The 241908-nt window shown below is 53.2% G+C and overlaps 10 protein-coding genes and 2 long non-coding RNA genes across 46 annotated transcripts; 6 read left to right on the top strand and 6 right to left on the bottom strand.

The window, feature by feature from the left end:
• Positions 1-2615: 2615 nt before the first annotated feature.
• Positions 2616-13691, bottom strand: NQO2 (N-ribosyldihydronicotinamide:quinone dehydrogenase 2). Of its 8 annotated transcripts, none has more exons than XM_060403545.1 (9): positions 13533-13691; positions 12836-12885; positions 12699-12737; positions 12277-12407; positions 10173-10337; positions 5746-5876; positions 5024-5137; positions 4129-4230; positions 2616-2898 (listed from the first exon to the last, which is right to left on the bottom strand). In XM_060403545.1, exons 4-9 carry the CDS (start codon positions 12281-12283, stop codon positions 2722-2724), a joined length of 696 nt encoding a protein of 231 aa, XP_060259528.1. In that variant the 5' UTR covers positions 12284-12407; positions 12699-12737; positions 12836-12885; positions 13533-13691; the 3' UTR covers positions 2616-2721. The 8 variants fall into 8 exon arrangements, with proteins under 8 accessions (XP_060259528.1, XP_060259530.1, XP_060259531.1 ...); XM_060403547.1 differs by having other exon boundaries at positions 12699-12755; XM_060403548.1 differs by lacking the exons at positions 12699-12737; positions 12836-12885 and adding exons at positions 11982-12059; positions 12953-12999.
• Positions 13692-29492: 15801 nt separating this feature from the next.
• On the bottom strand, positions 29493-43972 carry LOC101109343 (serpin B6-like). Of its 2 annotated transcripts, none has more exons than XM_004022985.6 (7): positions 43849-43972; positions 37254-37428; positions 36939-37088; positions 32821-32938; positions 31721-31863; positions 30189-30344; positions 29493-30006 (listed from the first exon to the last, which is right to left on the bottom strand). In XM_004022985.6, the coding sequence occupies exons 2-7, from the start codon at positions 37416-37418 to the stop codon at positions 29602-29604; spliced, it is 1137 nt and encodes a 378-aa protein (XP_004023034.2). In that variant the 5' UTR covers positions 37419-37428; positions 43849-43972; the 3' UTR covers positions 29493-29601. The 2 variants fall into 2 exon arrangements, with proteins under 2 accessions (XP_004023034.2, XP_042092943.1); XM_042237009.2 differs by lacking the exon at positions 43849-43972 and adding an exon at positions 41518-41663.
• Positions 43973-53113: 9141 nt separating this feature from the next.
• On the bottom strand, positions 53114-80836 carry LOC101110458 (serpin B6). 4 transcript variants are annotated; one of them, XM_060403815.1, is made up of 11 exons: positions 74034-80836; positions 73290-73398; positions 73110-73200; positions 69329-72564; positions 64617-69246; positions 59568-59742; positions 59256-59405; positions 56437-56551; positions 55340-55482; positions 53812-53967; positions 53114-53637 (listed from the first exon to the last, which is right to left on the bottom strand). In XM_060403815.1, the coding sequence occupies exons 6-11, from the start codon at positions 59730-59732 to the stop codon at positions 53233-53235; spliced, it is 1134 nt and encodes a 377-aa protein (XP_060259798.1). In that variant the 5' UTR covers positions 59733-59742; positions 64617-69246; positions 69329-72564; positions 73110-73200; positions 73290-73398; positions 74034-80836; the 3' UTR covers positions 53114-53232. The 4 variants fall into 4 exon arrangements, with proteins under 4 accessions (XP_060259798.1, XP_060259797.1, XP_042093054.1 ...); XM_060403814.1 differs by having other exon boundaries at positions 73290-80836; XM_042237120.2 differs by having other exon boundaries at positions 64617-66870; positions 68054-72564; positions 73290-80836.
• LOC121817396 (iron-sulfur cluster assembly 1 homolog, mitochondrial-like) lies at positions 67175-80836 on the bottom strand. Its single transcript, XM_060403817.1, has 3 exons — positions 73290-80836; positions 73110-73200; positions 67175-72564 (listed from the first exon to the last, which is right to left on the bottom strand). Exon 1 carries the CDS (start codon positions 80757-80759, stop codon positions 80370-80372), a length of 390 nt encoding a protein of 129 aa, XP_060259800.1. The 5' UTR covers positions 80760-80836; the 3' UTR covers positions 67175-72564; positions 73110-73200; positions 73290-80369.
• On the top strand, positions 67909-97851 carry LOC121815993 (serpin B6-like). Of its 9 annotated transcripts, none has more exons than XM_060403810.1 (10): positions 67909-75268; positions 75402-76308; positions 76633-76721; positions 79588-79748; positions 89491-89665; positions 91407-91556; positions 94402-94519; positions 95474-95616; positions 96993-97148; positions 97333-97851. In XM_060403810.1, the coding sequence occupies exons 5-10, from the start codon at positions 89501-89503 to the stop codon at positions 97735-97737; spliced, it is 1137 nt and encodes a 378-aa protein (XP_060259793.1). In that variant the 5' UTR covers positions 67909-75268; positions 75402-76308; positions 76633-76721; positions 79588-79748; positions 89491-89500; the 3' UTR covers positions 97738-97851. The 9 variants fall into 9 exon arrangements, with proteins under 9 accessions (XP_060259793.1, XP_060259795.1, XP_042093046.1 ...); XM_060403812.1 differs by having other exon boundaries at positions 76174-76308; XM_042237112.2 differs by having other exon boundaries at positions 67909-74682.
• On the top strand, positions 85162-125471 carry LOC101116548 (serpin B6). Of its 10 annotated transcripts, XM_060403804.1 has the most exons (8): positions 115051-115161; positions 118112-118246; positions 118740-118914; positions 120662-120811; positions 122023-122140; positions 123092-123234; positions 124628-124783; positions 124951-125471. In XM_060403804.1, the coding sequence occupies exons 3-8, from the start codon at positions 118750-118752 to the stop codon at positions 125353-125355; spliced, it is 1137 nt and encodes a 378-aa protein (XP_060259787.1). In that variant the 5' UTR covers positions 115051-115161; positions 118112-118246; positions 118740-118749; the 3' UTR covers positions 125356-125471. The 10 variants fall into 10 exon arrangements, with proteins under 10 accessions (XP_060259786.1, XP_027814514.2, XP_060259792.1 ...); XM_060403803.1 differs by lacking the exons at positions 115051-115161; positions 118112-118246 and adding an exon at positions 85162-85267; XM_027958713.3 differs by lacking the exons at positions 115051-115161; positions 118112-118246 and adding an exon at positions 107679-109454 and having other exon boundaries at positions 118877-118914.
• LOC132658326 (uncharacterized) lies at positions 109500-113979 on the top strand. The gene is made up of 2 exons (XR_009597784.1): positions 109500-110630; positions 113684-113979. It is a non-coding gene; the product is annotated as an uncharacterized LOC132658326 (long non-coding RNA).
• A 7856-nt stretch (positions 125472-133327) lies between the features above and the next one.
• On the top strand, positions 133328-149537 carry LOC114109616 (serpin B6-like). Of its 2 annotated transcripts, none has more exons than XM_060403813.1 (7): positions 133328-133507; positions 141272-141446; positions 143189-143338; positions 145282-145399; positions 146357-146499; positions 147891-148046; positions 148216-149537. In XM_060403813.1, the coding sequence occupies exons 2-7, from the start codon at positions 141282-141284 to the stop codon at positions 148618-148620; spliced, it is 1137 nt and encodes a 378-aa protein (XP_060259796.1). In that variant the 5' UTR covers positions 133328-133507; positions 141272-141281; the 3' UTR covers positions 148621-149537. The 2 variants fall into 2 exon arrangements, with proteins under 2 accessions (XP_060259796.1, XP_027814508.2); XM_027958707.3 differs by lacking the exon at positions 133328-133507 and adding an exon at positions 137058-137179 and having other exon boundaries at positions 148216-149496.
• LOC101123244 (serpin B9) lies at positions 133328-169958 on the top strand. Of its 5 annotated transcripts, none has more exons than XM_060403816.1 (7): positions 133328-133370; positions 160638-160822; positions 161498-161635; positions 161960-162077; positions 163380-163522; positions 165027-165182; positions 165409-169958. In XM_060403816.1, exons 2-7 carry the CDS (start codon positions 160655-160657, stop codon positions 165808-165810), a joined length of 1125 nt encoding a protein of 374 aa, XP_060259799.1. In that variant the 5' UTR covers positions 133328-133370; positions 160638-160654; the 3' UTR covers positions 165811-169958. The 5 variants fall into 5 exon arrangements, with proteins under 5 accessions (XP_060259799.1, XP_027814516.2, XP_027814515.2 ...); XM_027958715.3 differs by lacking the exon at positions 133328-133370 and adding an exon at positions 158995-159213; XM_027958714.3 differs by lacking the exon at positions 133328-133370 and adding an exon at positions 158995-159138.
• On the bottom strand, positions 136057-136869 carry LOC132658325 (uncharacterized). Its single transcript, XR_009597783.1, has 2 exons — positions 136749-136869; positions 136057-136420 (listed from the first exon to the last, which is right to left on the bottom strand). It is a non-coding gene; the product is annotated as an uncharacterized LOC132658325 (long non-coding RNA).
• Positions 169959-189248: 19290 nt separating the features above from the next.
• SERPINB1 (serpin family B member 1) lies at positions 189249-197905 on the top strand. Of its 2 annotated transcripts, XM_015102519.4 has the most exons (7): positions 189249-189274; positions 190253-190427; positions 192782-192916; positions 193437-193554; positions 194842-194984; positions 195068-195235; positions 196634-197905. In XM_015102519.4, exons 2-7 carry the CDS (start codon positions 190260-190262, stop codon positions 197033-197035), a joined length of 1134 nt encoding a protein of 377 aa, XP_014958005.2. In that variant the 5' UTR covers positions 189249-189274; positions 190253-190259; the 3' UTR covers positions 197036-197905.
• Positions 197906-214678: 16773 nt separating this feature from the next.
• On the bottom strand, positions 214679-225570 carry WRNIP1 (WRN helicase interacting protein 1). Its single transcript, XM_027958717.3, has 7 exons — positions 224686-225570; positions 222811-223002; positions 222145-222386; positions 218058-218287; positions 216970-217125; positions 215832-215911; positions 214679-215353 (listed from the first exon to the last, which is right to left on the bottom strand). Exons 1-7 carry the CDS (start codon positions 225424-225426, stop codon positions 215078-215080), a joined length of 1917 nt encoding a protein of 638 aa, XP_027814518.1. The 5' UTR covers positions 225427-225570; the 3' UTR covers positions 214679-215077.
• Between the last annotated feature and the right edge of the window lie 16338 nt (positions 225571-241908).

Below are 241908 nucleotides of genomic sequence, written 5' to 3' on the forward strand. Positions count from 1 at the left end.
CTGGAGAAGGAAATGGCAACACACTCCAGTACTCTTGCCTGGAAAATCCCATGGACAGAGAAGCCTGGTAGACTACAGGCCATGGGATCGCAACGAGTCGGACACGACTGGGAGACTTGTCGCTCACTTTCACTGGTGTTAGAGCGCTGGTGACAGAGTGCTCACAACACAGGGTACTGGCATCAGCATGTGGCCGGGAAGGCCCGCATTTCTGTCCATTCTGCTGCCAGCAGCTCGTTAGGTGTTTGTTGTTATGGGACGAGGCTGCTGTGTGCGTTGGTGGGGGGACACTTGGACATTTCCCCATTTCCCACGATGTGTTTTTAGAAGTGTGTTTCTTGTGACTTAAATAGCCTCTGAGGGCAGTGCCCCAGGAGGCCTTTAGAGAAATCTCATCTGCCATCTGCCAGAAGGAACCGGAAGTCTCAGTAGGGTTTCAGTCTCAGCCAGAAACTCTGCAGAAGCACCCGTGTGACCCACAAACGGGACCCTTGCTGGGCCGAGCACTCGGCTCAGATTCCTCTTTCCCCACGATGACCTCGCTGTGGGGTCTCTGCACGTCATGTCTCAAGAAGCGCCTCTGTTCACTGCTGCCCCGACCTCTGCCAGGTTTCTGAACCTGAGTGGCTGTAAGCCTAGGAGATCCCAGCAGAGAAACCCATCTCCTGGGCAGCAGCCAATGACACCCCCGGAAAGAAGGCTGGTTCCCCGACACTGCTGAAGATGTCAGCTCTGCACATCAGGCTACCTGGCTTCTCCGTGATGGCACGTCGGTCAGGTTCCTCTGCAGACACACGATGGTGCTAGCAAAGCCGAGACACCGCTGCAGAGAAAACCCCAAACCCCCAACCTCAGAAGCAGGGGAGCAGGGGAGAAAGGCCTCGGGCTGATGACTGGCTTGTCCCCAGACATCGCAGCGAAGCCTTCCACACCCTTTCTATCCAATGCAGCACGATCACCAAGGAGATGATCTTAGGAGATGGCGCTGCCATTTTCTGAAGCGGGGATCTGTGGATCATGAGTGAGTATCTCTGCATGGAGAAGAAATCAGAAGCGAGGGCCTGGATACTGAAGGGCAGAACGAGGCTCAGGGGAGGTGCAAGCTCCCCAGGAAGTGGTCTCTTGATAAAAGCTGAAGGACTGTCCCGAGTGAGATGTGACTGAGCTGTGACCGAGCCAGCGTCACCAGAGATGCTTTGTGGTGCAGATTTTGAGGACGGTGCACAGGCGCGAAGGGGCAGAGGAAACCTCCGAGGGGTGTGTCCACACTCTGGGCCAGCTAGGAAGCGCCTCCTCGTGGACAGATGTCCAGACACAACCTGTGTCCCAAGGACACAGAGGAGGCTGGTGGCTAGATTCAAACCCTCCACGGGAAGGACGTTTGGTCATTCTCACACCTCTGTCCCAGGATGGGACCAGGCTGAGGGGACCCCAAGAGAACGAGGGTCACTTCAGTGTCCTGAGGCCACAAGGGCAGTCAGTGTTCAACCCCCATCTTTCGAGCACACCAGGGTGAAGGCTGAAGAAGCCGCAGCAAGCACAGCATTTAAAGAGCTGACACGTGAAAGATACAGAACATAGGAGATGGGGGAGGCTTTGAAGAAGGTGTGTCTGAAAAAGTTGCTCAGGAAGAGGGCCCAAAGAGCGCCTGAAGAAGCCAGTTCCAACGGTCGAAGGAGAGCGATCTCGAGAGAACTGAGGCTCAAAAGGGATGATGAAGAGTCTGGAGGGGACCCTGAGCAGGCACCTGGGGGGACGGCCCCGGAGAGGGTCTGGGACGGTGGCGCTGAAAGAGAACGTGGGGACGCTCTGAAAAAGCCTGAAGAAAATGGTGTCGAGAAAGTCAGAAAGAAATGACCCTGAAAAATCAATCTGATTCGAAGATGGCAGCTCTGAGAGAGGGATGAAGATGCGAGGGAAGCTAAGAACACGGAACGCGATCTGGCGGTGGATCAGGTGAAGAGGAAGATAATGAGGGTGGAGGAGGGTCTGAGGACGCCTGGGGGGCCGGGGGGCGGACAGGGAGGAGGCAGGTGAGGGCGTGTGAACGGAGGCGCAGCTGCGAGCGTGATGGGGGTGGGGGGGCTGCTGAGGAGAAGGGCCCGTCCTGGGCAGTGACGACGACCACGAAGAGGAGGGGCGGGCGGCGGGGAGACTCTCCCGCTACACGTGCCCGCAGCCCGGGGCCACGGCCAGGCCCGCTCCCGAGACTGCACGCTGACGGGACGCCTTCTCACTAAGGCCGGCGCCCTCACCGTGACCGGCCCTCAGGGATTGGAAAGATACGCTGGGTCGTGCTCAGTTAAAACCTAACACTCAAGACAGAAAAAGAAAAAGACACAAGAGGTGTGAACAGAGCACTGCAACACGGGCTGTGAACAGATGACGTTTTCCTCGACTTTCCAGAAAGTCCAGTCGCGCTGCAGAGAAACAAATACCTAGCATCCAGTTTTGTGCCAAAGCTACAACCATGACCCGCGAAGGCTGAATAAAGGGGAATGAAAGGCATGAGAAACGAACGCAGGGCTGGGAGAAGGACCTGCCAGAGACCCGGGGACAGCCAGCGGGGGACGGGAGCCGGCCCGCAGGACCCGGAGACACAGTCACACCCTGGCTGTTGTGACGTCCTTTATTACACGCGCCTGCACAGCATTACACGTCTCACACCTCCCGCATGGCCCCTGCAGTGTGGCGTGGCCCCTGCAGTGTGGCGTGGCCCCGTCACTGCCCGAAGTACCACGGGGGCGAGCACGGGATGGGCTCCTCCTCCCAGATGGTCTTCAGCCTCTGCGCCCAGGAGGCCACCATCCTCTTTCTTTCTTCTTCGGACGCCATTTCAGGACCAAAACTGATCTGAGGGGCAAGGACTTTAAATCCGCAGAAGTGCAGTGTGCCGTGCTACAGTGCAAAGAGGGGAGCGCAGTGAGAAGCCACCCGCTGCTCAGTCACCCGGGGAACGCACGCAGCTGGCCTCCAGGGAGCTCAGAGAACCTCCCACCACCAGCGAGCCGAGAATGCGGGCGCTGCCCTGCAGCCTCAGGACCTGGCCGCTCCTGGGGGGCAGAGCGCGCTGGGAGGCTCCGACACAGCTCTCTAATCTCTGCTGCTGAGTCACACACTAAGTTTTATGGTTTTGATTGCTTCGGTAAATTATGGCAATTCATGAAAGTGAAAGTCGCTCAGTCGTGCCAGACTCTGCGACCCCATGGACTATACAGGCCGGAATACTGGAGTGGGTAGCCTATTCCTTCTCCAGGGGATCTTCCCGACCCAGGAATCAAACTAGGGTCTCCTGCACTGCAGGCGGATTCTTTACCAACTGAGCCACCAGGGAGCCCTGAATGAGTTTATTCCAGCTACGTGTGCCACCATGGAAGGCTGCTCAAGACACGCATTAGGTGTAAACAACAAGGAATGTGAAGCGGGATTTGTGGCGCACTGTTCACGTAAAAAAAGAAATAGATACGGCAAGCTGAGTCATAACATGTGCGTGTGTGAGAACACAGGGCCCTCCCTGGTGCAGCCAGTCCAGTGGCCGGCACTGCGTGCCCCCGTGCAGGGCGCCTGGGTTCGAGCCCTGTGCAGGCACCTTGCAGCTAAGGGTGAGCACGCCACAGCTGAGGAGACTGCATGCTCTGGTGGAGACCTGGCTCAGCCAAATAAATACGTGGATAGTTTTTTAAAAAAGAATATACATGGGCTGTAAGGAAATACATTAAATCATTGAAAGTGATTGTTTTCAAGGGCATTAAGAGAACTGAATTTCTATTTTTCATAGTCTCTGTGTTCCCATATGTACCTTTGCAAACTGAAACAAAGGTGAAGAATTTTTAAAAGCAGGAAGAACTGAAGCTCATGACGCACAGAGCCACCTCAGGGCTCCCGTTTACCCAGAGCGGACATCGGCCAACCGGGCTCGGCTTGGCCTCTGGCCAAGCAGCATCAAAAGTTCTCATAATCACAGCGTTTTCTCCATCAGCCAGCCTCTCCAGGGCTGCCAAGTAAAACATCCAAAAGGCTAAGAGCTTATGATATCCTGTTTCCGGGGGAGTCAGCACGGCCTGGCCTTCAGGCCCCCCTCCCACCTGGGAGGAGCTGGGAGAGCTGTGTGTGTGTTGGGGGGCATACCTGGAGGGGCCACAGGAAGTACCGGAAGTCTCCGTTGACCCCAGTCTTGGAGAACATGCTGGCTGTGCCGCCTGTGGTTAAGGACAGGATGGCCAGCTTACCCTGTGGAGGACAGCACGGGATTGGGCGTGGACCCCAGGGAGGGTCGTCAATAGTGACTAGAGGGAAACCGAGGCCAGCTCCCCTGCCCCTCCCCTAACGGACAGACACACACTCCCATCTCTGTCCGGCCCAGTGGCAGGTGACAGCGACATCCGATGGGGCGGGGGAGGGACAGCCAGAGGGAGTGGGCCGGATGGACAGCACTGAGGGGCCTGATGCTCGGGGAGCGGGCTTCGGAGGCGTGGGTGCAGGGGGTTGGCTGGGAGGGTGCACGACGCCCGCGGCCAGCAGGGCCGGGCTCCCGGGGCTGGTCAGCAAAGGGCGGCGTCTCTTCGCGGCCTGAGACGCCTCTCACGTCTCAGCGCTTTGTTTGTGCACACTTGTTTTCTGAGGCTTTTGGAACTTGACCGTCGTCTGCTCGCACGGGAAACCCACAGCTACGACATGCTGCGCAGCGGCTGGGTCCACCATCCGCTCAGGTTATCCTGCTTTCAAGGTGGGTCCAGGCACTCAGAGGCGAACAGGTGCGCGGCCAGGCACGAGTCCACGCTGTGGAGCAGGCGTCCCCGGACCCCTGGCCGAGCACGCCGCCGGATGTGGACACCCTGCACCCTTTGCTGGAGGAAAGAGCCGTGACCCCAGGAACTATGCTTTCTCACCCGTGTAAGCCTTGCACACGGATGGTGCTCTGTGGGAGTTTGGTTAACAAAGGTAAACCAGAGATGACTTGCTGAGATGCCCCTTCCTTCTCTGGTGGACAAGGGTCCCTCATCCTGGGGGGTGGGGGTTGTACCTTGAGGAAGCCGTCATCGTAGGAGCCAGGGAAGTCGAAGGCAAAGCCCTGGCACAGCACCCTGTCCATCCAGCCCTTCAGCACGGCGGGCACGCTGAACCAGTACAGCGGGAACTGCGGGGGAGCAGGAGGGGGCGCTGGGGTGTCCGTCCACCTGGGGATTCGGGGGTGCTGCCTCCTCCCCGGCCTGGGCAGGCGGGTGCCCCCTGGGGCCGCAGGTGTGGGCAGCTTCTCCCCCTGCTCTGAGGTGTACGGAGTGGCGGTGGCAGTGGGCTGGGCGGGCAGGGCTGACAGCATCCTGGTGGCTGTCGAAGGTGGCTTTGGGTCCCTGTGACGTTGTGACTGTGGGCCCCTGACTGAGCCCGCTCTGGGGCAGCAGAACTGTGACCCCAGCCATGGGGCCAGGGGGAGGGTGCGGGAAGGAGCCTGCCCCTCTCCCTGCCTGGGGTGAGACGCGGCGTCTGGGAGTCGGGCCTGGAGGTTCCGAGGAGCTGAGCCCGACTCCACACAGCAGCAGGGAGGTCTCCCTGGAGCCGCTGTGGCCCCCACAGAGGCCCCAAGACCACGTGCAATGCTAGTGTCAGGGAAAAGGGACGGGCACAGGCAGCGATCCGTCCCCAGAGCGGGAAGGGAGCCCGCGCTGGGGGCCGCACACTGCGGCTAGCAGCGTCTCGGGAGAGGGTCTGCGCACAGCCAGCACCGCAACGAGAGGGAAAACCAACCTGGAATATCACCAGGTCGGCCTCCTGAAGCTTCTTCTGCTCCTCAATGATGTCGCTGCTCAGAGACCGCTTCTCGTAAGCCTTGTGGGTCTCCACGCCGTAGTTGAAGAAGCCAGGGTTGGAGAGGGTGCCTGGGGGAGCAGGACAAAGGCTCTCGCTCAGGGGCACGTCCATGGCTCGCCAGCCCTGCAAGGTCACTGAGACCTGACTGGGGCGCGGGCCCTGGGGTCAGACTGCGGACACAGAGGAACAGCTAGGGTCCTCAGCTTCGAGGAGCCAGAGTCCAGGAGGGACAAATAACCACACGGTTAACATGGAGCATGAGAGGGCAGCGAGCTCAGGGCAGCCCCGTGGCACACAAACCCCACAGCCCCGACGCGGCGGCCTCGCCCACGTGGGCAGCAGGCGAGCAAAGCGCCCCGGGGATTTGACGGCGGAGCAGGAGTCCCACCGGCGGTCTAGAGGACTGGAGGGGAGGGGCTCCAGTGGGTGAGGCAGAGGCACCGCCGCGCTGGCCAGAGGAGGGCCTCGGGGAGCTGCCGAGGGCCAGGGCGGGAGGCCGGGGGCCGCACATGGCCCGGCTGCAGGGCTGCAGCTCGGCCAGGGGGGCTCAGCTCTGCGTGCACATGGGTTGCGGTGGGGGCACATGGTTTATGCAGGAAACAGCCGTTTTCTCAATTTGGCTCTGAAAAGGCTGTGGCCTCAGCGATTATGGAGCAGGCCTGGTTGAGGCGGTGGGTTCAGGCAGCAGCAGGGCTGGGCCCTGAGGCAGGACCCCCGCAGTTAAACGGAAAGACGAGGCCTCGGTGCCCAGTGTTAACAGCGGTCACCAGTGGTTGAGGGTCTCCTTGTACCTCGCTGGGCTCTAACCTCATCATAACAGGCTGTTTCTACCTTTCATAACAACACGAGGGGCCAGGTAATTCCCAAGCGACCAGAGAGGAGTGGGGGGCTCAGGGTGGCCCCCCAGCACACAGACCTGCAGGGTGGCCCGAGTAGAGCCGGCCCCACCCTTGAGCGCCACGGCCGAGAGCATCCCGGGGCCTAGACTCCCCGGGGGCTTGCCTTCACTCAGAAGCTCGGCTGGGACCCTTCTGTGCGCGAGGCTGTGTGCTGAGCAGAGAGCCCGAGGAGGAGAGCCTGTGTCTCAGGCAGGCTGCCGCCCCCAGGTGTGGCGCCCACGGCGGACTCTGCTCCCGAGAGTGGTGAACAGATAGTGTGTGTGTGGGGGGGGCACATGTACTCCAGGTAAAATATAAAAGAACAGAGCAAAGCAAAGGTCTGCAAATATCGGGGAAATGGGAATATTTTTATCTGTGTGGGTGTGGACGCACTTTCTTAGTAAGACAGGAAATCCACAGTCATGCAGACACACCGACTCAGAGACTGAGACAGAAGATGGAGACAGCTGAGTCAACACGGGAACTGGTAAGTTATAACATGCGCCACGACGCAACAGTCGCTAACAAGACTCCTGAAAGCTCCAGAGAACAGAGCGCATCCCCATTCGTCCCTGTATCTACAGGGCTCCCAAGCTCTACAGGAACGCGTGCTTTGTTAACATCTGGAGGAGGACCTACCATGAGCCACACCGAAGAGCTCTGCCTGCTTGACCCTGGGGCCGCAGGCCAAGGAGGGTGTGTGAAGGGGCTCTTAAGAGTTCACCCTCTGCCCACTGTTCACCACACTTGAAATGCTGTTTCCGCAGAGCCCGTGTCTCACCTGATTCCCTGAACGCCAGTGGCCCCATCACACAGTACTCTCTGCCTCCCCAGACCCTGCTCTGTTGCTTTTCAGTGAAAAGAGCTGTTTGGTTTATTAAAAGAGAAAGACAAGGAGAGGCAAGGATACAACCATTACCACCAGTACTAAATGCTAAATCTGGGGTCTTGTTAACACAATTGCAAACAGGAGGGACCTAAAGGTATTTAATTTACTGGGAATTACTGGAAAGGCACAGGTGAAATTATTAGTTGCAGATGGTTTGACTGTGTATCAGGAAAGACCCAGAGAATTGGCTTAAAACTACGAACAGTGAGAAAGCCGTAGTGGCCGCACGCACGCGTGCACACAGACATGCACAGACCAGTCCTCTTCACGCAGAGAACAAAACCCAGTAAGAAAGATTTACGCAAGATCTGCATGAAGGAAACTCGTAAATACACCTGGAGGATCGTAGAAGAACGTGAACACATGAGGAACCACGCCTGTTGCTGGAACAGCAGGGAGTGGCACTGAGAAGTTCCGCTGTAAACAATCCGTTACCTTCAGAATCTTGCCAACTAAAGGCTGGAGCTTGCCATCTGCTCTACAGGGATTAAGTCACAAGCTGCTGTAGCCACTGATCTTCAGCACCCCCGGAAAGGAGTTCAGGGTGGAGATCAGGAATGAGACGCTCTATGCTCCAGGAAAAGGTAGAAAAACATGCCTTCAGATAGGTATTTTCAGAAGATTTTATGAGCCCAATTCTTGCAAGTCCTCATGTCTCTAAAGCACTGAAGTCACTAATGGTGACACCTGCTCCTCACGGCTAGCAGCAGCCTTCCGCCAAAATGTGGGCCTGATGACCACATGCCCCCCTCACCTGAATCCCACCCATCCTGACCTTCCCTCCAGCTCTCTGGAGCAGTTCCAGAGATAGCTGAGAGGCTGTCTCCCAGGCCACAGTCCTCACTTTATCCCGAACAAAACTTAATCACAACTGTCTTTCCTGGTGGTTCAGCCAATAAAGAATCTGCCCACAGTGCGGGAGGCCTGGATTTGATCCTTGGGTTGGGAGCACCCCCTGGAGGAGGGCATGGCAACCCACTCCAGTCTTCTTGCCTGGCGAAGGCCATGGACAGAGGAGCCTGGTGGGCTACAGTCCCTGGGGTCACAGAGAGTTGGACACGACTGAGCGACTCAGCACAGCACAGCTGGCGTGCTGTGCTTTTTATTTTTTCAGTCCACAATCTGGGAAGCTAATTCAAAAAATCTTTATGGGAAAGTCCAAGTAGCTGTAAAAACAATAAGGCAAATGAAGGTGCCCTGACTCTCGGAGATGGTACACGATGCGCCGAAATAGCGAGAGCCATGCGGTCCTGAGTCAGGGCCAGGAAGACAACAGCGGAAGACAAAGTGCAGGAGACTCTGAGACGCGTGGGATTCAGGGCTCGACAAAGGCGGCTTTCTAAGGCAGACAGCTAGATAATGTAATAAGTGGGGATGAGAGCTGAGCGCGCACTTGGGAAAACCTGGATCCACACCTCACATCACACACTGAAATAAACTCTGAGTAGAGAACGTGCTTACTTGTAAAAAGGGGAACCTGCCAAACACTATAGCACCTTCCAAAAATAAGCATAGAGTTTGTGTGGCACAAAACGCAAGGTCTAAATTAGCAACTAAGCAAAAGTAAACAGAAGCCAGCACCGCAAAGCCGAAACTACAAATACACTGGGTAAAAATGCGTTTACAATTCATGCTTCAAACTCTACACCAGAGGCCGTTTCCCACCTGTCAATTGGCAGTTATCAAAAACTCCGTAAAACAAGGAAAGGAGCACTTGCGAACACTGTGGGTTGGAGAGTGAACTGGTACAGCACTCACGGAAAGCAGCTCAATATTGTCGATGAAAATTCAAAACACACGTTCCCTCTGCCCAGCAACTCCATTCTAGATACACTCGCACGCGTGGGAAAGCATGCGGCCGCCACTTTTGCTGCGGTCCTGTTATCACAGCAAAAGTGAGAAGCAGCCGGAACTGCACGAGCGGGCACTACTGAAGCCTCGGTACCTCCAGACAACGGCAGAAAGAGGGAAAGCACCACGCAAGGCGGCATACAGGAGCACGTGCTCCCATTTTTAAAAAGCGGAGAGAAAAGCCGTTATTCTGTTAACTGCTTTAGGTGCCCCCAGAGACGGCACAAACTGGCCCCAGAAAGATGCAGAGGCAGTGGGAGACCCCGGTTCCTGTGGGAGCCGGGAAGCTGGCTGGCTGGGGCTGCGGGAAAAGCCGTGCGCTGCGGACCTTTTCGACATGAGAATTGTACACCACCTCCAATGATGAGTTTTGTTTACAAACTTTTTTTTTAACTAAAAAAAAAAAAAAAATTCCAAGAAGACAAAAAATACTCCTAACAATCTGATTTAAAAATGGGCAGAGGATTTGAACAGGTATCTTTCTGAGGAAAACACAGATGGCCAACAGGCGTGTGAAAAGACGCTCAACAGCACTGATTATCAGGGACACAAAGCAAAATCATGGCGAGACACCACCTCTTGCCGGTCAGAATGGCTGTCAGCAAGACAAGACACCCAGTGCTGCCGAGGACGTGCAGGAAAGCGGACCCTCGTGCGGCCAGTGTACGGTGAAGCCACCGTGCGGAACAGTGTGGAGAGTCCCCAAGAAAGTTTAAAAAAAACAACCCAGAGCATTTATGACTCACCAGTGATATCCTTCCCTGTGGCCCTGGGCTCAAAGTTCATGGCATAGAGGTCAGAAACGGTGACGGTGCAGCCCTGCTGGCTCAGCTCAGCCACCGCCACGTCCTTCAGGGACCCGTTCAAAGACCTGGGCTCTTGGTGTGCGTAGACGATGAGCACTTTCTTACCTAAATCCAGACAAGAAACCATTTCTCTTGAAGAATACTTCCTCTGTCAAAGCTCCACAAGGACCCAGCTGATAGGAGGACACACACAACGGCTGAAGCTAAGTGAGAAAGACCGACGCTTTTTGCGGGAGACGGCGGTAAACCAAGGAGCATTTTCAGAACCTGGCTGTATCAGTTCACCACTGCTCGAGTTTACCAACATAGGAGTCAAGTTACAGTTCCCCAGGAATAACACGACTGCATTCTTTTAAAGCCCAATCTCTTCTGGTTATCCACTACGAGATGTTTCAGCCATGTGGCCTAAGCTCAGAATAAGAAACTACTGTGACTCATCTTTCCTGCTAACCCCTTGTTGGCAGGTCAGTCGCTGACACACAGCTCTGCTTCCTTCCTCTCCACTGAAAACTGACACATAGATATATTAAAAAAAAAAAAAAAAAAAATCAGATCCTGAGTCCCATGGGGAGGCAGGGCCTGCATGAAGCCCGGCTTCGGTGGAAAGCCTAACAACAGAGGCTCCACCCACTGCCTGGCGGTTGTCATTCATACCAACAGTCTCTGAAGCTGCACGGAGAAGGCAATGGCACCCCACTCCAGTACTCTTGCCTGGAAAATCCCATGGACAGAAGAGCATAGGAGGCTGCAGCCCACGGGGTCACAAAGAGTCAGACACGACTGAGCGACTTCCTTTCATGCAGTGGGGAAGGAAATGGCAGCCCACTCCAGTGTTCTTGCCTGGACAATCCCAGGGACGGCGGAGCCTGGGGGCTTCCCGTCTATGGGGTCGCACAGGGTCGGACACGACTGAGGCGACTCAGCAGCAGCAGCAGCTGGAGCCGCACTGTCCTCCTTCAGGACATTCTCCAAGGTCGAGTGCCAGTTCCTTCTAGAAGGCAGCTGTAGGGATGTGTTTAAATTTTCTGTGGGAACCTCTTAAGACTAAAATATTTAAACTCTTGATCCATATTATTCTGTTTAGGCCCTTAAGGAGAAAATATAAATGTTAGTTTGAAGCAAAGAGCTTTGGGGCACTCAGCAGAGTGTAAAGGTTGAAATGCACGAGTGAAATTAATGATTAACAGTTTTAATGTCTCAGACTCATTTGTTATAAAGGAACTTGGGGGTTTAATAGGAAACAGGATACAAATGAAATATCCACAGTGATGGTTCTCAACCAGGGAGTGTTACCTCCCAGGGAGTGTTTCACAACATCTGGAGACATGTCTTGCTTGTGGCATCTGGCGGGAGGCGCTGCTGCGGAACACAGCTCGGGTCAGGACCCCCCGGCAGAGCACTCTCTGGCCCCAGATGTCAGCAGTGCCACAGTTCCCTGGTGGCTCAGATGGTAAAGTGTCTGACTACAATTCAGGAGACCTGGGTTCGATCCCTGGGTCGGGAAGTTCCCTGGAGAAGGAAAAGGCAACCCACTCCAATACTCTTGCCTACAAAATCCCTTGGATGGAGGAGCCTGGTGTCCATGGGATTGCAAAGAGTCGGACATGACTGAACGATTTCACTTTCAACGTACAACATATGTGTAAAATAACGTGAATTTTTATGTTATGAAATGCAAGGGTTTTCATGCTATGGTGCTGAACAAAAAGATGTCACAATGGGATGCATGCGTCATGCGGCATTTCTAACCATGGTCACTCCCGGGGCTCAGTCACTCAATATCTATTGATTGAGCAGCTATTATGTCCCAGGGGGTCATCCCAGAGGCTGGAGGCAAAGCAAAGACAAGATAAGCATTCTATTTTGGTGGGGCTGAAATGAACAATAAAACAAGAAAATACAAAACAAGATAATTCCAGGTAGCAGTCCACATTATAAACAACTTTTACACACGAGTGTTGTCTGGAGTTTTAATAACAAATTATTCAATTTCTAATAAATTTTTCATTTAACAAAGTTTAACTCCCCCATAGCTAACAGTCACCTGCCATGTCCCAGGAAGATGGGTATTCTTCTCTCTGAATCCTGCCGAGAGGAGGGTGTGCTGTTTTGTTAGTCCTGGGTGCAGGGGGCCCTGAGCTCTCAGGCACGGTCACTCTCAGTGATGCCAGTGACCTAGAAGAGGAAACAAATGCTGAGGGAGGTGGAGAGACATGGTGGGCAGCTCGATGTGCAGCCGTGGGCAGGCTGAGGCAGGGGAACAGCAAGCGTGAGGCAGCGTTGGGACTGGCCTGGGGAGCTCAGATAGCCTACACGGGACATGCGGTTACAACAGAGCTGGGTGGTGGGAGATTCCGTCCAAGGGCTGGGCGGGTCAGAAGTGCACGAGTGAAGACTTTATCCTGAGCCTGGCAGAAGCCCCAGGAGCATGTCCGGAGAGTGATGGGCTGCAGACTCAGGGAGCACCTTCTCCTGAGGTCCCCGGGGTCAGGGCCCAAAGACAGTCTAGTTTAGGAAGAAAAGCTTTCATTTCAGTGCTGACAGCAGGGGAGGCATCCCCTTATCTCTCTGCCTGGTCCAGTGTACCTAGTTACATCACCTACCAGGCCGCTGGAGGCCTCGGAGTTCTGACTCCTCGTGGGGTCCAATTCTCCTAGTTGTACAGAATGAGAAACTGAGGCCCAAGAAGCAGGCCACTTGTCCAGCACTTCCCTACTGACCTTGCGCCACAGCAGGGAGAGCCGTCTCCTTCCGTGAAGAGGGCGCCCTTATCAGGCAGACAGGAAAACAGAAGCGTGTCGCTGTTAAACTACATACATCACCCCACACCAAACGGACTCACACCCTTTATGCACTCTATTTCGTTCCAGCCTCCTCGACCGCTCCTCTCCCGGGCTCCCTCCATCCCCCCTGGAACCGTAAAGAGCGGCGCAGGAAGCACACACCACATACATGTCCCACTTCTTGGATTTTCTGGCTGAGATTCTCAGGGAACTAAGGTTGGAGAAGCTGAGTTTCGGGTCCTGGCACCCGGGGCAAAGGCCGAGCCGGAACCCCGAGAGCCCAGGCCAGGCCTCCGAGCCGCCTGCTCGCGGACCCCAGGCGGCCCCTTGCCGTCCGCGCGTGGCGTCAGCGCGGGCCGAGTCCAGGGCCGAGGGCAGCGGCTGGGGGCAGCGACGGGCCTGCGCACACCCGCGCCCCAGGCCTCGCAAGTGCAGGGGGAAGCTCGGGCACGCGGGGGTGGAAGCCCGCGGAGACCCTGGCCCCGGGAAGCGGCCCCCGGAGAGCGCGGACACTCACCTCGGCCAAAACGCCCGAGTACGACCGGCAGGACGAGACTTCCCTCTGGGAGAACGTCCAGCGTCCACGCCACGATCCGGCCGCGCGGACTACGCACTCACAGGCGTCGCGAGCGGACAATGCGGGCGCGCTCCGCAGGCCTGGACGCGGGGCCCTGCCGGCGGGGCCCCGCCCATGCCCCGCCCACGAGCGCCGAGGCCACGCCCCCCGCCTCTGTCCGGAGCGCAGCCCCGCCCCCGACCTGTCCGGACCTCTCCTCGCGCCGCCCCGGCATAAGCCCCGCCCACACGCCCTTCGCCCCGCCCCTACCCTGTCCTCGCCCCTGGGAGCCGGACCCGGCTCCGCTCCGAGGCAGCTGAAGGGATGGCAGTTCTGGGAAGGGGGTGCGCCGTGTCCGCCCCTCCCGCCGCCTCTGCCCCTAGGCCCACTCAGGGTCAGAGCACTCAGCCGTAAAAAGGGTGAACGATCGGGGCCTCAGCAGCCGGGGCAAATTTGCAGAGAAATACGCTGCAGGAAAATCGCCAATCCCTGAGGGTCCCCCCTGAACGATCACGTTTATGTATCATTCTCGAGATGAGATTCTAGAAACGGAGAGCAGGTTGGTGGTTGCCGGGTTTCTGGTGGGCAGGTGTGATTCTAAGGGGCCTTGTGCTGATGGGAATGCGCCGTGTGTGACCGTTCAGGCGGTGGCGCTGTTCTGTGGTCTGGCCTGACGTTCTTATTGGGGAGGCTGGGGGTAAAGGGCGCACAGGCAGGTTCAAGGCCAAGGAGATCCCCGGAAGGCAGAGAGACACCGAACTGGAGCCTGCAGACGTGTGCGGGAGGGCTTCTGGTGGGCACTTTGGGCCAATTGTCTCTTTTCTCTCTCTCTAGCACTTTCTGGCCTGCACCACCTCATTTGTAGACCCCCTGCCATTGGGACTCACTAGAGGACCCTCCCAAACTCTGCCTTGATTTCTGGTGTCCCGGGATGGCCCTTGGGGCTCTCCTGGTGGCTCAGACGGTAAAGAGCCTGCTTGCAATGCAGGAGACCCAGGTCTGATCCCTGCGTCGGGAAGATGCTCTGGAGATGTTCATGGCAACTCACTCCAGTACACTTACCTGGAGAATTCCATGGACAGAGGGTCCATGGGGTTGCAAAGAGTTGGACACCACTGAGTGACTAACTCTTTCACTTTCAGGATGGGCTGAGAGAGCGAAGGCTGGTTCCCCTTCGAGCATAACATTCCTGATGCAAACAGCTGCAGCGTCTGCAGCGTCTGGGCGGTCTGTCCGAGGCTGCCGTCTTTCTTGGGTTCATAGTGAGGACGTGGTCTCTCTATGCGTGACATGCCCTCATGCCAGCAGCAGACAGGCCACCTTATCTTGTGAGCCTGGGAGGTGCTGGGGGCCGTTTTCATTTTAGAATGACCTTTGCCTGAGGGAAAAGCTGTGGAGGCATTTCCAAATGTACCAGAATGTCCTCAAAGACGAGATCTGGCTTAGTTTTCTTCCCTCTTTCTCGTCAGACTGAGATGATGTCCCCAAATCCTCTTTGAGTCACATGAGATGATTGCAACTAAGAAAGGCGGATGCAGGGACTCCGGGGTAACCTTCCAAGGGGGGGGTGACTGACCCTGTTGTCCCTTGGGAGGGGGTTGTTCACATCTTTGGTGTCATGAGGTTGTGGTTGTTTATGCAAAGTCATGTTCAACTCTTGCGACCTCATGGACTGTATAACCTGCCAGCCTTCTCTGGGATTTCCCAGGCAAGAATACTGGATTGGTTTGCCATTTCCTCCTCCAGGGGATCTTCCCAACCCAGAGATGGAACCTGCATCTCCCACTTGACAGGCAGATTCTTTACCACTGAGCCACCAGGGTGCTGTGAGGACCAATAGGGAAAACAGCCGGGCCTCCCGGTGACTGTGGAGCCGCAGGCAACCAGGCTGGGAGCCGTCCAGACCCTGGTGTGGAGTGGAAGTGCTGGGCCGGAAGGGAGATCAAGATGCGACCCCGCCTCTGAAAACTCGCAGGTCGGGGGAGCGTCTGGGTCCAGCCGCGCTTTGATCCTAGTCCGCGAAGAGGCAGCACCATCTGGCGGCCGCGCGCGGGAATCGCAGGTGCGGAGGGGACGTCGCCCTCTGGACAAGGTCAGCTGGCCGGCGCTCCCCTGGGTCTTCAGGATGGTGAAAGCGCCAGCGGTGGATTGGATAGGGGCCCGTCTGGCGAAGAGAAATGTGATTCCCTGCTAATCTGGCGTTTACTGCACACAGGACATTGCTACTGTGAGCCTACGGAGGAGGCGGTGCTATTAAAACGAGATATGCAGATACAGCATCGACAGCAAGCATGACCTCTAAGGGTCGTAAGTGGAGTGTTCACTTCACCCCTTGCAGAGCAGAAAGAGGCTTAGGCTTCCGGCGGGTGTCGGGGGGGAGGGGGGAGGCAGTTAAGCCAGCTGCATACTTCTTTGCCTCAGTTCAGTTCAGTTCAGTTCAGTCCAGTTCAGTTCAGTTCAGTCGCTCAGTCGTGTCCGACTCTTTGCGACCCCATGAATCGCAGCACGCCAGGCCTCCCTGTCCATCACCAACTCCCGGAGTTCACTCAGACTCACGTGCATCGAGTCGGTGATGCCATCCAGCCATCTCATCCTGGGTCGTCCCCTTCTCCTCCTGCCCCCAATCCCTCCCAGCATCAGAGTCTTTTCCAGTGAGTCAACTCTTCTCATGAGGTGGCCAAAGTACTGGAGTTTCAGCTTTAGCATCATTCCTTCCAAAGAAATCCCAGGGTTGATCTCCTTCAAAATGGACTGGTTGGATCTCCTTGCAGTCCAAAGGACTCTCAAGAGTCAGCTGCCCCTTATTTTGTGTTTCAGATGAAAATTAATATTGAGGGTTACCTCAAGACTAATCGAAGTAGCTTGAACGTTTTCCTAGAGAAGTAGTTCCTTTTGGTTTTATTTAACGGCTTTTCTTTCCTCTACGAACATCATCCACCTTCTTTTGGGAAACAAACTTCCTGAGAACTCAGGTTGTGTTTGTAAATATATTTATCCACCTCTCTGCCTGGCCGCACTGGGTCTCGGCTGGGCGTATGGGATCTAATTCTCCCACCAGGGATCAAACCCCGGGCCCCTGCATTGGGAATGTGGAATCCTATCTCCTGATCACCAGGGAAGTCCCTCTAGTTAATCTTTTTTTTTTTTTTTTTTTTTATGGTGGTAAAATCTCTGTAACAAAAGATCTGTCGTTTCAACCATTGTAAGTACACAACGGTATTAATTATATTCAGTGGCATTAATTACATTCAGAATGCCATGCAATGTCACTATTTTTACTTCTGAAAATTTGTCATCATCCCAAACAGAAACTCACTAATCCTTAAGCAGAAACTCCAAACTCCCCACTCCACCCAGGCTCTGTACCGATAATCTTTCTGCTTTCCATGAACTTGCCTGTTCTCGATGTTTCATACAATTGGGATCATGCAACAGGCGGCCTTTTGCTCTGGGTTTCTTCACTGAGCACAATGTTTTCAAGGCTCATCCGTATCATGACATGCATCAGAACTTCACTCCTTTTTGCTGCTGAATAATATTCTACTTCATGCACATACCACAGTTTATCCTTCCATGTGTTGTTTTAACCTTGCATAGGTTGATGGACACTTGGGTCATTTGGCTGTTGTGAATAATGCTGAAATAATTATTGGGGCACAAGTGTCTGAGCCCCTTTTAAAAAAATCTGGGTGTATACCAAGGAGTGAAATCGCAGCATCGTGTAGTAACTGTTTTGCTTTTTAAGGAACTGCCAAACTGGTTTCCACAGTGGCTCCACTGTTTTGGAGTAGGATATGGCAATCCCCTCCAGTTTCTTGCCTGGAGAATTCCATGGGCTGGCTACAGTCCATGAAGTTGCAAAGAGTCAGACACGGCTGAGAGACTAACACGCCACGTCCGCTGCTTTACGTTCCGACTGATTTCTCTACATTTCTCATCATCTGCTATGTTGCTTTTCTTTGTATTATTGTTTTAGCTGCGCTGATGTTTTTCCTAATGTCTCACTGTGGTTTTGTTCAGCATTTCCCTGGTGACTAATGATGTTCAGAATCGTTTCTTGTGCTCACTGGCCATTTGTTTACCTTTGATGAAATAGCTATACAAATCCTTTGTCCATTACGTAATTGGGTTGTTTGTCTATTTGTGGTTGAATAATAGGAGTTCTGTATATACTGTGGATGTTATCAGATTTATAATTTGCAAGCATTTTCTCCCGTTCTGTAGGTTGTCTTTCACTTTTGGGGGGAGGGTCCTATTTCTCTAAAAGCAATTAGCCAGAGTTTCCCTTAGTTCCCTCCCATAGTTACTCCTTGCTTGCTGCTGCGTTCCCGAGGAAGAGTTGGAAGATGGTTTGGAGGCATTGTCTTTGCTCAGGGAACAGGCTGGTTGTCTGAGTCTTTTCAGGTTTCTTTGGACATTTCAGGACGAGCAGATGTCTCATGTTTTCAGGGTGTCCCTTGTCTCCCTTTGAAGATCATCCAACCCCGGAAATCTCAAGAAGCAACACAGCGGCTTTTCTCAAATGTAACTAGAAGAGATCGACCTGGCCAGTTTCGTTAGGAAATTAGCTATTATGATGATTCCCATACAAAACCCCTGGTTTCTGAGAACTTTCACTTCCTGTGGTATTTTGGGAAGACCTGCTGCTTGTCAAGAGTGATTGAGCTAGATTCCTCAAATGCTGTGGCTGGAATTCTAATGGCAACATGTCGTGAACTGGCTATTTCATTAATAAATCGGAAATGGATAATGTGCCCACGAAATGGGAATCTGGAGACCAGATTCAAGTAAAAAACTCCATGACTAAATAGGTTTTCGATGTTAAGTGGCCAGTCAGGCCATGAATAATCGACTCATTAAAAACGAGAATGCAGGCATCTCGTATTTTAACTTATTTTAAATCATCGACTCATTGGACATGAGTTTGAGCAAACTCCAGGGAAGTCTGGCATGCTGCAGTCCATGGGGTCGCAAAGAGTGAGATGTGACTGAGCGACTGAACAACAATTCAGCAGTTAGCTGACAATCCAATACTGGCAAATTCAACATGCTTTCTGAAATTACTTTTGCATGTACTTACTTGGACCCAAGCAAACCTATAACTCCCTGTTTCTACCCCAAACCAATAAGAGTGTTTTGGCAACTGTGGGAATACAGATATTAAGCTCTCACGGCACACAGTGACCTATGGTGGGTGAAAGTTTGATTAAAAATTAGAAGTAAAGGGTACTTTCAAGACTGTACTACTGGAATTGCAAATATATTTTGGCAAAATTCTGTTCTATGACTTATCTTCCTACTTCATGATAAGTGTTGGATGAGAGGATGTGAACTGAGTAAGTCTCGCTGCTATTCAAGGACAAGCTAGAATGGCACTTGCTATTTCTGGGTAATTACCAGAAATAAGAATAGTGTGGGTTTGTGCCGTTAGCACTAACCCAGCGCTTACTGAGTGCCCGCAGTGTGCTATGTTCCTTATGTGGATGAGCTGACTTAGTCCCAACGGCAGCACCGTAATGCAGTTTCTATTGTTATTTCCATTTCACAGATGAGAAAACTGAGGTCCAAAGAGTCTAGTAAAGATGCAAAGCACCCTGGCTCCAGAGCCCACCTTAAACTATGATACTGAATTGAGGATAAGTGTCCCCAGTGATAGGGCTGAAAGGGGGTGCAGGGACGTAGGAGGTTGTTCACTTCTCATAAGGTTAAGAAAAAGAACATAAGCCGAAACCACATTCCCTGCAACAGTAGAGTCTGTTTCTGAAGGAGCTGAGAATCGAAGGTGTGCTGAGACGTGCGGTTCTCTGACTGCTCAGCGCTGCACACAGCAGCGGACAGCAGCGAGAACCCCAGGAAGAAGTCCGCCCCCTCGTAGGGGCGGAAGCAGCCTCTGGCGCACGTGTACGCGGCTCAGAGCGGTGAGTACGCAGAGCGGTGAGTACGCAGAGCGGTGAGTATGCAGCACTCCTGAGCCTGTGTGCATTGTGGGTGGCCCTTAATCCAAGCTTGGTTTCCGGTGTTTCTTTCTTGATAATGTCCTTAGACACATACAGTTTTTCAATTGTGATGAAATCCAATTCATCTATTTTTTTTTGTTTTTATCTTGAACTTTTGGTGTCATATCTAAGAGCCCATTGCCAAGTCCAAAGATCCTGGACATTTACTCCTGTGTTTTCTTCTACCAGTTTTATAGTTTAGTTCTTATATTTAGGTTTTTGATCAATTTTGACTTATTTTTGTAAGGGGAGAACTTCATCCGTGAGTATGGAAATCCAGTTGTCCAGAATCACCTACGGGAGAGAACATCTGTCCCCCGTTGAATGAAATCAGTTGACCATCGATGTTTTAAATGAGGTTTCTTTTATTTGTTTTCACAAAATGATCGTGTGTGGTTTTTTTCCTCTTCCTACTATTCATGTGGTGTGCGACAGGGATAGACTCTCTTATGTTGAGTCACCATTGTATATCCTTGAACTAAGGCCCTCTTGGTCATGATGTGTAATCCTTTTGATATCTTGTTGGATGCAATTTGCCAGTATCTTGCTGAGGCTTTTGCATCAATATTCATACGGAATATTGTTCTATAATTGTATTTTCCCGTGGTGTCTGTGTCTTGCTTTGGTGTTGGCCTATGAGTTCACAAGTCCCCCCCTCCAACTCCCCCCCCCCCCACCACCAGTTTCCTGTAAGAATTTGAGAAGGGTTAGTGTGAGAATTTGCCAGGGGGCTACCTGGTCCTGGAATCTGCTGGGAGGTTTTCCTTTTCCTTTTTAAAAAAACTTAACATTAAAGTGAGATATTTGGTTTGTGGGGAGTCAGTGAGGGAACTTGAGGAGTTAAGAATTATGTATAATTTAATTCAGGCCCATACGACCTCATGACGATGTAACAGTTTCTTAATTCATTTCTTGCAATAGACTTTCCCATATTCTGGTCATTCCAAATATTATGGTAATTATGTTTCCTAAATCATTGCTTTTCCTTGTCACACAATACTCAAAAAGTGCGAATGTCTTCCTGTTGCTTGTAGAATTATTCATAATTTTTAAAAATTCACGAATTTTAAACTGATAATTAAATTAATAATTTTAAAAGTGTAAATAATTGTAGAATTATTAATAATTTCAAAAAATTTTAGCATTCTACTCAATCTTCCTTTTGACTCTTTCTCACCTAAGCTCTAAATCAGCTGCTTCTCCTGCGCTTATGGGAATTGTGTTCCAGGGAGACTGGTTCATTCATTCTCATTTCTATAACTGCTTCTTTCTGGCTAAACCTGAAATAACTGTTTAAGAGCAAAGCCCTACCAATGATAAGCCATGATCTTGAGCAGTCATCCCAAAGATACATATGTGTGCATTTTCAATTCATGTTGGGCTTTTAAATAAAGAGGCTTTAAGTGGAGACTCGAATGCTGATGTGGCACGTTCTGCCTCAGTGCAGATGTACATGGCCCGTGTTTTTCCCAGGCCTTAGGGGCAGAAGCTAATGATCAGGCTCTGTGAACGCCTTTTGTTCCAGGGAGAAGTGAAACAAATTTAGTGTAGTGTCTCCGCCGTTCATCTCTGAAAGTCCCGCTGGAGCCTCCTTCCCCTCCCTCCTTCCAGCAACCCCGGGGCCTGACCAGGTTGCCCTCATCAGCTCTTCCTTCCAGGCCCCAGCCCCAGGCACGGCCCTGCCCACCGCCTGCCGCCTTTCCCCTGGAGCACCGCTGCACGGACACCCCGCGCCAGGGAGCAAACCTCCGCCTCCCACCCCTGCGCTGCTGCAGAGCCATCTTCCCGGTGCACCGCTCTGCTGTGTGACCCCGGCGCTCGGAATCCTCCAGGGACTCCCGCAGCCCGTCAGATAACACCCGCACGTGGAGGCCTGACAGACGAGGCCCTTCGTAGGCGTCCGGCCCGAACGGCCTCGTGTTTGTGGCCCAGCAGCAGTAACTTGTGTGTCTCCCCGGCCATGCCAGGTTTTCGTTTTCCCATCGCTGGTTTGGAAGCCCCTCCTCCCGCGGTCCTCTGGGCTCATCCTCCTCTTCTCATCTCCGCCGAGGGCAGTGGGTTCGGGACCCCCTCTCCGAGTCTCCAGCCAGGCTTCTTGCTGTGTCTACTCACGCTGCCCCTCAAACGCAGCGTCACCACAGCACTGTGGTTTAGTTGCTAAGCCATACCACGTCAAATGCCATTTATTTGCATGTCTGTGCGGGAAGAAACCTCAGTTCTGTCTTTCCCCAAATGGGTAAGAACCCAGTTCCTCCCTCCCGGGGTCTCTCTTCCTTATTCCTCACACAAAGCATTTCCCTGCTGACTCTTCTGGTGGTGAAATGTGTGGGAGGCTTTCCCACACCAGTCAGTTCTCACGACACCAGCTAGGTGTCCTACAGTTTAAGTTGATTCCGACGCTTTGTACCTGGAGACAGGGTCAGATCCCAGAGGCTAAGGGCTCAGCCCCGCAAGGCCGCTCGCTTGTCCCCCAAGTACCAGTCTGTCACAAGTGACCCAGAGCTCCTGTCTGGTATGACGACAAATCGGAGGTTCCCAGGACCCCCTCCTCAGATTTGATTAACTTGCTAGAATGGCTCCTAGAACTCAGTGAAAGGCTTACTCATCTTCACCTATTTACTAAAGGATGTGATAAAGGACACTAATATAAAGAGCCGTGCAGGGCGAGGTCTGGGTGGGTCCCAAGAGTCTCTGTCCCCATGGACTTAGGGTGCGTTCCCTCCCCGGGTGGATGTGTTCATCCACCTGGAAGCTCTCCAGGCCCCACACTATTCGGATTTTATGTACAGAGGCTTGATCAATTATTAACTCCATTTCCAGACCTTCTCCCTTCTCAAGAGAATGCAGGGGTGAGGCTGAAGTTTCCAAGCTTCTCATCATGGTTTGGCCTTTCTGGGGGGGAGCCCTCATGCAGGAGCTCCACCCAGAGTCAGCCCATGCGAACCGAAGACACCCCATTTCCTGTCACCCAGGAAATGACACAGGGTCCAGGAGCTCCGTGTCAGCAGCTGGGGTCAGAGGCCAAATTCTAGAACAAAAGACTCCCAGTGTTCTTATCACTTAGAAGATCAGCAGAGTTTCAGGGACTCTGTGCCAGGGGCTGGTGGCAGATACGAGTCGCATTTTTTTCTACTCTCTCACAATATCTATCTGGTATCCCAAGGCCGGGAAAGGCCGGGACTCTGTCTCCTACCATGACGTCCCCAGACCCCAGTGCAGCTTCTGGCCTACAGCCGGTGCTCAATAGCAGGCTGTGGAATGGGGCCTTCCCTGGGGGTCCAGTGGTGAAGAATCTGCCTTCCAAATGCAGAGAATGCGGGTGCAATCCCCGGTTGGGGACCTAAGATCCCACCCACCCCGGGGCAACCCTGCACACAGCAACTAAGACTCCATGTGGCCGAAGACATAATAAATGAAAAAGAATAAAAGATAAGTTCTGTAAGTTACACATAAAAAAAAAAGTTTCTGGAACGAATGAAATAGTCATCTCACCGGCTGGTGTTGTCACCGTGGGCATTTCATGAATTCTGGGTGTTCAGGTAAAAAGCCATTCAGGGCGATCGCAGTCATCACGTCATCTGAGAATGCTCTGTAGACGAGCCCAGGGCTTGCCCGGCCGCGCGGCCCAGATGGCTCACAGGAGGAGCGGCCCCAGGTCCTTGCGCAGGTCTCCCGTTGCCTTTGGAGTCAGGGGCGCCCCGGAAGGGCGGGCAGTGTGTGCGCTGCTGCGACCTGGCGGGGAGGGCAGGGCGGAACGGAGGCCGAAGGCAGAGCGCTTCCCTCCCCCCGCGTGCGCTCTGCCCCCTCCTGATGAGGGGCTCGGGTGGGCGACCTATGGGCGGATGGACACCTAGAATGTGCTGAAACTGCTTGCTTTCTTTAGAAGAAGGAAAATGTTCTGAGCACGCTCCCCAAGCAGGAACAAGGGAAAATGCATATCTCATGTCCCTTTTGGCTTTCGTCCAGACGCCTGTGGGACATTAATGAATGGAAACCCTGGGTAAACAGACAGGGGACCGGCAGGGGGCGCCCTCGCCCTGCAGCCACAGCGGAGCCCCACGGTGGAAGGGAGAGGCCCCTTCCTGCCCGCCAGGACTCGGCCGTGAGAAGCCCAGGCTCTGTGTACCCAGCCGGCCGGGCCCGTGTCCCCTCTATGAAAGCTGCTCCTTCCCTTGCCGGGTGGGGTCTTGCATGTGGCCGCCACGGCAGAGAGCCTTAACTGCAATTCCCTGCTGATCCCGAATTGAATAAACCCAACTTTGGTGATTGATAGGGAGGCCTGGCGTGCTGCGATTCATGGGGTCGCAAAGAATCGGTTGCAGCTGAGCAACTGAACTGAACTGAACTGAACTGAACTTTGAGGCAGAAACACCTGCAGTCTGTTTGCTTCAGGTCAACAGACGCAAGCTTGCATTTTGGAAGGTAACCTCCTACCCTTCGTGAGAAACCCAGCACGTCGTCAAGGCCATCCGGCTCCCGGAACACTAGGCCTGGCCAAGAAGGCACCCTCCTAAACCTCCAAGGCCATGCCCTACAGAGCAGGTCCTATTTCAGGCCCCGTCCCCCAGGCACCACCTGCCAGGGTGGCAGCATCTGGGCGGTCTTGGCACGACCCGGGCAGGACAGACCAGCGGAAATCGGCCTCGTAACAGCTGAGCCCTGCTTGCCACAGTTTTTGTTTGTTTCGTTTTGGCAGCTTCGTTGCCACAGGGCCCAGTGAGGACTGACTGCTCTGATCAAGCCACTAGGACTCTCTCGGCATTTGAGGAGGCAGTTCTTGGGGCTTCCCACGAAGATTCACCCAGCTCCCTTCCAGGACGCTGCACGGTGGCGGGCCCGGACAACAGGCCCTGGCTCATCTTGCTCTTCACTTCTTGTGACATGAGTCACCCAGATGATTCCAGAGAAAGTGAGTATCTCTAGATGAGAAAAAAGTAAGGCTGGGGGAACTTCTATTCAGTTATTTCACTATTTCTTAAAATTTTATGATCAGCAATGTTAAAAAATCTTGAGTAACGATTCCCTTAATTTAACTCAGATTTTAAGTGAGAGCATAACTGCAAAATAAATAACAACTAACTAACTGGGTCCAGTAAAATGACTGAGACCCATATTCTGAAGACCATCTTCCAGGTTTCAGGTGATTCAAGCTTAGACGGAGCCCCTCCATGCCTCACAGACCTCACCTGTAGGCACCTGTCTTCCAGGTGCTGGGTTGACATGTGCAGCTGGAAAGAACAAATTTCATTGGAGCCACTAGACTAAAGACCTAAAATAATAACAAATACTTACCAAGCTAGAAAAAGCAGTGTTACTTTGCTTCACTCTTGTGAACGTGGAAGTTGCTCAGTCGTGTCTGACTCTTTGTGACCCCATGCATTGTAGCCAGCCAGGCTCCTCTGTTCACGGAAATCTGCAGGCCAGAATACTGGAGTGGGTAGCCATTCCCTTCTCCAGGGGATCTTCCCAGCCCAGGAATCATCAGGGTCTGCTGCATTGCAGACAGATTCTTTACCAGCTAAGCTACCAAGGAGCCCTCGCTCTTGTACTCTTGACAAAATAATCGTTTTCCGGTTTAGATTTTCCTAATATTTTACAGCTGTTTCTGATTGCCACCATTCAGAAGGCATGTGACACGCTCATCTCCATTCTGTCCTTAGAACACAAACTGCCTTCCAGTTCCTGCGGCTCGGGCCAGCACCCCGCCCTCCTCCCTGTCCCTCTGATTCCCTCGACTCAGGCTTGTTAGGGCAGTGTTGATCTGCGGGGAGGAGCAGCTCCTCACCCTCCTAATTCTCCACTTCCTCGTCAATCAAAGCAGACAGTACCGGCCCCTTCTGGACACTCCAGTCGGCTTCCACCTGCCCTTCTCCTCCTCAGTCTTCCTGCCTAGGAGCCCTTTTCATTTTGTTAGTGCTGATTAGCTCAGCTGATAAAGAATCCGCCTGCAGTGAGGAAGACCTGGGTTCAATCCCTGGGTTGGGAAGATCCCCTGTAGAAGGGAAAGGCTACCCACTCCAGCATTCTGGCCTGCAGGATTCTATACATGAACCATACAGTCCTTGGGGTCGCAGAGTCGGACACGACGGAGCGACTTCACTCTCCCTCTGGCGGGGCCTCCGCCTCTGGCCCCAGCTATGACTGACACACAGGCGCAGCTGGGCCGGTGAATCCCGCCTGCGGCTCCTGCGCCTACGTCCCCCATCCTGCTCTGTTCCTACTTGTCTCCTGGGCACCTTCACTTCATGCTCCGCAAGCACCCGAGTCCTCTTCGACAGGAGATGCGGGTTTGATCCCCGGGTCAGCAGTTTCCCCTGGAGCAGGAAATGAACATCCTACGAGTGGATTTCCAGTCCATGGTGGGCGACAGTCTGTGGGGCCTCGAGGAGTCCGGCACGACTGACCAGTAAGCGCGGCAATGCTGCATTAGACCCCTGACCCTCCCCTTCCCCGGCAGGCTCTCTTTCAGCTAATCACATCACAATGAGTACAGTTACCCGAGCTAGACTAGGAAATGGCTCCTGCATCTCCACTCCTTTTCTGGCCCCTTGCCCCCAGTCCGCCTGGTTCTCACATCCTGTGATGCCCGCCCTCATCAGCTCTGGGCAGCATCCCATCACTGCTGCACTGCCCAGGCTCAGGCTGGCCTGGCTGTGCCCTGGTCCCCAGAGCCGAGTCCTAGGGGCCCCTGGGGCCTCTCCCCCTGCACCCAGTCCATCCTAAGGGCCGGTGCTGGAGTCAGAAAGGAAACGGGAGGCAAGGAGGGGAGGAAATGGATGAATGAAGGAATCCTGTTACTCGCCCAGTTTCAGTCTTAGAATGGGTCCCCCGTTCTTGTTCAGTCCCTCAGTGCTGTCTGACTCTTGAGACCCCGTGGACTGCAGCAGGCTAGGCTTCCCTGTCCATCACCATCTCCTGGAGCCTGCTCAAACTCATGTCCATTAAGTCGATGATGAATCCAACCATCTCATCCTCTGTCGTCCCCTTCTCCTCCTGCCTGCAATCTTTCCCAGCATCAGGGTCTTTGCCAATGAGTCAGCTCTTCACATCAGGTGACTAAAGTTTAGAGCTTCAGCTTCAGCATCAGTCCTTCCAATGAATATTCAGGCTTTATTTCCTTTGGGATTGTCTGGTTTGAGTGCCTTGCCGTTCAAGGGCAAGAGTCTTTTCCGACACCACAGCGCCATGACTGACAGATAAAACCCCAATTCCTCAGAGCGGCCTCCAGGTTCTTTCCAGTCCAGCCCTGCCCCATCCTTCCAGCCCTGCCTGCCTCACCTTGGCCGCTTCCCGGCCCACACCCCCTGCCCGGTCCTGAGTGTACCTCCCGGGAGCGGGAGCCCTTTCCCACCAGTGACTCCGCCTGGTTGTTCCTCCTCCAGCCACCCCTGGACCTACCCCTCCGTCGAGCCCGGCTCCGCTGTCACCCCGGGAGCCCTGCCCAAGCCCCACCGCATCACTAGCTCCGACCTTCTGGCCCCATCCGGCCCGTTACGTGCCCATCAGAGCCGCCACCCGCTGCACCCAGACACAGCCTCTTTCCCGTCCCTCTGAACCCACAGAAGAGGAAGAGCGTGTTTGATCCGTTTTATCCCTCGCCTCCTTTGTGACCTTAGAGTCCTCCGTGCAATCAGTTTCCAACCCATAGAGCTTGGGGGTTTCAGCTCTGCTACGAAGTGGGGCTTCGGGGTAGGAAGATGCTGTTGCTCCCTGGGCGGGTCTAACTGTTGCCCCGCCCCCCGGCATGCCCGGTCCGCCCCGCCCCTCCCGCTCTGCCCCGCCCTCCGGTCGTCCCGCCCCGCCCCGCCCCGCCCCTCCAGCCCAGGTATTTGGGCCCCAGCACCGGGGTCCCTGCCCAGCCAGCTCCAAAGGGGGGAGGGGGGCGGCTCCGTACATGTGGGGCTGTGGGGCCGAGGCACCGGCCTGCGAGAGGCGGAAGGCGGGCGGGCCAGGCGGGAACTCGCGCCGGGCTGGGTTTCCTTTCGGACCCGGTGGCAGCGGCGGACGTCACGACGCTGTGAGTGTGGATCCTGGTCCCCCGCGCCCGTTCGGGGTCCTGTGAAATGTGTATGCTTCTTACTGGCATGGGCATTGAATGGAGAAGCGCTGTCCCTTAATGTGAAAGGCCCGCTAGATTGTTGATCGTTTTCTTTGATACCTGCAATGTGTTTATGATAAACTGCTTAAATTTGGTCCCATGTTTTTTTCAAGATTAAGACTTCTTTAATCTTTATGATTGACTGGTAAGGATTTTTATGTTATTACAGAGTGATCATGAAAGTCAGCTTATGATTATGTGACAGGTTATTTTCAAAGTCACGGCTCAGGACAAATAAGGAGGATCTTAGTAAGTGGTACTCAGTGTTTGGACATTTATTTCACAGTTGACGGAGGAACCAGGTAATAAGCGAAGAAGTGGTTTTTAAACATGAACCTATCGTTTTGCTCTGCTCATAACAGTAGTTTGCAGACGTGTGACCGTGTGTTTAGCTTCTGTCTTTCGTGTTGTCCATTCGCTCAGTCGCATCCGACTCTTTGTGACCCCATGGACTGCAGCCCGCCAGGCCTCCCTGTCCTTCACACACTCCCGGAGTTCATCCAGACCCAAGTCCATTGAGTCGGTGATGCCACCCAACCATCTCATCCTCCGTCGTCCCCTTCTTCTCCCGCCTTCAATCTTTCCCAGCATGAGGGTCTTTTCAAATGAGTCAGCTCTTTGCATCAGGTGGCCAAAGTTGGAGCTTCAGCTTCACCATCAGTCCTTCCAACGAATATTCAGGTCTGATCTCCTTTAGAATGAAACCTTAGCCGCCTCTTTTATTCCAGAACCAGCGGCACGATGGAAAGTCACCCGGCGTGCCTCCATGACGTGGTCTGAAATGCCCCCATCTCGTGAACAGGGCCTGTCTGCTCATCTCTGACCCCGGGGGCAACTGAACATGCTCAGGGAGTGTGGATGGTCAAGCACTTGAACAGGCCTCTGACCACAGACCCTCTAATGCAGACACAGTGGCTCGGGGATGGACTTCTCCCGGTCTGGGTCCACGGCCCTCCCTTCTTCTCCTGGTTTCTGGAGGGCTCACGTTCGGGGGTCTCTGAGGCCCGCTCCTCCTCCCCGGGGCTGCTGTAGCCTCTGCTTCACTCTGGTCTCAGGAGCAGGGCCACTGAGCAGAGGAGACAGGGAAGCCCGCTCATCCTTCCAGGCCCGGAGCAGAGCGCGCTCCCCGAGGACCTGGACGGGGCAGGCGGAGGGAGCACCCAGAGAGCAGGAGCCAGTGCTCCCCACCGGCAGGACCACTGAGCGCCTGCCTCCGATGGCAGCTGCAGTTCCGAGAAGGCAGGGGACACGAAAACACACACACACAGACACACACACACACAAACACAGACACACAGAGACACACAGACACACACAGAGACACACAGACACACACAGAGAGACACACAGACAACACAGAGACCCACACACACACAGAGACACACAGACACAGACACACACAGTCCCACACACAGAGACACACACACACACACAGACACACACAGACACACACACACACAGAGACACACAGACACAGACACACACAGACACACACAGAGACACACACAGACATACACACACAGAGACACACACACAGAGACACACAGGCACACAGACACAGACCAAGACACACACACAGACCCACCCGCACACACAGTCCCACACACACACACAGACCCACAGACCCACACACACACAGTCCCACACACAAACAGAGACACACACACACAGACACACACATATACAGACACACACAGCTGCGCGCACACACACACAGACACACATACACACACACACAGACACACACACACAGTCCCACACACAGACACACACACACAATCCCACACACAAACAGAGACACACACACACAGACACACACACAGGTGGTCTCGTTCAGCCCTTTATTTGTGGACCTTCACCAAGGTCACATGGGGTTTCAGCTCTTCGCAGAGATCAGGGAGAGCAGAGAGGAGCACCAGGGGGCCCCCACACCTCGTCATGGCGAGCAGAAGCGGCCGCAGAACAGGATGGCCCCGGTCTTGCCGTGCTGGATGAAGAAGAGGAAGGGGCGGTCGGCACAGAACCGGGGCAGGATCCTCAGGATTCTCGGGGTGATCCTGGCCACTGTGGCAGCCGCAGCCACTGTGCCCTCCTCGGTGACCTCCACGAAGGACTTGTGCACGATCTTGGACAGGTGCAAGTCTTGCTGGCACGACATCCCGCTGAAGTCGGCCTGGGCCGCCTCAAATGCGTCTGTCATGCCCAGGTCTCGGAGGACGCCTTCCATATCGTAACTCTCCTCCAGCGAGAAACGGGGCAGGAACACCTCCACCTCATCCTCGTCCATCGTATCTGGCTTCGTCCAAGTGACGAATTTCTCATAGGTCAGGGCCTTTTCCACCTGGAGGAGAAGGTAGAAGATCTCAGGGTCTGCAGCTGCCCTGGGGACCTTCTGCTGTGACCCACACACTGCGCCCTGTGGGCCAAGGGTGGCCTGCCGACTGCACACGAGTTCCCACAGTCCTGTGCCCAGCAGGGATCCCAACAAGAACCCAGGCCTCGGGGCCACGGCTGCCTGGTTACCGTGTTCAAGTCAGTGCTTTCACTGGGCAGCAGGATGACCATGTTCAGCTCTTTGCCGACATAGGGAAGCACCAGAATCTGGGTGCTTATTTCTTCAATGTAGGTCATTTTAAAGGTGGACTTCTTGAACATCATCTGCACAGTTTTCTCCACATTCTATAAAGGAAATGGATAAACGTTAACTGAAACAAGACCCGTGGACACGCGGGACGAGTCATCAGAGCCGGCCCCCTGCGCCCACACACTGTCTTGTCTCCAGACCCCCCTCAGCTCCACGTCGTCAGCTCGTCTGCGCGGCTCCAGCTCCCACCCCTGGTTCCCAGCGCTCAGGCCTCAGGCTGCTGTTCTCCTGCTGACCCAGGAGGGCTCCACTCGGACGTTCCCGGCAGGACCTCGCCCCCGGCGCCTACCTGCCTGACATCCTCATCTGGACGCAAAGGAGCCTCCAGCTCGGCTCGCACACTGGCGGCTTGTGTCCCTTCCACCTGCTCCGTCTGTACGTTCCCACCTCTGCTCATGGCGACACCACTCATCCCGCCGTCAGACCCTGCCGTGTCCTGGGCGCATGGCCTTCCCGCCCACAGCTGACCATCAACAACCATGTGGGCTCTGGTTTTAAAGACAACAGGTGGCTCAGGAGTAAATAATCTGCCTTCCAATGCAGGAGACACAGGCTCCAGCCCTGGTCTGGGAAGACCCCACAGCCCAGGGGCTTCTAAGCCCACGGGTCACAGCTACTGAGCCTGGGCTGAGAGCCTGGGAGCCGCAGCTCCTACAGTCACGGGCCCGGAGCCTGAGCTCTGCACCAGGAGAAGCACCAGCAGGAGAAGCCCGAGCCCCGAGCCCAGAGGGCCTCCGCCTCGGCAGCGGCAGGAAAGGCTGAGCGGCAAGGAGCCCCGCACAGCCGAGTAAATAGATACAAGGATCAGGAAACCACACGGCAATCTCACTTGTGCTTCCTACCCCTGCCACTCTCAGCCCAGCCACCGTCCTCAGGAAAACTTCCAAGTAACCTCCCGGGTCCTGCACACGGGCCCGAGGGGCTCTGGGGGGTCAGAGCCACTGTGAGAGGCCATGGGCTCTGTGAGAGTCAGAGGAGGGACACGGGAACCAGGAACCCGGGCCGTGGAGACCGCTAGGGAGGCTCCTGGACGCCCTGCAGAGAAAGGCGTCTGTGTAGGTAGCTCCTGACGGGAGGGGTCAGATGGTAGGATCCAGGCCCATGAGTGTCACAGCCACGGTCTGGAGTTTGAACTGGGTCTCGGGGGCTCTAGCAGGCCCAGAGACCTGCGAGCTGCCCCCTGGGATATGCGATACAAGACGGAACACCAGCCGCACGGACCGCCCCTGATGATACCTCAGAGGAGGACAGGGGGAGAGGAAACCAGGGTTTTCCCGGATCCACATCTGGGCCGCCAACGCCACAAGAGGCTCAAGTTCCTTGAGGTCAGCCTCCTCGCCTGTTCTGAAAATGAAGGGGACCCCAGGGACCAATTCTAAGAACCTTCGCTTTATGAAACATTCTTGTTCACCTCGCTGACTTTGAATGGCCTTTCCCTGGTGTTTTCTTTGTTAAACTGTTTTTCCCAGTTTCCTTTGAAGTAGATGGCATTCACGAGGACCAGACGTGTCATGGGATTAACCGAATTTGCAGAGAGCAAGTCTCTAATTTTATCTGCAAAGAAGATTTAAAGGACCAGTTAGCTAACAAGGTTTCCTGGTGGAGGTGCTGGGCACAGTAATTCCTGGCGCATCTCCTGGAGGAGTCAGTGCCCAGACCAGAGGGTTCACTGTCCCCCAGACAACCACGTGCAGAGAGTTGTCTGTTTACTCGATAAGTTGGGTAGCATTCTTTGTGACCCCATGGACTGTAGCCCACCAGGCTCCTGCATCCATGGGATTCCCCAGGCAAGAGTACGGCAGCAGGTTGCCATATCCTCCTCCAGGGCATCTTTCTGACCCAGGGATCCAACCTGCCTATCCTGCTCTGGCAGGTGATTCTTTGCCATCTGAGCCACCAGGGAAACCCATGCAGGGAGCCTGGCCTGAAAGCAAAATCAGGGACAAAAACCTTAAAGTCTCTGCTCAGAAAAATACCATGAGTTGCATAAAACACATAAAATGAACAAATAATAAAGGCAGAATTATTCACAGGGACAGAAAAAGGAATGTTCGGTCTACAGCGTGAGGGGACCCTCCTGAAGGGGAGAGGTCGAAGCCAGTGTGGAGAGCACGGAAACGAAGAAGCGCAGGTGGCCCAGGACCTGACCGCATGTTCTGCAGTGATGCTCAGCGACCCGCAGAGCACACGCTCTGCTGGACAGGCAGGGAGGTGGCGCCGCATCCAGAGTCTTCCTTCCACCCTTTGTGAAAAGGCAGACTATAGGAACATTAACAGCAACAGCCAAAAGTCAGAGTGTGATTGCTCTGGAAGAGGTGCACCGAAGATTGATGAGGAGGGGGAAAGCTAGAGAAATTGATTGCTGATTAAATTTCAGAAGTGGATTTGAAAGTTCCAGGTCTTTAGAGAAAAAAGCCATTTTTGTTTACATTCGATGGTCTTGAGAAGGAACTGATGGAAAATAAGACCAATTCAAATACTGTGCAAACAGAAGTAGTGACACGTCCTCACCTTCTGTCTTTTCAGCTACCCAGGTGTTTATGTGGTTCCTAGACTCCTCTGAAGCGCTGACAAAGTCCAGCTCTTCCATCTCTGCTTGGTAGAACACGCGGCAGGCATCTTTGAAAGACTAGGAGAGACGGAATGACAGAATCACATGGCTAGAGAAACACACAACGCCAACGGCTGACTTCTTCACCACGCATAACCTCGACACTGATCATTCGACGGTTACTTGTATAACGTACAAACGAATGTTCGCAATTAACCTTCAATCCGGATTCTCAGTTTTCAGCTACACTGAATAAATAACTGAGTAAAGCTCAGGCTTCCCAGGTGGCACAGTGGTAAAGAATCCGCCTGCAAATGTTGGAGATGAGGGTTTGATCTCTGCATTGGGAAGATCCCCTGGAGAAGGAAATGGTAACCCACTCCAGTATCCTTGCCTGGACAATCCCATGGACAGAGGAGCCTGGTGGGCTACAGTCCCTGGGATCGCAAAGAGTCAGACACAACTGAGCGACTAGGCAAGAACAACACAGCCATTCAGGGCAACATGGCAACGCTGCCGCCAGCACGCGTTCCGGGCTTCCCTCCTGTGTGACCCTGGAAAGGTCGCTGCGTCTCTCTGGTTCCTTGCCGCCTGGAAGCAAGGACGCAGCAGTAGCTACGTCTCAGAGGTGCTCTGAGGACCAGGAGAATTGGCTCTGTCCGGTGTCACGTGGCTGAGTTCTCCCCACACCGTGGACCCTGCATCTCGTGGTCCTGGTGCCTCATTTCATAGAACCCTCACGTCGTTCAGGCTCTGCCAACCTACTGTTCCACTCTTAATCGGGGCTTTTGAAAAGATGTCAGCGCCTCACTCTAAGAAAATAGTATGGAAGCAAAGTGGTCTCCTCCAAGTCGATACCCCATCATACCCTGGGTGATTTCAACAGCTTTTAAACACATCTGAAAACAACTGCCTGCTTCTTTAATTACTATTTAGTAACTAATGACCAGTCAAAAAAAAACTAAAGGAATATCTAATTATGCATTGCGATTGGTATTGGATCCTTGGAACACTCAATCACTATGAAGTAACTGACAAATATTTCTCATCTTTTGATTTTATATTCCATATCAAAATAACGTTTTAAATATCAATGCTTTTCTTGGGGCTTCCTAAGATGGCAGAGGGATAGGATGGGGAGACCACTTTGTCCCCCACAAATTCATCAGAAGAACAATGAGTGCTCGCTCAGCAGCACAGAGACTACAGTCAGACCCGAACAGAGAGGGTCGCGCGGCCCCTGCGCACGGAGGACGCGCAAACTCGTGAGGCGCTCCGTACTTTACCCAAAGCAATCTACAGATTCAGTGCAGTCCAATCAAGCTACCAACGGTATTTTTCACAAAGCTATGACAAATAATTTCACAATTTCTATGGAAATACAAAACACCTCGCATAGTCAAAGCAATCTTGAGAAAGAAGAATGGGACTGGAGGAATCAACCTGCCTGACTTCAGGCTCTACTACAAAGCCACAGTCATCAAGAAAGTATGGTACTGGCACAAAGACAGAAATATAGATCAATGGAACAAAATAGAAAGCCCAGGGATAAATCCACACACCTACGGACACCTCATAAAGGAGGCAAGAATATATAGTGGAGAAAGGACAATGTCTTTAACAAGTGGTGCTGGGAAAACTGGTCAACCACTTGTAAAAGAATGAAACTAGAACACTTTCTAACACCATACACAAAAATAAACTCAAAATGGATTAAAGGTCTAAACGTAAGACCAGAAACTATAAATCTCCTAGAGGAAAACATAGGCAACACTCTCCGACATAAATCACAGCAGGATCCTCTACGACCCACCTCCCAGAATTTGGAAATAAAAGAAAAAATAAACAAATGGGACCTGATTAGAATGAAAAGCTTCTGCACAATAAAGGACACTCTAAGCGAAGTGAAAAGACAGCCTTCTGAACGGGAGAAAATAACAGCAAATGAAGCAACTGACAAACAACTAACCTCAAAAATATACAAGCAGCTCCTGCAGCTCAATTCCAGAAAAATAAACGACCCGATCAGAACACGGGCCAAAGAACTAAATAGACATTTCTCCAAAGAAGACATACAGATGGCTAACAAACACATGAACAGATGCTCAACATCACTCATTATCAGAGAAATGCAAACCAAAACCACAATGAGGACCATCTCAGGCCAGTCAGAATGGCTGCTACCCAAAAGTCTACAAGCAATAAATGCTGGAGAGGGTGTGGAGAAAAGGGAACCCTCTTATACTGTTGGTGGGAATGCAAACTAGTACAGCCACTATGCAGAACAGCATGGAGATTCCTTAAAAAACTGGAAATAGAACTGCCTTATGACCCAGCAATCCCACTGCTGGGCATACACACCAAGGAAACCAGAATTGAAAGAGACACGTGTTCCCCAGTGTTCATCGCAGCACTGTTTATAATAGCCAGGACATGGAAGCAACCTAGATGTCCATCAGCAGATGAATGGATAAGAAAGCCGTGGTACATATACACAATAGAGTATTACTCAGCCATTAAAAAGAATACATTTGAATCAGTTCTGATGAGGTGGATGAAACTGGAGCCGATTATACAGAGTGAAGTAAGCCAGAAAGAAAAACACCGATACAGTATACTAATGCATATATATGGAATTTAGAAAGATGGTAATGATAACCCTGTATGTGAGACAGCAAAAGAGACATAGATGTACAGAACAGACTTTTTGACTCTGTGGGAGAGGGAGAGGGTGGGATGATTTGGGAGAATGGCCTTGAAACATGGATAATATCATATATGAAATGAATCACCAGTCCAGGTTCAATGCATGACACGGGATGCTCGGGGCTGGGGCACTGGAATGATGAGAGGGATGGTGTGGGGAGGGAGGAGGGAGGGGCTTCAGGATGGGGAACACATGTACACCTGGGGCAGATTCATAGCCATGTATGGCAAAACCAGTACAATATTGTAAGTAATTAGCCTCTAATTAAAATAAATAAATAAATATCAATCCTTGTCTTCAAATTTCCACCAGAAAAGAAAGAAGTTAAGGAAAATTAGCCAATTCATTGTGTTTATTGGAAATTTTGCTTTTCTGTATATCTAAGTCTTATACAAAGAAGACAATAAATTAGCATGTAGCTAAGACTGATCAAAACAAGCAAACCAAGTTGTAAAAAAATTCACACCAAACTGTACAAACCCACAAATATTTGACCTCATGCTGACTACGGTCACTTTACACCACCTGTTTTAAAACAGTTAATTTAGAGGCTGAAACAAGTATGAAAAACAATGAAAAAAGTCATGTAACAGAATAGGATCGCTATCCTAAACATACAAAGAGCTAATTAAAAAAAAAAAAAACAGACATAAAACCTAAAAGTAAAACCACCCAGAGGACACATAAATAGGCAATTTTCAGAAAAGATACAAATGTTTGATCCACATGCAAAGCTGCTCAGTCTCGTGAACAATCAGAATGTTAAAGGCGCAGGCCTGGAGCGCTGAGCAGAGGGTGGACTGCCCACCCGCTACCCTTCCTGAGGACGATGGGAAGGGCTGTAGCCATCGGGGCGGGAATGAGGCAGAATTCACTGAGATCTGAGAGCCTCCCTCTGTCGCTTCCTTCTAAAGTCCATCTGAGTAGGACGCACACGCAGGACAGAACCACACACATGGTCCCTGCCGGCTCGGCCCGGGCTGGGCCCCACCCCACGCCTCCCCAGGGGCCGGCGGCTGCGTCTCACGATACACGGAAGACTTCGACGTGCGAAAAACAACACCAGAAATGTTGGATTCGATCACTCCCCTGTTTGGGCCAGCTCACCTGCAAATGTGGTCTGGTCTGTGTTAGTTCTCTGACAATCAACTCATCGAAGCTTCAGGAACACGTGAACAGGGCTGTTACAGGGCTCCTCTTACAGGCAACGACCGAACGGTTCCAGGAAGCGTGAGGTCGTGACTGGGGTCCCACACCCTGCCCACCGTGTGGGTCTCAGCCCACAAGGCCTCTCTGCACCACAAGGCCTGCCTCCTGTCTCCACACAACCTCGGTCTCTTTCTGCTTCGGGCAATCGAGAGTGTGACTTACCGAGAGGAAATCGTAAGTCTTCTCTCCAAAAAGCCGGTTGGCCGTTCTGAGCAAGTACTGTGTGTCCGTCCTATTAACTTCGCTGAGAAGGTTCTGGAAATCCTGGTGGACATTTTCACCTCCCCCACTGCTCTTATTTAGAGAAAGCGTCTAAAAAAAAGAAACAGATAAAAACCCACAACTGCAGTACACCCTGACTACAGGAGAGCGAGGCCTCTCTGTCAGCACGGCCTGTGGGATTCGAATCACAGACAGCAGCTCACGGGCCAAAGAAAGAGCGTCGGCTGCCACCCAGAACCGGCTTCCCGAACGTACCTGGCACATCTGGGCTGCGGTGTTGCCCCTGGCCCCCATGAGGACCATGGCCAGGGCAGAGGAGAGGCTTAGGGGTGCGATAAACACATTTTTCGAGTTGTCCTCACCCAGCTTTTTCAGAAGGGTCAAGGCAAAGGTGCCATTTGATGCTGACAGCTCATCCATGGTAGCGAGGCTGAAAGGATGGATTTAAAATCAGTGTCACGCAAATTCAGGCCACAGGTCGACCACGTCTCACTCTGCTCTTAACTGTTGTTAGCACTGATGCTCTGCTTTGATGGGCAAACAGGTACACCCACAAAACTCGGTTTCCTCAGGGCCTCAGACCCCGCTGTGGGCTTCTGACATGTGAACATGGCTGAGAGACAGTGCTGATACAGAGAGGGCTCTGGGACACGGCCTGGGAGGGTCGGGAAGGCGCTGTTGGCTTTTGGTCCGATTTCTAGACTGTTTGCTGTGTTTGGGCCTCTAGGTACGATTTTATAACAAGAATCATCAAAATGATCAATCCAAACACACAGTTACACAAGTTGAATATTATGTAAAGAGAGAGAAAGACCCCGCTTAGCATAAGCTGAAGCCTTGAGATAAAAGAGAAGTAAATCCCATACAAAGAAGCATGAAAGCCTCGAAGACAAGCCCCCTGATGCCAAGGTCTCCTCCTCTGGGAGCTCCCTGTGCCAAAGCTCGAATCCAGGGCCTCTTGCTGAGCTCCTGCGGCCCCAGGCCCAGGCCCTGTCACCCTGCTCAGGTCAAGGGCTTGGGACGCGTCCACGTCCACCTCCAGGGCCCGGCCTCGGAGGTGAACAGCCCCGACAAGGGAGGCGTTTGGTCCAGAACAGGACACTGTGGGGACGGGCGGGGGTGCGCAAAGGTTCAGGGCCTCTCTGCCAGGTGAGCAGGGATGACAGCTGAGAGATCCCCAGTTCTTCAACAGAAAGCAGCATCAGTCCTAGATACCGACCTGGGAGAAACAAGCAAGTGAGCCTGAGGACAGGGCCCGAAGCCGCAGGGCGTAGCAGGCTGGCAGCCCCGCTCCGGGCCCTGCGTCAGCTCCCTGATTTCTGCTCCCTGCATGAGGACGGGGACGCACCAGGTAATCTGCGCTCCTGAAGGGTGCAGGGCAGCTCACCCCAGAACACTCCACTGCAGCACACTGACTGCTCTGAAGTAAAGCGACTTGAGAAACAGCTGGTGCAGAAAGCATATGCTGCCCTTCTTCTGTTCCCCCTGGAGCTGAAAATACATCTCCCCGTGGAAATACTCTCCTGTACCAGGAGGCAGAGAGACATCTTAACGGCCTAACAGGGGAACGAAAGGCTGAAAAGGCTGTTCAAGAGACCAGCAAACCCTGTTACTTCACGACCTTGCTGCCCCAGGCAAACCCCTTGTCTCGTCAAATCTTCACACACACAAAGCTGCCTGCCTGGTCACTTCTTTAGCCTTGTATCTTCAAGGTTCGCACAAAATTCAATGGGCTTGGTTTTCTGCTATTGATTTGTCTGAGGTCCATTTAATTCCTAGACCAGCCCGGAAGAACCTAGAGGAGAGGAAACACCCCCCTACCCCCCCCACCCCCCAACAAACACACACACATTGTCTTCCATCTTTAATATCCAGTTTCTTGCTCAGTAGCTGAGTCACGTCTGACTCTTTCGTGACTCCGTGGACTACAGCCTACCTGGCCCCTCTGTCCATGGATTTTCCAGGCAAGAAACTGGAGTGGGTTGCCATTTCCTCCTCCAGGGGATCTTTCCGACCCAGGGATGAACCCGAGGCTCCTGCCTTAGAGAAGCGTCTTTCCACTGAGCCCGCAGGACAGGCCTTAGTATCCAATAGCTTAACACTAATACAGAGGAAAGCAGAAGGTCACTGGTCTTCAAAGGCCACAGCGAGGCTGGTAATAGTTGTTTTTTGCCACTGACAACAGTTGCTGATGGTCATTAAAGGCGAGAGCATACCCACTCCCTGTAAAATCACTAAACTGAAAAGGAAGGAATGAAGCAGTGAGGCCGAGAGGTTTGCTCAGGATACTCTGACCACAGAAAATACATCAATCGTGAGATAAGTGAACAGCCCATGCTGATACAGGGCCCGAAATCAAACAGGAAGCGCCGCTTCGTGCACTGCCTGGGGCACTGACACAGAACACCAGGGGCAGCACCGAGCCCCCCAGGCAGGGACTTGGGAGGGTCCTGGTCCTCAGCGCTGGTGGGAATTGCTCTGATAGTTCAGGCCCTGCGGACTCAACTCAGGAACAAGGCACAGAAAAGCTATCAGAAAGAACACAAAATGAGCATAATTAGCAAACTCTGTGACGGCTGACCTGCAGAGCAGCCAGAATCAAGGAAGTAGTCCAACATGGGAAAGAATGGAGCAAAGGCAGCTCCCGAAAGAGCTGATTTAAAAAGCAGCTTAGTTCTGCTGGGCTCCAAGGAGCAGAGTGAGAGCTGAGCAGCAGGTCATGGATCTGCAGTCCACCCTTCATCACTATGGCAGTGCCCCTTCCCCAAAAACGAGACAGAGAGAGAGGGGGGAGGACAGACAACTAAAACCTCCTTTTTCAAATAGAAACTTGAACAGTTCGAGAACCATTCATTTCCAATAGGGACAAAGTAAGACAGGAATTTCTTCTCACACTGTGCAAATGATGCTACAATGTGGTGCCCCAGTGTTTCCAGTGTAATTAAGAATAGCTGTTGCTGTTTAGTCACTAAGTCATGTCCGACTCTTTGATGACCCCGTGGACTATAGCCCACCAGGCTCCTCTGTCCACGGGATCCTTCAGGCAGGATCCTCTGTCCAGGGGATTCTTCAGGCAGGAATTTTGGACTGGATTGCCATGCCCTCCTCCAGGGGATCTTCTGGACCCAGAGATCAAACCTGAGTTTCCTGTACTGGCAGGTGGATTCTTTCCCACTGAGCCACCTAGGAAGCCTCAAATACATTTCTCAGCGCACAGAACAGGACAATGGCTGTGAAAAGTATTTCTGCAGCTGTACTCAAGTTAAGCACAAAGGTATTTATGAAAGTGAAGGTGAATGCCGCTCAGACTCTTTCGACTCCATGGACCATCAGTTCAGCTCAGTTCAGTTCAGGCTCTCAGTCGTGTCCGACTCTTTGCGACCCCATGAATTGCAGCACGCCAGGCCTCCCTGTCCATCACCAAATCCCGGAGTTCACTCAGACTCACGTCCATCGAGTCAGTGATGCCATCCAGCCATCTCATCCTCTGTCATCCCCTTCTCCTCCTGACCCCAATCCCTCCCAGCATCAGAGTCTTTTCTAATGAGTCAACTCTTCGCATGAGGTGGCCAAAGTACTGGAGTTTCCGCTTCAGCATCATTCCTTCCAAAGAAATCCCAGGGCTGATCTCCTTCAGAATGGACTGGTTGGATCTCCTTGCAGTCCAAGGGACTCTCAAGAGTCTTCTCCAACACCACAGTTCAAAAGCATCAGTTCTTCGGCATTCAGCTTTCTTCACTCTCCCATCCATACATAACCACAGGAAAAACCATAGCCTCGACTAGACAGACCTTTGCTGGCAATACAGTCCATGGAATTCTCCAGGCCAGAATACTGGCGTGGGTAACCTTTCCCTTCTCCAGGGGATTTTCCCAACCGAAGGATCCAACCCAGGTCTCCCACATTGGAGGCGGATTCTTTACCAGCTGAGCCACAAGGAAGCCTGGAGTGGGTAGTCTATCCATTCTCCAAGCTATCTTACCGACCCAGGAATTGAATCAGGGTCTCTTGCATTGCAGGCAGATTCTTTACTAAGCGAGCTGTCAGGAAAGCTCACTATCACCTTTAGGAAAGGTGTAAGAAGATATAACAAAGAGAAGATAGACCTATGGACTTCCCTAGTTGCTCAGTTGGTAGAGAATCTGCCTGCACTGTAGGAGCCCCCGCTTTGATTCCTGGGTTGGAAAGCTGTGCTGGAGAAGGGAGAGGCTGCCCACTCCAGTATTCTTGGGCTTCCCTATGGTTCAGCTGGTGAAGAATCCGCCTGCTTATTACCAGTCTCACGACTTCTTACAAACGAAGTGTTTCAATGAGCTTCGATAGATACTGAAATTGGACTTCCCTGGTGGCTGAGATGGTAAAGAACCCCCCTGCAGTGCAGGAGACCCAGCTTCGAGCCATGGGAGGGGAAGATCCCCATTAAGGGACAGCTCTTCTCCATTCAGTGCCCACGCCAGTAAGAAGCATATACGTTTCACAGGACCCCAAGAGCACGCGGGCCGCCCGGATCCACACTCACAGCGTCGTCATGTCCGCTGCTGCCACCGGGTCAGAAAGGAAACTCAGCTCGGCGCACTAGCTACACGGCCCGCCACTTTCCGCCTCGCGTAGGCCGGTGCCTCGGCCCCACTGCCCAACGCCTACCAAACAAGGTAGGAGCGGACTGGGCAGGGACCACGGTGCTGGAGCCCAAATACCTGGGCTGGAGGGGCGGGGCGGGGCGGGGCGGGACGACCGGAGGGCGGGGCAGAGCGGGGGGGGGGGGGCGGGGCGGACCGGGCATGCCGGGGGGCGGGGCAACAGTTAGACCCGCCCAGGGGGCAACAGCATCTTCCTACCCCGAAGCCCCACTTCGTAGCAGAGCTGAAACCCCCAAGCTCTATGGGTTGGAAACTGATTGCACGGAGGACTCTAAGGTCACAAAGGAGGCGAGGGATAAAACGGATCAAACACGCTCTTCCTCTTCTGTGGGTTCAGAGGGACGGGAAAGAGGCTGTGTCTGGGTGCAGCGGGTGGCGGCTCTGATGGGCACGTAACGGGCCGGATGGGGCCAGAAGGTCGGAGCTAGTGATGCGGTGGGGCTTGGGCAGGGCTCCCGGGGTGACAGCGGAGCCGGGCTCGACGGAGGGGTAGGTCCAGGGGTGGCTGGAGGAGGAACAACCAGGCGGAGTCACTGGTGGGAAAGGGCTCCCGCTCCCGGGAGGTACACTCAGGACCGGGCAGGGGGTGTGGGCCGGGGAGCGGCCAAGGTGAGGCAGGCAGGGCTGGAAGGATGGGGCAGGGCTGGACTGGTAAGAACCTGGAGGCCGCTCTGAGGAATTGGGGTTTTATCTGTCAGTCATGGCGCTGTGGTGTCGGAAAAGACTCTTGCCCTTGAACGGCAAGGCACTCAAACCAGACAATCCCAAAGGAAATAAAGCCTGAATATTCATTGGAAGGACTGATGCTGAAGCTGAAGCTCTAAAGAGCTGACTCATTGGCAAAGACCCTGATGCTGGGAAAGATTGCAGGCAGGAGGAGAAGGGGACGACAGAGGATGAGATGGTTGGATTCATCATTGACTCAACCGACAAGAGTTTGAGCAGGCTCCAGGAGATGGTGATGGACAGGGAAGCCTAGCCTGCTGCAGTCCACGGGGTCTCAAGAGTCAGACAGCACTGAGGGACTGAACAAGAACGGGGGAACCATTCTAAGACTGAAACTGGGCGAGTAACAGGATTCCTTCATTCATCCATTTCCTCCCCTCCTTGCCTCCCGTTTCCTTTCTGACTCCAGCACCGGCCCTTAGGATGGACTGGGTGCAGGGGGAGAGGCCCCAGGGGCCCCTAGGACTCGGCTCTGGGGACCAGGGCACAGCCAAGCCAGCCTGAGCCTGGGCAGTGCAGCAGTGATGGGATGCTGCCCAGAGCTGATGAGGGCGGGCATCACAGGATGTGAGAACCAGGCGGACTGGGGGCAAGGGGCCAGGAAAGGAGTGGAGATGCAGGAGCCATTTCCTAGTCTAGCTCGGGTAACTGTACTCATTGTGATGTGATTAGCTGAAAGAGAGCCTGCCGGGGAAGGGGAGGGTCAGGGGTCTAATGCAGCATTGCTGTGCTTAGTGGTCAGTCGTGCCGGACTCCTCGAGGCCCCACAGACTGTCGCCCACCATGGACTGAATATCCCCCCAGAGGATGTCCATTTCCTGCTCCAGGGGAAACTGCTGACCCGGGGATCAAACCCGCATCTCCTGTCGAAGAGGACTCGGGTGCTTGCGGAGCATGAAGTGAAGGTGCCCAGGAGACAAGTAGGAACAGAGCAGGATGGGGGACGTAGGCGCAGGAGCTGCAGGCGGGATTCACCGGCCCAGCTGCGCCTGTGTGTCAGTCATAGCTGGGGCCAGAGGCTGAGGCCCCCCCAGAGGGAGAGTGAAAGTTGCTCCGTCGTGTCCGACTCTGCGACCCCAAGGACTGTATGGTTCATGTATAGAATCCTGCAGGCCAGAATGCTGGAGTGGGTAGCCTTTCCCTTCTACCGGGGATTTTCCCAACCCAGGGATTGAACCTGGGTATCCGCCATCGCAGTCCAATTCTTTACCATCTGAGCCACCAGAGGAGCCCGAAAGAGATAAATAGGGGACGTGACATCCTTCTAACCGTCAATCAAACTCAAAGGATCTTGACATGTTACCTTTTCCAACTAAATTTTCCACATTGATTACTTTTAAGAAAGTAGCATTTTGTCTGAAAAATATTTCCCTATCTAGTTGAATCTGAAGGAGCCTGCCAAAAACAAAGAAAAAGAAGGCACTGATCTTCCCGACCCAGGAATGCAATGAGTATCACCATAGTGTCCGTGCAATCACGCTTACCTTATGTTTTCTGGAAGCTATTTCACAAGTTTTCCAACACTGTCCAGAAGGAAGGAGGTGTCCATGGTTTTCAAAGTCTTTACTTCCTAATCTGCCTTTCAGCTCTAGAGAAGAAACCGAGTTGGTCCTGACAAGCAAACCCCAACAGGTCTGGGTCACCCGTCAGAGGACCATCTTCCACCACCACTACGTCAGTCCCCCTTGGCCTCCTAACTCTCAGCCCAGGGAGCCCTGTGCAGGTATTGTTAGCAAAAGACCATGCCTGCAGCTCTGCCTGTGGGCACTCAGATGCCATTTCTCAGCAGCCTACAAAGAGCAATGCTGAGCATGGCCCTGTTCTGCAAAGCTTTCCGGAACTTTGAAGGCCTTTCTCCCTCTAAGCTTGTTTCTTCCCTAACTTTGAAAAACCTTTCTTTAAACTTTATTCTTCCTTAGCTTTGAAGACCTTCTCCCTCTAAACTTGTTTCCCCCATGAGTGCTCCATCCTTGCATAATGAAGATTGTCAACTCAAATAGCAGGGACGTCTCAGCCTCTCCCACGAGCGTGGCACTGGGCTGGGCGCTGGGCACCTGGCTGAGAACATGACCTCTGACCTGAGATGCCTCAGAGGTGATGAGAACACCAGAAGTGCTCAGAGGTACTTCCTAGATGTTATAGAAAACATCTAGATGGTGGCAGCCACACACAAATTCCCCAGGAAAGTCCCTGGCAGACATTTAACTCTGGACAGACTTTATGGAGGAGCTTCCGTGTTCCCCACTAGGTGACCGGCCTAAGGACAGCGTCATTCCCCTTGATTTGATTTTGTGTCCATACCATCAACCGCAGTGTCTGGACAGATTTCTAAAGGAATGGTGAGGCTTCCTGGGGGAAGCTATTATGCACAAATGTTAAAGCTCTTCAGCCAGAGGCAGAGGGAAACAGCATTTTAGATCTGGGTCTTCCCGGTGATGTCAGAGAACAGGTTCTCTGAGAATGACCTGGGAGGTCCCTGGAGGTGGCAGTGAGGGGTGTGGCGTGTGTCCCGGATTGGATTGGGGAGAAGACAGGGGCAGTAAAGAGCCTTGAAATCCAAGCCAGATCAGGAAGGGCCTGCACCCAGCACACAGAACCCAGGGAAGGGCGCCTATTGGTTCCGGGTTCCAAACATGAAGTGCTGGGCAGTTGGCTCCCCTGCTCCCTGCAGCCTGGGCCTCAAGTGTTTTAGCTTCTGTAAAGAAACAAGAGGTGCCCGGGAGGAGGGACCCTGAGCCAGGAAGGTGTCCCACTTTTGGCAACACAGAAAGACAGAGCAGGCTGTGGTTAGAAATGAACGTTGATTAACCAGGCGATTCCTGGATCACGAGGCTGACCCAGCACCACCCCCAGTGAGGTCAAGACCCTGAAATGGCACCAGGAGCTGAGATGAGGTTGTGTGAGTCACAGAGGCGCCCTTGGCTCTGCAGCCCAGTCAGAGAGCCGGGACCCCTCCTCCTGCTCACTAATCTCACCCCACCACCACCCTGCGTGTCACATGGCAGAAAAGCCAGACTTCAAGTATGGCTGTCCGGAGGGTTTTTTCCAGACGAAGGAATTTTATGAAACCTACACAGATCTTCAGTTTCACAAAGAGGATTCTCTCTAAAATCCTGGTTCAGTCCTAATGTGGATTTATGACGCAGAGGAGAGGACCATGTTGGACCTAAAGAGACACTCAAGAAGCCAGTCAAATGATAGGGGTAAAATTCCATGAGACTCAGAACTGAAGCAATCGCAGTGTGCCTCAGAAAGGGGTAAGAGGTCCTGGGTGGGGCAGTGAGGGTGGGGATGACCTGCCCAGGAAGGGAGAGCTGGGAAGGGAGGACCCAGGGTGGTCCCCCTACAGGACAGCGGGAACAGGGAGTCAGGGGGACGCACAGGCTGGGGTACAAGGGGTGGGCATATGGGAGTGACGCCAAGGAGGGGGGCCGCAGAAACAAGAAAGGAGGCAGACATAATTCAGAAGCAATATTCAAATTCAAAATCAGAGTTTCAGACGTGTATCTCTCAGCCCGCGTTTAAGACATGTGCCAGCGTTGCTCGTATTTCCTTTCCATGCATGTCTGAACCTGACTTCCGGACAGCAGTTACACCTATTAGCTCCACAGAGTTGGTGGGCAGTTTCCAGAAGACAGTGCGTGTCACGTTTGTTAACTTCAGTGAGAAGTGATGGGAAGCTTGGTACACATCTGTCTCCACCACTGTTGACGGGAAATACCACCACGGACTTTGCACATCACCCACTAGGCCCCCAAAGGGAAACCTCCGGACACATCGCTGTGCTGGAGATGTGGTGGGTTCCGACGTGAAAGGGGCCCGATTTCGTGTCCAGGCAGCTTTGCTCACAGGCAGCACCGCTGACAAGTGGGGTCAGATGACCATTCCTGACGTGGCTCCTGTGCCCCTCCACTAGAGGCCAGCTGTGCCTCCCTCCATTAGGACAACAGAAACACCTCCGGGCGTGCCACCTGTCTTCAAGGGGGACAGTGCCCACCAGCTGATAATGATGTCACAGACTCATTCAGCCCAGGAGGGCACAAACCACGATAACCGGAGGAAGACAGGAAAAGTCTCTTTGGGCTGAATCTAACCTGGCCTGGGGAATACAGGGAAGGGCATATATAGAAACGAAAGTGAAAATGCTTCACCAGCAATTTCACAGAATTTTCCAGACCCAGCGGAGACTTTGTCACGATGAGAGTTTAGGTGATTCCTGTATCCCCCACCACCCCGACCCCCATCCCGGCCAGAGATTACCTGCTCCATGAGCAGAACCAGGACCCTGGGGAAGCCCAGTTGGGATCCCTGGATGCATCTCAGGCGAACGTGCACATACCCTGGCGCTGAGTGCTGTTGTTGATCACATTACATGTGAATTACATACATGATATGGAGCGTATGTTAATGTCCTGCATACGGCGAGGTTCCAGGACACATTCACCCTGAGTTTGTGGTGATCGGTTATCGGAAACCAAGACACCTGGTTACTCACCTGTTGACTCACAAGCAGTCAGTCCTGGCTGCCCGGGCTCATAACCGGTGACTCTGGGCAACAGGCCCTGGTGGGCGAGAGCCCCTTGCCCTCAGCACCCGCCGCCAACACTTCTCTGAGCTGGAACCACGCACACTCAGCTCTCAGAGCCTCAGAGCCGCACGCCAGGGGCAGGGCAGGTGTGACCCAGCTCTAAGCAGGGGAGATGTGGCTGAGGAATTGTGTAGTCTGAGCCGAGAACCACAGAGAGCCCCCGACTGCTGCTGGGTTGCCTTCAGGTTGCTGTCTGCACCACCATCCAAAACAGAGTTCTGCAGAAAAACATGCAATTCTCGACGAAGAAGAGCCACATTTAAGTCCCCATGTCCTGAACTGGTTTGCCAGAAGTTTTACCTTCATTTTCCATTCAAAGGATTCCTTAACAAAAGAAACCCCTTGTTCAGTTCAGCAGGGACCCTCAGTCATGTCCAAGTCTTTGTGACCCCATGGAGTGCAGCACGCCAGGCCTCCCTGTCCATCACCAATTCTCGGAGCCTGGTCAAACTCATCGAGTCGGTGATGCCATGCAACCATCTCATCCTCTGTCACCCCCTTCTCCTCCAGCCCTCAGTCTTTCCCAGCATCAGGGTCTTGTCCAATGAGTCAGGTGTTTGCATCTGGTGGCCAAAATATTGGAGCTTCAGCTTCAACATCAGTCCTTCCAATATTTAGGACTGATTTCCTTTAGGATCGACTGGTTTGATTTCCTCATAGTCATAGGGACTGTCGAGAGTCTCTCCAGCCCCACAGTTCAGAAGCATCAATCCTTTGACGCTCAGTCTTTTTTATGATCCGACCCTCACATCCATACGTGACTACTGGGAAAACCAAAGCTTTCCCTGGATGAACCTTTGTCAGTAAAGAAATGTCTCTGCTTTTTAATATGCTGTCTAGGTTGGTCATAAGTTGTCATCCAAGGGGCAAGCATCTTTAATTTCACAGCTTCAGTCACCATTTGCCGTGATTTTCGAGCCCAAGAAAATGAAGTCTCTCACTGCTTCCACTGTTTTCCCATCTATGTGCCATGAAGTGATGGGACCAGATGCCATGACCTTCCCTTTTTGAATGTTGAGTTTTCAGCCAACTTTCTCCTTCCTCTCTTTCACTTTCATCAAAGGCTGTTTAGTTCCTCCTCGCTTTCTGCCATAAAGGTGGTGTCATCTGCGTATCTGAGGTTATTGGTGTTTCTGCCGGCAGTCCTGATTCCAGCTTGTTACACACAAATATAGAGGTTTCATTGTCGATAGCTCCCTGAACTTAATTTCAGCATGCAGGTCTCAAAAGAAAAGAAATAGAAACAACAGAGAGAAGTAAGAGCACACACATCACCCAGGTGCGTTCCCAGCTGACACCCAGACTTTTCCATCCCTGGGAAATCCCGAAGAGTCAGTCTGGCCCCCAGCTGGGAAAGGATGCCGGGCTGTGCGTCCACCATAAGGGTGCGACGTCCCACTGCGGTCATGGGGGCTGCGGTTAATAACCCCAGACTGCACGCTGACATCAGCATTGGCGCTGTGAACAAACGCAGCTCCGGTTTCTTCCTTCAACTGTTACAATGCTGTTTGTCTCACCATGTGAGTCAGAAGGTTCCTTAGACTGGGGCCTAATATCAGGAGCTAGAAATTCCAAACCCAATGCTTTGGTACCTAAAGTGCCCCTTACTTGTTGGTAACGATTGTCACGCTTGCAGGCAGGTATGAGGTACAGGTAGGGTCCAGGGTCTGAAGTCGGTCAGAGGTATGCTGCCCTTTCTCTGAAGCGTGACCCAGGCTACCTCCACTTTCATTTCCCAAAAGTGTCAAACTCGGGAGATCAAGGAAGACAGGGAGTACAGATTTTGGCAAGAATGTGGGTTGGATCACACAGGATTTGTCGTTTCGTGAGTGGTGTGTTTCACTTGGCGTCCTATCCTCAAGGGTCATCCACGTCAGAGCCTGTGTCCCGCTTACCTTCCTCTTTTAAAGGCTGGATGTGTCTCCGTTGTGTGTAGAGACTACACTTTGTTACCATTTGTCTCCGCACGGACGTGGGAGGCTTGTACTCTCGGTTGTTGTGAATAATCTTGCTAAACACACGGGGCTGTAAGTGTGTGTCTGAGACGCTGCTCTCAGTTCCTCTGGGCCACAGCCAGAAGTGGAGCTGTGCCTCACGCGGGCCTTCTGTGTCGAGGATTTGAGGAATGGCCATTTTGTTTCAGGCCCATTTTCATAAGCAGATGGATCATCATGGGATCGTTCTTCCAGATTGCCAGTGATGGCAAAGAGCTTGGATCTGAGGTCCTGAGACCACGCCAAGAAGCAGGGGAAGGGCTGTCTGTGCCTCTGGGGGCTCCTCGGGACAAAAGCAGGGCTGGGTGGGTAAGGTGGGGGTGGGGTCGTGACCGTGTCCACCAGCAGCTCTGCTGCTCCAGGATTTATTTCACTTGCTTTGCTCAGTCGCTAATTTGTGTCCAACACTGCGGCCCCATGGACTGTAGCCCACCAGGCTCCTCTGTCCACAGGGTTTCCCAGGCAAGAATCCTGGATGGGTAACCATTTCCTCCTCCAGGGGACCTTCCCGACCCAGGGATCACCCTTCATCTGCTGCACTGGCAGGCGGATTCCTCACCCGGGAAGCCCAAGGAGCACTGAGGGTGAGCCAAAGGCCAGAGGGACACTGACCCGAGGACGCTGGCTCGGAAGAGGAGGATAACTATTCCTCCCCAGGAGGGCGGGACATGCCACCTGCACCTGTGACCTCAGATAGGCAAGGAATGTTGCAAGTACAGGCAGAGCGGGCTGCCAGGACCGTCAGGCCCTCCTTCCGGGAGGCTGAGAGTGAGGAGTGGACTACAGGGCTGGGCAGTGCAGGCGCTAAAGCAGACAGCCACCACTTTCCGGCGGTTTCTGAGGTTTGAACACAGAGAGAGAGGAAGGGAGGGGAGCCTGTGCCTGCTGCAGGAGGTGGGGGAAGGGAAGCGCTCTGTGCAGCTGAGTCCACAGGCCTCTGGAGGAAAGCGCCTCCTCCTTAGGAGACCTCAGTCACTGTCAGCTGACTAGACCAGGCCCCCCCACGTGCTGGCGGCCAGTCTGCCTTACTCAGAGTTGACTCATGTAATCCTCATCTCCTGTAAAAACTACCTTCACGGCAACATCTCGATGGGTGTTTGTTAGACCAATTAACTGGTCCTCTGAGCCAGTCAAGGCGACACACAAAATTAACTGTCACACTGGGCTACCTCGTTTTTCCGGTGCTCATGTATGGATGGGAGAGCTGGACATAAAGAAAGCTGAGCACCGAATAGTAATGCTTTTGAACTGTGGTGGTGGAAAAGACTCTTGAGTGTCCCTTCGACTGCAAGGAGATCCAACCAATCCATCCTAAAGTATATCAGTGCTGAATGTTCATTGGAAGGATTGATGCTGAAGCTGAAATGCCAATACTTTGGCCACCTGATGCGAAGATCTGTCTCACTGGAAAAGACCCTGATGCTGGGAAACACTCAAGGGAAGAGGGGAAGGGACGGCAGAGGATGAGATGCTTGGATGGCATCACCGACTCGCTGGACATGAGTTTAAGTAAGCGCTGAGAGTTGGTGATGGACAGGGAGGCCTGGCGTGCTGCAGTCCATGGGCGTGCAAAGAGTCAGACACGACTGAGCAACTGAACTGTGCTATCTGTTTCTCTCATGGAAACACATGGTGTGTGGATTTCAAAAGCCAACTATAGAAATATCCCGACCAAAATGTGTATATATTTTAATGTGAAAAGACTGGATTGAGAAGATCTTCCATTTCTCAGGATTTGCTTTGCACTTACCTGGTACTCAGCATCTGAAAAAAGACTATTTTTCTCCATAAAAAATTCTGTAGTCCACGGCAGGACTGGCTCCGTAATCTGCAGGGCTGGTGCAAAATGAGAATGCAGGACCCTCTGCTCAAAAGCTATAAAGACTCTGAAGACAATGAAAACAGAGCACTGAGCCGGGGGTCCTTCTGGGGGGCCCAGGGAGGCCCACCGGCCACCCCTCCTTGAAGCCAGAGCTGGTCACAGACAAGATCAACCGGGAGGACAGTAAGTGACGGCGAGCATGGCTCGGTCACGTCTGACTCTCTGCAACCCCGAGTTTGTGGGATTCTCCAGGCTGGAATCCTGGAGTGGGGAGCCAGTATCTCCCGGGGACCTTCCCAACCCAGGGATCGAAGCCCGGTCTCCCGCACTGCAGGCGATTCTTCCCGGCCTGAGCCACCAGGGAAGGACTATGACGAGGACAGGAATTCCGAGTTTATTGATGACAAACGCACGGGAGATTGTAAGGCAATTCTATTAAAAATTTTAATAAGATCAAATTGAAAAATCCAGTTTTGAGGAAACTGCCAATGACATGTAACACAGCATATCCAGCTAAGAGAGACGGGCAGAGGCCGAGATGTGTGACAGGTTCTGTAACACCTGGGACCACTCACAGGTCCCTGCTGACCTGTGGCCTGATGGGGACGAAGGACAGATGCCTCGGACCCTGGCTGGACAGACAGCTCATTTCAGGCGAGAGTGGGCACAGGCTGGGGGTAGGCGGGCGCTGAAGCCGCTGGCCCCACTGCCGGCTCCCAAGGGCAGCGTCTCTGCAGCCTGTGTCTCCTCACGGCTCAGGTGCTGACTTGGGCACAGCAGAGACAGCGGACTACAGACAGGCTGGGAATGTGGGCCATACCATCAGGTTAGAGGGAGCCCAGCTCCTGATGATGCCGCAGGGAGGCCAGTGGACCCCGCACCGCTCTCCACCCGAACCTCAGCATCGGCTGGGCGCGGGCCCCACGTCTCAGCAGGGAACACGGGCAGCTGCAGAAAGCTTCGTGCAGTTCAGTCGCTCAGTTGTGTCCGACTGTTTGCGAGCCGGTAGACTGCTGCATTCCAGGCCTCCCTGCGCATCACCAACTCCAGTGTGTTCTCAAACTCATGTCCAGTTGAGTCCGTGATGCCATTCAACCATCTCATCCTCTGTCATCCCTTTCTCCTCCTGCTTTCAATCTTTCCCAGCATCAAGGTTTTTTCATATGAGTCAGCTCTTTGCATCAGAAGGCCAAAGTATTGGAGCTTCAGCTTCAGCATCACTCTTTCCAATGAACCTTCAGGACTGATTTCCTTTAGGATGCACTGGTTGAAACCTTAGCCGCCTCTTTCTCTCCAGTACCCGCGGGAGGATGGAATGTCACCCGGCGTGCCTCCATGACGTGGTCTGAAATGCCCCCATCTCGTGAACAGGGCCTGTCTGCTCATCTCTGACCCTGGGGGCAACTGAACATGCTCAGGGAGTGTGGATGGTCAAGCACTTGAACAGGCCTCTGACCACAGACCCTCTAATGCAGACACAGTGGCTCGGGGATGGACTTCTCCCGGTCTGGGTCCACGGCCCTCCCCTCTTCTCCTGGTTTCTGGAGGGCTCACGTTCGGGGGTCTCTGAGGCCCGCTCCCCCTCCCCGGGGCTGCCATAGCCTCTGCTTCACTCTGGTCTCAGGAGCAGGGCCACCGAGCAGAGGAGACAGGGAAGCCCCGCTCATCCGTCCAGGCCCAGAGCAGAGCGCGCTCCCCGAGGACCTGGACGGGGCAGGCGGAGGGAGCACCCAGAGAGCAGGAGCCAGTGCTCCCCACCAGCAGGACCACCGAGTGCCCATCTCCAATTGCAGCTGCAGCTCCGAGAAGGCACGGGACATGAAAACACACACACACAGACACAGACACACACACAAACACAGACACACAGAGACACACACACACAGAGACACAGACACACAGACACACACACAGACACACACACACAGAGACACACACACACAGACACACACACACAGGTGCACACACACACACATACAAACACAGACACACACACACAAACACACACACACGGAGACACACGGTCCCACACAGAGACACACACACACAGAGACACACACACACACAGGTGCACACACACACATACAAACACAGACACACACACACACACACACGGAGACACACACACACAGACACACACACAGAGACACACACACAGACACACACACAGATATAGACACAGACACAGACACACACACAGACACAGAGATACACAGACACACACACAGACACACAGACACACACACAGACACACAGACACAGACCCACACACACACACAGACCCACACACACACAGACACACAAACAGAGACACACACACACAGACATACACACAGACACACATATACAAGGCGGTCCCAATCAGCCTTTTATTTGTGGACCTTCACCAAGGTCACATGGGGTTTCAGGCTCTTTGCAGAGATTGGGAAGAGCTGTGAGGAGCACCGGGGGCCCCCACACCTCGTCACGGCGAGCAGAAGCGACCGCAGAACAGGATGGCCCCGGTCTTGCCGTGCTGGATGAAGAAGAGGAAGGGGCGGTCGGCACAGAACTTGTACACCTTCCTCAGACTTCTCGTCATGATCGTGGCCCCTGTGGCGGCTGCAGCTTCTGTGCCCTCCTCAGTGACCTCCACGAAGGACTTGTGCACGATCTTGGACAGGTACAGGTCTCGGCTGGACGACATCCTGCTGAAGTTGGCCTGGGCCACGTCAAAGGCGTCGGTCATGCCCAGGTCTCGGAGGACGCCTTCCATATCGTAGCTCTCCTCCAGCGTGAAGCGGGGCAGGAACACCTCCAACTCCTCATTGGACAGCGTGTCCGGCTTCGTCCACGCGACGAGTTTCTCGTAGGTCAGGGCCTTTTCCACCTGGAGGAGAAGGTAGAAGATTCAGGGTCTGCAGCTGCCCTGGGGACCATTTGCTGCGACCCACACACCGCACCCTGCGGGCCTGGGGCGGCCTGCCGGCTGCACAGAAGTTCCCAGTGCCAGGCAGGGATCCGGACGAGACCCCGGGCCACAGGGCCACGGCTGCCTGGTTACCGTGTACACGTCAGTGATTTCACTGGGCAGCAGGATGACCATGTTCAGCTCTTGGCCGACGTAGGGAAGCACCAGAATCTCGGTGCTTATTTCTTCAATGTAGGTTATTTTAAAGGTGGACTTATTGTACATCATCTGCACAGGTTTCTCCACGTTCTGTAAAGGAAATGGATAAACGTTAACTGAAACAAGACCCGTGGACACGCGGGACGAGTCATCAGAGCCGGGCCCCTGCGCCCACACACTCTGTCTGTCTCCAGACCCCCCCCAGCTCCGCCTCGTCAGCTCGTCTGCACGGCTCCAGCTCCCACCCCTGGTTCCCGGCGCTCAGGCCTCAGGATGCTGTTCTCCTGCTGACCCAGGAGGGCTCCACTCGGACGTTCCCGGCAGGACCTCGGCCCTGGCGCCTGCCTGCCTGACATCTCATCTGGACGCAAAGGAGCCTCCAGCTCGGCTCGCACACTGGCGGCTCGTGTCCCCTCTGCGTGCTCCGTCTGTACGTTCCCACCCCTGCTCATGGCGACACCACTCATCCCGCCGTGTCCTGGGCGCCTGGCCTTCCCGCCCACAGCTGACCATCAACAACCATGTGGGCTCTGGTTTTAAGACAACAGGGCCGCCTGGTGGCTCAGGGGCAAATAACCCGCCTTCTAATGCAGGAGACACAGGCTCCAGCCCTGGTCTGGGAAGACCCCACAGCCCAGGGGCTTCTAAGCCCATGGGCCACAGCTACTGAGCCTGGGCTGAGAGCCCGGGAGCCACAGCTCCTGCGGTCACGGGCCTGGAGCCCGAGCTCTGCACCAGGAGAAGCACCAGCAGGAGAATCCTGAGCCCCGAGCCCAGAGGGCCTCCGCCTCGGCAGCGGCAGGAAAGGCTGAGCGGCAAGGGGCCCCGCACAGCCGAGTAAATAGATACAAGGATCAGAAAACCACAAGGCAAGCTCACTTGTGCTTCCTACCCCTGCCACTCTCAGCCCAGCCACCGTCCTCAGGAAAACTTCCAAGTAACCTCCCGGGTCCTGCACACGGGCCGAGGGGCTCTGGGGATCAGGGCCACTGTGAGGGGCCACGGGCTCTGTGAGAGTCAGAGGAGGGACACGGGAACCAGGAACCCGGGCCGTGGAGACCGCTAGGGAGGCTCCTGGACGCCCCGCAGAGAAAGGCGTCTGTGTAGGTAGCGCCTGACGGGAGGGCTCAGCCGGTAGGATCCAGGCCCATGAGCATCACAGCCACAGTCTGGAGTTTAAACTGGGTCTCGGGGGCTCTAGCAGGCCCAGAGACCTGCAAGCTGCCCCATGGATGTGGGATAGAAGATGGAACACCCGCCACACGGACCGCCCCTGATGACACAGCAGAGGAGGAGCAGGGGGAGAGGAAGCCAGGGTTTGCCCGGATCCACATCTGGGCCGCCAACGCCACAAGAGGCTCAAGTTCCTTGAGGTCAGCCTCCTTGCCCACTCCATAAACCAAGGCGACCCCAGGGACCGTTTCCAAGAACCTCCTTTGCTTAATGAAACATTCTTGTTCACCTCGCTGACTCTGAATGGCCTTTCCCTGGTGTTTTCTTTGTTAAACTGTTTTTCCCAGTTTCCTTTGAAGTAGATCGCATTCACGAGAACCAGACGTGTCAAGGCATTAACTGAATTTGCAGAGAGCAAGTCTTTAATTTTACCTGCAAAGAAGAATTAAAGAACCATTTAGCTAACAGGGTTTCCTGGCGAGGTGCTGGGCACAGTAATTACTGGTCTGTCTCCTGGAGGAGTCAGTGCCCAGTCCAGAGGGTTCACTGTCCCCCAGACAACCATGTGCAGCCAGTTGTCCATCTACTCGCTAAGTAGGGTCCCACATTTGTGATCCCATGGACTGTAGCCCATCAGGATACTGCGTCCATGGAGTTCCCCAGGCAAGAATATGGGAGCAGGTTGCCATTTCCTCCTCCAGGGGATCTTTCTGACCCAGGGATCCAACCCGCCTATCCTGCTCTGGCAGGTGATTCTTTGCCATCTGAGCCACCAGGGAAACCCATGCAGGGAGCCTGGCCTGAAAGCAAAATCAGGGACAAAAACCTTCAAGTCTCTGCTCAGAAAGATACCATGAGTTGCATAAAACACATAAATGAACAAATAATAAGGGCAGAATTATTCACAGGGACAGAAAAAGGAATGTTCGGTCTACAGCGTGAGGGGACCCTCCTGAAGGGGAGAGGTCGAAGGCAGTGTGGAGGGCACGGAAACGGATAAGCGCAGGTGGCCCAGGGCCTGACCGCGTGTCCTGCAGTGATGCTCAGCGACCCGCAGAGCACGCGCTCTGCTGGACGGGCAGGGAGGTGGCGCCGCATCCAGAGTCTGCCTTCCGCCCTTTGTGAAAAGGCAGACTATAGGAACATTAACAGCAACAGCCAAAAGTCAGAGTGTGATTGCTCTGGAAGAGGTGCACCGAAGATTGATGAGGAGGGGGAAAGCTGGAGAAATTGGTTGCTGATTAAATTTCAGAAGTGGATTTGAAAGTTTCCAGTTCTTTAGAGAAAAAGCCATTTCTGTTTACAATCGATGGTCTTGAGAAGGAACTGATGGAAAATAAGACCAATTCAAATACTGTGCAAACAGAAGTAGTGACACGTCCTCACCTTCTGTCTGTTCAGCTACCCAGGTGTTTATGCGCTTCCTGGACTCCTCCGAAGCGCTGACAAAGTCCAGCTCTTCCATCCGTCCGTAGTGTGCGCGGCAGGCATCTTTGAAATACTAGGAAGGACGGAATGACAGAGTCACGTGGCTACCGAAACAGACAAGCCAACAGTCTGCTTCTTCACTGCACCAAATCTCAACACTGATCATTTGACAGTTACTTGTATAATGTACAAACGAATGTTAGCAATTAACCTTCAATCCGGATTCTCAGTTTTCAGCTACACTGAATAAATAACTGAGTAAAGCACAGGCTTCCCAGGTGGCACAGTGGTAAAGAATCCGCCTGCAAATGTTGGAGATGAGGGTTTGATCTCTTTGTGGGAAGATCCCTTGGAGAAGGAAATGGTAACCCACTCCAGTATCCTTGCCTGGACAATCCCATGGACAGAGGAGCCTGGTGGGCTACAGTCCCTGGGGTCGCAAAGAGTCAGACACAACTGAGCAACTAGGAAACAACAACACAGCCATTCAGGGCAACGTGGCAACACTGCCGCCAGCACGCGCCCCGGGCTTCCCTCCTGTGTGACCCTGGAAAGGTCGCTGCGTCTCTCTGGTTCCTTGCCGCCTGGAAGCAAGGACGCAGTGGTAGCTACGTCTCAGAGGTGCTCTGAGGACCAGGAAAATTGGCTCTGTCCGATGTCACATGGCTGAGTTCTCCCCACACCGTGGACCCTGCATCTCGTGGTCCGGGAGCCTCATTTCATAGAACCCTCACGTCGTTCAGGCTCTGCCAACCTACTGTTCCACTCTTTATCGGGGCTTTTGAAAACGACGTCAGTGTCTCAGTCTAAGAAAATAGTCTGGAAGCAAAGTGGTCTCCTCCAAGTTGATACCTCATCTTACCCTCGGTGATTTCAACAGCTTTTAAACACATCTGAAAACAAGGGCCTGCTTCTTAAATTACTGTTTAGTAATAATGACCAGTCAAAGAGCAAACTAAAGGAACATCTAATTATACACTGTGATTGGTATTGGATCCTTGGAACACTCGATCACTGTGAAATAACTGACAAATATTTCTCATCGTTTGATTTTATAGTCCATATCAAAATAACGTTTTAAATATTAATGCTGCTCTAAAATATCCACCAGAAAAGAAAGAAATAAAGAAAATTATGTAATTCATTGTTTTTATTGGAAATTTTGCTTTTCTGTATGTCTAAGGCTCCTACAAAGATGGCAATAAACTAGCATGTAGCTGAGATGGATAAAAACAAGTGAATCAGGTTGTGAAAACATTCACACCAAGCCGTACAAACCTACAAAAATATTTGACCTCATGCTGAGCACATTCACTTTACACCACCTGTTTTAAAAGAGTGAATTTAGAGTCTGAAACAAGTGTAAAAAATAATGAAAAAAGTCATATAACAGAATAAGATCGCTATCCTAAATATACAAAGAGCTAATTAAAAAAAAAAACAAAAAACCTAAAGCCCAAAAGTGAAACCACACAAAGGACACATAAATAGGCAATTTTCAGAAAAGATACAAATGTTTGATCCTCATGAAAAGCTGCTCAGTCTCATGAACAATCAGAATGTTAAAGGCTCAGGCCTGTAGCATTGACCAGAGGGTGGTTACCCACCTGCTACTGTTCCTGAGAACGATGGGAAGGGCTGAAGCCAACGGGGCGGGAATGAGGCAGAATTCACTGAGATCTGAGAGTCTCCTCTGTCCCTTCCTTCTAAAGTCCATCTGAGTAGCACACACAGGACAGAACCATACACACACAGTCCCTGCCGGCTCGGCCCGGGCTGGGCCCCACCCCATGCCCACCGGGGGGCTGGCGGCTGCGTCTCAGTACAGCCACCCCTGAGCACGCTGCCCACCACTGTGAAAAATGGTGAGGCGGACACACACTGCTGCTGAGACTGAAGCTCAATCACTGTGGCCACCAGATATGAAGAGCCGACCCATCGGAAAAGACCCTGATCCTGGGAAAGAGCGAAGGCAAAGGAGAAGGGACCGACAGAGGATGAGGGGTTGGATGCATCACCAACTCAATGGACATGACTCTGGGCAAACTCGGGGACATAGAGAGGACAGAGGAGCCTGGCCTGCTGCAGCCCACGGACTCAGAAAGAGTCGGACACGGCTTAGCAACTGAACAGCAGCAGGCACACATGCACTGAGATGCAAAGACTTTCCCTGTGTACAGGGCACAAGCCGTGATACAGGGCGTGGGGGCAGGGCGGGGGCGAGAGTGGGAGGACTCTGGCCTTGTCTGCATTTTATACAATAAGAACATACTCACAGATGACTTGAGGTGCGTATGAAAAAATTTTAAAACCATGAAAGCATTGTAGTTAGATAGAACCAGAGTAAAAAAGACAAAATCTTAAAAAAATATTCTGTATAGGAAAAGAGCATCAAAATATTTACATGTATAAAACAATTGAACAAGTCTCACAATGCACAAAAAACTTCCAACGTGCGAAAAACAACACCAGAAATATTCTATTCGATCACTTCCCTGTTTGGGCCAACTCATCTGCAAGTGTGGTATGGTCTGTGTTAGTTCTCTGACAATCAACTCATCGAAGCTTCAGGAACACGTGAATAGGGCTGTTACAGGGCTCCTCTTACAGGCAATGACCGAACAGTTCCAGGAAGCGTGAGGTCATGACTGGGGTCCAACACCCCGCCCACCATGTGGGTCTCAGCCCACAAGGCCTCTCTGCACCACAAGGTCCGCCTCCCGTCTACACAGGACTTCTGTCTCTATCTGCTTCGGGCAATCGGGAGTATGACTTACCAAGAAGAAATCGGAAGTCTTCTCTCCAAAAAGCCTGTTGGCCGTTCTGAGCAAGTACTGTGTGTCCGTCCTATTAACTTCACTGAGAAGCTTCTGGAAACCTAGGTGGATGTTAAAAGTTCCACAACTGCTGTTGCTTAGAGAAAGGGTCTGAAATCAAAAACATAAAAACCCACAACTGCAGTAAGCTCTGACTACAGGAGAGTGAGGCCTGTCTGTTGTGCAAGGCCTTAAGGATTCGGATCTCAGACAACAGCTCACAGGCCAAAGAACTGGATCCACCGTCACCCAGAACTGGCTTCCCGAACGTACCTGGCACATCTGGGCTGCGGTGTTGCCCTTGGCCCCCATGAGGACCATGGCCAGGGTAGACGAGAGGCTTAGGGGCGCGATAAACACATTTTTCGAGTTGTCCTCACCCAGCTTTTTCAGAAGGGTCAAGGCAAAGGTGCCATTTGATGCTAACAGCGCAAACATGCTGGCGAGGCTGAAAGGATGGATTTAAAATCAGTGTCACGCAAATTCAGGCCACAGGTCGACCGCGTCTCACGCTGCTCTTAACTGTTGTTAGCACTGGCCCTCCGCTTCAATGGGCAAACAGGTACACCCACAAAACTTGGTTTCCTCAGGGCCTCAGACCCCGCTGTGGGCTTCTGACATGTGAACACGGCTGAGAGACAGCGCTGATACAGAGAGGGCGCTGGGACACGGCCTGGGAGGGTCGGGAAGGAGCTACCGGTTTTTGCTCCCATTTCTAGACTGTTCGCTGTGTTTGGGCCTCTAGGTACGATTTTATAACAAGAATCATCAAAATGATCAATCCAAACACACAGTCACACAAGTTGTAAAGAGAGAGAAAGACCCCGCTTAGCATAAGCTGAAGCCTTGAGATAAAAGAGAAGTAAATCCCATACAAAGAAGCATGAAAGCCTCGAAGACAAGCCCCCTGACGCCAAGGTCTCCTCCTCTGAGAACTCCACCTGTGCCAAAGCCCGAATCCAGGGCCTCTTGCTGAGCTCCTGCGGCCCCAGGCCCAGGCCCTGTCACCCTGCTCAGGTCAAGGGCTTGGGACGCGTCCACGTCCACCTCCAGGGCCCGGCCTCGGAGGTGAACAGCCCTGACAAGGGAGGCATTTGGTCCAGAACAGGACACTGTAGGGATGGGTGGGGGTGCGCGAGGGTTCAGGGCCTCTCTGCATACTCTTATTCTGTTCCCCATGAAAGCTGAAAATACATCTCCCCGTGGAAATACCCTCCCTGTACCAGGAGGCAGAGAGACATCTCTACGGCCAAAGAGGGGAACGAAAGGCTGAAAAGGCTGTTCAAGAGACCAGCAAACCCTGTTACTTCACGACCTTGCTGCCCCAGGCAGACCCCTTGTTTCGTCAAATCACACACACAAGGCTGCCTGCCTTGTCACTTCTTGAGCCTTATATATTCGATTTTCGCACAAAATTCAGCAGGGTTGGATTTCTGCTATTGATTTGTATTAGGTCAATTCAATTTCCAGTCCAGCAGGGAAGAACCTAGAGGAGAGGAAACACCCCCCACCACCGCACACACACATTCTCTTCCATCTTTAATACCCAGTTTCTTGCTCAGTAGCTGGGTCACGTCTGACTCTTTTGTGACTCCCTGGACTACAGCCTACCTGGCCCCTCTGTCAATGGATTTTCCAGGCAAGAAACTGGAGTGGGTTGCCATTTCCTCCTCCAGGGGATCTTTCCGACCCAGGGATGAACCCGAGGCTCCTGCCTGGCAAAAGGATTCTTTCCACTGAGCCCGCAGGACAGGCCTTAGTATCCAGTAGCTTAACACTAATACAGAGGAAAGCAGAAGGTCACTGGTCTTCAAAGGCCACAGCGAGGCTGGTAATAGTTCTTTTTCTGCACTGACAACAGTTGCTGATGGTCATTAAAGGCGAGAGCATACCCACTCCCTGTAAAATCGCTAAACTGAAAAGGAAGGAATGAAGAGGTGAGGCCCAGAGGTTTCTTCAGGATACTCTGATGGCAGAAAATGCACGAATCGCGAGATAAGTGAACAGCCCACGCTGATGCAGGCCCCGAAATCAATCAATCAATCAATCAGTGCCCGGGGCACTGACACAGAACACCAGAGGCAGCACCGAGCTCCCCAGGCAGGGACATGGTGTCCGGTTCTTGGAATTCTCCAGGCCAGAATCCTGGAGTGGGGAGCCTTTCCCTTCTCCAGGGGATCTTCCCAACCGAAGGATCCAACCCAGGTCTCCCACATTGGAGGCGGATTCTTTACCAGCTCAGCCACAAGGGAGCCCAAGAATCCTGGAGTGGGTAGTCTATCCATTCTCCAGGCTATCTTACCGACCCAGGAATTGAATCAGGGTCTCTTGCATTGCAGGCAGATTCTTTACTAAGCGAGCTGTCAGGAAAGCTCACTATCACCTTTAGGAAAGGTGTAAGAAGATATAACAAAGAGAAGATAGACCCATGGACTTCCCTAGTTGCTCAGTTGGTAGAGAATCTGCCTGCACTGTAGGAGCCCCCGCTTTGATTCCTGGGTTGGAAAGCTGTGCTGGAGAAGGGAGAGGCTGCCCACTCCAGTATTCTTGGGCTTCCCTATGGTTCAGCTGGTGAAGAATCCGCCTGCTTATTACCAGTCTCACGACTTCTTACAAACGAAGTGTTTCAATGAGCTTCGATAGATACTGAAATTGGACTTCCCTGGTGGCTGAGATGGTAAAGAACCCCCCTGCAGTGCAGGAGACCCAGCTTCGAGCCATGGGAGGGGAAGATCCCCATTAAGGGACAGCTCTTCTCCATTCAGTGCCCACGCCAGTAAGAAGCATATACGTTTCACAGGACCCCAAGAGCGCGCAGGGGGCCGGGACCCACACTCACAGTGTCGTGACGTCCGCCGCTGCCACCTGGTCCGAAAGGAAACCCAGCCCGGTGCTAGCCACCGCCTGGCCCACCCGGCTTCTGCATTGCGTTGGCCGGTGCCTCGGCCCCACTGCCCCACACGTACCAAGCCCGGTAGGAGCGGACTGGGCAGGGACCACGGTGCTGGAGCCCAAATACCTGGGCTGGAGGGGCGGGGCAGGGCGGGGCGGGGCAGGACCACCGGAGGGCGGGGCAGAGCGGGAGGGGCGGGGCGGGACGACTGGAGGGAGGGGCGAAAGCATCTTGCTACCCCTGAAGCCCCACTTCGTAGCAGAGCTGAAACCCCCAAGCTCTATGGGTTGGAAACTGATTGCACGGAGGACTCTAAGGTCACAAAGGAGGCGAGGGATAAAACGGATCAAACACGCTCTTCCTCTTCTGTGGGTTCAGAGGGACGGGAAAGAGGCTGTGTCTGGGTGCAGCGGGTGGCGGCTCTGATGGGCACGTAACGGGCCGGATGGGGCCAGAAGGTCGGAGCTAGTGATGCGGTGGGGCTTGGGCAGGGCTCCCGGGGTGACAGAGGAGCCGGGCTCGACGGAGGGGTGAGGTCCAGGGGCGGCTGGAGGAGGAACAACCAGGCGGAGTCACTGGTGGGAAAGGGCTCCCGCTCCCGGGAGGTACACTCAGGACCGGGCAGGGGGTGTGGGCCGGGGAGCGGCCAAGGTGAGGCAGGCAGGGCTGGAAGGATGGGGCAGGGCTGGACTGGAAAGAACCTGGAGGCCGCTCTGAGGAATTGGGGTTTTATCGGTCAGTCAGAGAAGGCAAAGGCACCCAACTCCAGTACTCTTGCCTGGAAAATCTCAGGGACGGGGGAGCCTGGTGGGCTTCCATCTATGGGGCTGCACAGAGTCGGACACGACTGAAGCAACTTAGCAGCAGCAGTAGCAGCATGGAGCTATGGTGTTGGAAAAGACTCTTGAGAGTCCCTTGAACTGCAAGGCAATCAATCCTAACAGACAATCCTAACAGACAATCCTAAAGGAAATAAATCCTGAATATTCATTGGAAGGACTGATGCTGAAGCTGAAGCTCTAATACTTTACTTACCTGATGTGAAGAGCTAACTCATTGGAAAAGACCCGGATGCTGGGAATGATTGCAGGCAGGAGGAGAAGTGGACCGCAGAGGATGAGATGGTTGGATTCATCATTGACTCAACCGACAAGAGTTTGAGCAGGCTCCAGGAGATGGTGATGGACAGGGAAGCCTAGCCTGCTGCAGTCCACGGGGTCTCAAGAGTCAGACAGGACTGAGGGACTGAACAAGAACGGGGAACCATTCTAAGACTGAAACTGGGCGAGTAACAGGATTCCTTCATTCATCCATTTCCTCCCCTCCTTGCCTCCCGTTTCCTTTCTGACTCCAGCACCGGCCCTTAGGATGGACTGGGTGCAGGGGGAGAGGCCCCAGGGGCCCCTAGGACTCGGCTCTGGGGACCAGGGCACAGCCAGGCCAGCCTGAGCCTGGGCAGTGCAGCAGTGATGGGATGCTGCCCAGAGCTGATGAGGGCGGGCATCACAGGATGTGAGAACCAGGCGGACTGGGGGCAAGGGGCCAGGAAAGGAGTGGAGATGCAGGAGCCATTTCCTAGTCTAGCTCGGGTAACTGTACTCATTGTGATGTGATTAGCTGAAAGAGAGCCTGCCGGGGAAGGGGAGGGTCAGGGGTCTAATGCAGCATTGCTGTGCTTAGTGGTCAGTCGTGCCGGACTCCTCGAGGCCCCACAGACTGTCGCCCGCCATGGACTGGAAATCCACTCGTAGGATGTCCATTTCCTGCTCCAGGGGAAACTGCTGACCCGGGGATCAAACCCGCATCTCCTGTCGAAGAGGACTCGGGTGCTTGCGGAGCATGAAGTGAAGGTGCCCAGGAGACAAGTAGGAACAGAGCAGGATGGGGGACGTAGGCGCAGGAGCCGCAGGCGGGATTCACCGGCCCAGCTGCGCCTGTGTGTCAGTCATAGCTGGGGCCAGAGGCTGAGGCCCCCCCAGAGGGAGAGTGAAAGTTGCTCCGTCGTGTCCGACTCTGCGACCCCAAGGACTGTATGGTTCATGTATAGAATCCTGCAGGCCAGAATGCTGGAGTGGGTAGCCTTTCCCTTCTACAGGGGATCTTCCCAACCCAGGGATTGAACCTGGGTATCCGCCATCGCAGTCCAATTCTTTACCATCTGAGCCACCAGAGGAGCCCGAAAGAGATAAATAGGGGATGTGACATCCTTCTAACTGTCAATCAAACTCAAAGGATCTTGACATGTTACCTTTTCCAACTAAATTTTCCACATTGATTACTTTTAAGAAAGTAGCATTTTGTCTGAAAAATATTTCCCTATCTGGTTGAATCTGAAGGATCCTGCCAAAAACAAAGAAAAAGAAGGCACTGATCTTCCCGAACCAGGAATGCAATGAGTATCACCATAGTGTCCATGCAATCACGCTTACCTTATGTTTTCTGGAAGCTATTTCACAAGTGTTCCAACACTGTCCAGAAGGGAGGAGGTGTCCGTGGTTTTCAAAGTCTTTATTTCCTGATCTGACTTTCAGCTCTAGAGAAGACACCGAGTTGGTCCTGGCAATCGCACCCCAACAGGTCTGGGTCACTCATCAGAGCACCATCTCCCACCACCACCACGTCAGTCCCCCTTGGCCTCCTAACTCTCAGCCCAGGGAGCCCTGTGCAGGTATTGTTAGCAAAAGACCATGCCTGCAGCTCTGCCTGCGGGCACTCAGATGCCATTTCTCAGCAGCCTACAAAGAGCAATGCTGAGCATGGCCCTGTTCTGCAAAGCTTTCCGGAACTTTGAAGGCCTTTCTCCCTCTAAACTTGTTTCTTCCCTAACTTTGAAAAACCTTTCTTTAAACTTTTTTCTTCCTGACCTTTGAGGACCTTCTCCCTCTAAACTTGTTTCCCCCATGAGTGCTCCATCCCTCCATAATGAAGATTGTCAACTCAAATAGCAGGGACATCTCGGCCTCTCCCACGAGTGTGGCACTGGGCTGGGCGCTGGGCACCTGGCTGAGAACATGACCTCTGACCTGAGATGCCTCAGAGGTGATGAGAACACCAGAAGTGCTCAGAGGTACTTCCTAGATGTTATAGAAAACATCTAGATGGTGGCAGCCACACACAAATTCCCCAAGAAAGTCCCCGGCAGACACTTCACTCTGGACAGACTTTATGGAGGAGCTTCCGTGTTCCCCACTAGGTGACCGGCCTTAGGACAGCCTCATTCTCCTTGACTTGATTTTGTGTCCCTACCGTCAACTGCAGTGTCTGGACAGATTTCTAAAGGGACGGTGAGGCTTCCTGGGGGATGCGATTATGTACAAATGTTAAAGCTCTTCAGCCAGATGCAGAGGGAAACAGCATTTTAGATCCAGGTCTGTCTGGTGATGTCAGAGAACAGGTCCTCTGAGAATGGCCTGGGAGGTCCCTGGAGGTGGCCGTGGGGGGAAGGTACATGTGTCCCGGAGGGGATTGAGGAGAAGACAGTGGCAGGAAGGAGCCTTGAAATCCAGGCCAGATCGGGAAGGGCCTGAACCCAGCACACGGAGCCCAGAGAAGGGCGCCCGGTGGGTCTGGGTTCCGCACATGAAGTGCTGGGCAGTCAGCTCCCTTGCTCCCTGCAGCCCGGTCCTCAAGCATTTTAGCTTCTGTAAAGAAACAGGAGGTGGCCAGGAGGAGGAGCCCCAAGTCCCAGTGTTTGGCAACACGGAAAGACAGATCAGGTTGATGGTTAAAAATGAATGTTGATTAACCAGGCCATTCCTGGATCACGAGGCTGACCCAGCACCGCCCCAGTGATGTCAAGCCCCCGAAATGGCACCAGGAGCTGAGATGAAGGACGTGTGAGTCACAGAGGCGCCCTTGGGGTCTGCAGCCCAGTCAGAGAGCCGGGACCCCTCCTCCCGCTCACTAATCTCACCCCACTGCTACCCTGCGTGTCACATGGCAGAAAAGCCGGACTTCAAGTATGGCTGTACAGAGGGTTTTTTCCAGACCAAGGAATTTTATGAAAAGTACAGAGATCGAAAGCTTCAGTTTCACGAAGAAGTTTTTCTCTAAAATCCCTGTTCCGTCCTAATGTGGATTTATGACGCAGAGGAAAGGACCAGGTTAGACCTAAAGAGACACTCAAGAAGCCAGTCAAATGATAGGGGTAAAATTTCCTGAGACTCAGAAATGATGCAATCGCAGTGTGCCTCAGAAAGGGGTAAGAGGTCCTGGGTGGGGCGGTGAGGGTGGCGGTGACCTGCCCAGGAACGGAGAGCTGGGAAGGGAGGACCCAGGGTGGTCCCCCTACAGGACAGCGGGAACAGGGAGTCAGGGGGACGCACAGGCAGGGGTACAAGGGGTGGGCGTATGGGAGTGACGCCAAGGAGGGGGGCCGCAGAAACAAGAAGGGAGGCAGACATAATTCAGAAGCAATATTCAAATTCAAAATCAGAGTTTCAGACGTGTATCTCTCAGCCCGCGTTTAAGACATGTGCCAGTGTTGCTCGTATTTCCTTTCCATGCATGTCTGAACCTGACTTCCTGACAGCAGTTACACCTATTTGCTCCACAGAGTTGGTGGGCAGTTTCCAGAAGACAGTGCGTGTCACGTTTGTTAACCTCAGCGAGAAGTGATGGGAAGTGCCAGGGTCCAGCCTCGGTGGATCCCGGGTAATTCGAAGCAGAGATGGAGTCGGCGTCCTAGGAAAAAGCTATTTAATTAGAAGTATAAAGAGAGATTAGAAAAGAATAGTGTAGTAGGAAAATTAGTGGAGAAAAAGATCCTGAATAACTTTGTTTACGTGGGAGTCCAATAAAACCTCAAGACAAGAGGCTTGCACCACCTACATAGGCCAGCGGCGCCTGCTTGAATAGCGGAGGGTGCCCCGCCTTGGGCCCCCTCTCGCGTGGGCCTTAGAAACCAGGGCAAAATTAGCAGGCTTGGCAAGCACTCACGCTCCAGATGGGAATTCAGCCAGAAAAACGGAGAACAAGAAAGAACGACTTGGGGGAATCAGTCTTTCCAGAGACTGATCCGTTTCCTTTATTTTCAGGTTTGCTTATATACCTTTTGTTACACATAGAGACAAATGGAAATTTTAAAGTCACGCGGGGGTCAGCAGTCCTGACCTCTATCAAAATCAGGTGCTTCACATAAATGTATACAAAAAGGTCGTAGGGGTTTTTACATCATCTTCTGGCCAAGGGGCCTGCTAACATTTTATGATCCTTTCTTTCTGATAACGATCAGTCAACCAGAAAACTTATTTTCCAGGGGTGATTTTTCTTATACCAGGCACCACCCTCTGAAGGTACCAGATAAAATTGCATTCCTATAGGGTGAGGGTGTAGTGGGTTACAGTTAAGAGAAGAATTTACTTACCTTAAGGTTAATATGATTAATCTTAAAGGTTAATATTTATTTCTCCTATATGCTAGTTATATTCATTATAAGGGCAGGGAATATGGAGACTTAGCAGCAAATATTGGCCCAACTAATGAAAACCCTTCACCAGTATAATTTCTAACCAACCCACTATACTAATAATTTCTAACTTCCTAAAAATATCTGCCTTTAGTAAGTTTAAAATATCTCATGCCTCTCACAGTTGGGAGGCTGTAAACAATCACATGTGGCCAGACGAACCTGTTCAGGCAGGCTAGATAATCTTCAGAGGAGTTTGTAAGTTGAAACACTCTTGTCACGCCCAGGAATTTTTATTGACTGGAGCTGCAAGCTAACTCCTTCTCCGAAAGAGGTGCTGGGGGACAGCCCCCCGTAAAGTCAGAAGTGTAGATGAGAGAATGAAACAGTAAAGTAGGCAGATTCTGGTTTTGGGGGTAGATGCTCGGGAACAGGGGGTTTCCAGAGGCTCAATCCCACCTTTGCGTATGCTGAAGCCTCCTTCCTCATGACCTTTGCCACGGACGGAGGTCCTCACACCGGCTCCAGGCAGGGAAGCTTGGTAAATATCTGTCTCCACCTCTGTTGATGCGAAATACTAAAAGGGACTTTGCATGTCACCCACTAGGCCCCCCAAAAGAAACCTCCAGACACATCGCTGTGCTGGAGATGGGGTGGGTTCCGACGTGAAATGGGCCCGATTTCGTGTCCAGGCAGCTTTGCTCACAGGCAGCACCGCTGACAAGTGGGGTCAGATGACCATTCCTGACGTGGCTCCTGTGCCCCTCCACTAGAGGCCAGCTGTGCCTCCCTCCATTAGGACAACAGAAACACCTCCGGGCGTGCCACCTGTCTTCAAGGGGGACAGTGCCCACCAGCTGATAATGATGTCACAGACTCATTCAGCCCAGAAGGGCACAAACCACGATAACCGGAGGAAGACAGGAAAAGTCTCTTTGGGCTGAATCTAACCTGGCCTGGGGAATACAGGGAAGGGCGTATACAGAAACGAACGTGAAAATGCTTCACCAGCAATTTCACAGAATTTTCCAGACCCAGCAGAGACTTTGTCACGATGAGAGTTTATGTGATTCCTGTATCCCCCACCAGCCCGACCCCCACCCCGGCCAGAGATTACCTGCTCCATGAGCAGAACCAGGACCCTGGGGAAGCCCAGTTGGGATCCCTGGATGCATCTCAGGTGAACGTGCACACACCCTGGCGCTAAGTGCTGTTGTTGATCACATTACATGTGAATTACATACATGATATGGAGCGTATGTTAATGTCCTGCGTACGGCGAGGTTCCAGGACACATTCTCCCTGAGTTTGTGGTGATCGGTTATCGGAAAACAAGACACCTGTTTACTCACAAGCAGTCAGTCCTGGGTGCCCGGGCTCATAACTGGTGACTCTGGGCAACAGGCCCCGGTGGCGAGAGCCCTTTTCCCTTGACACCCACCGCCAACACTTCTCTGAGCTGGAACCACGCACACTCAGCTCTCAGAGCCTCAGAGCTGCATGCCAGGGGCAGGGCAGGCGTGACCCAGCTCTAAGCAGGGGGAGACGTGGCTGAGGAATCAGGTGAGTCTGAGACAAGAACCGTGGAAAGCCCCCGACTGCTGCTGGCTCTCCTTCAGGTTGCTGTTTGCACCACCATCCAGAACAGATTTCTGCAGATAAAGAGTGCAGTTCTCAGTGAAGAAAAGCCAATTTAAGTCCCCATGTCCTGAATTGGTTTGCCAGAAGTTTTACCTTCATTTTCTGTTCAAAGGATTCCTTAACAAAAGAAACCTCTTGTTCAGTTCAGCAGGAACCCTCAGTCATGTCCAAGTCTTTGTGACCCCATGGAGTGCAACACGCCAGGCCTCCCTGTCCATCACCGATTCCCAGAGTCTGCTCAAACTCATCGAGTCGGTGATGCCATGCAACCATCTCATCCTCTGTCACCCCCTTCTCCTCCAGCCCTCAGTCTTTCCCAGCATCAAGGTCTTGTCCAATGAGTCAGGTGTTTGCATCTGGTGGCCAAAATATTGGAGCTTCAGCTTCAACATCAGTCCTTCCAATATTCAGGACTGATTTCCTTTAGGATCGACTGGTTTGATTTCCTTGCAGTCAAAGGGACTTTCCAGAACCTTCTCCAACCCCGCAGTTCAGAAGCATCAATCCTCTGACGCTCAGTCTTCATTATGGTCCAACCCTCCTATCCATATATGACTCCTGGGAAACCAGAGCTTAACCTTTGTCAGAGATTACCTGCTCCCTGGATTAACCTTTGTCAGTAAAGAAAACTACCTTCATGGCAACATCTTGTTTGAGGTCAGACCAATTAACTGGTCCTCTGACCCAGTCAAGTTGATGCACAAAATTAACTGTCACACTGGGCTACCTCGTTTTTCTGGTGGTCATGTATGGATGGGAGATCTGGACCATAAAGAAAGCTGAGCACTGACGAATTGGTGCTTTTGACCTGTGCTGTTGGAAAAGACTCTTGAGAGTCCCTTGCACTGCAAGGGGATCCAACCAATCCATCCTAAAGGAAATCAGTGCTGAATATTCACTGGAAGGACTGATGCTGAAGCTGAAACTCTGATAGTTTGGCCACCTGATACAAAGATCTGACTCACTGGAAAAGACCCTGATGCTGTGAGAGATTGAAGGCAGGAGGGGCAGGGACGGCACAGGTGAGATGGATGGATGGCATCACCGACTCGATGGACATGAGGTTGAGTAAGCTCCGGGAGCTAGTGATGGACGGGGAGGCCTGGCGTGCTGCAGTCCATGGGCTTGCAAAGAGTCAGACACGACTGAGCAACTGAACTGGGTTACCTGTTTCTCTCATGGAAACACAGGCTGTGTGGAGTTGAAAAGCCAATTATGGAAATATCCCAACCAAAATGTGTATATATTTTAATGTGAAAAGACTGGATTGAGAAGATCTTCCATTTCTCAGGATTTGCTTTGCGCTTGCCTGGTACTCAGCATCTGAAAAAAGACTATTTTTCTCCATAAAAAATTCTGTAGTCCACGGCAGGACTGGCTCCGTAATCTGCAGCGCTGGTGCAAAATGAGAATGCAGGACCCTCTGCTCAAAAGCTGTAAAGACTCTGAAGACAATGAAAGCAGAGCACTGAGCCGGGGGTCCTTCTCGGGGGCCCAGAAAGGCCCACCGGCCACCCCTCCTTGAAGCCAGAGCTGGTCACAGACAAGATCAACCGGGAGGACGGTAAGTCACGGCGAGGGTGGCTCGGTCACGTCTGACTCTCTGCGACCCCGAGTTTGTGGGATTCTCCAGGCCGGAATCCTGGAGTGGGGAGCCAGTATCTCCCGGGGACCTTCCCAAACCAGGCATCGAAGCCTGGTCTTCTGTGCTGTGCGGCTCCAGCTCCCACCCCTGGTTCCCGGCGCTCAGGCCTCAGGATGCTGTTCTCCTGCTGACCCAGGAGGGCTCCACTCGGTCGTTCCCGGCAGGACCTCGCCCCCGGCTCCTGCCTGCCTGCCTGACATCCTCATCTGGACGCAAAGGAGCCTCCAGCTCGGCTCGCACACTGGCGGCTCGTGTCCCCTCCGCCTGCTCCGTCTGTACGTTCCCACCTCTGCTCATGGCGACACCACTCCTCCCGCCGTCAAACCCTGCCTTGTCCTGGGTGCCTGGCCTTCCCGCCCACAGCTGACCATCAACAACCATGTGGGCTCTGGTTTTAAAGACAACAGGGCCGCCTGGTGGCTCAGGGGCAAATAACCCGCCTTCCAATGCAGGAGACACAGGCTCCAGCCCTGGTCTGGGAAGACCCTACAGCCCAGGGGCTTCTAAGCCCACGGGCCACAGCTACTGAGCCTGGGCTGAGAGCCCGGGAGCCACAGCTCCTACAGTCACGGGCCCGGAGCCCGAGCTCTGCACCAGGAGAAGCACCAGCAGGAGAAGCCCGAGCCCTGAGCCCAGAGGGCCTCCGCCAGGGCAGCAGCAGGAAAGGCTGAGTGGCAAGGAGCCCCGCACAGCCGAGTAAATAGATACAAGGATCAGAAAACCACAAGGCAATCTCACTTGTGCTTCCTATCCCTGCCACTCTCAGCCCAGCCACAGTCCTCAGGAAAACTTCCAAGTAACCTCCCGGGTCCTGCACACGGGCCCGAGGGGCTCTGGGGCATCAGAGCCACTGTGAGAGGCCATGGGCTCTGTGAGAGTCAGAGGAGGGACACGGGAACCAGGAACCCAGGCCGTGGAGACCGCTAGGGAGGCTCCTGGACGCCCTGCAGAGAAAGGCGTCTGTGTAGGTAGCTCCTGACGGGAGGGGTCAGCCGGTAGGATCCAGGCCCATGAGCATCACAGCCACGGTCTGGAGTTTGAACTGGGTCTCGGGAGTTCTATGAGGCCCAGAGACCTACAAGCTGTCCCATAGGATGTGTGATACAAGACGGAAGGAAGACCCTCCACACGGACTGCCCCTGATGATACAGCAGAGGGGAGCATGGGGAGAGGAAGCCAGGGTTTGCCCAGATCCACATCGGCCACCAAGGCCACAAGAGGCTCACGTTCCTTAAGGTCAGCCATACATGACCACTGGAAAAACCACAGCCTTAAGTAGATGGACCTTTGTTGGCAAAGTAATGTCTCTGCTTTTCAATATGCTATCTAGGTTGGTCATAACTTTCCTTCCAAGGAGTAAGCGTCTTTCAATTTCATGGCTGCAATCACCACATGCAGTGATTTTGGAGCCCCCAAAATAAAGTCTGACACCGTTTCCACTGTTTCCCCATCTATTTGCCATGAAGTGATGGGACCAGACGCCATGATCTTCGTTTTCTGAATGTTGAGTTTTAAGCCATCCTTTTCACTCCCCTCTTTCACTTTCATCAAGAGGCTTTTGAGTTCCTCTTCACTTTCTGCCATAGGGTGGTGTCATCTGCATATCTGAGGTTATTGCTATTTCTCCCAGCAATCTTGATTCCAGCTTGTGCTTCTTCCAGCCCAGCATTTCTCATGATGTACTCTGCAAATAAGTTAAATAAGCAGAGTGACAATATACAGCCTTGACACACTCCTTTTCCTATTTGAAACCAGTCTGTAGAAAGGCAATGCCAAAGAATGCTCAACTACCACACAATTGCACTCATCTCACACGCTAGTAAAGTAATGCTCAAAATTCTCCAAGCCAGGCTTCAGCAACACGTAATCGTGAACTTCCAGATGTTCAAGCTGGTTTTAGAAAAGGCAGAGGAACCAGAGATCAAATTGCCAACATCCGCTGGATCATGGAAAAAGCAAGAGTATTCCAGAAAAACATCTATTTCTGTTTTATTGACTATGCCAAAGCCTTTGACTGTGTGGATCACAATAAACTGTGGAAAATTCTGAAAGAGATGGGAATGCCAGAGCACCTGACCTGCCTCTTGAGAAACCTATATGCAGGTCAGGAAGCAAGAGTTAGAACTGGACATGGAACAACAGACTGGTTCCAAATAGGAAAAGGAGACACATAGGGGACATGAAATCCTTCTAAAGTCAATTAAAACTCAAAAGATTTTGAAATGTTACCTTTTCCAACTAGTTTTCCATATTGATTACTTTTAAGAAAGTAGCATTTCATCTGAAAAATATTTCCCTATCTAGTTGAATCTGAAGGATCCTGCCAAAAACAAAGAAAAAGAAGGCAATGATCGTCCCGACCCAGGAATGCAATGAGTATCAGCATAGTGTCAGTGCAATCACGCTTACCTTATAAGAGGTTTTCTGGAAGCTATTTCAGAAGTTTTCCAACACTGTCCAGAAGGGAGGAGGTGTCCATGGTTTTCAAAGTCTTTACTTCCTAATCTGCCTTTCAGCTCTAGAGAAGAAACCGAGTTGGTCCTGGCAAGCAAACCCCAACAGGTCTGGGTCACCCGTCAGAGCACCATCTCCACCACCACCACGTCAGTCCCCCTTGGCCTCCTAACTCTCAGCCCAGGGAGCCCTGTGCGGGTATTGTTAGCAAAAGACCATGCCTGCAGCTCTGCCTGCGGGCACTCAGATGCCATTTCTCAGCAGCCTACAAAGAGCAATGCTGAGCATGGCCCTGTTCTGCAAAGCTTTCTGGAACTTTGAAGGCCTTTCTGCCTCTAAACTTGTTTCCCCCATGAGTGCTCCACCCTTGCATAAGGAAGATTGTCAACTCAAATAGCAGGAATCTCTCGGCCTCTCCCACGAGCGTGGCACTGGGCTGGGTGCTGGGCACCTGGCTGAGGACACGATCTCTGATCTGAGGTGCCTCACAGGTGATGAGAACACCAGAAGTGCTCAGAAGTAATTCCTAGGTGTTATGAGAAAACATCTAGATGGTGGCAGCCACACACAAATTCCCCAAGAAAGTCCCAGGCAGACACTTTACTCCGGACAGACTTTATGTAGGAGCTTCCATGTTCCCCACTAGGTGACCGGCCTTAGGACAACCTCATTCTCGTTGACTTGGTTTTGTGTCCATACCTCAACTGCAGCGTCAGGACAGATTTCCAAAGGGATGGTGAGGCTTCCTGGGGGATGCGATTATGCACAAATGTTAAAGCTCTTCAGCCAGACGCAGAGGGAAACAGCATTTTAGATCCGGGTCTGCCTGGTGATGTCAGAGAACAGGTCCTCTGAGAATGGCCTGGGAGGTCCCGGGAGGTGGCGGTGGGGGGAAGGTATATGTGTCCCGGAGGGGATTGAGGAGAAGACAGTGGCAAGAAGGAGCCTTGAAATCGGAGCCAGGCCAGATCGGAAAAGGCCTGAACCCAGCACACGGAACCCAGAGAAGGGCGCCCGGTGGTTCCGGGTTCCGCACAGGAAGTGCTGGGCAGTCGGCTCCCTGCTCCCTCACCTCCTGAATGTGACTTCAGGTTCCGGATTTGTCCCAGCTCACAACCTCTCACATGTGAGTGGCTTTTCCACCTGGAAAACCGGTCAGATCCTAAATCCAGAAGACCTCGTCTGTCCCGCACACCTGTCTTAGCACCCCTCGCCCCAGCTCTCACCCCAGCTCAGAGCACGTGCGTGGTGGGCTCTGCTTCAAGACGATCCACAGACTGTTTTCTCTGCAGAAACACTGCAGGACCCATCCCAGAGTCTCGGGTGTTCCTGCCCTACGAACACAAGGGTGAGACAGAAACCCCCAGGGCAAGCAGAGATTTTAAAAGAGCGATTTGCCCTAAACTCGTTTAATATGGTTTTTCAAGTATCAGTTCAGTTCAGTCACTCAGTCGTGTCCAACTCTTTGCAACCCCATGAATTGCAGCACGTCAGGCCTCTCTGTCCATCACCAACTCCTGGAGTTCACTCAGACTCACGTCCATCAAGTCGGTGATGCCATCCAGCCATCTCATCCTGGGTCGTCCCCTTCCCCTCCTGCCCCCAATCCCTCCCAGCAACAGAGTCTTTTCCAATGAGTCAACTCTTCCCATGAGGTGGCCAAAGTACTGGAGTTTCAGCTTTAGCATCATTCCTTCCAAAGAACACCCAGGGCTGATCTCCTTCAGAATGGACTGGTTGGATCTCCTTGCAGTCCAAGGGACTCTCAAGAGTCTTCTCCAACACCACAGTTCAAACGCATCGATTCTTTGGCACTCAGCCTTCTTCACAGTCCAACTCTCACAGCCATAAATGACCACTGGAAAAACCATAGCCTCGACTAGATGGACCTTTGTTGGCAAAGTAATGTCTCTGCTTTTCAATATGCTGTCCAGGTTGGTCATAACTTTTCTTCCAAGGAGTAAGCGTCTTTTAATTTCATGGCTGCAGTCACCATCTGCAGTGATTTCAACTGGCTCCTAGCCAGTGGCTGGATTTACTGTGCTTACTTGTTTGTGTCATGCACAGCCCTCCGAGCCAGAAGGTGTTGTGTGAGAGCAGAGCCAGACGTCTCGGCTCAGCACGCTGAAGTGGAAGAGAAGGGTGTCGGGGTCCCCCAGTCCCCTGAATGGGGTGCTTCTTCCCAGAGAGGCTCGCAGCTTTGGGCATCCCTGGGCCCCCGCTCCAGCTGTCCGCCTGCCCAGGAGTTAGCGTCCAGCCATCTGGAGCCAGGCCTTGTTCGATGTGTCCAAAGGAAGGACAGGAGGTGGGGGGCCTCGTCCTGCTGCCGGCCTCTCTTTCCATGGGAGTCCAGGTGAGCCCTGATCCAGGAGCGGCTGCCTGGACGCAGTGCCGGCCCCAGGCTCCTGTGATGTTCGCAGCCATCAGGGCAGACGCCCGGGAACGCCTCTGTCCCCAGGAGGAGAGGCAGGAGGCCCACAGGCCCACCGGGAGGCGTGCTGCCCTCTGCCTGCTCTCAGAGATGCTGCTTCAGGGCCCAGGCGTTGCAGGCCTGGCTGAGGGCGTTTCACTGGGAGCCAGCAGGACGCTCACCCCCACTGTGCACGGAGCCAGGGCCTCTGCCCACTCGTCGTCAGCTCTGGGCCTTCACGCTCCTGACAAGAGGGCTCTCTCCTCTACCGTGGATGCAGGCCGCCCCTGTGTGCCAAGGCCTGAGGGACTTCCCTCTGTCCAGCTTGTATCCCCGTGGTAGGAGATGGCTTTAACCAAGGATGAAAAAACTGAGCTCGAAATGAGAAAAAAGCTTTTCATTTTTTCCTCCCTCTTCTCCCAACAATAGCTACATGGACTTAATCCCACCAGGCTCCTCTGTCCATGGGATTCTCCAGGCAGGAATACTGGAGTGGGTGATTGTTTTCTTCTCCAGGGGATCCTCTCCACCCAGGGATCAAACCGGTGTCTCCTGTACTGGCAGGTGGGTTCTTTACCATCTGAGCCACCAGAGAACTCCCAAAACGATACATAGGGGACATGAAATCTTTTTAAGAATCAATTAAAAATCAAGAGATTTTGAAATGCTATCTTTTCCATCTGAATTTTCCCTATCTGATTACTTTCAAGAAACTAGCATTGTATCTGAAAAATATTTTCCTATCTGGTTGAATCTGAAGGATCCTGCCAAAAAAAAAGAAAAATAAGGGCCCTAGAAGGAAGCATTTTCAGAAGTTTTCCAACACTGTCCAGAAGGGAGGAGGTTTCCATGTTTTTCAAACTCTTTATTTCACGATCTGACTTTCAGCTCTAGAGAAGAAACAGAGTTGGTTCTGGCAAGCACACTCCAGCAGGTCTGGGTCACCCGGCAGAGCACCATCTCCCACCACCACCAAGGTCAGTCCCTCTTGACCTCCTAACTCAGCCCAGTGAGCCCTATGTGGGTATTGTTAGCAAAAGACCGTGCCTGCAGCTCTGCCTGCGGGCACTCAGATGCCATTTCTTAGCAGCCTACAAAGAGCAATGCTGAGCATGGCCCTGTTCTGCAAAGCTTTCCGGAACTTTGAAGGCCTTTCTCCTAAACTTGTTTCTTCCAAAACTTTGAAGACCTCCTAAACTTGTTTCTTCCATAACTTTGAAGGCCTTTCTCCTAAACTTGTTTCTTCCATAACTTTGAAGGCCTCCTTAACTTGTTTCTTCCATAACTTTGAAGGCCTCCTAAACTTGTTTCTTCCATAACTTTGAAGGCCTCCTAAACTTGTTTCTTCCATGACTTTGAAGGCCTTTCTCCTAAACTTGTTTCTTCCATAAGTTTGAAGGCGTTTCTCCTAAACTTGTTTCTTTCATAAGTTTGAAAGCCTCCTAAACTTGTTTCTTCCATAACTTTGAAGGCCTTTCTCCTAAACTTGTTTCTTCCATAACTTTGAAGGCCTCCTAAACTTGTTTCTTCCGTAACTTTGAAGGCCTTTCTCCTAAACTTGTTTCTTCCATAACTTTGAAGGCCTCCTAAACTTGTTTCTTCCGTAACTTTGAAGGCCTTTCTCCTAAACTTGTTTCTTCCGTAACTTTGAAGGCCTTTCTCCTAAACTTGTTTCTTCCGTAACTTTGAAGGCCTTTCTCCTAAACTTGTTTCTTCCATAACTTTGAAGGCCTCCTAAACTTGTTTCTTCCATAACTTTGAAGGCCTTTCTCCTAAACTTGTTTCTTCCATAACTTTGAAGGCCTCCTAAACTTGTTTCTTCCATAACTTTGAAGGCCTTTCCCCTAAACTTGTTTCTTCTGTAACTTTGAAGGCCTTTCCCCTAAACTTGTTTCTTCCATGACTTTGAAGGCCTTTCTCCTAAACTTGTTTCTTCCATAACTTTGAAGGCCTTTCCCCTAAACTTGTTTCTTCCATGACTTTGAAGGCCTCCTAAACTTGTTTCTTCTATAACTTTGAAGGCCTTTCTCCTAAACTTGTTTCTTCCATGACTTTGAAGGCCTCCTAAACTTGTTTCTTCTATAACTTTGAAGGCCTTTCCCCTAAACTTGTTTCTTCCGTAACTTTGAAGGCCTTTCCCCTAAACTTGTTTCTTCCATGACTTTGAAGGCCTTTTCCCTAAACTTGTTTCTTCCATGACTTTGAAGCCCTTTCCCCTAAACTTGTTTCTTCCGTAACTTCGAAGGCCTTCTCCCTCTGAACTTCTCCCCCCATGAGTGCTGCATTCTTCCATAATGAAGATCGTCTACTCAAAATGCAGGACCAGGTTGGACATAAAGAGACACTTAAGAAGCAATTCAAATTATAGGCATAAAGATTTCCTAATTCAGAGTTTAGGCCATCTCAGTGTGACTCAGAAGGGGGTAAGAGATCCTGGGGGCAGGGGGACGGTGGGGGTGATGGTGACCTGCCCAGGAACCGAGGGAAGGGAAGGGAGGACCCAGGGTGGTAGGTTCCAACGTTAAAGGGGGCTGATTACATGTCCAGCCAGCATTTCTCAAAGGCAGCACTGCTGACATTTGGGGTCAAATGACCATTCCTGCTTCTGTTGGGTCCCTACCATCTCTGTCCTTTATTGAGCCCATCTTTGCATGGAATGTTCCCTTGGTATCTCTAATCTTCTTGAAGAGATCTCTAGTTTTTCCAGTTCTATTGTTTTCCTCTATTTCATTGCATTGATCACTGAGGAAGGCTTTCTTATCTCTCTTTGGTATTCTTTGGAACTCTGCATTCAAATGGGTATATCTTTCCTTTTCTCCTTAGCTTTTCACTTCTCTTCTTTTCACAGCTGTTTGTAAGACCTCCTCAGACAATCATTTTTCTTTTTTGCATTTCTTTTCCATGGGGATGTTCTTTTTTTTTTTTTTTACTTCTCTTTTTTTTTTTAATTGGCAATTCAATCTCTACATATATACAGTATTGCATAAATTATAAGTGGGTTGACAATTATAGTAACAATATAAATTCATAAGCATTTACGTAAAGCTGCTGCTCTAGGTTTTGGCGCATTTTGTGCCCGGTACCTTAGTAAACATGACAAACATAAAGGAACTCAGCTTCTCCACTTCATAAGGACAGGCTTTCAAAAGCGGCAAATATGTCATCTCATAGAACACTTAATAAGTCAAATCCAGGAAAATCGATAACGAAAGGACAAAAGGAACACTGTTTAAGAAAGGGTGGTGATAAAAATGTTAGGTTAAAATATTAGGCTTAAATTTTTAGCAACTGGACTTAGGGTCCAGAAAGTGTACACATGCTGGTAATTACAAGAAAAGATCCCCGTGTTCTGCTTCAAAATCACTACCACATTCCAAAAGAACAATTCTGGGTTGCTACGGTGTCCTCTTCCCTGCTAGTGTGAACTACTGTTCCAAGTCCTAGTGAAATAAGATGGTAATTCACACAAATGGGTTTTAAAATAAGACTCTTCTCACCCCAAATAAAATAAAGCTAAATATGCTCTCCAAATTACAAGGAAATCTAATCAAAATGCTGACCAGATAAAGAAGCTGGATCACCCATTTACCTCCACTGACTGCCTCAGAGCACAGAACTGGTGTGGCACCTCCAAGAGAGGAGATGCGGGTGGTCCCCGCTCTGCCCCAGTCCGGCCTGCAGTGTCAGGGGACAAAGCCCATCAGCATCCCTGGGGTTTTATTCCCCAGGTAAAGAATCGAGTGAGTGGGTTAGATGGCTTTTCAGAGAACTTCCTGCTTTTTTTTTTTTTTTTTTTTTTTGGCCTCGCCATGCAGCATTTTGGGATCTTGTTTCCCTGATCAGGGATGGAACCCGTGACCCTTGCAGTGAAGTGGGGAGTCTTAACCCCTGGACCACCAGGGAAGTCCCTTAAAGAGACTTCAAGAGAAAGGACCTGAGTCAGCTTGAGGCCTCACCTCTGGGCAGACACTGAAGAGTGGCAAGAGAAACGGACTTAAAAACAGGTGGGTGAAGTATTTACCTTCTGGTCTCATCACTGGGAACTGTTCAGCACTACAGTTCAAGGAAAGCTTTGTCCAGTATTTTAATCTAATGGCTGGGGATGCTACAGGGCGATAAGCAAAGGAGGCATCTGACACTGAAATTCTGGATAAAAACGTAGGGACACGATACCAAGTCTGGGTAGGAAAACAGTGCCCCATCACAGGGCGCCAGCAGTCTAGACTTCTTGCCTCTGAATTTCCAGTCATCAGTCTTGGTGGTAAGTGAAAGAGCTACCAAAGCACAGCTGTTAAGAATCCGTTTTCTGAAATCCCCCCAGGAAGGCCACCTCCATGGGACCAGTTCTAACAGAAAGGATGCAGGAAGGAGAAATTAACTTTTTCTTTACAGATCAGAAAGATGACCCAAAGAGAGCAATGGATTCTCATTTTCTGTCCCGTATAAAGAACAAAAGTATCGAATCTCCTGGAATCTGACACACTGGCTTCACTTTCAAATGCGTCACTTTATTTTCCTTGGAAGGCAGCCATGCGTCACACACCTTACGCACGGGACAGTCACATGGTTCTTCAATGAGCCCAGCGCCTCCACAGCTCTCCTGGGGCCCGAGCAGCCCTGAGGAGTCACATGTTAAAGCTTTCTCCACAGCCACATGTTCCTTTGATGTTTGGGTTATTGAACACAAACTCACTGGATAATTTGTCTTCAACAAAGTCCATTTCTGTTCCTAACAGTGTTAGCTGTGCTTTCTTCTCGATGAACACTCTGACTCCATCTTGAATAACTTCTTCATCAGAGTCTCCTTCTGTCTCTGTATTTTCTAAAGTGTAGGAAAGTCCATTACAACCCCTGGTTCGGACACCGACTTTCACACCAACATGTTCAGGCTTATCTTTAAGAAGTTGTTTTATCTTGTTTACTGCTGAAGGTGTCAGGGTGAGGGCGGCCCGGGTGGGCTGCAGCTTCCTCTTGCTCACAGCCCGGACAGTGGCCCGGACTAACGAAGCCGACATCCTCGCCGTTCTGCCGCCCCGGTGTTTAGGGCGGGAGGTCGGCCATCTCAACCTCTCTCCATGGACACCGCGGGCCCATGGGGATGTTGTTGATCCCTGTCTCCTGTACAATGTCATGAACCTCCATCCATAGTTTATCAGGCACTCTGTCTATCAGAGCTAGTCCCTTAAATCTATTTCTCACTTCCACTGTATAGTCATAAGGGATTTGATTTAGGTCATACCTGAATGGTCTAGTGGTTTTCCCCACTTTCTTCAACTTAAGTCTGAATTTGGCAATAAGGAGTTCATGATCTGAGCCACAGTCAGCTCCCAGTCTTGTTTTTGTTGACTGTATAGAGCTTCTCCATCTTTGGCTGCAAAGAATATAATCAATCTGATTTCGGTGTTGACCATCTGGTGATGTCCATGTGTGGAGTCTTCTCTTGTGTTGTTGGAAGAGGGTGTTTGCTATGACCAGTGCATTTTATTGGCAAATCCCTATTAGTCTTTGCCCTGCTTCATTCCGTATTCCAAGGTCAAATTTGCCTGTTACTCCAGGTGTTTCTTGGCTTCCTGCTTTTGCATTCCAGTCCCCTATCATGAAAAGGATATCTTTTTCGGGTGTTAGTTCTAGATGGTCTTGTAGGTCTTCATAGACCCATTCAGCTTCAGCTTCTTCAGTGTTACTGGTTGGGGCATAGGCTTGGATTACCATGAGATTGAATGGTTTTCCTTGGAAATGAGCAGAGATCATTCTGTCGTTTTTGAGATTGCATCCAAGTACTGCATCTCAGACTCTTTTGTTGACCATGATGGCTACTCCATTTCTTCTAAGGGATTCCTGCCCGCAGTAGTAGATATAATGGTCATCTGAGTTAAATTCACCCATTCCAGTCCATCTTAGTTCGCTGATTCCTAGAATGTCGATGTTCACTCTTGCCATCTCCTGTTTGACCACTTCCAATTTGCTTTGATTCACGGACCTAACATTCCAGGTTCCTATGCAATACTGCTCTTTACAGCATCAGACCTTGCTTCTATCACCAGCCCCATCCACAACTGGGTGTTGTTTTTGCTTTGGCTCCATCCCTTCATTCTTTCTGGAATTATTTTCCACTGATCTCCAGTAGGATATTGGGCACCTACCTACCTGGGAAGTTCATCTTTCAGTGTCCTATCTTTTTGCCTTTTCATACTGTTCATGCGGTTCTCATGAAATGGTAGGGACCTAACAGAAGCAGAAGATATTAAGAAGAGGTGGCAAGAATACACAGAAGAACTGTACAAAAAGATTTTCACAACCCAGATAATCACGATGGTGTGATCACTCACCTAGAGCCAGACTTCCTGGAATGTGAAGTCAAGTGGACCTTAAGGAAGCATCACTATGAACAAAGCTAGTGGAGGTGATGGCATTCCAGTTGAGCTATTTCAAATCCCAAAAGGTGATGCTGTGAAAGTGCTGCACTCAATATGCCAGCAAATTTGGAAAACTCAGCAGTGGCCACAGGAACGGAAAAGGTCAGCTTTCATTCCAATCCCAAAGAAAGGCAATGCCAAAGAATGCTCAGACTACCACACAATTGCACTCATCTCACACGCTAGCAAAGTAATCATCAAAATTCTTCAAGTCAGGCTTCAATAGCATTGAAGAAGTTGGAGAAGACTCTTGGGAGTCCCTTGGACTCTGCTTAAAACTCCTTGTCACAGTGACTCAATTTTATTTCTCATTTTACAATACGTTGCTTATTTCTGCACCAAGATAAGCTGGAAGGATAGAGCCAAGTGAATAAACCTGGGGTGAAAAGGGCTGGAGAAATTAAGGGTAGAAGTGAGATATTTGAGCCTCCCTCAATGTTTCAGTTCAGTTCAGTTGCTCAGTCGTGTCCGACTCTTTGCGACCCCGTGAATCGCAGCACGCCAGGCCTCCCTGTCCATCACCATCTCCCGGAGTTCACTCAGACTCACGTCCATCGAGTCAGTGATGCCATCCAGCCTTCTCATCCTCTGTTGTCCCCTTCTCCTCCTGCCCACAATCCCTCCCAGCATCAGAGTCTTTTCCAATGAGTCAACTCTTCCCATGAGGTGGCCAAAGTACTAGAGTTTCAGCTTCAGCATCATTCCTTCCAAAGAAATCCCAGGACTGATCTCCTTCAGAATGGACTGGTTGGATCTCCTTGCAGTCCAAGGGACTCTCAAGAATCTTCTCCAACACCACAGTTCAAAAACATCAATTCTTCGGCGCTCAGCTTTCTTCACAGTCCAACTCTCACATCCATACAGGACCACTGGAAAAACCATAGCCTTGACTAGACCGACCTTAGTCGGCAAAGTAATATCTCTGCTTTTGAATATGCTGTCTAGGTTGGTCATAACTTTCCTTCCAAGGAGTAAGCGTCTTTTAATTTCATGGCTGCAGTCATCATCTGCAGTGATTTTGGAGCCCCCCCCCCCCAAATAAAGTCTGACACTGTTTCCACTGTTTCCCCATCTATTTGCCATGAAGTGATGGGACCAGATGCCATGATCTTCATTTTCTGAATGTTGAGCTTTAAGCCCACTTTTTCACTCTCCTCTTTCACTTTCATCAAGAGGCTTTTGAGTTCTTCTTCACTTTCTGCCATAAGGATGGTGTCATCTGCATATCTGAGGTTATTGATATTTCTCCCGGCAATCTTAATTCCAGCTTGTGCTTCTTCCAGCCCAGCGTTTCTCATGATGTACTCTGCATATAAGTTAAATAAGCAGGGTGACAATATACAGCCTTGACGTACTCCTTTTCCTATTTGGAACCCATCTGTTGTTCCATGTCCAGTTCTAACTGCTGCTTCCTGACCTGCATACAGATTTCTCAAGAGGCAGGTTAGGTGGTCTGGTATTCCCATCTCTTTCAGAATTTTCCACAGTTTATTGTGATCCACACAGTCAAAGGCTTTGGCATAGTCAATAAAGCGGAAGTAAGGAGATACCCCTTGTCCAATGTAAGGAGCAGGGGCTGTACTTTCCTGGAACAGCCGTGAATAGATACCCCACGCCCAAGGTAAGAGAAACCCAAGATGGTAGGTGTTGCAAGAGGGCATCATAGGGCAGACACACTGAAACCATACTCACAGAAAACTAGTCAATCTAATCACACTAGGACCACAGCCTTGTCTAACTCAGTGAAACCAAGCCATGCCCGCGGGGCAACCCTCAATGTTTACTACTCCAAAAATAAAACTAAGGCACTCACACCAGGGCTTTGCTGCTGGCATCTAGTGGGTAGAGGGGCAAGGACAGCCCTCCCACAGCAATGGATTATCCGGCCAGAGGTGAGTACAGGGTCACTGCTGACAGCCCCTGGCTTAGGCTTTAGGGCAGAGAAGGCACTAAGCTATCTGAAGGTGAGGGTCGCTCAGTCCTGTCCAACTCTCTGTGACCCCATGGACTGCAGCCCACCAGGCTCCTCTGTCCATGGGATTCTCCAGGCAAGGATACTCCAGTGGGCTGCCTTTTCCTTCTCCAGCAGGTCTTCCCCACCCAGGAATCGAACCTGGGTCTTCTATGCTGCGGGCCGATTCTTTACTCTCTGAGCCACCAGGGACACCCCCAGCTCTCCCAGGTTTCCAAACTGAACCTGTCATGTTTCAGACGAGGTCGCTAATTTCCCCACTGCGGTCACCGGCGCCCTGTCCGCCCTCCAAGGCTGCGCTGGGCGGGCAGGCCAGAGTCCCACCGTGCTTGGTTCACAGGGGCCTCTGTGCACCGGGAGGAGCGCGCCTGGCTTCGCGCAGAGACTCAAGCCCACGTGCCCGGGCGGCGCCTCTCAGGACCAAGTATCAGCCCGTGCGCCCCGCGAAGACCCGGGCTCGCCCGCTGAAGGCCTCCTAGGGCCGGGCCTTCGCTCCTCCTGCGGCCCCGGGTAGCGGTCCCCGCACTGGGGCTGGACCGGACCCGCGGCTCACCTGGCGCCTGGCTCGCCCCTGCTGTTCGGCTCCGCCCCAACCATGCGGCACCGCCCTCCGGTCCGGTTCGGTCCGGTCCGGTCGGGCCCGGCCCTCCCCCTCTGCCCAGCCCCTCCCGCTCGACCCCGGCCCTCCAGCTGGACGCGGGCCGTTTGGTCCGGCCCGGCCCCGCCCTCCGGCCCGGCCGCGCCCCTTCGTTCGTTCCCGCCCTCCGGCCCGAATCGCCCCGCCCCTCCTGTCCGAGCCCCGCTATCCTGTCCTGCCCGCCCCGCCCCTTCCCGTCTGCCCCGCCCCTGCCGCTTGGCCCGCTACCTCCCGCTCGGCCCCACCCCTCCCTTCGGTCCGGCTCTCCGTTCCGGCCCTCCCCGCCCCTCCCCTCGGCCACGCCCCTCCCGCTAGGCCACGCCTCTCCCGCTCCGCCTTGCCCTCCGGCCCGGCCCGCCCCGCCCCTCCCCTCGGCCACGCCCCTCCCGGCTGGTCCCTCTCTCCGGTCCAGCCGGGTGCGGCCCGGCCCGCCCCTCTCGGCGGGGTATTTACGCCCGGCGCCTCCGTCCATGCCCAGCCCGCTCCGGCCGCGCTCAGGTACGTTTCGGGATGCTGGGGCAGCGGAACCGGCCTGAGGGCGAGGCGGGCGGCGGGCGGCTGCGGGGGCGCTTGCCGGGCTGGGTTTTCTTTAGGATCAGGCGGCCGCGGCGGCCGTGGCTACCCGGTGAGTGTGCCCCGGGACCGGAGGACCCGCATGGGGGCGGCGCCCAGCCTTCCCGGGCCCCGCGTGCCCAGGTACCCTCGGCGAGCTCCGGGTTCTGCTGGGACTGGTCAGACTGTATGCTTCCCCGCTGGTGTGCTTTAGGGCCGAGGTGGAGAGGGCGTGTGAAAAGTAACCCTTGGATTGAGGTCCCCATGAACAGGAGGGGCTGTCGTTATAAGTGTTCTGGGGCATGGTGTGTCCAGGATTCCCCTGCACCCTCAGCGTTATACCACCCCAGAGAAAGGCCATGGTTTCAGTCATACTGGCCATGTAAACTAAGTATTTGGAACCACATGAGGCCAGTTCCAGTCCTAAGTGTTGTATTGCAGCGCAGCTTCTGGCCTGATCACTCCAGCCAGTACAGTAGAGAGAAACGAGGGTAAATGGAGCCACTGCTGTTTTCTGCTTGCACTAAGAGCGCGCTAAATACACAAAGGGCTTGCTGTCAGACCCCGGGAAGCCCACACACCTCGCCCACCACGCTTTCTGGACACGAGAAGGAAAAGCGTGTGCAGTTCTATTCACCATTTATTGAACACCGACTGTGGGCCAGGCGTCAGTTGCCGTAACCCCCTCAGTAAACCTATAGAGTAGAAAGAACCGTCCGGATTACACATTAGATAACACACACACACACACACACACACAGAGACCAGGCGGGGACAGCGCAGGAGCCAAGTCTCCAGTAAACCAGACTCTATGGGGATTAAGGCTCCCTCGATCCACCCCGGGGCTTCCCTAGTGGCGTTAGTGGTGAAGAACCCGCCCGCCAGTGCAGGAGACATAAAAGACATGGGTTTGAACCCTGGGCCAGGAAGGACCCCTGGAGGAGGTCGTGGCAACCCACTGCAGTATTCTTTCCTGGAGAGTCCCATGGACAGAGGAGCCTGGCAGGCTGTAGCCCACGGGGTCATGAAAGAATCGGACAGGACTTAGTGGCTAAACAGCAATTCTTAATTACACTGGAAACACTGGGGCACCACTCTGTAGCATCATTTGCACAGTGTGAAAAGAAATGGCGGTCTTACTTTGTCCCTATTGGAAATGAATGGTTCTCGAACAGTTCAAGTTTCTATTTGAAAAAGGAGGTTTTAGTTTGCTGTCCTCCCCTCTCTCTCTCTGTCTCGTATTTGGGGCGGGGGCGCTGCCACAGGGATGAGGGGTGGACTGCAGAGTCATGACCTGCTGCTCAGCCCTCATTCTGCTCCTTGGAGCCCAGCAGAACTAAGCTGCTTTTTAAATCAGCTCTTTCGGGAGCTGCTTTTGCTCCATTCTTTCCCATGTTGGACTACTTCCTTGATTCTGGCTGCTCTGCAGGTCAGCCGTCACAGAGTTTGCTAATTATGCTCATTTTGTGTTGTTTCTGTGCCTTGTTCCTGAGTTGAGTCTGCAGGGCCTGAACTATCAGAGCAATTCCCACCAGCGCTGAGGACCAGGACACTCCCGAGTCCCTGCCCGGGGGGCTCGGTGCCGCCTCTGGTGTTCTGTGTCAGTGCCCTGGGCAGTGCACGAAGCGGCGCTTCCTGTTTGATTTTGGGGCCTACATCAGCGTGGGCTGTTCACCTATCTCACAATTCATGTACTTTCTGCCATCAGAGTATCCTGAACAAACCTCTGGGCCTCACCTCTTCATTCCTTCCTTTTCAGTTTAGCGATTTTACAGGGAGTGGGTATGCTCTCGCCTTTAATGACCATCAGCAACTGTTGTCAGTGCAGAAAAAGAACTATTACCAGCCTCGCTGCGGCCTTTGAAGACCAGTGACCTTCTGCTTTTCTCTGTATTAGTGTTGAGCTATTGGATACTAAGGCCTGTCCTGCGGGCTCAGTGGAAAGAATCCTTCTGCCAGGCAGGAGCCTCGGGTTCATCCCTGGGTCGGAAAGATCCCCTGGAGGAGGAAATGGCAACCCACTCCAGTTTCTTGCCTGGAAAATCCATGGACAGAGGGGCCAGGTAGGCTGTAGTCCACGGAGTCACAAAAGAGTCAGACGTGACTCAGCTACTGAGCAAGAAACTGGATATTAAAGATGGAAGAGAATCTGTAGGGATAGTGTTTCCTCTCCTCTAGGTTCTTCCTGGCTGGTCGAATAATTAAATGGACCTCAGACAAATCAATAGCAGAAAACCAAGCCCACTGAATCTTGTGCAAACCTCGAAGAAACAAGGCTCAGGAAGTGACCAGGCAGGCAGCTTTGTGTGTGTGAAGATTTGACAGACGAGGGGGTTTGCCTGGGGCAGCAAGGTCGTGAAGTAACAGGGTTTGCTGGTCTCTTGAACAGCCTTTTCAGCCTTTCGTTCCCCTCTTTGGCCGTTAAGATGTCTCTCTACCTTCTGGTACAGGGAGGGTATTTCTACATGGAGATTTATTTTCAGCTCCAGGGGAAACAGAAGAAGAGTATGCTTTTTGCACCAGCTGTTTCTCAAGTCTCTTTCGGTTCATGTCAGTCGCTCAGTCGTGTCCGACTCTTTGCGACCCCATGAATCGCAACACGCCAGGCCTCTGTCCATCTCCAGCTCCCGGAGTTCACTCAGACTCACGTCCATCGAGTCAGTGATGCCATCCAGCCATCTCATCCTTGGTCGTCCCCTTCTCCTGCCCACAATCCCTCCCAGCATCAGAGTCTTTTCCAATGAGTCAACTCTTCACATGAGGTGGCCAAAGTACTAGAGTTTCAGCTTTAGCATCATTCCTTCCAAAGAAATCCCAGGGCTGATCTCCTTCAGAATGGACTGGTTGGATCTCCTTGCAGTCCAAGGGACTCTGAAGAGTCTTCTCCAAAACCACAGTTCAAAGCATCAATTCTTCGGCACTCAGCTTTCTTCACAGTCCAACTCTCACATCCATACAGGACCACTGGAAAAACCATAGCCTTGACTAGACGGACCTTAGTTGGCAAAGTAATGTCTCTGCTTTTGAATATGCTGTCTAGGTTGGTCATAACTTTCCTTCCAAGGAGTAAGCGTCTTTTAATTTCATGGCTGCAGTCATCATCTGCAGTGATTTTGGAGCCCCCCCAAATAAAGTCTGACACTGTTTCCATTGTTTCCCCATCTATTTGCCATGAAGTGATGGGACCAGATGCCATGATCTTCGTTTTCTGAATGTTGAGCTTTAAGCCAACTTTTTCGCTCTCCTCTTTACTTTCATCAAGAGGCTTTTGAGTTCCTCTCACTTTCTGCCATAAGGGTGGTGTCGTCTGCATATCTGAGGTTATTGATATTTCTCCCAGCAATCTTGATTCCAGCCTGTGCTTCTTCCAGCCCAGCGTTTCTCACGATGTACTCTGCAAAGAAGTTAAATAAGCAGGGTGACAATATACAGCCTTGACGTACTCCTTTTCCTATTTGGAGCCAGTGTGTTGTTCCATGTCCAGTTCTAATTGTTGCTTCCTGACCTGCATACAGGTTTCTCAAGAGGCAGGTCAGTGATCTGGTATTCCCATCTCTTTCAGATTTTCCCACAGTTTATTGTGATCCACATACTCAAAGGCTTTGGCATAGTCTCTTTACTTCAGAGCAATCAGTGTGCTGCAGTGCAGTCTTTTGCGTGAGCTGCCCTGCACGCCATCAAGAGCAGACATTACCCTGTGCGCCCCCGTCCTCATGCAGGGAGCAGAAATCAGGGAGCTGATGCAGGGCCTGGAGCGGGGTTGCCAGCCTGCAGCCCTGCGGCTTCATGAGCTTTCCTTGGGCTCACCTGCTCTGTCTCTCCCAGGTCGGTGTCAGGCTCAGCTGTCATCCCTTCCCACCATGCACAGAAACCCTGAACCCTCGTGTACTCCAGCCCATTCCCACAGTGTCCTGTTCTAGACCAAACACCCTCCGTGGCAGGGCTGTCGACCTCCGAGGCAGGGCCCTGGAGGTGGACGTGGGCGCGTCCCAAGGCCCTTGTCCGAAGCAGGATCAGCAGGGGAAACCCAGAGGAAACCGCGTTTTGTGCGACTACCTGCTTGCTGTCGAGGTAGAGCGTCAGTGCTAACAACAGTTAAGAGCAGCATGAGACGTGGTCGACCTGTGGCCTGAATTTGCATGACACTGATTTTAAATCCGTCCTTTCAGCCTGGCCACCATGGATGCACTGTCAGAAGGAAACGGCACCTTTGCCTTGACCCTTCTGAAAAAGCTGGGTGCGGACAACTCGAAAAATGTGTTTATCTCGCCCCTAAGCATCTCCTCTGCCCTGGCCATGGTCCTTATGGGGGCAAAGGGCAACACCGCAGCCCAGATGTGCCAGGTACGTTCGGGAAGCTGGTTGTGGGCGGCGGCTGATGCTCTTTCTTTGGTTGGTGAGCCCGGGTCCACGATCCGAATCTTACGGCCTTGCTCGACAGGCCTACTCCCCTGTCTGCCCCGTCCCTGCGCCCTCTCCAGTGTCTGTCTGGCGTGTGGCCTGGGGCTCCTGACAGCGCAGCACCTGATTCCAGCAGGACAGGCTTGAACGAGCAAGCGTTCATCGAGCCTCTGCTCAGACCTGCTGCCCAAGGCCGTGCTGGCCGAGGCCCTTCCTGCCGAGATGCCCAGAGCCAGCCCAGGTGGGCTACACAGGGTGTGGACGTCAGCTCCTGGGCCACAGTGGCGGCAGAGCACTGACCTCTGGCCCCTGGGGGTCACAGCCTTCCCACATGTGGGGTGCCCTTACCCTTCCCAAGGTCCTGGGGTCCAGAGGGCCTCCAGGTGTAACAGAGTCCTGATCCCGCCCTTGAGCCGGGGCCGTGAGTTTGACCTCTGCCCTAAGGCCATCACTTTCAGGGTCCTGTGCCAGCTGGAGAGGCTGGGAGTGAGAAGCACTTGCCCCCTCCACCCAGCAAGTGTCAGGACGCAAATACGTGGGTGCTCCTGCTCAGTCATCTCTGACTGTTTGCTTCCCCGTGGACGGCAGCCCTCCAGGCTCCTCTGTCCATGGGGTTCTCCAGAAAGAACACTGGCGTGGGTTGCCATGTCCTCCTCCAGGGCATCTTCCCGACCCAGGGATGGAACCCACGAGTCTTGTCTCCTGCCCCGGCAGGTGGATCCTTTCCCACTGTGCCACCTGGGAGACACACGTATTCCCTTTAAGTCCTGCTGAAAAGGGAGCAGTCCCCTCTTGAGCTCGGCACTGTCTCCCCTCCCGCTCTCCCAGGCTCTGAAGGGGTCGCCCTCTCTCTGGGCACCTCCTGTGTAGATTCCGATTCCAGGGGGAGGGCCGGCCTTCCCGCCCTGCACAGCCCTCTCTCCAGGGCTCCCGCCCGACTTCCTCTCCTCCAGCAGTAGCGCCCCCGGCCCTCGGCCTCGGCCGGCCGCTGGGTGCAAAGCCCGTGCCCAGGCTTTAGCTATGTGTTACTGTGGATCGGTGCCAGACAGCTGTCTGGACCTTCTCTCTGTGGCTCCTGAACAGACCACCCACGACCGGGAGTGACCGGGACCATGCCTGGGACTCTGCGGCCTGGCCGCACGGTGCCCGCTGGGCTCCTCCTGGTCCAGGAGCGGCCCCGATCCGCTAGGCACTCTCCTCCATGTGTCCGCTCTGCCGCGTTGTCATGAGGCCGCAGCAGGATGGCTGGGCGTTTCTGCACCCTGGCAGCAGGGGGCAAGACTGGGAACGTGGAGGTGCCAGGCCTCTACGAAGGCCTGGGCCCAGAAGAGCCACTTCTCCTGTCTCCCGCTGGTTGGAGCCCATCCCGAGGGCACTCCAGACCCGAAGACGTGGCCTGTTTGTGCAGAGACGGGAGGCCTGTCCGCGGTCCTGTCTGCAGGCAGACTGCTAGCACAGGGCCCTGGACTCGCCCAGGGACATTTCTTCGCCCGCCGTCGCAGCCTGAGCCCGAGCGGGAGGCGGGCTGGGGGGCTTCCCAGAGCCACTGTGTCTTTATTTGCGTGAGTCTTGTTTCAAGCTGCGGTGAGGATCAGTGCGGTGCTTAGGCTGACTTTAGTGTTGTGTCCGTTTCCTGTAGTCAGGGCGTACTGCAGTGGTGGGTTTTATCTGTTTTTGATTTCAGACGCTTTCTCTAAGCAAGTGCAGAGGTGAAGAACATGATGTCCACCAGGCTTTCGAGAGGCTTCTCAGTGAAGTTAATATGACTGGCACACAGTACTTGCTCAGAACCGCCAACAGGCTTTTTGGACAGAAGCCTTGCGATTTCCTCTTGGTAAGTCATACTCCCGATTGCCCGAAGCAGATAGAGACCAAAGTCCTGTGTAGTCGGGAGGCGGACCTTGTGGTGCAGAGAGGCCTTGTGGGCTGAGACCCACACGGTGGGCGGGATGTGGGACCCCAGTCACGACCTCACGCTTCCTGGAACCGTTCGGTCATTGCCTGTAAGAGGAGCCCTGTAACAGCCCTGTTCATGTGTTCCTGAAGCTTCGATGAGTTGATCATCAGAGAACTAACACAGACCATACCACACTTGCAGGTGAGCTGGCCCAAACAGGGGAGTGATCGAATAGAATATTTCTGATGTTGTTTTTCACACGTTGGAAGTTTTGGTGCATTGTGAGACTTGTTCAATTGTTTTATACATGTCAATAGTTTTGTCTTTTTTACTCTGGTTCTATTTAATTAGAGTGCTTCCATGGTTTTCAATTTTTTTCATACCCACCTCAAGTCATCTGTTAGTGTGTTCTTATTATGTAAAAACACAGACAAGGCCAGAGTCCTCCCAATCTCGTCCCCACCCTGCCCCCACACCCCGTATCAGGGCTTGGGCCCTGTACACAGAGAAAGTCTTTGCATCTTACTGCCTTTGTGCCTATTGTGGTTCAGTCGCTGAGTCCTGTCCAACTCTTTCTGAGCCTGTGGGCTGCAGCAGGCCAGGCTCCTCTGTCCTCTCTACATCCCAGAGTTTGCCCAGAGTCATGTCCATTGAGTTGCTGATGCATCCAACCCCTCATCCTCTGTCGGCCCCTTCTCCTTGGCCTTCGATCTTTCCAGCATCAGGGTCTTTTCCAACGTGTTGGCTCTTCCTATCTGGTGGGCACAGGGATGGAGCTTCAGCCTCAGCAGCAGTGTGTGTCCGCCTCACCCTTTCTCAAGGTGGTGGGCAGCGTGCTCAGGAGTGGCTGTACTGAGACGCAGCCACCAGCCCCCGGGTGGGCGTGGGGTGGGGCCCAGCCCGGGCCGAGCCGGCAGGGACCGTGTGTGTGTGGTTCTGTCCTGTGTGTGCGTGCTACTCAGATGGACTTTAGAAGGAAGGGACAGAGGGAGGCTCTCAGATCCCAGTGAATTCTGCCTCATTCCTGCCCCGTTGGCTTCAGCCCTTCCCGTCGTCCTCAGGAAGGGTAGTGGGTGGGCACGTCCACCCTCTGCTCAGCGCTACACATGCTGAGCCTTTAACATTCTGATTGTTCATGAGACTGAGCAGCTTCGCTTATGGATGAAACATTTGGATCTTTTCTGAAAATTGCCTATTTATGTGTCCTTTGTGTAGTTTTACTTTTGGGATTTATGTGTTTTTTTTTTTAACTGAGTTCTTTGTATGTTTAAGATAGCGATCTTATTCTGTTATATAACCTTTTTCATTATTTTTCACATTGTTTCAGACTCTAAATTAACTATTTTAAAACAGGTGGTGTAAAGTGAATGTAGTCAGCATGAGGTCAGATATTTGTACGGTTTGTACGGCTTGGTATGAATTGTTTTTACAACCTGGTTTACTTGTTTTGATCAGTCTTAGCTACATGCTAGTTTAATGTCATCTTTTTTTTTCAGTTCTCCCAGTTTATTGCTACCAACCCATCTCCCTCCACCCTCATGCCTGCGTGCTCAGGCATATAAGCCTGTGGACTGCAGCCTGCCAGGCTCCTCTGCCCATGAACTGTCCCAGGCAAGAACCCTGGAGTGGGCTGCCATTTCCTTCTCCTGGTACTGTCATCTTTGTGTAATCCTTAGATATTCAAAAAAGAAAAATTCCCAATAAACACAAAGAATTGGCTAATTTTCCTTAAGTTCCTTTCTTTTCTAGAGGATATTTGAAGAAAATCATTGATGTTTAAAGTGTTATTTTTATATGGGCTATAAAATAAAACATTCAAAATATTTGTCAGTTATTTCACAGTGATCGAGTGTTCCAAGGATCTAATACCAATCACAGTGTATGATTAGATATTCCTTTAGTTTGCTCTTTGACTGGTCATTATTACTAAACAGTAATTTAAGAAGCAGGCCCTTGTTTTCAGGTGTGTTTAAAAGCTGTTGAAATCACCAGAGTATGAGGAGGTATCGACTTGGAGGAGACCGCTTTGCTTCCAGACTATTTTCTTAGACTGAGACACTGACGTCTTTTTCAAAAGCCCCGATTAAGAATGGAGCAGTAGGTTGGCAGAGCCTGAATGACGTGAGGGTTCTATGAAATGAGGCACCCGGACCACGAGATGCAGGGTCCACGGTGTGGGGAGAACTCAGCCACGTGACATCGGACAGAGCCAATTTTCCTGGTCCTCAGAGCACCTCTGAGACGTAGCTACCACTGCGTCCTTGCTTCCAGGGGGCAAGGAACCAGAGAGACGCAGCGGCCTTTCCAGGGTCACACAGGAGGGAAGCCCGGGGCGCGTGCTGGCGGCAGTGTTGCCACGTTGCCCTGAATGGCTGTGTTGTTCTTGCCTAGTCGCTCAGTTGTGTCTGACCCTTTGCGGCCCCAGGGACTGTAGCCCACCAGGCTCCTCTGTCCATGGGATTGTCCAGGCAAGGATACTGGAGTGGGTTACCATTTCCTTCTCCAGGGGATCTTCCCACAAAGAGATCAAACCCTCATCTCCAACATTTGCAGGCGGATTCTTTCCACTGTGCCACCTGGGAAGCCTGAGCTTTACTCAGTTATTTATTCAGTGTAGCTGAAAACTGAGAAAGTGGATTGAAGGTTAATTGCTAACATTCCTTTGTGCATTACACAAGTAACCGTCGAATGATCAGTGTTGAGGTTATGCGTGGTGAAGAAGTCAGCCGTTGGCGTTGTCTGTTTCTGTAGCCATGTGATTCTGTCATTCCGTCTCTCCTAGTCTTTCAAATATGCCTGCCGCGTGTTCTACCAAGCAGAGGTGGAAGAGCTGGACTTTGTCAGCGCTTCGGAGGAGTCCAGGAAGCACATGAACACCTGGGTAGCTGAAAAGACAGAAGGTGAGGATGTGTCACTACTTCTGTTTGCACAGTATTTGAATCGGTCTTATTTTCCATCAGTTCCTTCTCAAGACCGTCGAATGTAAACAAAAATGGCTTTTTTCTCTAAAGACCTGGAACTTTCAAACCCACTTCTGAAATTTAATCAGCAACCAATTTCTCTAGCTTTCCCCCTCCTCATCAATATTCGGTGCACCTCTTCCAGAGCAATCACACTCTGACTTTTGGCTGTTGCTGTTAATGTTCCTATAGTCTGCCTTTTCACAAAGGGCAGAAGGCAGACTCTGGATGTGGCGCCACCTCCCTGCCCGTCCAGCAGAGCACGTGCTCTGCGGGTCGCTGAGCATCACTGCAGGACACGCGGGCAGGCCCTGGGCCACCTGCGCTTATCCGTTTCCGTGCTCTCCACACTGGCTTCGACCTCTCCCCTTCAGGAGGGTCCCCTCACGCTGTAGACCGAACATTCCTTTTTCTGCAACTGTGAATGATTCTGCCCTTATTATTTGTTCATTTATGTGTTTTATGCAACTCATGGTATCTTTCTGAGCAGAGACTTGAAGGTTTTTGTCCCTGATTTTGCTTTCAGGCCAGGCTCCCTGCATGGGTTTCCCTGGTGGCTCAGATGGCAAAGAATCACCTGCCAGAGCAGGATAGGCGGGTTGGATCCCTGGGTCAGAAAGATGCCCTGGAGGAGGAAATGGCAACCTGCTGCCGTATTCTTGCCTGGGGAACCCCAGGACGCAGGAGCCTGGTGGGCTACAGTCCACGGGGTCGCAAAGAGTGGGACCCAACTTATCGAGTAAACAGACAACTCTCTGCACGTGGTTGTCTGGGGGACAGTGAACCCTCTGGTCTGGGCACTGACTCCTCCAGGGGACGGGCCAGTAACTACCCTGCCCAGCACCTCACCAGGAAACCCTGTTAGCTAACTGGTCCTTTAAATCTTCCGTGCAGGTAAAATTAGAGACTTACTCCCTGAAAATTCACTTAACCCCATGACACGTCTGGTTCTCGTGAATGCCATCTACTTCAAAGGAAACTGGGATGAACAGTTTAACAAAGAGTTCACGCAGGAAAAGCCATTCAGAGTCAGCAAGGTGAACAAGAATGTTTCATAAAGTGAAGGAGGTTTTGGAAACAGTCCCTGGGGTCCCCTTGCTTTATGGATCGTGCCAGAAGGCTGACCTTCAGGAACTTGAGCCTCTTGTGGCCTTGGCGGCCCAGATGTGGATCCGGGCAAACCCTGGCTTCCTCTCCCCATGCTCCTCCTCTGCTGTGTCATCAGGGGTGGTCTGTGCGGAGGGTGTACCGTCTTGTATTACACATCCCACGGGGCAGCTCGCAGGTCTCTGGGCCTGCTAGAGCCCCCGAGACCCAGTTTAAACTCCAGACTGTAGCTGTGACGCTCATGGTCCTGGATCCTACCGTCTGACCCCTCCCGTCAGGCGCTACCTACACAGACGCCTTTCTCTGCGGGGCGTCCAGGAGCCTTCCTAGCGGTCTCCACGGCCCGGGTTCCTGGTTCCCGTGTCCCTCCTCTGACTCTCACAGAGCCCATGGCCTCTCACAGTGGCTCTGACCCCCCAGAGCCCCTTGGGCCCACGTGCAGGACCCGGGAGGTTACTTGGAAGTTTTCCTGAGGACGTGGCTGGGCTGACAGTGGCGGGGGTAGGAAGCACAAGTGAGCTTGCCTTGTGGTTTTCTGATCCTTGTATCTATTTACTCGGCTGTGCGGGGCTCCTTGCCGCTCAGCGTTTCCTGCCGCTGCCGAGGCGGAGGCCCTCTGGGCTCGGGGCTCAGGATTCTCCTGCTGGTGCTTCTCCTGGTGCGGAGCTCGGGCTCCTGGCCCGTGACCGCAGGAGCTGTGGCTCCCGGGCTCTCAGCCCAGGCTCAGTAGCTGTGGCCCGTGGGCTTAGAAGCCCCTGGGCTGTGGGGTCTTCCCAGACCAGGGCTGGAGCCTGTGTCTCCTGCATTGGAAGGCGGGTTATTTGCCCCTGAGCCACCAGGCGGCCCTGTTGTCTTTAAAACCAGAGCCCACATGGTTGTTGATGGTCAGCTGTGGGCGGGAAGGCCAGGCGCCCAGGACACGGCGGGATGAGTGGTGTCGCCATGAGCAGAGGTGGGAACATACAGATGGAGCAGGCGGAGGGGACACGAGCCGCCAGTGTGCGAGCCGAGCTGGAGGCTCCTTTGCGTCCAGATGAGGATGTCAGGCAGGTAGGCGCCGGGGGCGAGGTCCTGCCGGGAACGTCCGAGTGGAGCCCTCCTGGGTCAGCAGGAGAACAGCATCCTGAGGCCTGAGTGCCGGGAACCAGGGGTGGGAGCTGGAGCCGTGCAGACGACCTGACGAGGCGGAGCTGAGGGGCGTCTGGAGACAAGACAGAGTGTGTGGGCGCAGGGGCCCGGCTCTGATGACTCGTCCCGCGTGTCCACAGGTCTTGTTTCAGTTAACGTTTATCCATTTCCTTTATAGAATGTGGAGAAACCTGTGCAAATGATGTTCAAGAAGTCCACCTGTAAAATAACCTACATTAGAGTAATAAGCACCCAGATTCTGGTGCTTCCCTACGTCAGCCAAGAGCTGAACATGGTCATCCTGCTGCCCAGTGAAAGAACTGACTTGAAAAGGGTAACCAGGCAGCCGTGGCCTGGGGCTCGGGTCTCGTCCGCATCCCTGCTGAGCACTGGGCTCCGGGAACTCGTGTGAAGCCGGCAGGCTACCCCTGGGTCGCAGTGCACGTTGTGTGGGTCACAGCGGACTATTCTGGGGCAGGGCTGCTGCAGACCCTGAGATCTTCTACCTTCTCCTCCAGGTGGAAAAAGCCCTGACCTACGAGAAATTCATTGCGTGGACGAAGCCAGCTCTCATGGAAGAGAAGGAGGTGGACGTGTTTCTTCCCCGGTTCACTCTGGAGGAGAGTTACGACATGGAAGAGTTACTCCAAGAACTGGGCATGACCGACGCCTTTGCGGAGGCCCAGGCTGACTTCAGCGGGATGTCGTCCCGGCGAGGCCTGCACCTGTCCAAGGTCGTGCACAAATCCTTCATGGAGGTCACCGAGGAGGGCACGGAGGCCGCGGCTGCCACAGGGGCGGCGGTCATGACGCGCTCCCTCAGCGCTGGGCCCCAGTTCTGTGCTGACCGCCCCTTCCTCTTCTTCATCCAGCACGGCAACACCGGGGCCATCCTGTTCTGCGGCCGCTTCTGCTCGCCGTGACGAGGTGTGGGGGCCCCCGGTGCTCCTCTCTGCTCTCCCTGATCTCTGCGAAGAGCCTGGAACCCAAAGTGACCTTAGCGAAGGTCCACAAATAAAGGGCTGCTTTGGACCGCCTGTGTGTGTGTGTCTGCGTGTGTGTGTGTGTATCTGTGTGTGTGTATCTTTGTGTCTGTGTATGTGTGTGTCTGTGTGTATCTCTGTGTCTGTGTGTGTCTGTATCTTTGTGTGTGTGTGTCTGTGTGTGTGTCTCTGTGTGTCTGTGTGCCTGTGTCTTTGTGTGTCTGTGTGTATCTGTGTGTCTCTGTCTGTGTGTCTCTGTGTGTCTCTGTCTGTGTGCCTGTGTGTGTGTGTCTGTGTCTTTGTGTGTCTGTGTGTATCTGTGTGTCTCTGTGTGTGTGTGTGTCTGTGTGTGTATGTCTGTGTGTGTCTCTGTGTGTCTCTATGTGTCTGTGTCTGTGTGTGTGTGTTTTCATGTCCCGTGCCTTCTCAGAGCTGCAGCTGCAATTGGAGATGGGCACTCGGTGGTCCTGCCGGTGGGGAGCACTGGCTCCTGCTCTCTGGGTCCTCCCTCCACCCGCCCCGTCCAGGTCCTCGAGGAGCGTGCTCTGCTCCAGGCCTGGAAGGATGAGCGGGCTTCCCTGTCTCCTCTGCTCAGTGGCCCTGCTCCTGAGACCAGAGTGAAGCAGAGGCTACGGCAGCCCCGGGGAGGGGGAGCGGGCCTCAGAGACCCCCGAATGTGAGCTCTCCATAAACCAGGAGAAGAGGGGAGGGCCGTGGACCCAGACCGGGAGAAGTCCATCCCCGAGCCACTGTGTCTGCATTGGAGGGTCTGTGGTCAGAGGCCTGTTCAAGTGCTTGACCGTCCACACTCTGAGCATGTTCAGTTGCCCCCGGGGTCAGAGATGAGCAGACAGGCCCTGTTCACGAGATGGGGGCATTTCAGACCACGTCATGGAAGCACGCCGGGTGACTTTCCATCCTGCCGCTGGTTCTGGAGAGAAAGAGGTGGCTACGGTTTCAACCAGTCCATCCTAAAGGAAATCAGTCCTGAAGGTTCATTGGAAAGAGTGATGCTGAAGCTGAAGCTCCAATACTTTGGCCTTCTGATGCAAAGAGCTGACTCATATGAAAAAACCTTGATGCTGGGAAAGATTGAAAGCAGGAGGAGAAAGGGATGACAGAGGATGAGATGGTTGAATGGCATCACGGACTCAATGGACATGAGTTTGAGTAACTCCGGGAGTTGGTGATGGACAGGGAGGCCAGGCGTGCTGCAGTCCATTGGCTCCCAAAGAGTCGGACACGACTGAGCGACTACACTGCACGAAGCTTTCTGCAGCCGCCCGTGTTCCCTGCTGAGACGTGGGGCACACACCCAGCCGATGCTGAGGTTTGGGTGGAGAGCGATGCGGGGTCCACTGGCCTCCCTGTGGCGTCATCAGGAGCTGGGCTCCCTCTAACCTAATGGTGTGACCCACATTCTCAGCCTGTCTCTAGTCCGCTGTCTCTGTGTGCCCAAGTCAGCACCTGAGCCATGGGGAGAGACAGGCTACAGAGACGCTGCCCTTGGGAGTGGGCAGCGGGGCCAGTGGCGTCAGCGCCCGCCTTCCCCCAGCCTGTGCCCACTGTCGCCTGAAGTGAGCTGTCTGTCCAGCCAGGGTCAGAGGCGTCTGTCCTTCGTCCCCATCAGGCCATCAGCAGGGACCTGTGAGGATGGACGCCGTGGTCCCGGGTGTTACAGAGCCTGTCACGCAGCTCGGCCTCTGCCCGTCTCTCTCTTAGCCTGACCTACTGCACTACATGTTGGGCAGTTTCCTCAAACTAGATTTTTCAATATGATCCTATTAAAATTTTCAATAGAATTGCCTTATAATATCCCATGCGTTTGTCATCAATAAACTCGGAATTCCTGTCCTCGTCATAGTCCTTCCCTGGTGGCTCAGGCCGGGAAGAGTCGCCTGCAGTGCGGGAGACCGGGCTTCGGTCCCTGGGTTGGGAAGGTCCCCGGGAGATACTGGCTCCCCACTCCAGGATTCCAGCCTGGAGAATCCCACAAACTCGGGGTCGCAGAGAGTCAGACGTGACCAAGCCACCCTCGCCATCACTTACCGTCCTCCCGGTTGATCTTGTCTGTGACCAGCTCTGGCTTCAAGGAGGGGTGGCCGGTGGGCCTCCCTGGGCCCCCGAGAAGGACCCCTGGCTCCGTGCTCTGCTATCATTGTCTTCAGAGTCTTCACAGCTTTTGAGCAGAGGGTCCTGCATTCTCATTTTGCACCAGCCCTGCAGATTACGGAGCCAGTCCTGCCATGGACTACAGAATTTTTTATGGAGAAAAATAGTCTTTTTTCAGATGCTGAATACCATTAAAGCGCAAAGCAAATCCTGCGAAATGGAAGATCTTCTGAATCCAAACTGTTCACATTAAAATATATAGACATTTTGGTTGGGATATTTCTATAGTTGGCTTTTCAACTCCACACAGCCTGAGTTTCCATGAGAGAAAGAGATAGCACAGTTCAGTCACTCAGTCGTGTCTGACTCTTCGCACGCCCATGGACTGCAGCATGCCAGGCCTCCCTGTCCATCACCAACTCTCGGTACTTACTTAAACTCATGTCCACCGAGTCAGTGATGCCATCCAAGCATCTCATCCTCTGCCGTCCCTTCCCCTCTTCCCTTCAGTCTTTCCCAGCATCAGGGTCTTTTCCAGTGAGTCAGATCTTCGCATTATGTGGCCAAAGTATTAGAGTTTCAGCTTCAGCATCAGTCCTTCCAATGAACATTCATGACTGATTTCCTTTAGGATGGAATGGTTGGATCTCCTTGCAATCCAAGGGACTCTCAAGAGTCTTCTCCAACACCAGCGTTCAAAAGCATCACTATTCGGTGCTCAGCTTTCTTTATGTCCAGCTCTCCCATCCATACATGACCACCAGAAAAACGAGGTAGCCCCGTGTGACAGTCAATTTTGTGTGGCGCCTTGACTGGCTCAGAGGACCAGTTAATTGGTCTAACACCCCTCAAGGTGCTGCCCTGAAGGTAGTTTTTACGGGAAATGAGGAATAAATGAATCGACTCTCTGTAAGGCAGACTGGCCGCCAGCACGTGGGGGGTCCTGGTCTAGTCAGCTGACAGTGACTGAGGTCCCCTAAGGAGGAGGCGCTTTCCTCCAGAGGCCTGTGGACTCAGCGGCACAGAGCGCTTCCCTTCCCCCACCTCCTGCAGCAGGCACAGGCTCCCCTCCCTTCCTTTCTCTCTGTTCAAACCTCAGAAAGCGCCGGAAAGTGGTGGCTGTCTGCTTTAGCGCCTGCACTGCCCAGCCCTGTAGTCCCACTCCTCACTCTCAGCCTCCCGGAAGGAGGGCCTGACGGTCCTGGCAGCCCGCTCTGCCTGTACTTGCAACATTCCTTGCCTATCTGAGGTCACAGGTGCAGGTGGCATGTCCCGCCCTCCTGGGGAGGAATAGTTATCCTCCTCTTCCGAGCCAGCGTCCTCGGGTCAGTGTCCCTCTGGCCTTTGGCTCACCCTCAGTGCTCCTTGGGCTTCCCGGGTGAGGAATCCGCCTGCCAATACAGCAGATGAAGGGTGATCCCTGGGTCGGGAAGGTCCCCTGGAGGAGGAAATGGCCACCCCTCCAGGATTCTTGCTGGGAAACCCCGTGGAGAGAGGAGCCTGGTGGGCTACAGTCCATGGGGCCGCAGTGTTGGACACAAATTAGCGACTGAGCAAAGCAAGTGAAATAAATCCTGGAGCAGCAAAGCTGCTGGTGGACACGGTCACGACCCCACCCCCACCTTACCCACCCAGCCCTGCTTTTGTCCCGAGGAGCCCCCAGAGGCACAGACAGCCCTTCCCCCGCTTCATGGCGTGGTCTCACAACCTAAGATCCAAGCTCTTTGCCATCACTGGCAATCTGGAAGAAAGATCCCATGATGATCCATCTGCTTATGAAAATGGGCCTGAAACAAAATGGCCATTCCTCAAATCCTCGACACAGAAGGCCCGCGTGAGGCACAGCTCCACTTCTGGCTGTGGCCCAGAGGAACTGAGAGCAGCGTCTCAGACACACACTTGCAGCCCCGTGTGTTTAGCAAGATTATTCACAACAACCGAGAGTGCAAGCCTCCCACATGTCCGTGCGGAGACAAATGGTAACAAAGTGTAGTCTCTACACACAATGGAGACACATCCAGCCTTTAAAAGAGGAAGGTAAGCGGGACACAGGCTCTGACGTGGATGACCCTTGAGGATAGGACGCCAAGTGAAACACACCACTCACAAAACGACAAATCCTGTGTGATCCAACCCACATTCTTGCCAAAATCTGTACTCCCTGTCTTCCTTGATCTCCCGAGTTTGACACTTTTGGGAAATGAAAGTGGAGGTAGCCTGGGTCACGCTTCAAAGAAAGGGCAGCATACTTCTGACCGACTTCAGACCCTGGACCCTGCCTGTACCTCATACCTGCCTGCAAGCATGACAATCGTTACCAACAAGTAAGGGGCACTTTAGGTACCAAAGCATTGGGTTTGGAATTTCTAGCTCCTGATATTAGGCCCCAGTCTAAGGAACCTTCTGACTCACATGGTGAGACAAACAGCATTGTAACAGTTGAAGGAAGAAACCGGAGCTGCGTTTGTTCACAGCGACGATGCTGATGTCAGCGTGCAGTCTGGGGTTATTAACCGCAGCCCCCATGACCGCAGTGGGACGTCGCACCCTTGTGGTGGACGCACAGCCCGGCATCCTTTCCCAGCTGGGGGCCAGACTGACTCTTCGGGATTTCCCAGGGATGGAAACGTCTGGGTGTCGGCTGGGAACGCACCTGGGTGATGTGTGTGCTCTTACTTCTCTCTGTTGTTTCTATTTCTTTTCTTTTGAGACCTGCATGCTGAAATTAAGTTCAGGGAGCTATCGACAATGAAACCTCTATATTTGTGTGTAACAAGCTGGAATCAGGACTGCCGGCAGAAACACCAATAACCTCAGATACGCAGATGACACCACCTTTATGGCAGAAAGCGAGGAGGAACTAAACAGCCTTTGATGAAAGTGAAAGAGAGGAAGGAGAAAGTTGGCTGAAAACTCAACATTCAAAAAGGGAAGGTCATGGCATCTGGTCCCATCACTTCATGGCACATAGATGGGAAAACAGTGGAAACAGTGAGAGACTTCATTTTCTTGGGCTCGAAAATCACAGCAAATGGTGACTGAAGCTGTGAAATTAAAAGACGCTTGCCCCTTGGATGACAACTTATGACCAACCTAGACAGCATATTAAAAAGCAGAGACATTTCTTTACTGACAAAGGTTCATCCAGGGAAAGCTTTGGTTTTCCCAGAAGTCACGTATGGATGTGAGGGTCGGATCATAAAAAAGACTGAGCGTCAAAGGATTGATGCTTCTGAACTGTGGGGCTGGAGAGACTCTCGACAGTCCCTATGACTACGAGGAAATCAAACCAGGCGATCCTAAAGGAAATCAGTCCTGAATATCGGAAGGACTGATGTTGAAGCTGAAGCTCCAATATTTTGGCCACTAGATGCAAACACCTGACTCATTGGACAAGACCCTGATGCTGGGAAAGACTGAGGGCTGGAGGAGAAGGGGGTGACAGAGGATGAGATGGTTGCATGGCATCACCGACTCGATGAGTTTGAACAGGCTCCGAGAATTGGTGATGGACAGGGAGACCTGGCGTGCTGCACTCCATGAGGTCTCAAAGACTTGGACATGACTGAGCGGCTGAAATGAACTGAACAAGGGGTTTCTTTTGTTAAGGAATCCTTTGAACGGAAAATGAAGGTAAAACTTCTGGCAAACCAATTCAGGACATGGGGACTTAAATGTGGCTCTTCTTCGTCGAGAATTGCATGTTTTTCTGCGGAACTCTGTTTTGGATGGTGGTGCAGACAGCAACCTGAAGGCAACCCAGCAGCAGTCGGGGGCTCTCTGCGGTTCTCGGCTCAGACTACACAATTCCTCAGCCACATCTCCCCTGCTTAGAGCTGGGTCACACCTGCCCTGCCCCTGGCGTGCGGCTCTGAGGCTCTGAGAGCTGAGTGTGCGTGGTTCCAGCTCAGAGAAGTGTTGGCGGCGGGTGCTGAGGGCAAGGGGCTCTCGCCCACCAGGGCCTGTTGCCCAGAGTCACCGGTTATGAGCCCGGGCAGCCAGGACTGACTGCTTGTGAGTCAACAGGTGAGTAACCAGGTGTCTTGGTTTCCGATAACCGATCACCACAAACTCAGGGTGAATGTGTCCTGGAACCTCGCCGTATGCAGGACATTAACATACGCTCCATATCATGTATGTAATTCACATGTAATGTGATCAACAACAGCACTCAGCGCCAGGGTATGTGCACGTTCGCCTGAGATGTGTCCAGGGATCCCAACTGGGCTTCCCCAGGGTCCTGGTTCTGCTCATGGAGCAGGTAATCTCTGGCCGGGGTGGGGGTCGGGGTGGTGGGGGATACAGGAATCACCTAAACTCTCATCGTGACAAAGTCTCCGCTGGGTCTGGAAAATTCTGTGAAACTGCTGGTGAAGCATTTTCACGTTCGTTTCTGTATATGCCCTTCCCTGTATTCCCCAGGCCAGGTTAGATTCAGCCCAAAGAGACGTTTCCTGTCTTTCTCCGGTTATCGTGGTTTCTGCCTTCCTGAGCTGAATGAGTCTGTGACATCATTATCAGCTGGTGGGCACTGTCCCCCTTGAAGACAGGTAGCACGCCCGGAGGTGTTTCTGTTCCTAATGGAGGGAGGTGCAGCTGGCCTCTAGTGGAGGGGCACAGGAACCACGTCAGGAATGGTCATCTGACCCCACTTGTCAGCGGTGCTGCCTGTGAGCAATGCTGGCTGGACACGTAATTGGGCCCCTTTCACGTCGGAACCCACCACATCTCCAGCACAGCGATGTGTCTGGAGGTTTCCCTTTGGGGGCCTAGTGGGTGACGTGCAAAGTCAGTGGTGGTATTTCCCGTCAACAGTGGTGGAGACAGATGTGTACCAAGCTTCGCATCACTTCTCACTGAAGTTAACAAACGTGACACGCACTGTCTTCTGGAAACTGCCCACCAACTCTGTGGAGCAAATAGGTATAACTGCTGTCAGGAAGTCAGGTTCAGACATGCATGGAAAGGAAATACGAGCAACGCTGGCACATGTCTTAAACGCGGGCTGAGAGATACACCTCTGAAACTCTGATTTTGAATTTGAATATTGCCTCTGAATTATGTCTGCCTCCTTTCTTGTTTCTGTGGCCCCCCTCCTTGGCGTCACTTTCATAAGCCCACTCCTTGTATCTCAGCCTGTGCGTCCCCCTGACTCCCTGTTCCCACTGTCCTGTAGGGGGACCACCTGGGTCCTCCCTTCCCAGCTCTCCGTTCCTGGGCAGGTCATCGCCACCCTCGCCGCCCCACCCAGGACCTCTTACCCCTTTCTGAGGCACACTGCGATTGCTTCAGTTCTGAGTCTCAGGGAATTTTACCCCTATCATTTGACTTCTTCTTGAGTGTCTCTTTAGGTCCAACCTGGTCCTCTCCTCTGCGTCATAAATCCACATTAGGACGGAACAGGGCTTTTAGAGAGAAACCTCTTTGTGAAACTGAAGCTTTCAATCTGTGTAGCTTTCATAAAATTCCTTGGTCTGGAAAAAACCCTCCGTACAGCCAAACTTGAAGTCCCGCTTTCTGCCATGTGACATGCAGGGTGGCGGTGGGGTGAGATTAGTGAGCGGGAGGAGGGGTCCCGGCTCTCTGACTGGGCTGCAGAGCAAGGGCGCCTCTGTGACTCACACATCCTTCATCTCAGCTCCTGGGGCCATTTCGGGGGCTTGACCTCACTGGGGGTGGTGCTGGGTCAGCCTCGTGATCCAGGAATCTCCTGGTTAATCAACTTTCATTTTTAACCATCAGCCTGCTCTGTCTTTCCGTGTTGCCGAACACTGGGACACCTTCCTGGGCTCGGGGCTCCTCCTCCCGGCCACCTCCTGTTTCTTTATAGAAGCTAAAACACTTGAGGCCCGGGCTGCAGGGAGCAGGGGAGCCGACTGCCCAGCACTTCCTGTGCGGAACCCGGAACCACCGGGCGCCCTTCTCTGGGTTCCATGTGCTGGGTGCAGGCCCTTCTGGATCTGGCCTGGATTTCAAGGCCCCTTCCTGCCACTGTCTTCTCCTCAATCCCCTCCGGGACACATCCCCCCGCCTCCCACCACCACCTCCCAGGATCACCCAGGTCATTTTCAGAGGACCTGTTCTCTGACATCACCAGTAAGACCTGGATCTAAAATGCTGTTTCCCTCTGCATCTGTCTGAAGAGCTTTAACATTTGTTACAAAAGAGGCAACAATATACAAAGCAGAAAAGAGAATCTCTTTAACAAGTGGTGCTGGGAAACCGGGCCAACCACTTGTAAAAGAAAGAAACAAGAACACTCTCTATCACCATACACTCAATAAGCTCAAAATGGATTAAAGATCTAAATGTAAGACCAGAAACTGTAAAACTCCTAGAGGAAAACATAGGCAACTCTCTGACATAAATCACGGCAGGATCCTCTATGACCCACCTCCCAGAGTAACGGAAATACAAGCAAAAATAAACAAACGGGACCTAATTAAACTTAAAAGCTTTTGCACAACGAAGGAAACTATAAGCAAGGTGAAAAGACAGAAGGGGAGAAAATAATGGCAAGCGAAGCAACTGACAAAGAATTCATCTCAAAAATATACAAGCAGCTCCTGCAGCTCAATACCAGAAAAATAAACAACCCAATCAAAAAATGGGCCAAAGAACTAAACAGACATTTCTCCAAAGAGGACATACAGATGGCTGCTCGAGCTTCTAGAGAAGATGGGGAAACATGCACGCCAGGCTGCTCCATGTCAGTGCATGGCAAACCACCACAGTATGGTACAGTAATTAGCCTCCAATTTAAATAAATACGTAAATTTAAAAAATATTTGTGCATAATCAACCCCCAGGAAGCCTCACCATCCCATTAGAAATCTGTCCAGACACTGTGGTTGATGGTAGGGACACAAAACTAAGTCAAGGAGAATGAGGCTGTCCTAAGGCCGCTCACCTAGTGGGGAACATGGAAGCTCCTCCATAAAGTCCGTCCAGAGTGAAGTGTCTGCCGGGGACTTTCTTGGAAAATTTGTGTGTGGCTGCCACCATCTAGATGTTTTCTCATAATATCTAGAAAGTACCTCTGAGCACTTCTGGTGTTCTCATCACCTGTGAGGCACCTCAGGTCGGAGGTCATGTCCTCAGCCAGGTGCCCAGCGCCCAGCCCAGTGCCATGCTTGTGGGAGAGGCTGAGACGTCCCTATTTGAGTGGACAATCTTCATTATGGAGGGATGGAGCACTCATGGGGGAAACAAGTTTAGAGGGAGAAGGTCTTCAAAGTTAAGGAAGAAGAAGTTGAGAGGGATAAAGGCCTTCAAAGTTTTGGAAACCTTTGCAGAACAGGGCCATGCTCAGCATTGCTCTTTGTAGGCTGCTGAGAAATGGCATCTGAGTGCCCACAGGCAGAGCTGCAGGCACCGTCTTTTGCTAACAGTACCCAGACAGGGCTCACTGGGCTGAGAGTTAAGAGGCCAAGGGTGGCTGACCGTGATGGTGGTGGGAGATGGTGCTCTGACGGGTGACCCAGACCTGCTGGGGTTTGCTTGCCAGGACCAACTCTGTTTCTTCTCTAGAGCTGAAAGTCAGATCACGAATTAAAGACTTTGAAAAAACCTCCACGTCCCGGAGGTCTGGGTCCGCCCACCCTGACCCCCACTGCCCCCGACCCCCACAATCCCCACCCTGACCGCCACCCCGACCCTCAGCATCCCGGAGGCCTGGGTCTGCCCAGATTCCGAGCTCCAAGGGCAGTGGGCTGAACCTCAAGTTGTGGGCGGGGCGGGGTTGGAGGCGGCCCTGCGGTTCAGGTTCTGTTCGCAGGGCCTCCTGGGCCAGAGGCCACTCCCTGCTGGGAGCTGTCAGCGTCTGGAGCTGAGGAGGCAGGTGAGCCCCTCCCGCGCGAGAGAGAGCTGAAGGGGAGCGCCAGCGGGGGACGGGCTCAGGGCGCCTCTAGAAGGTGGGGACCCAGAACCCACAGCGCTGCCACCTGGAGGCAGAAGGGTGACTGCCTGGTTGAAGGATGGGGAGCTGGGTAAGCGGAGCTTTCAGAGGTCCCAGCGCCTCGGCGGGGCTGAAGGGGCTCTCAGGTCTGGCAGGAGGATGAGCCGTGTCGGCCAGGTGTGTTTGAGCCCCAGGGCTGGGCCAGGCAAGAGCCCGGGAGCAGGGTCAGGACCGCCTCCGCCTGCCGCAGTGGAGGGAGGTGGGGAGTGGGGACACTCTGTTCTCAGGCTCCGAGCGGCAGCAGGGAGAATGCGGGCCAGAACAGACGTGGGGTCAGGGCCAGCCTGGCTGGAGAGCTTTAAGGGGACAGGAGGCAAGGCTTGGTGGTGGCCGTGGGGGGCTGGATTGGGCCGGGAGGACACAGGGTCCCCCAGGGCCTGAGGCCAGCCGTGGTGTGAGTGAGGGTCTCATTACCAAGGAAAGACGGCCACAGGTGGGCTGGGGGCTGATGGCCGTGCCATGTCCGGTTTCAGGAGGGCCAGGGCCACCCCGCCGGCCTGCCTGACCCCCTCTGACCTCCCCTGCCTCTCCCACGGCCTCAGTGCTCGCCCTGGCTGCACCCCGTCACCCTGACGGTCCTCTCCTGAACACCTGTCTTTAGTCCTTTCCTCTCCTGTGTCCCTCGGGACCTGGTTTCCAATGTCAGGCTCGGTGTCCGCTGATGGCTGTTGAGGGAAGGAAGGAGGGAGCCTTCAAATCCTGTTTCTGTTAAAAATTGAACTGAAAAATTTAAAGAAAAGCACAGGGCTTGGGCCCCACATCCCGTGTCCGAGGGTCCCTGGGGGTTGGGGAGCGGAGGGCAGGCGCCCTGAGCTGGGCCGGGGTTCAGGGGCACTTGCTGACCGTCAGGACCCGAGGCCCGGCTGGCATGGAGCAGCCGCTGTAGGTGGAAATTCCTCGCCTCACAGCCCATTTCCTCCCGGATTCCAGCCTGTCTGGCTCCAGTTCAGCTTCTCAAACATTTCTCAGCTATCAGCTGGGGAATGGGGAGACCTGGTCTGCTTCATAACTGAACATCTCCCAGGGGTTCCTCAGGAGTATGTGCAAGGATACACGGGGCTTTGTGGGGAGCCGGCAGAGGGCCGACAAGGCTCTCACGTGGGGTCTCTCCCCTCCTCCCCTCTGGCCCTGTTCTCCCCCTTCTCAGATGGGAAAGGACTGGACTTCACTGCTCCCAGGAGCCCAGCAGTGTGTGTGTGTGTGGGGGGTGGGCGCCCCCGTCAGCCATTGCTGTCCATTCCCCGAGGCTCTCAGCCTCTTGATCTGCTGCCAGTACCGCACGCAGTTAGTGACCTTAACCTTGGACTTTCTATTAGGACGGAAAGCACCCATACATGGATCTTGCTCCGTAGACTATTTTACGCTCCACCCTGAAAGGACAGTGTCCTGCGTCAGGTGGACGGCACTCAGAGTTACTGAGGGCCTCTCTCTCCGCTCTCAGACTCCAGACCTGGCCTCATGGATGCGCTCTGTGAAGCAAATGGCACCTTCGCCCTCTGCCTTTTAAAGGCCCTGTGTGAAGACGGCCCTTCAGGCAACGTGCTTCTCTCTCCCGTGAGCCTCTCCTCGGTCCTGGCCATGGTCCTCCTGGGAGCCAAAGGGTTTCACTGCTGCCCGGGTGGCTGAGGTTAGCCGGGAGAGGGGCTCCTTCCCACGTCCCGCCCTCAGGAAGTGTCTAGAGCAGACAGAGGAACGTGGGCAGGAGTCGCCCAGAAGGCGGGGAGGGCCTGGGTGCACACGGGGCCCCCTCACTGCCGGGCGCCTTTCTGTTTCACTCTGTCTCTCCGTTCCCCTGAGAACCGTGGACGGTAGCAATTACTCCTCGTAATAATTTCCTAGCTCATGTGTGAGTCGGTGAAGGTTGTGGTGTCGAGAGTGGTTCTTTATTCCTAATGAACTTTAGGATGTCTAGGCCGGCCCATGAGCCCTAGAGGAGCTTCGTGGGGGAGCCCCCAGCTTGTCTGGTGTGACGTGGAGTGGGCCTGGCCTTCCTGTGCCGAGGTCACAGGCCCTCAGCGTGGGAACTCCGCCTGGCTGCCTGGCACAGCTCAGGAAGGGCTCCCGGCCTGCGGGCTGTGGGGTAGATTACTACCTCCTGGGAGGAGGGCAGTGCCTGGCTGCTCCTCTCTGTCTTCCCCTTGGAGTCAGGTATCTTAACTGTGACCGTGGAGGCAGTAGATTCACGCTGGAGTTTCCTAGGAATTCTGGCAGGGGCTCCGGAAGGTCAACATCAGGCGGGCACTGAGGACCCTGGGTCACCCCGCTGGCAGGCCGTGGTCGCCATAGGGAAGGAGAGCCGGTGGGGTGAGGAGTCCTGTCTTGCACATGCTCCCTGTGCATCTGGAAGGAGAGCCGGGTGATCCCCCCAGACAAACATGTTCCGGTGTCGGTGCCTGAACCTCTGCTAGCTGGAAAGACGGCAGGATGTTTGCCCAGGTCCCCAAAAGCGCTCAAGGAAGCTGAGGTCTTTGCGGTAAATCTAGGAGCAGGGAGCGTGGTGGGAGAGGGCTGTCCTGCTCGGGTGGAGCTCAGGGTCCTTCGCAAACTGTCCCGAAAGAGAAGACATGGAGGAGCCTGGGGTCTGAATCCATGTGGCGCTTCTGAGCTGTGGTGCTGGAGAAGACTCTTGAGAGTCCCTTGGACTGCAAGGAGAGCCAACCAGTCAATCCTAAAGGAAATCAACCCTGAATATTCATGGGAGGGACTGATGCTGAAGCTGAAGCTTGTCGGGGTCCAGCCCCGGTGGATCCAGGGTGATTCAAAGGTAGGGACGGCTTCGGCGTCCTTGGAAAACTACATATTTAATTACAGATATAGAGAGAGATTAGAAACGGATAGTGTAGTAGGAAATATTAGTGGAGAAAAAGAGGCTGAATAACTTGGTTTATGTGGAATACCAATCACCACCTACGTAGGCCGCAGGCGTCTTTCCATTCTCCCGAAGGAGAGGAGGCACTGAGGCCTCCCCGGTCCGATCCCAGAAGCCCAGGCATAATTAGCAGGCTTGGTGAGTACCCACATTAATTCAGCCAGAAAAACGGAAGCAAGAAAGAATCGCCATTGGGGAATCAGTCTTTCCAGAAACTGATCCGATTTCTTTATTTTTTAGATTTGCTTATATACCTTTTGTTACACATAGGGATGAATACAGAGTCACGCAGGGGTCAGCAGTCCTGACCTTTATCAAAATCAGGTACTTTACATAAAAAAAGGTCTTAGTGGTTTTACATCATCTTCTGGCTATGAGGCCTGCTGACATTTACGACCCATTCTTTCTGATAACCAAAAACTTATTTTTTCCAAGGATGTTTTTTCTTAAACCAGGCACCACCCTCCAAATAAAGTTGCATTCATATAGGGTGAGGGTGTTAGTGAGTTACAATCAAGAAAGGAATTTATTTAACCCAAGGTTAACATGATTAATCTTAAAGGTTAATACTTATTTCTCCTATATGCTAGTTATATTCATTATAAGGGCAGGGAATATGGAGATTTAGCAGCAAAACATCAGCCCAACAAATAAAAACCCTTCACCAATGTTCCCCTTAAGATCTATTTAGTCTTAGGATAGTGATAAAGTCACATTTTTACATAGCAAGGACACAGTGATTTATAACAAAGTACAGTGATCTATAACAAAAGAGAAAATTCATTAACTCAAAAAGTCTAGTATTGCTAACATCAAAAACTACTATATTTCCTTTTCTATATTCCAAAAACATTGATTAATATATTCCCAGGTGCTTAAGGATATGGAGGCCTGGTGGCAATCATTGACTCAACAATGAGAAAAGCCCTATGCTAATTAAGACTCTCAAAATACTCCAAAACTCTCTGTGCTGTTTATGGTTGAGAGGTAGTAAACAATCATGAAACAATCATGGAGTATGGATAATCCTGTCACACAGGCTAGTTTGTCAGCAGAGAGGTTTGACCTGAGACACCCTTGTCACACCCAGGGCAGGGAATTAGCAGTAATTATTGGCACAAATGAAAAACCCTTCACCAATATAATTCCTAACCAACCCACTATACGAATAATTTCTAGGTAGACTCTGGCTTTGGGGGTAGATGCTCGGGAACAGGAGGTTTCCTGAAGCTTGATCACGCCTTTGCGTATGCCAAGCCCCCTTCCTCATGACCTTTGCCACGGGCGGAGTTCCTCACGCTGGCTCCCGGCAGAAGCTCCAATACTTAGGCCACCTGATGCGAAGAGCTGACTCACTGGAAAGACCCTGATGCTGGGAAAGATTGCAGGCGGGAGGAGAAGGGGACGAGGGAGGATGAGGTGGCTGGATGCCATCATTGACTCAATGATTATGAGCTTCAGCAAACTCCAGGAGATGGTGAAGGGCAGGGAAGTCTGGTGTGCTGCAGGCCATGGGGTCGCAGAGTCACATACGACTCAGCAACTGAACAACAAGTGCCCCAAGGAGGGCGCAGTCTCATCAATTCTCTCTCTTTGGGCAGAGTCTGATTTTAACCCGCTTCTTTAATGACCTGTTACTGCCCAGGTGCACACTGGGAAAACACCCACCTGCTCTCTAGGAAAAGCAGGAGATGTGGGTTCGATCCCTGAGTCAGGAAGACCCCCCGAGAAGGAAGTGGCAGCCCACTGCAATATTCTCGCCTGGCAAATCCCACGGGTAGAGGAGCCTGGTGGGCTACAGTGCATGGCCACGGGCTTGCGAATGGTTGGCTATGACTAAGTGAGCACACACACACTGGCAAAAGGCAAGGTTTCAGGCATTCTGTCCATATGAGGGATCCCACTCTGTGTCCACGGCCTCATAGTGTGCTGTCTGCTGCCCACCTGGTCTGTCTTTCAGAAGGACCAGGCCTTGAGCACGTTTCACGCCTGAATCTCTGGGCGGGGCTGCTGCAGTTTCTCTGCAAGCACTGCTGGGCCATCAGATCTGAAAAGCTTGTAAATACTGTGGATTGCTAACCAGATATGCTCTGTGTCATCTGGATTACTTCTGTTGTTTGTGGGAAACATCCCAGGGGTCGCTGTCTCTAAGGAAGCCAGACAGATATAGATAGCAGCCTGGAGCTTATATCCTGGAACTTATTTCATGTTCTCCATTGGAGGCCAGAAGTTCCACCCCTGGACTAGTCTAGAGCTTTGCATTACAGATGTTTAGTAAATATCCACTTAATTAGCGTGAATCAGTAAGCAATTGACCTAATCATCGCTGGTCTCACCCATTAGGGTGTCTTTTTTCATTATGCATCTAAGCCCCCAGGGCACTATTTTCAGACAGCCTTATCAATCTGCTTGCATCTCCACCCAGGGACATCAGGCAGACATTCTCTGGCGTTTCATGAGTCAGTCAGTTCAGGCAATGCTGGAAAATTCACTTAGAAACAATCGTATTAGTGGTGCAAACGTCCCGGTAGAACCTGCGGTGAGGAGGTGAGCACCCTCTCCTTCTGTGTTGGAGCTGAAGCCTCAGCAGGACAGAATGCTGACTGACCCAGGGGGACGTTTAAGTGGCTGCTCTGCGGTCTGGTCTTGGGTGAATTGCTGTGTGTGTCAAAACTGACTTGTGTTAAGTGACCCGGATATGGGTTGCGACGTGCTTTTTAAATGTATCTTCGCCAATGTATTATTTCCAACATTTGAAAGAAAGGTTATTTTCAAAAAGAAAGCACAGCGAATGAAAACACTGACGTGTAACAATCCCCAATTCACAAATGACAAAGCTGTGTTTAGACCCTCGGTCAGCCTCCTTTGTTCTGGCTTCCAGGGCACTGGCTGGAAATTCAGACTGCCTGACGCATGCCTAACAGGCTCTGTTTACTTGTACTTTTCAGGGAGTGCTGAGTCCTTTGAAATGGAAAGAGAAGAAACCAGCCCCCTACCTGGGGACAAGTGGGGAAAGAACATGTCCTTTTCTTTCTGAAGATCAGGGGTTCTGTCAGGGCTCCAACCAGGGACAAATTGGCCGGGGTCACAAAGACAAACTTTGTGGACATCATTTGTACATTTGAAGCGAATTCTCTAAACACGAGACACCGTTTCCCTGCAAGTTTTACTTTCGTTTTAGGTTCAAAGGATTCATTAACAAAAGAAACACTTGTCATACACAATAAACAATTTCAACATTTAATAGAGGGTCATCTGGTTTGATTTCAATGTGCGGTCATCAAAAGAAGAGAAATAGAAACAATAGGGAGAATTAACAGTGTATCCATCACCAAACTGGGCTGACAGCCTACACTCAGACTTGAACAGTCCTGTGTGTGCGTATTACGTCCGAGTCTTTGCAATGGTGCCAGGCTCCTCTGTCCATGGGATTCTCCAGGCAAGGATACTCCAGTGGGTTGCCTTTTCCTTTTCCAGCAGGTCTTCCCCACCCAGGGATCCACCTGGGTCTTCTATGCTGCGGGCCGATTCTTTACTCTCTGAGCCACCAGGGACGCCCCCAGCTCTCCCAGGTTTCCAAACTGAACCTGTCATGTTTCAGACGAGGTCGCTAATTTCCCCACTGCGGTCACCGGCGCCCTGTCCGCCCTCCAAGGCTGCGCTGGGCGGGCAGGCCAGGGTCCCACCGTGCTTGGTTCACAGGGGCCTCTGTGCACCGGGAGGAGCGCGCCTGGCTTCGCGCAGAGACTCAAGCCCACGTGCCCGGGCGGCGCCTCTCAGGACCAAGTATCAGCCCGTGCGCCCCGCGAAGACCCGGGCTCGCCCGCTGAAGGCCTCCTAGGGCCGGGCCTTCGCTCCTCCTGCGGCCCCGGGTAGCGGTCCCCGCACTGGGGCCGGACCGGACCCGCGGCTCACCTGGCGCCTGGCTCGCCCGGCGCCTGGCTCGCCCCTGCTGTTCGGCTCCGCCCCAACCATGCGGCACCGCCCTCCGGTCCAGTTCGGTCCGGTCCCGCCGGGCCCGGCCCTCCCCCTCTGCCCAGCCCCTGCCCTCGACCCCGGCCCTCCAGCTCGAGCCCAGCCCTTCGGTCCTGCCCGCCCCGCCTCCGGCCCGGCCCCGCCCTCCGGCCCGAATCGCCCCGCCCCTGCTGTTCGAGCCCCGCTATCCTGTCCTGCCCGCCCCGCCCTCCGGCCTGGCCCCGCCCTCCGGCCCGAATCGCCCCGCCCCTCCTGCTTCCGTCTGCCCCGCCCCCCCCCCGCTCGGCCCCGCCCCTCCGGCCCGGCCCGCCCCGCCCCTCCCGCTCGGCTCCGTCCCTCCGGGCTGGTCCCTCTCTCCGGTCCAGCCGGGTGCGGCCCGGCCCGCCCCTCTCGGCGGGGTATTTACGCCCGGCGCCTCGGTCCATGCCCAGCCCGCTCCGGCCGCGCTCAGGTACGTTTGGGGATGTTGGGGCCGCGGAACCGGCCTGCGGGCGAGGCGGGCGGCGGGCGGCTGCGGGGGCGCGTGCCGGGCTGGGTGTTCTTTAGGATCAGGCGGCCGCGGCGGCCGTGGCGACCCGGTGAGTGTGCCCCGGGACCGGAGGACCCGCATGGGGGCGGCGCCCAGGTACTCTCGGCGAGCGTCTGGGCGTTGCGGACGCGGGGGACCGAGGTGGAGGCCGGAGGGCGGATAAGAGCCGGCCTGAGTGCCCAGGTGACCCTCGGAGAGCGCCGGGCGTAGGGGACCCGAGGAGCCGGGGGCGGGGGACTCGGAGGGCGGATAGGAGCCGGCCGGAGTGCCCAGGCGGACCCGAGCCCAGCGGTCTCCCGCCCACCGCGCGGCCTGCGCTCAGGGCCCCTCAGGCCTGCGAGGGTAATCCTGAGGACCGTTTCAGAGCTTGTTACGGCTGGTTTTGTTTTCGCTAGACACGCTGCAGGCGCAGTATTCCGAGAGTGGGCATCTTCAGGGCTAAGAGGGCCTGGGAGAAACTTTAGTCGCACCTGGGTGCTCGATAAGCTGGCACCTGAGTTACTTTCTTCCCTTCTCTCCCCCCCTCTCCACCCCCCATAAAGCTCTAGTTTGAGGGAAAAAAAGCATGGGAGATGAACCCTCACATGCTGCCAGGATTACTGAGCTGCTGGGGAGGCCGGGTTCTGCTGGGACTTTGGCTTCCAGCCCAGTGGTTTACCTGGCCCTACTGTGTGCCTCCCCGCTGGTGTGCTTTAAGGCCGAGGCAGAGAGGGCGTGTGATAAGTAACCCTTGGACTGAGGTCCCCATGAACAGGAAGGGCTGTGGTTATCAGTGTTCTGGGGCGTGGCGTGTCCAGGATTCCCCTGCACCCTCAGCGTTATACCACCCCAGAGAAAGGCCATGGTTTCAGTCATACTGGCCATGTAAACTAAGTATTTAGAACCACAAGAGGCCAGTTCCAGTCCTAAGTGTTGTATTGCAGCTCAGCTTCTGGCCTGATCACTCCAGCCAGTAACACTAGAGCGAAACGAGCGTAAATGGAGCCACTGTTCTTTTCTGCTTGCACTAAGAGCGTGCTACACACACAAAGGGCTTGGGCCTCACTGCTTCATTCCCTCCTTTTCAGTTTAGCGATTTTACAGGGAGTGGGTATGCTCTCACCTTTAACGACCATCAGCAACTGTTGCCAGTGGAGAAAAACAACTATTACCAGCCTCGCTGCGGCCTTTGAAGACCAGTGACCTTCTGCTTTCCTCTGTATTAGTGCTGAGCTATTGGATATTAACGCCTGCCCTGATGGCTCAGTGGAAAGACGCTTCTGCAAGGCAGGAGCCTCGGGTTCATCCCTGGGTCGGAAAGATCCCCTGGAGGAGGAAATGGCAACCCACTCCAGTATTCTTGCCTGGAAAATCCATGGACAGAGGGGCCAGGTAGTAGTCCACGGATCACAAAAGAGTTGGACTCGACTTAGATAGAAAGCAACCAGTTGGATATTAAAGCTGGAAGAGAGTGTGTGTAGCGGCAGTGATTCTCCTCCTCTGCGTTCTTCCGGGCTGGTCGAGGAATTAAATGGACCTCAGACAAATCAATAGCAGAAAAGCGACCCCACTGAATTTTGTGCGAACGTCAAAGATACAAGGCTCAAGAAGTGACCAGGCAGGCAGCTTTGTGTGTGTGAAGATTTGACAGACAAGGGCGTTTGCCTGGGGCAGCAAGGTCATGAAGTATCAGGTTTGCTGGTTTCTTGTACAGCCTTTGGACCTTGGGTTCCCCTCTTAGGCCGTTAAGATGTCTCTCTGCCTCCTGGTACAGGGACGGTATTTCCACGTGGAGATTTATTTTCAGCTCCAGGGGGAACAGAAGAAGGAGAGCGTAAGCTTTTTGTACCAGCTGTTTCTCAACACTCTTTCAGTTCAGTTCAGTCACTCAGTTGTGTCCGACTCTTTGCGACCCCATGAATCGCAGCACGCCAGGCCCCGCTGTCCATCACCAACTCCTGGAGTTCACTCAGACTCAGGTCCATCGAGTCTGTGATGCCATCTAGCCATCTCATCCTCTGTCGTCCCCTTCTCCTGCCCCCAATCCCCCCCAGCATCAGAGTCTTTTCCAATGAGTCAACTCTTCGCATGAGGTGGCCAAAGTACTAGAGTTTCAGCTTCAGCATCATTCCCTCCAAAGAAATCCCAGGGCTGATCTCCTTCAGAATGGACTGGTTGGATCTCCTTGCAGTCCAAGGGACTCTCAAGAGTCTTCTCCAACACCACAGTTCAAAAGCATCAATTCTTCGGCACTCAGCTTTCTTCACAGTCCAACTCTCACATCCATACAGGACCACTGGAAAACCATAGCCTTGACTAAACGGACTTTTGTTGGCAAAGTAATGTCTCTGCTTTTGAATATGCTATCTAGGTTGGTCATAACTTTCCTTCCAAGGAGTAAGAGTCTTTTAATTTCATGGCTGCAATCACCATCTGCAGTGATATTGGAGCAAAAGAAAATAAAGTCTGTCACTGTTTCCACTGTTTCCCCATCTATTTGCCATGAAGTGATGGGACCAGATGCCATGATCTTCATTTTCTGAATGTTGAGCTTTAAGCCAACTTTTTCGCTCTCCTCTTTACTTTCATCAAGAGGCTTTTGAGTTCCTCTCACTTTCTGCCATAAGGGTGGTGTCATCTGCATATCTGAGGTTATTGATATTTCTCCCGGCAATCTTGATTCCAGCCTGTGCTTCTTCCAGCCCAGCGTTTCTCATGATGTACTCTGCATAGAAGTTAAATAAGCAGGGTGACAATATACAGCCTTGACGTACTCCTTTTCCTATTTGGAGCCAGTCTGTTGTTCCATGTCCAATTCTAATTGTTGCTTCCTGACCTGCGTACAGGTTTCTCAAGAGGCAGGTCAGTGATCTGGTATTCCCATCTCTCTCAGAATTTCCCACAGTTTATTGTGATCCACACACTCAAAGGCTTTGGCACAGTCTCTTTACTTCAGAGCAGTCAGTGTGCTGCAGTGCAGTCTTTTGCGAGAGCTGCCCTGCACGCCATCAAGAGCAGACATTACCCTGTGCGCCCCCGTCCTCATGCAGGGAGCAGAAATCAGGGAGCTGACGCAGGGCCGGGAGCGGGGTTGCCAGCCTGCAGCCCTGCGGCTTCAGGCGCTTTCCTCGGGCTCACCTGCTCTGTCTCTCCCAGGTCGGTGTCAGGCTCAGCTGTCATCCCTTCCCACCATGCACAGAAACCCTGAACCCTCGTGTACCCCAGCCCATTCCCACAGTGTCCTGTTCTAGACCAAACACCCTCCGTGGCAGGGCTGTCGACCTCCGAGGCAGGGCCCTGGAGGTGGACGTGGGCGCGTCCCAAGGCCCTTGTCCGAAGCAGGATCAGCAGGGCCTGGACCTGGGGCAGCAGGGGAAACCCAGAGGAAACCGCGTTTTGTGCGACTACCTGCTTGCTGTCGAGGTAGAGCGTCAGTGCTAACAACAGTTAAGAGCAGCGTGAGACGCGGTCGACCTGTGGCCTGAATTTGCGTGACACTAATTTTCAATCCGTCCTTTCAGCCTCGCCAGCATGGATGCGCTGTCAGCATCAAACGGCACCTTTGCCTTGACTCTTCTGAAAAAGCTGGGTGCGGACAACTCAAAAAATGTGTTTATCTCGCCCCTAAGCCTCTCCTCTGCCCTGGCCATGGTCCTCATGGGGGCAAAGGGCAACACCGCAGCCCAGATGTGCCAGGTACGTTCGGGAAGCCGGTTGTGGGCGGCGGCTGATGCTCTCTCTTTGGTCGGTGAGCCGGTGTCCGCGATCCGAATCCAAAGGTCTTGCTCCACAGCCTGGCCTACTCCCCTGTGTCCCCCTCCCTGGGCGCCCCCTCCAGTGTCTGTCTGGCGTGTGACCTGGGGCTCCTGACAGCGCAGCACCCGATTCCAGCAGGACAGGCTTGAACGAGCAAGCGTTCATCGAGCCTCTGCTCGGACCCGCTGCTCAAGGCCCTGCTGGCCGAGGCCCGTCCTGCCGAGACGCCCAGAGCCAGCCCCGGGCGGGCTACACAGGGTGTGGACGTCAGCTCCTGGGCCACAGTGGTGGCGTGACGCTGACCTCTGGCCCCTGGGGGTCACAGCCTTCCCGCATGTGGGGTGCCCTTACCCTTCCCAAGGTCCTGGGGTCCAGAGGGCCTCCAGGTGTAACAGAGTCCTGATCCCGCCCTTGAGCCGGGGCCGTGAGTTTGACCTCTGCCCTAAGGCCATCACTTTCAGGGTCCTGTGCCAGCTGGAGAGGCTGGGAGTGAGGAACACTTGCCCCCTCCACCCAGCAAGTGTCAGGACGCAAATACGTGGGTGCTCCTGCTCAGTCATCTCTGACTGTTTGCTTCCCCGTGGACGGCAGCCCTCCAGAATCCTCTGTCCATGGGGTTCTCCAGAAAGAACACTGGAGTGGGTTGCCATGTCCTCCTCCAGGGCATCTTCCCGACCCAGGGATGGAACCCGCAAGTCTTTCTCCTGCCCCGGCAGGTGGATCCTTTCCCAGTGCGCCACCTGGGAGACACACGTATTCCCTTTAAGTCCTGCTGAAAAGGGAGCAGTCCCCTCTTGAGCTCGGCACTGTCTCCCCTCCTGCTCTCCCACGCTCTGAAGGGGTCGCCCTCTCTCTGGGCACCTCCTGTGCAGAATCTGATTCCAGGGGGAGGGCCGGCCTTCCTGCGCTGCACGGGCCTCTCTCCAGGGCTCCCACCCGGCCTCCTCTCCTCCAGCAGTGGTGCCCCTGGCCCTCCAGCCTCAGCCGGCTGCTGGGTACAAAGCCCGTGCCCAGGCTTTAGCTATGTGTTACTTTGGAACTGTGCCGGACAGCTGTCTGGACTTTCTCTCTGTGGCTCCCGAACAAACCGACCACGACCGGGAATGATCAGGACCATGCCTAGGACTCTGCGGCCTGGCCGCACAGTGCCTGCTGGGCTCCTCCTGGTGTAGGAGAGGCCCCAATCCGCTCGGCACTCTCCTCCGTGTGTCCGCTCTGCCGCGTTGTCATGAGGCCGCAGCAGGATGGCTGGGCGTTTCTGCACCCTGGCAGCAGGGGGCAAGACTGGGAACGTGGAGGTGCCAGGCCTCTACGAAGGCCTGGTCCTGGAAGAGCCTATTCTCCTGTCTCCCGCTGGTTGGAGCCCATCCCGAGGGCACTCCAGACCCGAAGACGTGGCCTGTTTGTGCAGAGACGGGCGGCCCCTCCGCAGCCCCGTCTGCAGGCAGACCGCGAGCACAGGGCCCTGGACTTGCCCAGGGGCATTTTTTCGCCCGCTGTCGCTGCCTGAGCCCGAGCAGGAGGCGGGCTGGGGGGCTTCCCAGAGCCACTGTGTCTTTATTTGCGTGAGTCTTGCTTTAAGCTGCCTTGAGGATCAGTGCGGTGCTTAGGCTGACTTCAGTGTTGTGTCCATTTCCTGTAGTCAGGGCGTACTGCAGTGGAGGGTATTATCTGTTTTTGATTTCAGACGCTTTCTCTAAGCAAGAGCAGTGGCGGAGGTGAAGATATCCACCAGGGTTTCCAGAAGCTTCTCAGTGAAGTTAATAGGACCGGCACACAGTACTTGCTCAGAACCGCCAACAGGCTTTTTGGAGAGAAGGCTTACGATTTCCTCTCGGTAAGTCATATTCCCGATTGCCGGAGGCAGATAGAGACCGAGGTCCTGTGCTGACGGGAGGCGGGCCTTGTGGTGCAGAGAGGCCTGTGGGCTGAGACCCACACGATGGGCGGGATGTGGGACCCCAGTCACGACCTCACGCTTCCTGGAACCGCTCCTTAAGTTCCTTTCTTTTCTAGAGGATATTTGAAGACAATCATTGATGTTTAAAATGTTATTTTGATATGGACTATAAAATCAAAACATTCAAAATATTTGTCAGTTATTTCACAGTGATCGAGTGTTCCAAGGATCCAATACCAACCACAGTGTATGATTAGATATTCCTTTAGTGTGCTCTTTGACTGGTCATTATTACTAAACAGTAATTTAAGAAGCAGGCCCTTGTTTTCAGATGTGTTTAAAAGCTGTTGAAATCACCGAGGGTATGAGGAGATATCAACTTGGAGGAGACCACTTTGCTTCCAGACTATTTTCTTAGACTGAGACACTGACGTCTTTTTCAAAAGCCCCGATTAAGAATGGAGCAGTAGGTTGGCAGAGCCTCAATGATGTGAGGGTTCTATGAAATGAGGCACCAGGACCACGAGATGCAGGGTCCACGGTGTGGGGAGAACTCAGCCACGTGACATCGGACAGAGGCAATTCTCCTGGTCCTCAGAGCACCTCTGAGACGTAGCTACCACTGCGTCCTTGCTTCCAGGCGGCAAGGAACCAGAGAGACGCAGCGGCCTTTCCAGGGTCACACAGGAGGGAAGCCCGGGGCGTGTGCTGGCGGCAGCGTTGCCACGTTGCCCTGAATGGCTGTGTTGTTGTTGCCTAGTCGCTCAGTTGTGTCTGACTCTTTGCGGCCCCAGGGACTGTAGCCCACCAGGCTCCTCTGTCCATGGGATTGTCCAGGCAAGGATACTGGAGTGGGTTACCATTTTCTTCTCCACGGGATCTTCCCACAAAGAGATCAAACCTTCATCTCCAACATTTGCAGGCGGATTCTTTCCACTGTGCCACCTGGGAAGCCTGAGCTTTACTCAGTTATTTATTCAGTGTAGCTGAAAACTGAGAAAGTGGATTGAAGGTTAATTGCACACATTCGTTTGTGCATTACACAAGTAACCGTCGAATGATCAGTGTCGAGGTTATGCGTGGTGAAGTCAGCCGTTGGCGTTGTCTGTTTCTGTAGCCATGTGATTCTGTCATTCCGTCTCTCCTAGTCTTTCAAAGATGCCTGCCGCGTGTTCTACCAAGCAGGGATGGAAGAGCTGGACTTTGTCACCGCTACGGAGGAGTCCAGGAAGCACATAAACACCTGGGTAGCTGAAAAGACAGAAGGTGAGGATGTGTCACTACTTCTGTTTGCACAGTATTTGAATTGGTCTTATTTTCCATCAGTTCCTTCTCAAGACCATCGATTGTAAACAGAAATGGCTTTTTCTCTAAAGAAGTGGAACTTTCAAATCCACTTCTGAAATTTAATCGGCAATCAATTTCTCTAGCTTTCCCCCTCCTCATCAATCTTCGGTGCACCTCTTCCAGAGCAATCACACTCTGACTTTTGGCTGTTGCAGTTAATGTTCCTATAGTCTGCCTTTTCACAAAGGGCGGAAGGCAGACTCTGGATGCCGCGCCACCTCCTTGCCTGTCCAGCAGAGCGCGTGCTCTGCGGGTCGCTGAGCATCACTGCAGGACACGCGGGCAGGCCCTGGGCCACCTGCGCTTCTTCATTTCCGTGCTCTCCACACTGGCTTCGACCTCTCCCCTTCAGGAGGGTCCCCTCACGCTGTAGTCCGAACATTCCTTTTTCTGCAACTGTGAATGATTCTGCCCTTATTTGTTCATTTTATGTGTTTTATGCAACTCATGGTATCTTTCTGAGCAGAGACTTGAAGGTTTTTGTCCCTGATTTTGCTTTCAGGCCAGGCTCCCTGCATGGGTTTCCCTGGTGGCTCAGATGACAAAGAATCACCTGCCAGAGCAGGATAGGCGGGTTGGATCCCTGGGTCAGAAAGATCCCCTGGAGGAGGAAATGGCAACCTGCTGCCGTATTCTTGCCTGGGGAACCCCAGGACGCAGGAGCCTGGTGGGCTACAGTCCACGGGGTCACAAAGAGTGGGACCCAACTTATCGAGTAAACAGACAACTCGCTGCACGTGGTTGTCTGGGGGACAGTGAACCCTCTGGTCTGGGCACTGACTGCTCCAGGGGACAGGCCAGTAACTACCCTGCCCAGCACCTCACCAGGAAACCCTGTTAGCTAACTGGTCCTTTAAATCTTCTGTGCAGGTAAAATTAGAGATTTGCTGTCTGCAAATTCAGTTAACCCTGCGACACGTCTAGTTCTCGTGAATGCCATCTACTTCAAAGGAAACTGGGATGAACAGTTTAACAAAGAGCATACTGAGGAAAGGCCATTCAAAGTCAGCAAGGTAAACAAGAATGTTTCATAAAGGGAAGGAGGTTTTGGAAATGGTCCCTGGGGTCCTCTTAGTTTATGGATCGTGCCAGGAGGCTGACCTTCAGGAACGTGAGCCTCTTGTGGCCTTGGCGGCCCAGATGTGGTTCCAGGCAAACCCTGGCTTCCTCTCCCCCTGCTCCTCCTCTGAGGTATCATCAGGGGCGGTCCGTGCGGCGGTGTTCTGTCTCTTATAGCACATCCGACGGGGCAGCTCGCAGGTCTCTGGGCCTGCTAGAGCCCCCGAGACCCAGTTCAAACTCCAGACCGTGGCTGTGATGCTCCATGGTCCTGGATCCTACCGTCTGACCCCTCCCGTCAGGAGCTACCTACACAGACACCTTTCTCTGCAGGGCATGCAGGAGTCTCCCTAGCGGTCTCCACGGCCCGGGTTCCTGGTTCCCGTGTCCCTCCTCTGACTCTCACAGAGCCCGTGGCCCCTCACAGTGGCTCTGATGCCCCAGAGCCCCTTGGGCCCGTGTGCAGGACCCGGGAGGTTACTTGGAAGTTTTCTTGAGGACGGTGGCTGGGCTGACAGTGGCGGGGATAGGAAGCACAAGTGAGCTTGCCTTGTGGTTTTCTGATCCTTGTATCTATTTACTCGGCTGTGCGGGGCTCCTTGCCGCTCAGCCTTTCCTGCCGCTGCCGAGGCGGAGGCCCTCTGGGCTCGGGGCTCGGGCTTCTCCTGCTGGCGCTTCTCCTGGTGCAGAGCTTGGGCCCCAGGCCCGTGACTGTAGGAGCTGTGGCTCCCGGGCTCTCAGCCCAGGCTCAGTAGCTGTGGCCCGTGGGCTTAGAAGCCCCTGGGCTGTGGGGTCTTCCCAGACCAGGGCTGGAGCCTGTGTCTCCTGCATTGGAAGGCGGGTTATTTGCCCCTGAGACACCAGGCAGCGCTGTTGTCTTTAAAACCAGAGCCCACACATGGTTGTTGATGGTCAGCTGTGGGCGGGAAGGCCAGGCGCCCAGGACACGGCAGGGTCTGACGGCGGGATGAGTGGTGTCGCCATGAGCAGAGGTGGGAACGTACAGACGGAGCAGGCGGAGGGGACACGGGCCGCCAGTGTGCGAGCCGAGCGGAGGCTCCTTTGCGTCCAGATGAGATGTCAGGCAGGCAGGCGCCAGGGCCGAGGTCCTGCCGGGAACATCCGAGTGGAGCCCTCCTGGGTCAGCAGGAGAACAGCATCCTGAGGCCTGAGCGCCGGGAACCAGGGGTGGGAGCTGGAGCCGGGTGCAGACAAGCTGACGAGGCGGAGCTGGGGGGGGGTCTGGAGACAAGACAGAGTGTGTGGGCGCAGGGGCCCGGCTCTGATGACTCGTCCCGCGTGTCCACGGGTCTTGTTTCAGTTAACGTTTATCCATTTCCTTTATAGAATGTGGAGAAAACTGTGCAGATGATGTTCAAGAAGTCCACCTGTAAAATAACCTACATTGGAGAAATAAGCACCCAGATTCTGGTGCTTCCCTACGTCGGCCAAGAGCTGAACATGGTCATCCTGCTGCCCAGTGAAAGCACTGACGTGTACACGGTAACCAAGCACCTGTGGCCTGGGGCTCGGCTCTCGTCCTGATCCCTGCTGGGCACTGGGCTCCGGGAACTCATGTGTGGCCCGCAGGGCACGGTGTGTGGGTCGTAGCAGATGGTCCCCGGGGCAACGCTGCTGCAGACCCTGAGATCTTCTACCTTCTCCTTCAGGTGGAGAAGGCCCTGACCTACGAGAAATTTGTCGCGTGGATGAAGCCGGATGCGATGGACGAGGAGGAGGTTGAGGTGTTTCTTCCCCGGTTTACGCTGGAGGAGACTTACGACATGGAGTGTGTCCTCCAAGAACTGGGCATGACCGACGCCTTCGAGGAGGCCCAGGCTGACTTCAGAGGGATGTCGTCCCAGAGATGCCTGTACCTGTCCAAGGTCGTGCACAAGTCCTTCGTGGAGGTCACCGAGGAGGGCACGGAGGCCGCGGCTGCCACAGGGGCGGTGGTCATGATGCGCTCCCTCAGTGTCGTGCCCCGGTTCTGTGCCGACCGCCCCTTCCTTTTCTTCATCCAGCACGGCAAGACCGGGGCCATCCTGTTCTGCGGCCGCTTCTGCTCGCCGTGACGAGGTGGTGGGGGCCCCCCGGTGCTCCTCATGGCTCTCCCCAATCTCTGCAAAGAGCCTGGAACCCCAAGTGACCTTGGCAAAAGTCCACAAATAAAAGGCTGATTGTGACTGCCTATGTGTGTGTGTCTCTGTGTGTGTGTGTGTCTGTGTGTATCTTTGTGTCTGTGTGTATATCAGTGCTGTGTGTGTGTGTCTGTGCTGTGTGTGTCTGTGTGTGTCTCTGTGTGTGTGTGTGTGTCTCTGTGTGTGTCTGTCTCTGTGCGTGTCTGTGTGAGTGTCTGTGTGTATCTTTGTGTCTGTGTGTATGTGTCTGTGTGTCTGTGTGTGTGTCTTTGTGTGTGTACATGTGTCTGTGTGTGTTTCTGTTTGTGTGTGTATGTGCGTGTGTCTTTGTGTATCTTTGTGTCTGTGTGTATCTCTGTGTCTGTGTGTGTGCCTGTGTGTAATTTAAGTGTGTGTGTACCTGTGTGTGTGTCTTTTTGTGTCCCGTGCCTTCTCGGAGGTGAAGCTCCCACCGGAGACGGGCACTCAGTGGTCCTGCCGGTGGGGAGCACTGGCTCCTGCTCTCTGGGTGCTCCCTCCTCCCGCCCCGTCCAGGTCCTTGGGGAGCGCGCTCTGCTCCAGGCCTGGAAGGATGAGCGGGCTTCCCTGTCTCCTCTGCTCGGTGGCCCTGCTCCTGAGACCAGAGTGAAGCAGAGGCTATGGCAGCCCCGGGGAGGGGGAGCGGGCCTCAGAGACCCCCGAACGTGAGCCCTCCAGAAACCAGCAGAACAGGGGAGGGCCGTGGACCCAGACCGGGAGAAGTCCATCCCTGACCACTGTGTCTGCATTGGAGGGTCTGTGGTCAGAGGCCTGTTCAAGTGCTTGACCGTCCACACTCTCTGAGCATGTTCAGTTGTGCCCGGGGTCAGAGATGAGCAGACAGGCCCTGTTCACGAGATGGCGGCGCTTCAGAGTACGTCATAGATGCACGCCTGGTGACATTCCATCCTCCCGCGGGTGTTGGAGAGAAGGAGGCGGCTAAGGTTTCAACCAGTGCATCCTAAAGGAAATCAGTCCTGAATGTTCAGTGGAAGGACTGATGCTAAACGTGAAACTGCAGTACTTTGGCCCCTGATGCGAGGAGCTGACTCACTTGAAAAGATTGAAGGCAGGAGGAGGAGGGGATGACAGAGGATAAGATGGTTGGATGCCATCACCAACTCAATGGACATGAGTTTGAGTAACTCCGGGAGTTGGTGATGGACTGGGAGGCCTGGCGTGCTATAGGCCATGGAATCGCAAAGAGTCGGACACGAATGAGTGACTACACTGCACGAAGCTTTCTGCAGCCGCCCGTGTTCCCTGCTGAGGCGTGGGGCCCGCACCCAGCCGATGCTGAGGTTCAGGTGGAGAGCGGTGCGGGGTCCACTGGCCTCCCTGTGGCGTCATCAGGAGCTGGGCTCCCTCTAACCTGATGGTGTGACCCACATTCTCAGCCTGTCTCTAGTCCACTGTCTGCTGTGCCCAAGTCAGCACTGAGTTGTGAGGAGAGACAGGCTACAGAGACGCTGCCCTTGGCAGTGGGCAGCGGGGCCAGTGGCATCCGCGCCCGCCTCCCCCTAGCCTGTGCCCACTGTCGCCTGAAGTGAGCTGTCTGTCCAGCCAGGGTCAGAGGCGTTTGTCATTTGTCCCCATCAGGCCGTCAGCAGCGACCTGTGAGGATGGACGCCGTTGTCCCGGGTGTTACAGACCCTGTCACACAGCTCGGCCTCTGCCCGTCTCTTTCTTAGCTGGATCTACTGCGTTAAATGTCATTGGCAGTTTCTTCAAAACTGTGTTTTTCAATATGATCCTATTAAAATTTTAGTAGAATTGCCTTATAATATCCCGTGCGTTTGTCATCAATAAACTCGGAATTCCTTTCCTCATCATAGTCCTTCCCTGGTGGCTCAGGCCGGGAAGAGTCGCCTGCAGTGCAGGAGACCGGGCTTCGGTCCCTGGGTTGGGAAGGTCCCTGGAGGATACTGGCTCCCCACTCCAGGTTTCCGGCCTGGAGAATCCCACAAACTCGGGGTCGCAGACAGTCAGACGTGACCAAGCCACCCTCGCCATCACTTACTGTCCTCCCAGTTGATCTTGTGTGTGACCAGCTCTGGCTTCAAGGAGGGGTGGCCGGTGGGCCTCCCTGGGCCCTCAGAAGGACCCCTGGCTCCGTGCTCTGCTATCATTGTCTTCAGAGTCTTTACAGCTTTTGAGCAGAGGGTCCTGCATTCTCATTTTGCACCAGCCCTGCAGATTACGGAGCCAGTCCTGCCGTGGACTACAGAATTTTTTATGGAGAAAAATAGTCTTTTTTCAGATGCTGAGTACCAGGTAAGTGCAAAGCAAATCCTGCGAAATGGAAGATCTTCTGAATCCAATCTTTTCACATTAAAATATATAGACATTTTGGTTGGGATATTTCTATAGTTGGCTTTTCAACTCCACACAGCATGTGTTTCCATGAGAGAAACAGATAGCACAGTTCAGTTGCTCAGTCGTGTCTGACTCTTTGCACGCCCATGGACTGCAGCACGCCAGGCCTCCCTGTCCATCACCAACTCTCAGCGCTTACTTAAACTCATGTCCATCGAGTCGGTGATGCCATCCAAGCATCTCATCCTCTGCCATCCCTTCCCCTCTTCCCTTCAGACTTTCCCAGCATCAGGGTCTTTTCCAGTGAGTCAGATCTTTGCATCAGGTGGCTAGAGTATTGGAGTTTCAGCTTCAGCATCAGTCCTTCCAATGAACATTCAGGACTGATTTCCTTTAGGATGGAATGGTTGGATCTCCTTCATGTCCAAGGGACTCTCAAGAGTCTTTTCCACCACCACAGTTCAAAAGCATCACTATTCGGTGCTCAGCTTTCTTTATGTCCAGCTCTCCCATCCATACATGACCACCGGAAAAACGAGGTAGCCCCGTGTGACAGTCAATTTTGTGTGGCGCCTTGACTGGCTCAGAGGACCAGTTAATTGGTCTAACACCCTTCGAGATGTTGCCGTGAAGGTAGTTTTTACAGGAGATGAGGATTAAATGAGTCGACCCTCCGTAAGGCAGACTGGCCGCCAGCAAGTGGGGGGGCCTGGTCTAGTCAGCTGACAGTGACTGAGGTCCCCTAAGGAGGAGGCGCTTTCCTCCAGAGGCCTGTGGACTCAGCTGCACAGAGCGCTTCCCTTCCCCCACCTCCTGCAGCAGGCACAGGCTCCCCTCCCTTCCTCTCTCTCTGTTCAAACCTCAGAAAGCGCCGGAAAGTGGTGGCTGTCTGCTTTAGCGCCTGCACTGCCCAGCCCTGTAGTCCCACTCCTCACTCTCAGCCTCCCGGAAGGAGGGCCTGACGGTCCTGGCAGCCCGCTCTGCCTGTACTTGCAACATTCCTTGGCTATCTGAGGTCACAGGTGCAGGTGGCATGTCCCGCCCTCCTGGGAAGGAATAGTTATCCTCCTCTTCCGAGCCAGCGACCTCGGGTCAGTGTCCCTCTGGCCTTTGGCTCACCCTCAGTGCTCCTTGGGCTTCCCGGGTGAGGAATCCGCCTGCCAGTGCAGCAGATGAAGGGTGATCCCTGGGTCGGGAAGGTCCCCTGGAGGAGGAAATGGCCACCCCTCCAGGATTCTTGCTGGGAAACCCCGTGGAGAGAGGAGCCTGGTGGGCTACAGTCCCCAGGGCCTCAGAGTTGGACACAAATAAGCGACTGAGCAAAGCAAGTGAAATAAATCCTGGAGCAGCAGAGCTGCTGGTGGACACGGTCACGACCCCATCCTTGTCTTATGCACCCAGCCCTGCTTTTGTCCAGAGGTGCCCTCAGAGGCACAGACAGCCCTTCCATGGCTTGATGGAGCAGTCTCAAAACTGCAGAATCATATATGGATGTGAGAGTTGGATCATAAAAAGGACTGAGTGTCAAAGAATTGATGCTTTTGAACTTGGTGTTGGAGAAGACTCTCGACAGTCCCTTCGACTGCAAAGAGATCAAACCAGTCAACCCTAAAGGACATCAGTCTGAATATTGGAAAGACTGATGTTGAAGCTGAAGCTCCAATATTTTGGCACCAGATGCAAACACCTGACTCATTGGACAAGACGCTGATGCTGGGAAAGACTGAGGGCTGGAGGAGAAGGGGGTGACAGAGGATGAGATGGTTGCATGGCATCACCGACTCGATGAGTTTGACCAGGCTCCGAGAATTGGTGATGGACAGGGAGGCCTGGCGTGCTGCACTCCATGGGGTCACAAAGACTTGGACGTGACTGAGCGGCTGAAATGAACTGAACAAGGGGTTTCTTTTGTTAAGGAATCCTTTGAATGGAAAATGAAGGTAAAACTTCTGGCAAACCAATTCAGGACATGGTGAATTAAATGTGGCTCTTCTTCGCCGAGAACCGCACTGTTTTTCTGCGGAACTCTGTTCTGGATGGTGGTGCAGACAGCAACCTGAAGGCGGGCCAGCAGCAGTCAGGGGCTCTCTGCGGTTCTCGGCTCAGACTCACCTGATTCCTCAGCCGCATCTCCCCTGCTTAGAGCTGGGTCACACCTGCCCTGCCCCCGGCGTGCCGCTCTGGGCTCTGAGAGCTGAGTGTGCGTGGTTCCAGCTCAGAGAAGTGTTGGCGGCGGGTGCTGAGGGAAACGGGCTCGGGCCCCCTGGGGCCTGTTGCCCAGAGTCACCGGTTATGAGCCCGGGCAGCCAGGACTGACTGCTTGTGAGTAACCAGGTGTCTTGGTTTCCGATAACCGATCACCACAAACTCAGGGTGAATGTGTCCTGGAACCTCGCCGTATGCAGGGCATTAACATACGCTCCATATCATGTATGTAATTCACATGTAATGTGATCAACAACAGCACTCAGCGCCAGGGTATGTGCACGTTCGCCTGAGATGCATCCAGGGATCCCAACTGGGCTTCCCCAGGGTCCTGGTTCTGCTCATGGAGCAGGTAATCTCTGGCCGGGGTGGGGGTCGGGGTGGTGGGGGATATAGGAATCACCTAAACTCTCATCGTGACAAAGTCTCCGCTGGGTCTGGAAAATTCTGTGAAATTGCTGGTGAAGCATTTTCACGTTCGTTTCTGTATATGCCCTTCCCTGTATTCCCCAGGCCAGGTTAGATTCAGCCCAAAGAGACTTTTCCTGTCTTCCTCCGGTTATCATGGTTTGTGCCCTCCTGGGCTGAATGAGTCTGTGACATCATTATCAGCTGGTGGGCACTGTGCCCCTTGAAGACAGGTGGCACGCCCGGAGGCATTTCTGTTGTCCTAATGGAGGGAGGCGCAGCTGGCCTCTAGTGGAGGGGCACAGGAGCTACGTCAGGAATGGTCATCTGACCCCACTTGTCAGCGGTGCTGCCTGTGAGCAATGCTGGCTGGACACGTAATCGGGCCCCTTTCACGTCGGAACCCACCCCATCTCCAGCACAGCGATGTGTCTGGAGGTTTCCCTTTGGGGGCCTAGTGGGTGACGTGCAAAGTCCGTGGTGGTATTTCCCGTCAACAGTGGTGGAGACAGATGTGTACCAAGCTTCGCATCACTTCTCACTGAAGTTAACAAATGTGACACGCAGTGTCTTCTGCCCACCAACTCTGTGGAGCTAATAGGTGTAACTGCTGTCAGGAAGTCAGGTTCAGACATGCATGGAAAGGAAATACGAGCAACGCTCGCACATGTCTTAAACGCGGGCTGAGAGATACACGTCTGAAACTCTGATTTTGAATTTGAATATTGCTTCTGAATTATGTCTGCCTCCCTTCTTGTTTCTGCGGCCCCCCTCCTTGGCGTCACTTTCATAAGCCCACTCCTTGTGCCCCAGCCTGTGCGTCCCCCTGACTCCCTGTTCCCGCTGTCCTGTAGGGGGACCACCCTGGGTCCTCCCTTCCCAGCTCTCCGTTCCTGGGCAGGTCACCGCCACCCTCGCCGCCCCACCCAGGACCTCTTACCCCTTTCTGAGGCACACTGCGATTGCTTCAGTTCTGAGTCTCAGGGAATTTTACCCCTATCATTTGACTGGCTTCTTGAGTGTCGCTTTAGGTCCAACCTGGTCCTCTCCTCTGCGTCATAAATCCACATTAGGACGGAACAGGGCTTTTAGAGAGAAACCTCTTTGTGAAACTGAAGCTTTCAATCTGTGTAGCTTTCATAAAATTCCTTGGTCTGGAAAAAACCCTCCGTACAGCCAAACTTGAAGTCCGGCTTTTCTGCCATGTGACATGCAGGGTGGCGGTGGGGTGAGATTAGTGAGCGGGAGGAGGGGTCCCGGCTCTCTGACTGGGCTGCAGACCCCAAGGGTGCCTCTGTGACTCACACATCCTTCATCTCAGCTCCTGGGGCCATTTCAGGGTCTTGACCTCCCTGGGGGTGGTGCTGGGTCAGCCTCATGATCCAGGAATCTCCTGGTTAATCAACATTCATTTTTAACCATCAGCCTGCTCTTTCAGTGTTGCCAAATAGTAGGACACCTTCCTGGCTCAGGGTCCCTCCTCCCGGCCACCTCCTGTTTCTTTACAGAAGCTAAAACACTTGAGGACCGGGCTGTAGGGAGCAGGGGAGCCAACTGCCCAGCACTTGATATCTGGAACCCAGAACCACCGACCGCCCTTCTCTGGGTTCCTTGTGCCCCCCACCCCCAACCACCTCCTAGGACCTCCCAGGTCATTCTCAGAGGACCTGATCTCTGACATCCCCGGGAAGACCTAGATCTAAAATGCTGTTTCCCTCTGGGTCTGGCTGAAGAGCTTTATCATTTGTGCATAATCGCACCCCCCTTGAAGCCTCACCTTCCCTTTAGAAATCTGTCTAGACACTGCGGTTGATGGTATGGACACAAAATCAAGTCAAGGAGAATGAGGCTGTCCTAAGGCCGCTCACCTAGTGGAGAAGGAAATGGCAACCCACTCCAGTAGTCTTACCTCAAGAATCCCAGGGAAAGCGGAGCCTGGTGGGCTGCCGAATATGAGGTCGCAGAGTTGGACATGACTGAAGCGACTTAGCAGCAGCAGCAAGGCCGGTCACCTAGCGGGAACCATACAGAACACGGAAGCTCCTCCATAAAGTCCGTCCAGAGTGAAGTGTCTGCCAGGGACTTTCTTGGGGAATTTGTGTGTGGCTGCCACCATCTAGATGTTTTCTCATAACATCTAGGAGGTACCTCTGAGCACTTCTGGTGTTCTCATCACCTGTGAGGCACCTCAGGTCCCATCTCCCAGCCCAGTGCCACGCTCATGGGAGAGGCTCAGATGTCCCTGCTATTTGAGTTGACAATCTTCATTATGCAAGGACGGAGCACTCATGGGGGAAACAAGTTTACAGGGAGAAAGGCCTTCAAAGTAAAGGAAGAAAATACTTTAAAGAAAGGTTTTTTAAAGTTACAGAAGAAACAAGTTTAGAGGGAGAAAGGCCTTCCAAGGTCAGGGAATCTTTGCAGAACAGGGCCATGCTCAGCACTGCTCTTTGTAGGCTGCTGAGAAATGGCATCTGAGTGCCCGCAGGCAGAGAGGCAGGCATGGTCCTTGGCTAACAGTACCCAGACAGGGCTCACTGGGCTGAGAGTTAGGAGGCCAAGGGGGACTGACCGTGCTGGTGGTGGGAGATGGTGCTCTGACGGGTGACCCAGACCTGCTGCGGTGCGCTTGCCAGGACCAACTCGGTTTCTTCTCTAGAGCTGAAAGTCAGATCACCATATAAAGACTCTGAAAAAACTCTGCTTCCCGGAGGCCTGGGTCGGCCCACACTGACCCCCACTCCCGCCCCTCACTCACCCCGCGACCGATACCAGCCCCCACCCTCACCCTCCACACCCCACCCCCCTGACCCGCACCTCCACCCTCTGCATCCGTGGAGGCCAGAACCAGAACCAGAGCTCCCAGGGCGTGGGCAGAACCTCAAGTTGTGGGCGGGGCAGGGTTGGAGGAGGCCCCGCCCTTCGGGCTCTGTTCGCAGGGCCTCCTGGACCAGAGGCCACTCCTTGCTGGGAGCTGTTAGAGTCTGGAGCTGAGGAGGCAGGTGAGCCCCTCCCGCGAGAGAGAGCTGAAGTGGAGCGGACAGGCTCAGGGCCCCTCTAGAAGGTGGGGACCCAGAACCCGCTGCCCTGCCACCTGGAGGCAGAAGGGTGACTGCCTTGTTGAAGGATGGGGAACTGGGTAAGTGGATCTTTCAGAGGTCCCAGAGCCTCGGAGGGGCTGAAGGGGCTCTCAGGTCTGGCAGGAGGATGAGCCGTGTTGGCCAAGTGTGTTTGAGCCCGGGGCGGGGCCAGGCAAGAGCAGGGCGCCTCCGCCTTCCGCAGTGGAGAGAGGTGGGGAGTGGGGACACTCTGTTCTCAGGCTCCGAGGGGCAGCAGGGAGAATGCGGGCCAGAATAGACGTGGGGTCAGGGCCAGCCTGGCTGGAGAGCTTTAAGGGGACAGGAGGCAAGGCTTGGTGGTGGCTGTGGGGGGCTGGATTGGGCCGGGAGGACACAAGGCCCCCTCAGGGCCTGAGGCCAGCCGTGGTGTGAGTGAGGGTCTCATTACCAAGGAAAGACAGCCAAGGTGGGCTGGGGGCTGATGGCCGTGCCATGTCCGGTCCATGTCCGGTTTCAGGAGGGCCTGGGCCACCCCGCCCGCCTGCCTGACCCCCTCTGACCTCCCCTGCCTCTCCCACGGCCTCAGTGCTCGCCCTGGCTGCACCCCGTCACCCTGACGGTCCTCTCCTGAACACCTGTCTTTAGTCCTTTCCTCTCCTGTGTCCCTCGGGACCTGGTTTCCAATGTCAGGCTCGGTGTCCGCTGATGGCTGTTGAGGGAAGGAAGGAGGGAGCCTTCAAATCCCGTTTCTGTTAAAAATTGAACTGAAAAATTTAAAGAAAAGCACAGGGCTTGGGCCCCACGTCCCGTGTCCGAGGGTCCCTGAGGGCTGGGGAGCGGAGGGCAGGCGCCCTGAGCTGGGCCAGGGTTCAGGGGCACTTGCTGACCATCAGGACCCGAGGCCCGGCTGGCACGGAGCAGCCGCTCTAGGTGGAAATTCCTCGCCTCACAGCCCATTTCCTCCCGGATTCCAGCCTGTCTGGCTCCAGTTCAGCTTCTCAAACATTTCTCAGCTATCAGCTGGGAAATGGGGAGCCCTAGTCTGCTTCATAACTGAACATCTCCCAGGGGTTCCTCAGGAGTATGTGCAAGGATACACGGGGACTTGTGGGGACCCGGCAGAGGGAAGACCCCCTGAGAAGGAAGTGGCAGCCCACTGCAATATTCTCGCCTGGCAAATCCCACGGGTAGAGGAGCCTGGCGGGCTACAGTGCATGGCCACGGGCTTGCAAATGGTTGGCTATGACTAAGTGAGCACACACACACTGGCAAAAGGCAAGGTTTCAGGCATTCTGTCCATATGAGGGATCCCGCTCTGTGTCCACGGCCTCATAGTGTGCTGTCTGCTGCCCACATGTTCTCTCTTTCAGAAGGACCAGGCCTTGAGCACGTTTCACGCCTGAATCTCTGGGCGGGGCTGCTGCAGTTTCTCTGCAAGTACTGCTGGGCCATCAGATCTGAAAAGCTTGTAAATACTGTGGATTGCTAACCAGATATGCTCTGTGTCATCTGGATTACTTCTGTTGTTTGTGGGAAACATCCCAGGGGTCGCTGTCTCTAAGGAAGCCAGACAGATATAGATAGCTGCCTGGAGCTTATATGCTGGAACTTATTTCATGTTCTCCATTGGAGGCCAGAAGTTCCACCCCTGGACTCGTCTAGAGCTTTGCATTACAGATGTTTAGTAAATATCCACTTAATTAGCGTGAATCAGTAAGCAATTGACCTAATCATCGCTGGTCTCACCCATTAGGGTGTCTTTTTTTGTTATACATCTAAGCCCCCAGTGCACTATTTTCAGACAGCGTTACCAATCTGCTTGCATCTCCACCAGGGACTCAGGCAAACATTCTCTGGCATTTCATGAGTCAGGCAATGCTGGAAAATTCACTTAGAAACAATCCTATTAGTGGTGCAAACGTCCCGGTAGAACCTGCGGTGAGGAGGTGAGCACCCTCTCCTTCTGTGTTGGAGCTGAAGCCTCAGCAGGACAGAATGCTGACTGACCCAGGGGGACGTTTAAGTGGCTGCTCTGCGGTCTGGTCTTGGGTGAGTTGCTGTGTGTGTCAAAACTAACTTGTGTTAAGTGACCTGGATATGGGTTGCGACGTGCTTTTTAAATGTATCTTCGCCAATGTATTATTTCCAACATTTGAAAGAAAGGTTATTTTCAAAAAGAAAGCACAGTGAATGAAAACACTGACTTGTAACAATCCCCAATTCACAAATGACAAAGCTGTGTTTAGACCCTCAGTCAGCCTCCTTTGTTCGTGGTTCCAGATCACTGGCTGGAAATTCAGACTGCCTGACGCATGCCTAACAGGCTCTGTTTACTTGTACTTTCCAGGGAGTGCTGAGTCCTTTGAAATGGAAAGAGAAGAAAGCAGCCCCCTACCTGGGGACAAGTGGGGAAAGAACATGTCCTTTTCTTTCTGAGGATCAGGGGTTCTGTCAGGGTTAGCACCAGGGATGAATTGGGCAGGGTCACAAAGACAAACTTTGTGGGCATCATCTGCACATTTGAAGAGAATTCTCTAAACACGAGACACCAACTGTTTGGCTGCAAGTTTTCCTTTCGTTTTAGATTGGAAGGATTCATCAACAAAAGAAACACTTGTCATACACAATACACAATTCCAATATTTAATAGAGGGTCATCTGGTTTGATTTCAATGTGCGGTCATTAAAAGAAGAGACATAGAAACAATAGGGAGAATTAACAGTGTATCCATCACCAAACTGGGCTGACAGCCTACACTCAGACTTGAACAGTCCTGTGTGTGCGTATTAAGTCCGAGTCTTTGCAATGGTGCCAGGCTCCTCTGTCCATGGGATTCTCCAGGCAAGGATACTCCAGTGGGCTGCCTTTTCCTTCTCCAGCAGGTCTTCCCCACCCAGGAATCGAACCTGGGTCTTCTATGCTGCGGGCATAGATTCTTTACTCTCTGAGCCACCAGGGACGCCCCCAGCTCTCCCAGGTTTCCAAACTGAACCTGTCATGTTTCAGACGAGGTCGCTAATTTCCCCACTGCGGTCACCGGCGCCCTGTCCGCCCTCCAAGGCTGCGCTGGGCGGGCAGGCCAGGGTCCCACCGTGCTTGGTTCACAGGGGCCTCTGTGCACCGGGAGGAGTGCGCCTGGCTTCGCGCAGAGACTCAAGCCCACGTGCCCGGGCGGCGCCTCTCAGGACCAAGTATCAGCCCGTGCGCCCCGCGAAGACCCGGGCTCGCCCGCTGAAGGCCTCCTAGGGCCGGGCCTTCGCTCGTCCTGCGGCCCCGGGTAGCGGTCCCCGCACTGGGGCCGGCCCGGACCCGCGGCTCACCTGGCGCCTGGCTCGCCCCTGCTGTTCGGCCCCGCCCAGCCGTGCGGCAGGGCTCTCCGGTCCAGTTTGGTCCCTTCCGGCCAGGCCCGCCCTTCCGGCTCGGCCCGGCGCCTCCCGCTGGATCCGGCCCTCGGGTCCTGACCGCCCCGCCCTCCCTCTCGGCCCCGCCCATTCCACGCGTTCACGCCTTCCTGTCCTGCCCGCCCCGCGCCCCGCTCTGCCCCGCCCCTCCCTCTAGGCCCCGCCCCCGGGCCCGCCCCTCCCTCTAGGCCCCGCCCCTCCTCGCCCCTCCCGCTCGGGTTCGCCCTTGACGCTCGGCCCTCGCCCTCCGGTCCGGCCCGGCCCGGCCCGGCCCTCCCGGCGCGGTGTTTTGGCCCGGCGACTCTGCCGCGCCCCGCCCGCTCCGGCCGCGCTCGAGGACCTGTGGGGAGGTAGGGGCCGCGGAACGGGCCTGCGCGCGAGGCGGGCGGCGGGCGGCGGGCGGCGGCGGGGGTGCGTGCAGGGCTAGGTTTCCTTTCGAGTCCCGCGGCCGCGGCGGACGTGGCGACCCGGTCAGTGTGGCGGCGCCGCCGGCCGGGACCGGGGAGCGGAGGACCCGCAAGGGGCGGCACCCAGCCTTCCCGGGCCCCGCGCGCCCAGGTACCCTGTGCGAGCGCCGGGCGTTGCGGACCCGGGGGACGGGGCGGAGGCCGGAGGGCGGATAGGAGCCGGCCGGAGTGCCCAGGCGGACCCGGGGCCCAGCTGTCTCCTGCCCACCGCGCGGCCTGCGCTCAGGGTCCCTCAGGCCTGCGAGGATGATCGTGAGGACCGTTTCAGAGCTTGTTAGGGCTGATTTTGTTTTCGCTAGACACGCTGCAGGCGCAGTATTCCGATAGTGGGCATCTTCAGGGCCAAGAGGGCCTGGGAGAAACTTTAGTCGCACCTGGGTGCTCTATAAGTTGGCACCTTGTTATGCCCAGTGTCTGAGTCCCCAAAACTGAGAGAATAAGACTTCCACAGCAATGCAAAAGCATAAAGGGGTTTATTGCTAGCTCGAGTTAGGGCCCAAGTCTCATCCAGCACAGTGGAATCTTGACGACGGCCCGAGCTCTAAATCACAGCTGCTTATATGCAGGCGGTCTTTTGTCTCAGCAATAGTGTAGTTGGCGTGTGGTGACTGACTCAACCTTGGGTCATCGTGGTGACTGACTTAACCTTCGCGTCATCGGGGGGGACCTTGGTGTCACTGGGGACCTTGGTGTCACTGGGGACCTTGGTGTCATCGGGGACCTTCGCGTCATCGGGGGCCTTGTGGGGCTTCCCAGAATTGTGACTCATGCTCACAAGAACCTGAAGCTTAGGTCTAGTGTGGCCTGTCGAGCCTGTAATGGCTCAGGTCAGGTCCCAACAACCTGAGTTACTTTCTTCCCTTCTCTCTCCGCCCACCCCCCATAAAGTTCTAGTTTGAGGGGAAAAAAAAGTATGGGAGATGAACGTTCACATGCTGCCAGGAATACTGAGCTGCTGGGGGAGGCTGGGTTCTGCTGGGACTGGCCAGACTGTGTACCTCCCCGCTGGTGTGCTTTAAGGCTGAGACAGAGAGGGCGTGTGAAAAGTATCCCTTGGATTGAGGTCCCCATAAACAGGAAGGGCTGTGGTTATCAGTGTTCTGGGGGTGGCGTGTCCAGGATTCCCCACAATTGGTGACTAACTGCACCCTCAGCGTTATACCACCCCAGAGAAAGGCCATGGTTTCAGTCATACTGGCCATGTAAACTAAGTATTTAGAACCACATGAGGCCAATTCCAGTCCTAAGTGTTGTATTGCAGCGCAGCTTCTGGCCTGATCACTCCAGCCAGTACAGTAGAGAGAAACGAGGGTAAATGGAGCCACTGTTGTTTTCTGCTTGCACTAAGAGCGCGCTAAATACACAAAGGGCTTGCTGTCAGACCCCGGGAAGCCCACACACCTCGCCCACCACGCTTTCTGGACACGAGAAGGAAAAGCGTGTGCAGTTCTATTCACCATTTATTGAACACCGACTGTGGGCCAGGCGTCAGTTGCCGTAACCCCCTCAGTAAACCTATAGAGTAGAAAGAACCGTCCGGATTACACATTAGATAACACACACACACACACACACACAGAGACCAGGCGGGGACAGCGCAGGAGCCAAGTCTCCAGTAAACCAGACTCTATGGGGATTAAGACTCCCTCGATCCACCCCGGGGCTTCCCTAGTGGCGTTAGTGGTGAAGAACCCGCCCGCCAGTGCAGGAGACATAAAAGACATGGGTTTGAACCCTGGGCCAGGAAGGACCCCTGGAGGAGGTCGTGGCAACCCACTGCAGTATTCTTTCCTGGAGAGTCCCATGGACAGAGGAGCCTGGCAGGCTGTAGCCCACGGGGTCATGAAAGAATCGGACAGGACTTAGTGGCTAAACAGCAATTCCTAATTACACTGGAAACACTGGGGCACCACTCTGTAGCATCATTTGCACAGTGTGAAAAGAAATGGCGGTCTTACTTTGTCCCTATTGGAAATGAATGGTTCTCGAACAGTTCAAGTTTCTATTTGAAAAAGGAGGTTTTAGTTTGCTGTCCTCCCCTCTCTCTCTCTGTCTCGTATTTGGGGCGGGGGCGCTGCCACAGGGATGAGGGGTGGACTGCAGAGCCATGACCTGCTGCTCAGCCCTCACTCTGCTCCTTGGAGCCCAGCAGAACTAAGCTGCTTTTTAAATCAGCTCTTTCGGGAGCTGCTTTTGCTCCATTCTTTCCCATGTTGGACTACTTCCTTGATTCTGGCTGCTCTGCAGGTCAGCCGTCACAGAGTTTGCTAATTATGCTCATTTTGTGTTGTTTCTGATAGCCTTGTTCCTGAGTTGAGTCTGCAGGGCCTGAACTATCAGAGCAATTCCGACCAGCACTGAGGACCAAGACTCTCTCGAGTCCCTGCCTGGGGGGCTCGGTGCTGCCTCTGGTGTTCTGTGTCAGTGCCCCGGGCAGTGCACGAAGCGGCGCTTCCTGTTTGATTTTGGGGCCTACATCAGCGTGGGCTGTTCACTTACCTCGCGATTCATGCATTTTCTGCCATCAGAGTATCCTGAACAAACCTCTGGGCCTCACCTCTTCATTCCTTCCTTTTCAGTTTAGCGATTTTACAGGGAGTGGGTATGCTCTCCCCTTTAATGACCATCAGCAACTGTTGTCAGTGCAGAAAAAGAACTATTACCAGCCTCGCTGTGGCCTTTGAAGACCAGTGACCTTCTGCTTTCCTCTGTATTAGTGTTAAGCTATTGGATACTAAGGCCTGTCCTGCGGGCTCAGTGGAAAGAATCCTTCTGCCAGGCAGGAGCCTCGGGTTCATCCCTGGGCCGGAAAGATCCCCTGGAGGAGGAAATGGCAACCCACTCCAGTTTCTTGCCTGGAAAATCCATGGACAGAGGGGCCAGGTAGGCTGTAGTCCACGGAGTCACGAAAGAGTCAGACGTGACTCAGCTACTGAGCAAGAAACTGGATACTAAAGATGGAAGAGAATCTGTAGGGATAGTGTTTCCTCTCCTCTAGGTTCTTCCTGGCTGGTCGAATAATTAAATGGACCTCAGACAAATCGATAGCAGAAAACCAAGCCCACTGAATCTTGTGCAAACCTCGAAGAAACAAGGCTCAGGAAGTGACCAGGCAGGCAGCTTTGTGTGTGTGAAGATTTGACGAGACAAGGGGTTTGCCTGGGGCAGCAAGATCGTGAAGTAACAGGGTTTGCTGGTCTCTTGAACAGCCTTTTCAGCCTTTCGTTCCCCTCTTTGGGCGTAAAGATGTCTCTCTGCCTCCTGGTACAGGAGGGTATTTCCACGGGGAGATGTATTTTCAGCTCCAGGGGGAACAGAAGAAGGGCAGCATATGCTTTCTGCACCAGCTGTTTCTCAAGTCGCTTTACTTCAGAGCAGTCAGTGTGCTGCAGTGGAGTGTTCTGGGGTGAGCTGCCCTGCACCCTTCAGGAGCGCAGATTACCTGGTGCGTCCCCGTCCTCATGCAGGGAGCAGAAATCAGGGAGCTGATGCAGGGCCCGGAGCGGGGCTGCCAGCCCGCACGTCCTGCGGCTTCGGGCCCTGTCCTCGGGCTCACCTGCTTGTTTCTACCAGGTCGGTATCTAGGACTGATGCTGCTTTCTGTTGAAGAACTGGGGATCTCTCAGCTGTCATCCCTTCTCACCTGGCAGAGAGGCCCTGAACCCTCACATACCTCCGCCCAGCCCCACAGTGTCCTGTTCTGCACCAAACACCCTCCGTGTCGGGGCTGCCGACCTCCGAGGCCGGGCCCTGGAGGTGGACGTGGGTGCGTCCCAAGGCCCTTGTCCCCAGTGGAGTCAGCAGGGCCTGGGCCTGGGGCAGCAGGGGAAACCCCGAGGAAACCGAGTTTTGTGCGTGTACCTGTTTTCTCTTCGAAGCAAAGCATCAATGCTAAAAACAGTTAAGAGCAGAGTGAGACACAGTCGACCTGTAGCCTGAATTTGCGTGACACTGATTTTAAATCCGTCCTTTCAGCCTCGCCACCATGGATGCGCTGTCAGAAGCAAACGGCACCTTTGCCTTGACCCTTCTGAAAAAGCTGGGTGAGGACAACTCGAAAAATGTGTTTATCTCGCCCCTAAGCCTCTCCTCTGCCCTGGCCATGGTCCTCATGGGGGCCAGGGGCAACACCGCAGCCCAGATGTGCCAGGTACGTTCGGGAAGCAGGTTGTGGGCGGCGGCTGATGCTCTTTCTTCGGTCGGTGAGCCGGTGTCCGCGATCCGAATCCAAAGGTCTTGCTCCACAGCCTGGCCTACTCCCCTGTGTCCCCCTCCCTGGGCGCACCCTCCAGTGTCTGTCTGGCGTGTGGCCTGGGGCTCCTGACAGCGCAGCACCCGATTCCAGCAGGACAGGCTTGAACGAGCAAGCGTTCATCGAGCCTCTGCTCGGACCCGCTGCTCAAGGCCCTGCTGGCCGAGGCCCGTCCTGCCGAGATGCCCAGAGCCAGCCCTGGGCGGGCTACACAGGGTGTGGACATCAGCTCCTGGGCCACAGTGATGGTGGGGCATTGACCTCTGGCCCCTGGGGGTCACAGCCTTCCCACATGTGGGGTGCCCTTACCCTTCCCAAGGTCCTGGGGTCCAGAGGGCCTCCAGGTGTAACAGAGTCCTGATCCCGCCCTTGAGCCTGGGCTCTGAGTTTGACCTCTGCCCTAAGGCCATCACTTTCAGGGTCCTGTGCCAGCTGGAGAGGCTGGGAGTGAGAAACACTTGCCCCCTCCACCCAGCAAGTGTCAGGACGCAAATACGCGGGTGCTCCTGCTCAGTCATCTCTGACTGTTTGCTTCCCCGTGGACGGCAGCCCTCCAGAATCCTCTGTCCATGGGGTTCTCCAGAAAGAACACTGGCGTGGGTTGCCGTGTCCTCCTCCAGGGCATCTTCCCGACCCAGGGATGGAACCCACGAGTCTTGTCTCCTGCCCCGGCAGGTGGATCCTTTCCCAGTGCGCCACCTGGGAGACGCACGTATTCCCTTTAAGTCCTGCTGAAAAGGGAGCAGTCCCCTCTTGAGCTCGGCACTGTCTCCCCTCCCGCTCTCCCAGGCTCTGAAGGGGCCGCCCTCTCTCTGGGCACCTCCTGTGCAGATTCCGACTCCAGGGGGAGGGCCGGCCTTCCCGCCCTTCACAGGCCTCTCTCCAGGGCTCCCGCCCGACCTCCTCTCCTCCAGCAGTGGTGCCCCCAGCCCTCCAGCCTCAGCCAGCTGCTGGGTACAAAGCCCGTGCCCAGGCTTTAGCTATGTGTTACTGTGGATCGGTGCCAGACAGCTGTCTGGACCTTCTCTCTGTGGCTCCCGAACAGACCACCCACGACCGGGAGTGACCGGGACCATGCCTGGGACTCTGCGGCCTGGGCGCACGGTGCCTGCTGGGCTCCTCCTGGTGTAGGAGCGGCCCCGATCCGCTCGGCACTCTCCTCCATGTGTCCGCTCTGCCGCGTTGTCATGAGGCCGCAGCAGGATGGCTGGGCGTTTCTGCACCCTGGCAACAGGGGCAAGACAGCGAACGTGGAGTTGCCAGGCCTTTACAAAGGCCTCGGCCCAGAAGAGCCACTTCTTGTCCCAGTGGTCAGAGTCTGTTCCAAGGCCAGTCCAGACCCAAAGACGTGGCCTGTTTGTGCAGAGACGGGAGGCCTGTCCGAGTCCTGTCTGCAGGCAGACTGCGAGCACAGGGCCCTGGACTCGCCCAGGGGCATTTCTTCGCCCGCCGTCGCAGCCTGAGCCCGAGCGGGAGGCGGGCTGGGGGGCTTCCCAGAGCCACTGTGCCTTTATTTGCGTGAGTCTTGTTTCAAGCTGCGGTGAGGATCAGTGCGGTGCTTAGGCTGACTTCAGTGTTGTGTCCATTTCCTGTAGTCAGGGCGTACTGCAGTGGTGGGTTTTATCTGTTTTTGATTTCAGACGCTTTCTCTAAGCAAGAGCAGTGGCGGAGGTGAAGATGTCCACCCAGGTTTCCAGAAGCTTCTCAGTGAAGTTAATAGGACCAGCACACAGTACTTGCTCAGAACCGCCAACAGGCTTTTTGGACAGAAGCCTTACGATTTCCTCTTGGTAAGTCATACTCCCGATTGCCTGAAGCAGATAGAGACCGAAGTCCTGTGTAGACGGGAGGCGGGCCTTGTGGTGCAGAGAGGCCTTGTGGGCTGAGACCCACACGGTGGGCGGGATGTGGGACCCCAGTCACGACCTCACGCTTCCTGGAACCGTTCGGTCATTGCCTGTAAGAGGAGCCCTGTAACAGCCCTGTTCACGTGTTCCTGAAGCTTCGATGAGTTGATTGTCAGAGAACTAACACAGACCATACCACACTTGCAGGTGAGCTGGCCCAAACAGGGAAGTGATCGAATAGAATATTTCTGATGTTGTTTTTCACACGTTGGAAGTTTTTGGTGCATTGTGAGACGTTCAATTATTTAATACCTGTAAATATTTTGATTATCTTTTCCTATGCAGAATTTTTTTTTAAGTTTTTGTCTTTTTTTCTCTGGTTTTATTTAATTACAGTGCTTTCATGGTTTTAAAATTTTTTTCATACCCACCTCAAGTCATCTCTGAGTGGGTTCTTATGATATAAAAAGGCAGACAAGGCCAGAGTCCTCCCACTCTCGCCCCCGCCCTGCCCCCACGCCCAGTTTAAGGGCTTGTGCCCTGTACACAGAGAAAGTCTTTGCATCTCAGTACATGTGTGCCCGCTGTTGTTCAGTCACTGAGTCATGTCCGACTCTTTCTGAGCCCGTGGGCTGCAGCAGGCCAGGCTCCTCTGTCCTCTCTACATCCCAGAGTTTGCCCAGAGTCATGTCCATTGAGTTGGTGGTGCATCCGACCCCTCATCCTCTGTTGGCCCCTTCTCCTTGGCCTTCGATCTTTCCAGCATCAGGGTCTTTTCCAACGTGTTGGCTCTTCCTATCTGGTGGGCACAGGGATGGAGCTTCAGCCTCAGCAGCAGTGTGTGTCCGCCTCACCCTTTCTCAAGGTGGTGGGCGGCATGCTCAGGGGTGGCTGTACTGAGACACAGCCGCCAGCCCCTGGGTGGGTGTGGGGTGGGGCCCAGCCCGGGCCGAGTCGGCAGGGACCGTGTCTGTGTAGTTCTGTCCTGTGTGTGCTACTCAGATGGACTTTAGAAGGAAGGGACAGAGGAGGCTCTCAGATATCAGTGAATTCTGCCTCATTCCCACCCTGACGGCTGCAGCCCTTCCTCTCGTCCTCAGGAAGGGTAGTGGGTGGGCACGTCCACCCTCTGCTCAGCGCTACAGGCCTGCGCCTTTAACATTCTGATTGTTCATGAGACTGAGCAGCTTTGCATGTGGATCAAACATTTGTATCTTTTCTGAAAATTGCCTATTTATGTGTCCTTTGTGTAGTTTCAAATATGGGTTTTATGTCTTTTTTTTTTTAACTGAGTTCTTTGTATGTTTAGGATAACGATCTTATTCTGTTATATAACTTTTTTCATTATTTTCACACTTGTTTCATACTCTAAATTAACTGTTTTAAAACAGGTGGTACAAAGTGAATATAGTCAGCATGAGGTCAAATATTTGTAGGTTTGTACGGGCTGGTACGAATTTCTTTTACAACCTGATTTACTTGTTTTTATCCGTCTTAGCTCCATGCTTTATTGCCTACAAGTCTATTCTCACCTTTTTTTTTTTTTAGTTCTACCAGTTTATTGCTAGCAACCCATCTCCCTCCACCTTCATGCATGCATGCTCAGCCTCGAGACCCTATGAACTGCAGCCTTCCAGGCTCCTCCAACATTTGCAGGCTGATTCTTACCACTGTGCCACCTGGGAAACCTGTGATTTTACTGAGTTATTCATTCAGTGTAGCTGAAAACTGAGAATATGGATTGAAGGTTAATTGCACACATTCCTTTGTGCATTACACAAGTAACCGTCGAATGATCAGTGTTGAGGTTATTCGTGGTGAAGCAGTCAGCCGTTGGCGTTGTCTGTTTCTGTAGCCATGTGATTCTGTCATTCCGTCTCTCCTAGTCTTTCAAAGATGCCTGCCGCGTGTTCTACCAAGCAGGGATGGAAGAGCTGGACTTTGTCAGCGCTTCGGAGGAGTCCAGGAAGCACATAAACACCTGGGTAGCTGAAAAGACAGAAGGTGAGGACGTGTCACTACTTCTGTTTGCACAGTATTTGAATCGGTCTTATTTTCCATCAGTTCCTTCTCAAGACCATCGAATGTAAAAAGAAATGGCTTTTTTCTCTAAAGACCTGGAACTTTCAAATCCACTTCTGAAACTTAATCGGCAACCAATTTCTCTAGCTTTCCCCCTCCTCATCAATCTTCGGTGCACCTCTTCCAGAGCAATCACACTTTCACTTTTGGCTGTTGCTGTTAATGTTCCTATAGTCTGCCTTTTCACAAAGGGCAGAAGGCAGACTCTGGATGTGGCGCCACCTCCCTGCCTGTCCAGCAGAGCGCGTGCTCTGCGGGTCGCTGAGCATCACTGCAGGACACGCGGGCAGGCCCTGGGCCACCTGCGCTTCTTCGTTTCCGTGCTCTCCACACTGCCTTTGACCTCTCCCCTTCAGGAGGGTCCCCTCACGCTGTAGACAGAACATTCCTTTTTCTGTCCCTGTGAATAATTCTGCCCTTATTATTTGTTCATTTTATGTGTTTTATGCAACTCATTGTATCTTTCTGAGCAGAGACTTGAAGGTTTTTGTCCCTGATTTTGCTTTCAGGCCAGGCTCCCTGCATGGGTTTCCCTGGTGGCTCAGATGGCAAAGAATCACCTGCCAGAGCAGGATAGGCGGGTTGGATCCCTGGGTCAGAAAGATCCCCTGGAGGAGGAAATGGCAACCTGCTGCCGTACTCTTGCCTGGGGAACCCCAGGACGCAGGAGCCTGGTGGGCTACAGTCCACGGGGTCGCAAAGAGTGGGACCCAACTTATCGAGTAAACAGACAACTCGCTGCACGTGGTTGTCTGGGGGACAGTGAACCCTCTGGTCTGGGCACTGACTCCTCCAGGGGACGGGCCAGTAACTACCCTGCCCAGCACCTCCACCAGGAAACCCAGTTAGCTAACTGGTCCTTTAAAATCTTCCATGCAGGTAAAATTAGAGACTTGCTCCCTGCAAATTCGGTTAACCCCACGACACGTCTGGTTCTCGTGAATGCCATCTACTTCAAAGGAAACTGGGAAAAACAGTTTCCCAAAGAAAACACCAGGGAAAGGCCATTCAGAGTCAGCAAGGTGAGCAAGAATGTTTCATAAAGTGAAGGAGGTTTTGGAAACAGTCCCTGGGGTCCTCTTAGTTTATGGATCGTGCCAGGAGGCTGACCTTCAGGAACTTGAGCCTCTTGTGGCCTTGGCGGCCCAGATGTGGATCCGGGCAAACCCTGGCTTCCTCTCCCCCTGCTCCTCCTCTGAGGTATCATCAGGGGTGGTCCGTGCGGCGGGTGTTCCGTCTTGTATCGCACATCCCAGGGGGCAGCTCGCAGGTCTCTGGGCCTGCTAGATCCCCCAAGATCCAGTTCAAACTCCAGACTGTGGCTGTGACGCTCATGGTCCTGGATCCTACCGGCTGAGCCCTCCCGTCAGGCGCTACCTACACAGACGCCTTTCTCTGCAGGGCGTCCAGGAGCCTCCCTAGCGGTCTCCACGGCCCAGGTTCCTGGTTCCCGTGTCCCTCCTCTGACTCTCACAGAGCCCGTGGCCCCTCACAGTGGCTCTGATCCCCCAGAGCCCCTCGGGCCCGTGTGCAGGACCCGGGAGGTTGCTTGGAAGTTTTCCTGAGGACGGTGGCTGGGCTGAGAGTGGCAGGGGTAGGAAGCACAAGTGAGATTGCCGTGTGGTTTCCTGATCCTTGTATCTATTTACTCGGCTGTGCGGGGCTCCTTGCCACTTAGCCTTTCCTGCAGCTGCCCTGGCAGAGGCCCTCTGGGCTCGGGGCTCGGGCTTCTCCTGCTGGTGCTTCTCCTGGTACGGAGCTTGGGCTCTGTGCCCGTGACTGCAGGAGCTGCGGCTCCCGGGCTCTCAGCCCAGGCTCAGTAGCTGTGGCCCGTGGGCTTAGAAGCCCCTGGGCTGTGGGGTCTTCCCAGACCAGGGCTGGAGCCTGTGTCTCCTGCATTAGAAGGCGGGTTATTTGCCCCTGAGCCCCCAGGGCAGCGCTGTTGTCTTAAAACCAGAGCCCACATGGTTGTTCATGGGTCAGCTGTGGGCAGGAAGGCCAGGCGCCCAGGACACGGCAGGGTCTGACGGCGGGATGAGTGGTGTCACCATGAGCAGAGGTGGGAACGTACAGATGGAGCAGGCGGAGGGGACACGAGCCGCCAGTGTGCGAGCCGAGCTGGAGGCTCCTTTGCGTCCAGATGAGGATGTCAGTACAGCAGGAGCCGGGGGCGAGGTCCTGCCGGGAACGTCCGAGTGGAGCCCTCCTGGGTCAGCAGGAGAACAGCAGCCTGAGGCCTGAGCGCCGGGAACCAGGGGTGGGAGCTGGAGCCGCGCAGACGAGCTGACGACGTGGAGCTGAGGGGGGTCTGGAGACAAGACAGAGTGTGTGGGCGCAGGGGCCCGGCTCTGATGACTCGTCCCGCGTGTCCACGGGTCTTGTTTCAGTTAACGTTTATCCATTTCCTTTATAGAACGTGGAGAAACCTGTGCAGATGATGTTTAAGAAGTCCACCTTTAAAATGACCTACATTGAAGAAATAAGCACCCAGATTCTGGTGCTTCCCTACGTCGGCCAAGAGCTGAACATGGTCATCCTGCTGCCCAGTGAAAGCACTGATGTGTACACGGTAACCAGGCAGCCGTGGCCCCAGAGCCCGAGGTCTCGTCTGGATCCCTGCCGGGCACCTGGCTCCGGAAACTCGTGTGGGGCCCACAGGGCGCGGTGTGTGGGTCACAGCGGAGGGTCCCTGGGGAAGGGCTGCTGCAGACCCTGAGATCTTCTACCTTCTCCTCCAGGTGGAGAAGGCCCTGACCTACGAGAAATTCGTTGCGTGGACAAAGCCCGATGCGATGGACGAGGAGGAGGTGGAGGTGTTTCTTCCCCGGTTCACGCTGGAGGAGAGTTATGACATGGAGTGTGTCCTCCGAGATCTGGGCATGACCGACGCCTTCGAGGAGGCCCGAGCCGACTTCAGTGGGATGTCGTCCCAGCGAGACCTGTACCTGTCCAAGGTCATGCACAAGTCCTTCGTGGAGGTCACCGAGGAGGGCACGGAGGCCGCGGCTGCCACGATGGCCAGCTTCATGCTGAAATGCCTGAGGATCCTGCCCCGGTTCTGTGCCAACCGCCCCTTCCTCTTCTTCATCCAGCACGGCAAGACCGGGGCCATCCTGTTCTGTGGCCGCTTCTGCTCACCGTGACAAGGTGGTGGGGACCCCCAGTGCCCCTCACCGTTCTCCCCGATCTCTGCGAAGAGCTGAAACCCCATGTGACCTTGGTGAAGGGCCACAAGAAAGGGCTGATCGAGACCGCCTGTGAGAGCTGACTCATTGGAAAAGACCCTGATGCTGGGAAAGACTGAAGGCAGGAGGGGGAGCGGACGGCAGAGGATGAGATGGTTGGATGCCATCACCAACTCAATGGACATGAGTTTGAGTAACTCCGGGAGTTGGTGATGGACAGGGAGGCCTGGTGTGCTATAGGCCATGGAATCGCAAAGAGTCGGACACGAATGAGTGACTACACTGCACGAAGCTTTCTGCAGCCGCCCGTGTTCCCTGCTGAGGCGTGGGGCCCGCACCCAGCCGATGCTGAGGTTCAGGTGGAGAGCGGTGCGGGGTCCACTGGCCTCCCTGTGGCGTCATCAGGAGCTGGGCTCCCTCTAACCTGGTGGTGTGACCCACATTCGCAGCCTGTCTCTAGTCCGCTGTCTCTGTGTGCCCAAGTCAGCACCTGAGCCATGAGGAGAGACAGGCTACAGAGACGCTGCCGTTGGGAGCCGGCAGTGGGTCCAGTGGCGTCAGCGCCCGCCTCCCCCCAGCCTGTGCCCACTGTCGCCTGAAGGGAACTGTATGTCCAGCCAGGGTCCGAGGCATCTGTCCTTCGTCCCCATCAGGCCATCAGCAGGAACCTGTGAGGATGGACGCCGTGGTCCCGGGTGTTACAGAGCCTGTCACGCAGCTCGGCCTCTGCCGTCTCTCTCTTAGCCGGACCTACTGCACTACATGTTGGGCAGTTTCCTCAAACTGGATTTTTCAATTTGATCCTATTAAAATTTTAGTAGAATTGCCTTATAATATCCCGTGTGTTTGTCATCAATAAACTCGGAATTCCTGTCCTCGTCACAGTCCTTCCCTGGTGGCTCAGGCCGGGAAGAGTCGCCTGCAGTGCGGGAGACCGGGCTTCGGTCCCTGGGTTGGGAAGGTCCCTGGGAGATACTGGCTCCCCACTCCAGGTTTCCGGCCTGGAGAATCCCACGGACTCGGGGTCTCAGAGACTCAGACGTGACCGAGCCACGCTCGCTGTCACTTACCGTCCTCCCGGTTGATCTTGTCTGTGACCAGCTCTGGCTTCAAGGAGGGGTGGCCGGTGGGCCTCCCTGGGCCCCCGAGAAGGACCCCCGGCTCCGTGCTCTGCTATCATTGTCTTCAGAGTCTTTACAGCTTTTGAGCAGAGGGTCCTGCATTCTCATCTTGCACCAGCCCTGCAGATTACGGAGCCAGTCCTGCCATGGACTACAGAATTTTTTATGGAGAAAAATAGTCTTTTTTCAGATGCTGAGTACCAGGCAAAGCAAATCCTGAGAAATGGAAGATCTTCTCAATCCAGTCTTTTCACATTAAAATATATAGACATTTTGGTTGGGATATTTCTATAGTTGGCTTTTCAACTCCACACAGCATGTGTTTCCATGAGAGAAAGAAGTAGCCCAGTTCAGTTCATTTCAGTCGCTCAGTCGTGTCTGACTCTTTGCAAGGCCATGGACTGCAGCACGCCAGGCCTCCCTGTCCATCACCAACTCCCAGAGCTTACTTAAACTCACGTCCATCGAGTCAGTGATGCCATCTAAGCATCTCATCTTCTTCTGTCCTTTCCCCTCCTGCCTTCAATCTTTCCCAGAATCAGTCTTTTCCAGTGAGTCAGCTCTTTGCATCAGGTGGCCAAAGTATTGGAGTTTCAGCTTCAGCATCAGTCCTTCCAGTGAACATTCAGGACTGATTTCCTTTAGGATGGACTGGTTACATCTCCTTACAGTCCAAGGGACTCTCAAGAGTCTTTTCCACCACCACAGTTCAAAAGCATCACTATTCGGTGCTCAGCTTTCTTTATGTCCAGCTCTCCCATCCATATGTGACCACCGGAAAAACGAGGTAGCCCCGTGTGACAGTCAATTTTGTGTGGCGCCTTGACTGGCTCAGAGGACCAGTCAATTGGTCTAACACCCATCGAGATGTTGCCGTGAAGGTAGTTTTTACAGGAGATGAGGATTAAATGAGTCGACCCTCCGTAAGGCAGACTGGCCGCCAGCACGTGGGGGGGCCTGGTCTAGTCAGCTGACAGTGACTGAGGTCCCCTAAGGAGGAGGCGCTTTCCTCCAGAGGCCTGTGGACTCAGCTGCACAGAGCGCTTCCCTTCCCCTACCTCCTGCAGCAGGCACAGGCTCCCCTCCCTTCCTCTCTCTGTGTTCAAACCTCAGAAACCGCCGGAAAGTGGTGGCTGTCTGCTTTAGGGCCTGCCTGCACTGCCCAGCCCTGTAGTCCCACTCCTCACTCTCAGCCTCCCGGAAGGAGGGCCTGACGGTCCTGGCAGCCCGCTCTGCCTGTACTTGCAACATTCCTTGGCTATCTGAGGTCACAGGTGCAGGTGGCATGTCCCGCCCTCCTGGGAAGGAATAGTTATCCTCCTCTTCCGAGCCAGCGTCCTCGGGTCAGTGTCCCTCTGGCCTTTGGCTCACCCTCAGTGCTCCTTGGGCTTCCCGGGTGAGGAATCTGCCTGCCAATACAGCAGATGAAGGGTGATCCCTGGGTCGGGAAGGTCCCCTGGAGGAGGAAATGGCCACCCCTCCAGGATTCTTGCTGGGAAACCCCGTGGAGAGAGGAGCCTGGTGGGCTACAGTCCCCAGGGCCTCAGAGTTGGACACAAATTAGCGACTGAGCAAAGCAAGTGAAATAAACCCTCGAGCAGCAGAGCTGGTGGTGGACACGGTCACGACCCCATCCTTGTCTTATGCACCGAGCCCTGCTTTTGTCCAGAGGTGTCCCCAGAGGCACAGACGGCCTTTCCCAGCTTGATGGAGCAGTCTCAAAACTGCAGAATCACGTATGGATGTGAGAGTTGGATCATAAAAAAGACAGCGTCAGAGAATTGATGCTTCTGAACTGTGGGGTTGGAGAAGACTCAACAGTCCCTTCGACTGCAAAGAGATCAAACCAGTCAGTCCTAAAGGAAATCAGCCCTGAATATTGGAAGGACTGATGTTGAAGCTGAAGCTCCAATACTTTGGCAACCTGATGCAAAAACCTGACTCATTGGACAAGACGCTGATGCTGGGAAACATTGAGGGTAGGAGGAGAATGGGGTGACAGAGGATGAGATGGTTGCATGGCATCACCGACTCGATGAGTTTGACCAGGCTCCGGGAGTTCATGATGGACAGGGAGGCCTGGCGTGCTGTACTCCATGGGGTCACAAAGACTTGGACGTGACTGAGCGGCTGAACTGAACTGAACTGAACAAGGGATTTCTTTTGTTAAGGAAACCTTCAAACAAAAAATGAAGGTAAAACTTCTGGCAAACCAATTCAGGACATGGGGACTTAAATGTGGCTCTTCTTCGCCGAGAACCACACTGTTTTTCTGCGGAACTGTTTTGGATGGTGGTGCAGACAGCAACCTGAAGGTGGGCCAGCAGCAGTCGGGAGTTCTCGGCTGTTCTCGGCTCAGACTCACCCAATTCCTCAGCCACATCTCCCCTGGCTTAGAGCTGGGTCACGCCTGCCCTGCCCCCGGTGTGCGGCTCTGAGGCTCTGAGAGCTGAGTGTGCGTGGTTCCGGCTCAGAGACGCGTTGGCGGCTGGTGCCCAGGGAACAGGGCTCTCGCCCACCAGGGCCTGTTGCCCAGAGTCACCGGTTATGAGCCCGGGCAGCCAGGACTGGCTGAGTAAACAGGTGAGTAAACAGGTGTCTTGTTTTCCGATAACCAATCACCACAAACTCAGGGTGAATGTGTCCTGGAACCTCGCCATACGCAGGACATTAACATACGCTCTATATCATGTATGTAATTCACATGTAATGTGATCAACAACAGCACTCAGCGCCAGGGTATGTGCACGTTCGCCTGAGATGCATCCAGGGATCCCAACTGGGCTTCCCCGGGGTCCTGGTTCTGCTCATGGAGCAGGTAATCTCTGGCCGGGGTGGGGGTTGGGGTGGTGGGGGATACAGGAATCACCTAAACTCTCATCGTGACAAAGTCTCCGCTGGGTCTGGAAAATTCTGTGAAATTGCTGGTGAAGCATTTTCACGTTCGTTTCTATATATGCCCTTCCCTGTATTCCCCAGGCCAGATTAGATTCAGCCCAAAGAGACTTTTCCTGTCTTCCTCCAGTTATCATGGTTTCTGCCCTCCTGGGCTGAATGAGTCTGTGACATCATTATCAGCTGGTGGGCACTGTCCCCCTTGAAGACAGGTGGCACGCCCGGAGGCATTTCTATTGTCCTAATGGAGGGAGGCGCAGCTGGCCTCTAGTGGAGGGGCACAGGAGCTACGTCAGGAATGGTCATCTGACCCCACTTGTCAGCGGTGCTGCCTGTGAGCAATGCTGGCTGGACACGTAATCGGGCCCATTTCACGTCAGAACCCACCCCATCTCCAGCACAGCAATGTGTCTGGAGGTTTCCCTTTGGGGGCCTAGTGGGTGATGTGCAAAGTCAGTTGTGGTATTTCCCGTCAACAGTGGTGGAGACAGATGTGTACCAAGCTTCCCATCACTTCTCACTGAAGTTAACAAATGTGACACGCAGTGTCTTCTGCCCACCAACTCTGTGGAGCTAATAGGTGTAACTGCTGTCAGGAAGTCAGGTTCAGACATGCATGGAAAGGAAATACGAGCAATGCTCGCACATGTCTTAAACGCGGGCTGAGAGATACACGTCTGAAACTCTGATTTTGAATTTTAATATTGCTTCTGAATTATGTCTGCCTCCCTTCTTGTTTGTGAGGCCCCCCTCCTTTGAGTCACTTCCATACACCCACCCCTTGTACCCCAGCCTGTGCGTTCTGCCGACTCCCTGTTCCCGCTGTCCTGTAGGGGGACCACCCTGGGTCCTCCCTTCCCAGCTCTCCGTTCCTGGGCAGGTCACCGCCATCCTCGCCGCCCCACCCAGGACCTCTTACCCCTTTCTGAGGCACACTGCGATTGCTTCAGTTCTGAGTCTCAGGGAATTTTACCCCTATCATTTGACTTCTTCTTGAGTGTCTCTTTAGGTCCAACCTGGTCCTCCCCTCTGTGTCATAAATCCACATTAGGACGGAACAGGGCTTTTAGAGAGAAACCTCTTTGTGAAACTGAAGCTTTCAATCTGTGTAGTTTTCATAAAATTCCTTCGTCTGGAAAAAACCCTCCGTACAGCCAAACTTGAAGTCCCGCTTTCTGCCATGTGACACGCAGGGTGGCGGTGGGGTGAGATTAGTGAGCGGGAGGAGGGGTCCCGGCTCTCTGACTGGGCTGCAGAGCAAGGGCACCTCTGTGACTCACACATCCTTCATCTCAGCTCCTGGGGCCATTTCGGGGGCTTGACCTCACTGGGGGTGGTGCTGGGTCAGCCTCGTGATCCAGGAATCTCCTGGTTAATCAACGTTCATTTTTAACCATCAGCCTGCTCTGTCTTTCCGTGTTGCCGAACACTGGGACACCTTCCTGGGCTCGGGGCTCCTCCTCCCGGCCACCTCCTGTTTCTTTATAGAAGCTAAAACACTTGAGGCCCGGGCTGCAGGGAGCAGGGGAGCCGACTGCCCAGCACTTCCTGTGCGGAACCCGGAACCACCGGGCGCCCTTCTCTGGGTTCCGTGTGCTGGGTGCAGGCCCTTCCCGATCTGGCCTGGATTTCAAGGCCCCTTCCTGCCACTGTCTTCTCCTCAATCCGCTCCGGGACACATCCCCCCGCCTCCCACCACCACCTCCTGGGATCACCCAGGTCATTTTCAGAGGACCTGTTCTCTGATATCACCAGTAAGACCTGGATCTAAAATGCTGTTTCCCTCTGCGTCTGTCTGAAGAGCTTTAACATTTGTTACAAAGGAGACAACAATATACAAAGCAGAAAAGAGAATCTCTTTAACAAGTTGTGCTGCGAAACCGGGCAAACCACTTGTAAAAGAAAGAAACAAGAACACTCTCTATCACCATACACTCAATAAGCTCAAAATGGATTAAAGATCTAAATGTAAGACCAGAAACTGTAAAACTCCTAGAGGAAAACATAGGCAAACTCTCTGACATAAATCACAGCAGGATCCTCTATGACCCACCTCCCAGAGTAACGGAAATAAAAGCAAAAATAAACAAACGGGACCTAATTAAACTTAAAAGCTTTTGCACAACGAAGGAAACTATAAGCAAGGTGAAAAGACAGAAGGGGAGAAAATAATGGCAAGCGAAGCAACTGACAAAGAATTCATCTCAAAAATATACAAGCAGCTCCTGCAGCTCAATACCAGAAAAATAAACAACCCAATCAAAACATGGGCCAAAGAACTAAACAGACATTTCTCCAAAGAGGACGTACAGATGGCTGCTCGAGCTTCTAGAGAAGATGGGGAAACATGCACGCCAGGCTGCTCCATGTCAGTGCATGGCAAACCCACCACAGTATGGTTCAGTAATTAGCCTCCAATCTAAATAAATACGCAAATTTAAAAAATATTTGTGTGTAATCACATCCCCCAGGAAGCCTCACCATCCCATTAGATATGTGTCCAGACACTACGGTTGATGGTAGAGACACAAAACCAACTCAAGGAGAATGAGGCTGTCCTAAGGCCGCTCACCTAGTGGGGAACATGGAAGCTCCTGCATAAAGTACGTGTGGAGTACAGCGTCTGCCGGGGACTTTCTTGGGGAATTTGTGTGTGGCTGCCACCATCTAGATGTTTTCTCAAAACATCTAGGAAATACCTCTGAGCACTTCTGGTGTTCTCATCACATGTGAAACACATCAGCACATATGTTCTCAGCCAGGTGCCCAGCACCCAGCCCAGTGCCAAGCTCATAGGAGAGGCTGAAACGTCCCTGCTATTTGAGTTGACAATCTTCATTATGGAGGGATGGAGCACTCATGGGGGAAACCAGTTTAGAGGGAGAAAGGCCTTCAAAGTTAAGGAAGAAACAAGTTTAGAGGGAGAAAGGCCTTCAAAGTTCCAGAAACCTTTGCAGAACAGGGCCATGCTCAGCATTGCTCTTTGTAGGCTGCTGAGAAATGGCGTCTGAGTGCCTGCAGGCAGAGCTGCAGGCACGGTCTTTTGCTAACAATACCCGCACAGGGCTCACTGGGCTGAGAGTTAGGAGGCCAAAAGGGACTGACGTGGTGGTGGTGGGAGATGGTGCTCTGCCGGGTGACCCAGACCTGCTGGAGTGCGCTTGCCAGGACCAACTCTTTCTTCTCTAGAGCTGAAAGACAGATCATGAAATAAAGACTTTTAAAAACACAGAAACCTCGTCCCGACTGGACAATGTTGGAACACTTCCGAAAATGCTTCCTTCTAGCGGCCTGGTTTTCCTTTTTTTTGGCAGGATCCTTCAGATTCAACCAGATAGGAAAATATTTTTCAGATACAATGCTACTTTCTTAAAAATAATCACATATGGAAAATTAAGACGGATAAGATAGCTTTTCAAAATCTCTTGATTTTTAAATGACTGTTAAAAGGATTTGACATCCCCTATATATTGTTTTGGGAGTTCTCTGGTAGCTCAGATGGTAAAGAATCTGCCTGTAATGCTGGAGACCCAGTTTCGATCCCTGGGTCGGGAAGATCCCCTGGAGAAGGGAACGATCACCACTCCAGTATTCCTGCCTGGAGGATCCCATGGACAGAGGAGCCTGGTGGGATTAAGTCCATGTAGCTATTGTTGGGAGAAGAGGGAGGAAAAAATGAAAAGCTTTTTTCTCATTTCGAGCTCAGTTTTTTCATCCTTGGTTAAAGCCATCTCCTACCACGGGGATACAAGCCAGACGGAGGGAGGTCCCTCCGTCCCTTGGCACACAGGGGTGGCCCGCGTCCACGGTAGAGGAGAGAGCCCTCTTGTCAGGAGCGTGAAGGCCCAGAGCTGAGGATGAGCGGGCAGAGGCCCTGGCTCCGTGCACAGCGGGGGTGAGTGTCCTGCTGGCTCCCAGTGAAACGCCCTCAGCCAGGCCTGCAACGCCTGGGCCTGAAGCGGCGTCTCTGAGAGCAGGCAGAGGGCAGCACGCCTCCCGGTGGGCCTGTGGGCCTCCTGCCTCTCCTCCTGGGGACAGAGGCGTTCCCGGGCGTCTGCCCTGACGGCTGCGAACATCACAGGAGCCTGGGGCCGGCACTGCGTCCAGGCAGCCGCTCCTGGATCAGGGCTCACCTGGACTCCCCATGGAAAGAGAGGCCAGCAGCAGGACGAGGCCCCCCGCCTCCTGTCCTTCCTTTGGACACATCGAACAAGGCCTGGCTCCAGATGGCTGGACGCTAACTCCTGGGCAGGCGGACAGCTGGAGCTGCGAGCCTCTCTGGGAAGAAGCACCCCATTCAGGGGACTGGGGGACCCCGACACCCTTCTCTTCCACTTCAGCGTGCTGAGCCGAGACGTCTGGCTCTGCTCTCACACAACACCTTCTGGCTCGGAGGGTTGTGTACGACACAAACAAGTAAGCACAGTAAATCCAGCCACTGGCTAGGAGCCAATTGAAATGAAAAACCATATTAAACGAGTTTAGGGCAAATCGCTCTTTTAAAATCTCTGCTTGCCCTGGGGGTTTCTGTCTCACCCTTGTGTTCGTAGGGCAGGAACACCCGAGACTCTGGGATGGGTCCTGCAGTGTTTCTGCAGAGAAAACAGTCTGTGGATCGTCTTGAAGCAGAGCCCACCACGCACGTGCTCTGAGCTGGGGTGAGAGCTGGGGCGAGGGGTGCTAAGACAGGTGTGCGGGACAGACGAGGTCTTCTGGATTTAGGATCTGACCGGTTTTCCAGGTGGAAAAGCCACTCACATGTGAGAGGTTGTGAGCTGGGACAAATCCGGAACCTGAAGTCACGTTCAGGAGGTGAGGGAGCAGGGAGCCGACTGCCCAGCACTTCCTGTGCGGAACCCGGAACCACCGGGCGCCCTTCTCTGGGTTCCGTGTGCTGGGTACAGGCCCTTCCCGATCTGGCCTGGCTCCGATTTCAAGGCTCCTTCCTGCCACTGTCTTCTCCTCAATCCCCTCCAGGACACAGTCCCCGCCCCCCACCGCCACTCCCAGGATTCCCAGGTTATTCTCAGAGGACCTATTCTCTGACATACCCAAGAAGACCGGGATCTAAAATGCTGTTTCCCTCTGCGTCTGGCTGAAGAGCTATAACATTTGTGCATAATCGCATCCCCCATGAAGTCTCACCTTCCCTTTAGAGATCTTTCCAGACACTGTGGTTGATGGTACGGACACAAAATCAAGTCAAGGAGAATGAGGCTGTCCTAAGGCCAGTCACCTAGTGGGGAAGAAAATGGCAACCCACTCCAGTATTCTTGCCTGGAGAATCCCAGGGACAGCGGAGCCTGGTAAGCTGCCGTCTACGAGGTCGCAGAGTCGGACACGACTGAAGCGACTTAGCAGCGGCAGCACGGCTGGTCACCTAGCGGGAACCATACAGAACACAGAAGCTCCTCCATAAAGTCCGTCCAGAGGGAAGTGTCTGCCGGGGACTTTCTTGTGGAATTTGTGCGTGGCTACCACCATCTAGACGTTTTCTCATAACATCTAGGAGGTACCTCTGAGCACTTCTGGTGTTCTCATCACCTGTGAGGCACCTCAGGTCGGAGGTCGTGTCCTCAGCCAGGTGCCCAGCGCCCAGCCCAGTGCCACACTCGTGGGAGAGGCTGAGACGTCCCTGCTATTTGAGTTGACAATCTTCATTATGCAAGGATGGAGCACTCCTGGAGGAAACCAGTTTAGAGGGAGAAGGTCTTCAAAGTTAAGGAAGGAAATAGTTTACAGAAAGGTTTTCCAAAGTTATGGAAGAAACAAGTTTAGAGGGAGAAAGGCCTTCAAAGTTCCGGAAAGCTTTGCAGAACAGGGCCATGCTCAGCATTGCTCTTTGTAGGCTGCTGAGAAATGGCATCTGAGTGCCTGCAGGCAGAGCTGCAGGCACGGTCTTTTGCTAACAATACCCGGACAGGGCTCACTGGGCTGAGAGTTAGGAGGCCAAAAGGGACTAACCTTGGTGGTGGTGGGAGATGGTGCTCTGCCGGGTGACCCAGACCTGCTGGGTGCGCTTGCCAGGACCAACTCGGTTTCTTCTCTAGAGCTGAAAGGCAGATCACAAATTAAAGACTTTGAAAAACCTCCACATCCTGGAGGCCTGGGTCCTCCCACCCTGACCCCCACTTCCCCCCCACCGACCCTTACCCACCCCGCGACCCCCACTCCGACTCCCACACCCCACCCCCCTGACCCCCAACCCCACCCCCACCTTCCGCATCCTGAGGCCAGAATGGAGTTCCCAGGGCGTGGGCGGAACCTCAAGTTGTGGGCGGGGCGGGGTTGGAGGCGGCCCTGCGGTTCAGGTTCTGTTCGCAGGGCCTCCTGGGCCAGAGGCCACTCCCTGCTGGGAGCTGTCAGCATCTGGAGCTGAGGAGGCAGGTGAGCCCCTCCCGCGCGAGAGAGAGCTGAAGGGGAGCGCCAGCGGGGGACGGGCTCAGGGCGCCTCTAGAAGGTGGGGATCCAGAACCCGCTGCGCTGCCACCTGGAGGCAGAAGGGTGACTGCCTGGTTGAAGGATGGGGAGCTGGGTAAGCGGAGCTTTCAGAGGTCCGAGCGCCTCGGAGGGGCTGAAGGGGCTCTCAGGTCTGGCAGGAGGATGAGCCGTGTCGGCCAGGTGCGTTTGAGCCCCAGGGCTGGGCCAGGCAAGAGCCCGGGAGCAGGGTCAGGACCGCCTCCGCCTGCCGCAGTGGAGGGAGGTGGGGAGTGGGGACACTCTGTTCTCAGGCTCCGAGGGGCAGCAGGGAGAATGCGGGCCAGAATAGACGTGGGGTCAGGGCCAGCCTGACTGGAGAGCTTTAAGGGGACAGGAGGCAAGGCTTGGTGGTGGCTGTGGGGGGCTGGATTGGGCCGGGAGGACACAGGGCCCCCTCAGGGCCTGAGGCCAGCCGTGGTGTGAGTGAGGGTCTCATTACCAAGGAAAGACGGCCACAGGTGGGTTGGGGGCTGATGGCCGTGCCATGTCCGGTCCATGTCTGGTTTCAGGAGGGCCGGGGCCACCCCACCGGCCTGTCTGACCCCCTCTGACCTCCCCTGCCTCTCCCACGGCCTCAGTGCTCGCCCTGGCTGCACCCCGTCACCCTGACGGTCCTCTCCTGAACACCTGTCTTTAGTCCTTTCCTCTCCTGTGTCCCTCGGGACCTGGTTTCCAACGTCAGGCTCGGTGTCCGCTGATGGCTGTTGAGGGAAGGAAGGAGGGAGCCTTCAAATCCTGTTTCTGTTAAAAATTGAACTGAAAATTTTAAAGAAAAGCACAGGGCTTGGGCCCCACGTCCCGTGTCCGAGGGTCCCTGAGGGCTGGGGAGCGGAGGGCAGGCGCCCTGAGCTGGGCCGGGGTTCAGGGGCACTTGCTGACCATCAGGACCCGAGGCCCGGCTGGCACGGAGCAGCCGCTCTAGGTGGAAATTCCTCGCCTCACGGCCCATTTCCTCCCGGATTCCAGCCTGTCTGGCTCCAGTTCAGCTTCTCAAACATTTCTCAGCTATCAGCTGGGAAATGGGGAGACCTGGTCTGCTTCATAACTGAACATCTCCCAGGGGTTCCTCAGGAGTATGTGCAAGGATACACGGGGCCTTGTGGGGAGCCGGCAGAGGGCCGACAAGGCTCTCACGTGGGGTCTCTCCCCTCCTCCCCTCTGGCCCTGTCCTCCCCCTTCTCAGATGGGAAAGGACTGGACTTCACCGCTCCCAGGAGCCCAGCAGTGTGTGTGTGTGGGGGGGGGGTAGGCGCCCCCGTCAGCCATTGCTGTCCATTCCCCGAGGCTCTCAGCCTCTTGATCTGCTGCCAGGACCGCACGCAGTTAGTGACCTTAACCTTGGACTTTCTATTAGGACGGAAAGCACCCATACACGGATCTTGCTCCGTAGACTATTTTACGCTCCACCCTGAAAGGACAGTGTCCTGCGTCAGGTGGACGGCACTCAGAGTTACTGAGGGCCTCTCTCTCCGCTCTCAGACTCCAGACCTGGCCTCATGGATGCACTCTGTGAAGCAAATGGCACCTTCGCCCTCCGCCTTTTTAAGGCCCTGTGTGAAGATCACCCTTCAAGAAACGTGATTTTTTCTCCCGTGAGCCTCTCCTCGGTCCTGGCCATGGTCCTCCTGGGAGCCAAAGGGGATACCGCTGCCCAGGTGGCCCAGGTGAGCTGGGAACGCGGACTCTTTCCCGTGTCCTGTCCGCTCGCCCGGCTGCAGACTGCCTTCTCCAGGCCTGCCCGTGGGAGGGTAGAGTGGACGGGAGTGCAGACGCTGCTGCCTCCGGAGGGGCTGGGGATGCCCAGACGCAGAGGACGGAGCTGAGGTCTCCTTCACCAATGTTTTCCTTGGGTAATCCTTCTCCAGTTAATAGCCTGGATGTGACTATCAAAATTTTGTCTTAATACTTCATGATAACGATTGCTTGAGATCTCAGCAGCTGAGCTCTGTCTCAGTTTGAGAGTACTGATTTTGTACTAAAACATACAGCTGTTCATTGGTGAGAAGGGTAGGTTAATAGGTACTTCAAGTCAATGATATACCACCGTGCTTTCCAGCTGAGTCAGGGGATAAGCGGAAATGTGCAAAGAAGGTGCAAAGGCGTGGGCTTTTTACCTGTAGAAATGCTTAGGGGGGAGTTAGCCTAGATGAATAGCTACTCAGGAGCATCCACTCCCCCGCCCCCGTCATCTCGCCTCTCTCTAGTGTGTACTAAGTGCACACGTAAGAGTAGTGTCCTTTTAGGAATATTTTGTGAAGTATTTGAGAAAAAATGTTGGTCACAAAACTTTCAGAAATTGAAGGGCAATATCGATCATTTTAAATTACTTATCTCGATAGGTGCTTTCCTTAAACACAGAGACGGACTTTCACCAGGATTTCCAGCAGCTACTTGCTGAGCTGAACAAGCCTGACACTCAGTACTTGCTCAGGATGGCCAACAGGGTCTTTGGGGAGAAGACGTGTGAATTTCTCTCTGTAAGTTCAATCAACAGAACAGTACAGGTTGTGCTCAAAATGTAGAGTGTGAGAGAGAGACCCCAGAGAACTGATACTTATGAACATGATTTTTAAAACTTGTAATTCTCTAACTGTACTTTGAATTAGTTGAAATTTGACTATTTCTAAATGCATTGATCCATTATGATTATTCATAGCTGAGTTCTTACCTGTTTATAAACGCTGATCTTTTCATATCTAGCAGACTAGGATGATCACCTTTAAGGGATTAATGGTTACTTTAATGTAATATATATACCGTTCAGAATTTTGGAAACTCACTGACCACTCCCCTCTCCAAAGGCCTTTAAGGAGTCGTGTCTCCGCTTCTACTGTGCTGAGCTGGAGCAGCTCTCCTTTGCCGAAGCTGCAGAGCCATCCAGGAAGCAGATCAACGCTTGGATCTCAAAGAAGACTGAAGGTCAGTGCTCCTCGGCGGCGCCCGCGCTTCCACTCCCCCTGCTCCTCCCGTCCCTGGTCTTTCTGATGATCAGCGCTGTGTTGCCTGGGCCCTGTGGACTATCTGAATGTTAGTGGATTTGCAGAGGTTCTGATCAGATGCTGGGGTTTTCAGCAGCAGAGACTTCACTGTGTCCATTCTCCCTGGAGCAGAGTGACCAGCAGGAGCAGACGCTCCCAGGCCGGGTTTGCAGGTTAACACCTCACAGAGAAGCATCGTCTCCCTCGGGCGTGTGTTCGCACGTTGCTGCATGCCCCACCTCTGTGGGAAGGAGCCTGGGGCCGCCTCTGAACAGCCTCTGGGGCCGCCTCTGAACAGCCTCTGGGGCCCTCCATCACACCAGACCGACCCCCTCCTGCTCCTTCCTTGTCTCCTGCCTCCACTCCTGTCCCCAGATGTGATGAACCTAGTCCTGCAACAGGCCTGCTGCAGACCCTGTCTCGGGCTGATGGTCCTGCAGACTGAAGTCACCGCACGGGGGCGGGTTGAGCCTCAGTCGCTTCTGTTGCGCACGCTCTCCTGCTGCGGCCGTGGCCCCGATTGCCACGTGACGTTGGGCCCACGCAGGCCCCTCTGTACCAATTAAAACACGTGGTTCCACTGAGAGCAACGCTGTTCCCGCTGGTATGTGAACCAGCAGAGAGCAGGGGGTTGTCTTTCCTTCAAGACTTAGTCATCCTTGCCCTGTTTCTCCCCTGCCCTCTGGAGGCGTGAATTAGCAGGGGTGCTCTTAGTTCACTGAAAAGGCTTGACTTGATCTCCAGGGGAGAAAGGAGTACCTTTCACGTGCTCCCTGACCTTCTCTGAGAATGTCTGGAGGATCAAATCGTGAAACCTTTGCTAGAGGCTTCCAGAAGTTTGTCCTTGTGCTGATGGTGTGCCCTCTGAGCCATTCATTGTGGCCTCCTGTGACAAGCCTCCGTGCAGTCCTGGAAGGCCGGCTCTGCATGTGGCTTCTCCAGCCATAGCCTCTCCAGCCCACCCCTTGTTTCCTGTCTGTCTCCACCCACCTGGAGCAGGCTTATCCTTGCGTGATGAAGTGGTCCACGCCACCCACTTTGCAGAGGTCCTGAAGCACCGTGATCATAAACACCATCCATGTGAGTGGGTCCCGTGTAGAACACCCAGACTGGGCAAACCTGAAACGAGGACTTTGGTTCTAGACTACTAATCGGGATTCTCCAATGAGCCTCATCAAGTGTTCGGTTTTTGTTTGTTTGTTTGTTTTTTAATCATGCTTTGTATTCTCTACTTCTCCCTAAGGTAAGATTCCAGAGTTGTTGCCTCCGAACTCTATTAATGCAGAGACCAAGCTGGTTCTGGTCAACGCTGTCTACTTCAGAGGGAGGTGGAGTGAGGAATTCGACAAGGCGTACACCAAGGAGATGCCTTTTCGAATAAACCAGGTAGGGGAAGCTTCTGAACATCCTGAGAATTTGGTGAAAAAATTGAAAAATTTAACTTTTTAAGAGCATAAGTCATTGGTTAATAATAAGTTAAACGTCACACATTTCTGAATGAAGTTTTAAACTCGGTGGGGAAGAATTGAAGGGGTGAAAAACACTTGTTGCCTTGAGCCTTTTACTTTTTTCACTGTTCCTAGTGCCGTGACAATCTCTCATTAAGTCGTTGCTGGATGAGTGTGGCCATCCTACATTCAGCCTGAAAGCTTAAGTTTTCCTTTTAAGTCCAAATTACTCAGATAGAAAGCAAAAAATGAAGACGAAATCCAAATTTTAAACCCCCACAGGTGTTAGGAAAGTGTGATCATTACTGTGATGGGGGTGGGGGGTGGTGGGGGGTTCTGCAGAGAGAAAGAATAAGAAAATGTATTTGTTTAATCAATTATTTTAAAAGTGAGAATAAATACAGATTTGATTTGCTATTAATTAATCATCAGAAATTCAGTAATCATAGTTTTCTAAAAATAAAACTTACACAGACCTTAGTCTTGATATTTAGGTATAATTTCAATTGAGACAGGCATGAATATAGTTTGTTAACCACTCCCCCACAGCCAGCTCATAAAAATACCATTTTAATGCAATTCAGAAGTTTATAAGAGTAAAACCCTTTTCTTTGAATACAGTAAATAATCAGCTTTCTAGTTGCAGCGTGGGAGGGGAGCCCAGCTAGCCATCCACAGCTGGCATGGAGTTTAGAAATTTGTTTTAATCTTTTTAATAGATGACCTGTGTCAACTTGTAAAACTGAATTTAGTAAGGGTAGCATTTCAGTCCACTTCTGTGTACATATAGCACTTCTGTATTTTAAAAAGTTATTTCCTCCAATTAAAGTTTCAGAATTGGTACAGTTGGGTTTAAATGCATGAAGACCCATATAGTTCTTTTGTTTTTGTTTTTTTTTTTTTTACCGTGCAGCACAGCATGTGGGATCTTAGCTTCCTGAGCAGGAATTAAACCTGCCACCCCTGCAGTCTAACCTCTGGGCCCCGGAGAACCTCCCTTGCGGCTCCTTGCACTTCTTGTCACGCTGTTTTTCGAGCCTGTCTACCTTTCTGGACTGCACTGCTATGAAACTCTAAGGTTTCATAAAATATTTTTCTAATTTAATAGCAGTGATTTTCATCAGATTCTATTGTTTCGTTAGATATGTTTACCGGGCACCTTTTAGCTCTGGAAATCTGACTTCCTCTCGGAGCGCAGCAGAGCACCATGTTTATTTTGCTGAATGAGCCGTCTTTCCCAGGCCAGCACCGGTGTGCTGACCCAGGTGCCTTGTGACGGGAACAGGGAGAAGCTGCTGGACAGTTTGTAGCACTAACCAGGGCACGGATGCCGTTTCCATCGGGGGTTCTGCACACCCCTCCATCCACCGCCTCTCCCGGAGATGCTGCCGCCTCCTCCGATGATCTGTGTCTGATTCCGGGTCATCCGTTTACTCCCGCAGAAGGAGCAGAGGCCGGTGCCGATGATGTTTCAGGACAGGGAGTTCAGACTCGCCCGCATAAAGGAGGTGCAGGCCCAGGTGCTGGAGCTGCCATACGCGGGCGAGGAGCTGAGCATGCTGGTGCTGCTCCCGGACGACCACGTGCCTCTGAGCTCGGTGAGTGTCCTGCGCGCCCTTCCTGCCGGGCTGGCCCTCGAGCCCCTCCTCCCGCTCTGGGGCGCACTAGCTCGGGTACCAGAGCACGAGATGGCACACTTGTCTGCCAGGTGACTCAGGCGGGAGTGGGGGTGGGCGGGGGCGGCGGTGATGCTGTCCCTCCGGGAAAGGAGGCTCAGGGCTGTCTGATGCTGCTGAGTCCCGAAGTAAAATTCTGGCCTTTCAGGTGGAGAAACATCTCACTTGGGAGAAGTTCCTCGCCTGGACCCAGCCTGACTCCATGAAGAAGACCCAGGTGGCTGTCTTCCTCCCGAAATTTAAGCTGGAGGAGACCTACAACATGCTGTTGGCGCTCCCAGGCCTGGGGGTGGTTGAGGCCTTCCAGCCGGACCGGGCTGACTTCTCAGGCATGTCGCCTGGCAGAGGCCTGTGTCTGTCCGCCTTCGCCCACAAGAGCGTGGTGGAGGTGAACGAGGAGGGCACGGAGGCCGCGGCCGCCTCGGCTGTGATCGAGGTTGACTGCGGCATGGACCAGCCCCGGTTCTGTGCCGACCACCCCTTCCTGTTCTTCATCAGACACAACGGCTCCCGCAGCACGCTCTTCTGCGGCAGGTTCTCCTCCCCATAGGGGTGCGCGCGCCGCGCCTGCCCGCCCTGCCCTCCCTGTGTCCCCAGGGCCTGGGCAGCTCCCAGCCTGCACACCCGTGCTTCTCCCCCAGGCTGACCCCCGAGCAGAGACTGAGGGCCAGGAGACCTCAGGGAGACGCGGCCTGAATCCCGCAGGATGGCAGGCAAAGTGCTCCGCGGGCCGCAGGCTCACGTCCCACTCGCTCCCGCGCGCGTTTCTTTCCGGTTGCACTGTGTTCTCTTCCGGGTCACCTGCTTGCCTGAGGCTGTCTCGGTATCCGTCCAGGCCACTAGCCGTCCCTACCGTTTGATACACTTCTTGGTGCTTGAGCTTTTAGGAATGTTCCATAATGCATATTTATTTTTTTGGCTGTGTAGCACATGGGATGTCAGTTTCCCGACGATGGATGGAGCCCATGGCCCCTGCGGCGGAAGCTTGGCTTCCCTTCCGTTGACCTGCCTGGGAATTCCCTCTTTAATGCACATCTTATCTTTCTTTGACTTTCACTGGTCAGCATGAATATTGCCAACCCTGCATCAGGCCCTGGGGAAGGAAGCCGGGGGTGTGGACCTCTGACTGCGGCCCCAGTGGTAGAGGCAGGCAGCTCTGAGGACCACGAGGCTGGACTGGGTCCTGCCTCTAGGTGACCATGTGGCCACTGGAGGGGTCACACGGTTCCTCGTGTTACTCTGTTTCTCCACTTCCAGCTCTAACGGGGAAAATCACATTCAACCCTTAAAGCTCATTTCCAGTGTCGTCTTCTCTGAGAGTTGTTTCCTTTCCTGCATAACCAGAGGTACGCCTTTGTACCCACTCTGCCCCCCGGGAGGTGGTGCGTCTCTGACAGTAGCTCTTTGTATATTGCCTGTCTGTGTTTTCCGGCCTTAAGGCCCTTGGGGATGGGGCTGTGTCTTACGCATCAGGGTGTCACTTACAGTGCGTGGATAAGCAATTAGATGATGAGCTCTGTGACTTTAGAAAAAAAAAAGATTAGAAACCAGTTTTTCTAATTGATAAATAATAAAAACAATTATTAAAAAAACAATTTATTGAGGTGAAATTTATAAAACCTAAAATTGCCATTTAAAGTGAATGACACACTGGTGTTTAGTCTGTTAACACTGTTGTTCAACCACCACATTGATCTAGCTCCAAATATTTTTCATCACCCTGTATCCACTAAGCAGTTACTACCCATTCCCTGCTTCTCCCAACCAGTGGCAGCCACCAGCCTGCTTTCCATCTCCGTGGACTTTCCTGTGCTGGCAATTCCCAGTAAGCTTAGTCACGCGTGACCTCTTTTGTGTCTGGCCCCTTTCATCCCACATAATGCGTATTGAAAAGCAGGGGCATCACTTTGCCAACAAAGGTCCTTATAGTCAAATCTATGGTTTTTCCGGTAGTCATGGACAGATGTGAGAGTTTGGACCATAAAGACTGGGTGCCAAAGAATTGATGCTTTTGAACTATGATGTTGGAGAAGACTCTTGAGAGTCCCTTGGACTTCAAGGAGATCAAAACAGTCCATCCTAAAGAAAACCAATCCTGAATATTCATTAGAGGGACTGATGTTGAAGCTGAAGCTCTAATACTTTGGCTACCTAATGTAAAGAGCTGACTCATTGGTAAAGACCCTGATGCTGGGTAAGATTGAGGGCAGGAGGAGAAGGGGATGACAGAGGATGAGACGGCTGGATGGCATCACCGACTTGATGGACGTGAGTTTGAGCAAGCTCCAGGAGATGGTGAAGGACAGGGAAGCCCGGCATGCTGCAGTCCATGGGGTCGCAGAGTCAGACATGACTGAGGGATTGAACAACAACACAATGTGTTCAAGATTCATCCATGTTATAGCAGATGTCAGCAGTTCATCCTTTTTTGTGATTGAATAATATTCCGTCGTATGCAAAGAGCACATGTTGTCTGTCCAACCATCCACTGATGGACATTGGGTAAGTTTCCGCTCTTGGCTCACTGTGAGCAATCCTGCTGTGAACATGCATATACATGTATTTATTTGAGTATTTGCCTTTCATCCTTTTGGGTACATTACTAGGAGAAGTTGCTGGATCGAATGGTGATTTCACGTTTAACTCTTTGAGGAGCTACCAGCATGCTTTCCACAGTGGCTGCTCTCCACTCACCTTGCATGAGGGTTCCAGGTTCTTCATAGTCTTACCAATGTCTGTTATTTCCTTTCTTTTAAAAGTATTAAAAGAAAGTAGGTAAGAAGTGATACCTCACTGTAGTTTTCATTTCCATTTCCCTAACATCTAATACGGAGAAGGCTATGGCACCCCACTCCAGTACTCTTGCCTGGAAAATCCCATGGGCTGAGGAGCCTGGTAGGCTGCGGTCCATGGGGTTGCTAAGAGTCGGACACAACTGAGCAACTTCACTTTCACTTTTCACTTTCATGCATTGGAGGAGGAAATGGCAACTCACTCCAGTGTTCTTGCCTGGAGAATCCCAGGGACGGGGGAGCCTGGTGGGCTGCCATCTATGGGATCGCACAGAGTCGGACACGACTGAAGCGACTTGGCAGCAGCAGCAGCAGCAGCAGTAGCAGCGTCTAATAATGTTGCGTGTCTTTTCACGTGCTTACTGGCCATGTGTGTGTGTCTTCTTTGGAGAAAAGTGTGTTCGAGTCCTTTGTTCATTTTTTCATTGGGCTGTTGGTCTTTTTGTTGTCGAGTGGTAAGAGTTCTTTCTGCATTCTGGATGTTAGGCCTTTATCAGCTCTGTGATTTTTCTCTCGCATTCTTTAGGTTATATCTTCCCTTTCTTGATAATGTCCCTCGATCCACAGAAGTTTTAATTCAATGAAGTTGAGTTCGTCTATTTTTTCCCTTTTGTTGCTTATATTTTTGGTGTCACAGCTAAGAATCTATTGCCCTATCCAAAGTCACCAAGATTTACAGCTGTGTTTTTTTCTAAAACTTTTATGGTTTTAAGTTTTTTATTTAGATTGTTAATCTATTTGATACCTGTGATATGAGGTAGGGGCCCAACTTAATATTTTTGCATATTTCTTTGTGGTGTTTTATTGAGGAGTAATATTTTCCCTGTAATAAAATTTAGCCTTTCCCTTAGTGATTTCTACCCTGCTTTCTGCTTTCAGTATTGGAATTACCCTCCCACTGAGAAACCAGCTAGTCACCTATTTTTCTTCTATATTTATACTTTTTAAACCAATTAACTGTTTAATCTGTCACTATTTCTTGTGTTGTTGACATTCAGGAGCAAATATGACTTGGGTTATTTATAAATAGCCAAGTTCTCAACATTATTTGTGAAACAATCTGCTTTCCCCCAGCCATCTATTGTTTTCATCTTTATGCTTCCGTGTTGTTGCCTGAAAAAACAGCAACCTAAAAAACTGAGCTATGTTTTATCTGGTGGAAATTCTTAGGACTTGGGCCCCTGAGGCAGCACCTCGAGTGACCCTGAGGAGGCGGAGGTCAGAGCCAGGCTGTATAGAAGCTTTGCAACAAAGGGCCGGCAGTCTTCAATGTCAAAAGTTTTCTTGTAAATTAAAGGAAACCAGATAATCCAGGTTAAGGGATTTCAACTTAGTGCTTTTCCATGTATAGAAAGATGCAAGAGCCTGGCTCGCTGACACCGCTCCTGCGCCGCGTGCCTCAGCTCTCTGGGACCAGGATCCTGTGTTTCCACATCCTGAGTCGTTCAGGGCTCACCGTGGGGAGTGGCTGCGGTCTGCTGGCTGCTAATGGCAGGTATTCTTTCCTTCCTGAGCTCCCGTGGGGCTCACCAGGTGACGCTGGAGGCCCGCAGTCACTGATGACAGGCATCCTTGTTTACTGACGCGGCAGCAAACATTTTGTTTCTTGGTTGAAACACCAACATAACAGTCACTGAAGACTCAAATCATATAAATATTCACCTATATTTTTCTTTAGCATTTTTGTCATTTTATTCTTTGTTATTAATTCGCTTTGGAATTTATTTCAAAGTAACGTGAGAAACCGATTTGTAAAAAACTTTATTCTTGATTGAAGGATAATTGCTTTACAAAATTGTTTATGAAGAAACCAAATTTTTAAGGTAATAAATTTTTTGTGTTTATTAAAAACAGTGAGGATATTAGTTAATTCAGTTTTCTCGAATAAAGACATGATAAAGTGAAAGTGAAAGTCGTTCAGTTGTGTCCGACTCTTTGCGACCCCATGGACTGTCCAATCCATGGGATTCTCCAGGCCAGAAGACTGGAGTGGGTGGCCTTTCCCTTCTCCAGGGGATCTTCCCAACCCGGGGATGGAACCCAGGTCTCCTGAATTGCAGGCGGATTCTTTACCAGCTGAGCCACCAGGGGAGGCCAGGATGTGATGGGATTTCCCCCAAAGGCCCTGCGTGACCAGCAGGGAGCCCAGGAGGCGCTTGAATTGTCCTTTTACTAATTCACCCTGACAGCTCACACAGGCATGTGGCCACAATGCTTTCCTGACGGCTTGTCCTCACGGCACTCCTGCGGGCTCGCGGTCAGGAGTTGCTGATGAGGAATAAAGGTGTTAGGTTCTTGTCAAAACCAGTCGTAGGCTGTTGTCGGTAACGCAGCAATTCAGTCTGGCAGATCGGTGGCCCTGCGGCCTTCCTTCTGACGTGTAACTACGAGGGGAAGGGGCTGCTGCAAGCGCAAGCAAAGGATCAGTTCAGTTCCGCCCCTCAGTCGTGTCCGACTCTTCGTGCCCCCATGGACCGCAGCACACCAGGCCTCCCTGTCCATCACCAACTCCCGGAGTCCACCCAAACCCATGTCCATTGAGTCAGTGATGCCATCCAGCCATCTCATCCTCTGTCGTCCCCTTCTCCTCCTGCACTCAATCTTTCCCAGCATCAGGGTCTTTTCCAATGAGTCAGCTCTTTGCATGAGGTGGCCAAAGTATTGGAGTTTCAGCTTCAACATCTGTCCTTCCAAAGAACACCCAGGACTGATCTTTAGGATGGACTGGTTGGATCTCCTTGCAGTCCAAGGGACTCTCAAGAGTCTTCTCCAACACCACAGTTCAAAAGCATCAATTCTTCCACGCTCAGCTTTCTTTATAGTCCACCTCTCACATCCATACGCGACCACCGGGAAAAGTAAAGGCTAATAGGTGCTGAATGCAGCTGTTGCAGGGGCGGGGGTGTGCAGAGAAGCAAACTTAGTTAAGACTCGCAGTTAGGAGCAGATAAAGCAAAAAAAAACCCCACAAAACCTAGGAATGTTCAGGCCTGCTCCTTCTTCTCTTCATCTTTCCTGTTCTTCCTTTTCTCTGAGACAGTAGGTAGGTGTACAGACACTTGAGAGATTCTTTCTCATACCAACCAGTCACCAGCGGGGTGTCCAGAATTCCGTTCAACATGTACTCACTGCTCCCAGTTAGTGCTTCCTTACAAGTGAAGGGCTCAGGAGGGGCCTCCAGTGCCAGCCGGGAGGCCAGGGCACTGCATTCTTACCAGCTTACTGCAGCTTCAGCCTTCCCACAGCCCACCCCTTCCTGCTTTGATAAGTGGCAAGGATGACTCAGGAAGGCACTTTCCATACCAGCATGGTTGCCCTGAGGAACAGAGCTGCCGAGGCCGGTGTGGGGCGGGCCGCCCGGTTTCCAGGCCGTCCCTCGGCACCACCCTCCGTGCGTTCACCCACCTGGGAGTTCCCCCGGCCCCTCATTTAGGGGGTTCCTGTGAGCCTGACGGCGTCATCATCAGCCACGTGTTTGGCTCAGGCTCCAGCCCCTCTCCCTTCCAAGAAGGTCGGGGGTGGAGCTGAAGATTCCAACTCTCGGATCACCTGGGTTTAGGAGCTCCGTGCCAGGAACTGGGGACAAGGACCAAGTGTGCGCTTTATTATATCCCAACCTCAGTGAAAACCACCTCTTCAGGAGCCTGGAAAAGGACGGGGTGACTAGTGACGGGTCAGGTGCCAATCGAGCACCATGCAGGATGTCCCACTGTGAAGGACCGTGAGCCCCGCCTCCCAGCAGAAGGGGCCAAAGGGCCCCAGCGGCGCCCCAGTACCAGGCACAGGGCGGCCTCCACCCTCTTCACAGCGTGGTCCTGCCTGGACCACAATCTGCTGAGAGGCTGACTGGCTCGTCAGCGTGACTTTTAGGTTATTCACATCTCAGAAAAAGTTGTCGACTCTCTAGGGACTGAAAGTGAAAGTGGCTCAGTCCTGTCCAACTCCTTTGAATTCTCCAGGCCAGAATACTGGAGTGGATAGACCTTCCCTTCTCCACAGGATCTTCCCAACCCCGGGAAGAACCAGGTCTCTTGCATTGCAGGCAGATTCTTTACCAGCTGAGCTATCAGGGAGGCCCATCCTCTAGGGATTAGAAAGTGAAAGTGAAGTTGCTCAGTTGCGTCCGACTCTTTGTGACCCGGTGGACTGTAGCCTACCAGGCTCCTCCGTCCATGAGATTCTCCAGGCAAGAATACTGGAGTGGGTTGCCATTTCCTTCTCCAGGGGATCTTCCCCACCCAGGGATCAAACCCAGGTCTCCCGCATTGCAGGCAGACACTTTAACTTCTCAGCCACCAGGGAAGCCCAAGGGATTAGAAGGATTGTTTTAATACTGTTCTTTCCCTTAGGCCTTTAGAGTCTTGCCTTTAGCTGTTTTATCAGAAACAGAGGCATCCAAGCAACACATACATGCCTGGGAGGCAGAAAGGGCTAAGCGGAGAGATTTAATTTTTCTGTTGTTATTAGGCGTTCCATGAATATTTCTGCCACACATAAAGCGGTGAGATTACTACCTAAGGGAAAGTGTTCTATTTTTAATTATTCCGGAAGACATAAATAGGAGTTTTACAGCAATAACTCAGCAAATGAGTTTCCGTTCAGTAATGAGCAAAGCAGCGACATGCCTCATTGTTCAGTGATGTGCTCACAAGTCCCAAAATCTGCCCAGTAGTTGAAGTATTTCCTCCTTTTTTTAATTGGAGTGTTGATTCCCAATACTGTGTTAGTTGCTTGTGTATAGCAAAGCGATTCAGTTACACACATATATACTCTTTTTCATCACAGGTTATTACAAGACGTTGAATATGGTTCCTTGTGCTACACAGTAGCACACTGTTATTTATCTAGTTGATAGATAGTGGTGTATATATATATATGTAGTGTGTTTATTAAGACATCCCTGGTGGCTCAGGCGGTAAACATCTGCCTACAATGCAGTTCAATCCCTGGGTCGGGAAGATCTCCTGGAGAAGGAAATGGAAACCCACTCCAGTATTCTTGCCTGGGAAATTCCAAGGACAGAGGAGCCTGGTGGGCTACAGTCCGTGGGGTCACAGAGTCGGACACGACTGAGCGACTTCACTCAGTGTATTTGTTATCCCTTTTTTTTTAAGCTTAGTTTAACAAATACACTGAATGTTGACTTCTGACCCAGATGCTGAGATATAAAAATGAGAAGAAAAAAAAGAGAGAGAGTATGATCGTTGACTCCTGCAGTGCAGGAGACTCAGGAGTCACTGGTTTGACCCTTGGGTCAGGAAGATCCGCTGGAAAAGGAAATGGTGACCCACGCCATTACTCTTACCTGGAAAATGCCCATGGACAGAGGAGCCTGGTGGGTGGTCCGTGGGGTTGCAAAGAGTCAGGCATGACTGAGGCAGCTGAGCACGAACACGTGTGCACACCCACACACGACTGTTGGCGGATGTCACGGGCGGGAGGGACTCCTGCGTCCACACTGGAGCCCGCCTTCCACTGGGAGCTGCCTCCTCACCGGGCATCCTCGGGGTCCAGTGGGACCCTCCTCCCAGGGGTCGGGCGGGGAGGACTGACTACTCCAGTGTCTCCCCAGCCCTGGGGGCGGTGCCTGGGACACGGCAGCTCCTGGGGAGTCACGGGTCCAAGCACAGACACCCGCCTTCTGTGGGATCCTCGCCGACACTCCCATACCTTGCGGCACCTTCTCCCCCGACATGATCCCGCCACCCCTGGGGAGGCAGGGTTCTTTCATCCTGCTGGCCCCTCGGCCCCCAAAAGCTCTGCCCATGAAGCCAGAGACAGCTACAGCCTCGCCACTCCCTGAACTACTTAATACTGCTTCTACTCATTCCCGACTTCTTTTGGAAAAGATTGCAGTTTGCATTCTTGCAGAGACAACAGCTGGAACTCTCCAAACTCCTACTCGTTAATACTTCCAAACACTGTGAAAACGCAGGGATCACTTGCCGGAGTCCAGCTCCAGCAGCCAGGGATTCAACCTGAAGAGACGGACGGGCACTGATGACGTAGCCTCTGACTCAGTACAGAGCTACCTGTTTATTTCAAGCTTCAGGTTCTCTTTTATACTTTGACAAAAGCATTAGGTCAGAGGTTTGACGTTTTTAGTTTCCCCCACCCAGATTTACTGCACTTGATTTGTGATTACATTGTAACTCATGCTACATTCCTCAGTTTATTTCTTATCTTTCTAAATCCTGTTTGCCCCTAGCATCTTAAGATCATTATCTCCTAAAAAGGCTTCTAGCTATTCCTAATTAATCCTAAACCCTAAACTCAGCAAACTTCTTTTGCCATAAACATTCCCCTCACAAACAGGTCTCAGATAATAATCCTCCCCGTGGCCTCAAGCTGCGGCCTAGGTGCTCATCCTGGGACATTCTTTGTAAAGATCCTTGAACAAATGTCAATGGTTATTTTATAGATTATTTTCTGGGCACATCTGTAGAGGGCTTTGTGCTTTCTCATGCTTCTCTCAAGCACCTTAACATTCTTTGCAGCCAACTCAACCCAAGAAAGGAAAGAACGAGTAAGAATCACAAGGACTAACTGCTTCATCCCCGGGCCGTGCCTGCGAGATGAGGAGAGGGGCTTGGGGCCGTGCCTCCATTTTGTCAGTAACGCCTAATGCGGCTCCTGACAATCACGGTTTGATGGCAACAGCAAATATATGTGAACTTGGCTTCTAGGCATGAGGACCGCAGGAGTTTAAGGAGGTGGCGCGTTCTGTGTGTGCTATCCCGTGTCTGTGGTTTAATATTACTGAGACCCATTCCCTTTCTTTCCTTGTTCTTTTCTTTTTAAAGACAAAACTGTAGAGGTATTACCTCTCAATTCAGTTGATTTATTGACAAAACTGGTCCTCCTTAATGCTATATACTCCAAAGGAAGCCGTCCAAAGAGTTTGATAAATAAAAAGCATAATGGAGAAAAGCTTTGTCAATTAGCAAGACAAGGCTGAGTCAGCTTGTGCAGAAATTGCCTAGAAACACTGGGGTCCTGTTACGGGCCAAACTGTGTCCCCCCCAACCCCCAGGACCTCAGAACGTGAGAGTGGAGTTTGGAGATGCCTTTAAAGAAGTAGTTAGGTAGAATGAGGTCACATGGCTGGGCCCTGAGCTGCTATGACTGCTGTCCTTTTAAGAAGAGGAAACAGCACAGATGCCTAGAGGGAAGATGACGAAGGTGCCCTCACGAGCCGAGGAGAACAGCAGGCAGAAGGGTCCAGACTTCCTGGCGCCTGGCTCTTGGATGCCCAGCCTCATATTAGTGTTCCCGGTCAAGTTTATATTTTTAAGATTTTTTTTTTCCTCTTTCAATCAGCTGGTGGCAATCACCTGGCTTCAGTTTTGCCTGCTCTCTTTAGAATGTGAACACAGGCAGATGTGCCGCGCCCTGGGCAGGGGAGATGCAGGCGGGAGTCCCAGGGGCACCCCCTGGGGTTGAGGAGCTGAGTGAGGTCATTCCTCACTTGACGACCATGTGGACCCAGACGTCTGAGTCATCCCTCGGTGGTGTGTTCTGTACACCCACACCTAAAATACACCCTCTGAGCACCGGGTCTTGGGCTTAGAGATGGCTGAAAATTAAATGCAACTTCAGCTGTGACAGAGAAAGGCCAATCCATTTTCTGAGGCGCTGGGATCCCGTCCCGGGGGGAGGATGGGCGGCGTCCAGCTCTGGGGGTGCCAGTCACACTGAGCTGAATGCATGCGATCTCCTGGATCTGGGAACTGCAGCCTTCACATCCGGCTCAGACCTGACACCTGAGTTGTGAGAGCCTCAGTCTCGTTCTTCAAGGCGCTCGCAACTTACAAAAGGGAAACAAACCCACCTTTAACATGAGAGAGAATCTGGTGAGAAAACGTACTTGTGGAGCACTTTGCAACTTAGGAAGCACTGTTAATCAACATTTATTAAGTATTTATATTTACATTTGATTTTCATAATAACTCCTGGACACAGGTGAAGTAGGAACCCTTATCTTCACTGTACAAAGATGGAATTGAGGACAAAGAGCTTAGTAACTTGTCTAAGATGGCACAGGTAGTTAAGTGGCAAAAATGGGACACAAACAGAGGTGTTCAATTACAGAGAGAGAAGACAGGAGGGCGGAGGTCAAAGAGAAACGTGAAAAAGCAGGCTGATGGGCTGAGCCTCGGGTGGCAGAGGCAGGGCGGGGGACAAGCCAGACAGGGGTCTGGGAAGAGAGAAGGACAGAAAGGGGGCTGGACAGACGGAGGAGCTGGGAGGCTGGAGCTGCATTCCTACGTCCCCGATTCCAGGTCTTCATCATTCATGCTTAGTGGCATAAGGTGGCCGCCAAGGCTAGAACACTGTTACAATCATCTTCCCAGAACCTGACCTGATTCCTGGCACTTTGATAAAAATGTGCTGCTAAGGATGTTGTAAACACAGCTGACCCCGTGGCTGGAGGGTGGCTGGGCATGGGGAGGGGGCAGGAAGGGCCTGAGTCAGAGGTATGGGGGGACAGGGCGAGTCCCGTCTCCCCTGGAGGGAACTTGATCCGCTGTTCACTCAAGGAGACATCGCGTGTTCTGCTGTCACTGAAGATGCTGCTGCTGCTGAGTTGCTTCAGTCATCCTGAAGCTCTTTAGCCCACCAGGCTCCTCTGTCCATGGGATTCCCCAGGCAAGAATACCAGAGTGGGTGGCCTTCCCCTTCTCCAGGGGATCTTCCTGACCCAGGGTTTGAACGCAAGTCTCCCCCATTGCTGACAGGTTCTTTACCCTCTGAACCACCAGGGAAGCCCCAATTGAAGATAAAATGAGGCCCAACTGTTTTTGCAGAACTTGAGTCAGAATCTCTCTCATAAGGAAAGGAAAAGAATGGGGTGGGGTGGGGGGACCTCACAGCTGTCACCCTCGGCCTTGCCCTGCGGACCGTGAGTCCAGCTGAGCCCAGCTGAGCCCGTGGAAGGGGATTTCATGTCCCCAGAACATCCCTTCTCCTCCCACGCTGGGGCCTGGATTCCGGGCTATTTTCGCTCCACCCCTTATGGAAACAGGAAACAGCTTCAGAACAGCTTGTTTCTGTGAGCTGTTACAGGCTCAGCTTAAACACCGTTTCCTCCAGAAGGCCCAGCTGACCTCCTGGCTGGACACCCCCTGACCTGGTCCCCGCTCCGCCCTCCAGCTCCACTTCCTCTCTGCAAAGCTTCCTTTAGACCCCTGCCCCTTCCCTGCCTGCCCTGTGAGGCAGGGGTGGTCCGCCTTGTCTGAAGACAGCAGGAAGGGCTTGACGCAGGGGCTTGACGCCAGGGCTTTCATCGGTGGCTGGGAATTCACGCTTCCCCTTGATGCTGGCCTCTTCATTTTCCATCTTCGACTTCTTTTTATAAAAGGAAAGAGGGCTTTCTTATCTGAGCCACCAGGGTCGTCGTAGATGGCTAGGAACCAGACCACAACATTTCCTGCCGCAAAGCGTGGTGGAGGGTCCGTGCTCAGCGGCCACAGTCGCTCTGGCTGTAACCCACAGGGGCGGCCTTGCAGATGACCTGGGAGGCGGGGGGTGCCTGCGGCCCAGGCCGCCGGCCTCCCACCCCAGACAGCACTCGCAGGGTAGGCAGGATGGGCAGACCACAGACAGCGTGCTGAGTGAGGGCATGTCCTGGGAACACTCTGATGAAAACAGAATCTGGTTTGAAAGGTAACTTCTTAAAAAAGTTTTTATGATGATAAAATACATATAACATCCAGGTTACCACCTGAACCATTCTGAAGCGCAGACTTCGGGGTCATTAAGTACAGACGCCTCCATCCATCCCCTGTCTGAAACTGCCGCGTGAAACAACAATGACTCCCGGCTCCCCGGCTCCTGGCACCCGCTTTCTACACCGTGTCTCTAAGAATCTGACTCCGCTGGAGCCCTCCTGGCTGTGGAGTCGGGTCGCATCCGTCTTTCTGGTCTGGCCACTCTCACTGAGTTGAAGTCCTCTGGGTCCATCGGCGCTATGGCCTGTGTCAGGGTTCCCTTCCCCTGAAGCGTGAGTGAGACCCCACTGTCCGCCGGGGCCATGCTCCGGTTTCCTGCCGTCTGTGGACAGAGCAGCAGCTGCTGCTGCCGCCAGCCGGGTGCACAGACGCCTCTTCCAGGCTCTCGGCTCGGTGGTTCGGGGAGCGCCCCCGCGAGTGTGTTAGGGGAAGCACACTGATCGAAACCGCCCACCCTGGCCAGGCACCATAGTAACCATTTGCATGAGTTGTTTTATGGGAGGAGATCCTGAAAAGGAATACGGAACTAATAGGCCACCACCAACTGGAAGAGTTCGGGAAAAGTCTAAAGGAGACACTGAGTGTCCGTCCACTTCCCAAAATCCCTCTTGCTAACATCCATCTTGGCTGAGCGACGCGTGCGCCACCAGGAAAGACTCTGAATTAGATTGATTGGCCAAAGACCACCCGGAAACTAATCCCACCATCATAAAACCCGAGATTGCAAGCCAGGCGGCAGAGCAGTTCTCCTGGGTTCCCTTACCCCACTGCTCTCCACCCGGGTGCCCTTTCCCAATAAAATCTCGTGCTTTGTCAGCACATGTGTCTCCTCGGACAATTGATTTCTGAGTGTTAGACAAGAGCCCAGTTTCGGGCCCTGGAAGGGGTCCGCCTTCCTGCAACAAGTGGACTTGCTGGAGTGCGTGCTCCTTCTCCTCCTGTGTGTGTGAGGCGCCTCCACGCCACTTCCTCGGGGGCTGCACACTCTCACTCCTCCCACAGCACAGTGGCTCCTGTCCCCACATCCTCGCTTGGGGACTTTTAAGAAAGGTATTTGCGCTTCTGCTGAAGGAGGAAACATAACAAGCTCTATCTTGAAAGCAGGACTCCATCTTGGGCCGGACTGTGGACTTTGAGCTCTATGCCCAGTATCTATGGAAATCACAAACCTTCTGGAAAACCAGGCCCCCAGGAGGAAGAGCCCCAGGGCTCTCCATCGCCTGAAGTTCAGTTCAGTTCAGTCGCTCAGTCGAGTCCGACTCTTTGCGACCCCATGAATCGCAGCACGCCAGGCCTCCCTGTCCATCACCATCTCCCGGAGTTCACTCAGACTCACATCCATCGAGTCAGTAATGCCATCCAGCCATCTCATCCTCGGTTGTCCCCTTCTCCTCCTGCCCCTCATCCCTCCCAGCATCAGAGTCTTTTCCAATGAGTCAACTCTTTGCATGAGGTGGCCAAAGTACTGGAGTTTCAGCTTTAGCATCATTCCTTCCAGAGAAATCCCAGGGCTGATCTCCTTCAGAATGGACTGGTTGGGTCTCCTTGCAGTCCAAGGGACTCTCAAGAGTCTTCTCCAACACCACAGTTCAAAAGCATCAATTCTTTGGCGCTCAGCCTTCTTCACAGTCCAACTCTCACATCCATACATGACCACTGGAAAAACCATAGCCTTGACTAGACGGATCTTAGTCAGCAAAGTAATGTCTCTGCTTTTGAATATACTATCTAGGTTGGTCATAACTTTTCTTCCAAGGAGTAAGTGTCTTTTAATTTCATGGCTGCAGTCGCCATCTGCAGTGATTTTGGAGCCCCCCAAAATAAAGTCTGACACTGTTTCCATTGTTTCCCCATCTATTTCCCATGAAGTGATGGGACCAGATGCCATGATCTTCGTTTTCTGAATGTTGAGCTTTAAGCCAACTTTTTCACTCTCCACTTTCACTTTCATCAAGAGGCTTTTTAGTTCTTCTTCACTTTCTGCCATAAGGGTGGTGTCATCTGCATATCTGAGGTTATTGCTATTTCTCCCGGCAATCTTGATTCCAGCTTGTGCTTCTTCCAGCCCAGCATTTCTCATGATGTACTCTGCATAGAAGTTAAATAAGCAGGGTGACAATATACAGCCTTGACGCACTCCTTTCCCTATTTGGAACCAGTGTGTTGTTCCATGTCCAGTTCTAACTGTTGCTTCCTGACCTGCATGTAGGTTTCTCAAGAGGCAGGTCAGGGGGTCTGGTGTTCCCATCTCTCTCAGAATTTTCCAGTTTATTGTGATCCGCACTCATATTATTTTCCCTTATTGTGTTATTTAGTTACTGAATCGTCTCTGACTCTGCAGCCCCATGGACTGTAGCCCGCCAGACTTCTCTATCTATGGGATTTCCCAAGCAAGAATACTCGAGTGGGTTGCCATTTCCTTCTCCAGGGGATCTTCCTGACCCAGGGATTGAACCTGGGTCTCCCGCATTGACAGGCATTGGCAGACAGATTCTTTACCGTCTGAGCCACGAGGGAAGCCCTGCATTTTCCCTTAAAGGTTATTACAAAATATTGACTATAGTTCTCTGTGCCACACAGTAGGTCCTTACTGTTTATCCATTTTTACAGGGTAGTGTGTATATATTAATCCCCAATTCCTAATTTATCCATCCCCTTCCTTCCCCTTTGGGGCTTCTCTAGTAGCTCAGATGGTAAAGCATCTGCCTGCAATGCGGGAGACCTGGGTTCGATCTCTGAGTTGGGAAGGTCCCCTGGAGAAGGAAATGGCAATCCACTCCAGTACTTCTTTTCCATTGGAGAATTCCATGGAGAATCCCAGAGGAGCCTGGGGTCGCACAGAGTTGGACACGACTAGCAGCAGTAGGTCACGAAGTCGTGTCTGAGACTCAGCTCATTTTGTATCACAGTTTTCCACATTCATGTATGATACTTGTCTTTGCCTGACTTTTACTTAGTATGATCATCTTCATCCATGTTGCAACTCCACTTCCATTGTCATTCTATGATAAGCCTGGTCTCATTTACCACTGAGAGTCGGATACGACTGAGCGACTTAGCAGCAACCCCACTCCAGCTTGCCTCACTTCCCCTTTGGTCACCAGAAGTCCATTTTCCTGTGTCTGTGAGTTTGTTCCTACTCAGCAAACACGGTCATTTGTATCACAGTTTTGGATTCCACATGTAAGTGACATTGTATGATACTTGTCTTTGCCTGACTTAGGTTACTTAGTATGATCATCTCCAGGCTCATCCATGTTGCTGCAAAGGCTCCACTTCCATTTAAACGAACGTCATTCTATCCTTCCCATCTGATAAGCCTTTGGTCTCATTTACCACTGACTGAGAAACTTTACTCTTCCCTGGTGGCTCAGAGGTTAAAGCGTCTGCCTGCAATGCACGAGACCTGGGTTCGATCCCTGGGTCGGGAAGATCCCCTGGAGAAGGAAATGGCAACCCACTCTAGTATTCTTGCCTGGAGAATCCCATGGACGGAGGAGTCTGGAGAGCTGCAGTCCATGGGGTTGCAAAGAGTCGGACACAACAGCGACTTCACTTCACAGAGGTTATTTTATCTGTTTCTGTGGCCTTAGTCACTTAAGTTTCTCAAGAAACTTGAGCATGAGAATGTAACTGATTAAGAATTTCCTGGGAGGGGCCAGTCACCCGCAACCATATCTCAGTCTCCAAAATTACTCATTGTTGCGAAATTACTGTGTCTCACCTAAAATTCTTGGACTATTTACAAGAAAACATTAGTATTTATAAAGTGATTTTGACTTACTTTCTTGTTGTTTTAACAAGTTAAAAATAAATTATTACACACACATGTCAAGCAATTATTTAAATATGTATCAAGTTAGTTTCACATTTCTCTTTTAACTATAGTAAACAGTTTTGTACTTGGTTTAACAATTTTTTAAGTTTAAAATGTTTGCACGCTCATGGACTATTGTAAATGTTGTTTATATTTAGAGAATAATTATCTAAAATAAAATAGCTTATTGTCTAGAGAGCACTCTAACATGGAGATACTGTGCTCATAGTGATCCCAGTCTCCATACTCACAAAACACCACTGTGAGATCTCTGACACCCCCAGGCTTCAGGCTGATCAAGGGTCTAATGTTTCTTAGTTTCTTGAACTGAATCAGGAAACAGCTGAACGCAAAATTACTTTTGAAGAGGAGAAAAAAATCAAGATTTTGGGGGGGTTTCTGGGTGGCCGACTTATTTGAAGGTGGAGACAAGTCTAAGAGGAACCCACTTCCCCTTTCAGGCTGTGTGAGCAGGCAGAATAACTCGGTCATAAGGAAACCCCTTAGAGGACGGACAGCCCCCTTATTCTTATAGGATGAGCCAGCTAGGACCACTCGGACCGAAGCAGTTTCGATGGCGCCCACACGTGCCCCTGAGGGGAGAGGGCGACGAGAAGGTGCTTCAAGGACCTCAGGTTGGAAGAAACGGGCGCACCCCGTGCACTCACCGGCTGACGCTCTCCTTTCAGCGCAAGACTGGGCGCTGAGGACGGACAGCGTGGGCGTGCTCGCTCTCCCGTGGGTCCGGTCTGGAATCTGATTCAACGACCGTGTCCTTCTAACGCCTTCTGTCATCATTTTCCCTTGTTTGGCGCATCTGATTTGTGCTTTTCCCAGTTCTTTTCCCAGAGAGTCTGTGTCGCTCTGCAGCTCAGAGCTGGATGTGCTCAGCTTTTGCTGCGGCCACTTGGTACTTCAGATGACTGTGCCTCAAGGCCGGCGTTTTTAAAGACGAGTCTAGATATTTTCACGCTTAACACGAAATCCGTTCGTTTGTGCCTCAATGGATGCAGCAACTGCACGGCAAGCTTGCCGCCGCCCCCCGTCCCACCCTGTTTTGTCCAACTAGACACTTCTGATCAAAATCACGAGAACTGAAGACTTTCCGCTGCCCCTGCACAGCACCCCCTGGTGGCCGCTCGGAGCACAGGCTCTGCTCTCCCGCCTTCAGGCCGCCCTGCGCGGCCCCCGGCCTCAGAGCCGCCCTCGCGCCCTCCTCCCGCTCCTTGCTGACGTCTTCTCCCCGCCCTCCGTGGTCTCGGCTGCATCGGCCGCGGAGCACTCCTGCTGTGCCCCCAGCATCACGGAGGTCACCGGAGGGCCTGGAGAGGGCGTGACCGCCGGCTGGCCACTGAGCTGGACCCGGGCAGCGGGAGGATTTTCACTCCCCTCCTCCGTCCTTGGAATGTATGTCTGTCCATTGTTCTTGCATGAGAAGGCTCTTCAAGGGTTTTTCAAATCAACTGTGAAACTATAATTAAATCAGCTTGTCAAGTATTTTGAGTTGTGTTCATCTGTTGGATCCCTTGACATTGCTTCATCTGCTTTTTTTCCCCGTGACATATAACCCACAGATTATGAGGATAATTGTACAGTTATACAGCATGCAGCCAAGTGACACAGGTTGAACTGGCCGTGCTCAGGAAGCGGCCTCTACAGCACGTGATGCCCCAGGCCCAGCCCTGCCTCTCCTGTCCCCGCAGGTAACAGCTCTTGTGATTTGGGGAGAGCGTCTTTGCTGGTCTCTGTTGTCTTACCCCTTCCAGCTTATTCCAGCTTTCTTTAGGCTGATTCTGAGATTTATGTAAATGAAATACTGTGGAATGTAGTCTTTTGAATTTGGCTTCTTTTGCTCAACTTACGTTGTGGAGTTTCATGTGTGTCGTGATTGCAGCAACAATCTACCCATCTTTGTTGCTGTGTAGTCGGAGAAGGCGATGGCAACCCACTCCAGCACTCTTGCCTGGAAATCCCATGGACGGAGGAGACTGGCAGGCTGCCATCTATGGGGTCACACAGAGTCGGACATGACTGAAGTGACTTAGCAACAGCAGCAGTATTCCGCTGAATGGCTTCCCATTCTGCAGTTGTTGATCTTTGGAGTTCACAAGTAAAGCCACATCCAACATTCTTGTAAATGTCTCCATGTGAATGTCAATGCATTTCTTTAGGAGAATTGCTGGTTCAACACTCCTAAAAATTGAACTTGAATAATAATTGAATTATTTTCCAAAGTAGTTTTCCCAGTTTATAATCCACCCCACACAGAAGTGAGAGAATTCCAGTGGCTCACTTGAAATTGTCAGAAATTTTAATTTTTGGCAATGTGAATGTAAGATATCTCATTTTGTTTAAAGTTTGTATTTAACGCGTTTTTATGCATTGATAAGCCATTTGGATTTCCTCTTTTAAAGTGTGTGCTCATTTTTAAAAAGTAGTTTTTATGTGATGTGTACAAGTTAAACGCACGCACATGTGCACACGTACATTTCTTGAAATAGTTATTGGGATCGGGATTGATTTAAAAAATCAGAGAAAAATGACTATCTTTTCAATACTGAGTTCTACTCAGTGAATGTGATATATTTCTTCAGTTCAGTTCAGTTCAGTCGCTCAGTCATGTCCAATTCTTTGCGACCCCATGAATTGCAGCACGCCAGGCCTCCCTGTCCATCACCAACTCCTGGAGTTTACTCAACTCATGTCCATCGAGTCAGTGATGCCATCCAGCCATCTCATCCTCTGCTGTCCCCTTCTCCTCCTGCCCCCAATCCCTCCCAGCATCAGGGTCTTTTCCAATGAGTCAACTCTTCTCATGAGGTGGCCAAAGTATTGGAGTTTCAGCTTTAACATCAGTCCTTCCAATGAACACCCAGGACCGGTCTCCTTTAGGATGGACTGGTTGGATCTCCTTGCAGTCCAAGGGACTCTCAAGAGTCTTCTCCAACACCACAGTTCAAAAGCATCAATTATTCGGCACTCAGCTTTCTTCACAGTCTTACTCTCACATCCATACATGACCACTGGAAAAACCATAGCCTTAAGTAGATGGACCTTTGTTGGCAAAGTAATGTCTCTGCTTTTCAATATGCTATCTAGGCTGGTCATAACTTTTCTTCCAAGGAGTAAGCATCTTTTAATTTCATGGCTGCAGTCACCATCTGCAGTGATTTTGGAGCCCCCTCAAAATAAAGTCTGACACTGTTTCCACTGTTTCCCCATCTATTTCCCACGAAGTGATGGGACCAGATGCCATGATTTTCATTTTCTGAATGTTGAGCTTTAAGCCAACTTTTTCACTTTCCTCTTTCACTTTCATCAAGAGGCTTTTTAGTTCCTCTTCACTTTCTGCCATAAGGGTGGTGTCATCTGCATATCTGAGGTGTTTGATATTTCTCCCGGCAATCTTGATTCTAGCTTGTGTTTCTTCCAGCCCAGCGTTTCTCATGATGTATTCTGCATATATGTTAAATAAGCAGGGTGACAATATACTGCCTTGACATACTCCTTTTCCTATTTGGAACCAGTGTGTTGTTCCATGTCCAATTCTAACTGTTGGTTCCTGACCTGCGTATAGGTTTCTCAAGAGGCAGGTCAGGTGATCTGGTATTCCCATCTCTTTCAGAATTTTCCACAGTTTATTGTGATCCACACAGTCAAAGGTTTTGGCCTAGTCAATAAAGCAGAATTAGATGTTTTTCTGGAACTCTCTTGCTTTTTCAATGATCCAGTGGATGTCGGCAATCATTTAGTTGGATTTTTAGAAACTTTTCTTAATAATACTGAAAATTTTTTGTATAGCGGTTTTGCATATGTTTTATTAGAAATATGTCCAGGGACTTGACTTTTTGATGCTTTTTAAAATGGTATTTTTCTTTTAATTTCATTTTATTTGTTGCTACTTGATAGAAATACTGATATTTAGTCATTCTCTTGCTAAACACATTTAGTAAATCCAAGTACAGAGTTGGATAACATGATTAGTTCACTTGTCCTGATGGTTATACTATAGCGAATACTGCCCCTAACAAACTTAGGGTGGATCTGAAGACGGGTATTTACAAAAATGGACCACATACTGGGTTAGTTAAGCAGGTCCAAAAACATTCCTCAATACCGAAATAATATAGGAATCATGTTCCGCAACCAGAATACAATTAACCTGGAGGTCAGTAACATAAGGGCAGTTAGTTCTCAGACTAACGCCACCGACTGGGGCCAGTCTGGGATGTTCCCCTTACCATGTGTGTTATGAACGTAGCTGTGAGTATTTGAACCATTGATCCTGCGCCTTTTCATTTGGACCTTGAACGTAAGATTGACGTGTCCCCACATCAGAGAGCGGATGGGAAACTTCCGCCCTGGATTTGGGGTCTGTGTGTGGCTGGGCGTGGGAGAACAGGAAGGCCCTGGGGTCACCAGCTCCTCCCCGACCCTTGGGCACACCCAGTGCGGTTAAGGGGGTGGATGTGCTGGGGGGCAAAGGGGCTCCGACCAGCTTCAAGCTGATTAATGCTGGCTGAGCGTAGAGGGGAGCAAAGGCAGAAATATTTACCAACATTTAATATGGTTCGCTGCTACTTTATAGAAATTTCTGTTGAAGTACAACACACACACAGAGAAGTGCCCGATGTATGCACACAACTCAACACATTACCACAAAATCAACACACCTGTGTAACCACGGGAGTGAGGCGATGGTGGGCTGCCAGCGCCCCAGAAGGCCCTTCCCCACCCGCGCGACTCCCGCCCACCCGCCTTGTGCTGAGAGGGAACGGGGGTTGCTCTCACTGGCAGCCCGAGAAGCGGACAGGACAGAAGCGCCCCGCGGGAGGTGTGTAGGCACAGGGCCCCCAGCGCAGGAGGCAAGGGACGCTGCGTCCCGGGGGCCTGGGGAGCACCCAGGCGGGCGGGGGCAGAGGAGGAGCGGGCACAGGTGGCGGCTCCCAGCCCTGAGCCGGGCTCTCAGGAAGGGATGGGTCGGACACGCTGGGTGCACTAAGTGAGCTTGGGTTGGAGAGTTTCCATCGGTGGGCTCGGGCCCTGCAGAAATCTGAAGAGGGGTCCTTACAACTCTCTCTAGCTGCCTGGAGCTGGGGCGTGTTAGGGCCAGTGCGGGTTTGATAAAGGAGAGAGTTGACAGTGTGATCACCGAGCTCCCGGGTCCATGTGCCAAAGGTGCCCTTACGGGAGGGTTGTTCCCTGCTCCTGGGAACCCGCCCGCCCTGGGCTCGCAGGCTCTTCAGGATCCAGGCCCCAAACGCCTGGACGTCAAGGAGACGGAAAGTAGGAGAACATAGTCAGAGCATCCACCTTCCTCCGCGAGGGTCTCCGCCCCTCCCGACCTCTGACACCGAAGACCGCTTCCGCCTGTTTCCGAGCGCAGCCTGCAGCGCCGCGCGCCACGACCCTGCGCGTGGCCAGGTGTGTTGTCTCCGCTCTTACGTGGTTCTGTTGTAGGGTTTCTCCATCCTTCTGCTTGGGCCTGACTCAGATCCTGCTGCTCACGAACACCCCGGTGCACGTCTCAAGGCACTCACTCTCACACGCACTTCACTGGATCTGTCCTGGGGACGAAATCGCTGCTCCAGCCAGGGTACCGCACCTCGGAGCTGAGCAGACTCGCCAAACACTGCACCAAACCGGCCATCATGCATGTCCCAGGATCTCTGGGGTAACTTGGAACCGGGCCATTGACACCCAACCCCTCAGGTGCCTCTGGTTATGTGCAGCACACGGACGGACAGACAGATGACTGGGGTGTAAAGCCCCTTCCGTCTGCGCCTGGTCCAGAGTATGTACTGATGCCATATTAGGGCCTCCCTGGTAGCTCAGTTGGTAAAGAATTCGCCTGCAATGCGGAAGACCCTGGTTCAAGTCCTGGGTCAGGAAGATCCCCTGAAGGGAAAGGCTACCCGCCCCAGTATTCTGGCCTGGAGAGTTCCATGGGGTCTCAAAGAGTCGGACATGACTGAAGGACTTTCGCTTCACTTCACTTCATGTCGTATTTGACTCAGACTACTAACTTCAGGCGAGCACAAATACCAAATGTCAGAGGGAAAAACCCAGAAAGCTCAGAACCTGTTCTCCCTTCGTTTATGTGTCGGGATTTTAATTTAACAGCTTTTCAGCACCACCTCTTAGTCTTGACCTCCTTCCCCACAAAGACCTCTTGCTAGAAGCTGATGAGGGGTCCTCCGTTCTGTGAGAGATAGTGGAGAGGTTACTGATTTTAATGAACCACTGGTTTTTAACTATGACTGACTTTCAATATATGCCAGTTTCTTTATTGCAATGGGCTATGAAACATTCTTCAATCTTAATTATTAAAGTCTTATTGTTCTGGTTAAATAATGAAAAGTATTTTTTATCTCTTAATACTGGGGTTTCTTTTGCCTCTTATAAACAAATTCACAGAGTAAAAACAACAAAACAAACTCATTACTGTTGCATTATTTATACTACTTTAAAAATAAGATTTTTCCTTTGTTCCCTTTTCATGTTGAGATTTGTAAAACAGCAAGGGGGAAGTTTCAAGATGCAGAATTATTACATACTCTCAAGTATCAGTTCAGTTCAGTTGCTCAGTCATGTCCGACTCTTTGCGAGCCCATGAACTGCAGCATGCCAGGCCTCTCTGTCCATCCCAAGTATCAGTTTTGGTGAAATTGCACAGCCAGGCATTCAAAGTGGGAAAAACCGAAAAGAACTTACAGAAAGAGCTCCTGCTTTTATTCTTCACTCATAGTCACTCTAACAGTACGTATTGGAGAAGGCGATGGCACCCCACTGCATACTCTTGCCTAGAAAATCCCATGGACAGAGGAGCCTGGTAGGCTGCGGTCCATGGGGTCGCGAAGAGTCGGACACGACTGAGCGACTTCCCTTTCACTTTTCACTTTCATGCATTGGAGAAGGAAATGGCAACCCACTCCAGTGTTCTTGCCTGGAGAATCCCAGGGACGGGGGATCCTGGTGGGCTGCCGTCTCTGGGGTCGCACAGAGTCGGGCACGACTGAAGCGACTCAGCAGCAGCAGCAGCAGCAGCAGTACGAATAGGGGGAAACTGGCCAGCGTACACTTCAGTGTTGCATAATGCGTAAGAAACCCTTTATTCACACAAATGGGCATTCTCATGCTGTGCGAGCAGTTACGAGACTTGACCCAGCCTGGTGGGGCTGTCACTTGCCAGGGGAGTCTTGGGGCTGAATTCACTGGACACCTGAGCCGGGGACCTGGGCGATGTTGCTTGGAACTGATTCTATTTCCGCTCACCCCGAGGGCCCCTCCTCACCACCAGCACCGCCACTCCCACGCCCCATAACCTGAGAGGCTGGAGTGTACAGATGAGACTCAAAGAGGCTGGTTTGGCCTCTGAGAGGTGATGCATCGGCATCTCAGTCATTCACACCTTAGTAAGAAACAGGTCATCTTGACAGAGAGGACAGGCCCTTGACAGAGACCTGAGTTTGCTGGGAACTCCGGGGCGCTGATCCCCAGGAGGGCGCTGCGGGCACGCGGCTCCCGCCGGAGGCACCGCCCCGCTCCGGCTCCCGGAGGTGAGTCAGGGGGCAGGGCGTCCCGCCCGCGCCGCCCGCGCCGCCCCCTCCCGCCGCTATAAGGGCCGCGCCCGCCTGTCCCAGACCCCGCCCCGCCCAGGCAGCCGAGCAGCGGGTAAGGCCCGGCAGGGAGCTGGGGGCAGGGAGCTGGGCGGGCGGGACGGGCTCGGGTCGCCCGCGCCGCGCGGGGCCGTGCGCCCCTCGGAATCCCCGTGTCCGGCGGCCACCCCGGCCCCTGCCCCGCACCCCGCGGGCCCCCATGTCGGGCGGTCACCCCGGCCCGCCGTGCGCCCCGCGGAAACTCCTTGTCCGGTGGCCACCCAGCCCCTTGGCCCGCGCCCCGCGGAGTCTCCCGGGCGGTCACCCCGGCCCGCCGTGCGCCCGCCCCGGGTCCCTCCGTCGCTAGGCCGGCCTGAGGCGGAACCCAGCCCTTCTCCCCCTCCTCCGGAGCTGCCTGCGCGGTCTGGCCCAGGCCCAGCCGCTCCTCCTTCCTCTTTTCTGCGGCTGGAGGCTCGGGAGGCGATTTCTCAGCGACAGTAATAATTCAGCTGTGACTCGCATGATCGATCCCCTTCCTCCCCCGAGTGTGGGGCTGAGCGGGAGGCCGCGCGGGGCCGGCGGCCGGCTGATGGGCCAGGGCCAGCTGCTGCACCTGCAGACCCCGCTGCCCACGGGAGGGACAGGGTTTCCGGTCACCGTCTCCCTGTCCAGCCGCTCGACCTGCCTCGGGGCCTATGTTGGGTTTCCGAGCTCTCATATCCTGCGAGAATGGGGACAAGACCTCTCCAGACATCGGACAGTGGCCCCCAAAACGAGGGTCATCCTGCCTCCTTGCTGGAAGCTGCTTCATTGCTTGGCAGGTCGCTCCGAGTTTCTATGGGAGACTTGGACCCCTTGTCAGTGCTGGGTCCCTGGCCAACCTCCCTGGGCCACACATCTATGCGCGCGGGTTCTGGCCCTCCTAGAAAGAGCGGGAGAAAGTAGAAGTTCCAGCGAACGTCAGGGGGGTGGCCCAAGCTGAGAGGAGGCCGGGGTGGCCTTGCTGATTTGCTCGTGCGGCCGAGGGCGGCTCAGGCTCTGCTCTGCGTTGCAGCCTCACCATGGAGCAGCTGAGCGCAGCGAACACCCGCTTCGCCGTGGACCTGTTCCGCACCCTGGCCGAGCACAATCCTGCCGGAAACATCTTCCTCTCCCCTTTCAGCATCTCGTCAGCGCTGGCCATGGTCTTTCTGGGGGCCAGAGGCGACACCGCGGCACAGCTTTCCAAGGTCAGCAGAAACTAGCCAGAATTGTCTGCTTTCCCGGCTGAACCCTGCCCAGCCTGGACCAAAGGCTGTGCCTTTGAGCTCTTGCAGTGCATCTGTGGGCTTCCCCAGATGGCTCAGCGGTCAAGAGTCCGCCTGGAACGCAGGAGACTCAGGCAGACTCGGTTTCAGTCCCTGGGCCTGGACGGTCCCCCTGGAGGAGGGCATGGGAACCCACTCCAGTATCCTTGCCTGGAGAATCCCATGGACAGAGGAGCCTGGGGGGGCTTCAGGCCAGGGGGTCGCAAAGAGTCGGACACGACTGAAGCGACTTAGCAGGCACGCGCGCACAGTGCGTTTGTAGAACTGCGTCTCAGTGCTCAGTGCTGTGTGTCATGTTATACGTTACACTTCAGGAGGCCAGACTTTCAGAAAAAGCCCCAGGGAAAATCCGCTTGGATGCAGGCTGTCAATTCATGAGCCAGTCTCCACTGAGCAGCTGCGACGGGGTGGCTCTACTGGTAAGGAACCCGCCTGCAGGAGGTGTGAGAGCCTCAGATTCAGCCCTTGCGTCAGGAAGATCCCCTGGAGGAGGAAACGGCAGCTCACTCCAGTATTCTTGCCTGCAGCCCATAGAGTCGCAGAGAGTCAGACAGGACTGAAGCAACCTCGCATGCATGCATGCATGAGACAGTGCTTTTTGTTGGGCTGAGCAAGTGTGAAGTGTGGCGTGTCAGTCACTCAGTCGTGTCTGACTCTTTCTGACCCCATGGGCTGTAGCCCACCAGGCTCCTCTGTCCATGGGGATTCTCCAGGCAAGAATACTGGAGTGGGTTGCCATTTCCTCCTCCAGGAGATCTTCCCGACCCAGGGATCGAATCCAGGTCTCCTGCATTGCAGGCAGATTCTTTACCAGCTGAGCTACTGGGGAAGCCCAGTGGAGTCTCCCACATTTGGGGAAATCACAGGGGTCAGCACGTCCGGAGTGCAATGGATCAGCCTTGCCCTGGGAAACCCGCCTTTGTGACCAGTGTCTCTCCCGGGCTGAGGACAGAGCGGTGAGAAGACTGGCCGCCCCTGCCGCCTGCTGCTTCTGCCCCAGCATCGCCCCGCTGGCTCTCACAGGCACCTCCTCCCCCAGGACTGGCTGCTTTCCCTGTGATGCCGGCTCCTCCCTCCTGCAGCGCCCGCGGGGTTTCTTTCCTTGTGAGCATGATGGCGCCTAGTGGAGAGGTCCAGGGGCCACCACAGCGCCCTGTGCTCCTGGGCCTGGCCCAGGCGTGTCCTGTGTGAGCAGCAGGGCCCTTCAGGGAGACGGGGAGGCGATGCGGAGACTCCGCCTGTCCTTGGGGGGTGTGGAGGGCACCCGTGTGCTGGGCCCGCTTTATTCTCAGTGGGGAACTCTGGCTTTCCTTGAAAGGAAGGGCGTCCGCGAGGGTCTTTCTAGGGTCCGACTCACAGGTCACGCTGCACCTGGAGCCAGGGAAGGTCCAGCCTGGATTCCAGTTCAGCAGCCTGTTGCAGCTGCACACCTTCTGTTTGCACTTGATGGAAAACCGACGTTTTTCATCACTGTAGATACAGAAGCATTTGAAAGTTTTCAAAAATCTACTTAAAAAAAAAAAAAAGAAAGAAAAATCCCCTGGTAGTAGTAACTGTTAGTTGCCCCTGCAAGGTAATCTGAGCTTCTGTTTTGAGGTATTCCAGGAACTTTATAACCTCAGTGAAGAGCAGTCCTAAGTTCTTCCCCCCTTTTCCACTGAAGAGATGGGTCACAGCGCCCACACACACACTCCACATGTCAGGCAGAGACTGGCCTTTGTACACGGTAGAGCTTTGTTCTTTGTGCCCTAAAAGAAGGAACCAGCCCAGGCCTCATAAAACCATAAAGTGACTCTTGGTGTAACTGATATGTGGAGAATTAAACTTTAGCCCAATGTTAAGTTTAATGAAATTGTTTTTAAGCAAGTGGGTGACTGACGCTGGCAAGGCAGTTGAAAAACCTCTCAGTCTCGACTACCTTTGTGTTCTCACATAGCTGATGATTCTTTTACCCACTGTTTATTTCTGAGAACTTTCAGGAAAATTCTATTTGTACAAATAGACTTATGAACATACCATTTGTGATCGGGGGAAGCAGACTTGAAGAAAGGTTTAGTTTACTAACCACTCATGTTTGTGCAGCTGTAATTATATCAAAAATGATGCAAAAGGGCAGCTTTCAATATACTTACTATGTTTCACGAAGCTAATACATTTTGGATTTGCTGATCAATAATTAGTACTAAAACATATTAATTTGATGGAAGCAAATTCCAAGGAACCGGCTTATAATTTCAAAATCCATGGTTATAGAAATAATATTTCCTTTATTTTAGGTTCTCCATTTCGAAGGAGTTGAGATTCATTCAGGATTTCAGAGTCTGAATGCTGATATCAACAAGCATGGTGCTCCCTACACTCTGAAACTCGCCAACAGGTTATTCGGAGAGAAAAGCTACAATTTCCTCCCTGTGAGTGCTTTGCTCTTCGTGTTCTCAAACTCGAAAGACAATGCAGATTTTTCGCCCAGCACAATCGAGTCACACAAACCAGTTTTAATTTTTATGAACATTCAGAAAAATAATCCAGAATGAAAACATAACCAACAGTGTTCGCCTTGGCGGATGTGGTTTCGTTTCCTCATCTCCACAGTGAAAAGATCAACCCCGGCTGCTCTACTGAAGATCAAGGGTGAATCCTGTCATTCACTTCCAAGCACAATCAGCATTTGCTTGTTTATGAGAATGTTAGTCAGAGAATAGAAGAGAATTGGTAATTTCTGTGCAACACCAAAACCTCTGCCCTACACGCTTAAGAGAGGCTGAGACGGCCAGTTCAATGTTCTGTGCTTTTCACCAGAGTAAAACACAGTTGGAGAGCTAGAATTTGTGTTGTTACCATGAAATATGCCTTTGGGGACCATTTCTGTTGCTTTTAAGGATTTTAGAGAAGGAGCTCCTCACGACACCTCCTTTTTCTTTTCTTAAACAGGAGTTCTTAGCTTCGATGCAGAAAACGTACAGTGCTGAGCTGGCCAGCGTGGACTTTCTGCGGGCCTCCGAGGAGGCGAGGAGGAGCATAAACGAGTGGGTCAAAGGGCAGACAGGAGGTGAGCGAACCTGCCCTCCGCCCCCCTCTCCCCCTGCAGGGGGCCCTCCCCTTCCCTCGCCTCTCGGCCTGACCCTGGGGTCCACCTTCACTGCCCAGGGCCGGACAGCTTTCAAACACAGGAATCTCTCCAAGTGGAAATGTAAACATGTTTTAACTGAAGATGCTAAAAGCTTCTTCCCTGTAAGTTCCCCAAACTGCGCTTAAAAGCTGGAACTCACACTGACTGGAGAAGAAACGGACGGAGCCTCGAGATCCAGTGTCTGCAGGCCGCTGTGACCAGCAGTGCTTTTTGCCAGCACCTCGTCTAAGGGTCCGGCTGTGTCTCTGGTTCCTGTCTCTGTTGTGGTCACGGAACGGTCAAGGCACCCACAGCACACCTGTGCCTTCCACACCCACCCACAGCGGCCGTCACAGCCACACGCACCACGGGTGGGGCCGTGTGTCCGCGGAGGAGCTGTCCTACCTCTTAGACGTCTGTTACAGGCTTCCCTGTGGGAGTTAGGCGACCACTTGGATGATCTGAAGAAGCGATTTCTTTCTTAGTGACTAGAAACACTTTGGTTAAGAAATTTTTCCTTTCCTGATAAAGAATGGCCTGTCTCCACATGAGGCCCACTGATTATCATACATCCCAGAAAAGGAGATTTTTCCTGTTTTTAGCCCTTTAACCCAACAACTTGTTTCGAAGCATCGCCCCTCGGGGTAGTTTGTGTTTCCCCCGATCCGCCCTCGGGTTGAGGGCGTGAGGGCGTCTTAATTGTGGCGTGCGCACCCCGGGTGTGGTGTGTGGGCTTAGCTGGCCCGAGACTTGTGGGATCTTAGTTCCCCACCCAGGGATGGAATCTGCATCACCTGCATTGGGAAGCAGATTCCTAACCACCCAACCACCAGGGGAGTCCCTCGGAGCCGATTTACTCACAGTGGGGGCACCCCGGGGGCCTTAGCTAACTTAGTGCCATGTGACAGGACTTTGGGTAGAAGGGAGCATTTGAATTGCATTTCAGTGCTAATCAAGTGTGTTAGTCATTCAGTCGTGCCCAACTCTTCGCGACCCCATGGACTGCTGCCCACCAGGCTCCCCTGTCCATGGGATTTTCCAGGCAAGCGTACGGGAGCGGGTTGCCATTTCCTTCTCTGTGGGTCGGGAACGAGGACCCCAGTCTCCTGCATTGCAGGCAGATTCTTTACCAGCTGAGCTGTGAGGGAAGCCCAGTGCTCATCAAAGTCCGTTCAAATTTGGAATTCTGGTAGGTGGGTTTTTCAAAAGCTAAGTTTGTCTTTCTAGGGAAAATTCCGGAGCTGTTGGCCTCAGGTATGGTTGACAGCTTGACGAGGCTGGTGCTGGTGAACGCCATCTATTTCAAAGGGAGCTGGCAGGAGAAGTTCATGGTGGAGGCCACCAAGGATGCGCCTTTCAGACTGAATAAGGTGAGGGCGGATGACTGTCTAGATGACTCTGTGCTCCGAAGCCACGCGGCTAATGATGGGTACTCTGTGGTCTGATTGTTCAGAAAGAAACAAAAACGGTGAAGATGATGTATCAGAAGAATAAGTTTCCCTTCGGCTACATCAAGGACCTTAAGTGCCGGGTGCTGGAGCTGCCCTACGAGGGCAAGGACCTCAGCATGGTCATCCTGCTGCCGGACGACATCCAGGACGAGGCCACGGGGCTGAAGAAGGTGCGGCCCCGCTCCCTGCGTGGTGCACGGACGGTGTGTGTGTGCGCGCGCGCATGTGTGTGAGCATCTGTGTGTGTGTGCACATGTGTGAGCATCTGTGTGTGTGCGCGCGTGAGCACGTGTGTGAGCATCTCTCTGTGTGTGCACACGTGCACATGTGTGAGCATCTGTGTGTGTGCGCGCGTGAGCACGTGTGTGAGCATCTCTGTGTGTGTGCACGCGCGCACATGTGTGAGCATCTGTGTGTGTGTGCGTGTGCACGTGTGTGAGCATCTGTGTGTGTGTGTGTGTGTGTGTGTGTGTGTGTGTGTGTGTGTGTGGAAGAGGCAGGAGTGTGAAGAGGGTGGTTTTTCTTCCGTGTGTCTGTCCTGTTGTGGGCCTTGCCCTTCCCCTCCTAACTAAACTCCCTATTGAGCGGCTCTGATACTAGCCACCTGCAGCTACAGCATGCGTTAGAACCTGGGTGTTCCTGCTTTCAGCTGTATTTCCATGGTTGCCCATTCCTGACTGTAACATAGAAAGTCCGGGATGAGCAGCATCAGCAGGGCAGCGCGGCGAGGCTCTGTCCCGGGGAGCAGCAGTAGCAGGGCGGCCGCAGGAGCTAGGCTCACACAGCTCGCGCTGTGCGCCGGCGTCTCGGCAGGGCTCCCAGCACGTGCTACGGTTCCCCACTTCAGACGAGGAACTAGGTCTGTTTCTGGTTTGACCAGCGTTCTTCTTCTTGTTCAGTCAGTAAGTCGTGTCCGACTCTTTGCAACCCCGTGGACCGCAGCACACCACGCTTCCCTGGCCTTCACTATCTCCCGGAGTTTGCTCAAACTCATGTCTGTCGAGTTGGTGATGCCATCCAACCATCTCGTCCTCTGTCGTCCCCTTCTCCTTCCGCCCTCAATCTTCCCAGCATCAGGGTCTCTTCCAATAAGTTGGCTCTTTGCATCAGATGGCCTAAGTATTGGAGCTTCAGCTTCATGAGCTATGTCTATCAGGACAACTTCAGCTGTGTGAGGTTTACAGATAACCACAGTGACCACTGGGACTCAGATAAACAGAAGACATAGAAGAAAGCTTTAAAAATTACCCCGTGTCACTCAGCCAGTCGGGGAAGTAACACCCGTGATGGCGGGTGGTCCAGCTGGCAGAGGCTCAGTCAGTCCTGGGTGGGGGCCGGTGGTTCCTGGGCCCCGTCTCCATACGGGGACCTTGGTGCCTGGGAACACGGTTCTGTTTATTATCACCAGCAGCCAGAAAGGCGTGAAATCCCCAAGTGGAACCTGTTTTGGTGCAAACATGAAGGAAACCAGCAAGCAGTGGATAGGATGGTCTGTTCATCTGAACAACGCCTTACTGACTGACTTCCATAAAATGGTTCAGCTCTTCTTTTCACCCCTTCTATTCCAGATTGAGCAACAGCTGACTCTGGAGAAGCTGCGGGAGTGGACCCAACCCGAGAACCTGGACCTCCTTGAGGTCAGGGTCCAGCTGCCCAGGTTCAAGCTGGAGGAGAGTTATGACCTCAGCGAGCCCCTGGCCCGCCTGGGTGCACGGGATCTCTTCAGCAGCAAGGCGGACCTGTCCGGCATGTCAGGGGCCAGCGACCTCTTCATATCCAAGGTGGTCCACAAGTCTGTCGTGGACGTGAACGAGGAGGGCACGGAGGCGGCGGCTGCCACGGGGGCCATCGCCCAGTTCGCTATGCTGATGCCGGAGGAGGAGTTCGTTGCCGACCACCCCTTCATCTTCTTCATCCGGCACAAGCCCTCCTCGCACATCCTGTTTCTAGGCAGGCTTTCCTCCCCATAGAAGCTAGAGATGTTAACGCGAGGTCAAGCCTACAGCTCTTTGCCTGCCCTTTAGATGGTAACCATTCTCATCTATCTTTACCCATAAAGTACTATTTGATAATGAATCTTTAATCTCCTTTGTAAGCTCAGCTCTCTTGGCTGTTCACACCCATTAACCTGGCATGGGTATCTCTTCTTTTTTTATACTGAAAAAAATCCCGTGATTTCTCTTGAATGCATTGAGTTAGAAAAAGAAAGAAGAATCAGATGTGTAGATCCTCGACAAGGTAGCAGTCTAGGAAGTTGCTATACTTTCCTGAGAGCCGTGGGGGACAGTGGGTCACGCCGCCATCTGTTTTTAGAGATAGACTTTTGGAAGCCGCAATAGAGAGATGTCCTGATAGCTGAGGGGAGGCTTCAGCAGATACTCAGTTGAAATACAGGCGAGCGCCCCCATTGAGGGTCAGGGTTATGAGACAGGCTTGCCTTGGCGCGGTCTCTGACCCTGTGTCCAGCCCTCCGACCTGGCGGTAACCCGCACCCTCCTTGTCTGTTCTCCCTTGCTCCTCTGGATGCGCATTATGAGGGGCACAGGGAACCAAGCAGTGGGCGTCTCATCAGGAAAGAAGCCAAGAAATGACAGGACCTCGCCGCTAACTGCCTTCTCCCACGCTTTCCGGTGGAGGCTCTTGAGGTCGGTCATCTGGCACCCGTTTCTATGGTAACAGGACAGCTTCGTGCCAGGCTGTGGGGGACGACGGGTGGCAGGGTGCTATTTGATGAATGTCAACCTTTGTCAGTGTTCTTGGAATGTGCCTTGAAAGGCTGCATCTTCTCGCTCTCGTGAAGCTGGTCGGTTGATTAATAAAGTTTCCTAAGATCATGCAAACCAGACTGACCTCAGTCCTCTTCTTGTTTCTCCCTGATCTCGGGCAAGCCAAGACTGCAGAAGGGGGCTCTTGGCCTGACTTGTGCTGACATCTGGCTGACACAGAGTGACTGCACAGCACGCCCACAGAACCCCAGCAAACCTCGTGTTGGCGGGCGTTTCTCCTCCCTTCTTGAGATCCTTCCTAGCACCTGCCATACAAGTCCTCTTGGCTACAGGGACCAGGAGGAAAGCTGCAGTTGTCTGTTCCTGTTTGCCCCTCAGTCCCGCATCTACTCAGCGATTTCGAGTAGGTCGTGTGGATCGAGTGACGTGGGCCCAAGCAGCTCTGCTCAAATCCTCCCTTATTGTGTCTGGGGAACAGGCCCCTGGACTACCACCAGCTGCTGAAGTCAGAACAACTAGGAAATCCGAGAGCAGGGACTAGACTTGGCTCTGGTTTTGGCTTGCTGCCCATAGCGTAGCGAGCAGGGATGGAGCCGGCGCCCTTGTGGCGCTGGCAGTGAGAGTGTGGAGTCCCCACCCCTGGGCCTCCAGGGAAGCCCCCAGCTCCTATCTGATGTGGAGAACGTCCACCTCTCCTAATGAGGAGTGAGATAACCTGGAGACCAACTGGAAAACTGGAAAAATACATGGCAGCCCCTCGGGGGAAGGCTGACTTGATCAAGGAGAAACACTGGGCCCAAGACTCAGCAGGAACTGGGGCATCTCCCAACCCAGAAGAGATCTATGAGGCGTGACGGGGGGGGGGGGGGTTTGGGCACTGTGCTACGCTAGGGGGCCTGAGTTTGGACTCATCAAGAGTGAGGGCCCCATTCAACCTCCTGACACCCTAAGGCATGAGTGAACCATCGCAGAATGCAGCCTGCTGAAGTCGTCAGACAGCCTGGAAAATTCCAGGCCCTAGAACTGGGTTACATTCATCCTGGTTTGCTACAACCCAGAGGCAGAAAGATTACCCATAAACTTCCAATGATATTTTATAAGCAGCTTTTCTTAGACAACATCCAGCATGCAATCGAAGGTAACTGGATGGGTGACACCTAGTCTGTCCTGAAGACACCCTCCTGAGCCATGACAACCTCAACTAAAGCCAGGAGACAGAGACACAGATGATAGAAGCACAGGTCCCAAGGCTCCTGCTGTTAGAACCATCGCGCACAGTTCACAGAACAACCCTGTCGCCTCCGATCAACGTGAGAAAAGACAAGGGTAAACGTCTCGGCGGACGCCTGGCAGCTCAAATCAGTCTCAAAAATGAGATAGACATTCTAGAGCTCAAAAACACAGTTAAGAATGACGTACTAAACAGGTGAGATTTATTAGCCATCACAGATGGCAAGAGAGAGAAACTATGACTTGTCAGATCAGGAAAAATTATCCACAGCTTCTTTCAGAAAGGAAAATGTAATCCAGAAAGACAAAAGGATGGGAAAATGCAAAAGGGGAAGATAACAAACCCAGAGAAGTCAGTAAGAAGACACTTCAGAGGAAAAGAAGGGGGAAAAGGAGTCTGGGCCGTGGTGGTTGGTGGTTTAGTCGCCAAGTGGTGACCGACTCTTGCAACCCCATGGACCGTAGGCCCGCCAGGTTCTTCTGTCCATGGGATTTCTCAGGCAAGAATACTGGAGTGGGTTGCCATTTCCTCCTCCAAGGGATCTTCCCAACCCAGGGATCGAGCCCATGTCTCCTGTATTGCAGGCAGATTCTTTCCTGCTGAGCCACCTGGGAAGCCCTGTCTAGCCCTGTCATGTTTAAAGAGCTGACATTCAACATGACTTCAAACAGATACATCAGTTCCCAGATTCTCCAAATCCCACATGAGGCCAAGCATGGTGCTCCACATGCGATGTTTGTACTTTAAGGTGCCTGGCGTGGTCTTCAGGCTGCAGATGGGAGGAAGGAAGCTGCCTGGGTCCTTGGAGTAAACCTCCTCCTGATGCATCCCCAAGAACCGCCCAGGGGGATTTGAGCACACTCAAAAGCTTTTGGAAGAGATGCTTGCCCTTCACTATTAATCCTGTGTTTTCTCGCTCAGCTGTGAACCTCGGCCAGTTTAAAGGAAATCTTCAATAACTTACAATCTCAAATACGCTCACGTTTGAGAAGGCATCATATAACCTGGGATTGCCTGGGAAGAGTGGGTGGACAGCCCTGCGGCAGGACCTGCCGAGTTATCACGTTTCCAAGGCACGTCTCCAGTGCCCAGCCCCTCCAAGGTCACTGCCAAGAGCCGAGACCTCTGCACACACGGATGCCAGAGGATGCGTCAGCCAGTCTAAGAGCCTCCCGGGACTCCTGAAGGATCTCTTCTACTTTGACCTCGGAAGGTGGATGGCTCCGAGACACGTACAGGTTATAAAGTGGAAACGCATTTCTTCATCTAACTTCTTGGGGTTCGAATTACATGCACAGAATTGCAACACCGGATACTTTCCGACCTGAAAAAACAGTTGGTGGCTTGTGTGACCGCAGCCCCGCCTACAGGGTATGGCAGAACCCTGCGGAATGAAGAAACCAGCCTCTGCCAACAGGTGAGGTCTCACAGGAGTCGAGGAGCAAAGGTGATTCTCCAGCTCACGGGAGAGACTGTGAACAGCCCAGCCTGCACAGCAAGAGAAAGTTCCTCAAAGAGGTTTTCCTGAAGTTCTTACACGAGCCCTTCCTGTGTTTTGCAAATGTCTGTTACAACAAATCCTGAGAGTAAGATCTTTGCCTCAGCAGATACATAAAAGTCTCTTGTAAATTAGAAGTGTCGATGTTTTATTATTGCACAATATTTTAAAAAATCAGTTTTCAAAGAATAAACGCATTGCAAATTCAGTGTTCTGTGCAAAGTTTGATACATTAGGAAACTGGGTAAAAATTGGTAAAAAATATTCAGGAATTTGCATAAAAACTTTCCCATTTTAAAGTAAACCTAGCTGTTTATCAAGGCAGAACAGCAGATGCTTAAAATTTTCAATTGCTCTCCTATGACCTCACTATATTAAAAGGTAAGGACTTTGCTGGAATCTCTTGGCAGCCCTCCAGGCTCATGGGACCTACCAGGGATGAAGCCGTGCCCCTGCAGCGGGGGTGTGGGGCCCTAACCACTGGGTGCCACGGAATTCCCATCCGTGGCTTTTAAACTCATCGATTTCTCACCGCATTTTCTGTCCTGCACTACTTGCTGCTGTTGCTCGCTGAACTAATTTTCGAAAATGGATGATTTCATCATTGTGGGCATTTTTAATTAAAATATGTTTACTCCACAAGTGACTTAACTCAAGTGGACAGTAATCTCCGCTGAGGAGACAGTCACCGGCAAGGAGTCGGCAGGGCAGAGCATGAGCGCTGAGGGGAGGGCGCGGCGACGGTGGCGTCCCTGGGGCGGGGTCCAGGGATTCCGGGACGGCTGGCTGTCCACACGGTACGCTCTGTTCTCTCTGCTGCTTTCGGATGACGCGTGCCTCATTCCATCATTGCAGCCATCAATTTTCCTAACTAGGGATCACCTTTATTTAACTTCACAAAGCTCGTAAACACGTAAAAAAATGTCTGTATTTTGATAAACGCCATTTTTGAGGCATTAACCAGTGTTTATACGGTACCTTCTACACCTGTAAAGAGGATAGCTCAAACATGCTCCACGAAGGGAGCTCACCCATGTACTCAACGCTCGAAGCAAGAAAGAGTGATTTCTCAGCCTCCTGAATACCACAGCCCTGCCAGGGTTCCTCTCCTCTACTTCCTACAGACCTAGAGGAGTCCTCCCCGTGTACTCTGAGTTTACTTAATCGTACATTTTGTGGGTATGTATAGGTCCTGTGTGTACTGTTAGTCGCTCAGCCGTGTCCAGCCCTTTGTGACCCCGTGGACTGTAGCCCGCCGGGCTCCTCTGTCCATGGGATTCTCTGGGCAAGAACACCGGAGTGTGCTGCCATTTCCTTCTCCAGGGATCCGCCTGATCCAGGGATCAAACCCGGCTTTCCCGCATTGCTGGAAATTCCCTCTTTACCGTTGAGCCACCAAGGAAACGCAGTGAGCGGCTAACATACGCACAGCACGTCGTGTGTGGAGCCCGTGCTAAGCCTGCTGAAGGACATCTCGCCTCGTGGAGGAAGCACCAGCCTTGAGGACGGAAGGCCTGTGCTGGCTGTGTGCTCCTGCGGGGACAGAGTGCTCCCCGAACGAGGACACGGCCCTACTGGGGGGCAGGGGGACCTTCACTCAGCACCCCGTGATAAACCGGAATGGGAAGGGGTGTGAACAGCTGTGCGCATGCGTGTGTGATACGTGTGTGCATGTGTGTGTGCATGCGTGTGTGCATGCGTGTGATACGTGTGTGCATATGTGTGTGTGATACGTGTGTGTGCCCAGGCCACACTGCTGCACAGCAGAAATTAGCACATCGTAAACCAGCTGCACGGCAGTCAAATAAAGAATAAATATATCCCTCAAATAGAGCATTTGGCTTCTGTCTCTCTGGCCGGCTCTTCTCTCCTGGGTGTTGAGAAAGACTCTGGGTGTGAGCAGCTCTGTGACCAGTTACACAGGAAACTTCTCTTTCTGAGCAGATCAACCAGCTTTGTTACAACAATGAATAAAGCTCCTGGTCAGCCTTCTTTGCTTACAGCAAGATCCGTATTTACGGATCGGAGCGGGGAGCTCCATGCTTTGGTTCTTTGGAGAACTGTTTGCCATTACCCCTCCTGACACAGGCATTTTCCAGCTCAGGGATTTACGGGCTGTTACTGAAGATGACTCGTGGGTTGTTACTGACACGGCTCTGTCTCTTTGACAACCAGGCATGTTGCCTGGCAACAATTTCCTTGTTGCTTTCATATCTCCCTTTACCTCTGCTTCTACATGTTCGACAAATCTGTTCCTCTTCTGCTCCCTCCCACACAGAATAAAGTGCCCCCATCCTCCTGAGTTACCAGGCGGAACAGCGGCAGACGCATGGGGCTTACTCCCCAGAGGCTGGGTGCTTCGCGGCTGCAAGTGCGTCTTGGCTTGGAAGCTTTGTGGGGAATCTTTAAAGTGCCGCTGGTGAGGCCAGCAGCGGAGTGCATGGTTGGCCCAGGATGGGGGAGGAGAGGGGAGGTTCAAGTTCGGGTTCAGGGTCACGAGCTGAGCGGAGCTGGTGCAGGCCTGGATTTTCCGGGGTGGGCAGGGGGCCCAGGAAGAGCGTGGTGCTTGGAGTTTCTGACACAGAGCGACAAGGCACGTTTCCCTTCTCTACTGGCAAAGGGAAAAACCTTAGCCGATTCTTAAACCGCTGTCCTTCAGACCCGGAGTGCACCTGAAGCAGGCTGGGCTGAGCCAAGGAGGAATCTGCTTGCCTGAAGCTTGTCCTGGGGGTCCCGGCTCCTCTGCTGGCAGACCCTCTGAGAGTCACGCTGAGAGTCTCCGGCTAAGCTACATCTGCTACGTGAAAAAAAAAAAAAACCAGGTGCACTTTAAAATAAAATGCTTTCTCCAGGAGGAACAGCGCTCAGGTGCCGCTGACTGTTAGCAGAGGTCAGCCATCACACCTTGGTGGCACTGGGGCTCTGCAGGCAAGCCTAGTGGGAGACAGGCCATGAGAGGCCTGGGCTCTGGAGGGATGACCAGACGGTGGGCCCTCGCGGGTCTGCGCCTCCAGGGACGAGGACACTCGGGGGGACATTGCCCTCCTCTGTCGTGCTTTGAGGCCTCGGACACAAGCAGCCAAGGGTGCCAGCTGCTCCTCGCCTTTGTCTGTCCTCAGTCACGCACACGTGCCCCCTCATACCCGTGTGTCTGTGTGTTTGCCTGTATTCTCCGTCAGGCCTGTGCCCCCAGCCGCAGGGGACGTGTGACGACATCTGAGGTTCAGCGCTGCCACGACTTGGGCCAGGGGGAGGCACCAGGGCCTCAAGCGGGTGGAGGCGGGAACGTCCTGCAGCGCACAGGGTGGCCCCACGCGCAGCACGCCTGTCCTCGGGTGTCAGAGGCGCCCGGGTGAGAAACCCTCCTCCGCGGAGGCAGGGCCGTTCATGCCCTGACCTCACTTACCCACGAGCCCTATCCACACGCCTCCCCCCTCACCGCCACCCCCCTGCCCCCCGGAGTCTTCTCTGCACACAGGACGTTCTCACCTCTGCCCTTGACCTCCGTGCTTCCGCAAACACTGAGAGGATCCTTCTCTGAACCATCACCGGGGACCCCGTCTTTAAGCCGCTAGTAGAGGGCTGGATGGCATCACTGACTCGACGGACCTGAGTCTGAGTAAACTCTGGGAGTTGGTGATGGACAGGGAGGCCTGGCGTGCTGCAATTCATGGGGTCGCAAAGAGTCGGACACGACTGAGCGACTGAACTGAACTGACTGACTGAGAGGGTCAGCTCCTGGAAGGCCAAGACCCACTTGCTTCTAGTTTTGGTCCCTTCTTCAGGTCCTCGTAATCCAGCTAAACTGCAGAACAGACCACGAGAAGGGCTGTGGTACCGAAGGTGCTGAACCAGCCCGGCCAAGTGTACGGGGGGAGGATCAATCCTGAGTGAGAGACGGCCCCTAGGAGGTGGCGTCGGGCCGAGCCTGCCCGTCACTATCACATTTGCCATTTGACATAAAGTACCAGCTCTTTCACATCACGTGTATGAGTATTTCAGTTGCATTTTTAGAGTGCATTTGTCCTGCCAAAAGCTTAGCTTGGAAGCTCTCCCACTGCTTTCCATAGTCCAGCACTCACACGTTGAATCTGTTAGAGAGTAAATGGATGCGTACAATCAGGTCACCGGGGTCCGGTGACCCCGAGGAGTTTAGACGGAGACGCGAGGCTGTGAGGTGGACACTGGAGGGAGGTGGCCTCCGCTTCTTCCTTCTCCACTCGGCCTGAAGGCAGCCTCTCTGGGCCTTTCTCCCGCGAACCTGGGTCACCCGTAGAGACGCCGGGGGAACTGAATGATGTTGTGGGGACTTGAGTGTACAGTCAGGAGAGGAGGGAACCTGTTAATCACACACGTACTGGAAGGAGGCAGCTCTCAGGCCGAACTCTCCATAGCCACCACCTACTGCTACTGTTTCAAATACATTCCCCCTAACCACATTTTTACTCCAGTACTCTTGCCTGGAAAATCCCATGGGTGGAGGAGCCTGGTAGGCTGCAGTCTATGGGGTCACTGAGTTGGACATGACTGAGCAACTTCACTTTCACTTTTCACTTTCATGCATTGGAGAAGGAAATGGCACCCCACTCCAGTACTCTTGCCTGGAAAACCCCTTGGACGGAGGAGCCTGGTGGGCTGCAGTCCATGGGGTCACCAGGAGTCGGACACGACTGAGCGACTTCCCTTTCACTTTTCACTTTCATGCATTGGAGAAGGAAATGGCAACACACCCCAGTGTTCTTGCCTGGAGAATCCCAGGGACGGGGGAGCCTGGTGGGCTGCCGTCTATGGGGTCACACAGAGTCGGACACGACTGAAGTGACTCAGCAGCAGCAGCAGCAGCAACAACACTTTTGCGTGTCTGTTTATGGCCGCGTCGGGCCTTCGTAGCTGTGTGGGCTCCTCTCTAGCTGCAGTGCTCAGGATCCCCATTGTGGCTGCCTCCCTTGCTGCTGATTGCGGGGTCAGGGGCAGGCTCAGGGCTTGTGGGGCCTGCGCCGACTTCCCCCCAGCACGTGGGGTCTTCCCAGACCAGGAATCAAACCTGCATCCCCTGTGTTGGCAGGCGGATTCTTAACCCCTGGGCCACCAGGGAAGTCCCCTGGTGTGAAGATCAGTAATTGCTAGTTTTTTGTTTGTTTTAGGCAGAATTGCTGTCAGGACAGGCACGTTAGGAAATGGCCTCTGTTAGGTGGGTTAATGCAGAAAGCTCTGACGGGACAAAAATCTATCAAAAATGACTGACTTGGTCTTTTCTTCTCCCACCACAGGCCAGTGTCTGCCCATGGGTGGTGAGTAGCCCAGGATTACTGCTGGAACCGGACTGAATGACTCAGAAGTTCCTTCCCCATCCAACGATGCCTGTGGGATGGCCCAGACTCTCTGCAAGCGATCTGACCTTAGGGCCGAAACAGAGTGTCATCAGCTCCGTGTATTTATTATGTTTTAATAACACAAGGAAAAGGATTCCCGGCAGTGAGCTGAGTCACAGAAGGAGTGTCTGGTACACCTGGCTTCCAGAAAAAAACACACCTCGACTGGTCCCAGCACAAACGGCACTGCCGCTTCTGAAAATACCAGGATCAGAAAGAAAACCCTTGTCTTTCAGTAGAAAGCGGCTTTATGTAAGGGGCTCGGTGGTAAGGAACCCACCTGCCAACACAGGAGACGAGGGTTTGATCCTTGGGTCAGAAAGATCGCCTGGGGGGAGGGCATGGCAACCCACTCCAGTATTTGTGCTCAGGGAATCCCGTGGACAGAGGAGCCTGGCAGGCTGCAGGACATGGGGTCGAAAAGAGTTGGGCATGACTGAGGGACTGAACAGCCTTGCACAGGGGCCTTTCAAGGTCTGTAACAAACCCCGTCTGTGAGCCAGGCCCTGGAGTCTTCATGGGACGTCTCTCCAGCCCTAATTTAGCTCAGGTTTACTGGTGAAGAGACTGCGGGGCAGAGTGTGGATTTAGGGTGCCTGACTCCCCACCCTGGGCCCCCCTCATGTCCTCCTGCCCCTCTGGGTGTCAGAGATCGGGGCAGGGGTGGGTGGACAGGCCCCGGGTGGCAGAGGGCCCACGGCAAGAGGGGAGCAGCAGCCAGCCCCGAGATCTCAAAGACAGACAGAGAGAGACGCTCCCAGCAGGCGTTAGTGTTCCTGGACACACAGACGCTCTTCTTGGCTCCCATTTCGAAACAAACTTGGAGCTTTTTCAACAGGAAACTGGAAATCCCCAGTCACCAGTGATGGAGGGGTGGGAGGTCTCGAGAGCCTCCGTGCCTTCTGCCCTCTGCCCCCTGAACCCTGACGGCCTGACTTAGGCTCCAGCCCCCATCCTGGCCTTGCCCCGCCCACCTGGCCCCACAGCCCCCACCGGCATCACCGGGACTCTTGTGCAAGGTTGATGAAACCCAGTGTCACCTGGCTAAAACGGAAGGAGGGTGGCAGTTTACTGGCAGCTGGCAGAGACGGCAGGGGTGAGGCTGGCTCCGGAAACCCCTCCACTGCTGCCTGAACATGCCCAGCCGCCTCCTCTCCTGGCCCTCCACAGTCACACCGGGCGTCCCGCCTGGAGGAGCCGGGCCTGGAGGGGGCGCCCAGAAGGCCACTGCATGGAGTCCGCACCTAGGCGGGGCGCGGTGTGGCCTGGAAGAAGCCCCCAGAAACCCCTCGGTCACACGCTGAGCACGGGGGCCAGGATGTTCCCACGGAAGGGGGTGGTCGGGTTGAGCAACCAAATTCTAGGCGTCCAGCTAGTGTCATGACACCAAAGTGTCCCAGAGCCACTCAGGACACCGTTTCTTAGCACAGATCAGGCACAGGCATCCCGGGAGCGGCCCTGAGACGTGCTGGTCGCCGGGCTGGGCTCTCCCGCCTGGCTTCTCACGGGCTCCGAGGATGCCCGGCCTTAGAGACAGAGCTGGGTCTGCGGCTTCCCGTGAGATCTGATGTCCACCCTGGAGAGGAACTGGCCTCTGATCTTCCACGATTTCAACATGCTCACAGTTTCCTACCCCAGGAGCAGGGAGGCAGGGGCAAACAGGCCCAGAGGGGCCCCGCTTCAGCGCCAAGAGGGCTTTACCGCTGCTGTCCAGCCGCTCAGTGGTGTCCGACTCCTGTGTGACCCCATGGACTGCAGCCCGCCAGGCTCCTCTGTCCATGGGAGTCTCCAGGCAAGAAGACTGGCGTGGGCTACCATCTCCTTCTCCAGGGATCTTCCCGACCCAGGGATCAAACCCACATCTGCAGTGCAGGCAGATTCTTTACCACTGAGCCACCGGGGATGCCCACCAAGCGGGCAGATGACAACAATCAGCAGAAATCCATCCACTCTGTGTTCTCAGGGCAGTTCTCCCACGTGGAAGAAAGAGGGTAAGAACACGGGACTTCCCCGGTGGTCCAGGGGTTAAGAATCCACCTTGCAATGCATGGGACGTGGGTTTGATTCCTGGTCAGGGAACTAAGATCCCACATGTCGCGGGGGCAACTAAGGCCGAGCACTGCAAGTAGAGAAAAGCCTGAATCCACCGTGAAGGCCCTTGGTGCTGCAATTAAGCCAGATGAAGCCAAATAAATGGATAAAGTAAAACTGCTAATTAAAAAAAAAATAAGTAGAAGACAACAGTTTGCCAACTGGGTTCCACCCACGCCTGTGTGAACGACCAGCAAGCTAATGAAAAAGTATTTCTTCCGCCTTGTCCCGCCTCTGAAACCTGCCCATTATCCCTCACATTAACCCAAGCAGAGCCCCTCACTTTTAGAAGGTTGATAAAGTACTTCCCCCTAAGTTATCTCACCCAACTTTCATAAGAAACTTCCAAAGTAAAAGTGGGCCCAGGAGCCTCTCTCAGCCTCACTTCAAAGCTGAGAAAACCTCAGCTCAAGGGAGCGCAGTGATTTGCCAGAGACTGGACCATGGCTTTGCCTCAAAACCCAGTCGTCCCTCCCGGGAGGAGCTGGAGCTGAAAGGCTCAGCAGCGAAACCTGGAGCCTCCTTGACGTGGTTTCGTGGTGTGAATTCAAACCCTGCACCTCAAACTGTACGTACTTTCAGAGGCTATTATAATCCACTCTCCATCAGGGGGTGAGGACACTGAGGCTGGAAGACACGAATTAATACTCTGGGACCCCAGAAGCTGCCCGACTGAGTTCTCACCATTATGACCTTGAGCTTGCTCACTGTACACTTTTGATTTCGTTTCGTGGACAGGTGACTTGCCATCAGTTTATTGCTTAAATAAAGAGGCTACAAAGGGACTGAGTCCTGCTTTTAGAGCAGGAGCACCACATCCTAACTACACCTACCTACTACACCCTAACTACATCCCCAGCTGTCCCCAGCTCAGCCAGGGAACCGCGCCCCGAGCCAGGGAAGGCGCGCACCTGCCCGTTGAGGACCAGTCTCCTCCTCATCTTCTCCAGCAAGAAAACCAACTAAACAAGTGCTCGCTGAAGACCTCCCAGGAGCCAGGCGTTGTGGGGTTACCACGCCATCACCAGGGCTGCCCTCAGAAGGCTTTTCATCTGAAACCAAGAGGCCAGAACCTGGGCAGGACCAGCTGCTGGGCGTGATGTCAGCGGAGGGAGGCGCGGTTTGTTGTTCTAACTGGCGACGGCTCAGGGACACCTTCACATTTTCGCTTGATCTTGGGGCAAAGTTTCAAACAATAGATTGTGGAAAAAACACAGGATTCTGCCCCAGCTGCTTTCTGCTTCAGGGAACAGCTGAGCGTTACAAGGCCTCATGTTATGTAACTCCCACCCAGTAATGAAACATCAGCTGGGGCCCTGCCGTTGCTCAAGCAGAGGCCGCCCGGACCCCAGCGCAACTCCTGCAGAGAAACCTGGCACCTTCCTCCAGGGCACTTGGACGCGGGCTTCCAATGCCCACGGCCAAGTGTGAGGCTTTCCATGCCCTTGGCCTCAGAGGAGGCTTCCTGTTTTCACAATACTCGTTTCCCTGGAGTGGAAGAGCGGGGAAAGGGCAGGCGTGCGGGGGGGAACTTGCAGGCTGCAGGCTGGAGGACATGCTTCTTGCTCCCTGGTCAGGAGCTATGTCAATAAAACTCCTGGTTCTCAGTGGAAGTCAAAAGTTCATCAAAATGGCCAGGAGCACAGAAGTTTAGTTTCTCGAAAAATCTCTGTCTTCCTTGGGCCTAGCTGGCCCCATGGAACGTCATGAGAACCAGTAAGACACCCTTGCCAACTCCGACCGGCAGCCAACCCTCCGCGGTGCAGGTCTGGCCAGCACAATGTACACGAGTCCATGTCCAGGCGGATCATTTCAATGAGCCCCACGGGGGAAGCCAGCCGCTGCGGTGGGAAGGGGCGACAGAGGCAGGCAGGCCAGCCCAGGCGCCTTGGGGACTGGGGGCAGGCTGGTCGGCCTCCCTAGTCACCGAACGTGGTCAGAGCCAGGAGGAAAAGACAAAGGAGAGCGCAGGAGGGAGGCAGCAGGGTGCAGGGAAGACACCCTGTGTCTGGAAGAGCCTGTTGGCCACCAAAAACTGCTTTCTGGATTCTCAAGTGTGGTCTGCAGGGGCCAGCAGAGGAAGCATCACCTGGGGACCTACTAGAGGTGGACCCCGCCACAGCTGGGCTGGACTGGAATTCTGGGCTCCAACGGGCTCACCAGTCTGAGAACCATTGGCCAGGCGGCTGAGCACTCAGGCTACCTGGGTTCCAAGCCGTCTCTGTGGCCCCGGGACAGTCACTCAGCCTCCCTGAGTCCCAAGTTCTGCCCTGGATAAAAAACAGACGCGGCTCAGATGGTCACCTGAGAAGCATATGATAAAACACTTTCAACAACGCCAGACACACAGAAGGCAGCACGCCTGTGTACAATGATTGCTGTTTTTCAGCTGCTCAGTCGTGTCCGACTATTTTCAACCCCATGGACGGCAGCATACCAAGCTGCCCTGTCCTCCACCATTTCCCAGAGTTTGTTCAAACTCATGTCCATTGAGTCAGTGATGCCATCCAACCATCTCATCCTCTGTTTTCCCCTTCTCCTCCCGCCTTCAATGGAGAAGGAAATGGCAACCCACTCCAGGATTCTTGCCTGGAAAATCCCATGGACGGAGGAGCTTGGTGGGCTACAGTCCACGGGTTGTAAAGAGTCGGACACGACTGAGCGACTTCACTTCCACTTTCCCGCCTTCAAACTTTCCCATCATCAGGGTCTTTTCCAATGAGTCGGTTCTTCCCATCAGGTGGCCAAAGTATTGGAGCTTCAGCTTCAGCATCAGTCCTTCCAATGAATATTCAGGACTGATTTCCTTTAGGATGGACTGGTTGGATCTCCTTGCAGTCCAAGGGACTCTCAAGAGTCTTCTCCAACACCACAGTTCAAAAGCATCAATTCTTCGGTGCTCAGCCGTTGTTATGGTCCAGCTCTCACATCTGTACAAAACCCCTGGGAAAACCATGGCTCTGACTAGGCTGACCTTCACAATGATTCACAGGAGCCAAAACCCTGACGCGTGTCCCAGTGTCCCTGGGAGACTGTGACCACCCCTGTCCCGACTGGCCTCCCCGAGGAAGGGATGTCACGCACGGTTCTCAGCAGGTCTTCCCCGCTGCCATCAGGTGCTTCTTTGACCCCATCCTACAGAGGAAGAGAGTGAAAACAAAGACGATGACCTCGGGCAAGGTCACACAGGGGAGAAGCGGTGTAGACAGATCTGGGCCCTGGCTCTTCACCACTGGGCGCGGGGGCTGCGGGCAGGGAGGGTGGGAGAGAGTGGGACTGACGCCAGGTGAGGGGGTGGGATGCTGCCCCGAGGACTAAAGGGTGGACTGGCTTTTTACCCCGAGAGCAGGGGGAGGACGCGTGGGTGGGGCGATCAGACCCCTCCCTGGGCAGGGGAGGGCCCAGGGCAGCGCAGCCCGGGCTGGTGAAGGAGCTGCAGGAGGGGGCCTGGGGTGCAGACCGCATCTCTGGTTCCCAGAAGCCGCGTGTCACACGCAGCGCGCGGTCCCAGGACCGTGTGCGCAGCCGCCGAAAGCCGCACAGACAGTTCCAGGACCTGACCAACCTTGAGGCGAGGGAAGGCAGGCTCGGGAACAGCTGAGGCTGCCTCCGATTTTCTCACACACACTGGGAGAAACACCCAGGAGGCAGAGACTGGCGGAGCTTACCCTCCGCTGAGAACTAATGCTAAACTGGGCTCGTATTGTTTTTTTGCCACGTGGTTTGTTTTGGTTTTGGCTGTATCCCCTCCGGTACCTTTTTGGCAAAAGTCACAATTACTTTTGTAATCAGACAAATAAATAGTAACTGGCCTGTGAGGTTAACCACAAACACTGCTAACGGCCCTGGCTGAGCGTGGTCGTGGGCACCAGGCGGCCGCTAGGCTGAGACTGGTGGAGGCTGCCTCCTGGTGGACACATGGGGAGGACCGACCTGGGCTGAGAGTGGCTTATGCAGCTCAGGGACAGCTCATAGTCACTGTCACTCAACAAACACACGCTGCATGATGGGAATATAAAACCCAGCTTAAACACTGTTTAAACTACGGCCGTCTATAACAAGACCACGTTTCGCAGCACGGCTTAGCTCTGCTTCTGTCGGAGTTGTTTCTTGTCTCCGCCTTGGTCCTGCTCCTCGAGTAAGTTCGCTCCTGGGCTGTCACGGAGGTTTTCTGGGTACATTTCCTGATTGCAGTCACAGTCCAGTCTACTGCTTTGCGCATGTTGTTTGTGTCAGGCCGTCTCGCTGGACTGTCTCTCAGGGCACACCGTCAGCTGGGACTCTGCTTCTTCTGAGACACGCTCACGGTACGTCTGGTCTCAGAGATGTGTCCGTCCCACCGCACCCCCACCCCTCCAGACCCCAGCTCCCACGTCTTTAGCCGGGAGCGCCTGGCAGGTGCTGCAATGGGGGCGCCGGCGGGTCGGGGGGCAGGAGCAGCCAGGCGCCCTCTCCTTCCCCCACCCCCGACTCCGCCAACTCAGGAGTTGGGTCCTCCCCCCACACCCCCAACTCGGCCTCTGGCCTGGTCAGAGGTGCTGGTTGGCTTTTGCCGCCCTGGGCCCCTCCAGCTCCCTCCATTCCCCGCTAGGCCGTGGGACCCCATGGCTGGGAGTGGCGAGCTTTCCTTATCTAGAACGCTAGTCAGGAGAATGGGTCGAGCCCATCTTGTTTCATTTCCTCCCAAGGCCCTGCCCATCCCTCAGGAAAGGCGTCTTCAGCTGGAGAATGAGGGCCAGCACAATGCGGGAGGCTGGGGAGAGGCTGGGCCCGCGGCCACAACTGGGCGGGTCCCAGGAGAGCAGCCAAGGACTCACCCTGTCTACACGGCGGGCACCCCCAGGGCTCCGACGGCAGTGCTTGCCCTCTGCTGCCCCAGGAGGCTCTGTGAACCAGACCCAGCAGAGCTGGCGGCCTGGTCCCCTTCTCATACGGAGACTCAGGACACAAACGCATGCTGCTGGGGACGCCTGACCACCTGGCACTCAGAACGCGGGGGGCAGACATTCCCCCACCAGGGGGAGGACAGCCTGAGAGGATAAGCCCTGAAAACTCTGGACGCCAGGTTCCCACAAACGGCTCCTGGAGAATCTGATCACACCCCGCCCGGCCCGCATCCGCCCCAGTTCTGGATGAGGTCCGCTTGGCCACCAACATCTCAACCACACTTCCATCCTGTCCACGTCCACCCCGGATGTAAGGTAAGGACTTAACTCCGGTTTCAATAGCACAGGATTTTGTCTTTTGTTTCTTAATGTTCCCAACAAGGGCTCAGTGTGAGGCAGGCACTGCTTATTTATTGAATGAAAAAAACCGTCCCAGAACTCAGACTCAAGTGTCCAGACTGAACAGGTCCCCAACACACTCAGTGAAACAAATCACGGCCAACTCGGCGACCCTGGAAGGCCCGCTCAGCCTGCGGAGGGTGGGACGGGAAGGCGCCTGGCCAGGACGGCCTACTTGGGGCTTTTCAATTTACTTGAGAAAACTTTCAGGGTTTCCCGGGTGACGCCAGTGGTAAAGAGCCTGCTTGCTGACACAAGAGACGTGAAAGCAAGGCCAGGTCTGACCCCTGGGTCCCAAGATGCCCCAGAAAAGGAAGTGGCAACCCACCCCAGTATTCTCGCCTGGGAAGCCCCGTGGACAGGGGAGCCGGGAGCTACGGTCCACGGGGTCGCATGCACACGTTTCAGTCCTTACCGGGCTGCGCTGGGTCCCCGTGGCAGCATGTGGGACGTAGTTCCCTGACCTGGGGTCGAACCAGGGCCCCCTGCCTCGGCAGCCAGGAGTCTTAACCACTGGACACCATGGAAGTTCTCCAACCTTGAGTTTATTCCCGAACCATCAGGCGGGTCTGCAGGCGGAGTAAGCACATCCCCAGACTCTCGGGTGGCTTTGCTGCCCAGGACTCTGTGCTCCTTGAAGCGACCGCAGGATCTGCCTCATGTGAGCAGGTCGAGCACAGGATCCCGAGGTCAGACATGATGCACGCATGAAGCAACGGCGCCCAGGATAGGAGGGGTCCCCCCTCGGGGCAGACCACCAACAGACGAGCAGGTGGGGTGCTCCCGGAAGAGAGGGCTGCCCAACAGCAGGAGGGAGCTTGAGAAGTCAGTGAGGCAGAGCAGGACCCTGTGGTCCTTTGCCAGGTGCCGCCACCTGCTTTGTGTGCGGAAAAGCTTTAGCTAAAGGGCAAGTCTCATCAGAGAGGTGAGAGAAAGCAGAAGCAAAGGCAAACAGTCGAGGGGGACCACACAGCGGCAGGTGAGTCAGGAAGCAGAGCAGGGGCCTTGAGTTCCTTCTCCAAGGCTACAGGCAGTCTCCAGGGCTACAGGTAGTCTCCAGGGCTACAGGTAGCTGGAACCATATCCTGAGCTGGAACCTTCGCCAGGTGGCGCCAGCTGCACGTTGATCAGATTGCAGCCATGACCTACGTCACCACAATTCTGAGAACTGGCCTCAAAGAACTGGGAACCAACCAACTCTGGAACTGAAGATTAACCGTACTTAAATCAATCACGATGATGTTTCAAAATCCTTCAAAATTTTTAAAGTTGATTTTCACAGACACACAGACTTCTGACCTCTGTTACCTAGGGTCATTTTTCCTCCCGTGTTTACCCATCAGAATGTAACACTGACAGATGTTGTTGGAACCTCGGATCCCAGGTGGAAAACAGGCAAGAACTGAAGAGTACTTTGAAATAGTTTTATTGGCTCATAAGACCTTTGCATATAAAAAAAATACCCAAAACACTATGCAGTATTAAACCACAATTACATTTTTTTTAATCAATTGAAACTACCCAGAATAAACATTTTTTAAAGGAAAAGAAACCTACAGAACTCAATTTTGAAGTGACATTATGACTTAAATACTATGACAAAATAGATACCTCCTTATACCGTGAATCCATTGCACGAAGCTGCCAGAACGTTTCATGAGCATCACGTCGCACAGGGTGCAAACGAACACAACGCCACGTCACACATGCAGCCGCAGTGGCTGCGCCCCCACCGCAGAACGCTCCGCCGCTGGCGCAGAAGGCGGGCGGGACAGCCTCCGCCAGCCCCCGGCCGGTCGGCCGCCTCCGTCAGCACCGCCGCTGCTTGAAGAAGTCCACGCCCCGCAGCTCCTGCGGCAGGTACTCCTGCTCCACCGGCTCGCTGTAGGCGGGGTTGTACTTGTAGCCCTGGCCGTAGCCCAGGTCCTTCATCAGCCTGGTGGGCGCGTTGCGCAGGTGCAGGGGCACGGGGGGCAGTGGGCCCTGGTGGCTCCGCAGGCAGGCCTTGACGTTGTTGTAGGCGCTGTACACCTCGATCGACTTCGGGGCTCGCGCCAGGTAGACGACACACTGGGCCAGGAGCACCTGCGCGGGGTTGGGGGGCGCCGCCCCGGGTTAACTCTGGGAACCACCCCCCCCCCCCCCCCGCCGCGCTGACGTCCCATGGGGCCCACAGTCTGGACAAACCACGACAAGGAGGCGGCGTCCCTCCCCGAGGCAAAGCTAAACCAGACCAGTGGTTTTCTTTTAAAACTGAAAGGACTTTTTATTACATGAAATTCTTCTTGAAACCCCACCATGTAAAGCTAAGCAGGAGCTGCTCTGTCTGTGGGTGAACTTGCTTGTTTGTTCAGCTCCTCTGAGGCTCCTGCCCCCAGGAAACCCTGAGCACTTCTGAGGAGCCCACACCAGACCGTGCTGACACCAAGGTCCCTTCCCCCCAGCGTCTAAGCTTCTAGATGGGGGTCAGAGAGCCAGGCGGCCTCCTCCGCGGTCCAGGCTCCCAGAGGTCCAGGCCCGGGGAGGCGCCACCCAAGGCGACGGCACCGGGCAGGGGCCTTACCTCGCACTCGGGCATGCCTATGAAGTGACAGCCTTGGTAGGTGGCGACAGCTTGTGTCAGCGCGGACGGGTCAGCCAGGCCTGCCACACACACGGACGGGGCGAGTTAGGTCCCACCGCACACCCCCGCGCCAACCCACCACGCCTGCAGACCCTGACCGAGGAGTCATTCAGCAAGAGCTGATCTTAGCTGACTCCAGAGGTGTGCACGGGGCGGTCACTGTGCACGCTTAAGAACTATTGTTTCCTTGGAGATTAAAGCTCTGCATCCAGTAGGAAAAACAGGGGACCACGTACAGCACCCGTAAAGAGCAGAGGCCATGGAGACAGGCAGGGGATGGACACGCCGAGAACAGGGCACTGCTGACGCCACAGACAGCTAAGGCTCTGGGACCTCCTTAAAGGGGCCTGGAGTCCTCCCTTTCCATTAACATCTCGGGAGCTCTGATGAAAACCAGAACACCTGACTCCAAAGCAAAATTAAAACGCTGCTTTTATTTCAACACAGGCACTTCGGCGAGACTGTGGCCTTGGTTCTGGACTACTGCAATAACACGAAAACCAAGATAAAGTGAAAACCGCGACAAAGCAAGCTGAACGGATGCTCTGGTTCCCCGGCCTGCCCAGAGCTTATGTTAACAGTACAGTCGTGTCTAAAACACTTCACTGCTCAACCTGCTAACTGTCACCCGAGCCTTGAGGGAGCCAGCCTCTCTGCAGTGGTGACATCAGAGAGGACTTGCCACAGACCTCCAAACAAAAGCAGGACAGAGATGGGAGTGTGAATGCTGCAAGAATCGTCCAAGTACGACACGGGGACACCACGTGGGCAACTGCTGCCGACAGGGCCTCCACACGGGGTCCCACGGACCCCACGGCGACACAGGCACGAGCTGTGAAGGCGGCCCGCGTGGGCAGAGCAGGTGGTCTGCACCCCTGTGGGGTTACTACCGAGGGACGCAGTGACCCATGACTGTGACGGCCAGACGCCCAGAAACACACGTCGGCCTCCACCGAGTCCATTCACCGCCCGCCCAGGACACTCCCACGGCCCCGCCCAGGACACTCCCACGGCCCCGCCCAGGACACTCCCACGGCCCCGCCCAGGACACTCCCACTGCCCCGCCCAGGACACTCACCCACGTCCTCGCTGGCGAACCTCACGAGCCGCCGGGCCACGTAGAGCGGGTCCTCGCCGCCCTCCAGCATGCGGCCCAGCCAGTAGAGCGCGGCGCTGGAGTCGGAGCCCCGCATGGACTTGTGCAGCGCCGAGATGCAGTTGTAGTGCTCCTCCCCTGCGCGCAGAGCCCCGCTCAGCCCCGCGCCGCAGGCCTCTCCCCGGCTGACCTCAGGGAAGTCCGAGCCAGCAGCCCGAGCCAGCCAGGGACCCGGGAAGGCCTGAGCACTGCGAGCTCTGACACCTCCCTCACCCGGCCCCACGGAGGGGCTTGTGCCGCCGCCCGTGGGACGCGGGGCCGGGAAGGCGGTGCTGAGCCCCGCCCGCTGCAAAGGGCCTCGGTCTCACGCTTCACCGGGTCCATGAAGGCATTATGCTGGAGACCCCACTTCCTTCTAAAGGGGTGGAAATCCGACTCCAGCACGACGGCCCAGAGTCACACACACCCTCGTCTACAGGGGACTCTTCATCGCCTATGTCTTTTACAAAGACACAGAGTGCTGTGCTCATGATGTTGACTATTCCAGCTCAGGGATTTAACAGGAGCTGGTGCCAGGTTTGGTATCTGTAAGTATGGTTTTATGAAAACGGATAAACGCACATGGAAAAATTCATTAAAAAAAAAAAACTAGCACAGAATAAAAGCACCAATTTCTACGTAAACTTAATTTTTAATTGTGCCTTTAGGAATTAAAGTGAAAGTCGCTCAGTAGTGTCCAACTCTCCGCGACCCCTTGGACTATACAGTCCATGGGATTCTCCAGGCCAGAATACTGGAGTGGGTAGCCTTTCCCTTCTCCAGGGGATCTTCCCAAACCAGGGATCAAACCCAGGTCTCCCCCATTGCCGGCAGATTCTTTACCAGCTGAGCCACAAGGGAATTAAGGATTTTAACTCTCATTAAAGAACTCCAATTGAACCAAGTTACTTAAACTAAACGCACACCTGAGTTCCCACGATCCCACACCAGCTGTCAGCCCCCTGGTCAGGAAGCAGAGCTGTGCCGGGAGGCTCTGGGCGGAGCTGCGTGGGGGCCGGGTGCTCACTCACCTGCCCGGTCATACAGGATGTGTGAGCGCTGCAGGCCCTCCTTCACGTCGCTCTCTGTGACCAGCACGCGGCTCGGGGGGTAGCTCTGCCCGCCCTTCTTCCCAAAGGTCTTCCGGGTGCTCAGCCGAGCCAGCACGGCCAGCTGCAGCCCGTTCAGCCCGGCCCGCGCGTCCCCGTCGCTCAGGTGGGCCAGCGTGTCCAGAGCCTTGTCCTCGATGAGCACCGAGGACCTGCAACACCAGCGCCGTGTCACACTCTGGACACCCCCTCCTGCAGTACGCTGTGCCTCTCATCCCTCAAGCCACTCCCGAGCCCTGAGGCTCAGCTTCCACCCAGGACCCTGAACCCTGGTGCTGGGGCGGGCCTGTACCATTAGCAGCCAGAGACAGCGCGGCTGAGCACAGCCCCGCCTTCGAGTCCCGAGCTTATTTCACCGGACGTTTGGTCCTTTTCCACCCAACATTCAGTCCTTTGCGGTCTCCAGGTTCCACGTGCACGAATTCAACCGGCCTCGGATGTAAAGTATTATGGGGAAAAATTCCAGATAGTTCTAAAAAGCACAGCTTGAGTCGGCTGCACACTGACAACCACGTACAAAGCATTCAGAGCTTATTTGCAACAACCTACACCTGGTTTATTCACATTGTTTTAGGTGTGATCAGTCGCCTAGAAACAATGTTTCGTATATGGGAGGATGTGCTCTGGTCCTAGGCAAACATCAGGCTGTTACAGAGGGGCCTGTGCATCCTCTAGTCTCCCGTTCTGGTGTCCACGGGGGTGGGGGCTCTGGATCCAATGCCTTGCAGATCCTGAGGGACAACTCTATAAGCACACCCTTCATTTTACAACCAACCTGTCCCCAGTCCCTCTGGGCACAGCAGCACCCAGGAGCTGGGCACTGGGCTCTGGTCTGGGGCACGCTGCCACGGGGGTACTGGCCGCTCGTGGACCTTCGTAAAGAAGGTCTGACTGTGACTCCGAGTCTAACTGAGCAACTTTTCCTGTTCTGTCTAGTTAGAAAAGGCGTCCAGCTCTTTCAGCTACGTAGCGGGATCTTATTCTTCCTGGCTAGTTGCATACGTACAAAGTAAAATATAACTGTTCAAAGTTACAGCCCAGCCGTGTCTTCAGCTGGAAATGTCACAGCAATTAATACATCGACGCAGATCATCTGAAGCAGCTACCTGGAGAACAACCCCGAAGGCCCCACTGGGCTGGACAGGGAGTGCTCAGAGGGCGCCCCGCCTCCCTGGGGGGACAGTGTCAAGGACCCCCGGCTGCACTCGCCCCTGAAGGCCCACCTCTGGCGGCTCCCGGATGCCATGTCTCCAAAGCCAAGCCTGCCAGCTGCCTCTCCACCCTCAGGAGTTGGCTCACACCAGATGGCTCTCCCGTCGGCCCGGCCTCCCCTCCTGACCAGACACTCACAATACACACGGAGACCACAGCGCTGGCTCTCTGTAGAGCCGACAGCCACTTCCAAAGTGCGCTCTTGATGATCTGGAGAAACACCAGACCCGCATGAAAGCCAACCCACACTAGATAGCCCACACCAGAGAGCCCACACGGGGGCCAGCAGCAGAGGAGGTTTAGAGGCTCGGGGGAGCCGCAGGGAGGACACACCTGCGCGTCTGTGCGTACGTGTGTATATGCGTGTCTGCGTGTCAGTGCGTGTCTGTGTGTGTGCGTAAGTGTGTATATGTGTGTGTCTATGTGTGTAAGTGCATGTGTCTCTATGTGGGTATATAAGTCTGTATAAGTGCATGTTTCTCTGTGTGTACATGTGTGTATAAGTACGTGTGTCTGTGTATGCGTGTGTGATATATGTATATGCATGTCTGTATAAGTGTGTATATATGTGTTTAAGTGCGTGTTTGTGTGTGTATATGTAAGTATGCATGTATATGTCTGTATGTGTCTGTGTGATGTGTGTAACTGTGTCTGTACAAGTGTTATATCTGTGTCTGTCTGTGTGTGTGGGGAGGGCAGACCTACACGGCCTCAACATCTCGCCCCAGAACTAGAACCTCGACGGCCTTTCTCCTCAGAGCCGCAGGCAGCAGAGCGCGCATGGGACCACGTGCCAGGGGAGCGCGGGGCTGGAGGCCCGAGCCAGTGTCGCAGGGCCGCCCTTCGGAGGCGCCTGGCTGCAGGACAGGGGTCCTTTACCCGCAGGGCCTGGTGTGCACGACAGGCCCCACTTCTGCACACCGAGTGGGCCGACTTCAGCTTCCCCGCAGCCTCAGGATGGAACGTGTATTTTTAAAAGCTGAGACAGATGGGAAGTACAGAAGAAAACACCACCACGAATCCTGACCTGCAGCACCCAGAGTGGACGGCAGCTGCCAGGGCGCTGGCTGAGCCCCCTCTGTGAGCCGCCCACCCTCTAGCCTCTCACCTCACTGAGCCGGGGGTGGGCCTGGGGGCAGGCAGAACCTTCGGAACGCCCTGTACCTATCTATCCTGTGACCATCCAGTCAAGCTTTGAAAACAAAACTGGGTCATATCATACAGTCTGCAGCCTTCATAACAAAACGCTATTTTGAAAAGCAAGCCAGGTACTCAGAACTCTCAGTATCTTTTTACCAACAGGCACCATGGAAAATGTCAACACCAGAGACAAAGGGGTGGGTCACCGTTGCTGCATGACCGTCGGGTCAGCGCCCGGGAGCACAGACCGCCCTTGTGGGTAACTGCGCCAGGCACACCCGGGGCGGGAAGTGGGCAGAGGACAGGCACACAGGCCGTTTCAGAGCCCAGTCCTCAAGGACAGGCCATGAGCAGGCCTCGTTTGTTACGACAGAGGCCAACGAGCAGGCTGTGAGAAAGCCTTGAGACGGAGTTTTCCAGGTTGGAAAATGCAATCCTCCCGAGCGTTGGAGGTCTGCTCTGCTCCACCGTCATCCCTTCCATCAGGTCTGGAGTCATGGGCACCAGGGTGAGCCCACCTGGTCTCCCACGGCTCCTCACCCCCTCTCTCACACGAGCCACATTCCAGGATCGCCCCTGTCCAAACTCAGTCTTTCTAAACACAGGCGTTGCAGTAATAAAAGGCTGTTCGGGACGGTCACGAGGCAAGTCTCCGGATGGGAGCTGACTGCCAAGAACAACACCGCACAGAGGTTCCAGCCGCTAGCCAGTTCCTCCCAACCCCGCTGACACCACGCGGGTCCTCAAGAGGAGTAAATACGCTGAAACCCTTCGAGACCTCAGGGGAGGGCGAGGAGGGGCGCTCAGGCCCAGAACAGACAGGGAGGTGTGCAGGGACCTCAGCAACCAGCACCCAGAGAAGAGTGCGCCCTGAGTCTGGAGACGATGACGTGCTTTCACGACTGAAGCTGCAATGATCAACGCCCGCAGGCCCCTCTCGGCCCCTCAGTTCCGGCGTGGGTGGCGTTCCCACCCCAGCTCGACCCTCAAGCCATGCAACCTGGCCCAAGGGCGTCCCTGTCCATGTCCAGGCTTTCCTGTGCCCCAGGTAATTCCTCCCACATCTCGCATCTCGGACAGGAGCAAACGGCAGAGGTGTGCTTCTAACACAAATAAGGGAGGAGCCCTGCCGCACGTAAGGCAATCGATGGCCCACGATTCACACACCTCTCACGATACAGAGACATCACCCGGAGCAAACAGACTGCCTTTAAGGCATCACTTTCAGTCAGTTTCCATTTACACTAATTCTTACTCAATGTTTTAGAGGGAAAAAAAAAACAAACTGCAGGAAAAAGAAAATTGGAACCTGAGTATAAACTTAAAAAGATTCATGATGTAAGTTTCCCCTATGAAGAAAATAATCAAAAAGCCTCTCCAGGTTTTCTGAGCCTTAATAAAAAGGTGTGCAAGGAAAAGCCTGGAATCTGTCAGCGCCGAGGCAAACACCCGAGAACTAAAGCCAGGGGCCAGGCGGTTACAGTCAGAGCTGGAAGAGCTTCCGGGGCGCCCGGGGTGGGTGGTCTCTCCATCTGCAGAGACAGGGCAGCCCCTCTGCAGCCCAGCATCACATGCCCCGTCCATCCTGGAAGGACACCCTCCTCCGTCCTGCCCTCCAGCCCAGCCAGGGGATCCCCGCGGAGCCGGAGCTGCTTACTCGGAGCTGCTGTTGCCGCCGTGGCTCAGAGGGTCGGCAGGGCGGCTGGAGTCCAGCACCTGGATCCCCAGGGAGCTGACGGCCCGCATTAGGATAGTCACCACAGCCTCCACAGGGAGCTTCTCCAGCACGATGACTCGGCAGCGGCTCAGCAGAGCAGCATTGACCTGGAAGGAGGGGTTCTCCGTGGTCGCCCCGATCAGGGTGATGGTCCCACACTCCACGTGAGGAAGGAACGTGTCCTGATCAGGAAGGAAAGCAGAAGATGCTGACCCCAGTCGACAGCCTGCAGGATCCAGGGGGAGCCGGCTGTTTCTTCTTTTCCTAATCCTGAGTTTAGGATCCTATCAGCAACTTAAGCTGTCCACTGAGTCCTGATGTTTCAATTACAAATGCCTGAAAATTGGAAACTTGACCCAAAGTAGTTTTTCTCCTATCAACAGCCCCAGGATACACCTACAATTTCATTTATCAGACAGAGGAAGCATTTTCTGGGCACCAAAAACATGCTAAGAAAAAGTGAGCATGACAGGCGTGAAGGAGAAGGGCGGAGGGCCTGGGCTCCTGGAGAATTACAGTCAACCCCACCCTGAGCCCTTGTATAGTGAACGCACAGGCTTCACACTCAAGTCCACATTGGCAAGGACCAGAAGGAAGAGCACGTACCTGCTGAGACTTATTGAACCGATGAATCTCATCAATAAAAAGGATGGTTTTCCTCTTGAAAAATCTCTTCTCGTTCTGAGCTTGTTTGATGACGTCCCGCACGTCAGCTGTCTTGGCGCTGGTTGCTGACAGCGTCACGAACCTGATGCTGTGCTTCTTGCTGTTGTTGGCTATGATGTGGGCCAGCGTGGTCTGCGAGAGAGGGCGGGAACTGAGACAGGGAGGACGGGCACCAGAACAGTGGCCTGGGCACCGCGGCGCTCGGCACGAGAGCGCCAGCTCAAACGGCGCGGTGCGCGTTTACACACTAAAGACAATGCTACACGGAAAGCAAGAAGAGCAGCTCAAAGTTCAGCGAGTCCTGACCTCCTCTCCTTTAGGTCTAACTCCGCTGATGCCTTCCGGGGGACACTAAGATCTCCGGAATCTCTGGAAAGACCTGCTGAATGGACGCAGCAGAGCCTGGTGGTAGGTGCGACCTCGCCCAGCCAAGAGAGCAGCAACACCGACTGGCGAGGCGCAGACCCCCGGGCCAGGGGGACCAGAGCCCAAAGCTCGCAAGCAGCGCAGAAGAGAACCAGCACTTGAACTGGGAGACCAGCGGTGACCCTGAACCACCACGTGTGACCGTCCGCTGTGAACGGAGCAAAGCAGCAGCAACGCCTCCGGCAACGCTTCCCGGGAAGCGAAGGAATCCAAGGAAAAGCGGCACCTGGCGCTTACTGGGGGCTGCACACACACGCACACGCTCCCATTAAGTCTGTTATTTCTGTTGGCATCGCAGTGCAGCAGCAAGGATGGGGTGAAGGGGGCAAACGCGCTCCGGAATGAGTGGCAAGGGGGCATATCTTCTGAAGGTCACACGGCCCCATCAGACACTGCGGCTGCTCCTCAGCAAGTCCCAGCCCAGAGGCCACACCTGCCTGGCTTGTGACCGGTCACCCACCTCCGCACTGACCAGCCCAGCCCACTGCCTTTCCAGCCACGCGTCCTCTGTGAGTGCGTCCTGCTCACCGCCCCAGGGGTGTTCGTGCTCTCTGCCTCTTCCATCTGATTAACCGTTCTGCCCATCTTAAGAGATCTCGGCAATCAGTAAGGATGCTACTGCAGAGTACCAAGCTACGTGGGTTAAATTTGACCAAAGCAAAGTGCAAGACACGTAAACAGAGGATGAAGCTAGAAAGAAAAACCAAGGAAAACACCATCAAGGCGTCTGAACCTCACAGCTCTGAGCGCCTCTGCACCTAATCCTGGGTTTGGCCTTCCACTCTGTGGTGCTTTCTCCCTTTTCCAGCAGATAAAGTGTATATATTTAAGCACCACTTGGCTCTCTTTTTTCAGTCTTAACACCTGCCTCCTTAAGGCTCCTTCAGATTGCTGCTCAAGTGTTCCTCCAATGCTCTGTTCTCTAGATTCCAGTATCCTAAGTGCCCATCTCTGGGCTTGTGCTAATTCCCAAGAAAGACTGGACACCACGACGCACCCAGTTTCTTCTCTAAAGGGGACGGCATCATAAGAAGCTATGGAAAACAGTGGATGAAACCGACTTGCAAAGGGAAGGAGTTCTCAGGTCGGCCCTGTTAAGCAAGTACAGTTTCAAGGTTTGATAAAGAACTGTCTGCACGAATGAAACGATGAACAAGAGACCCAACAGCTAAACACATGGAAGCACAACAGAAACGTAACATTTTTTGCATTTTTTTTTTTCCAAAACTGAATGGACACACTCCCGAATGGGAAACTGCTCCGGCCACCTGTCCTTTCCCCGAGAATCGCGCTACTAACAGCCAGGGGGTGAGGGCGGGGCGGGACGCCTCGCGGGCCCTGATCGGACCCCCCATCTCCCCCCGCAGAGGGCCGGGACGGCGCGCTGACCTTGCCGCAGCCCGGTGGCCCCCACAGGATGAGCGAGGGCACCTCGCTGGCCTCGAGCAGCGAGCGCAGCAGCGTTTCGGGCCCCACGGCGCGGCCCTGTCCCACGAAGTCCTGCAGCGCGTCGGGGCGCATGGTGTCGGCCAGCGGCTTCCCCTCCAGCAGCTGCCGCACCTCCTCGGCCGCCGGCGCGCGCGGGCGGCCCCCGGGGGCCCCGAATGCGGCGGCGCCCGCGTCCGCGTCCCAGCGGCCCGCGTCGTCCTCGCCGTCCGCGTCGCCCGCCGCCTCCTCCTCCTCCGGCGCCTCGGCCTCGCCCCAGCTCCGCGGGGACGCGCCGCCCGCCGCCGCCGCCGCCGCCGGCCGCGGCCCCGCGCCCTTGCCGCCCGGGCTGCCGGGCCGCGCGCCCGGGAAGTCGGGCAGCAGGCGCGCGCCGCTGGGCGTGGGCGGCGCGTCGTCGCTCTCGCGGTCCTCGCTCTCGCCGCCGTCGTCCGGCTCCTCCGCCTCACCCTCGCTGCTCTCGGCCGCCGTCGGCGTGGCCGGCTGCTTGAGCGCCGAGCTCTCGGACGGCCGGCGCCGCTTGGCGCGGGGCTGCGCCGGCTCCGCCAGGCCCGCCGGGTGCAGCAGCAGGCAGCGGTCCAGGTGCGCGTTGATGTGCGCGGCGGGCATGGCCTGCTGGCACACGGGGCACTGCACCCGGTGCAGCTGCGCCAGCAGCGGGTCGTCCTCCGGCCCGCTCACCTCCATGGCGGCCGCCGCGCTAGGCCCCGCGCCGCGCGCCCCCGGCTCCGGGAGGCGGCAGGACGCGCGCGGCCCGGCGCAGAGCGCCGCTCAGGCCTCACGTCCGGGCCGCCCGCGTCGGCCCGCCCTCTGCCCGCCGCCCCGCCGCCTCGCGCGGCGCGCCGGGAAGCGGAGTCCGCGGTAGCCCGCGCGGCCGCCGCCGGCGCCGGCTCGCACGGCCCGACGGGAAACGTAGTCCGCGACCGCTCGGCGGGCTGAGGAGCGAACCTTCCCGCCCGGCGCGGGCAGCGGCTCGCACGGCCTGCCGGGAAACGTAGTCCGCGCCCGCTCGGCGGGTTGCGCATGCGGAAACCCGCCCGCGGGAGGGACGCCGGAGCGGTGGGGCGCGAGCCGCGGCTGCGCAGGGGGCGTGGCTTTGCGCGCGGTAGGGGGCGGGGCGGAGGCGGAGGGCGGGGAAGCGGGGGCGACGGTGGACGCGGGCGGGACGCTGGGCGGGGGCGGGTCCCAGGGAGTCCGAAGGGGCATCCGCAGCGGCGGCCGGAGACACGCGTCTACCACCGCTCTCCGCAGACTGTTGGCCTCGTACCCCAAACGCGTGGTGTCTCACGGCCGCTTCGTAGTTAAACGTTAGGAGCGCGCGGGCATCTCCTGGCGCCGGCGGACGAGCGAGACCCGCTAGTCTCTGGCCTGTGGGCGAGGGGGTGGCCTCTGAGCCGCGTTCCTGCTCTTCTGAAACTAATTAAAGTCGTGTTCCAAACCTGACTTTTTGGTATTTAGAGAAAGGAAACAGGTGGCATGGAAACAAATGAACCATTTTTAGGGGAGAATTGACTTTCTAAAAGCCGACAAGACTGGAATTCCTAATTCATCTGCGTAAGAACTTCAAACGTAACTGAAAGATAACCACCTACGGAATGTATGCGCCTCCTCTTGTGCGATGATTTTACAAAAAGGAATGGGTCACAGAGAACTTGTTCTCCTGCCCAGTCGTGTGCAGTGAGTCAGTTCTTTGCATCAGATGGGCGAAGCATTGGAGCTTCAGCATCAGTCCTTCCAATGAATATTCAGGACAGATTTCGTTTTAGATTGATTAGTTGGATCTCCTTGCAGTCCAAGGGACTCTCAGGAGTCTTCTCCAGCACCACAGAGAACTAGCAGTATATAAAAGATGCTATAAAAAAGAACAGCAAAGGAAATATTTTTTCGGTGGATACTGGATTGAAAGTATGTGTTGCAACCTCCCTGCAATTGTAAAGAGGACCGAAATCCGATAGTCTGATTAGAAGAGGTAAGCAAAAATGAGTTGAGAAAGAATCTTTACCCTTTGGCCATCATACAGTTTGAAATGTAGGATCATGAACTTTTATATAACCTTTTAATTATTGCCCAGAGCAAACAGCCCCTGCACTTCACAAAAGCAAGTAGTTTGAGAAGAGGTTTTCAGAGCCTAGAGAGAAATTTTCTCCTTCCGCCTTAGGTTTTATTAGCTGGGCCCTTCGAATTTAACCAACAGAAGGCAGATTAAAAAGAGAGAAACAGGACTGTGGACATGTGCGGGTCTCATACACATGGAGTGGCTAGTGGTGAGCTGGGGCTTAGACGGCAGCTTAGTGGAAAACAGCACGTTCAAAGGAGTGAGAGGACAAAGGAAAAGGACCTTTCGCTTTTAGGGAGCAAACAGTTAAGGCAAATATACGGGAAACTAACGGGAGACAAACAGTGTATTTAAAAGCAGAGACGTCACTTTGCCAACACAGGTCCGTCTAGTCAAAGCTATGATTTTTCCAGTAGTCATATATGATTGTGAAAATTGGTCTGTAAAGAAGGCTGAGCACTGGAGAATCCATCCTTTCAGCTGTGGTGTTGGAGAAGACTCTTGAGAGTCCCTTGGACTGCAAGGAGATCAGACCAGCCGATCCTAAAGTTAATCAACCCTGAATATTAATTGGAAGGACTGATGCTGAAACTGAAGCTCCAGTACTGTGGCCATCTGATATCAGTGGCCAGCCAACTCATTGGAAAAGACTCTGATGCTGGGAAGGATTGAGAGCAGGAAGAGAAGAGGGCAATAGCAGATGAGATGGTTGAGTGGCATCACTGGCTTAATGGACATGAGTCGGAGCAAGCCCCGGGGGATAGTGAAGGACAGGGAAGCCTGGTGTGCTGCAGTCCATGGGGTCACAGAGAGTCAGACAGGACTGAGCAACTGAACAACCACAACAAACGGGAGACAAGAACTAGTTAATATTATGTCATGCAGCTTTCTCTGATGCCGCCTCTGGGCCAACGAGGGTCTAGGGTTCCCTCCAGCGATTAACTTCTGCTCGTCCTGGTAGATGGGTGGGGGACACCTTTTCAAATTTATGTCCTGCTCTTAGGAAGTAAGGGGAGAGCAGAGAGCTTTTCTTGTATCGGCTTAATTGCCTTCAGCTCAGTATAATCTGTGGACTTCTAGGTGGCCTAGTGGTAAAGAATATGCCTGACGATACAAAAGACTCGGGTTCAGTCACTGGGTCAGGAAGATCCCCTGGAGAAGGAAACGGCAACCCACTCCAGTGTTCTTGCCTAGGAAATCCCATGGGCAGAGGAGCCTGGTGGGCTGCAGTCCGTGGGGTCCCAAAAAGAGTCAGAGAGGACCGAACGACTAAACAGTAACCGTGCAGTCCTTGGGCCAAAGCGACGCAGTTTGGTGCGGCGTGTCCTGCTGCTGGTCAGGTTCTAGGGCTGTCCTCAAAATGGCTTTCGAAGCAAAGTATCTCTACATATGGAAACACTAGGATAGTTTTAAACATTTGTAGAAACAGATGGACGTATGGTCACCTTTAACACAAAATATTTTGAAATAGTAACAACAAACCAGGCAACATCTGTGAAGCTTCTTGAATCTTTTAATAAATGTAAAGCTTAAAACTTAATTTTTAAAAAACTAATACACACCGATTGTGAAAAATCTACTCATTCCCACTGTTAATATTGTAACACCCTCTTCCAGTCTTTTAAAATGCATTCAAGACTCTGCTGTGTATAGACAGAAAAATGGAATTCTGTTTCTGCCTTTATTGTTGCCTAATATATATTTTCAAAAGCTTTTACTGTAACGGGAAAGCATTTATTGTGTAATACTGAGTAAAAGTTAGAAGATACAAAGCTTTATAATATAGTCCTGTCTTATTTTTATACAAGTGCTTTGTTCATATATATATGTATATATTTAAAAGAAAAAAATCAGAAAAAGGAGAAAAAGAGAAGACAAAACTCTCTGTATCTCCACGTGTACGTGTACCTTACTCCTGTGGTCTCATCTGTGGATAAAATTGAGCCACTTGGATGCAATTCGAGGTGAAAATGCACCGACTTGCCCTCCAATCTGGGCTTGAGCGGGCCGTGGTGTGACCTTGGGCAAGCTGCTGCCCTTCGCAGGCTCAGCTTCCAAACCTGAGGGCGTTCTGGCAGTGCCTCCCAGCCTGTTGTGAGCGGTCAGCCATCCTAGGAATGTAAAGTTGTTTAGTACCTTGCCGGTCACCCGCTAAAGCCCTCTGTGAGTCTGTTTTCCTGAACCCCAGCTCATTCTGTCTGAAGTTCAAACTTTTCTCCACTAGATGGTGGTACTAGAAAAATAAAATTAATAAACCATACCAGTTTCCCTATCCAGATTTAAACTTTCTTTTTTAATCAACATAAAACCAAGTAAGTTTAAACCCTGTTGTAAGACTGTAGTGAATGAGACCAACATAAAGCAATAAACCTTGGGCTGAAGCTTCCTCCTTCAGTCCCTCCCCGCTGTCTTGTTTTCAGCCGGCCTTGGCGTTCTCTCTCTCTGTCCTCCGGCCCCGGAATCACGGTGGGGGTGACGGTCGTGTGTGTGGCTCAGCTCTCAGACCAGCCGTCTGTTCAGTGGCCACAAGGAAAGTCTCAGTGTGGCTGCGGGTCCCGAGTGCTGCCGGGTAATGAGCCGCCAGTATTGTCGAGCCTCGGGCGTCGTCTTGCCCCTCACATTCACACCCAAGGTATGTTGGACATTCTGAGCTCAGTTAACCCCACTGTGACGCGCATCCCCGCCGTCTAAAGTCAGCCCCAGGGTCGCCCGTTCTCCTTCCTGCTGCAGGGGCCCTCTCCCCTAACCTGGCCTCATCCGCCTTTCTTGTCCTGACTTTCCCGTGTCCCCTGCACTCCACACCGCATTTCTCGTTAAGTTTATTCCAATAAGTCGTACACTTCTTGCTGCTGCACCGAGGCCTTCGAATTGCTCTATTTTATTACTGGTCTTACTGGTATAAAAGAAGGGCCTTGACTTTTATTAATTTATTTCATATTTGGCTTTTACTAGTTTTAAGTGATTTTTTAGTTGATACTTGTGATACAAAAAGAATATATCTGAACTTTGAAATCAGTTTCTGGGACTGAGCTTCAAAAATCCTTGGAATTTCCTGAGTGACAGGAGAGCCAATGAGGTGTCTCCTGGCGGGTCCCGGGGGAGTCTCACGATCAGGGCTGGTCACCAGAAAGGCCAGCCACACAGTTCGAGGTTGGAACTGTGGGCCAGCCATCTCTGGGGAGGGCAGGGCCCTGCGTCTGCAGCCAGTCCGTAGGAGTGCTGGCCCCCGAGCCTGGAGTCTGAAATGGGTCATTCCTGTGGGGCGCTCTGCCCTGCCCCGTGGGTTCTGATAAAGGCTCTGGTGTCAAGAGAATTGAATCGCAGGATGATGCCTGCTTGGTGTCAGAACAATACCGTCCCTCTTCATTTCCAGAGCATTTATTCTTTTTCTTTCTGGATTGCACTGGTCAGTACTAGTTATTATTACATTGTCGGAAAAAGCAGATCACTTTACCCTATAAAGTGAAAGGTGAATTGACAAAGGCAAAAATCCTACTTCAATCCCTGGCTTTTTAAAACTTCCAGTCAAACGGAGAACAGCTGTGTCTTGGTTCCTACTTACCCTCCGGTTTATTAATCGTCCTCGGCCCTCCAGGCTGGTCTGGCGCCTCGCCGCCCCTTCTAGCAGACACCCCGTGGCGCTGTGACTGCCCCTGCGTGTCTATGTCCACTCCTGCCCTCAACTTCCGTGACACAGGCCCGTGCAGGCCCCAAGCCTGGCCTGTGGGGCCCTGGGTGTGTCTGAGCAGGACTGTGAGTGAAAGCCATCAGGAAGGCGTCAAGGGCAGGCTTGACCCTCTGCCCCGAGGTTCACATCAGAAGCACTGTTTCTTCCAGAAAGACCACCCAAGTGGGGCTTTTAGTCATGGAAAGATTAAAGGCAGACTTTCAGAGAACCCTTCCATGAAGAAAAAGGGCAGTGTTTGGAGGTGGGAATAGGACGGTCTCCTGGGAGCAGTGGAGGACTGCAGCTGGGAAGAAGGACTGGCTGGCTCTGGGGAGAGCTTGGTTTTTAACTGAAGGGAGAATAGAATGTGGAGGGTGAGCCATGATGTCTGTTTCCTTCCCGTCTTTGGAACTGAATTTGGAACCTTACAGGAAGAAGATCAGGATGGTTCAGGAGATGCTGGGCGTCCTGGCCACGAATCTGGGTTGGAGGACCAGCTGTACTGCGGTGGAAGGAGGCCACCCCCACCCCGCTCTGCCCTGGCCCGGGGAGCGGGGAGCTCCCCACTCGGACCCTGGTGCTCCTACTGTGGCCCCAGCAGCAGGGCCAGGGCCCAGGGTTCTTCCAGGAGGGTCTTGAGAGTGGCCTTCACCCAGCGGGGCAGGAGGGCTGCAGTCCACAGGGCAGCTGGCTGCACATTTCAGCGACCCTTTGAGGAATTTCCAGAAATATTAATAAGCAGGGGGTTCACAGGGAGCTGCTAAGTGACTGGTTGGTAAAATGAGGCATGTGTAAAGGAGGATCTCAGAGACGTTGTTAGGAAGGCATTAAAATTAATGCAAAGTTCAACAAATGATCCCGTCAAAAGTGAGTAAATAACAGAGAAAAAAATGAACCTCGGCTTCTACTTACACCGCAGGCAAAAATTAATTCAAGATGGACCACAGGCCCATGTGTGAAAGCTAAAAGTATGAAACTTCTACAGCGAAACACAGAAGAATATCCTCATGGCTTTGGGGTACGTGAAAGTTTGTTAGTGATGGCATAAACAGCACTGCTCATTAAAATATATATATATGAGTATATATATATATATCTATATGTATCGAACTTGATTAAATTTTAAAGCATCTGCTTTTCAAAAGACATCTGTGGGAAAATGAAAACATAAGCCGTAGCCTGGGAGAAAATATTTGTAATACATATATCTGCACTGGGCTTATTTCCAGAGCATATAAAGAAAATTATTGTAACTCAACAATAAGACAAAATACCCCTGTTTTTAAATGCACAAAAGGCATAAAAGAATGCTTCACAAAAGAAGGTGCATGGCTAGGAAAGCACGGGAAACACGCCCAGAGGAAGGCGCGTTAAAGCTGCAGTGAGGCGCCGCCACAGGCCGTCTGCTGTGCTAAGCCGCTTCGGTCGTTCTGACTCTGTGTGACCCCGTGGACTGTGGCTCACCAGGCTCCTCTGTCCATGGGACTCTCCAGGCAAGAACACTGGAGTGGGTTGCCATGCCCTCTCCAGGGGAACTTCCTGACCCAGGGATCGAACCACACTCCCTCTAGAATGACCGAAAACTAATAAGATTGACCACATTACATACTGTTGAAAACAAAACACAGTTGGAGCTCGAGCGTTGCTTGTGAGAACATACAAGGTTAAAATCACTTTGGAAAATCACTTGGCAGGTCTCTTAAAAGGGCAAACACACCGTTGCCACATAATCCAGTAATTCTGCTCCCAGAGGGTTTACCCAGGAGAGATGGAAACATGCTCCCGATGTGTCCAGAAAACTGGCTGGACACAGACGGTCAGCACAGCCTCATTCGTAATCACCTCGGACTGGAGACGCCGCAGAGGCCCGGCAACACTGGAATGGAAGAAGCAAAGTTTGGTTTCTTCACACAGTGGAATCCTACTTAGTGAAAAAGATAAACGCGCCTGCATATACAGCAAGACGGACAAGTCTTAGAAACGCTGTGCTGAATAAAATAAGCCAGACGTGAAACAGTGTGTGTGTGTGCGTGTGTGTGTGTAATGACTCCGATCATGCGAGACTGTAGACCCGGCAGGGCGCCTCTGTAGTCTGGAAACTGCAGCAGTGTGTGAAAGCATGGGGATGGCCGGCGGCCCGGCCCAGGACACCTCTCGGCTGCCACGCTTCTTCACTAGCTGAAAGCTGCCGCAGGCCCTGGCCTTTTGGGTAGTGATAGAAATGTGCTGGGCTTCCCTGGTGGCACAGCTGGTAAAGAATCCACCTGCCATGCAGGAGACCCCAGTTTGACTCCTGGGTCAGGAAGGTCCCCCGGAGAAGGGATGGAGGACCCACTCCAGTGTTCACGAGCTTCCCTGGTGGCTCCAATGGTAAAGAATCTGTCTCCCATGCAGGAGTCCTGGGTCCGATCCCTGGGTTGGGAGGATCTCCTGGAGGAGGGAAAGGCTACCCACTCCAGTATTCTTGCCTGGCAGGCTACAGTCCGTGGGGCTGCAAAGTGTCAGACGCAACTGAGCGGCTAAGTGCAGCAGCCCAGAAATGGGGTATATATTGACTGAGGATACGGTTATACCATCGGATGCAGTTGCCAAAACTCACCAGGGCTTCCCTGGTGGCTCAGTGGTAAAGCATCCGCCTGCCAGTGCGCGAGACACGGATTTGATGCCCGGTCCGGGAAGATGGCGCTTGCCGCGGAGCAACTAAGCCCGGGCCCCACAGCTACCGGGCCTGCGCTCTAGAGCCCGGGAGCTGCAACCGCTGAGCCCACGTGCTGCACCCCCGGGAGCGCGCACGCCTAGAGCCCGAGCTCGGCAGCAAAGGAAGTCACTGCCTGTGCCTCCATCACAACTAGAGAGTAGCGCCTGCTCGCTGTAACTAGAGAGAGCCCTTGTGCAGCAAGAAAGACCCAGCGCAACCAAAAAAAAAAAAAATCCTCATCAACCTGTACCTTTAAAATGGGTGCAGACTGTGTATGTAATTTATATAAGGTTGATTAAAAGCCCACAAGATCCTGCTTCCTGCCTGTGAGAATGAGTGCTGTTCTCGGAGCCGTCAGGACCACGCGCTGGCAGGGATGCGGACTGGCCACAGACCCACGTGCCCCTGGTGGGTCGCAGTGGGAAGCTTCAAACGGGCTCTTAGAAAAGCTTGCCGATTTCTTATAAAACTAAACGCGCGTCTCAGCAGTTGTACTCTGAGGTATGTACTCCAAGGAAATGAAGACATATGTATCAAAGGTTGTGGGGCCCTAAATGGGAAATGTTAAAAAGATGGGTTAGCTTTGCGGTGGGAAACTAAGATGACGCCTGGCGGGAGAGATAGGGGCGTGGTCTATGTTAGTTTTGGATTGGCTCTCTTGATTTCTGTGCAGGTGGACAGCGCCAGAGCACCGTAGACTCCGTTATAATGAAGGCATATTACGATTTGACCTTTAACATGATTGGTGCAACTATGGAAAGTCCCTCGCAAAACCCCCTTGCTTGCCTATATAGACCAAAGTTTGTGGCAATAAAGCGGAACTGCTTAGATGGAACGCCTGTCGCGTCTGATTGTTTCTCCCTCGCCGAGGGCCTGGGTTGGCGGACAGCAGGCCCACCTCTCCTCGGGACCCCTCAGCTTTGCTGAGGGAAGTTCCACTGCCTCTTTCTTTATGCGGAGCGCCCCCCGCAAAAGGTCTTATAGAAGAGTGTTTATAGAAGCTTTATTTGCAGTAGCAAAACACAGACCAGGATACACTGTAAGTCTGCAGGATGGATGGATTGTGGTCCTTCGTACTATGGAATGCTACAGTGAACTAGAAAAGAAGGGACTGCAAAACCGCATGGGATTCCCATAAATGCCATGCTGAGGGAGTGAAACCAGCGCAGGGAGCACAGGCGGTGAGTCCCTTGCAAGTTTGAGAGCAGGCAAGTCTAGGGGAGCTGAGTGTTAGAAATCAGTGTCATTGAGACAGGAATTGACTGAAAGGGGGCATAGCAGGAATGTTACGTGTACGGGCTGGGATGCGGTCTAACTAGGAACCAAGCACTGTTAACAAATTTCTCCTCAATTAAAAAAAAAAAATTCAAGGGGTTTCCATTTCCAATAATGGCAGCTGGGAAGTTCAGACAGATCAATACAGGTAACTGCTGGAAGCGAGTAATAATGCTGAATAAGGTGGTTTAGAAATCTTCTTTAAAGTATCAGAGACCTGATAAAACAGGAGCTTGTTGTTTCAGTCGCTACGTCATGTCGGCCTCTGCAACACCGTGGACTGTAGCCCGCCAGGCTCCTCTGTCCGTGGGATTCTCCAGGCAAGAATGCTGGAGTGGGCTGCCCTTTCCTCCCCCAGGAGATCTTCCCCACCCAGGGACTGAGCCCTCATCTCCTGCATCGGCAGGTGGATTCTTTACCACTGAGCCACCAGGGAAGCATGAAAATAGGAGCTATCTGGGAACAGTCCGAGGGAAATGCAAATCCAAAGAGGGCAGAAGGACCTCAGCACGAGAGGTCCTGCCCCGAGCGCTTTCGCCAGTTCTGCCAACTCTGCGAGCGTCCGTCACGAGCCCGGGGCCTACCCGAGCTGAGGGCTCACCCTCAAGCAGAGAGGCCTGATAGACCTCCCTCCCCCTTCATGAGGCTGGCACCCAGAGGGCAGTACCCCCTGGCGATGGTGAGCAGGAGGCAAATCCACCCCCACAACCTCTGCCCTAGCTATCACGCTCACTTTTTCTGGCACTGTTAGATACTCTTCTGCGTGTGACTTCATAGAAACATGATGTTCTTTCTTATGGAAGGACCACAGCTATTCAACCAGCTCGTACCTATGTTCTATCTCAGTGTTTTAAATATAATAAATAACGTCATCATCGATAGCTTCAAAGATATTATTTTTGCAACTCTATTTTCTTTGGGGCAAAAGTCTTAGAAATGCAATCGTGGGGTCACAGAGCGTGGCAGAATTGCCTTCCCCAAAGATGAGAGCAATTTCCACTCCGACCAGAAGTGCCAGAGTGTGCTGCTCTGAGCCCTGCCAGCTTCACGTACGTTCAAAATGTTTCCTGTGTAACAGCTGGGACTTGTGATGCCCATTTACCATTTTACCAGCTGCTACGGTCCTTTTGCACCAAGAAATGTCAATACTTTTGAATATAGGGGATAAAACCTAGAAACCTATTATGAAGCATTACATAGTAGCCAGATTTATTTTCTACCTAAAGATGCAACTGTTACCCTTGATAAGAAATAACACACCCCTGAGAGCGTGGGGCGTCGTCACCCAGCTCCCCGCCAGCCACCGTCACCCTCTGCTGCACTGTTCTCCCATGGAAAGTTTCTCTCCTCAGCCTCACCCTCTCGGGAAGAGCAGGCCAACATTTGGTCAGAAGAACATGGCTTGGGCTTTGCACTTCTGTAATTTCATGCCTCGTTCCTGTCATGAGCTCCTTCTAGCTCTTAAAATTCACTTCTAATTTAGAAGGTAGAAAAGCGTCCTCAAGAATGGAAACATTAATATACCCTTCTTCAAATTCCAGCTGGAAAAAATGATGATTCATGCTGTGCAACGGAATCGCTAACATTTGGGCCTGAATACCCTCACTTTTCCCAGTTATTTAGAACAGACTCAACAGAAGCGTAAATGTTACTTCACAGCAAGCGTTTTATCTTGTTCTTTCATTCTTAGGCCTAAAGAATGAACTGGAGGGAGATGCTTCTGTGAAATGGGGGACGAGGCAGAGAGAATCCTGTGGCATTGGGTTGGGATTAGAGAACTATAAGGATGAACTTACAGCTTAAGAAAGTTATACTTCCAGCTCGGTCCACTGAAAAGGATCTGACAGTCCAGTCACTAAGGGCGCCCTCTTGTCTTGGTCTTGGCTTCTAAATGCCATTCTTCCCTGAAAGGAACCAGGGCTGCTCTGAGAAATGGCAGTTTCTAGAAGAGCAGGAGAAGTACATGGGGAGCTTCGGCATCTCTTTATGCCAGAAAGTCAGGGAGTGCCCCCCAAAACAGTAGGGACATGTCAGAAGTATTTTGACCAAATCCGGGACAATTTGAGCATCAGAATGAATAGCACAGGGCATGTGTTTTATGTTCAGAAATGAACCTGAAAGGGAAGGTATCAGGATGGGGGTGGAAAACTTCTCAATAGAAGAATATCAGTTAGCAAGCGTAGAAAATGATGGAACTGGGAAATCACTTCACAGTCACTGTGGCGATAGCTGATTCATGCAAGAAAGGATACCTAAGTCATAGAGTGATAGATTGTTGTGGAATGGGATACCCGCAAAATCTCACACGTTACCTATTAATTGCAAAAGGAAAAGGATAATTGTATTATGAAGAGATCTAGCAGAGGCCTCCTGAATCAGATCACCAAATTATATGATTAATCACGGTGCAAGCTTCATCACATACCTCCTGTCGAGACATTCGGAGAAAGACGTGCCGTCAGTGATATGGCTTTCCTGCCCCGTGGCTTATCTTGTTCAAACTATGAGGAAAGATCCGGCATTTTAAACTGGGAGACATTTTACGAAGAAACTGGTCTAGAGTCAAAAATATAAAAAATATCAATGTCATGAAAAGTTTTAAAGAAAAAACTTGGTTTTTGTTCTCTGAGTAGATAAAAAGGAGACTGAACAGACACGTCAATAAAACGTGCTGTGTGGTTTTGGGTTGGATCCTGTCTCTGATCTCAGGAGACATATGATAATGTATTTCGGGATAAAGCTTCATGCGGTCTGTAATTCAGAAAAGAGAGAGACAGCAAACGTTGAAAATATAAACACTGGGCGAATCTCCGTGCAGGGTGTATGGATATTCATCGAACTATTCATGCACATCCTCTGTAGGTTGTAAGTTCTAAGAATGTAAGTCGGAAGGAATGAAACATATCTAACGAAAATTTTGCCAAAGAGCTATGAGCTTCAGAAATGCGTTTCTGAATTTATGAATGGCATTGCGCCGTGTACTTGGCTCCTGTTGAATATCATATATGCCTTCTAAGCAGTAGATTAGCTCCATGGCTTGTGTTTACGTTTTACAAGAAAGTAAAAAAGGTTTAATTATGGGAACGAGCTGTGCAACCTTTGTAGAAGTGATGAAATGAAACATTGTTTGTCACCTCTGAGGAGACTGGTTTTTAAAGGGCCCTGGATGTATTTTTACCTAGTTGTTTTTCAATCCTCCTATTTTCATTTTTTATTACATGAAATTTAGCTACTTACTCACTGTCACCTGGACATTTTAAGGGTCTAATATCAGCAGGGTTGTAAACAAGTCTGAATGTTCCATAACATCACTGTCTTCCTGGCTCAGTGTCCTCTCCCCAAGTAGAAAGTAAGAGATACAAGTTGGCTTTAAATTTCCGTTACTTTTCTACTAATTATGAAACCCTACAGCATGCGGCATTCCCTCCAGGAGAGAAGAGTGAGGTCTTAGCTCTTTGCCATCACCGTTTGCGCTTCCTTTCTCTGGCCCCAGGTGACCTGGCAAGTGCAGGGTGTGATTTATGACTCCTCGGGTCCAGCCTAGGTCACCTGGAACAGCCAGCCACCAACTGTTGAGTGGCGCTTTTTTCCTTCTTAACAAGTTTCCCTTTCATTATTTATATCATTGGGTTTTCTACTTTCTAAATTTCTTTTTTGAAGTATAATTTGCGCACCCTAAATTTAACCCATCATCAGTGGACAATTGAACTACGTGTTAGGAAACACACTGAATTGTTCAAAATGTTTTTTGAACATTTCCATCACCGGAGCAGATTTTACTTACAGTTCATCCTTGCTCCTACTCTCAGCCTGAGGCAACTGGAACCTACTTCCTGTGTGTACAGATTTGCCTTTTCTGGACACTTTGTACACACGGAAGTGACGGTGTGAGCTCTTTCTTTCTGCCTCTCCTCACTCAGCACAGTGGTTTGTTTATGCAGGTTGCAGCCAGGATCGTGCTTCAGTCACTTCTGCTGTTGAGCGGTGCTCCGTTTGAATGGCTATATCGAGCACTTTTCTCCACTCACTGAATCCGCCGCTGGACAGCGGATTGTTTCTAGTTTTTGGCTGCTGTGAATAACACTGCTGACATTTGAGTGCAAGGTTTTGTGTGTTCATGTATTTTCATTTCTCTTGGGTAGATGCCTGGGAGAAGAATTGTTAGGTCAGATGGAGAATGACTTTAACAAACTGCCAACCTGTTTCCTAAGACCTGCATCGTCTCACGTTTCCTCCAACATGTGTGCTGAGGGCTCCAGTCATTCCGCATCCTCACCAACATTTTCCCGCATCTGCCTTTGGGTTGTAGCTCCGCTAGTGGGTATGGAATGTTATTTCCTGCGATTTTAATTTGCGTCCCTCTAATGACAGACTTCTGAGCATTTTTGTGTGTGTATTAACTATTATATATTTTCTTTTATAAGATGCCCTTCAAATCACTAGTCCATTTTTAGAACTGGGTTGTCTTCATATTGTTGATTTGTAAGAGTCTGTGTCAGGATATGAGTCTTTTTTTCAAAAATATGGTTTCACAGTATTTTCTTGAAGTTTGGAGCTTGTTTTTCCATTTTCCAGTGGTGTCTTTTGAGGAGCAAATTTTGAGTTTTGGTGAGTACAGTGTATCAATTTTTGCTCTCCTGGATCATAGTCGATGATGCTTTTTGAAAGGAAAGTTTAATAGCTGTGTAGATAGCAGGGGGCCTTCCTTTGCATTTTGGTGTTTGTGAAGCTGGCTGCACTCCTGTGTGTAGACATGAAGAGCCTTGCTGTTCTGAGACCCTCAGGATGCCAAGTGCACGCAGGAGCTGTCAGCATTGCCCAGGCTGTCTTTGCACCAGCTAGCACACAGAGTCCCTGGCGATGCCTGCCTTGCCCGCTCCTAGGCCGGCACACTCTCTTGCTGGTCAATGTCCATTGAAAGCAATCACAATTTCTATGGCTCTGTGAAATGATGTTTTCTAAGGTTGAAGAAAGTGAAAGTGTTAGTTGCTCAGCCGTGTCCGACTCTTTTGTGACCCCATGGACTCTAGCCTGCCAGGCTCCTCTGTCCATGGAATTCTCCAGGCAAGAACACTGGAGCGGGTTTCCATTTCCTTCTCCAGGGGATCTTCCTTCTCCAGGAATTGAACCTGGATGTCTTGCATTGCAGGAGGATTCTTTACCTTAGATTAGTATTTCTATAAAAGATTTGTGGCTCCAAAATAAGAGGCAAATCCAGGGGAAATGTTTGGAGCTGTTTCTACCCCTCCTGTGAGGTTTTCCGCTAGTAACAGCATCTTTAGAGACGCTCGGCTACCTTACAGTGTGGGCTCTGCTGGGGGGAGGTGGGGAGGCCCCATACCTGTACTGCCTGTGTTTCTTGGTGGTCAGGATTGTGCGGGGGAGCCTGGTGGGCTGCCGTCTCTGGGGTCGCACAGAGTCGGACACGACTGAAGCGACTTAGCAGCAGCAGCAGCAGGACTGTGCCAGACTGCTTGTGCTCAGCGCCGCCAGAAGCTGGAGGTAGCGGGACAGAGCGGAACTGCGCCGCTATTGTCTAATTTTAGAAGACAAGCAGCAGGATAGCAGTCCTTTCAATTGACTTTTCCTTTAGGACAGTTGCTGCTGCCAAGTCGCTTCAGTCGTGCCCGACTCTGTGCGACCCCATAGACGGCAGCCCACCAGGCTCCCCCGTCCCTGGGATTCTCCAGGCAAGAACACTGGAGCGGGTTGCCATTTCCTTCTCCAACGCATGAAAGTGAAAAGGGAAAGTGAAGTCGCTCAGTCGTGTCCGATTCGTAGCGACCCCATGGACTGCAGCCTACCAGGCTCCTCTGCTCATGGGGTTTTCCAGGCAAGAGTACTGGAGTGGGGTGCCATCGCCTTCTGCAGTTAAACACAGTTAAAAACCTTCTCTCTAGTGAACTCTGGTATTTTGGCCACCTGATGCGAAGAGGTGATTCATTTGAAAAGATCCCAATGCTGGGAAAGATTGAGGGCAGGAGGAGAAGGGGACGACAGAGGATGAGATGGTTGGATGGCATCACTGACTCAATGGACATGAGTTAGAGTAGACTCCAGGAGTTGGTGTTGGACAGGGAGGCCTGGTGTGCTGCGGTTCATGGGTCGCAAAGGGCTGAACACGACTGAGCAACTGAACTGAACTGAACTGAACTAGTGATCAATCAACAGATGTGTATCGAATACATATTGTGCATGAAACTGTCTGCCTGTGATAACTTCGTGTCTGTGACCAGGACCTCTCCCCTGAAGCCTGGGTTTCTGTCTCACGACCTATGCAATTTAGATATCTAACAGGCCTGTCAAACACGGAGGGCCTGACTCCCCCCAAAGTCATGTCTCCATCACTGCCAACCCCAGCTCCGTCCTCCACACGCTCAGGAAAAAACGTGGAGAGTCATCCTTGCCTTCCGGCTTCCTTTCACGCCTCACATCCAATCCATCATAAATCCCGGTGGATCTAAATGAGTGTAAAGTCCTGGGTGAGATTCCAACGTGGAAAAGGGCATCAGGGAGGAACTCATAAAGCCTGAATACAGCATTTGGGTTTGTTGTTGTTTAGTCACTAAGTCACCTGCAGCCCTTCAGGCTCTGCTGTCCATGGGATTTCCGGGGCGAGAATATTGGAGTGGGTTGCCATGCCCTCCTCCAGGGGATCTTCCTGACCCAGGGATCAAACCGAGGTCTCCTGCACTGCAGACAGACCTTTACCATCTGAGCCACCAGCGAGAGAATGCCATCAAATTAGCCGAGGGCCACTCACCTGGCTTTCTCTGGGGGTGGGGACTTGTCACCTTATCCGTACCTCACAGTTTAATTCCTCCGAGGAAACTGATAACCTCAAGTCAGTTCAGTCTTTTCAATTCTGTCACGTAATCTATCTTTCACAAACACATAATATTGTGAAGTTACTCTGCCTGAAGAGCAAAGTTCTCTGGTCCTAGAAAAATATCCAAAGTTTGGCTTTTTAAAAGATTTTACATAACTCTTTATATTCTATTCAAAATGAAAATGTATTTTTATTTAATATGGAACACACTGATCTGAATTAAAGATAAGAACTTTAATCTTTGAAAAGCAAGAAGTCACTAGAGACAGGTTGGGGTAGAGAGAGGGAGGTCAGCAAAAGCTCTGAAAGATGAAAATGAAAGAATTGTAGGATCACCTGTATCAGTTCTATTTTGGGGGAATCGAAGTTTTACGCAACTTGAGTAAGTCTAGGAATCCCTTGCTGCTGGGATCAGGCAGGTGGTTTGCTGGCACTGGATTCTCTTTTCTTGGCTGAAGACGGGGAGAGGCAGAGTGTTGTTTGCAGGGAGAGTTTGTGAAACCTCACTCCTGTTCTTTGCAACTCCCCCGCACGCCTGTGCCTTTGAACTTTCCCTGGAGCTGTAAATAGCTGGAGTTGTTGCAAACAATTGTAAGCACTGAGAACCTTAAAACTGTCCAGTGCTTTTGCTGGCAGAAGCTCTC

The sequence above is a fragment of the Ovis aries genome, chromosome 20, assembly GCF_016772045.2.
Source record: "Ovis aries strain OAR_USU_Benz2616 breed Rambouillet chromosome 20, ARS-UI_Ramb_v3.0, whole genome shotgun sequence".
Lineage (NCBI taxonomy): Eukaryota > Metazoa > Chordata > Mammalia > Artiodactyla > Bovidae > Ovis > Ovis aries.

Excerpts from the sequence above, each read along its gene's own strand:
- LOC101110458 (XM_060403815.1), bottom strand. The coding sequence starts at position 59,732 with ATGTTTGCGCTGTTAGCATCAAATGGCACCTTTGCCTTGACCCTTCTG. Across the intron at positions 59,406-59,567 it reads CCGCAGCCCAGATGTGCCAG|ACCCTTTCTCTAAGCAACAG; the intron begins GTACGTTCGGGA and ends TTTTGATTTCAG. Across the intron at positions 53,638-53,811 it reads AAATCACTGACGTGTACACG|GTGGAAAAGGCCCTGACCTA; the intron begins GTAACCAGGCAG and ends CTTCTCCTCCAG.
- LOC101123244 (XM_060403816.1), top strand. The coding sequence starts at position 160,655 with ATGGATGCACTCTGTGAAGCAAATGGCACCTTCGCCCTCCGCCTTTTT. Across the intron at positions 161,636-161,959 it reads AGACGTGTGAATTTCTCTCT|GCCTTTAAGGAGTCGTGTCT; the intron begins GTAAGTTCAATC and ends CCCTCTCCAAAG. Across the intron at positions 162,078-163,379 it reads GATCTCAAAGAAGACTGAAG|GTAAGATTCCAGAGTTGTTG; the intron begins GTCAGTGCTCCT and ends CTTCTCCCTAAG.
- NQO2 (XM_060403543.1), bottom strand. Across the intron at positions 10,338-12,276 it reads ATCTTCCTGGGACATGGCAG|GTAAGAAAGTGCTCATCGTC; the intron begins GTGACTGTTAGC and ends GTCTGGATTTAG. Across the intron at positions 5,877-10,172 it reads CACAGGGAAGGATATCACTG|GCACCCTCTCCAACCCTGGC; the intron begins GTGAGTCATAAA and ends CTGCTCCCCCAG.
- SERPINB1 (XM_015102519.4), top strand. The coding sequence starts at position 190,260 with ATGGAGCAGCTGAGCGCAGCGAACACCCGCTTCGCCGTGGACCTGTTC. Across the intron at positions 194,985-195,067 it reads CGCCTTTCAGACTGAATAAG|AAAGAAACAAAAACGGTGAA; the intron begins GTGAGGGCGGAT and ends CTGATTGTTCAG. Across the intron at positions 195,236-196,633 it reads AGGCCACGGGGCTGAAGAAG|ATTGAGCAACAGCTGACTCT; the intron begins GTGCGGCCCCGC and ends CTTCTATTCCAG.
- LOC101109343 (XM_042237009.2), bottom strand. Across the intron at positions 37,089-37,253 it reads CCGCAGCCCAGATGTGCCAG|ACGCTTTCTCTAAATAAGAG; the intron begins GTACGTTCGGGA and ends TCTTTTTTTTAG. Across the intron at positions 31,864-32,820 it reads GGTAGCTGAAAAGACAGAAG|ATAAAATTAGAGACTTGCTC; the intron begins GTGAGGACGTGT and ends TCTTCTTTGCAG.
- LOC121815993 (XM_060403810.1), top strand. The coding sequence starts at position 89,501 with ATGGATGCACTGTCAGAAGGAAACGGCACCTTTGCCTTGACCCTTCTG. Across the intron at positions 89,666-91,406 it reads CCGCAGCCCAGATGTGCCAG|ACGCTTTCTCTAAGCAAGTG; the intron begins GTACGTTCGGGA and ends TTTTGATTTCAG. Across the intron at positions 95,617-96,992 it reads AGCCATTCAGAGTCAGCAAG|AATGTGGAGAAACCTGTGCA; the intron begins GTGAACAAGAAT and ends TTTCCTTTATAG.
- LOC114109616 (XM_060403813.1), top strand. The coding sequence starts at position 141,282 with ATGGATGCGCTGTCAGAAGCAAACGGCACCTTTGCCTTGACCCTTCTG. Across the intron at positions 141,447-143,188 it reads CCGCAGCCCAGATGTGCCAG|ACGCTTTCTCTAAGCAAGAG; the intron begins GTACGTTCGGGA and ends TTTTGATTTCAG. Across the intron at positions 148,047-148,215 it reads AAAGCACTGATGTGTACACG|GTGGAGAAGGCCCTGACCTA; the intron begins GTAACCAGGCAG and ends CTTCTCCTCCAG.
- LOC101116548 (XM_027958713.3), top strand. The coding sequence starts at position 109,325 with ATGGATGCGCTCTGTGAAGCAAATGGCACCTTCGCCCTCTGCCTTTTA. Across the intron at positions 109,455-118,876 it reads GGTCCTGGCCATGGTCCTCC|TGGGGGCAAAGGGCAACACC; the intron begins TGGGAGCCAAAG and ends CCATGGTCCTCA. Across the intron at positions 123,235-124,627 it reads GGCCATTCAAAGTCAGCAAG|AATGTGGAGAAAACTGTGCA; the intron begins GTAAACAAGAAT and ends TTTCCTTTATAG.
- LOC121817396 (XM_060403817.1), bottom strand. The coding sequence starts at position 80,759 with ATGTCGGCTTCGTTAGTCCGGGCCACTGTCCGGGCTGTGAGCAAGAGG.
- WRNIP1 (XM_027958717.3), bottom strand. The coding sequence starts at position 225,426 with ATGGAGGTGAGCGGGCCGGAGGACGACCCGCTGCTGGCGCAGCTGCAC. Across the intron at positions 223,003-224,685 it reads GGCCACCGGGCTGCGGCAAG|ACCACGCTGGCCCACATCAT; the intron begins GTCAGCGCGCCG and ends CCTCTCTCGCAG. Across the intron at positions 215,354-215,831 it reads TAGGCATGCCCGAGTGCGAG|GTGCTCCTGGCCCAGTGTGT; the intron begins GTAAGGCCCCTG and ends AACCCCGCGCAG.